The sequence below is a fragment of the Vulpes lagopus genome, chromosome 2, assembly GCF_018345385.1.
Source record: "Vulpes lagopus strain Blue_001 chromosome 2, ASM1834538v1, whole genome shotgun sequence".
In the NCBI taxonomy this organism is placed as follows: domain Eukaryota; kingdom Metazoa; phylum Chordata; class Mammalia; order Carnivora; family Canidae; genus Vulpes; species Vulpes lagopus.
Genome location: NC_054825.1, coordinates 10,648,944 through 10,937,301, shown reverse-complemented (window position 1 = coordinate 10,937,301; position 288,358 = coordinate 10,648,944). Strand labels below are relative to the sequence as shown.

The 288,358-nt window shown below is 44.3% G+C and overlaps 1 protein-coding gene across 2 annotated transcripts; it reads left to right on the top strand.

Moving 5' to 3' along the window:
* The first annotated feature begins 124,496 nt into the window (after positions 1–124,496).
* PLPP4 (phospholipid phosphatase 4) lies at positions 124,497–243,679 on the top strand. Of its 2 annotated transcripts, none has more exons than XM_041744799.1 (7): positions 124,497–124,681; positions 168,374–168,482; positions 177,626–177,716; positions 182,384–182,447; positions 184,021–184,145; positions 233,167–233,337; positions 243,124–243,679. In XM_041744799.1, exons 1-7 carry the CDS (start codon positions 124,626–124,628, stop codon positions 243,321–243,323), a joined length of 816 nt encoding a protein of 271 aa, XP_041600733.1. In that variant the 5' UTR covers positions 124,497–124,625; the 3' UTR covers positions 243,324–243,679. The 2 variants fall into 2 exon arrangements, with proteins under 2 accessions (XP_041600733.1, XP_041600735.1); XM_041744801.1 differs by lacking the exon at positions 124,497–124,681 and adding an exon at positions 125,454–125,522.
* The last annotated feature ends 44,679 nt before the right edge of the window (positions 243,680–288,358 follow it).

Genomic DNA, 288,358 nt, shown 5'->3' with positions numbered 1-288,358 from the left:
GAGTCTCCGAAACATTAGCAAATGGGGCAAATTGTAATTCTGATTAATAAGTGTTGTGGAAAAGTTGGGATTTGGAGCAGTCAAGAAATTCTTGAGATGTCTTTGGGTACAAAAAGGTGGTTTTATCAAAGCATGGGTGCAGGACCCATGGGCAGAAAGAGTTGCACTGGGTTGTGAGGGAATGGTCTATTATGTATTTTCAAGTGTATAATAGAGAGAGAGAGGTCAAGAGAGGGTTAGGGGTAGCATAAATCTCCAAGGTATTTTGAAAACAAGGCTTCCAGGACCCTCAGGGGGCTAGCTATTGTTAGGAAAAGGTCATTTATTACTGTTTAGTAAGAACTCAGTCATGAGACCCTTCAGATGTATCTCAGGGGCCATATGCTTGCAGGGTGACTGCCAATGTGTATCTTGGGGGGTCGAGACAAAGGAAGTTTTTGAAGGAATTTCTGTATGTTTGAAGAAGACTCACAGGATCCTGGGGGGTCGGACTGAGATTACCTTTTGCCTTTAGCAAAGTGTCAGCATTGAGGCAGCTGAGCTCCCAGAGGAAGGTCACTCTGCCTATTTCAAGGACTTATCAATGGGCTGTTAAGTAGGAAGGAGATTCAATTTTTTCTTTTGCCTTTGTTTCCCACATCGATAAGCACTCAGGAGATAAAATGAAACCTGGCGAGTTTTGGCAAAAGAAATTGGCTTCACTGGGTTGTGTATTGAATATAGGATTTTTTCAGAAGTCTTGAGAAACAGATGAAGCAAACCTGATTCCCCATGGTCAGAAAGCTGAGCTGAAAATAGTTGAATATCCAACAAACTGAAAGACACAGCAAAGTCAGGGCTGTGTCTGCAAGTGCAAGATGAACAATGACCGTGAAGCAGGCTCACATGAGAGAGGTGTGAATTAAACTCCTCTCTTCCTTCCCTGGTCGGGGTGTCTTGAGTCTGTAAGAAGGAGGGCATTAGCAGCCCTACTGATCCACTCTCATGATATGAAAGTCAAAAGAAGGTGAAAGAATCTTTTCAACAAATTGTGCTGGGAAAACAGAATTTCCTAACACAAAAGAATGAAGTTGGACCTTTTTCTTATACCACTTACAAGAATTAACTCAAAATGCATTAAAGACTTAAATGTAAGACATCAAACTTACACAAGAAAATGCCGGGAAAATCTTCACAACATTGGACCTGGCAATGATTTTTTTTTAAGATATAACATTAAAAGCATAAGCCACCAAAAGTAAATAGATGAATGGGACTATATCTAGCTTAAAATCTTTTGTGCATCAAAGGACACAATGCCTAGAGTGAAAAGACAATCTTTGAAGTTGGAGACAATATTTGCAAACCCCTTTCTGATAAGGGGTTAATATCCAGAATGCATCAAGCAGTCCGGCAAGTTGACAACAAAAAAAATCAAATAACCCAATTAAAATATGGGTTTAAAACTGAATAGACATTCCTCCAAAGATTATATACAAATGGCTAATAAGCATATGAAAAGATGTTCAACATCACTAATCATCAGAGAAATGCAAATCAAAACCACAATGGGATATCACTTCATACTCATTAGGATGGCGACTACGGAAAAACCCCTGCAGAAAATAACAGGGTTGGCAAGGATGTGGAGACATCAGAACTCTTGTGCACTGTTGGTGGGAATGTAAAATGGTGCAGACACTACGAAAGCAGTATGAAATTTCCTTAAAAAGTTAAAAATATGATCCAGCCATCTCACCTCTGGGTATCTATCCGAAAGAATTGAAAGCAAGGCTTCAAAGAGACGTTTGCACACCCCTGTTCATAGTAGCACTATTCACAACACTTGAGAGGTGGAAGCAACTTGGGGCACCCAGGTGGCTCAGTCAGTAGAGCAAGACTCTTGATCTTGGGGTCATGAGTTCAAGCCCTATGTTGGGTGTAGAGCCTACTCAAAAACAAAGGTGGAAGCAACCCAAATATCCAGAGATAGATGAATGGATAAATAAAATGTGGCATATACAGACAATGAAATATTGTTCAGCCTCAGAAAAGCACTGTCACATGCTACAGCATAGAAGAATCTTGGCATTCTGTTGTATGAAATAAAGCAATCACATAAAAACAAATACTGAATGCTTCTGTTTATATGAGGCATCTAAAGTTGTGAAATTTATAGAAACAGAAAGTAGGGGGGTGCCTGGGTGGTTCAGGAGGTTGAGCGTTCGACTTGATTTCAGCTCAGGTCATGATGTCAGGGTTGAGAGATCCAGCCCCTACAAGGAGCTCCACACCCAGCAGGGGGTCTGCTGGAGATTCTCTCTCCCCCCTCCCCTGACCACTTGCAGGAGTATGAAACAGAAGAGCAGCTGTCAGGGGCTGAGGAAATGGGATATGAAGATGATAAATTTTGCGGTGTTTACAACAGTTTTTTAAAAAGGGAGAGATGGTGTTCAGTGGAGTTTTTTTCTTTCCTGCAGTATCTCCTAAAGAGAAAACTTTATAAAAGTCTTCCTTCTGCTAAGCCTCAGGGAACCCTGATCAGAAATGCAGCAATTCATATGCAAAACAAGTTGCCCTGGAGCATTTCACCTTCCTTCTCCAGCTGTTGCTCATCTTGAAGGGCCTGTGTACTAGGTGCCATCTGCTAGCTCCCAGAACCCTTTTGTCATCTGTACCCTAATAAGACTTTCACTACCTCAGAATTAACCAGAAGTAGCTGTTGCTTCTTTGTACTGAGGCCACGGAAACAGCTGGACCCCAGTAGTTCCCAATGATCAAAGCATTTCAAGATGTTTTGATACATACAAGAGCCAGTGATCTCACCTCCCATCCAGTTGAGTAGATCCTGATGAACGTAGGTATAAGTCTTCTGTAATCTAAATTGGAAAAACAATCAAATGGTGAACCCAAATATAAGATGGAATAAGCCTTGTCTAACTGGCATTAGTACCAAGACATAATGTCTTGGAAGCCAACTAACTGGATATACTAACTGACCAGAAATTCCCCCTGCATTCTGTTTCATTTATTTAACAAATTTAAGCAGTAGTTACTGGGTATAGGTGCCACTCTGTTTTGCAAATACTAGTTCATTTAATCTTTTACAAGAGCCCTAGAGTTCACTACAAACATGAGCCCATTTTATGGATGAGGAAATTGAAGTACAGAGAGGTTAAGAAACTTGCTTGGGTTCACCCAGCTACTAAGTGGTGAATCTGAACTCAAACCCAGGCAGTCTTGTTCCAGAATCATGTCTCACAGGGGAAGAAAAACAGAAGATCTCAAGGAAAGCAAATATCAAGGAAACAGACATACTTTAAAAGTAAATTTCTTCTTTAGGATTCGTTTATTGTTTCCTTTCCCAGCTAAGGTATCCATAATAATGACTATTAAATTTCACTTTAGCTAATATTGCTTGAAGCCCTACTATGGACCAAGCATTGTGCTGTTTCTTCCATGCATTTGTTCACATTTTATGCTACAGCTGTTTACTTACTTATCTTTATCCTCCTTTCACAGATTACAACACTGAGGCTTAGAGAAAGAATAGAAAGCCCAGAACCACATGGATATGTATGAAGAGTCATGATTGGAACTACCTGCTTTTGGACCTCATGCTACTTACTCTATAAGAGATCAAAGAGAAATGGGCAGTCCTGTGCTTTTATATATATGAATGCATTCTTTAAAAATGGGGTAAGTGTTAGAGAGGGGTGACTAGAGTGCTGGCCCCATGAGAAGAACAGGCTCTGGCAAGCACTGGGCATGTATAGGGTCTGCAGTCTCCAGTGGAACACGGCACTAAGGTGAGTGCCACCACCTGTGCCAATCATCATCTGCCATCCTGGCTAAAATGGTTGTCAGTGGTGCCACCATTTATCCATTCATTTGACATTTTTGGAGCACTTGCCATGTTGCAAGGGATCAGACACAGGAGGTATCTGCTTTGTTAGTCTCTTTGGAGGATTAAATGGGATAATGCAAGTACAAGTGTTTGGCTCCTTGTAAATGTTCAGTAAATCTACTAAGTAAAAGTGCCAACCCTCATTCCAAATTATATATGTTCTAGATCCACTCAGTGTTAGACAACAATCCAACGGCAGATCTACAACAGCTGCTTCAGCAGGTGCTGTGACCATCTCCATATCACAGGTGAGCAGACTGAGGCACATAGAGGTTAAGTAACTTGCCCAGGGTTACACAGCTTAATGAAAGACATAACCCCCTAACTGACTGATCCAGGGGTGGAGATACCATTTTCATCAGGCCAGTCCAGTAGCTCATTTCCCTGCTAGCAGGGGAAGGGAAGGGAGATAGAGGTGAGATACCTTGAAGCTCTCAGAAGGATCTTGGACACCAGCCGGGCAGTGGCACATTCCGGGGTCCCCCCATCCCATTCTGCTTTTCCCAAACTCTGGCTATTCAGTTCTGCCTTTGATTCTGTAAGCATCCTACTATCCTTCCAGAAAGCTTTTCCCTTTTGTTTTTCAGTTAGTTATAATCAGATTTGTGTTTTGTTTTGTTTTTTGAACTCATGAACCTGAGGTAATGTGGGGCTTGAACTCATGACCCTGAGGTAACGATCTGAGCAGAGATCAAGAGTCAGATGCTTAACTGACTGAGCCAGCCAGGCGCCCCTGTAATTGGATTCTTTATTTGTACCCTCAATAAACATAATGTGCCTATGTTGAATTAGAAATTTGGAGGGTCAGCCTGGACATTTACTTTTGGAAAAGGCCATGGGAATGACTCTGCCCAAGGTTAAGAAACACTGCCCAAAATGACTGAGAAACTACTTCATGCATATTTAAAGATTTCTAACTACACTATGATCTCTCTGCACAAATGGACTCCAACTAATTATGTCCAATGGAAACAGATTGGTCTTGCTTATAAAGCTATGCATCAGGTATGGGTAAAATTTCATTTACACGACTCTGTTCTTTTTTGGGAAGAAATGCCCTTTGAATCAGTGGAATTTAGCTGGCTGTGTCCTGTCTACTGTAGTTCATAGTTCAATCACTACCCAGCAAAACAGGCCTTAGGGACATTTAGAGATAAGAATTATTGGCTGTGGTAGAGGCTGCTATTGTAAAGTCATTCTTTGAGGTTAAGAAACAAAAAACAAGAAGCACCTAGGTTCTAGGTGACTAATGCACTGCACAGGATATGGTTGGATAACTAGCCATGTAATTTCGTTGTGGTGCAGGTAGGTTTCTGCATCTAATAGAATATAGCATCACTGGGCCATATGAATAGAGTGGTAGGATTATTTACTCTTCAATGTCTGTTGCATTCCCCCACCCCCGCCCCCACCCCCTGGCAGTTAGATTTCCTGTTCTGGCCAATGGGTCATGAGTTAAGGTGACAAGTGTCACCTCTAGTCTGGAGTATTTAAAAGATTGCATGTAATTCTCCAGCTCTTGAATCCCCTTCCTTAGCATCCTGGTGATGTCACATAACGGGAAGGTCTGGATTGCCAAGTCATGACAGAAAGGACAGTCACCAGTCTGAAGTAGATTTGCAACAGCAAGTTGCAAACCTTTGATAAGTGTTAAGCCATTGAAACCTTCAATTCATTTTTTCCTTCCTTCCTTCCTTCCTCCCTCCCTCCCTTCCTCCCTTCCTTCCTCATCTTCATTTCCATCTTCATCCTTTTGTATTACTGCCTGGTGTTATCCTAATGTGAAAGATAACTCAATTTTCTCTGAATCAAGTTTTCTAAACCTTGGTGCTATTATTTTGGGCCAGATATTTCTTTATCACTGGGGCAGCTGTTCTGTGCACTATAGGATGTTCAGCAGCATCCCTGGTTTCTACGCTCTAGAAGCCAGTAGCATCTACCCTAACCCCTCTACTTGTTGTGACAACCAGACATTGCCATGTGTCCTTTGGAGGCCAAAATTGCCCCAAGTTAAGAACCACTGCCCTAGGTAATAAACTAGCTTTTTATTTATGGTATTAGTCCTGCCATCTTTTCTGTGCTGGATAAGATATTAATATCACTACATCTTACTGCCTGGCACAGTACAACCAACACAAGTGATCTTTGTTCAAGACTGAGAGCTTAGGCAAATTGCAAACGTATTGTTAGGTTCTTGGTCATAAGCAACAAAAACTATGATTAACTCAAAGAAGAGAAAACAGATCTGTTGGGAGCAGACTGGAAGTGTTGCAAAAGAAAAGAAGATTTAGGCAGTCAGACCACTCCAAGGATCTTGGGCATTGTGGTCTGTCCCTCAGTTCCAACAGCCTTGTGCCTTGAGTTCTCTGCTTGGTTCCAAGTTGTGGGAGACAGAAAGTCTGATTGGCTTTTTTTATTATTATTTTTTAAAATTTAAGTGACGACCCTCTCAACATAGGGAGGTTGTGGTGACATAGGAAGTAGCAGCAGTGTCTTGTGATTACCAGCCTCATGGAAACCAAATGTGAGGTGGGTGGAGGTTTTTCCTAAGTGAGAGGTAGACATCAGTATTAGAGAAGGGAAGGGAGGTTTGATGAGCAGAAAAAGATGTCTACAGAGAGCCTTTGTTTTTGTTTTTAAGATTTTATTTATTTGAGAGAAGACAAAGAAAGTAGGAGTGAAGGAAGGGGCAGAGGGACAAGCAGACTCCATGCTGAACAAGGAGCCCCAATGTAGGACTTGATCTCAGGACCCCCAAGGTCATGACATGAGCCAAAGTCAGACACTTAACTGACTGAACCACCCAGGTATTCCAGAAGCCTTAGTTTCTGTATCTCTAGGATGCAGATGATAAAAACAGCCCTTCTTGCTTCACAGCATTTTAAGGATCAAATGGGATGAATGTGAAAGCAGTAAATATCAAACAGAAAACTGGACATGTCAGAAATGAACATGATCCACAGATTTGTGTTAACAGGATGTTGCCATACAATGGTAAGTCAGGAGTCTGGGACATACTAGAACTTTCTCATTCTCAGTGCTTGGGGATAGCCAGAAGTTTTGGTTTCAGGTGAAGTTTTATGAGATTTAGGGCTTCTTAGGACATCTCTGAGAGTAATGAGGAATATGAGAAACTTGCATCTGTTCTTTCCCTTCTTTGGGCCCCAACATCAGACTGAGGAACTAGGCTATGGGGAGGGCACATTATGAAAGCAATTCTATTGTCCCTTCTGTTTAGAAAAAACAGTATCCCATCCTGTTCTGTGTCCTTCCTTTCTGTTGAACAAAGCGTTTACATGGTGTTAGAGCAAAATGAGAGATTTTTAGAAACATACAATTTAATCCCTTGAGGTAAAAAAAAAAAAAAAGGTAAAAATAAACACAAATGCCAAAAGGAGAAAGTTAATTTATACTCAACCCCAAATCCTGAAAGCTATTAGAATCAAATGAAGTCATGAGAAACAAGAGAAAGGGCTGGGGAGATTGTAGGACTGGAAGGCCATGGCCTCTGCAGGCTGATTGTGGGTCAGTGCAGAACAAAGAATGTTTACCTGAGATCTATTTGGCTCAGGATTTAGAGGGAGTTCTATTATTTATTGACAATGATAAAATTAAATAAATGAAAGTCTCTATTGTTGTCTCCAAGATAGGAGAGGTGGAATTAAAGTTAGCATCAGCTTTGGGGTGCCTGAGTGGCTCAGTTGGTTAAACATCTGCCTTTGGCTCGGGTCATGGTCTCAGAGTCTTGGGATTGAGCCCTATATGGGGCTCCCTGCTCAGTGGGGGAGTCTGCTTCTCCTTCTCCCTCTGCTCCTCCCTGGTGCTTGTGCTCTCTCTCTCTTTCAAATAATAAGTAAATAAAAATTTAAAAAGAAAGCTAACATCAGTTTTTCCCAAATCCTAAATGTATTTGCATTCATTTGGAATGACCACTTTGATTCAATTGTGCTCTGTCACTGATTCCTAATCCCATGAGCCTAATTTCATGTACAAAAACCTCAATCTGAGCTCCAGGGAGGATGTGGTTTGTAAAAATCCATTTAGCCACAGAGGCAGACAGGAGACCATGACAGTAAAACTATGTGCATGGAAGAATGACAAACATCACACTTTGGATATTTGATCAATTTGTCATGGAGCCAAAGAACAATTTTTAAAAGAAATCATGATTAAAATACATCAGAAGGGATCCCTGGGTGGCGCAGTGGTTTGGCGCCTGCCTTTGGCCCAGGGCGCGATCCTGGAGACCGGGGATCGAATCCCACGTCGGGCTCCCTGCATGGAGCCTGCTTCTCCCTCTGCCTGTGTCTCTGCCTCTCTGTCTCTCCCTGTGTGGCTATCATGAATAAATAAATAAAATCTTTAAAAAAAAAAAAAACATCAGAGATTGAGGCCCTCTAAGCATTAGGACTGAAGATGGTTCCTCAGCACTTTGATCCCTCAGGTGGGAAGTTTCCTGAGGAAGGAAGAGTAACATATCCGGTGAGAGATGAGAAAGCTAATATCCATTTTGCAGTCCATCATATCACTCATATCACTCATCACACCTGGGTTACCAGGCTAATTGGTTACCCATTGAGTGAATGCCTATTGAGGGCCAAATCAATAGGCATTCACTAGATGCTGAGGACACAAAAGTGAGACAGACTACTTGTTTTCAAGAAGTTTAAAGTCTAGTGGAGCTCAAGACTAACCTCAAAAACTGTACAATGAACACAATACTGTCATTGTGACAGGGACTATGGAAGGGCGGCACGTTTTGCTCTTGGAAATTATAATGGCTCATTGGCAGGTCAGGCAGGGGTGACCTCCTTGAGAAAGAGAGAATTTAATTGAAACCCGAAGGAAGTGTTGGAACCCACTAGGAGTAGAGATTTGGAGGTTGGGAGGGACAGAGAGGACTGTAAGGCTGGGAATTGAGAGATGCTTAAATGGAAAGAGGGTGTAGAGCCCATGTCTGACATTCAAGGAAAGGCAAGAAGAGAACATCTTAGAGGTGGAACAGCATGAACAAAGACAAGAAAGGAGAGGAGTAAGAGCTGTCTGTGGAATGGCCAGGGGTCCGATGTGGGATTGAGAGGCAGGAGAGTAGTACCTATGGGCACACACTGTGGACCCAGACTACCTGAGTGCCAACCTCTACTATAATGCTCCTAACCTTTGTGACCTCAAAGAGATTCCGTTACTGCCTGTGGCTCAGTTTCTCCATGTATGAAGTAGGAAGAAAACCGTTCACTTTATAGAATCATTATGAGCACTAAATCTTCACAGATAAGCACTTGTATAGGTTTTAGCTGTTATTATGGCAGTAGAGACAATATTATTATAAATAGTAGTTGAGTCTATATTGTGAAGGAGTCAAAAGCCAAGCTGCAGAGTTTGCAAATAGTAAGGATTTCCCAGATATTCTGTTATTTCTAATTCAAATCATTCAAAGTATATTCTCTCATCAGACTGGAATTAAATTTAAAATTATTGAGTCCTTTATGGCTGAGGATATTAGAAAATGTTCCATTTTCATTTGAGATCAATGTGTATTCTATGATTGTTGGATAGAGTGTTCTATAAATCTTGATCAGGTCAAGATGGTTGATAGTGCTGTTCAGCTAGTCTATTATCCATACTGATCCTCTGTCTACTTGTTCAATCAGTTGTTGAGAGTGGAATTGAAATCTCTAACTATAATTATGGACATGTCTATTTCTCTGCACATTTCTTTTAGTTTTTGCTTTATGTTTTTTAAATCCCTGCTAATAGCAGCATGAATATTTATAACTCTTATATTCTCTTGATGAATTGACTCCTTTATCATTGTTAAATGGCTTTTAAAAATCACTGGTATTATTTTTTTGCTCTAAAATTTAATGTTAAATATGCCACTCCAGCTTTATTTTTTCTCAGTGTTAGTATATATTTTTTTCATCCTTTCAATTTTTTAGTGTCTGAATATTTAACGCATGTTTCTTATACACAGCATATAGTTGGGTCTCTCTTTTTTTTGGATCCAATGGGATAATCTGTACCTTTTGGTTGGAGTATTTAGACCATTTACATGTAATGTAACTATTCATATGATTAAGTTTAAATAATTTTGCTGTCTTTTTTCTATTTGTTTTGACTGTTCAAACTATTATTTTCCTCTTTTCCTGTCTTCTTTCACATTAGTTATTTATTTTTTTTTTACTATTTCATCTTCTCTGTTGGCTTATTAACTATACTTTGTCTTCTTGGTGGTTACTTTAAGGGTTATGGTATGCATTGTAACTTATAGTCTATCCATACTAAAGTGGTATTATGTCATATAAGAACTTGACAGGGGGATCCCTGGGTGGCTCAGTGGTTTAGCACCTGCCTTTGGCCCAGGGTGCAATCCTGGAGTCCCGGGATTGAGTCCCATGTTGGGCTCCCAGCATGGAGCCTGCTTCTTCCTCTGCCTGTGTGTCTGCCTCTCTCTCTCTCTCTCTCTCTCTCTCTCTGTGTGTGTCTATCATGAATAAATAAATAAATCTTTAAAATAATCCAAAAAAAAAAGAACTTGACAGTTTATTTCCATGTCTTTTGTCCTGATAATTTTGCTATTTTGTCATACATTTTAGTTTTACATGTTATAAATATTATTGTTATTGTTTTAATAGTCAGTTATCTTCTAAAAAATTTAACAACAAGAAAAAAATCATTTGTTTACCCAGAAGTTACCATTTCTGGTGTTCTTTACTCATATTTCTTTTATTTTCTTTTTTTTTCACTCTTATATTTAGATCCATATTTCCAACTTTGTATTTTTTCTTCTGCCCAAAACACTTTCTGTAACATTTATTGCAGTGTGATTTTGCTGGTTATATACTCTTCCTACTTTTGTATGTCTTAGAAAGTATTTCACTTTTGTTTTTAAAAGATACTTTTTCCTGGTTTGCATTATTTTCTGTCAGTAGTTTGAGGATTGTTTCTACTGTCTACTTGCTTCCATTGTTTCCTACAAAAAAATCTCAAAAGGATTGTTGATCCTTTATATTTAACATGTCTTTTTTCCCTCTGAATGCTTTTAAGATTTTATCCTTATCATATCCTTATCATTGGCTTTGAGCAATCTGATTATGATGTAGTTTTCTTCATGGTGTGTGTGTGTGTATGTACGTACGTATGCACACATGTGCTTTGGGTTTATTGAGATTCTTAGATCTGTAGGCTCTAGTTTTCATCAAATTTGGAAATTTTTAGACCTTATTTTTTCAAATAGCTTTTTAGTCTCCTCTTCTTTTGTCTCTTTAGGAATCTCCAGGAACCACATATAGTGGGCCACTTGAACTTTTCCTGCAGTTCACTGATGCTCTGTTGATTGTTTTAATTCTCTGATTTTGGAGAGTTTCTACTGTGATATCTTTAAACTCACTAATATTTGTTTCTGCCATGTCTAATCAGCTATTAATCTCATCCAGTGTATTTTTCACCTTAGACATTGTAGCTATACAATTTTGCAAATTTTGTTGAGCTTTGTACTGTGACAAATTTAGGTTACTTAGAAGCAGTTTGGCCCTTTGGATCTTGCTATTGATGTTTTAGGTGGGACTAGAGCTATATGCAGCCTAGGTTTAATTATTTTTCATTAGTAAGGTAAACTCTTCTGTGTACTCTACTGAAGGTTTCATGAATCATGGAGTTTTACAGTCTGACTAGGAGAGACATATTCTCACTCCCATGTGAGTATTAGGCACTATTACCTCTAATCCTTCCAGATGATTTCCTGGCCTCAGGAAGTTTCTGTACACACATGTGCTGACCAGGATTCAGCTGATGAATGAAAAGAAGGAACATTGTACAAATCCAGAGTTCTTTCTGTGCATCTTTTTTGTCCCTGGCACTCTGTCTTGTGAACTATAGCTGTCTTGGTCTCTCCGGACTCTCAGCTCTGTCTCTTTAGTTCAGGGACTTTGCCAGGTTCTGTCTGTTATCCCCAGCCTGTGTTGTGGCCCAGAAACTCTCTACAGTATAGAGGAACAATTGTAGGGCTCACCCTATTTCCTATCCCTCACTGTTCTTCATTGGCTGATGTCCAGTGTTTTGGAAACCATTATTTCCTATATTCTATATTTTTTTTGTTAGTTTGGATGGGAGGGTAAATCCTCCTGCTACTCTATCTAGTCCAGAAGTGCAGTAAATTCCTTGCTGCAAAACTTCAATGTCATTCTATAGATGATGTGGAACCATCAAACTTAGAGAATGATGAGCAGTCCTAGGTATCCAGAACGTACTTCTAGTAATGTTTGGAGGAGGGACTGGAGAAGAGAGTCAGAGGTGGGGAGGCTTTGCAAAACTATAGGCAGTGAAGACCTAGAGAAGGTATGAATTTGAGAACCCCTGAAATCCTATATGGGAAATATCTATCCTAAAATAAAGTGCAGAGGTCCAAGCTTGCATAATAGAAACATTGCATAAAATATTTTATTAAGACTTTATAGCATTTTGTGTGCCCTGACAACACATATTGAAGGCTGGATTAAGGCAGAGATTGTGTTTTCCACAGTGCCTCCCAAATGCTAGGTACTTAACACCCTTAGAATTGGAGATTGAAGGGAATCATCAGAAGCAGCCCCAAAGGCTCCTGCCGATTTGGATGGCTGGAGTATCTGTGGACTTATGTAACCTCAAAGGGCTTCCAAGTGGCTTTTCTTGTTTGGACAACATTTTAGGCTATTTCCCATGAGAAATCATGATGTTTTATTCATGGGCACTTATAAACTTTGTGAATAGCAGAGACTATTTTCAGATTTTAGAAGGCAAATCTCCACATGTGCTCATCACAAAGGCTATGAGTTTTCAAATCACATTGGAATGATAATATTTTTCTTCCAAACCACAGTCTAAATCCAGCTGGGATCTTTACATTTGAACATTATGTTTCTTCAAGTGACTAGTGTGCTAAATGCTAAAATAATATATTTAAGATAATAAAATGGGCAATAAAAAAGTACAAGCCACAGTCAGATAAAATCAGTCTTGAGAAAATGTGCCTGCCCTTCCCACTTTGAGAAAGCTTGGGTTCACATGGATCGTCCTTAAACTTGAAGCAGGGAACGCTTGTCCAAGAAACAAGGATATGAGAACATTAGGAAATTAGTGATGGAGAAAAACCATTAGTAACATTACAGCATTCATTGCTTTGGGGGTAAATCAGTTCTAGTCCCAGAGATGCTCTCTCTCTGTTCAGAAATGAGGATGGTAAAGAATAATGGGTGCCAGCAGCCTGTGGCTGTGTGCTGGCTTCCTCTCCACTTCAGGAGCCTGGGGCCAAAGCCACACATGTTCACCTTGAATTCCCATAGCTTTCAAAATGATTCACAGACCATACCCCTAGATTCTTACTGATAACACCACAAGAGGACCTCCAGGAAATATAAACACCCTCATGCACAAACCCTTTACAAAGAGAACTTCGACCACCAACAAAAATAGTTCCCTTTCCAGAAGCTTAAATTTCAGGAAAGAGGACCTGCTATTTCTCAGACTTTTAAAGATATTGTAGCCACCAAATAACTTTTCATTATGAATAGGGAAATGGGGGAACAAGGCGGCAGGAGAAAGAAGGAAGAATAACAGAGAACCTAGATACATCAGTGAACATGGTAAAAAAAAAAAGTCCTAAAACTTCCTTTAGCGTGCTTACTGATAATATACCCTTGACGACCATAAGACAAGGAACATGCTGTTAGCTACTTTACAAGATTGCTGCAAATCTGTGTGCTTTTTGATGCTGGGGTGGTGCTTTTTGATGCTGGGGTGCTTTTTGATGCTGGGGTGGTGGAAATACCACGCCCCCCCCCACTTTTAATGGGAATGTCTTACTTCCTTTCCCATCCTTGTTGATGCTCTTGGAAGCATCATGTTTGAGGGCTGGCGTGATGGTGGCAGCTACAGTTCCCACTGAAGGTTACAAAGCTGGCAGGATCTATGAGTCCAGTTGCTGGCTGAATGCAGTTGAGGGAAAGGAGGATGCCACCAGGGAAATGTAGACAGTGGAATCAGAACCTGTTTTTATAATTTTGTTAAATACCCTAATGAAGCCTGTTTTGTAACAGATGTAACAGGATTTTAAGGATTAATGATTTTTTAAAATAGCTTTATAATTGCAGACACTTATTTTTGATACAAATATGCTTTCTATCACATGGATTAAAACTATCATTCAATTGCTTTCCTGTCCACGTGTCAAGATGACAAATGACCCATATCAGGAAAGTACCAGCTGGCAGGAGCTGTCAGCCCATAATTTCACCACTACATCAAGGGTGGTGGCAGTGGCTGCTATTGGTGGGTGTTGGTCCCTCCAGGAATTGATTTCTCTGTGGAAAATTATTCCCTAACATCCAGTGTACATGGATAGTTGGAACAAGAAGCAATCCTCTTACATAATTGGTAAAGTTTAATAGAAATTGGCTGCCCTTCTAGTGGTTGGCTGTTCTTTGTGAATTGTGTTAGCTGAGAAGAAGGCGGAAATCTACAATTTCTGAGAAGCTAGAATTTAAATCATCCACTAAATGCAGGATTGGCCAAACCCATTACTGTGCAAAGCAGTGAGATTCTTTACAGTTGGTTTCCATTTTGAGTATGTGCAAGGGTGCAGGGACCATGGGCTGTGTTTCTAATACTTGAGGAAGAGAGAACCTGTTTGGTGTCATTTGTCAGGTTGATCCAGGATGAAAGATGCAGATTCATTCTCTCTGGAGGCCCATCCAAGGCCATGAACTTTGCTCTGTTCCCCAGGAATCTTTCCTTTCTTGGTTGGCTGAGCAGTCATGGGAAGTCTCTCGGGGTACACCACAACTCATTATCTGTCATTGTCATGACTGAGAAAGGTGCGTCTTTTCCCCTCTTGTGAACACACACACACACCCATTGGAAGCACATGCTTACTCTATGGCAACCTGGGGAGGAGTCAGAGAATTTGGAAGATGTCATAGAAAGGAGTTAGTACTAGGATTGACTAACTTTTTCTGTAAAAGCCAGATAGTAAAGAAGTGATATGGCCGTGTGCCAATAAAACTTTATTTATAAAAACAGATGGCAGCTGGATTTGGCCCATAAGCCTTAGTTTTCTTACCCCAGCAAGTCCTATGACCTAAGTAAGGAAACTGAAAGTCAAAATGATCTACTTTGCCACATTGCTCGTAAGAGGTCCATATTTCAGACCCCTGAGGCCCAATCAATTCCATTCCTACTGTCTTATATAGCAATTTTTGTACTTAAATCCAAGCAGGTGAGTTATCTAGGCCTTCTTTCGATAGAGAGTTAAACACAGGTGTGGGGGATGAATTCTCTTAGGCTAAGCACTGCCATCTGGGCACTTATGGCTCTGTTCCCATGTATGTGCCATGTGTTGGAGGCTGGCCTGTGTCAGGTTACAGCACAGCCTTTAAGGGAGACCCAAGAACCAGAAGGTGTCTCTAATGTCATCCCTTCCTGGTGAGTGGGAACTAATGCTCTAATACACAACTTGTACCTACTTATGTAGGCCAACCTCAGAAACTGCACAGTTAATTCTGTAGATAATTCTGCAAATTCCTGCAGAGGGATAATTTTGCCTTCTAATGGAATTAGCAATATTCACATTTTTTCTGAACTTTCCTGCTCTCTTCTTACCTACTGTGCCTCTACACCACCCCCAGAACCTCTTCACACAGTTGTTTATTCCTTTTAGGTAGTCAGACGTGCTTATCTCTACACCTTTACTCTTTATTTAGCTTGGCTGTAGCATTAATTATTTTAATCTTGTCTCATGAATCACACTCCCCTGATTTTGAATCACTAGCCTCTCTTTGCCTTGAATATTCTCTGGTTCACTTTTATTCCAGAAGTGGAATTTGAACTGTAAATAGCTATAGTCCAAATCTTCCTTCCACATACTGGAATTTTGTCTTATAAAAGACTGAAAAATATTTTATTAATTTAAGGATTTGCAGATAAAAGGAATGCCAGGATTGTTTTGGCCCATTTGATGTCTTTTTTGGCATGAGCTGAAGGAGATCGAAATGTCATTAAACCTAATTCTGCTAATCTGTTTAGGGATCGTTTGGTCATAAGGAACAGACACATAGCCAAGCTAACTTTTAAGCAAAGGTCAAAATCAAAATGAAGTTTACTAGAAGAAAATGATACAGACCAGCTAGGTGTCCACAGGACCCAAATCAGGATTTGGTATGTCATGGCCAGGATCACCTTCTACATATCTCTGGGACTTTAGCTCTTGCCTCCTTATATCTCTGAAGTTTACAAAGAAACTGGAAGCAGCCTGGTCTAGAGCTCAGGTCTCTAACTTTGAGCCCCATCCTATTCTTCACCAGTATTTACCGACTGAGTTCTGCAGGAATGCCACAGAGCATCTCCAAATAACTCCAGAATCTCCAAACCAGTGAAGATGCAGACCACCTGGAGAATTCCTTCATCACTTCCCTTAGCTTTATATGTCTGGGTTCTATCTAAGAGAGGCATTTGACAAAGGGGTTCTGCTACCTATTTTGTGCTCCCATGGAATCAGTACTGGAAAAAATTGAGTTAAATAAAACAATCAAGAACTATAATTTATTGGGCAACTTTTTTGATAATTATACTTGATGGCAAACGAGCTAGTTGTCTTGTTAGCCTTTAGAATGCGTTTCCTTTTAGTTTCTTAGGGCAAGAGTCCATCAGTTTTCTGGCTCTTTAAATGTAGGACAAAGCATGACTAAAGCAGCACACTATAGTCCTCATATGAAATCCGATAGCTATCTGTTGATAAAGTTTTATTAAAAGACACCATGGCCATTCATTTACATACTGTCTATGTTTGCTTTTTGGGTGACAATGGCAAAGTGGAATAGTGACAAAGACTATCTGGCTCACAGAGTCATAAGATATTTACTGCCTGGCCCTTTACAGAAAATTCATTGGTCTCTGGACTAAAGACATAAAAACAAGAACAACTTTTTGCTTCAATATATCAGAGAGAGATGTCTCAGATGGCTCTGGAGCCAAAAGACAAATGGTGCAAGAGTCTCCAGGGAGGAAGCCATGGACCCAGCATCCCAACTTCATGGTGAAACCTGGCCATAGACTTGTTTCAAGAGGTCTGCCTAGGTGAGGTGCTAGATCAAAGTTTTTCAAGTACAGGCTGCAGTTCAAATGGTTTGACAAGCAATAAATAAGCTACAGGGGAGTGTGAATTATGACCAGATTCTGGGTGTAGGTTATTGTAACATCATAAACTGTGGATTGAATAGTATCATCCCAAGCCTTGCTGAAACTGAGATGTACGTTCTAAGGTAAAATCTAAGGTAAAAATCTAAGGTACAAAGAAAACATGATGGGTAATGAGAATACACTTTTAGGTGGCAAACTGGATGATTCAGACAAAAATTTTGATATTTTTATTTCAAGTATTAAGGAACAAACTTTGCTTGGAGCTGGCAGGGATAGACTGTGTTGGCTTCCATGACAAAGTATAGCCACTGCTGTTCTTCTACAAGTAGAACCTCTACTAGCACATCCAAAGGAAAATGTTGTCTGGATCCCCTCTTCCTTCTGGCACCTGGTTAGCACCCCCAGTCTCTTACCTAAGGGGAAGCTTCCTCCTTATCCAATTTACCTCTCTATGCCTTCATTTTAATCTGATAGACTTCCCACATTATTAAGTGTTTCCCAGATGTCTCTTTATCACATGGTTTACCTTTTTAACTGTGTTCTCATTTTAATTTTAATATTTGAATAAATTAGCTCGTTATGTCCGTAATATCAATGATAATGATATTAGTTATAACATGGCATTCGTCTCTCAAGCACCTTTTATGAGTCAAGCATTTAAAAAATACTTCATCTCATTTGACCCTAATGTTGGCCCTTGGGAAATGAATATAACTATAATTTTTATTTTACAAATGACAGAGGCTTAGGGAGATTAACATCGTATTCAAACATTCAACCTATATATATAATTACCATCTACATGTGCCTGGTATAGTGCTGGATGTACTGCAGTGAGCAAATATTCATAAAGCAGGAGGTTGTACTGGAGCAGAACAGAAAGATAATAAAGAAAAAAACCCCCACACAATTCCAAAGTAGGATGAGGGGTCAGTAGGAAAGGACAGACTTACTTATTTGAGAGAGAATGAGTCGGGGAGGGGCAGAGGGAGAGAGAGAATCTCAAGCAGACTCCCCACTGAGCATGGATCCTGATGTGGGGTTTAAGCTCATGACCCTGAGATCATGACCTGAGCTGAAATCAAGAGTCAGAGTCAGACACTTAACTGGCTGAGCCACCTAGGTGCCCCTCTGAGATCTCTATTCTTACACACCTGCCTGTCCTTCCTCCTTCAGTGGAACATTCTAGCCTAGAGTCAGATGGGATCTTGAGATCCCCTGGTTCTGCCTAATTAACTCACAAGGTGAGTTTCTCCATTATCTGTTTTAGTCTCTGTCTTCTTTGGATATAGAGACCCTTAAATCTTTCCCAGAAAACTTTTCTACTAATTGTTTCTTTCTCATTTTTGAATGAGCAAGTTCCTTCCTTCCATTTACATTATTTTATTTCTACCAGGGAGTGTAAGGTATTTAATTCAATTCAGCCACTATGAGAGATGCCTGGGGCTTCTCGGAGTGCTCTCCATAAATATTTATTGAATAAGTGAATGTATTAGGCTTCAAACAAATTTAAACCAGATGGGATCCCTGTCCTCAGGGAGTTGACCTCTGGCAGAGCAGACCGACCCATAAACAGCTCCTCATAGTCTAAGGCAGGGAGAAGCAGGCATTGATGTGGTCCATTTAGGGTGGCCCTGCAAAAATTGTACTCTGCACAGTTCGAAGAGATTGAGTTTGTCTTACGATTCCATTAAGAGCTCACTTTGATGGTCAGCATTGATTTGTCTTTTGTCCCTGAATTGTGTCAAATGATCTTTTGACTTGAAAGGAGGACATTTTTTTAAAACTCAGATAAGGCTCTGCAGGCCATTGTCCAGGATGGATTTAATAGCACTTTTCTCAGTGGCATAAATTTGTTCAGGTGACATTGCTGGCAGCAGTGAGCAGAGAGGTAGTGAAGGGGAAGGGGAATGTGTACATGTGAAACTCCCTCAGCTATGGGTGATCGATTTGGTTACACAGGGCTCCAAAGGTAGGGGTTTTCATTTGCATCATCAGCGCTCCAAGGAAGGGGATGGGGAGCTGCAGCTGGGTATGTAATTTATGGCCACGGAAAGTTCCTTCCATCATTAGGATATGTGTTCCCTTTGCTCTAGCTCTGCAGAACTCCATACCATTCTCAGAAAGCGTGCTCTTCTCTCTCACAATCTTGTACTAATTTCCCAGGGCTGCCAGAACAAAGGACTACACACTGGGTGGCTTGGAACAACAGACATTGAATCTCATACAGTCTGGAGCCAGAGTCTGAAATGAACGTGTCACTAGGCCCTGCTCCTCTGGAGGCTCTCGTGAAGAACCCATCCTTGCCTCTTCCAGCTTCCAGGGGTTGCTGGCAATCCTTGGCCTACCTGCCTTGTCTTGTGGCTGCACCCAACCAGTCTCCCTCCCTGCATTTCTCTGCGTCTTCACATATGTCTCCTGGTGAGGACACCGGCCATTGAATTTCGGGCCCCATCCTAATCTGCTGTGACCTTGTCTTGATTGTATCTGCAAAGGCTCTACTTGCGAAAACGATCGTGTTCATAGGTATTGTGGGTTAGCACTTGAACATCATTTTCTGGGAAACACAGGACAACCCACACAGCCCTTCCTCCTCTGAAATGTCTGGAATCTGAGCCATTTCTCATCATCTCCAATGTGACCAGCCCGGTCACCACCACTGTCTTCTCTCTCCCAGGTCAGGCATCCCTGCTTTGTCTCCGGTCTCCCACAGTCTGTCCTCTGCCCCTCAGCCAGTACAACCTGTCTAAAGTACAGATCACAGTTTTTTTTTCAGGGACTGAAAACCAAACTAGAACCACCACCACAAACAACCCTGTAGTGACCTCCTGCTGGTACTGGAGAACACCAAGTCCTTCCTTGGCCTCCCATTGCTCATTGCTGCTGGCCACTGTGGCCACCTTCTGCTCAAATGCCCTGAGCTGCCTCCTGTCTCCAGTCTTGGCACTTGCCATGGCCTCTGCCAGGGAATCTCCCCATGACTTCCGCAAGTCAGGCTCCACCTTCCAGATCTCATTTCACATGTCACCTTCAGAGAGATCTAGAAGACTTGTCCTGCCCCTGGTTCCCCACCGACTCTTCTCATCCTTCCATCACTTGGTTTTCCACACAGCAGTTATAACCGCTGCATCATTTTGTTGATTTAATTAGGTGTTGTCATCTCTGCTTTCCACCAAAATGTCAATCCCATCAGACAGGAGCCCAATCTCTCAGTGCCTTGATGTCCCCAGTGCCTGGACAGTGTCTAGCACAAGCAGATGGTGGAAATCATCCGTTGAGTGACTGAACAGAGGAATAAAGTGTGCCTTTGTTTTGCTCACAAAAGAGCTATTCAAATAGTTGGTGACATTTGGTTTTCTAATTTCCTAGACAGGAAGATCCAAAGAAAGCAATGAGGGGAGGAGAGCTGTGAGAGGGGAGTGGATGGACCCGGATGGTGAGGCAGGAATCCAGGAATAGTCAGAAAGCACCACCAGAGCTCACACGGATAGTGTGATGGGGGGACATTTCATGGTGGGGGTCGGGGGGTGGGGAGGAACTGACCTCCCAACAGCCCACAAAAATGTGCACAGTGAAGTTGCAGGCATAGTGGGGACCATGATGCACTTGTTCCTGTCCTCACCTTACTCTACAGTGACTCCCCAGTTATGGCCGGCCAGCCCCATGCCTTCCTGGTTTCCACTGGAGTTGCTCTGTGGGATTGCCGTCTCTGTGCTGGAGGGGTCCCTCTCCTCACCACCCAAATCACCAGTCCTTGGGGGCCCCTGTGTCCTGGGTCCCAAGTGGAGCTGGAGGGAAAGATCTACCAGCCATGGCAGACATGCCCATGGCTCCTTCTCTGTGCCAGGCACTTTATAAACTCAACACATTTCACCAAGTCAAAGACTCTTCCCCTTCATTCCTCACATTTTAACATCTTGGCATCTGCAATGTGGTAGAGCCAGTTAAATCCAGCCTTCTGTCCTGCTAATGGCCCTGTGAGGAGGGCACTATTACTGCCTCATTTAGGGAAGGTGCCCAGGGATCTAATGTAACTTCTGGTATGTGGCGGAGCTATGATGGAGTTAGAGCCCAGGCTCTTTCTTCATGGTCACACTTTCTGCCACACCGGGATACCAAGCCACACAGTTACCTGCCCTCCTTCCTACCCAGCATCTTTGTGAGGCAGATGCCTGTGAGTGAACATCTACACTCTCTTTCATCATTCATAGTCCAACAAAAGATCACCTTGAATATCAACTTGTGCAGTTACTTGGAATGGCTGCTGGGTCACCTGTTCCACAAGTAGTCTGGCTCTGAACCCCAATTTAGCCTCTCCTGGAGACCTTGCCTATCAGCTAAGCACTTTTAGATGCAAGAAAAAGATCCTCCTGACTGCAGTGACTTCGCAAGAGGATATTTATCTTCTCACCTGCCCAGAAATCCTGGGTCCTATCCAAGCCTAATTCAGTGGTTTAGTGATGCTTCCCAGCACTCAAGTATCTGCCATCCTCAGGTTGCTATTCTGGCCTCCCTCACTGCGGGCTGTGACTAAGTACAGAAGAGCATCTTTATTTCCTTCTCATCTCTTTTTGTTTGGACCCCAAACAGTAAAATCCTCAGTTACTCCCACCTTTTCCTAATGTGCCCCAGAATGTTCCATTGGCTAAGTTTGGGTCACATGTTTAGGGTGCAGCTGCAATGCAGGGAAGGCTAGTGCCTGACCATATCAGCCTGGACAGTGGGTATTCAATAGTGCTGAACTTGATTTCCCAAAAAGGTTTAATTGAGCTCATTCTCAAGATAAGCAGACAGGGAAATAGGGCTTATATTTTGGAAAGCATCCAATCCTTCAGGCTTAAAAAGAAAGTTTTCATCTTTGTCAGTTTTCTGGAAAAACCGTAGAATCCCTCAGTCTCTGACAATTTCATATCAGTTAGATATTACTGTAAGTGAACAAGTTGCTCTTCCAATCAGACAATCACACCAAAGAAATCCTAGTAAGTGATTGCAGATTTCTGAGCTCTGACAAATTTATACAGTCTGGCCGATTGTTAAAACAGACTTCACAGATTGCTTGTAAGGCCTCTCCATTTTCTCCATTCTTTCGCCTTTTCTAGCAGAGTAGCGGAAAATGGATAAAAACTGAAATTTAAGTAATGCCCAGACATTTTTGCTCTGGATGGAGTATTGATGGAGTGGAATACTTGAGACTCATGGTTTCAGAGAGTTTTGGGCTTATTCTTTAGTGGTTGAGTAAAATATGTCTATTTTTTCTTATTCTTAGATGCCTATTATCAAGTTGATGAACCATTGTGCTTTATTTAATTTTTAATTTTTTTAAAAAAACCATTGTGTTTTAGGGTGATAATGCACACAAGTTCAGAGTAGTTGTATTTTTAAAAGATGAATGATTAAAAGTACACCAACAATGCTTGCTATTTATATAATCTTGAATATTTTTTCTTGCTGTTGAGGAAACTGAGGCCCAGATGACTCATTTGAAGTCATAGGTGGTTGCTGGCAGAAGATTATGAACTTAACCAAAGCACATTGTCACGCCTCTGCCTGATGGGAACACGTAATGAGCATTGCAGCATGATAATGTTTTCTTAGCCTTTCTCTCATTTCCTTCTTGTGTTCTATCTGGAAATTCATCTGAGAAGCAGAAACACCAAGAACCAAATAATATTTAATTATGAATAAGAGTCACAGTGGCCTCCTTTTCAGTGAATTTGTTTTCTTCTAACTTTCTAAATGTACTGCCCAGAATAAATGAAGCTGGATGGGCCTGTACAATCACATTTAGTTACCTTTGTGACCTTATACTGGAAGACCTTATGAAGGGGTGTTTTTCCAAGTAGTGTGTATGGGGAATGGTACAGGATACAAGATTTCTGTCAAAAAGCCCTCAAATGATTTTTAAACAATTGACGTTCAAATATGAACTGTTTAGGATCATAAATATTTACAAGCCTGACATTTGATTATTTTTTATGAAAATTGAGAGAGTGCTTTAGCTGCCACTTAAACTTTTGGAGAGAAATTTGCCTTTGCTTTTCGAAGATAAATGTGTTTGTAGTAGCCTTTGTTATTGATTGTCTCATTGGTAACCTTCTTCCGGCTTAAGGAAGACGCTAACATCATTAACGCTTTAGAGAAATGTGCCAGTAGAAGCCCCCCAAGTCAGACCTTGCAGCACTTAGCACTCTATCTAGTTAGCAAAAATTTGTCTTGAGCCCCTTCTATGGGCCAGGCCCTATGTTATACTCTGGATATAGGGATGAGGGAGACACATTCCCAAACTCTCAGACTTCATGGGCCTCAGCATCCAACATAATGGTGACCATGTCCCATCCAATTCCTTATCAAAGTCAGTAAAGGAATGAAAGCCTTTTTTCCTTTGGTTGTAACTTCATTAGCTTACATAGCTTAGACAAGTGGGATGGGGCTCTCATTATCATCAGGTGCATTATTGAGTGCTTATTACTCACCAAGCACTATCTTACCTTATTTTACTTATCCACTCAAAAACTCTAGGAAGAAAGGACTGCCAGTTACATCCCCATTTTGAAGATCAAAATTAGAGGCACTGCATAGTTATATACCTGGGATGAGGTCACAGAGCTAGCAAGTAGAGGAACTAAATTGAAACTCAGGTGGTCTGACTTCTGAGTTATCAGAGGTATAGCCACTGGACTATACCACCTCCCATTTTATCTGCTGTGTTCTCTTTTCACTCATTGGCTGGCTGTTCTTCTCAATGTTTGGCCATGTTTTTACAAACCTGTGTTTTCTCCTTTGTGGTATGGTTGGATGCTCAATTGCTGAGGAGGCCTGGAGAAGGTTGAACAGGAGAAGTATATGAGCAACAGATCCCTTCAAGGTCCTTCTGGGAAAGCCTTAATCTGGAGACCTCTCCACTGAATGGGACATGATGATTTTAAAGGATTTAAAGGAGTATCATAATGGAGAATGAGAAGCCAGGGTGTGCTAAGCCAATGGCTGCTGGCTCGTTTCCCAGATCTGCATCTAGTGGCTTCCTGTAGTTTGAAATTGGCCATAGTAGGCGTACTTATGCCAGGAAATTGGTAAGCTTTACAGATTAGGCCCTCCCCACAACCAGGCCAGTAAACTTTTACTAGAGTACCCCTGGAAAAGACTGAAAGTCCCCCCAAGTCAGTTTAGATTTAATTTCTTCCCAACCATCAAGATATCCCTTCTCTGGAGGCAGGCTACCAGATTCCCAACCACAGCTACCCCCTGGGACTCCTTCATCAGCTTTGCTCTCCTCTGTCTTCTGAAATGTATTCTGACTCCACCCCAGTGCTTCAGCCCACTTTTGAATTCCCCTCTAGAGAGTAGTCACAGCTTCCTACCTTGTGCCTCTGGACCAAGTCTTGCTTTGTCTAGCAACTGTCATGCCCCTGCTTAAGCAAGGGGGTGGAAGGATGATCTTTCTAAAACACAGATTCCATATATTTCCAGTCACCAATTTTCAAAGAAGATCTTAGCTCTTGTTGAAGACTTTTCAGAATGTGTTCCTGCTTTTTCTGTCCAGCTTCTGTCCAGCTTCACCAGCTGATCCTCTACTCTACCTTACAGTTCAGCCTCACTGAACTCTGCTGATGGAAGGGGTCACTCCCATAGGATTTTGTGCAGACTGAGATAACTATACTCATCCCCTTATGTTGAAATCTGTGTATTTCTGCATCTTCCTCTGGTCTGTGTGGCCCTTGAATACCAAGGCGATGCCCTACTCAGTCACTGTTGTTACCTAGAGGCTTACTCATTACCATTCCTTCACCTTTTTTGGGGAACTGCTTACCTCACTGTTAGTCCTATACCTTTTCTGTGGCTCAATGTGGCAGCCTCTTTGAACCTCCAGCTAAGATCGTGGCTCAAGATGAACCAAGCAGTGTTGTGTATGATATCTTAGAACTAGAAGAGAGTAAAAGCAAGATAGAGAACAAGCTCCCTTTCTTGATATCTGGGATGTAAGATGTAACATTCCATGGACTGCTGGCAGCCATATTCTGAAGCATGCATCCAAAATAAAGGTACTTAGTCTTCAGTGGAAGACACAATCTGCTGATGTAGAGCAAAGTGTAGATGAGAGGCTGGGAAGGAGGGAATCCTGGCTGGGTTCTGTTCTTGAGGCTAGGCTGCCTTTAAATTGCTGTGATATCATGGCATCTTTACAAAAAAGAGGCCTGTTTGCTTAAGCTAATTTGACTTGGGGTTCTCTAACAACCTTGATGAGGTAGAAAGAATAATGCCCACTCCAAGATGGCCACATTCTAATCCCTGGAATCTGTGAATATCTTACGTTGCATAGCAAAGGGGAATTGTGGGAGCAGATGGAATCAAAGTTGCCAATCAACTGACTTTAAGATAGGGAGATTATCCTGTGTTATGTGCATGAACCCAGTGGAATCATAGGGGTCCTTCCGAGTGGAAGAGGGAGGCAGCAAAGGAGGTCAGAGTGATGTGATTATAAATAGGATTCTGGGTGTTGCTGACTTTGGAGATTGAGAAAGGGACCATGAGGTCACAGGTGGCCACTACAGAATGGAAAAGGCAAGGAAACCGGTTCTCCCCAAGAGCCTCCAGAAGGAACACAGCCCTGCATTCCTTGATTTTAGCTTCAGAAGACCCATGTTGGACTTCTCACCTACAGAACTATAAGACAGTAAATACATTTATGTTCTTTTAAGCCACTAAGTTTGTTACAGCAACACTAGAAAACTCATAGACTCTAGCATCCTCATAATTACTGAGAACATCTCTACCCTCAGTATCTCTAACTTTAAAATTCCTTTCTCTGAACTCCTGTCTCCATTTTTTTGCTCTGTAGTCTTAATAAGTTCCTTAACTATTACTATGTTTTTCAGCCTCTGTGCCTCCCCCCCCACACACACATTTCCTTCTGCTCCTTCTTGTGCAAATCTTCTAGCAGAGCTGCTGGCACATGGAGAAGTATCCAACAGAGTAGCAATAGTAATAGTGGTTTTTACTGTTATTACACCAAAGGGACTTACCTCTACAGAACCTAGAAAAATGCTTCTCATAAATAATTCTTTGGGAAAACTTTGTTAAATTGAATTGAAAGTGGGTTGACTAAAACAAATCAAAACAAAGCCCCATAAAAACATAAAATAATTCCTTATAATTTCTGGCAAATTTTAATCTAAAAAACTTAAAAATATTAAAACTAGTCAACGCCCCCCCTTTTAGTGTAAATTATAAAACAATTTCACTATAAATGCCTTACATCTTCTGTTAATTTCTTTTTGAGAATTCAAATGTTTGATCTTTATCCTTCTCTGGCTTTTTGTCTTTTTTTTTTTTTTTAAGATATTACTTATTTATTTGACAGAGAGAGAATGAGAGTGCGCACAAGCAGGGCGTATAGCAGAGGGAGAGGGAAAAACAGGTTCTCTGCTGAGCAGGGAGCCCAACGTGGGCCCAATCCCAGCATAACTGACTAAGCCACCAAGGTGCCCCTGGCTTTTTGTCTTTAAATACACGCGACATTGGTTATAGTCTTGTGATGTCTCAGTGACAAAGTGAAATCTATGTTTCTTTTTTTAAAAAATTTATTTATGATAGTCACACACAGAGGGGGGGTGCAGAGACACAGGCAGAGGGAGTAGCAGGCTCCATGCACCGGGAGCCCGATGTGGGATTCGATCCCGGGTCTCCAGGATCACGTCCTGGGCCAAAGGCAGGCGCCAAACCGCTGTGCCACCCAGGGATCCAGAAATCTATGTTTCTTAAAGGATAAATTTACATTATGTAAATTGTTTGAGAACTGCTTCTAGCTTATATTCAACTAAGGTGTATGTCTTGAAGACCTTCATATTGATCTTAATTTTATTTTCTTCAATATTTTAAATATTGATAAGACACCCCTTGGCTCAGGAGATTTACTAACTAGTTTTTCTTTCTCTAGGATTTTTTTTATTGCCCTCCTGAAGCTCGTCTCTAAGATCTTTGTTATTAGTGTGGGACCATCATATTAAGAGCTTGTGAGTAGGATGTCTGGGTGGATCAGCTGGTTAAATGTATGCCTTTAGCTCAGGTCATCATCCTGGGGACCCTGGCTTTGAACCCCATGTTGGGTTCCATGCTGAGCAGAGAGTCTGCTTCTTCCTCTCCCTCTGCCCTGCTTATGCTCTGTTTCTCTTCCTCTCTTAAATAAACAAATAAAATCCTAAAAAAAAAAGAGAAATCTTTAAAAAAAGAGATTGTGAGAACTCAGAATATAATTAAATGTAAATAGCAACTAAAGTTGTAATGCTAAATGAGCTTTATTTAAATTTAATTCCGAGCTCTGCATGAACATACTATAGATGGGATTAGGTTAATTTGCCTGGGTTTTAATTAACAGATCACTGAAATGAAAGGACACATGGTGGTGAAGTTTGTAGCCAGGCTTGGGGGCTGGGTCTGAGATCTCAGTTGGATATAATTTGTGATCTTACAAAAATTACTGGACCCTTCACTTTTATGTTATTGTTAGTTTAACTTTTTTTTTTATTGTAGGATGCTGCAAATATATAGAATAATATAGAAGACTCACCATCCAGCTTTAATTTTATTTACCATATTTGCTATGAAATTTTTTTGGTAAGAAATAAAACATTGCAGATCTCTGTAAACCCCATCTTTGCCCCCTCCCTTACCCCGTTCTTTCCTTCTTTCTAGTGAATAACTTCTGTCATGACTTTGGTGAGTGTCATTCTTATGCTTTAGATAATCTTACATGTTTTTAAACTTAGCATAAGTAGCATCCTACTGTGCATATAATTTTTCAACTCCCTCCTTTTGTATAATATTTTGAGGCTCATCCATGTCAATGTAGTTCTTATTTATTCATCTAAAACGCTTTGTCATTTTCTGTTATACAAATATATGACAGTTTATTTTTCTATTCTCCTTTCAATGGATTTTGAAATTGCTTCCAGTTTTTCACTTTGAGAAAAAAAATGCTGCAGCAAACATTTTTCTACGTGACCTTTGGGGGAGAGGTTTCCTAGACCAGAAACAGATATGTAGTTGTTGGGATTTAGCACACATACATCTTAAACTTTCTCTGGTCTTGTCATGTTGTTCTCCAAAATGATGGGCACAGCAGCTATGTGTGAAAGTCCTGTTTCCCCGCATTCTCACTGCTCCAATGGTCCCCAAGACCATTGTTGGTTCAGTGATTTCCTAGAAGGATTCACAGAACTCAGAAATAGCTTCAACTCATGGCTATGGTTCTATTACAGTGAAACAAGTACAAGGCAGGATCAATAAAGGAGGAAGGGCACATGGGACCAAATTTGGGGAGACCAGGTATGAGCTTCCAGAAGTCCTCTCCCAGGGGAGTTGTCTAAGACATGCTTATTCCTTTGACAACTGACTGCAGCAATACTTGTGAAGTGCTGTCTGTCCAGGGAAAGCTAACTTGAGCCCACAGGTCTGGAGATTTTAATGGAGGTTGGTCATACACATATGTTGCCTTTGTGACTAGTGGTAGTTACTGAAACTCTAGATCTGCAGAAGGAAAGTGGCTGTGCACTAAAAATCACAGTGTTTATACAAATTATCTAGACAGATGATAGAGCATAGTTAGGGTATATAAGATGCTCTATCGCTTAAAGCATAAAGAAGATTCCAGCAGCTCAGTTCTCAGGAGCCAGCCAAAGGCTGGTCATGTAAACAGGCCCTCCCAAGAATGTATAATATTTGAGCAGTCAGGCCTGCTGAGTTAATTTTTCTGCACACTTGCCAACTTGATACTTTCATTCTAAACTTTTAGCCAATTTGATGAGTGTGAAATAGAATCTCATTAATATTTTAATTTGCATTTTCTTGATTACAGGTGAGGCTGAGTTGAGTTGTCTGTTCTGTGAAATGTTCGTTTTTAGTGCCCACCCCCCTTTTCAATTAGGATTTTGGTCTTTTCCTTATTGACTTGCAATTCTTTCCACATTTTGAGTATTAATCCTATGATGGATATGTGTTGTGAGAATCTTTGACTCATCTGTAAATTGACTCTCCCTTATATTCCTAGTTTTCTGGAAGTTATTTTCTATGAACTCTGGAAGTTATTTTCTATGAAATGTTGAATACTACTGAATGTATTTGTTTCTTGTGGCTGCTGTGACACATTACCACAAACCTGATGACTTGAAGCAACAGAAATTCATTCTCCTCCTCTCTTCCTTCTGGTGCCCAGAAGTCTGAAATTAAAGTGTCAGCAGGTTGGGTTCCTTCTGGAGGCTCTAAAGGAGAATCCATTCCATGCCTCTCTCCTACCCATAGTAGCTGCCAGCATCCTTGACATTCCTGGGTTAGGAACTGCTTTTCTTTAATCACAGAATCTATTTTCCCATCACCTTCTCCTCTGCTCTATTTTCTCCTAGTGTGTGTGTGTGTGTGTGTGTGTGTGTGTGTGTGTGTGTGTGTTTTAATAAGGACACATCATTGAATTTAGGGCCTGGATAATCCAGGATGATCTCCTCATCTCAAAATTCTTGATTATGCAAAGACTTTTTCTAAATAAAGTAACATTCACAGGCTTGAGGATTAGGGCAAGGACATATCTTTTGGGAAACCACCATGCAGCCTACTATAATCGAAATGATCCTTTCATTTTGCTTCTTTAATCTGCTAATGTAGTAGGTTATATTTATAGATATTCTAACGTTGAACCATCTTTGCATTCATAGGACAAATCCTATTTGGCCCTAATGTTTTTATAGTCTCTCTCTCTTTCTCTGTGTGGGATAGGGTCAAATTCAATTTTCCTATATTTGATCTAGCATTTTTGCCTCTGTGTTCATAAAGAAGATTATAATATAATTTATTTTCTTGTCCAGTTTTGATTTCATAGTCTCATGAAATAATTCAGGGCACCTTCCCTTTTTTTTTTTCTAGTGTGTAGAATAGTTTGTGTAAGGCTAGGAAGCTTGCCTGTCAAAGCCACTTGACTTTACTGAGGCTCAATTTCCTCTTAGGTCAAATGAGGATAATGCTGGTACCAGCTTTGGGGATGGTTGAAAAGGTTTAATGAGATAAGGCTCGTGGTGAAGGGGCTGGCATCCAGGGAGTGCTCTGTAAGGTTGGCTGTTGGTACTGAAGGGGACACCTGTTCTGACTTGGCAGTTGTTGATGCCTCCTGAAACAGTCCTCTCTGGAGATTTCTCTGATCTTAGCCCAAATTCAAAATGGAAAGTGGCTGGTTGAGAGGAAAGAATATGGGACCTGAAGTCAGGAAGTCTGGTGTGGCTGGACAGTCCTGATAAAAACACTTACCCTGTACTTTTCTGCCTTTGGACAGTTTTCATTTTTCATTTTGAGCAGTTTTATCTTTACTGCTTCCAGGGGGGTCAGCATGAGTAAGTTACAGGGAGATTTTTCTTTTACAAAAATAGCTCTAAATCCACAAAATGCTCCCAAGTGACTTTTGTTCTCTGGTTCTTAGTGCATTCTCTTCCTGCCTGAGGAGCCAGCCTTGCAGGTCACTTTGTCCCCATCATCTCAATTCCTTCCACTCAAGGAAAAGACTTACCTTATCTCAAGGTGACAAAAAACTTTGTCCATTAGTGGACCAAGCAGATTTGTCCTTCAAAAGTGTTCAAGTTGGATTAAAAACAATATTTAATGAATAACAGCTGTTTATTGAGATATTATTCTGTTCAATGTACCCCACTGAGGTTACTAGATAAAGTCCACCAGCCCCCCTGAGTACTCATTTTATCAATGGGACACCAATACTTGAGAAATGAAATAAGTTGCCCAAGGTCACAGAAATGCATAATTTATTTAATTTTTACATTTATTCCCCAAATCTCACCAAGCCCACAGACTTGCCCAAAAGTAGCCAATGGAAATCCCAGAAAGTCTCACTCAGAGAAGAATCTGGGTGCTCCAGGCATCTCTGAGCAGCCAATGTAGTGAGCTGGGGTCTGACTGGGTGGTGGCTGGAACATCATGGGATCTGCTAGGTGAGTGTCCTACTTACTGATCGCTATTTACTCTGTGCTGTTTGCCATGCAGAGTGCTCCCGTTTGCATTAATTCACTTGATCTGAGCATCAGTGCTAAAGAAATAGAGACAATTGAGCTCATCCAGAAGGATCCAAAGCACTAGTGTAGGCTATTTGTCTCAAATAGTCACCGCTCTACTCAAAAAAATGGGAGGAGGGGTACTAAAAAACATGAGCTTGCTGCTAGTAAAGCATGAGTGCAGATTCTTTCTTTTTTCTCTTTTTTTTTCTTTTTTATGAGTGCAGATTCTAACCACACCTAGCTTCATTAGAAATCTGACGTGCAACATATGACAATGATGGCTCAGCCAGCTCGAAAGGTCAACAGACCCTTCACTGGTGGCCCCAAAGCTATGAGGACTGATTAATATGCTTCATTAGGTGGTGTAATCGGGTGTTATGGAAGTCACAGCTTCTGCCACAATGGGAATAAGAGGCACCCACTCAGATGTGTGGATCGACCCTGTTATTAATGAGGCTCATGGAAGTTTTAAGGCACTTTCAAAAATTGCAACCTACCTCCTATTTGGATGGTTCAAGGAGACATGAAAACAAATCAGACTGTCAGATTGGGTAGCTCCTTACAACTGGTGGAAAGAATTCAGAAGGAGTCATTATCCAGTTGCAGAAGCCTTTCCTGTTCCATTTCTTAACAATGGTAATGGGGGAAATAGATGCAAAAGGAATGGCTTAGTAATGATGTATGTCTTCTGAAGCCTTTTAATCACAGAGTGCCAGGATGTCTGAGAGCCTGGCAGTATTGCTTCTAGAAGGCAATTCTTCAAGGAGCCAGGATACTTTAATTGCCATTTGTTTAAAATAACACCTTCTACTTAACTAACCTAATTTCTGGGGCCATGTCTTTGGCCTTTCAGAGTGACGTGTACAGCATTTCTTTGGGATCATCACTATGATATATGCTTTCATCAGAGCTGGTTTCCTAAGTGTTTATTGAATGACTCTAGGATTCTGGAGGTTGTAGGCCACGTCGGATTTGGTTCTGTATTCCCACATGCATGGGGGAAGTGTGCTGAGTGTATATTAAAGTTCTAGAAGGGAAAATTCATCTAGATTGCTTCCTGTCTCTGAGACAGGGGCTATGTGGGATGCAAAGATGCAGAAGACATGGTCCTGCCCTTCAAAAAGTCCAGCGTTAGAATTAGGATGAAAGACAGGCTTTGTGTCACATGCCACTGCCATTCGGTTGGCTGGTTGGTTGTGGATGCCTGGAGTGCTATGTTGAGAAAATGTTGAAACCTAGTCTGGTGTCAGTGAGGAAAAAACACTACGCTCAAATATAACATCCATCATGAGCAATTAGGTGGCAGATGTCACAGTGCAACATATTTTCCACCCCCCAGTTCAGGGAGCATAAATAAACCTAGTGCAATGTAGCAGGTGTCGAGGAGCACAGGAACTATATGAATAATCCTTGGTGGTGGTTCCACTGAGGGTGGGAATACCTTCCCCCTCCAGGGCCGCTGGTTGTGGTGGTTCTGGCCCATTATGGGCAGACTGCTTGCACAGCTGGAGGCACGGTGCAAGCTTCCCTCACAGCTCAGGCACACAGAAAGGCAGCTGGTTTATGGAGATGCTCCCGCAAGCCAGGCAAAATGACTCTGTGGTCACCTTGCAACTGGTCATACACCTGCTTCCCAACGCTGACAACACTGCTTGGTCTTTATAACTTTATAGAATCTGTCGCATAGAAGAGCTTGCCTTTTAGAATCCAACGAAGGGGTTTTGTTTCTTACATCCTGAATGCAGCTTTGAGAAACCCTCTAGGTTTGTTGATGGGGCTGGATTCTTATGGGGACTGTATATACTGAAAAGCTTACCGCCCCATCCAGCGTATGGAATTCAGAACAAGACTGACATGAAACCATAAAATTATTTATGTTTCGAAATGACATGAAGCTTGCATACATGCTGGAATTTAAATGGTTTCTTGCTGAATCTTATTTTATTTTATGTTTATTTTTTAAAAAGTTTTTTTAAAAAATTTATTTATGATAGAGAGAGAGAGAGAGAGAGAGAGAGGCAGAGACACAGGCAGAGGGAGAAGCAGGCTCCATGCCGGGAGCCCGACGTGGGACTCGATCCCAGGACTCCAGAATCATGCCCTGGGCCAAAGGCAGGTGCTAAACTGCTGAGCCACCCAGGGATCCCCTCTTGCTGAATTTTAAAATCTCCTTTCTGTCTCTGTGCTTGGCTGGTGCCCTGGACATGTACTTGTTTTGCTCTTTGGATATTTAGTCCTGGCTGTGGACGTCCCTCTCAGACAGGTTTGGGGGCGGTGGGGCAAAGTGCAGCACCTCTGTCATTCTTGTGGTCTTGCCCATATTCACCCTCTGCTTTGGCTGTCCTCCCTCTGATCTCTGAAACCCTTATTGATGCTTGTTCCCAGTGGTTTTTTTTTTTTTTTTGGACTCCCCTACCCCAGACAGCAAAAGGACCACCAGCAGCACTGACAGGACAGGATCAGGGCCATGCTTGGCACCCAGAAGGAGCGTGATTCATCCTGACACCTCTGCTTCTCAGACAGCTGAGGCTGCCAGAGTGGGGAACCTCCGGGTGGTCTGGTGGCTTCTCAGACTGCCCCCACACTGCATTAAAGCTGTCTTGAGTCCTCAGAAGGCCCAAAGCAGCATGTCTGCTCGGCTGAAACTAGGCATTGGGGGAATTCCTTGGCTCTAAATAATTCCTATTGTAATACTTGGAAAAGACAGATTTCTCTCCTTATGTTTCAACAAATACAGAAAGTTAGTTCCATCTGCCACTGCATCCTTGAATAAAGAGGTCATTTGTAGCCAGCACTTCTCACGTCCACCTGTGCAAGCTCAGAACGTACATGATGTCTCGTGAGTATCCATGGAGAGAGGAGAACCTAGAGGGCTGGGTAGAGATGCCCTCCTGGCCTCTGACTTATTTTTTCCCCAAGTGATGTCAAACAGCTTTTCTCAGCCTTCCTGTTTGTTAATAAAATTCATGGCTGAGATACACTCAGGCTGACCATCAGACTCAACACACATTTCTTGCCCGTGGGTCCTGCCCTAGGCTGGATGTTGGGAATCCAGAGGCAGCTTCTGTCCTGGGCATCTCGCAGTGCAGTAAGGGGGGCGGGGGGATGCATAAACACTTCTGCCCCAGTGCAGCAAGGAGGGATGGATCCCGAGTCATCCTTTACTTCTTTCTCTTATATTTCATAATCCATCCAGTAGGAAGGTCTATTAATTTCTCAAATATCCTGAATCTGACCCCCTGTGCTCAGAATCCTCTAATGTATCCCTGTTTCACTCATCAAAACCCAACGTCCTGTGAATGGCCAACCAGGCTGCTGCGGCCCGTCTCCCGTGTTGTCTCTGAACATGTTGTCTTGCTCACCCTCTCTGCTCTGGCCAAATGCGCCTCCTGCCCTAAGCCTTGTCACCATCTGTTCCTCAGCTTAGAATGTTCCTCCCCAACATGGGTAGCTCCTTCTCCTCCCTCAACTTCCCCTCAGCTCAGATGTTATCTAATCGACAAGGTCTACCCTGTTCCCCTATTTTAAATTGGGAGCCTCTTTCACACTTCCATGCCCTGGACCCATCTTTCCCTGCTCTGTTTTCTCTATTGCACAAATCACTGGCTATATTTCCTTATGTGCTGTGTATTTTGTCCTTTGTTTCCAGCTGGAGTGTAATCTCCACATGGCAGGCACTTTTGTCTGTTGATTCATGGGTGTTTCTTAGGGCCTAGGGTGGTGCCTGGCACATGGTAGGATCAGTGAGTGTTTGCTAGAGGAGTTGATCGGAATGATCACATGAATGCAATGTTGTGTAGGAACAGGGAGTGACCATTAGAAGGGACAGGTAGGGATGTCGGAAGGGTTTCAGTCGTGAGGATATGGCTTCTGAGCTGGGCATTTTACAGGCAGATGGCAGGCAATGACAGGGAACAGCTGGGTTGTGTTCAGACAGTGGGAACAGCAGTCAGAAAGGCACAGGGGTGTGGAAGAGAAAATTTAAGAAAGCACAGCTGTGGGGATCCCTGGGTGGCTCGGCAGTTTAGCCACCTGCCTTTGGCCCAGGGCGTGATCCTGGAGTCCTGGGATCAAGTCCCACGTTGGGCTCCCGGCATGGAGCCTGCTTCTCCCTCCTCCTGTGTCTCTGCCTCTCTCTCTCTCTGAGTGTGTGTGTGTCTATCATGAATAAATAAATAAATTAATCTTAAAAAACATGCCTGTGATAGTGACAATTTTATGACCTCTAAGTAACCTGTCTCCAGACTCTTTATCTTAAATGACTTATCATATTCTTATGAAGTTTTTTGTAGGCTTAGCTTAATCTGAGCCAAACTATTATCAGAAGATTGAAATTTGAAACTTGAAAACGTGGGGGTATTCTCATCCATTCTAGACAGATTCCTAAGATATTCAAAGGCATAAATCTATACACATAAAGCTGTATAGCTGGAAATCCAGAGACTCAGATTTGTTGGTATTGATTTTTACAGGGAAAGGGAATGAAAATGTCAGTTAAGGCAGCCGGCTGGTTGGGGAGGGTCTCCCCAGCCTCAACCTGACACCCCTCAGAGGGGAAACTGGTTGAGTCTGATAGCGTCCAGGCTGAGTCTCCACATAATGGGATGAGGTGCTATACAAAATGTTGGCTTGGCCTTTCACTCCACAGGGATTCAAATATCATGGATGAAGTGATACCATTCAAATTCCTTTAGGATTCTTAAGAAAACTAAATAAATTGTCAAGAATTCAATGTATGATATTTAAAAAACAACAAAACTCTGCAAACTTGTCACATAGCACGAAAGACAAAGCATTTGATTTTGAGGTCTAAACTCGTGGTTAAAATCCTGGCTCTATCCCTCGGACTTTTGACCAAATGACTTTCTGAGTCCAGCTTGTCTCCATTACAAACAATAGGTCTGGTGTGTGAAAAGACTCAACACAGTCCTCAAAAATTATTAGTGAAATCACAACCTGGAAGTTATAATTCAGGCAGACATGCATGAACATTTTGTAAATAAAAAGGCAGCTAAATCTAGAAAATATTAGTCAAAATGATGGAGTGCAGAGATTACAGAAAGAGATGCCAATGGCTAGAGAACAGCATTTTATATTTTCTAATGTTATTGATGAAGTTGGTGTTCATTATTACAACATTGATTCACTTGGGATTGAAAAGGGATGCCATATGCCTTGCTGCAGGAGCGAAGTCATAATTCATTACTGCTAAAATGAAATCATTAGAATGACATATTGTCAACATAAGGAACATAGTCACAAAGCTCCAGAAAAATAAACAATTCGTGAACGAGCTCCCATTGGTGGGAATGCCTGACCAATTATGGTCCTGTGGCTCATTCTTTATCTCAAACTTGCCACCAAACACTGGAAGAAGAAAACTAGAAGGGGAAAGGTTACGTTTGGGGAGAAAAGACAGGAGCCCTGTGTCCTTAACTGCCCTATTTATAACCTCTGTGCTGGACAACTTGTCCTGATTTTTGGCTGACAAGTATCCAACCCCCTTTCCATGTCTCAGGAACCCCCTACTTTCTGTAGCTGGGAAGGAGGCAGGGTCCCCTGGGAGAGGATGACAGAGCCATGTCCTCCTCTTGAAGATCCCAACGACAGAGATCCATCTCTGGTTTCATCTGCTTCCCTGGAATATAGGATATTCTATGATTGACCAGGGTTTGGAAAATTTGGCGGTGGTGGTGGTGGGGGGGTACTTGCCATTGGCAAGACACCTGTATCCACATGGAAGTGTGAAGCAGCATGTTGAATTTAGAGAATGAAGCCTGCTGGCTTTGAGTATGGTTTGCAAGGGAATGAGTGATAGGATTTGGCCATAAACTGAGGTAGGTCATGCAGATGAGAGTGCTTCCCAAATTGTAAAGTACTAGGAACATGCTGGCTTGTTTTCATTTTCTACCTTCCTAGATTTTTTACAGACCAGATGAGACAGTACCTACCTAGAGTTAGTTGGCTTAATGATGATGTGATGTGCACTGCTGGCAAATGTGTGGAAGAATAAATGGAAATCTTCATTAACTTGTAGGAGGATGAGAAGTTGGAGAGGGCGGGAAATCAGTGCTGCTATTTTTGGAGGGCAGTTTGTCAACCTTTAGGGAAACGGAATATGCACATACTCAAAGACCCAGCAATTCCGCTTTGGGGGAAGTTTCTTCCCTACACCAAGACCCATATACAAAGATGTTTACCACAGCATTGCTTGTAATAGCAAAGGGTTGGAAATAAGCTAAATAGCCATCCATAGGAGGAATTAATAAATATGGCACATGTGTAAAATCTCCAGAGTATCATATAGCTGTTAAAAATAATCATCTATTTACTAATCAAGCCCAAGAAAAAGCCCAACAGAGAAAAAAGACTAAAGACTTCAACAATCACTTCACTCAATGATTGATAAATGTATTAAAAAAAGATAATCAAGTTCATTGGTTATCAAGGAAATTCAAATTAAAGCCATAGTTTAGGGATGCCTGGGTGGCTCAGTGGTTGAGCATCTGCCTTTAGCTCGGGTTGTGATCCGGGGGTCCTGGGATCGAGTCCCATGTCAGACTCCCTGCATGGAGCCTGCTTCTCCCCTTGCCTATGTCTCTGCCTCTCTCTGTGTGTCTCAAATGAATAAATAAATAAAATCTTAAAAAAAAAACATAGTTTACAGTTATAATACTGACAGAAGTTTAATTCTGACAGTATCAAGCCTTTGAGAGCTCGGAGTCATTGGCACACTTATCCTCTGCTGGTGGAAGCTCCAGTTGCTGCAGGCCCTTTGGACGTCAGCGTGGCATCAAGTGAGAGTTGGAGATGTGTGTACTCCTCACCCAGCAATTCTGCTTTGTGCTGGAGAGAAGCTCCTGCACATACGCTTAGGAACATTCATACAGCTTTGTTTGTAAAACACTGGAAACAATCCAAATGTCTGAGGCTGAAGAATGGATCGATAATGATGCACAGTTATGAAAATTAATACACAAGACTTATAAGCATCTGTAGGAGGGAATTGCGCACATAATATTGAATTTTTAGGGGCACCTGGGTGGCTCAGTAATTTGGGGTGTCTGCCTTTGGTTCAGGTCATGGTCCCGAAGTTCAGAAATCGAGCCCTGAGTTGGGCTTCCTGCTCAGTGAGGAGTCTGCTTCTCCCTCTGCTCCTCACCCCACTTGTGCTCTCTCCCTCTCAAATAAGTAAATAAATAAAATCTTGTAAAAAATATTGAATTTTTAAAAGTTATATAAAAATGTATGTAATTCCCTTTACGTAAAGTTGAAAACCATGAGAAACCAGACAATATATTATGAGGAGTAAATGATATGTATGGCAAAACCAATAAAGATAAGAAAGCAATAAAAATTTGGGGTACAGTTACTTATAGAGGGAAAGAGGCTGGTTGAATCTGATGGGTCCTCTGGGTGTCTGTGGTACGAGCAATCTAACAGCCCGTGGGGGACCACCAGATGTTCATGTTATTGTCAACCTCAATACTCCTTATATATACATAGAAGAAACATTGATAAATCTCAAACATAACATTCAGTGAAAAAAGTAAAAAGTCAAATGAGCTACCCAGCACAATCTTGTTTGTGGGGGGAAAAACCCCACACTAGTAAAATATTGTTAATAATTCCTTTAGCTGTAACTAAGTTCATTCAGGAAAGTTAAATGTGAGATAAGAATTTGTACATATAGTGGAATGGGACTAGGAGTTAGGTGAAGGGGACAAAAGTAAAATTTTGAAATATTAAGGATAAAAATGGGGATGTTTGTGGACTCTTGATGCTAATATGCCATAAACTGATTTGAGGTGGTCAGATGAAGCAGATCACTCCAATCCTATGCACCTGAAATCCCAAAGGAAAGAAAGACTGATTTGCAGACTGCAATGATTTAAATCAAACTTGAATTCTTAAAATATGTTGTGCTTGTTGGTAGGTTAAGCGCCACACTAGATAAAAAGTAGAAAGTATAGCTGTTAGCTATTTTGTCATGACTCCTTTAGTCACAGATCTGTCATAAACTAAGCTGCATACTTAATCTCTTTCTCTTCTCTTTTTAAGATATTAGGATTGAGTCAAACAGAGCTCTTTTCATGGTTTTGTGGTCAAGGAAACCACTAGCTTTAGGAGCCATGGTCTATGTTGGCTTTGTCTTCTCTTACCACAACCCACCATTTGTTCATCTAGACCCTTTCTCAGATAGGATTCTTCTGCTTCTCAGTTACCACCAGCCATTGTCCCATCACACCCAAACTACTGATGTGGCCTCTGCTGTTTGCTCTGATGACAGCTGCTCAGTTCCTAACTCTATCATTTTCAGCCTGGCAAAAAATTCGACACCAGTATCTTCTTTCTAAGGACATTAAAATCATTTCATCACTGTAAACGTGATAAGGCAGAAAAAAGCTGTTATAACAATTAGGAAAAAATAAAAATGTCCTATTTTCAGAAGATGTGTATTTAGAAAACCCTGGCAAATTAACGAGACCGCTATCTTAGAACAAATAAGACAATTCATTCAATGGGGACGGGTGGATACCAAATATATATGTAGGTATCCAAGTCTTCTGTAAATGCCAGCAGTAGGTTAGTAGGAAGCTTGATAGAGAAAGTGCCATTCTTTTTTTTTTTTTTTAAAGAATTTATTTATGAGAGAGAGAGAGAGAGAGGCAGGGACACAGGCAGAGGGAGAAGCAGGGTCCATGTGAGGAGCCCAATGTGGGACTTGATCCCAGGTCCCCAGGACCATACCCTGGGCCGAAGGCAGGTGCTCAACCACTGAGCCACCCAGGCATCCCCATTCTTTTATTTTTTTTTTAATTTTTGACTGCTTTAATAATAATAGCAGTAATAATGATTGTTTAATGTTTACTAAATACAACATAAATACATGCTAAGCACTTCACTTGATTCCCCAACTTAATCCTAACATCAACATCGTGTGGTTATTATTCCCATTTACAGATGAGCAAAACCAAAGCTCAATGACATTAAATCATTTGTCCAAGGCCACACAAGTAATCAGTAGCAAAGTCAGCCTATAGGGCCATATTGTCTTACTCAGAACCCTCTGTTCATTTTCTTTTTTTCCCCAAATAGTATTTTTTTTCTTTAACTTTTTATTTAAATTCAATTTAGTTAACATATAGTGTATTATTAGTTTCAGGGGTAGAATTTAGTGACTTATCAGTTGCATATAACACCTAGTGCTCATTCCATCAAGTGCCCTCCTTAATGCCCATCACCCAGTTACCTTATCCCCCCACATTCTTTTTATTTTTTATTTTCTTTTTATTATTTTATTTCATTTTTCCCCCACATTCTTAATAACCACCTTTGCTTAGGATGCTTATCTGAGTCCAGATTGTCACAAGGTCCCTCATAAAAATAATCCCTTCTACTTTGGGCCATTCAACCCCTAACCCTGGGTGGCTGGTCCCTTTCCAAAGGGCTCAGGGTGGAGGCAGGTGCTAGGGCAACCCCTCCGCTGTCCTTCACATGTTTTTTTTTTTTTTCCCTTCAGTGCCTAAGAGCTGCAGCCCTGCATCCAGCACAGAAACATTTCACATCCTCCCAGTGCAGTTTCAGTCCCTCAGAGTCACATTTCCATCCACTTTGTCAATGCAGAAGGCTGTATTTGCATTGCTAAAAAGGCCCCTTTGGCTGGCTTTCCTAGGGAAATGGAACAGTCCCCTCAAATGGACAATTGGAGTCTTCTTCCTCCTGCTATGCTGAAATGGCTTATTTAGAGCTCTCAATTGACAGATAAAAAATTTTTTTTTAGCCTAAGTGTTTCGAAAAGCAATAGTTCTGGGGAAAATTCTGTATGAACATAGAAACTCAATAGTCTTGGCGTTTGGGGGTGGGGTTGATTGGAAAGGAGCAAGAGACGATTTTCTGGGGTGATGGAAATGCTCCTGTTTTAAGGTAGTTTCACAGGTGTATACAACTGTCAATTACTAAACAGGACACTCTGTACATTTTATTGTATGTAAACCATACTTCAATTTAAAAATAGCTGCAGTTCTCAAAAACTAGGGTACATCAAAATTGGCCAGCAGGCCATGGATGGGGCGAGGAAACTGTTTCTTTAATGAGAACTTGCAGGTGGTTCTTTTGCCATTCTATGGGAAAAACGATCTTGGACTCTGAGTTTCAGTTGGGGCACCCTAGGTATGGCTCTTGGAATTGACAAGCTCCAGGGCAGTATATTCGCATCAGGTGGGCTGGCTTCATTTCCCCACTGTACCCTTGACCTTGCTGGGCATCCATCCGTACGGAAGCATCTCTGGGCCCGTTCTAGTGATGCAGGCCTAGAGAGTCATTGGCCACCTATACTCCAGGCAGAGGAGAAGCACAGCCTTAGCTAAGTCAGAGGAATTGAGTTACCTGCAAGAAAGATCATGTCAATTTGCTTTAAATTTCCAGAAAATGGTTATGTCTCAGCAGATGTCCTCACTATTCTTCTGAGTGGGTTTTGAAGTTTCCCCTGAATCACGTCTTCTTAACTTTTCCTTCACCCACAGTGATGCATGGCAGGAAACTTCTACATTTAAAGTCAGTGCTGTAGGGTGAGATGCAGTTTCTTTCCAGTAGATCTCTGTTAGGATGCAAATAGGAAAGTGCCAAGGAGCAAGACAAGGCTATGGGAATCGGATGCAGGAAGAGATGTCAGGTCATCTAAGTAGAAGATAATCAGCACAAGCAAGGAAGAAGTTTGCCACACAGTGCACCAGAATCAGTAACAGGCCCAAAGCATAGGAAGAAAAGAGCCCACTCCTGTTGGGGAAACACACATGTCTTGGTAAGAAGAAAAGTTTGTAAACTAAAACTCAAGTAGCCCCAGAAGCTCAAGGCATTATACTAGGGGTTTCTATTAGTTATGCATTGCTATATAAAGAATCATGCCAACATTTTTTTTGTCTTAAAAACACTCAAGCATTATTTCATTGTTCCTCCGTGTCAGGAATTATTGAGCAGCTTAGCTAGATAGTTCTGGCTCTGGGTATCTCATGAATCTTAAGGCTACAGTCACAGTGTCAGCCAGGGTTGCATTATCTGCAGATGTGACTGGGCTGGGCTGGAGGATTCACTTTCCAAGATGGTACAAGACTTATTGGTAGGAGGTCTTAGTTCTATGTAGACCCATCTCTAGGGTGCTTGGGTATTCACAACATGACAACTGGGCTTCCCTCAGAGCGAGTGACCCAGGAGAAGACAGCAAGGAGAAAGCCATGGTATCTTTTGTGACACAGTATTGGAAGTCACACATCATCATGTCTACCACATTCTATTTATTAGAGATGTGTCACTAAGTACAGCCCACATTCAAGGGGAGGGCAATCGAGCTTTACTTTTTGAAAGGAGGAGTATAAAAGAATTTATGAGTATATTTTACCGCTGGTACAGGATCTCACTCCCTCCTCCATCCCCCACAAAGAAAGGAGGAGAGGAATATAAGTGAGGAAGAAGTTACCTACAGTTTAGAGAAGTAAATATTTGAATTAACCCTACGTGTTACACTTACTCTGAATGAATCGATAAACTCTCCTCATTGTTAAAGACCTCTGGAGTTAGGTTTTCTGTCCCCACAGCTGGAAAACATGCTAATGATACAGAGTGCAACAAGTTAGGGATCATCCTGCAAGTGGACAGGTAGGGTAGAGGTCAGCAAGGTGAGACCCTTGTGCTCAGGAGAGGTGGCTCCATACCCAGCCCAAGGGAATGGATCAACAGTGGTCATTCCAACCCCCTTGTTAATTGATTGGCTTAGGCCAGTGGTTCTCAAACTGGAGCAACAGAAGCAGCCTTATCCTGAGACAGTAGGTCCAGGATGGGCTGAGAGATTGCATATCTCAGATGCTGCTGGTGGTGGTGGTCCAAGGACCACACTTTGAGAACCACTAGATCAGGCCTATAAGAGGGTAGAGGGGCCAGTCTTCTAGGGGGTTCCTGGAGGAACTTCCTACATTTTAAGGAGATTGAAGAAGAGGCAGGGTTTTATTTGTTTTTCTGCTTTTGGATGTTAATGTGTGAAAATGTGCTGCTGGGGCCATCCTGTGACTGACCATGGTAGGAGTGAGCCAACGAGCTGATGTGGGCAGAGCAGGAGGCTAGTGAGGATCTGGGCCTGTGAAGACATTATGGGGGACCAGCCCTGAAGCTCTCTACAACCACACTTGTGTTGCAAGATAATGAGTTTCCTTATGGATCAAGTCATTAGGGATTGTGTTTTCTGATTTCTCACCTGGGAAAAAAGATCCCAAGGAAAAAAGAATGCTAGAAAAAAGATCCCAGCATTTTAAAACTTTGTACTTTCAGGGGCTCCTGGGGGCATAATTAAGTGTCTAACTCTTGGTTTTGGCACAGGTCATGATCCTCAGGGTTGTGAGATCAAGCCCCATGTCATGCTCCTTGCTCAGCACAGAGTCTGCTTGAGATTCCCTCTCCCTCTCCCCCTCCCACTCAGGCTCTCTCTGAAATAAGTAAATAAATATATATATTTTAAACTTTGCACTTTCAAAGGTGAAAAGTGACATCTCAAAGTTAATTTGCATTTCCATGATTACTAGTGAGATTGAGGATTTTTTTAATACCCATTCCTCTTGAAGCAGATGGATTGTAGACAAGAGACTATAAGCATAATATCTCCATGATAATCGCCATTCATTACTTTTGCTTACTCAGGTGGGACTGAAAATATGTGGCTTAGGCTATTAACTCTGATGCAATCTGAGGTACACTGTGGCACTTGGCAATACCTGTGTTTGGGCAGAGGCTTCGAATTGGTCCTGAAAGAAGTGTTTCATCCCTGAGTTTTATTTTCTTCCTTTGGATCTTTTTAGCTTGAGAAATGTGCTTCTGTGGATACCATTTCTCTTCACCAAAGCAGGCAAGAGTATAAACCGTGCTGACAAAGGCTTCCTTTTCTGATTTAAAAATTCATTCTAAAAGCAAAGAGGAAATCCTCAGACATTTCGCTGCCTCATGAAGAAATGGCAGCAGATGACTAAGAGTCGACACATGCCTGGTTGAAGATCTTTACAGCATGCTACTAATACCCCATCTTGCCTCTAGTATCATGCATCAGAGCAATTGAGCTTTAGAAATGACATTTCTGACTAGGATGGGCAGGGGCCCAGACATTGTTGGACAGTTCCTGCCAGTTCCTGGAAATAAAACATTGTCAGGATTCTTGTTCACTGTCTCTTCCTGTTGCACCCTCTTATATGTGTGTGAAATTGGAGGCAGCTTGTTGACTAAAGACTAAGAAGTACTCTCTTCATTGAAGAAGCCAAAGTGTCAGGTTTGATGAAGCCACTGTGAGAGTGTAAATTATATTTTCTTTATTAATGTCTCTCAAACACACACTCTGCCTGGAACACATCCAGTGCATAAAACTATATATATAAACCAAAAAGTTCATGGATTTATCTTTGGGCATTGCCTTTTCTTGATCTGTTGTAGGGTGAAATTTCTGTTTTTGGAACAACTGGAGTGAAGCTCCCTGGCTTGTCAAATAATTGAGTTATTGAGCTTTCCATGATGATAGTGGAAAGTTGAGGCTTCAGCCTGGCGAAAGAATGGTATTAGGGTGGTTTGTTGCCCAAGGATGAAGGCTACTTGGTGGGCTGTTTCAGTAGGGCTCACAGGATGACATTTACTGCTTTTGCCACGATGGAGAAATTGGGCATCAGCTGTGTGAGTGAGAAATTTCTGATGTCAGAGACTTCTGGTGTGACTCTGTCTGTCCGGGGTGACTCACAGGGACCAAGTATACAAAGGCTGACTTACAGAAGCAGAAGTCTTTACTCATTTACACTGAGGAGTGTTAGCATCTACGTGTGTGTGTGTGTGTGTGTGTGTGTGTGTGTGTGTGTGGTATGCAGTTGGATTATGCGGCCAGAATGTTCTTTCTGTCCATGAAGTTCCAATAGAAAGGCAAATTATCATCTGAAAAGTTATTCTTCAAATACGAAAGTTAAAGAAGGACATGTCAGGCAGAGACAAAGGCACTCAACACAAAGCCATGAGAGAGCTTCTCCTGTTTGAAAAGCTATAGTGACCCAACTACTATTGGTGGGTGAAGGACCAGGGTGGAAGTGGCAAGGAACAAAGCTGAGGAGGGAGAGAGGGGCCAGATTCTGAATGATGGATCAAAAAGTTGGAGTTCCCAGCTCCCCTCCTCACAGAAAGAAATTCCTTTGTTTATATCTTTATATATCTTATTACTTTATTTACCCATTGTAATGAATGGGTAAAAGCAATACCCATTAATTGAAAAAAAAAATACAAGCAATTTAAAAATTGCCAACCATGCCTTCCAACCAAGGAAGACCAATCTTTTTTTTTTTTTAATTAATTAGTTAATTTATTTTACATTTTTAAATTTAAATTCAATTTGCCAACATATAGTATAGCTGCCACGCTCGTCCCGTCAAGTGTCCTCCTCAGTGCCTATCACCCGGTCACCCCATCCCGCCACCCACCTCCCCTTCCACAGCCTTTTGTTTGTTTGTTTGTTTTTTTAAAAAATAAATTTATTTTTTATTGGTGTTAAATTTATCAACATACTGAATAACACCCAGTGCTCATCCCGTCAAGTGCCCACCTCAGTGCCCGCCACCCAGTTACCCCCACCCCCCCGCCCACCTCCCCTTCCACCACCCCTAGTTCGTTTCACAGAGTTAAGAGTCTCTCATGTTCTGAAGGAAGACCAGTCTGATGCCTTGATACTTGTTCTTCTATGATGAGTGATAAATACTACTTTCTAATTAGCATTTGCACTTACCAACATATCTCAAACATATTTTATATCAGTTTATATATTTCTGCCACATTTTATAAAATGAAACAGTTATTGTCTATAGTCATTTAAATCATTACAGCTTTTTCCTATTGTGAATAATGCTGAGATGCCCCTTTTGCATATGTTTTTGGCACATGACTGCAGTTTCCATAGTATAAATTTCCACGAACAAGACTGGTGTGGAAAAGGCGTGAACAGAATTCAGACTTTTTGTCATGTCCAGATCTTTTTAATGTTTTCTCTGAAATATCCTCATGGTCCATTCTGAAAGCTGAGTCTAAAGTGGCCATCCAGGTATAACATTATTTTAAAGTCTTGGCTTTCCACTCAAAGTTTTATATAACTTTTGCATGTAACCCTATGTTGTGGACACAATTAAATTGCTTTCCTTCCCAAATCTTTGAGTAAAATTATAGCTTCTGAAAGACGTTTAGTGTTTGTTCTGCAGCTTCCTGTATTCTTGGCATAACTCTTTGCACCTAGTGGGGAGGTGTACCCCGATATTATAGAAGCTCAGTGGAGACACTGAGGAGCCCCAAAGGATGTCCACCAGGCAATGATTTGATTGGATGGTTGGACTCACAGGCCAAGAGAGGAATCAGAAGGCCCTGGGAAGGGAGGCTTGGGCAGAGGGTTCCCATAAGAGTGAAGGTGAGCCACCTGACGCTGAGCAGCAGTGGCCGCGTGGGAGTGCAGAAGACAGATGGAAAGAGGGAGGTACCATTGTGAGGCTTTACTTAACCAGTTGTGAAGAACAAAGGACAGTGAGGAATCTAGGATGAAGGTGTGTTTCCTGTCTTTAGTCTGACAAATGATCAAATGGGAATTATTTTCCCATCATGTTTCTTGTTTTGTGTTGACCCACAGGAAGCTCATAGGTCAGTTTGTGGTCGGTGACAGTATTTGTATTGTTTGTTGTGGTGGTTGACGCCGCTGGTTTTAATTTTTTGTTTCCAGAAGACATCTCTGATGTACAGCTGAAACTAGGCAGTACACAGTCTGTGCGTAAGTAATAAGTACCACCTCGCTCTTAATCTGGGCAAGTCCTTTCCACTCATGACTTGAACCCCAAGGGAGGGGAGTAACCGAGCACTTTGGATTAAAGCCAGGTTTAATGAGGGGTGGGGGTTGTTGTGATGGAGTGGATGGATCCCTAATATCAGATAAACTGGTTTGACATTTTTAAAAAAGATTTATTTATTTATTTATTTTAGAGAGAGAATGAGCATGAGTGGTGGGAGTGGGGGCAGAGGGAGAGAGAACCTCCAGCAGGCTCCTCATTGAGTGCGGAGCCCGATGCAAGGCTTGACCTCGCGACCCTCGAGATCATGACCTGAGCCGAAGTCAAGAGTTGGAAGCTTCATGGATTGTACCACCCAGGCACCGCTGGTTCAACTGTTTAAAGCATTTACATTTTTGAGACTTAGTTCAGCCATACAACTCTTTCTTCTTCCCTCACTGTTTACCATTACTGAAGAGCCAGTTTGACTAGTTTTTGACATTTCTTTAAAATGTATCAGCTAAGCTCTCTGGAAATCAGTCTTTAATCATAATCTTAGCTTATTTTAGGTAGGAACTATCAGTTAGTGTTCTGGAAACTTGCATATTTCCTTTGATTTGATTTGATTCTCGTGGGGGCCACCCTTTTATTTAGTTGTGTCTTTGTAATCTTCACCATTTAAATTTTCTCTTCCCTTTTGTCTGGAGATGGAAAGCAAGGCTTCAGCTTGACCCTGGGGCACTCAAAGCCTGGGACTCAGGGAAGCAGCTGCTTGTCCTGAGGCAGACATTGGATCTTCATTCTTTATTTCCCTTTATTAAAAAATGTTTTTCCCCTTAGTTAATGTTATCCTGGATTTTATTTTCAAAATTGCAAAAAGCAAATTGGATTTCCTTCAGTGACCATGTAAAAGATGCTTGTGCCTCCCTCCCTCCCTCCCTCCCCTCTTTCCTTCCCCAACTTTTAATGATGTTTGCTCTGTTTTCACTTTGATCTTTCATTTTTTTTTCTGAGGAGGAGATAGACCACCTGCTTTTTTAAGAACCCTACCTTTAACCCTAAAGAAATGTTGATCCAGTCACTCTGACTTCTGTGAGCTTCCCCTTCACCAGTTTTGTTTTTTGCTGGGCTCTTTTGGGCAAAATTGTTGGGATACCTGATATTTGCATTTAGTCATATCTGTTAATTCACCTGCTGAAAATCAGCAGCTGATTCATTGTAAACAGGATCTCTGTGCATTGTCTTCAAGTATTAAAGAGATTATTCTAGAAAATGTCAATCATTGCTCAGATGATCAATATACTGATATACTGATATCTACCAATGAAGAACTTTTTTTTTTTTTTTTTTTTTTAATGAAGAACTTTTTATGTCTTTCAAAGGTTTCCAGGAGTGTGGACAGCGCCTTAGCTACCAAAGCGAAATGTTTTAAATGTAGGCTTTAACCAGCCTAAGATAGTGTTAACATTTTGTGAAAAAAATATTTGGAAATCGTGTTATCTTTTGAGTCTCTCATAAAACAGTTCCCTGATATTTTGTTTCTGTTGATTCACTTATGCCTCTCTCCAGGATGAAGGGACTAACTTTATAATAAATGTAACACATTTTAAAATATAAGGGGAGTAGTTTGTTCTGGTTATATATTTATTACAAAGATCTCTGTGGGATTCTGTATTTAAATTCATCTTTCAGTTATTTAATTTCTTAAGACCACAGATAAATTGGTAAATCTAAATATTGCCTTGTTGCAAAGGCTTTCATTAGGTAGATTCCAGATTGAGTGGAAATGAACATAACTCCAAATTATTAAAAAAAAAAAAACAACAACAACAACAACAAATCCAACAAACCTCCAATTATCTGGAGTATTCCCTGACCAAGCAAAAAAAGCATTCCAAGTTCATTCTTGAGAGGTGAGGCATGCAAACTATTTGGTCTCATTCAAGGCCAATGAGAGGGGATCACAGATTTAGGTTGTGTCTGTGCCAGCGAATGTTGTATGTTGATGAAAATGATCTCTGGAGGTACCAATTCAAAGGGGAGAAAGAAACAGGCTTTGGAAAATCCAAGGAAGTCAGTTTGTTTCTGAGACACTGTTGGTGTGTGGGATGTTGGCTGGACCCAAAGAGCATGTTATCTTCACCAGGTGGGAGGATGAGGGGAATTAATCAATTAATTGGTAAATTAAGATGGAAAAGGCTATGATATTTCTTTGGTTTTATGAGAGTCCGGAGGTGAGAGTTATAAACAGGCATTCCCAATGGCAGGCATTTATGCCCTAATGTTGCAATGAATCTCTGGAAAGACTGAGCACAGGCAAGTGTTATTATTAAAGCTAATTAAATCACTCTGGATTATGGTTTGTCCAGGGTATTATCTAACAGAATGATAGCCATAAAGTCTGGAGAAAACAAACAGATGAGGATCAGTTAGTCAAAGAGTCTTCCTGATTATTCTTTCACTTTAAAAACAAGCCTTCCCTCAATACCAGAAATTATTATTAAGTCTCACTGTGCTTTGAATCTTACTAGTACTGCACACTTGCAGACTGACCTGTGTTTGTTGTGGGGAAGCAGGCATGGATTTTCTGATTTTCTTATCTAGTTTTTTTTTTCTTTTTTTGGAACCACATTTGCCAAAGTAATTAAGTAAGAGGTTAATGGCCATCAAATGTCCTGCTGCATTATAGTCACAGCTTCCATATGAAGTGGGATAGCTTTTCTCTTTCTGCATCTCAATATGGCAAAATCATTGGAGGGACAGGGTAGAGAGCAGATTGGTTTTCCAGGCTCTAAACAATAACTACATAATGGTTTGAAATGAAAATGCAAGTATATCATCATCTGAAGAAAAACAGGGAGATGTAATGAATCCAGGGCCATCATCCATAGAAAAAGTAATTTAAAATATTCACTTAAAATATATCTAGTTTGGGGAGGAAATGAGCAAAATAAGGCTCATTTTGGAGCACACACATTTGAAAGTTACATTGTATTAGATTATATATATATGTATATATATTTATAATATGTGTATAATTATATATATATATATATATATATAAAGAGAGAGAGAGAGAGAGAGAGGTATAATGTGTGTTGTAAAGTTAAAAGTAATGTTGGCAAAATGAATGAAATGGAGAATGTGATTAATCAAATTAATTTTTATTATCCATGTAGCTTGCCAAATAATTCACTTGGCTGGATTGTGGCAAAGGTTTGAAATGATTGTTGAGTTCTGCTAAGCCTGTGATGATGGTTAATTTTATGTGTCAACTTGGCTAAGTTATAGCACCCAATTATTGAATCAAGTGCTAGTCTAAGTTTTGCTATGAAGGAATTTTTGTAGACATTGCTAACATCTACAATTAGTTGACTTTAAATAAAGGATTACCCTTGATAGTGTGGGTGGGCCTCATCCAACCAGGTGAAGGTCTCAAGAGCAAAATCTGAGGTTCCCCAGAGAAGAAATTGTGCCTCAAAAGTTGAACAACATTCCTTCCCGAGTTTCTACCCTGCCGGCCCTATGAATTTCGGGTTTGGCAGACTCCATACCCACTTGAGCCAATTCCTTAAAATAAATTTCTCTGTATATTATATATATATAATATATATATATATATATATACACACACACACACAGACACAGACACATACATACACACATTATCTACCCATCTTTGTGTCTATCCTGGTTCTGTTTCTTTGAAAATCCTGGTTTATACAGTCTCAGGTAGCCTTCTATATACCAAATAATTTCAATCGTCCTTCTACATTTCCTGATTTGAATCTGGATTTTCAAAGACCTCACTGGATTTATATTGAAATAATTTCAAACTCATTTAAACCCAAACATTAAAATATGGATGGAATTCTGAAGAAGGATTTTATTAGGAGGGAACGTAGCTGAGATAACACAGTGTAATTCCATTTTGTGCTTTTTCTTCAAAGATCCAAATTTGGGATTTTTTTTTCCCCACTTATGGTTTACTTTCTGATATAGAAATGCAGGGCAGGCATTTTTTGGTAATGCCATTTCGGCAACTCTTAGACTTCCTCTGCACAATGTCTAAGAGAAATATGGTATGGTCAAAGGAAAATGGATAGGAATCCAGGAGTTCTGACTTCTGCTAAGGGTTTTGACTTCTTTGGTATGAGGCATTAAATGAAAACTGTTTCTCTACTCACAAAACTTCTGACAGCAAATGTGTAGGTTTTCTACACCAAGCAGTTCTCCAGATTCTATGGGGACACCAACTGGGTGTGCTGAAATTTAATCCAATTCTGACATTAACTGCCCAGAGTAGTGCAGTCCCCACAGGTTAACGGCTCAGTACCACAAGACTGCCCCTCTCTTCAGATGCCAATGGCAAACACTGGGTCCCCAGGTTACCCACACTTCTGCCTGGCCTGGCTACAGACTGGGTGTGCCTAGTTCAGGTTCCGTAATTTGCTACAACAGCTCACAGAACCCAGAAAAATACTTTATTTATGATTAGTAGTCAATTATAGAGAATATTACAAAGGATACAAATGCAAATGCAAAGCCAAATGAAGGGGTACAGAGGATGAGGTCCAGAAGGGTCCAAAGTGCAAGAGCATTTGTCCCCGTGGAGTTTGGGGTACAGCACCTTCTCAGCTCATGGATGCATAAAGCAACCCGGAAGCTCTCCGAACCCCTTCCAGTAGGGTTTCTGTGGAGATTCTATCATGAAGGCATTGATAAGATCAAGCACTGGTGATTCACTCAACCTCCAGCTCCTCCAACTCTGGTTAATTTCAGCAGAAAAGGAATTTCTGGGCAAGACTTCAGGAAGCAAAATGAGAAAACTGAGAACCTACACTCAAGAGATGGCCTGAAACAGGAGGAGTTGGATACCCAGAACCAGAGATCACCCACAATTACAGGCTGGTTCAGCCCCTGATGCCCACTGGCCCTGGGGTCCAAGATGCAAGCTGTTGTCCCTGGGCTGGACTCTACCCCCACATTTTCTGTTTCTCTCCCTCCTGCTCCTGAATCACAGGTCTAAGTTTAAGTCACCCTTCTGCTGCCTCAAGGACAGTGGGAGCAAGTGAGTAGGCTTTGGGGCTTGACGTCATGGCAAGAAGTTCTTGCATCACACCAATTCTCAAGGAAGAGCATTAAAAAAAAAAAATCAGTGAAGAAAAACCAACAAACTTTCCCCCACCAGGGATGTCTCACTGCATTTAATCTTCATAGCTGCTATTATTATACTCATTTTACAGATGAAGACATTGAGCTCGGAAAGGTTGTGTGGCTTGCCTATGGCCACACAGCTAAAAAGATTAAAAAAAAAAAAAAACAAAGGTGGATTCAAACCCCGATCTGTCTGAATTCAAACCCCAAGTACTGAATGACTTCAACAATTACAGCCTTAATTTTCATTCAATATATTCCAGGAGACCCTTCTATGATTAAAACTTTGCTGGAGTCCCTCATCTGGGAAACAATCTCAAGCCCCAAACAGCTCATCTTCTAAAAGCTTTCCAACTATATTTCAACTTGGCAACAGCACCTTCTCACCACATAGTTTAGAAAATCTCTTAACATTCAGCTGAGGATGTGTATGTATTTTTTGTTTCTGGATTAAAAGTGTTCTGCGTGTTGCTGAGTCACCTCTTCGGTGTTTACCCAATGCTCAGGGCTTGCCAGTGCAAGTTGAGATGAGATTAGAAATTGTAAATCAATGGCTAATCCTACCCACTCTGGAAAACTGAGTCATCGCAAAAAGGCTCTGCGCAACCCCTGAAGCCACCTTCCTCCTCTCTTGTCCCACTGTGCTTTTACTGCGTGTCTGCAAAATTCCAGTAGTCAGTGACTGTCTGGAGCAGGTCTGAAAATTTACCAGATGGAGACAGTTATGTTTAAAATTAATTCCCCTGAAATATAAGGTAGTGTTAATTAAAAAAAACCAACCAAACAAACAAGAAAAACCTGTTTTGCATTTGCCTGCGATGTGATTTTGCCTCCCCTGTGCTCAGCACTGGATGGAGGGCGAGGAGGGGAAGCCTGTGCAGGAGGCCTGCGGGGTGCGGGAGGCCCGACGCTTTGCCCTGCCCGCCTCGGAAAGAGGACACCCTCACGGCCACCTCTTTGCCTGATCCAATGTTCGCATTTCGGACCTGAAGGGCAGCTGCCCCGCGTGCATCTTGCCTTGGTTCCCACCACAAAGCATAGCAGTGAGCTCAGGGCAGAGCCGTTTCCCTGGTTGGGGTCCTGCCAGTGTCCCCACCACCAACCACCCCCCACAGCTCTGCTTCCCTAAGCTCTGCTTCCCTAAGCTGATTTCACTGGCCCGGGCATCGGAGCCCCTGGGTGTTTGTTTAAATGCAGATGCCCAGGCCGGCCGGCACAGCTGCATCAGAATCCTGCATGAGCGCCAAGTTCCCCATGTGATGGGGTGCCCAGGAGGGCCTCCCAATGATGGGTACTCAGGAGGCGGTAAAGCTCTCGGCCTCCGGCCAGCCAGTCAGCCTCTCTCAGGCTGAGCTGAAATGTATTGTTTCAGGGTAATTTTCCTAGTATATTAATGCTTGAGGATTCCCTTTAAACTTTTCCCCCCCTTTGCATCCAATTTCACAGAGCCAACGGAATGATCTGAGTTCATGTAATTACCTAGGAGTCAGCAGCCCGTTCTCTCCTTGGAGATGGATGTGGGTGAAGCTGTGAGTGGAAAACCCACTCTGCCCACTGCCAAGTGGTTCTCTGGCAGGTGTAAGAGTTCTGCTGGAAATCCAGAGCCTGTGGGGTGGGGAGCGCGAGCTGTTTCACTCCCTCTGTGCGCTGTCTGCAAGGTCTCTTCTCTGGGGAAGCTCCTTCCTCTCCCTGTTTGCAGCAGCCTGAGCCTGCTCACCTCCTAAAAGGCCCAGTCATTGTATTTCTTTAACGGGAGATTCAATTTATTTCAATGTAATATGTATATGTTATGTCCCTACTCTGTGTGAGCATCATGCAGGGCTTTGGGGAGAAGAGGATGGAATAGATATAAAGGTAAGAAAAAGAGGCCTCTGCTGCTGGGAGCTGCCCACCGATTGGGGGAGACATTGCTGCACAACTGGGTACAGTGCCAAGGAATAGAGTCAGTGCAGAGTGGAGGTGTAAGCAACAATTGCAGGGGGGTTCATTGACAGAGGGGGGAGGGCTGCTCTCAGGCAGTGCCATCACTGTGGGACAGGATGGAAGAAGTTGACCAAGAGTCAAGGGAATTGTCCAGGGGGGAGCAGCAGGGATGACGAACTTGGCAAACATTCTGTGCTTAAAGATGTCACTCTTTTTGTTTTGTTTTGTTTTGTTTTGTTTTTGGTCCCAGGTTTTAGCTTATCCATATGAAAATAGTGGGACAAATAGGCTTTGAAAAGCTCCATACCTGGAACCTGAGGTTGTTAGAGGAGTGCCATTTGGAGTGCAGCCAGCTGTGTTCACCAAAGCCCTGGCCCAGCTGGTCTCAGGCTTTTTCTGTCATTGTTATCAGCAGCCAGTATGCTGCCCACAAATTCCAAGTGCTGACAAATGGGGTAGGTTTAATCACACCCTGGTTTAACCCTCTCATTTGCCATAAATCAAACTAGTTCTAAAAATCACATGGCACTCAAGTACTCTGAGTGTGCTTGGCATCAGTGAGGTATGATGTACTCTGGGGTTGTAGAAGCAGCATGAACTCACCTCTGCCTCTGGAGCTTAGGGAGTGAGAGTGACATGCAGTCGCACCATGCATGGCCTTTCATTTACATTGATGCCCAAAACCTCTAGTTGCTAGGTACTGGTCAGATTTCCTCTTCCTTTTTGGGACTTGTGTGCTCTGCCTTTTATGATGAAGTTTCTTGGTCCATTTCTACCTTCTTCAATGGTATAATGTGTATTAACACACAGATGTGCAATTCCACAATCTATATAGGTGGCTCGTCTATATGGAAAGAAACCAAAACACACCAGACTGCATAGAAGTCCATTTCTGCAATCCTAGCAATCACAGTAACATGCTGGTCAGGGCTGCCTCCAAAACCTTGAGATGTGTTTAAACTATACAGGATATCCACTACATGCTCACCTTTGCCTGTACCAAGCATTTGCAAACATTACAATATGCTTGTGTCAGTGAAGAATATTTTGATTGCAAGTAACAGGGAACTAAGATTTATTCGAGTTAAAAAAATGAATGCATTAAGATGAACGCATTAACTAGGAATAGAAGTAAATCAGTAAAGGCAATATATGAAAAGCTCACAGCTAACATTATACTCAATTGTGAAAGACTAAAAGCTTTTCCTCTAAGATTGGGAGTGAGATAAGGATACTTGCTTTTGCTACCTCTGTTCAACATAAGTCAACTAGAAGTTCCAGCCAGAAATATTAGTCAAAAAAAGAAAAGCCATTGAAATTGAATAGGAAGAAGTAAAATTGTCTCTGTTTGCATGCAACAGAAGTTATGTGTAGAAAACCTTAAAGATGGCATGCACACACACCTGTGACAGCTAATAAATAATTCAACAAAGCTGCAAGATACAAAATCAACACATTTAAAAATCAGTTCCATTTTTGTATGCTACCAATGAATAACCCTAGAAGGACATGGAGAAAACAATTCCATTTAGAATACTATCAAGAAGACTAGAATATTTAGGAATTAACTTAACCAAGGAGATGAAAGATGTACAACTGAAAACTTGGCAAACACTGAAGGAAATTTGATGAAAGAAATTGAAGACACAGATGAGTGGGAAAACATCCCATGTTCATGGAATCGAAGACTTAATATTGCTCAGAGGTAAGTAGTACCCCAGGTGACCTACACATTCAGTGTAATCCCTATTGAAAGAAAAACAGTGGTGTTTTTTTTTTGTCTTTTTTTTTTCAGAAATTGAAAAAGCTATTCAGAAATTCATGTGGAATCTCAAGGGACCTTAAATAGTCGAAGAGGTACTGAAAAAGAACAAAGTTGGAGGTCTCACACATTCTGAGTTAAAAAAATCATTTTACAAGGCTGATTTCTTATGAAGTTTCAACAATCAAAATTGTGTTGCATTAGTACAAAGACATACATACCAACCAGTGCGATAGAAGACAGACCTGAGAAATGAACCCGTTGTGTATGGTCAAATGATTTTCAGAAAGCTATGAGACCATTCAGTGAGGGAAAGAGTCTTTTCAACAAATGATGTTGAGAAAACTGGATTCCACATGTGAAAGGATAAAATTGGGTCCTTATCTTACACTATATATAAAAAAATCACATGGATCAAAGACCTAAATGTAAGAGCTAAAACTCTAACACTTAACCCCAGATAAAGGGCTAGTATCTATGATGTATAAGCAACTCCTCAACAATAATAAAACTCAACAATAATAAACTCAACAATAATAAAACTCAACAATAATAAAACTCAACAATAATAAAAAAAATCAAACAACTCAATTAAAAAGTGGGTCAAGGACTTGATTGGACGTTTCTCCCAGGAAGACATACAAATGGCCAATAAGCACATGACAAGATGTTCAGTATAACTAATCATCAGGGAAATGAACATCAAAACCATAATGAAGTACCACTACATACCCACTAGGATAACTACTATTGAAAGGAGCAAACAGGTGTTGGGGAGATGTGGAGAAATTAGAACCATGTGCACTGTTGGCAGAAATATAAAGTGGTATGGCCACTATGGAAGGAAACAGTATGGCGATTCCCCAAAACGTTAAAAATAGAAATATCATATTATCCAGCAATTCTACTTCTGAGTATATACCTAAAAGAATTGGAAGCAGGGTGTAAACAAGGTATTTCTCCAACCCTGCTCATAGCAACATTATTCACAATAGCCAAAAGGTGAAGCAACACAAATGTCCATGGACAGATAAATAGAAAAACAAAAAGTGAGGTATATGCAAATAGTAGAACATGATTTAACCTCAAGAGGAAAGGAAGGGAATTCTGAGACATGCTGCAACATGGATGATGAACCTTGAGGACATCATGTTCAGTGAAATAGCCAGTTACAAAAAGACAAATACTTGATCATTCCACTTACATGAAGTACTTAGAGTAGTCGGGATCATAGACAGAAAGTAGAGTGGTGGCTGCCAGGGGCTGCATGGAGGAGGAGATGAGGAGTTGTGTTATGTGTAGTTTCAGTTCTGGAGATGCTGGTGGGAATGGTTGCACGACAATGTGAGTATACTTAATGCCAGTGAAATCTATCCTTAAAAATGGTCAAGATGGAATCCTTGGTGGCTCAGTGGTTTGGCGCTTGCCTTTGGCTGGGGGTGCGATCCTGGAGTCCCCGGATCGAGTCCCGCGTCGGGCTCCCAGCATGGAGCCTGCTTCTCCCTCCTCCTGTGTCTCTGCCTCTCTCTCTCTCTTTCTGTGTGTGTTTATCATGAATAAATAAATAAATACATCTTTAAAAAAATGGTCAAGATAGTAAATTTGATGTGCTTTTCACAACAATTAAAAACAAACACAAAGTTAATACGTTGGTTTATGTAATACAGAATTCAGAAATAGATCTGGGGTTTCAAACAATGGCCTTGGGACTTTGACTCCCTCAGCCCTACTTCATCTGATTCACTTATTCTCAGGGTGGTTCTTGCCATCCTGACAGCTAACCTGGCCAGTGGCATCTCTGAGCTTATATGTTCCTCCTGTCAACCAGTCTTAAGCATATAAAATATCATGGGAGGACTCTGATTGGTCCTGCTTGGGCCACATGACCATCCTTGTGACCAACCCTGGTGGGCAGACCTGAGTCACCCCATTCACTATGGAGCAGGTGAGGCCGTGTAACACACAAGGTCATCAAGTAACAGAAAAGAAAGGATGTTCTCCCAAAGAAGAAGTGTTGGATAGACACCCCGTGGCCTCTGTGATGTCTGTGTTCTATCTTCCAAAGTCATTTCCACCATTTGAGGCAGGGCATGGGCACTTTGCCTGAGTTATGGAGACTGGCTTTCTTTCCAGTCCACTCTCCTTCTTTTCAAGTGACTACAGCTCTCCAGAGGGTCTCCAGGTTCACAGCACACCCACCCCCAAGAGGAGAGGGGTTTCCACCCCAAGTCTCTGCACTGGCACTGAAATTGGGTGTGACTCTGAACAGGGCAGGATTGGCGCTCTCCTGATGGTCTGATTGATTGTTTAGCTTTAATCCTGTTAACCTAATGCTACCTCTCCGGACATTGAGTAATGCCCACCAGAGTCTTACATCTACCCACTTAATTTCCATTTGAGAGATTTATGTGTGAGTTGGATACATTATTACCTTTGTGTAGACAGCGGTGTTTGTGAATTAAGATTGATTACATGGGTAGCCACCTACACAAATTGCTAAAAAGTCGTTAATTTGTGGTTGGCATTAACATGTTTGATGGATGTCATCAGATACAAATCAGAAAGAACTCTCAGCTCATTTCAGGGAGGATGGAGGCCTATTGCTCCTAGCATTTCTGCATGATGGATTACCCAGTGAGGGGTTACCCCAAGTGTGGTCCCCTTTACCACCTGCTTTCCAGGAACCTGAAGAACTGGTTTAAAATACAGATTCCTGAGATTTACTCAGATAAAAGGAATCAGACTCGTTGGGGATGGAACCCAGGAATCTGTATTTTTATCAAGCTCCCCCAGCGAAGTTTGAGGGCCCTACTCTGGAATTTCCTTATACTGTTGTGTGGCTATTTCACAGGCAAATGTAAGAGGAAGCTTTTGTTTCACACTGAGAGACCAAGAAATTGTTTTGCTGAGTGCATAGCCAGGCAATTGCAAAATCATGGAATGAGGAAGAGCAGAGAGCTTTTTGGCATTTGCTTTTTCTCAATTGTCTTAGCTCAAAAAATCGTTTTGCCAAAATGGCACATTTTGGGGTGGCATGTTCTGGTCTTCTGTAAGGGCTCTTTATTATTCTCTCTCAGACCCATCTCTTGGATTTTCTCTCTCTGAACTCCTTGTGAGTAGAGACAATCTGGTGAGATCACCCCCTCATTCCCTGCTTCCTAAGAAACTGTGTTTGGATTGGGATTTTGGAGCAGGTGACATTAAAGTACATGCCCGAGCTCGTATGGTGCATGGATTTTAGACACTGGAGACATCTTAGCAATCATCCCTGGATGTGCCCCTGAACCCTTTGACTTTTTTGTTCATTTCCAATACTGTTGATCAATCTTTGCACTTTCCCCTACCAGGCTTGCATGCAGCTTCCCAATCCATTTTGATATAATACCAAGTTTTGATTGATTTACAGTGAAGCTTATTTATACCCAAGATCTAACCAAACTTCAGCTTTTGCTAATGGAGAAGTGTAGGATCAGGGAGGAAAAGTGCCTTGCTCAAGACCCAGAGCTAGATTTGGGAATACCATTACCCTGGCTATAAGCAGAGGCTTTTTTTCTTGGCTTAAAGAAGGGTCAGTTTTTAATATTTTTTAGAAATGTTGGAATTGGAGCATAAATTTTAACAGCTAAGATATAAATTTGTGTGGAATATAATATTTTTCCTATATGAGTGAAGATTTATTTCTTTTAAAAAATTTTTCTAATCTTTTAAAAAACTTTTAAAAAAGATTTATTTTATTCATTCAGGAGAGACACACAGAGAGAGGCAGAGACATAGGCAGAGGGAGAAGCAGGCTCCCCACAGGGAGCCTCATGTGGGACTCAATCCCAGGACCCTGGGATCATGACCTGAGCCAAAGGCAGATGCTCATGAGCCACCCAGGTCCCCATGAGTGAAGATTTCTTAAGTGTTATGGAAATTGTGAAGAACTGAATATGTAAGTAGCCATTGTTAAGTGTCAAGTCTGAGGACCGGCAACCTGCTAACTTCCAAGAATAATTGGCAGATTAGTAGATTCTGCGCCACCTATAACTTAGAGTTGTAGCCAGTGGTTCATGTACTTCATGAAAAAAGGGAGCACAAGATAGCTTAATTGGCAAATACTCAAGTACCTGGCATTTGCAAAGAATAGAAGATGTATCACATTGTTGACTCCTCATCTGTCACACCATATGCCAACATCCCCTAATGGGTACACTTGCTATTATTCCCACTGAATTTAGAGTTCTCACACTGGGGAGCTGTGTTGTTATAGCCATTAACCAAAAGGATGCAGTGTCATATCCAAAATGGCAGAGTGGCTGAGTCAACAGAGAAATCAGAGGTCTGTAGAAAGGCCTCTCGTTACTATTGCAGTCCAGTGGGCTCAGCTCTCCTATGGGATGCTGCATTGTCTACTGTCCATCATTATTAGACATTAGAAGGAGAACTTTAGAATAAATCAGTGGAGGAGAGTCCTGTTGGAGGTGACAGCAAGTTGTAGTTGAGAATCCTGCCACAAGCTTAACATCAGCGCTTCTGCTGACAGCAGTCCTTCCTCCTCATTAATCCCACCCCCCACCACTTCCTAGTTGTTATTTCTTTGCCAAGCCCTCAAGCTGGATTAATTTATAACTTTAATAATGTGGTAAAGAATCCAGAGTTATTTTGCCTGGAGAAGGTGTATAAAGTAGGCTACATCATTTTCTCTTGTGCTTCCTCCATAAGCAGCCCATCTGCTTCCTCATCGTTGCTGTTGGAATTTTAGCCTTTGCATTGGAAACTACTCAGATTAATTTGAACTTCAGGGATAATTAAGTGTATAAAATGCATGTTTGTTGCTTTTTAGGCGAAAGTAGTAAGAAGAAGAGAAAACTGGAAAATGTTCTAGAAAATTAAAGTAGATTTCTTTGATGTAGGGATGGGGTAGGGGGCACCTGGCCAGCTCAGTCAGCAGAGCATGCAACTCTTGATCATGGAGTCATGAGTTCAAGCCCCATGTTGTATGTAGACATTACTTTAAAGAAGTATTTTAAAACTCCCCAAATTCCATAGGGATATTAAATACAGCTTCCCAGGGCAACTTCTGAATAAGAAAAATAGAATAGATTACATCAATTTCAAAAAAAGAATCTGAATCTTCTTGCCAAAGAAAACATAATTTCTGTCTTTATTTATTCTTTGCTTTCCAATAAAATGTCATATATATGTCCATATATATGTTTCTCTCTGTGTCTCTCTCTCTATATATATGGCATTATATATATATTATATATACATATACATGTATATGTATATATATACACCCTACCAGGCTTGCATGCAGCTTCCCAATCCATACATGTATATGTTAATACACACACACACACACACACACACACACACACACTGAGAGACCAACTGGGAAAAATTTGTAGGCTAAGGCAGTTAGGATCTTATAGATAGTATGTTAAGATTTAAAATTCACATATGGCAGAGATATGTTAATAGATGTAAGTGGATTCTTTATTTGGGCTTGAATAAATTGGAAAGAATTTAGAATTAAAATTGGAAAACCATGCTTTTTCTTCTCTTTAGATCAAATTCAGACTTGCTATGAGTTGAGTGCCGAGTAGTCCCATAATGTATATATTAGTCTATGTCTTACAAGTTACTTTCCTATCTGTTACAGCCTTGGATACTTCTGTAATTCTAAGTCATGTAGTGATTATTTGTCTTCATGTTACAGACAAGGAAACAGTGCTCCAGAGAAGTTGATGACTATTCAGCATGGAGCAACCGATAGTGTGGCAAGGCTGGCCATTGTCTCCAGATCATCATCACGTTTATTAGTGTTGAGTATTGAGCATAGGTTCTAGGTTTGGCACCAGCTGGAGCACAGGTGCCAAAGGCAGTAGAAATAGTCCCTGCTACACAGAGCCAGCAACAATGGATGTTCAGAGTAAACAAACTATGTGAAACTGTTGGCTTGGGGAAGATTTATGGATTGATTCTATCTAAGGGGAGCAAAAGGTCTTACAATGCCTCTCAGAGTGAGAGTCCACCTGGTGGTTGATGATAAGCATGATTGATGGGGTGAGAAGTTTGAGGACAGAGGGCAGAGATGCGCATGCCCAGTGGGTGGGAAGACACGAATGGTCCACCATCGTAGCTCAACCCACAGTTTTGTGCTTTTGAATACTTTTATTCATTAAAAGACGAAATTATTATTAAATCTGTTTTTATTTTTTTAAGTTTTTATTTATTTGAGAGAGAGTGAAAGTGAGGGAGATCACAGAGGGAGAAAGAAGAACTGAGCAGAGAGCCCAATGTAGGACTCCATTCCAGGACCCTGGGATCATGACCTGAGCCAAAGGCAGATGCTCAACCGATGGATCCACCGAGGTGCCCCAGAGATCAGTTTTTATTTTGTTCCAAACTCTACGGTGGAACAGGAAATCTCTAAGAATTGGGATTTCTTATTGATTTCAGAAAGACTAATTCTCATGGAGCCTAGCTGTATAGTTAGACTCCTGGCTCTTACGGATGCTGTCAATGAAGAAAACTTGTCTCTTTGCAAAGTTTCAGTTCAGGTTATGCATGACTTTCTGTGACATAAAAGGTAAAAATCAATCCAGGAAGAATATTGGCAAGCTCAAATCTTTCCTTTTTATTAGTATATCACTTTGAATAATATGTATTTATAGATTGTTTTGTGACAGGACCACAAAAAAGTTATAAATGATATTCTTAAATTGTAATGAAATTGCCATCAAGTTTTTGGGTTCAATATTTCCTAAGCATCAGATGATAAAATTCGGAAGACCAGCATATGCAGTTTTTCTGGGCTCTGCTGGAATGATTAATAGTCTGGACTTGATTTGAATTGGGAAAGAGGAGCAAGGCAAGATCAATTTCGGGTGAACTTGGACTTCATTACCACTGGGCGATCACTAATGCAGCACTCTTCTCTGTACATACATGAAAACAAAGGCTGGGGGCAGAGAGTGAGGAAGGCATGATCTGGGCCAATGGGCTTTCCATGTGCAAACAGTGCTTGCAGTGAGGATGCCTCCTCCTCCTTCTCCTCCAGAGAGAGAGAGAGAGAGAGAGAGAGAGAGAGAGAGGGAACGAGCAAGAGCATTCATGTGAGCAGGGGGAGGGGTCAGGGGCAGAAGGAGAGAGAGAATCTTAAGCAGACTCTGTGTTCAGTGCCGAACCCCATGTGGGGTTCCATCTCACAACCCTTAGGTCATGACCTGAACTGAAATCAAGAGTCCAACGCTTAACCGACTGAGCCACCCAGGGACCCCAAAGTGAGGATGCTCTCTAATTGAACCAATACTACAACATAGATTCCTGGCCTTCTTAGCAGCTTCATTTGTTCATTTTTCTGGTTATACAAGTTTATATCCTCACTGCTAAAAAATTCAAATATTATGAAATGTCTGACTTGCAAAGTGAAGGTTCTCTGGAATCACCTCCCTTTTCCCTTATTTCTGAGGAAAACCACCATCAACACTTGGATATTCTTCTTGGAATTGTTTTTGGTTCATTCTACCACTTATTTATTTATCAATGGTGAAAAGATCACGTAACATATTTTGAACTTGGTTGACAATTTAATACATCTTTATATTAAAACAACCATCACCACCTCCGTGGGCCTGGGCCTGCCTTGCTGTCTCGCTGTATCTCAGGCCAGCAGCTGGCCTTGTCCTTGCTCTGTGGTCCTCCAGTAAGGGCTTGTTCAGGGGCTAAAACAGCATCGTTCCAGGGATAGTGTTTTCCTCAACTGAAGCCACTTACAAGCTCTGGGCACGAGACAAGAAGCTCACTCAGGGGCTAGCTTTTCATGCTGTGTGTGGCTTCTGAACTGGCAATTTGTCTTTTTTTTGGAGGGGGGGATCTTCTTGCTCAAGGAGACTGAATGGCAAAGTAGGTCAGAATATGCCTCCTGGAGTTGGGTAGCATCTGTGTTTCTTACCCTCACTAAGCCTCCATTTCCTTGTTTGTAAATGGATGTAATAATAGTACCTACCTTATAAAATTTTTTCTGTGGGGATTAAATGAAATCCTTTACACAGAGCGCTATCCCAGTGCCTGGGATATTGTAAGTGACTGTAAATGACATGTCCTCTTACTAGGTGTGCAGGGTCAGGAAGAGCCTGGCTGTCTTTTTTCCTTCTGTATCCCTAGTGCTCGGTCCATGGAGGAACCTGGATAAATATTTGTGAAGAAATGAATTCCCTCTGATGGCCTCCATTGGCCCCAGTGACTAGGCCAATCCTTGAGGCTGGCAAGAGAATCCAGAAAGGAGAGTTGGAAGGTCAGAGAAAAGTCATTAACCAGCCCTGGGTTGGAAGCACGACCCAGGTAGAAAGTTGGAGCCTGCCACCCAAACTGGGGAGCTGCCACACAGGCCCCTCTACTGAAGGGGCACTGGAGAGGCTGGGGATGAAGCCTGTGGAAGTCTTTTCTCTGTGTCTGAGGCAGGCCTGAACGCACAGGTGGTCAGCAGCTGACAATTAATAGGAAGAAGAGCTGGGTGTGTTTTGAGGGGGGAGAAAAGGAACAAGCTGGAATCCTACGCATGTTTTCACCTCGCCTAACTGTGATGACCTTCCAAAAGCAATGGCTGTTGCTTCACCCCTGCCTTGTAGATCTTTAGCAGATTTCTCCTCTAGTTACCCCCCCCCCCCAGGATCTATAAATGCGGTCCCAGCTCAGCCAAGTTGACTGAGTCAGTGGACCACCATCTGAAACCGATTCCTTGTGTCTGTCAGAATAACACACAGCACTTCAGTCATCTGGCTGCTAACGAATCCCATGGCTTTCTTCCAGCATGTTCCAACAGCCAGCTATGCCATGCTAGATCTCTTTACCCCATGAATGGAAGGCCCCACTGAACAGGACAGATATGCGTAGACATCCATTGCATGGGGCCACCACTGAGTATAATGATGCTGAAGCTTATTAGCTGTTATAGTAGGCAAGGCCTTCTGGGATTTCTCTAGCCTATAATTGGCTTTTACTGTTGTGGATTCTGTGAGTGTCAGAAATAATGAGATGACATTTGGATCTGACATGGCATCATTAGAGGACTGGTAATGCAGATTATGAACATGCATTCATATGAGGGAGAGGAATAAATCAAGTGGGAAAACACTTGAGGAGTCATGAGGGTTGTGGCCAAATATATGCTCCTTTGGTGTATATTAACGCCAGCAATTAATGATCCACAGCCCTGTCCTCCAGGGGCTTGTAGGCAGGCACCCAGCTAAAATAACATTGGCCATCAGGAAACCCATGGCAAGGGGCTTTGTGAGCAAGTCTGAAGATCATCTGTGCCATGCACAGGGTTGAATGGCATGCCGATTAGTCCAAAAGGAGTGGGAGGCCCTTGTGATGGGATGGCCCACCTTTCCAAAATGGAAATATCCTGAGCACAGTTTTATATGCCTCTGTGTGATTCCAGTGATATTATGGCTTTTGAAAAAAAATTGTTTAGCAATTTATAACAGTCATTAAATTGCTATGACTTATGGGTGAGTGGCATTACCTTCCCCTTCCCCCCACACCAAGAAACACTGCAAGCTATATATTTTACCCCACACTCAGGAACAAACCAATGCAAAGGTTTGTCTCTGGCTATAGAAATCCTTTCCTCATGCCTTAGGTGTTCATGAGAATTTGCATAGCTCTTCACATTATAAAATTCAGAAGCCTTAGTGCTATTGTTCATAGGCAGCAGGTGATCAGAAGGGAAGGGGAGGGGAGCAGCATTTGTGGGTGACCTGTTCTGGGCCAAACTTTCCTACAAACAATGGGAATGTCAACCCAGGTCTTGTAGTTTGAAATATCGTATCTTGTACCTCCAACCCTCTAGCCCAAGCCAGTGTGTTTGGTACCCCAATGATGGCCACATACCTCCTGCTTTTGGAGGGGGTGGAGTGTGTGTCAGTGCTGTCCCTGTCTGTCTCCGTCTGTCCCAGCATAGCTTTCTTTGTCTCTGCCAAGTTTGTCTGAAACTCTCTCCATGCCTTAATTTCTTTTATATTGAAGGGAAATAAACATGCAGAAAAGTGCCCATATCATAAATGCTCAGCCAAGAGACTTCTCATAAACTCTAACCAGCATCCCACAAACCCCTTTATGCCTGCTTCTAAATCACTGCCTCTCCCCAAGGGCAGCCATGCCCCTAATTCCTAACAGCATAGAGGCATTTGCCTGTTTGTCTAGTTTATATGAACAGAATTCTGTGGCTTCTTTCATGTGACGCTCTGTTTGTGAGCCTTACCCACGTTGCGTGTAGTTGGAAGCCCATTCTCATCGCTGGGCACCTCATTGTGTGCACGGACTGCGGTTTATTTATCCATTCTGCCATTGACGGGCATTGGGAAGTTTCCAGTTTGGGGCTGTTATGGCAAGTGCTCCTGGGAACATTCTAGAAGACGTCTTCTGTTAAGCGTATGCCCATATTTCTGTCATGCATAATTCAGAATAAGGAATGCTGGCTTCCTTTTATTTTTAATTGTAAATTTTACCTGCCCTTCAACCACCTCCGCCTTCAGTGAAGTGGAGAGGGAGACTGTGCTTTGGCCATAAACTCAGATGTACAAGAAATACTCCAGTTTTAAAAATTTAAACCTATGTTTTAGCTCCAAGTGCTCATCCCACCAGACTAGGAGAATCCCATCTCAGTTGTTGTGGGATTCCCATCATCCCCTGTGGTGGCATGACCAGAGCCAAGGGAAGGGGTCTCTGGCCACCCCTGCTGTGCTAGGGGCTGGAGTTGTGGGCAGCCTGGGACCCTCCAACCATATCCTTCAGAGTCCTCTGAGACCAGCTATCTCTTGGAGGTGGAGGAAGAGGGGAGGCCAGATCCCTTCTGTTCTCCTTTCCATCTCAGGGAAGTCTCTTCTTCAACGGGAAGACGTTCCCTGTACCTCCTTGCTTCTCAGAGCCCCACCATCTCTCTGCCAGCTCCATCCGCCCAACATGGTGGGGTCAGGATTTGGAAACCAAAAGCCGAGAAGTTTTTAAGCTGGTAGCTTTCTGCCTGGCATGTTCTTCCCCTGAAGCAATGAAACACAGAATCTGCTTCAATGGGGGAAAGGCAACAAATGGGGAGAAGAATAGAAATCATCTTAAAGTATCACAGTCTGCTTGACTAATATGTTGGAAGCATGGTGGCCATAGGTACATGTGACCTGTGGGGTGACAGTTGACATGATCTGCTGTCTGTGATCTAAGGGGCCATTGGGCACCACCTGGGCACGGTGGTTTCTCTCTTATAGGATTCTGGTGACCCCTGTTTGTGGAGAGGAGGGAGGCATGAGAGAATGAGGGTGGAGAGAGATGCATGGAGAGATTCTTGGGGAGAAGACACATCGTCAAAACATAGCAGTTACTGATGTGAGACATGTGCTAAAATGGCTGACGTCCTGACAGTCTGACAGAATGAGAGTGTTGTGTCCTAAGAGACGCCAGCAAGCTCATGTGACAGGGGAGCACTCACCCCCATATTCATGTCCTAGGGATCTTGGGACAAAGTACCACAAATTGGGTGGCTTAAAATAACAGGAATGTATTCCTTCACAGTTCTGGTGTCTAGAAGTCTAAAATCAAGGTGTTGGCAGGGCCATGCTTCCTCTGAAGACTTGAAGGAAGACTCTTTCCTTGCCTCTTCCTGGCTTCTGCTCATTTCCCACAGTCATTGGTGTTCCTTGGCTTGTAGATATATCATTCTAACCTTTGCCCCCATCCTCACATGGCCTCTTCCCTCTACATGTATCTATGTTTTCTCTTTTTATAAGAATACCAGTCATTGGAGATATATAGATATAGATATAGATAGATACAGATATAGATATAGATGTAATTTTTTTCCTCCCCAGTCCCTCAATAGATTCAATGGATTGAATAATGCACACCCCCATTGGGGAGGGCTATCTGCTCTACTCAGTCCACTAATTCAAACATTAATCTCTTCTGGAAACACTCTAATGGACACACCTGAAAATAATGTTTAATCAGATATCTGGGTATCCCATGGCATGATCAAATTGATGCAGAAGATTATAATTATACACATAGTTATATAATTAAATTAGTGTTTTTTTATTACATGAGAATCTTTATTTTGACAAATGCAGAATAAAAAAATTTGAACAGAAAAGCAGGTAAAAAATCAGTATGTTTACAAATTATCGTAAAAAGAATACAAAAGAGGGTTAAAATTCTTCATGAGGAAAACCCAAAGTGTGTCCAATTATACAAAGGCTTATGCTTGCAAGAAACAGGGATAGAGCTGAAGACCCAGTTTGTTTTTGCTGCTGAAAAATGTACAGTTATCTAACTGAGAAAACCCAACTGAGGTGGCTATTTATAAAAGTGTGGGTAGGTTAAGAGGAAGGATGGAGGGATGGTGCTGGGCCCTGGGGATGTTCCTACCTCCCCTTTGGTTGAGGAGCACTTGCTGGAAAGTGGTGGGAATAGTTGAAGTGGGAGGAAGAGTGCCTCGGAGCAGGAGCCTTTGGTAGAGAGACCAGCCCTAACTGCAGTGACCACAAGTGAGCCAGGGGACATAGACACCCCAGTGTCACCTTCCTCCCTCCTGCTTCTTGGCAGTGTTAGTTATAGGGAATCAAGTAGAAGTGCAGTGGGTCCATTGAGAAGCTCCAGCACACAGTGCAGAGTGGAAGAGGATAGAGGGTAGAGCAGGAGGGTCAATGGAAACCACCCAGACATGAAGCTGGGGTTCCTCTTGTGAGGTCAAGAGGGTTCGCCTTGCCAGTGTCACTGGCTGAGGGGGAACAAGCCCAGAGAGTGGGTGGAAGTCCATGCCATCGAAAAGACCCACCTATGATGAGTTACATTTATTACAGTTTCTATAGGGCAATTTCTAGTTTTCAATCAGGAGAGTTAGTTTTGTTCTTTCCATAAAGGAAAAAGCCATCTAGACCTTTTTGGGTAGAGACTTAAGAAAACACTGAAATCTTACAGCCATGACTGGTTGTGCCAAGAGCTAGAACAATCCTAGAATAGAGATTGACAAGACCCTCAAAAGATATCTGATGTGATTCTATTACATAAGGAACTAAACTTCAGATTGGTTCTAAAAATCTAAATATTTCAAATGGGTATTAATTTCTTTTAAATTATCTGGATAATTAACTCAAAATTTCTCCTCAAAGCATAATCTCCTTTTTTTTTTTTTGTATAAAACATCTCATTTATGAGAAGTAGAGTTAAATCAATAGATTGTTCAGGAATATGGCACATCATTTTTTTTCCTTTTCTCCTCTTGACAAATGAACTCAAAGGTGACATACATAGATATATATTTTTTGCTTGTAGGCATTTAAAATACATTTTTCTTGTGTAAATCAAATGAAACATTACATATTAATTTGTACAGTGAGATTTATTGAGGTTTCTGGAGCTGTTAGGAGTTTTCAAATATGTGCTTAAAAACTTCCTGGTCATTTCTGTGATTTATTGTGAGGTAATACATAAATACACATTTAGGTGTCCATTAAGAATAGATTTGAGTTCCATAATATGGAAATTACTCAGCTCTTCATACTTCATAATATATCACATTAGCTGGCAGTATGGAGCCATTATGATATTAACATAGATTTCAGCGTAATAGGAATATACTTACAGGAAGGTTAAAAGAACAAGATCCTCTTCTAATGGCTCTTGGAGCCACTTGGAACAAGGTGATGCTTTGTTGGCATATTTGTAAAAATTTGAATAATAAGATGTTAAGATTTTTAAAATATAGATTTCTGAGTACTATTTTAAAATACCATTTCTTGTGAAATATTTTTAAAAATGTAAGCATTCAGAATTGCCAGATGGGGCTGTTTTTCCTCTTCCACTTTGAAGATGACTAGAGGTCTGTGAAACATATTGAGGAAAGCTCTCAGAGAGCCTGTTAAGGAAGATCTCTTCTGCCTTTCTGGAGGTGGATGGATGCCGGCAGGATGTTGGCAATTGCATCTCCGGAAGCTGTGTGTGAACAATGGCACAGTGTGCAGTGCAAAGACCAATGGGCCATTTGGCTAGAAGATGAACAGCAGGGAGGAAAAATTTTGCCCTGAGGGTACCCTAAGGCTCTAATAGTCTGCTGGTTCACACTTCAGTTAGTCTTCACCGTGTCGGTCACATTAATACTATTCCCGCAGCTGAAGTCTTTTGTGGTGTGTCTCCGTTTCCAGTTTCTTCCTTGTGGTTGAAGCAATGGGTAATGCAAGTAGAAATTCAGGCAAACACTCTGGGATAATTGTAGATTCCTTGATCCCTGTGTCAGGTTCAAAACTATCTAAAGATTGGAGTTATTGGGACCCAAGCTCTCCTGGGTCTTGAGAAGGCGTTTAATAGTTTCATACGATATCTCATTGGTTAAAAACAATCCTTGGGGGCCCCCTGGGTGGCTCAGTTGGTTAAGTATCTGATTCTTGATTTTGGCTCAGGTCATGATCTCAGAGTCATGAGATCAAGTCCTGTATCTGGCTTCATGCCCTGCATGGAGATTGAGTCTTGAGAGTCTGCTTGAGATTCTCTCTCCCTCTCCCTCTAACCCTCCCCGTGCTTGCACTCTCTTTAAAATAAGTAAATCTTAAAAAAATACTGCATATTTATAATATTTTTTTCTTTTCCAGAGGGCTTGAGATGATAAAATATGTTGACTTCTTCCTGGCAGTTGGAAGCACCTACACTGGTTCTTGAGTTCAGATGTATGTTGGCATCTTTAAAGATGTTTGGATAAACAAATATCAGTACACAGCCATGCCCCCAAACCTATTGAATGAGAACTCTCTGGACCCAGGCTTAACTGACCTGAACTAAGCAGCTGAGGCTGAGCATCTCCCACCCCTACCCCTAGGTCTAGGGCTTCAAGTTACTTCTCGGGGATTCACCTTCTAACAAACTGCCCCCAGGAGGCCATTTCCCCAGATGTGTTTAGCTGAGGAGGTAGGTGTGGTGTGAAGAAAATAGGTTTGGGCTGGGGTTGGTCTCTGACATTGGTGGTGCTGACTTGACTTTCTGGACTGTCTGGGGCCCGTGGAGAGAAGGAGGCTCCAGAGAGAGAATGGAACAATGAGAGACTTGCATGTCATGGAACCATGACAATGTGTGGGGGTGAGGATGTCCGTTCCATCTATAAATGGGGTACAGCAGCACTTCAGAGCAGGAAAAGCAGTGTACTCTGGCTGGATGAGGCTGGTGGCATTGGGAAAATGGAGTGTCTGCTTCTTTGACTTGGGCATTAGTGTCAGCACTGTGCGCACTGGCCTGCAGAATGGAACAGTGGGCAAGAGCTATTGTGAGCCTACGTGAAGATTCCTTGGTGACTCTTCAAAGTAGGGGTGTCTGTGGGGAGGTAGCGGGTGGGTGCATCATGCACATGGGGAAAGGGCCAGGGATACCTGGGCTGATGCCCTTCCTGTGACCCTTCACTGTAGCCATTGGCTGGGATACTGGGGTCACATCTAACCTTGGCTCCCAAGTCATCTCATGAGTGGACATGGCCCACAGAGACTATGGGGTAAAGCAAAGAAACTATTAGCATTTACACCTATCTTTGGAGTCCAATAAGTCCATGTTTCCTGGAATGCATATAGATCCCAAATCTCAGTGTTCCACTTTACCTAAGACCTGACTCTCTTGTCTACCAGCAGCAATATGACCAGATCAAAGACCAGATATAAAGACCAGATCAAATATTACTTTCTTCAGGTTGTCTTCCTTAATCATCTCCAGCAGCTACAAATCTCCCTTCATCTTCTGGTTTGTGTGGCACATCATTTTGTGGTTCTCTTGTTGGAGTTTACTACCGCCTTCTTTGAGTAACTGCTAATTACATGCATATGTGGGCCATGCAGGGGACACTCATCATTTATATTCTCCCAGCAGATGGAAACTCCTTGGGTGCAGAGCCCAATTGTCATAGTCCATTCGGATTGCTACCCCAGAATGCCATAGACTGTGTAGCTGAACCAACAAACTTATTTCTCATAGTTTTAGAGGCTGGGAGGTTTGACGTGAAGGTGCCAACAGGTTTGATATCTAGTGAGGACACTGCAACAAACTGTCCTTTTGATTAAATCTCACGGTCAAGGAAGAGCACCATGGAGGATCTGGCCAACAGGAGGACACACAACCTCCTAGCTTCCTCCAGTTCCTGTTCTTTTTTCCATGTGTATTTTACTTTTTGTGTGTATGCACAGCATAGAGCCAGCCCATCTGCAAAAAGAAAAAGGTGAGATGATTGTGTCTGTCTGAAGATAAATCTCACCAATGGTATCGTGTAGCCTAAAGCCAGAATAGAAACAGTGCCTTGCCCCTGCCACAGCCCGCCCCCCATACTACAACTGGGACTTTCTTCACTCTGCTCCAGGATGTACTCCTTACCTCTCCCAGCTGTCCAACCTCTTGACCAGCCAACAAATCACCGAAGTTGTAAAAAGAGAGACCTGATGTTTAGTCCTCCAAAGTAGAATGAAGGGGAAACATAGAGAGTCTTACGTAAATAGAGGATTGAAAAAGAAGCTGTTCAGTGCTCATTTGTTTACTGAGCCTGATGGGGATCGTAGAGGTCAATGTTGGACAAGCCAGTGGTCCTAGGGGTACTTCATGGGCATCAATCTTTTCTTTCCAGTTGGGCTTGACAAGTTGGAAAGGGGGAAGTGTGTCACAAACCTAATGTGATCCTGAGCATCAAAGTGGGTTTTTTTTTGTCAAGTTGTGTCTAAAAGGGAAACGCCGCTTCGTATCAACTCACCATGCAGAGCAGTTGCTGTGGGAATAAATGATTTTAACATGAGTCAAAAGCATAAAGAATGTCTTGACTTCCAATCTTAGCACTTTGGTGGGATTTCTCCATCCTTGGGTGGTATTAATCCACTTCCGTGTGCTCAGGCAGGACAGTGCCACTGTCACTTGCAGCTCTCCATGTCATCAAGTCACAAATTTGTTTCAATAGTTCGAACATACCCGATCTCTTTATCTTTCATCCTCAGCTGTTTCTGAATTGAGTCAGTATTTCCCTTTATATAAATTTTTCTGAAGTTATTTTATAAAGTGGAGGACCTAGTATAATTTCTGAACGTCACATAATCAATACGTTCCTGCCATTGCTATGGCAAGATTGAGGAAGGTTTCAGTTTGTAGCGTGTTGGTCGGAAGTGCAGGTGGCCCGGGGACCCCTGAGCTTGTGGCCAGTGTGTGAAGGGCGAGCAGTCTTGTTGGGGCCTGAGCCCTTAAGCTGGAGTCTGATCCAGATGGCCGGCATCAGAACCACACTGCGGTGTTGCAGGAACCGGGTCATGCTAAGGGTGGACCCGGAGAGAGAAGGCTACAGGCTCCTCAGCTATACACCCGCCCTCGAGATACTCCAGTATGTGTCTGAGAATTCCTCCCTTTCCCTGAAATAGCCAGAGTGTGTTCATCGCTTACAAATCAAAGCAACTCTGGTAGTTTGGGCAGGGAAGGGGGCCATCAGAGGCCTGTGCTACCCACTTCCAGCTGAGATCTAAGTCCTACAGATCCCTGGCTCCCCAGAACTTGCTCCTGAGAGGAGGCCTGCATGATCTCATCCTGTCATGCATCCTCTGCCCCAAGGTTGGTTTAGAGGTGCAGCCTGACCCTGCATCCCCTCCTGGACAGGTGAGTCCCCACCTGGACTGCGGTGGATGCTGCAGAGGACTCAGGCTGGAAGGGTGTCAGGCTGCCTCTCCCAACTATGACCTTGAGAGGCTGTTTTGGGCAACCTTTTGCATTAGGTTCTTCTGTTGGCCAAAGGTAGAATTTTTCCTTTGACTACCATTTGGCCCATGTGTTCATGTCTTTGGTGTTTCAGTTTTATGCAATAATAGGCTAGGGATCTTATAGTCTCTTATTGCTGTAATTTCTAAATATTGAAGACTGAATTATGGGTTTCCAAGGGGATGCCAATGATCTATACCTCCAATATACACTAATAGATGATACAGTTAATATTTAGTTAGAATATTTTCTGGAATATTTTCCAGAAAATTTTAACTTAGTTTTAGGTGTTAAAAAGGTGCAGGCTTTTTTTTTCTTTTTCTTTTTCTTTTTCTTTGTGGCATTAATTTTCTTCACTGCTCTTTCTGGTTTCTTCTGTTATTGCTGGAATGTGATTAATTGGACTGTCAGTACTGGTTTAGTTTTCTTTTTGGTGAATTTAGAAAACCTTCCAGTGATTTCACTCACTTAAATTACATGTGAAAAAAATTTAAACGTCACAAGTTAAATGTTATCTGGATATACCCCAACGGCAGGAGTGTTTAGAGATGGGGACTTTTGTGAGCTTTTGGGATATTCCTGATGACTACCAAAGCTGGAACTGCAGCTCAATGCTTTTTTGTAATTCCCAAGTGGATGTTTTTGTCATCTCTTATCTCTCATAATTGGCAATAAACATCTTCAAATAAAAAAAGGAGATGGTAGTGCTTTGTTCTAAGAGGCGGGAAGTAGAGGGATAGTATTTTATTTCAGAGCCAGGCTTGGGCTGGAGAGGGGAGCCAGAGATGGAGCTGCTGGAAATCACTGGAGAGAACAGAACAGAGTGGAGTTCACCTTGTGGACTGGGGACCGGGGTGGTTGGGGGTGAGCCCTTTGGAGGGTTTAGAGAAGATGAAAAAAAAGACAAAGGAAGAAAGAAGGAGACTTAGGGTAGTTGGCAGAGCCACCAATCACTGCTCCGATGGCCTTCTCAGCCCTGGCCACGGTCCACTCTCTGGACCTCCCAGGGAATGAGAAGCACATAACGTTTACACCAGAAGCCCCTGTCCACTGATGTAAAGTCTATGCAACTGTGCAACTGTTGTGGTGTCGATCACCCCAGAGTTTCCTCTCGGAACCAGTGACTGGTAACCTTACATGACTATCTGCAGTTAGGTCCAGTGAATAATTTGATTTCTGCTGCTTCCTGCAAAGCGATTGGCCCAGGCTCAGCCTTGTGTTTTGTAAACCTCCATCACGGCCTCTGCCTGCCCACCACCCTTGTCCTGTGGCCACCTGCCTGGGCTGATGTTCAAACCTGATCCCTAGGGGTGCCAGAGAGACGGATCAATGCCAGGGAATTTCAGAGTATTGGAAACTTAGAAGCTTGTACAATCAAGATCTCAAATATAAATAAATAAATTATTTAATAATTAAATAATTATTTGAATTAATTTAATTCTCAACAAGAGGCAACAGACTGGTTTTGTTGGCATTGTTGTTATACGTTTTAAATTGCAAAATGGGTAGACATTGATGGCTAAAAATTCAAACTCAGCAGAAGACTATATAGTAAATAGGGGATGTTTCTATTCCAAAGCCTTCTCTTCTAGTCCTCCCTATGTAGAACACGGCTCACAGTTTGCTGTGTGTTTTCTTCCACGCTCTTAGCTATGCCCATGAACACACACACACACTTCCCAGACTTTTGTTCTTTTCATTTTGATAAAAAGTCTGATAATGCAAGACATTCACTTTGATGTCAGCAGTATACCAAGGATGCCTTACATGTTGGTATAGGCTTACAATTGACCTCTGACCTCTGTTCCATAGTCTTGCTCTGCCTTAACTCATTGGACCATCCTTATTGATCGATACATGGGTCACCTCTACTTATTTGATCATTCAATAAATATTTACTAGGTATTATTAAATGCTAGCTTCTGGGGTACCTGGGTGGCTCAGTCGGTAAAGATCTGCCTTTGGCTCAGGGCAAGATCTTAGGGTCCTGGGGATCGAGCCCCATGTGGAGCTTTCTGCTCAGTGGAGAGCCTGCTTCTCCCTCTCCCTCTGTGCTCACTCCTTCTGGGCTCTCTCTCAAAAAAATAAATAAAATCTAAAAAAAAAGCTAGCCTCTGTTCTAGACCAAGATTCCTTCCTTCATGGGATTTCCTGCAGTGGACACTCATGTGCCCTATCCTGATCATGGGACAGGCTTTGGGGGTACAGTGTGTCAGAGAGCATGAGGCTGTCACATATTGATGCATCCTGCCCAAATACCATGTTCCTACCTTTATTTTATTTTTTTAAAGATTTTATTTATTTATTCATGAAAGACACAGAGAAAGAGAAGCAGAGATACAGGCAGAGGGAGAAGCAGGCTCCATGCAGGGAGCCCGATGTGGGACTCGATCCCAGATCCCGAGATCATGCCCTGAGCTGAAGGCAGACGCTCAACCACTGAGCCACCCAGGCGTCCTTGTTCCTACCTTTAGATCATATCTTTAAAAATCCGATAATTCTTTATTTCTGTGCAGAAAGAATCAGTTCTTTTCCAGAGTCCTGTCTCCTGTGGACCCGGGTGAAAGTGATTATATTTTAATCAGAAATGCTGGGAGAATAATTGAAATCATAATGGGAGAGCCCTTCTGTCAGGGAAACACTGATGGAATTCCTCACTTGTATTTTGACTACTCTCCTTTCTCAGCAGATGTGATTTAAACTGTGCAAAGAACCATCATCCTGACGCTTCCTTGGGCTCTGAAGTGCCTGGGGACTGTCGGAGGTCTCCAGTGAAATCTGACCTCTTTCTAGAATTTCTGAGGAAGGAAGGAGTGTTTTAGAAATCTGGAAGTCTGTTTCAGCCTCCCAGCAGTGGAGATTTCCATCAACTGTGGTGGTGGGATAAGCCTGCCCTGAGAACAGGGAAAGCAGCTTCGGAGAAAGAATCCTGATAGGGTTTCTGATCTTTCCGAATAAACAGACTATAGAGCATTAATTTAAATCAGACCCGTGATGTTAATCCAATGTCTTTCTTTTGCTAAGTGATCTCCGACTTTATGTTTCAATGATTTCAGCATCTCAGGAGAGAGAGCAATTATTGCCATCAGCACCTGCCATGAGTGGAGAGAAACCAGGGTGGCTTTAAGAGAAGCAGGCATCAGTTTCTCCATAGACCTGGGTCTCAGTTCTCTAATCCCTTTTTCTTAGGTGTTCTCCAAAACCTCTACTTGGGGAGGGAGGAGAGGGATTCCAGCTACAGGCAGAAGAGGGGAATGTTCTACTGGAATGTTCTATGGGAGAAGGGATCAAAGGCACAGGAGTCCTGCAGCCAGCGTCTTGGGTTCAAATACCAGGGTGGGCATTTACTAATGACATGACAGCAGGCACGTTACCCTCCCCAGGTCTCTGTCTTCTCACCTGTAGAAGTGGGCAACTAAGACTGTGCTCCATAGGGCTGTTGTGAGATTTTCCAAATCTCAGCCACACCATGGGCATTCGGCTGTGGGTTTGGTTCACTGCGTTTAGCTGTAGGGCCGATTTGGCTGGAGGAGGGGAAAGCTGGGGCTGGAGGTATGTGATTTGTTCCATTAATGGTCCACGAGGGCACAGGCCATGGGTTGAGTCCTACAGACCCAAGTCTCAGACCCTGGACCATGATTTCCTCGATATGGACTCTGGCCGAGTTATGTAACCTCTTTGAGCCACTCATTCCTTGGTCAGTCGTGAGGAGATGGTGATGGCACCCACATCTGGAGGGTGTCCGTGAGGCCATGCAGGAGAATGCCTGGAGGGTCTGTACTGTGCCTGGCATCGGGAGAGAGCACCGCAGATGGTGGCCCCCGCCCCTCGGTGTCATTCCCATCGTCACTCCTGCCACCCCCTTCTTTTCCCTGCTGCCTGAATTCGTTGAGGCGGACGAGTAATTTTAGTCAGACAGCCACACGCCCATTTGGCAGAGTGAATAAGGAAAAACTTGGTCCTTTTCCATTGCGTAGACATCAGTTCTCTGTCTTCAGCCTGGAGAGGCAGCCAAACCGATGGGGCAATTTTCTCAAGAAGAAACACTACCTTTGCTGAAAGGGAAATGATTATTCTTGGCAGAGATCCCTTACTGTTCCAGTGGACAAATCAACTCAAGAAACTTCACTGAATGGTTTTTATCTAAGTTGCTTTGGGAGTGTTTTGAACTAGTGTCAATGGGGCTGCAGGTCCATGCAGTTTGCTCACTCACTGTCCTCGTTGCTGCAGCAGTGGCCTTACCGAGGTTATTTTATGAAAGGCTGGGTGACCGGTAACACTTTCCTTTGCACGTTCCCTAATGCAAGTGGTCTTCCCCTTGCCCTTTGGCGCAGGATGCTGGAATTTCAATTAAGTGGGTGCGTGGGCAAGTCAGAGGCATGTGTTCATTCCTTCATTCCTCATCCACCCAGCAAATGTTTCCCAAGCACCTGTTACATGCCAGGCACTGACCCAGGTCATGAGAACACAGGAATGAGGAAACAGAGTGCCTGCCCCAGGGAGCCTAGAGTGTAGCAAGTGAGGACCATGCATCAAATAATCACACAGTGAACCACTAAAATACAAGCAACAATAAGTGCTAAAGAGGAGAGGCACATAGTACGAGATATCTAACCTACTCAGATCTGCCATTTATGGTATGGGAGAGCTGACCTATTCAGAAGGGACAAGGAAGGCTTTGCTGGGGAAGTGGTACTTGAATGGAAATCTGAAGAATGAGGATGGGCTAACCTGGTTCAAGATGGAAGAACATTCCAAAAGGATGGAGCAGCAAGTTGAAAAGCCCTGAGCTGAATAGCATGCATGTTGCAGGCATTGAGAAAAGGCCCGTGTGGCAGTGAGTGAGGGATGAACAAGTCAAGGTGAGTCTGAAGAGGAGACATTCATACAGGTTGTGCAGAGGAATTCCAGGCGTTGCCAGGAATTTCTCTTTTTTATTCTAGAACCGAATGGGAAACCACAGTTAAAAGGTTGTATGAATGGGTGTTGGTGTGCGTCTGAGTGTGTGTGTTATATGTGACTTGATTTCCATTTTGGAGGTGCCTCTTGGAGGTGTGGAGTCAGGAATAGGAATGGGGGAGCAGTTAGGGAACCAGGGAGGGATGGTGGACAATTGGCCTGAAATGATTGTGGAAATGCCTGGGCCTCTGATGCATTCAGGAGAGAAACCGGACAGGATGTAGTTTTGGATTCAGAAATGGAGTGATGGAGAGGTTAGGGCTGACGTTGAAGGAGCCAACCTGCAGAACAGGGTGGACAGTGGAGCCGTCCATTGAGTTGGGAAACGCTAGGACAGAGCCAGGCAGGCAAAGGAGATGGGGTGGGGAGTGTGTGGAGAGCCCAGAGTCCTTTCTCACGGGACTCCCCGGGCCTTGCCCCTGGGCCCCCTGTAGCTCATCTCCCCACAGGAGGAAGCTCCTTCTAAATTCTGTGCCACTCTCACCTCTACCAACAAGCTTCCAGATTTCTCCTCATTTAGCATCACCACTTTTCCACATTTTCATACTCAATTCAACCTTTGAAAGAAATGCAATTTCATCTAGGCCAAGTCTAAGTTGAGTCAGTCTCCATTTGGTAATAAATGACAGCATCAAGAACCACCAGTCCTTGCAGGATGCTTTGCTAGGTGTATAACATTTCATCTGAGCTTGGGACTAAGTCAGATCTCCAGCAAGCGATGAGCCAGATTCTGGTTCAAATAGTCAAGGAATTAATTGATTGAACAGACCCTCCTTGCCAGGAATGTACTACTGTGCTCTGCTTGGCCCTTGGGATACAAAGACAGAATATGGATCTGTCCTGAGCATGGGGGGAGGGAAGAGGGGAGACCTATGTGAGCTACTGTGTCCTGGCTTGAAGAAATTATCTGGCAGGGAAGACACACGTATTGAGATCTGGCTATAGGCAGAATGAAGTGATGTAAGGAGTAGGTCCAGGATTACAGAGGAGGAGGGATTCACTTATAGGGAGGATTGTGGCAGGCTTCCTGGAGGAGGTGGCACTTGTTTGGGGGCTTGTGGGATGGTTGAGTAAGAGTTCAGGATGGAGGTGGATGAGGGAAAGACATCCTGGGGACAGAAATCAAAGTCAAAGTGCCAGCTATGTTTGGGCAAGGGCAGATGGTAGGGGCTTTTGGAATGCGGGGCATATGGATGGGGAAGCAGTGAGAAAGGAGGCAGAAACTAGCAAGGGCCAGACAGCAGAGGCCCTCCTATGCTGAGGAATTTGGATCTGATTCTGCAGGTGGCCACCATCCATCCAGCAAATCCTATCCATCCTATCAGCTGTGATAGGTTCCTGAGCAAATGGAGTGGGAGGACATTGCCTCTCATTTAGAAAAACGACCTAGGTGGCAAGGGGAACACTGGGCTGGAAAAGTGAGATGCTAGAGGCAAGTTTTCAGACTTAGGCTGCTATTATGGGCTGCATTGTGTTCCTCAGACACCCTAACACCCTGTACCTGTCACTGTGATCTTATTTGGAAATAGGGTCATTGCAGATAAAATCAAGGTAGGATGAGGCCACTGGAGTGAGTCCTAATCCAACATGACTGTGTCTGCATAAGAAGAGGGAAATTCATTTTTATTTATTAATTTAATTATTTGGGAAGATTTTATTTATTTTTTCATGAATGACAGAGAGAGAGAGAGAGAGAGAGCCACAAAGAGGCTCCCCTGGGGAGCCTGATGCAGGACTCGATCCCAGGACCCCAGGATCATGACCCGAGCCAAAGGCAGACAGACACTCAACCACTGAGCCACGCAGGTGCCCCAAGAAGAGGGAAATTTAGACACAGACTCACACAAGGAGGGCGCCGTGTGACAGCCACGGAGGCAGGGATTGTTGATATTCAGCTACAAACCCAGGAGCGCCAAGGAGCACTGGGGACAGAGAAGCTACTTTCGAGAAAGGCATGGGACAGATTCTCCCTTGAGCCTGCCAACGCCGGGATTCTGGACTTCTGGCCTCCAGAACCATGAGGGGGTCAGTTTCTGTGGCTGTAACCACCACCACCACCCCCGCCCCCGGGTGTGGTGGTGTGTGCTGTGGCAGCTCCTGAAAACCAGCTGGCCTGGACCTTGGCCTCGGCCTCAGCATCTCACAGAAGTGCGGTGCCCAATCGGAGGCTGAATTCAAAGCTCGACCTTTCTTGGGCAAAGGAGACCGTGAGGACCCACAGCAGCTCAGGCAAGTCCCCAGGAGTGGGCTTAGAAGGTTGTGGAGCCAGATCATCTCCTGCCTCAGCAGATTTCCAGAGGTGCCTGCAGAATGGAGGCTGGGAGAGAGGATGCTGGAGGCTGCCCTGTGCTCCCCGGAAACCCCAACTCACTCCTGGTGCACAAAGAGGCATTATAATGGCAGGGGCCAAAGGGGCAGAAGTTAGCACACACTCCCACTGCTTCTGAGACTCCAGAGCCTGAGCGTTGGTCCCTCTGACAACTGACTTGGAGCTGGGAGCCGGATTTTGCCATGAGCCTTGTGTGGGGAGGCTGCTGGTGGAGTGGGAAGCGAGCTCTTGTCCTGCCTCTGAGTTTAAGCGGATGCCTCCTGTCACCGACTCAGTGACAGGTTAAAAATGAAAGTGAGAACCTCACTCCATAATTAAAGAATGCAAATCAGAGCAACAAAGAGGCCATTGTTCGTGCATTGAATTGGAAAGAAATGAAATTAAGTGTTGGGGACAGGGGAGGGAGGGGCTGTGTGGCAGTCAATCTCAGGTTGTTGATGGGAGTAGAAATGTTTGCAGCCTCTCAGGAGGATCATCTTGTAATGTCTATCAAAATGTTTAATGCCTATATGGGGTCCTGTACAGTGCAGGTAAGTTCCTACACTGGTACGAATCTACCCTATGATCGTGTTTACAAAAATTTACTAATTTATATGTGTAAGGATGTTCACTGTAACACTGTTGGAAATGAAATAATAGAAAAATAAAATAAAATAACTGGAAACAACTTGTGATGGCTCATTTTAGGGGTCAACATGGCTTGACCAAGGGATGGCCAGGTAGCTGGTAAAACATTTGTTTCTGGGTATGTCTGTGAGGGTGTTTCCAGAAAAGAATAGTCTTTGAATTGGCAGACTGAGTAAAGATAGACCCCACCAACGTGGACGGGCAACATCCAACCTGATGAGAGATTGAATAGAATCACAAATAAAGATGGATTTGCTTTCCACTTAACCTGAGCCATCCATCTCCTACCCTCAGACGCTGGCATTCCTGCTTGTTGGGCCTTCAGACTCAGACCAGGTCTTACACCATTTACTCTCCTGGTTCTCAGGCATTGGATTTAGGTTGAAAACACACCACCAGCTTTCCCAGACCTCTGGCTTGCAGACAGCAGATGGGGGGACAGCCCAGTCTCCGGAACTGCATGAGCCAAATCCTCATAATAAATTTCTTTCTTTATATCTGTATATATCCTATTGCTTCTGTTTTCCTGGGGAACTCTAATACACAACCTAAATGTTCAGTAGGAAACTAGATAATTTTATTATGTACATCTACATGGTGAATTATTAAAATTAATTGGGAAGTCTCCCAATTAAGTTACCCAGAAGTACAGGGTAACTGTACTGCTGGATGGAGTATAACTTGGTGCAATCACTTCTTTATGTTTTAAACTAAAATAACTGTATTTGAATTGAGAACACAACTCTGTAGCCTGGAAACTGTTTATCAGCATCTACTAAGATTGAACAAATGCACCCCAATATAACCCCACAGGTCTACTCCTGTGTGTATTCCCCACAGATTTGCACCATAGAGACATTAAGAATATTCCCAACAGCTCTATTTAGAATGCCCCAAACTGAAAACAGTGCAAATATCCAAATATTATAGACTGGGTCAATAAATTGTGGAATAGTCATATTACTGGAATAGTACACAGCAATGAAAACAAATTGCTTCTCTATGCAACAACATAGGTAATTCTTGCAAACATAATTTTGAATTAGAGGAGTCGGAGACACAGAAGAGAATGTACACACTATATGATTCCAGGGGTCTGAAGCTCGAAATCCCTTAAAACTGAATGAGTGATAGCAGCCCAGGAAGGGATGACCTCTGTTGGGGTTAAGTAATGACTGGGGTGAGGCATGACGGAGTCTATTTCTTGGCATAGGTGGTGATTACTTGAACGTGTTTACTTTGAAAATTCATTAAGCTCTACACTGATGATTTTGGCACTTTATATAAATAATGCTTGAACTAAAATTTACTTAAATATAGATACAACTCAACAACAAAAGAGAACAAACAACCCCAAAAAGGGCCAAGGAGTTGACTAGACATTCCTCCAAAGACACTTGAGTGCCCAATACACACAGGAACAGATACACAATATCACTAATCATTAGGGAAGTGCCGATCAAAACTATAACCAGATACCACTTCATAGCCATTAAGATGGCAATGACTTAAAAAAAAAAAAAAGAGGGAAAGTTACAGGTATTGGTGAGGATGTAGGGAAATTGGAACCCTTGTACATGTCTGGTGGAAATAAAAAATCATACAGCTGCTATGGAAAATGGTCTGGTGGTTCCTTAAAAAGTTAAACATACAGTTACTATATGATCCAGCACTTCTACTTCTAACCATATAAGGAATTTAAGGCAGGGACTCAACAGTACTTGTATACTAAGAGCCAAGAGATGGAAGCAACCCAAGTGTCCGTCGAGAGATGAATGGATAAACAAATGTGGTATGTCCACACAATGGAATATTATTCAGCCATAAAAATGGCTACAACAGGGCTGAGCTTGGAAAACATTATGTTAAATGAGATAAGCCAGACACGAAAAGACCAATATAAAAAAAAAAAAAGACCAATATAGTATGAATCCCCATGTATGAAGTAACTGAAATAGACAAATTCATTGAGACAGGAACTAGAGTGGAGGTTACCATGGGCTGATGGGAGGGAAAATGAGGAGCTAGTATTTAATGAGTGTGGAGCTTCAGTCTGGAATGATGAAAAGTTCTGGAAATGGGTAGTGGTGACGTTGCATATGGTTATGCATTCGACACTTCGAATGTACTTAATGCCACTGAACTGTACACTTAAAAGGGTGAATTTTATGTATATTTTATCCCAATAAAGTGAAATATGATATAATTAAGAAATGGAGATCTATGTGATAGGAAATGATCATTAACACATATTAAGGGAAACGTCAAGAACGTCATATATAAAGAACATAACTCTGAATATTTTAAAAGTGTATGCAAATAGATGCAGTTACTTTAATATTTTAACAAAAGGATGTGCTAGAAAAGTCGATGGTGGTTATCTCTGCAGAGGGTTGGAAGCAGGGAGAGCGAGTGGTCCTTTTTTATTGAAAACCTTTTTCTGTATCATCTGAGACCTTCTTTCCCCTCCATGAATGTGCATTGTCTTTATTCAAATAACCATAATATAACAAGGGGGGAGGGAGTGAGGGGAGGTCCTCTTGTCCGGACCTTCTCCAGTTTGCAGGCCGGTCCTCTGGGGAGCAGTCTTGAGCTCAGGGTGGAAAAGAAGCCAGCAGAGCCACTTGCTTTGAGCACCCCTGCTCCTCCCGGGACGGCATGACACAGGGCAGGCTGACCACCGCAGTTACATCCTGGAACCCGCAAAGCCTGTTAGCCTGGGGCTCCAGTTTATGGGAGACCTGGTCCGGTTCATTTTTATAGGCCAAATTATAGAACTCTTCGTCTTTGTTTTATGTGGTTGTTTCGATAATAGAACCTGAAGTACTTCCCCAAGAGAGTAAGGCAGGGCGAACCAGTTATGTCTTTGAACAATAACCTGCTATATACTTAATGCCTGCAAATCACTGATGTTAGCAGAGTCATTTCCCGGAGGAAGCGTCATGCTCCTGGATGGGTTTTGAGCTTTCTAGAGACTCAATGGGGCTGTTTGCATTAGTATCATTGCAAAGTACAGTCATTATTCCATCTAATCTGTGACAAGTGTGACAATGGAGCAGGGCCCTTCTGTCTCCTACCTGCCTTCTTGGTGGAAAACAAATTCCTTGGGCCTGAGCTATTTATTGGTCCAACAAGTTGTTTATTAAAGTATATCACAAGTGAACAGGAAAGAAATCCCACATTTTCCTAGAACTCAAGGAACATGGTTGTCACTTGTGTAAAATAGCTGGAGAGTGGCTGTCCCCAGGAACTTTAGAGCATTTTCACACTGTCAAGTGGCACCGAGAGACATGAGACAGACGCCACTTCAAAACCACAGGGACAGGGTGTTAATGAAATACCTCATCACTGAGAAGTTTCTAGTTGCTTCAAAAGTTTAACTTCCCTTTGGAGGAACATCGCTAGTTTAAAAAATTAAAGTGTAATCAGATGGGACAAGAATCATGGTTTGCAGCAGTGGATTCCAAAGCTGGGCTTAGCAAGGCAAAGAAAAACATTTTATTGCTTAAACAGAAAGTCTTCATTGCACTCAATCAAGGGCATTTCACAGCGTAATTTTGCCTCTGTTTTGTGACAAAGAAATCTCGAGGGTATGATGTGGTAACTTCCCTGCACAATCTCACCATCAAGTTAGTTCCAGCAAGATCCCACTGTAGTCTCCAGCCAGGGTTCGGTGGATGCTTCCATTAGGTTGGTCAATAACAGAGCTGACACCTGCTGAAATCCTAGGCTGTGGCTAATGCTCAGAGGTGCAGGCTTTCCTGGGAGGAAGGATGTGCTCATTCGTTACATTTGAGAAGGCATAAACACCAAGTAATTACCACTTCTCCACTTCCACTCCACAAGGAGGGTGTCTAATCATCATTAATCCCTCTGGGGTGTGCACTGTGCCACCAGCCCTGTGATGAGCAGGTCTGGAATTAATCTGGACGTAACATGGCATCCTTGTCATTTAGCATTGGCTAATCTCTCTCTCTCTCTCTCTCTCTCTCTCTCTCTCAATCAGAAGCCCTGAGCATACTTTCTATGGTAACGTGGGGCACAGAGGGAAAGGACTAGGATCTATATTTAGGTGAAGCCTGGAAGATGACACAAACCAAATTTGTGTGATGCCCAGACTCTGGGGAAGTCCCAGGTGCAGGCTGAGGCTTCCGTCATCCCATCCTTACGAGTGGTGTCAGGCTGAGATGGAAAGAAGGTACCCGATGACTGAGGTAGATGGGGGAACAGACAGGTGCTCCTGCTAACCAAGCCTAGCCAGGCCTTCCCTGCCAGAGCCATGCCGTATGGAGTTGATCTCATCTGGGATGAGAATGACACAATGGGCCTATTAGCAAGTATAAATTAGACTAATGTGATAATGATTGCCTGCCAGTTCTTTTAGGAATTATACCAAGACAGATGTAGTGTATCCTTTTTTCTAGTAGAACAATCTAGAGACAAATCATGATTCATTTCCTTGTGCAGTTTTATCAACCCTGAGGTTCCCCTGACCCTATGCATCTGATAAGCTATAATTTGCATCATTTCCTTGTTTTTATTGCCTTGTTTTGGTTTAGACTGAGCGGTTTTGTTTGCTCACTGATTCAACATTTTCCCAAAGAAGAAAGATGGAAGAATGGACACTTCCAAGGTTTAGATCCACAGGCTTGTGGCGGGAGCAGGTTCTCATTCCCCATCAGGCAGTGTCCAGGGATCACCCTTCTTTATCCTACCCAAGTGCCTTTGCACCTGCAGGTTTCCTGAACAGCCCTATCCTCACTTTGCACATCTGGGGACCCTGTGCCTTCTGATGCCTCCCCTCTGAGCCCTCCTCTCCCAGTCATCTATTCATTCAATAAACATTTGAAATTATGTGATGGGCACTTGCTAGGGCACTGGAGTACCATGGTGGACATAGCAGACCTAGCACCTGTCCTCCTGGAACTTAGAGTTTAGTGAGGACATAAGATAAAAAAAATGTAAATAAGCAAACACAATTATTTAAACCGTGGTAGATTATATAAAGATAACCTGACACCAAGATTGGAGTGACAGAGGAATTCCCGCGTAACGAAGTGAGAGAAACGCTTTTTCAGGAGGTGACCTGTAATCTGACCCTCGGAGGATGAGCAGCCAGTCAACCCTAGAGCAGGAGAAGAGCATTTCAGAACCTGGGAAGGCCAAAGGATGGAAAAGGGCAAGTTTGAGGAACTGCAAGAAGCCAGCAGGGCTGGAGAGAACATGGATTAAGGGCCCTCAAAGCCTTTTGTGCATGTTCCCAATACAGGGCGCCTTGTGGTTCTCTAAGCTGGATGTCTAGGTGTCTGCCTCCTGTCTCTGCTCTAATCATCTGGCGTCTCCAGCAACTTGGTCCCTACTGGGCACGCGGTAGGTGCACAGCAGGTGTTTGTTGAATGTCAGTGACTCCGGTCTTGTCTCTGCTGGGTGCTTGTTATGTGCGTCTGTGTAAGCTGGTACATGTGAAGGATGCCGCAGGGTGTGCAGATCCTCCGGGTGATGGCATCGAGGGGCTGTGGACCACAGTTTCCAATTGCTGGGCTCTTCTCTGGTACTCTGTCTAGGCACAGAATTGCCCAGACAGTTTTTCACGGCTGATGGGTTGATATTTCTGCTTTCTGTCCTTGCTCTGGTTAATTCTGGTTGCTTGAGTAACTGCAGCAACTTTGGCTTCACGCCATAAAGGAATTCCGTAGACAGTGATGTAGACAGCCCAGACTTTGAGGCTGGAACAGACACGGGATATCATTTACCCAGTCTTCTCATTTTATGGGGACCAGAGGGGGAAGTGACTTATCCAAGGTCACACAACATGTCAATGACTACAAGGAGACTAGCACCTGAACCCCTTGACTCTCAGGCTTTGCTATGCCCACTGTCCATCTGGTCTCCAGTTATGCCTCACCTCTCTGGGTTCCTCCACCTGCGAAAGGCTAGGAGCTAGTGCCTGGGCTCCGGGACCTGGCTGCTCCGCTGCTGATGCCAGCTGCACGGCCTAAGCTTGGCTCCCACACTGAGCAGTGCTTCAGTTCCCCATCTTCAAAATGGGGTAACAGCTAAATTTATCTTTTGGTGCAATGATAATTAAGTAATTCATGTGAAGAATCTGCACTTAGTTAGAACTTCATAAATGTCAACCATGATTATCCTTTCTCTAAACTCGATTCTGGAGTCAGCACAGGCTCAGCACACTTTTCCAACAATCCTTTCCTTTATGCATTTGTTTTGTGTTGTTTTTTTTTCCCTTTCTATTAGCTACTGAACTGAATTTTATTTATCCATCTCTCCCCGGGCAAATGTCTCCACTGTTGGAAAATTTATAAATCCTAACCTATTGTTTCCTAATTAAATTTTAGAAAACGACACCACAGTGCTTATGATACACTCTTGCCCGACACTGACAGTGTCAGGAGGAAGCTTATTCTTAGATTAGAGAAGTTAATTAGTCATGTGCAAGCCATGCAAATAGCGTGGAGGAGGGAAATGGCTTGAATTATGGTCTTAAAGTTGAAATTATAAATGAGACAAGGGATTTACATGCATAAAATACATCCTGATAAAGAGAAACCAAGAAAGTGCAAATGGGAATGAAAGAGTTTGAAAAGGCTTCAGTTGTCTAAATGAAACACTCCGCTGCATGCCTTATATTTATCAGATGCCTAATGAGGATTTAAATGGAGGGGTGGGGGTGCCTGGGTGGCTCAGTCGGTTGGGCGTCTGAATCCGGGTTTCAGCTCCAGTCATGATCTCAGGCTCAGGTCATGATCTCAGCGTCGTGAGATCCAGCTCCTGTGGGGCTCCTCGCTCAACAAGGAGTCTGGTTGAGGTTCTGTCTTTCTGTCTGCCCCTGCCCTCCCCACTCTCTCTCAAATAAATAAATAAATCTTTTAAAAAATGTCTTAAAAATTAAATAAATGGAGGGATAGATGGGTGAGTAGCAGGTAGATAGGTGGACAGACAGGTGGACAGGTGGAGGGTGGGCAGCTGGATGCATGGGGTTGGCTGGATTTGTGGGTGAGTAGATGCATGGCCAGACGGATGGGGGATGGATAGATAGAGAGGTGGGTAGGTGGGCTGGTGGATTGAAACGACAGGTTCACCTGATTTTTTGCATTAACTCATCCGGAGCTCCATGAAGTATTGCAAATAATAAGTTTATCTGTAGGAAGTTACACGTTTTATTTCCTCAACTATCCATAAGACAAAAAAAAAAAAAAAAAACCAAGTACAAATCAGCCTCATGAGGAAAGGCAAGATTTTTTATTCTCTGTATAGAAAATAACACATAATTACTGTCACATGAATAGGAAAAATAAAAGGTGGGAAAGAAAGTAGCACAAAGTGGTATCAGGCAGCTAATTAATAACTAAATCATGTTACTTCTCTGGATCTTGTGGTGTTAAAGTGATGATTTATTTTCTCATTCTTAAGAAATATTCACTTTGGTTTTTAGTTTTACTTTTTGTCATATTGTAAGCTTTTCCTTCAAGGGAGCACCCAAAACTATTTCCACATCAGGCCCCACAAAACCCGTGTTCCCCGTAATGCCGAAGCCTAAATTTTAACTTTCTGGTCCCCGCTCTGCTCTTCACTCACACCTGCCAACTCACACCTTCACTCACACCTTCACTCACACCTGCCCCTGTTAAACCAGACCGTGGCTCTGCTGACGCCCAAGCCCCTGAGTGTGGCTGGAAGGAGACACGTAACTTGGATGATGGTCTCGTCTGTCATCTCAACAGGGGCGCTTGGCACTGCTCTACTCTGTGCTGTGTTTTCTCAGGTAACCCTCCTTCCCATAGTTCTCCACGACTATGCCATGACTGTGTCAGACCTGTACTTTCCTCAGAGCTCCAGCATCTTACCCTGTCCAGTTTCTAAGCTGGTGACTTCTATTCTTTCACTGAGAAAATAGAAAGGAGCCACCATCCTCCCTCAATCTACCAGTCTGAGTCCTCTGCGCTCCTTTCTCTCTCCTTGGTCACAGTGGCAGGTACAGGTTACTCTCTAAGGCAGCCACTTCCCCAGGGCCACCAGCCCCATTCCTTCCAGAAGACGCAAAGATCTGCGAGTAACAGGTGCTTGGGTGCCCCACCAGTTCTCCGTAGCCCACCCTGGAGGTCACCGGGGACAGTTCTCTTTCATGCCAACATTCTCCTGGTTCTCTGGCCAAGGGGGTTCTTTGGCCATGGGTGTGGGGGGATCTGGGAGACCAGAGGGGGGTGGGAGTGAGTGGAGCATGCTCACTTTCTACGGAGCAGTTCTGATTCTCAGCGGCGCCAGATGGATGCAGCCCCAGTGTTCACAGCACCTAATGCACCCACTCGCTGTTGACTGTCTTCCCTTCCCTGTCTCTTTCCTGCATCCTCACTGGATGCTTCTTGGGATCTGCCTCCCAAGTAAGCTACTTGCCCCTGAATCTTTGCTCAGGGTCTTCTTAGTCTTCAAACTGCATCTCTAACACTCTGGGTCCTTACCCTCTTCACCAGCACCGCCCCAGTCTAAGCCACCCTCACCTGTAATATTGTGGGAGCCTCTCTCTTTATTTCTCTGCTTCCATCATTGCCCCACGTGGTTAGTCTACACAGCACAGCCAGAGGATCTTGATCTTTCAAGTGCATAAATCAAATCATGGGACTTCCCCACTTAAAATCCTTGGATAGCTGCCCACCAAATGTTGAGTACAATCCAAGCAGCTCGCCACAGCCCCTCCACCTCTCTGGCTCCACCTCATTTCCTGTCCTCTCTCAGCCAAGCCTGGTTTCCACTGGTCTTTGCTCTTGAGCATGCCAAGCTCGCTCCTGCCTCAGACCCTCTGCTCAAGCATTACCTCCTCAGAAAGGTCATCTGTCTGTGATAGAAGGAACAAAAGTCCCCTAACGATGGAATATCAGGATCCCCAGACCCCTGTGAATATTTACCTCATGTGGCAAAAAGAGAGTTTTGTGATTAAATTAAGGATCTTGAGATGGAGGTATTATCCTGAATTGTTCGGATGGGCCCGTGTAACTACTATGGGATCCTTGTAAGAGAGAGGCAGGAGGATCAGAGTGAGAAAAGGCAACAGAACGAGGGGGTGAGAGAGGGAGCCAGAAGAGAAGACAGAGGAAGACACTATGCTGCAGAGGATGGGACCAGGAACCAAGGAAACGGATTCTTCCCTAGAGCCTCTGGAAGGAAGACAGTCCTGCCGACACTCTGATTTTAGGCCTTCTGCCTCCCACAAATGTAAGCAAATAAATTTGCGTTTATGGAAGCCACTAAGTTTGTGTTCGTGTCTTCTGATGTGATTTGAAATTTGGGTCTGAGAGTGCACAGCCAAGGAAGAATTCTGGAGACGTTCTTGGTGCAAAGAGGTGATTTTATTGTAGCATGGTGACAGGAGCCGTGGCCAGAAAGAGCTGCACTGGGATTGTGAGGAGGGACTGATTAGATACCTTTTAATTACTGCGAGTGAGGGATTGTGTTACGTCTCTAAGGAATTTGGAAGCAAGGCTTTCAGGACCTTGAGGGGCCGGCTGCTGTTAAAATAATATTACTCTTAATCTTTAATAAAACATCAACATGAAGGGCATAAAGGCCGCATGAGTTCCTTGAGCAACGCCTTGCTGCGCATGTTTTAGGCATCTGTCAGCGGGCTGCGAGCTGTAAGGAGATTTAATTTTACTACATTTCTCTTGCCTCTGTTCTCATCAGTTAGAGCAGCAACAGCGAATGAGCACACACCCCCTGAATCTTTACCTGGTGCTTTCCTCCCCAGCACTGAGCACAATGCGATCGGTCCCCTTTATGGTTTGTCTGTTTACTGGTTGACTCCCTGTGACCCCCACCAGGACATAAGCTCTGCAAGGGCTGGGAGTCTGTTGGTCGCTGCTCTAGTCCTGGCAGCACCCAGAGGTGGGGCTGCACCTTTGCAAAGTCTGCATGGTCCTACATCGGGCCCTGCCCATCCCGTGCCTGACGCTACTTGTTTTTTGTTTTTTTTTTTTTTTATTTTTTTATTTTTTATTTCTGATAGTCACAGAGAGAGAGAGAGGCAGAGGCATAGGCAGAGGGAGAAGCAGGCTCCATGCACCGGGAGCCGGATGTGGGATTTGATCCCGGGTCTCCAGGATCGCGCCCTGGGCCAAAGGCAGGTGCCAAACCGCTGTGCCACCCAGGGATCCCTGACGCTACTTGTTGAACGCATGATGAAGACTGTTTCCCGTCATGACCACTGAACTACGCTATTTTTAACCTACAGAGGCAGACTTTCCCTTGGCTGTGCATGCCATTTGAATAGTTCTCTCCAGCATTGATGTTTGCCCTGAGCCAGCCATACCTGCCACCTACTCTCCACATGGAACCAATGGCACTAGAGCAGGTCATTTGCTTGTCAGGACATATTTGGGTTACCCCCAATAATGGGAATGATTGTAAGCATACTTCCCAATAAGATAAATCCTCCTAGAGTGAGTGGGGAAAGCGTTTTCATGCTCAAGGCCCCATTATTGCATTCCCCAACTCAAGGAGGTGTTCACTGCTCCCTTCTGGAGCTCAACCCTCAAGGTGACAATGCCTTCTGCCTCTTTTGGCTCCCATGAATTTCTTTCTACTCTATCATTTGTTTTCTCATAGCTTCTTCTTTTTTTTTTTTTTTTTAAGATTTTATTTATGTATTCATGAGAGACACAGACAGAGGGAGAAGCAGGCTCCCGACGGGGAGACTGACGTGGAACTCTATCCTGGGACTCCAGGATCACGCCCTGAGCCAAAGGCAGATGCTCAACCACTGAGCCACCCAGGTGTCCCTTCCTCATAGCTTCTGTGCCCATGGAATTTTTACCAACTCATGGTTCCTACCAGCTTACGATTACCACACTCTGCTTTCCGGAGAGAAGTAAGTGCTTGACTTACGGACACCAGGTTGGTTCCTGTTGCCAACAACATAGGTAATGCAGATTTTTTAGGTTTTCAGTGAAAGCTACTCTTGATCAAGTTAACACATAAATTATTGAGGCTGTGAACTGAACACCAAACAGTTTACACTGGGAGTCAGAAATTTACCAAGTCATTTCCTCATTAAAAGAGAAATCACCGTGAACAGCCACCACAGGCTTGGTGATATTAGCATTTTAAAACAATTGAATGCATTCTTTCATCTTTTATGCTGTTATGGACTTTAATGGAGTAAACATAGCAGGAAAAAAAGTTAGTAAAATATGAAAGAGAGAAATTAGGCAGACTGCTAATCCTTTAGCAGAATTAAACACAGACGCCTCAAAGGTATTTCTGGGCTGCTTTACAGAAAATAGCTAAATAATTAATTCACTGTATGTATCCTCCTGTGGCAGCAAATGCCAAATCTCTTTAAAATGTTGTTACATTCGTTTTTGGGTTTCTCTGGAAAGTCACATGAGGAAGGGCTTTTTTAGGTGGCAATATCCAGATTCTCTGCAATGTTTTAGGGCTGTCATTTAGAGGAAGTAAAAATTGTCTTGGCTGACTGGGCAGCCAGCCCTGGCCCTGGGGAAATGCTAGTCAAGGAGCGGGGAGCAGATTGCCATCGCTCTGGTTTCTTGGGAGGAATGTCTTCCAATGACAGAATGGCCAGGTGTTGAATCTGAGAAGCTATAAGCTTAGCTCTGGACTTATGGGTCTGTAGGTCTGTAGATGAGGAAATGGGAGAGTCATCAAAAGCAATCCTGGGGAGAGGGTAGCTCCCCTTACCTGACCCAGATTATTTACCTAGGGAAATGCATCCCTTCATCGACATATGTCTCTGAGCACCTACTGTGTAGCTGGTGCTGTGCTGGGTACTGGGGCAATTTGGTGGTCCGCATGCCAGGCTTGGTCCCAGCCCTTGGAGGAGTGCATTCCAATGGACAGTAATCAAGCCCTAAAACACATTTTGAGAAGAGCTGGAGCAACAAAGTGTGTTGTGACAGACATCAGAAAAAAGGAGGCAAACATAATACCAGCAGCTGTGAAAGAGCTTTTATTCACTAAAAGAAGGAAACCTCTCAGTTTTTTAAGAATTCAAATTTGGATGAAAGTCATCCAAAATAGGCAACTCCATGAGGTTAAAAGAAAGGCCTGGATGAAGACATATTGAGCAAATATCAGCAAATGATGCTAACATCACAGGAAGATGAATTCAAAGCCGAGGATTAAAATAAGGCAGAAGTGGCACTTTGTTCTGAAGGGTATCATCCACAATAAGATCACAATTATCACTCATCTAGACCTTCAGGTTGTTAGCACACAGAATAATGGGTGCCCTAAAGATGGGCAGGTATAATTTCTGGAGGCTCCAAGAATGTGACCATGACAAAAGGAACCTTGTAGATGTGTTTAAGGACCTCAAGATAGGGAGGTTATCCTGGATTATCAAGAGGGGTCCAGTGTAATCACAAGAGTCCTCTAAGTGAAAGAGGAAGGCAGCAGGGTCAGAACATGGGATATGATGTGAGTGGTGGAGTTTCTGGATTTGAAGATGGAAGAGGACCACAAGCCAAGGAATGAGGGCAGCCTACGGAGCAAGGAAGGGAAAGAAGTAGATTCCCCCCTAGAACCTCCAGAAAAAATTGCAACCCTGCCAATTCCTTGATTTCACCCGGGCTAGTCTTCCAACCTCCAGAACTGTAAGAAAATACATGTTTGTTGTTTGACTACGTTTGTGGTCATTTTTTGCATCAGTATAGAAAACCAATACATGTACCAAATAACAAAGCATCAAATTGTGTAAAGAATAAAGAGTAGGGACTGCAGTGAGAAATATACAGAATCATAAAAGAGATTTTTAATTCATTCCTGTTAACACACAAAACTGGGTTTGAGATTGCTAGCTGCTCATCAGAATCTGTGATCTTCTCTTCTTCCCAAGTACACCACTGGACTACATTCTCCAGCTTCCTTTGCAGCTGGATATGGCCATGTGACAGTTCCAGCCAATGTGATATAGGACATATCTGGGCCAAGAATTTTAAGAAGCTCACTCTGTCTCTACCTCCCAATGACAATGATGGGGCCTTGGGAGATGGAGGAGTCTCAAGGTGGAAAGAGCTGGGTCCTTGAATCACTTTGTGACCAGTATATTTTATGAAGGTGAGAAATAAGCTTCAATATATGACAATGATATGGCAATATACATTGTCATATCCGCTGATGGAGACTACTCCTTATTGTCAAGTAGTTACTCCACATTTATAAAAATTGACCATATAACTGGTCATGGGGAAAATCTCAATAAATTCCATTTGGTCAAAAGTTTAAGACTACATTTTCTAAACACAGTAGAGCAAACATAACTGACAAAAAAAAAAAATATATAGGTCTTCGCTTTTCCTCCCAAGTCCAGTATCTTCACAAAAAAAGAGGAAAAGATTTCTTAAATTGCCCTTTATTTCTCTTTTCATCATTTTCTATAATATTTGAAATTTCTTATTTGATTCTGACATTATTTCTTAAGAACCTTAAGGCAATACCACTGCAGGGGTAGAAATCAGATCAGTGATTGCCAGAGACCCGAGATAGAGGAAGGTGACCCACAAAAAGCATGAGGGAACTTTTTGGGGTGATGAAACGTTCTGTATTTCCATCGTGGTCCCACTGCCTTACCAAATGCACTGAACCACAAGTCCCAAACAGCGTTCATTCTCCTGATTATAGATTACACCTTAATGAACCTAAATTTAAAAACTAAAGTCAATATCAATTGAGATAATAGAGTATATTTATGAGTAGTGGAACCCTGGATTATTTTTTTCTTTTCTGGTATCAAAAAAATGCACTAATGTTTTTGAGACTGCCTGTCTGCAGTGAGTGGTGCCCTGAATCATCTGGTTTTCATATCTGGCTGTGTTGTACTTGGAATTACCACGGCAAGTTGGAAAATCGCCTATCACATCGGCGTCTGTCAGAACGCTGCTGCACCAGTATCCAGGCTGTACCGCAAAATTCTAATATCAAGGAACATCTGGTTGTTCTCTCATTTGAAGAGGGAGGCAAATCACCTCTGCATTACCACATTCCAAGCACGAGGTTCAGCAGAAGGAATAGAAACCCTGCTGGGCACATCCTGAGACTGGCACCATCTCCAAGCTCTGCATGTACCTCCTCCCGACTGTAAGCCAGGCCAGCACGCAGGGGGCTGCCCTTGAAAAGCAACCATCCTGGTGCTCATTATCTAGAACTTTCTAAAAGTGGACCATTTTATTTTAGAAAGGAATGTCAACAAGAGTCAGATACAGTTTTAACCAATATTTAACAAAGATGACATCTCCCTTCCCCAACATATTTAAATATGATATGAGGATGCTAAGATACCACTCAGTGCTTTGGAGGGTCAGTAGGGAAACGCTGGCTGGTGTGTCGGAATGCCATGGAAATGGTGTGGGCTGGTGGTCGGGGCCTCCGTTGCTGGGCCCCGCCTGCCTCTCCTGTGCCATCTCCTCCCACAGCCACTCCATCATCACTAATGCTTGAGCAGTGCCAGTCTGCAGGTTTCAGATCTCCAGGGTGGTGCATTGACTCATGCTCTTCCCTTGGCATCCACATCTGTGCCTCGATACCCTTCCTCATCCGTCTGTCGCCTCCAGGAAGCTTTCCCGGAATCTTCTGGCTCAGCAAGGACCCCTCATTTTTGTGTTTATTTTCCTGTGCCTGTGACTACTTTATCACTCACCAAAAGGCACCAAGAGTATGTGTCCCTGTGTCGTCTCCTAACCTGATCTGGGAGCTCCAAGAAGGCAAGTTCTCTGTCTCACTGGCTTCGTCTTTGAGGCCTTCATGCAGGTTATAACTCTCCTTAGGACTTAACAGCTTCCTGAACTGAAACAGGAGAAGCTTCTCTCCGGGCTCCCGGTCTTTGCTCTCTTTCTCTCCCCTTGCTGACCATGTGGGCATGGCACAGAGTACTGGGTGCAGTCGCAGATGCTGCTGGGACAGGTGAGGAGGGCAGGGGTCAGGACCCCGAGGGAAGGATGAATCTGAGAAGCAATCGTGGCTTTGCTCCAGCACCCTGTTAATGAAGACATCATTTTACTGATGTCACTACCTACAAATTCAACCAACCAAAAATGACTTCGCCCCCTGATATGTTGAGCTAATCTATTTTAGAATCCTGGAAGGAAAATGAACAAATAAAAAGGACAATGTAGCATATACAACAGATTAAGGGAAATTCCAACATTAAGCTTGACTATAATCCTGTCACCAGCTATGACTGCGCCCCTATCTGGTCTATAGAAATGCTGAGCTTCTTTTCAGCTGTGAGACCAAGGGATTGAGGAGGACATTTTACCTTACTTCCTGGTGAGGGTTAAGACCTGTGGACAAGGGGTATCCTTGGGTGGCTCAGAGGTTTAGCACCTGCCTTTGGCCCAGGGCGTGATCCTGGAGTCCAGGGATCGAGTCCCACGTCGGCTCCTGGCATGGAGCCTGCTTCTCCCTCTGCCTGTGTCTCTGTCTCTCTCCCTCTCTATGTCTATCATGAATAAATAAATAAATAAATCTTAAAAAAAAAAAAAGACCTGTGGACAAGGAAAACGGAAGTACATTGGTTGGTTGAAAGCAGGCCCAAGGTCAAATGGTGGATACACAGGCAGGTATCCTGAACTTTGGATAAAGCTCAAATGCCGAATCAGTACTAAGCCGAGAGTCAGAATCCAAGAACCACTGACCCGAGTGAATGAGGAAGCAAATCAAGGCAGGCTGGAAACTCTAGGAAGATGGCCCAGATGGAGCTGTGTGGCTGGTGGGGTTTTCAGCAGGGTAGGTCATCAGAATCTTCTTTCTACTTCTCCTCCTCCCGAGATATCATGGATAAGAATTAGCTGAGTGTTCTTTCAAAACAACCCAAACAGTTCAAAACATGCATTTCTATTTGGGTGTGTACATGTGTGTATTGTGTGCAAACAGGCATAGCTTCTGTTTCTCTTTTTAAAAGATACATAAATAGAATCATTCTTGATGCAGTCAAGTGTTACTGGACATTTTTTCCCCCCACTGGGCACTATGTCTTGTGGATCTTTTTTTTTTAAAGATTTTATTTATTTATTCATGAGAGACAGAGAGAGAGAGAGAGAGAGAGGGAGAGAGAGAGAGGCAGAGACACAGGCAGAGGGAGAAAAAGGCTCCATACAGGGAGCCTGATGTGGGACTCGATCCCGAAACTCCAGGATCACGCCCTGAGCCGAAGGCAAACGCTTAACTGCTGAGCCACCAGGTGCCTCTGTCTTGTGGATCTTTATATGCCATTACAACTTGATTAAAATCATTAAAAAAATTATTCCAGAATATACCACATGATATGGTGGTACCAAAATGTATTTAATACATTTCCCTATTGATAAATAATTTGTTTTTTTATTATTCAGTTTGGGGCTATTTGCACAGCTACCTTTCTTATTACACATACTTCTCTATAGATGGACAAGTATATTGGTAGGAAAGACCGTTAAAAATCATTGCAGTGAAAAGATATATTTTAAATTCTGCAAGTTGTTTATAGGTAATTCTGCAAATTACCTTTGAAAAAACTTACTAATTTTTGTTCCTACCTTGGTATATGGCTTGTCTGTCCACAACATCACAAAGAGATGTTGTTCTGAACCTGAGGCTTGGTACTTGTGTTCAGCTTGCCTCTGTTTCCTGGGTCGCCAACACATTATCTGATGAATAAATGACCCTTTTCTCCTGCTAACTCCCATATTCCCTCCACACTGTCACTTAAATTAGTGTCACTTCTTCAGGCAGGTCTCTCTGATGCTCTAAACTAGGCTTGATCTCTCTATTACATGCTTGCATTGTAGCCTTTATTTCCTTGTCTTTATGTAGGTTTTGAACAATTATTTGTTTACTGTTTGTATTCCACCCTAGATTCACTCATTTATTGTTACGTTTTTATTCACTCATTCATTCAAAATGCTGACTGACAAAATGGAGGGCTGGTCTAGTGTAGGGATTTTTTTTTTTAAGATTTTATTCATTTATTCACGAGAGACACAGAGAGAGAGGCAGAGATATAGGCAGGGGGAGAAGCAGGCTCCCCTTGGGGAGCCCGATGTGGGATTGATCCCTGGGCCCCGGGATCACGACCTGAGATGAAGGCAGACACTCAACCGCTGAGACACCCAGGCATCCCTAGTGTAGGGATTAAGAGCACAGCCACTAGGATCAAACTTCTTGGGTTCAAAAGTCAACCTTGTCTCTTTTCACCCTGTAAGACCAAGTTATACAGCTTCTCTATGCCTCTATTAGTACCTGCTTTATAGGCTTATAGGGGTGATTAATTGGGAGAGTGCACATAAAACACTCCAAAGGGCAACTGGCATATAGTAAGTGCTAAATAAATTCTATTATGTCTTATAATAAGCCAGGCAGTGTGCCAGGTGCTTGGGATCCTGTAAGGAAGAAGGCAAAGAGCTGTCAAAAAATCAGAATAATTTCATATCACCTATAAGGGAAATAAATGCAGGGCAGGCTGGGAAGGGGTGATTTCTCTTAGAGTGGTTAAGGGAAGTGACTTATGAACTGAGGCTAGAAGTATGGGGGAGGCATGGACTCTACAAAGAGTCAGGGGAAGATGATTTTAGGCAGAGGAAACACTAAGTGCAAATATCCTGAGGGAGGAACATGGTGTATAAGAACAGAGCCTATATGATGGGATAACGGAGAGCAAAGGGAAGAGGTCAGGTCTGGAGCCTGTTCACCATAGTATCCCAGTGCCTAGTAGATGGCATACCAATGTGTAGGTCTTTAACAAATTCATAGAATAAATAAATGAGTGATGAATGAGTGAAGAATGGAAGAGATGGTATGAATGAGTTAGAGGCTTTGATCTACTCTCACGTACCGTCTTCCCATTTTTGTTCATTCTAGCCTCTAGAGAAGAAGCAAGTGAGTATGATCTTTGGTGTCCTTACTTTTGGAGACTGAGACAGGTGAGTAGACACTTTAGTTTGGATGGGACTTGAAAATCACACATGGCACCTGGTACAGTCATTCCTACCAAGAAACCAAGCTGTCTGGAAGAAGGAATTCCTGTGGGTCCTGTGTACAGAAAAGGTGACAGTGGGCATTTTCACCAGACAAGCCTGGAAGGGTTTCCAAAGAAAATTTCCATTTCCAAAAGTGAAGTCATTTGCCCTAAAGCAAACCTGAAGCTCAGAGTTCAGTCACCAGGCATTTCTCCCTTGTGCCAGCATGGCCTGGGGTTTCCCCTCAGTGACTGGTGTGCTGTGCTCACCTCTGCATAACTGTGTGTAGCCAAGTGTCCATAAACATACCCACTGTACAAATCTCACCCTGGTCTGATCCTCTGGTGCATGGGATTGCCTAAGGCAGCAGAGGAGGAATATTAAATATCCATGTAGAAGAGAAATAGGGTCCAAATGAACGGAAACATAAAGACCTGGATCTATGGGATGCCTGGGTGCTCAGTGGTGAGCATCTGCCTTTGGCTCAGGTCATGATCCCAGGGTCCTGGGATTGAGTCCTGCACTGGGCTCCCTATGGGGAGCCTGCTTCTCCCTCTGCCTATGTCTCTGCCTCTTTGTCTGTCTCTCTCATGAATAAATAAATAAAATCCTAAAAAAAAGTAAAGACCTGAGATGGGATTAAAGAAACATGATGAACACTGCTTTAGCACTTTTTCAAATTGTTGTTAAGTGTAGACTGTCTGATTTATTATTATGACCATCTTAAAATGAAAAAAAAAATAGCTTACTAGTGGCAAATGATCCTCAGCTGAAATCCCAAGCTTTTCCCACGAGTCAGTGTTGACATTTTAATCATAAATTACAGTGCACTGGAAAATCCAATCTTCAGAGCCACTTTATTTTTCTAAGCACTTTTATGGTACAATTAAACACATCTATGTCTATATTATATTTATTTATGAGAGAAGTTAATTTTATTTAAAAATATTCCTTTCTTCATTCAGATATTCAAAATATATTTTTCAAACCAACTGCTTCCCAGGGCAAAGGTTTTTGAGTTTAATAAATCCCAAATTAGTGCAGATGAAAGTGGTTTTCATTGTTCTCCTGTTCATATTTACCAGACTTAGAGCTTTTTTATCTTGTGACTGGCTTTATAAGAGAAGTACTCCATAGAAAGTACACTCCCCTAGGGGCTGAGTTGGCCTGTTTTTGTTTTGTTTTTTGTTTTTTGTTTTCATGAAAAGGGTGATCTTGTTAATGAAACTTTCCAAATTTAAAGGGTGAGGTTGTCATGGCAACTAGAGTAAATGGACAGCTCTAATACCTGGATGAGCAGCTGCCTGGAACATTCTCCCCACTGGGGGCTATCTCTGCACCCCCATCCCTGCAATCTTTGCCTTACTGGTGCTTTGTGACTTGTTTAGTAGAGTCAGTGCCCTGGAACCTATCTTGCATGGTGTCCTATTCACAGTAGGTCCTCAACAAACGTTGCTAATGACAGTAATGAGGGTGGGGAGCAGAAGGCTGAGATAGAAGGAACAATGAATTTCGAACTGGGAAGACTTGGGACCCCAGGCAAATCACATTTGCTTCTCTGAGCCTGCTTCATTATAAAAAACAAAAAATGGGAATAGTAACATCTCTCTTGCAGAGGTATTGAGAGAATTTAATAAGATGATGTCCCTGAAAGGATCTAGGGTAGTGGCTGGCAGGGAGGAGCTCTCTGGTAGAAAGTCTATAAGGCTAGAGCAGGTGAGGGAGAGAAGGATGGAGAACTAGCAGGGGCCAGATCATGCAGATTGCCAAAGGGGCCATACTAGCCATTTTGCACTTTCTCCTAAAAACAACAGGGAACCCCCAGAGGGTTCTAAGTTACAAGGACAGACATGGCTCTGCTGTTTTAGAAACACCTTCTGGCTATAGCCTGGAGCTGGGTGGACAGCTGGTGTGTTGAGGTGGGTGCCCCAGGAGGTGGAATTTGCAGGACTTGGTGTCTGTTAGAGAAGACCAAGATGGAAGAGCTGCTCCAATGCAGAGGAATCAGGCTGGCATCCCGTGTTTTTGCTTCTACAACAGGCTGGAGAGTGGCACCTCCAATCCCAAACATTGAATAATGGCAGAGGAATGAGACTGTTGGATAAAATGTAAAAATTAACCTTTGAACACAGAGTGTGAGGGGTCTGCAGGCTGACCTGAACAGGAGGGCCAGCAGCTTGCACCAGGCCAACAAGCCCCAAGGGAGAATGTGTTTCTCTAATGAGTCTGGAGTCAGCTGGCCTGTTCTTGTGTCTCAGCCACATGCCTTACCCATCATATCGCCTACAGTTCCACAGATACTAACTGAGCACCAAGCCCAGGGACCCATGGGTGAAAGAGACAGATCTAGACCCACTAGACTTTCCATTCCAGTGTGGGCGACATAGAGCCAACATGTGACCAGATGTAGACAGGATAATTTGCCCCCATTTGAGAAGTGGAAGTAAAGAGGGTAGAGTGTTTGACAGTAGCTGGTGTGGGTGGGTGGTGGTGTGACTTTATGTAAGGTGGTTAGAGAAGACATTTAAAATCTGATGGGAAGAATGAAATATGCTGGGCAAGTCACAGTGTCCCCTGAAGCCTCAGGTTCAGCATCTTGCAGATGGGAATGATGGTGCTTTCTTTTAGATCAAATGATACCCCCCATCAAGGCAACTTTAAGCCCCACAGAAGTGACATGCTGTTACCAGGTTAACAGTGGAGGAGTGGGAAGGTTTGGGCTCTGTTCTCATGTCCTTGGTGGCACTAGAAAGAGAGAAGGGTGTTTGCTTACTGCCCAGCATTTTCCTTAGAATCAGAGGTCCTGGGATGGTGAAGGAGTCAGGCCTCATGCTCAGACCCTGTACCCCAACCTCCTCCTCTGGGACTGGGGGTGGGGACAAGGGTGGAGGGGTGGCAAAGTCCTTGGCTGTCCTGTGCTTTGTGGCCACAAGAGGGCTTACAGCCCATAAACTTTTCCTCCAATAACTCTTGCATGTTTTTTTTTTCCACACAGTTTGACTGAATGGGGCCTGACCCAGTAATGTTTGAAATTGCTGTTTAATTATGCACAGTTGCCAGACAATCATAAGCATTTCTGTAATAGCTAAACATTAATTTTAGCATCTTAATTTTATAAATGTTTAAATGTGTTTTGCATTTGCAGAGTTCTTCAAATGCAGAGGATTAAATCAAATGATTGCATTTGCAATTTTCTCGAGGTTTTTCTTGTGAAATTAAATTTCCCTACTAAAAGTTTCCTTTTGTTGTACCCTTGATCATCTGTTGGGTTCACGTTCGTAGTGGTAATTGTTCTCTCCCGACCATGTGCATGGCTGTGCCTTCCTTTCAGCCACTGGATTTCTTAGGCACCGCCGACATGTGCATAGAGCACTGCTCAGTGATTCACCGTGTGATCCTCCAGTGTCAGGCTTGAAATATGCATGAACAGGAATCTGCAATAGTGGGAACTTTGGGAGCTTAGCAATGTGTATCACTGTAAAATTTATGGTGAGATTTCCAGGTCCTCACAAGTATTGGCAGGGATATTTGGATGCGGTGCCAGCCTTCACTCAGGTGGGAAAAAAATCCCATGTTCATGATGATGTCTCCTGTTGCTAGGAGGTCAGCAGATAATCGTGAACTTCCCTCTCTTGAGCACCCTGTCCTGCTGTACTTCTCCTGAGCATCAGTCACGCCAAGAAGGGGAGGCTCAAGGCAGTCACAAGGAGGAGAGGTTTCCAGCTACTGACTCCAGGAGCCTTCAATCATCATTATTAGTCACAATCTTGTGACTTGTAATATCCATCACTTAGATATCTGGATGGGGTTGGGACCTCACGTTCCCAAGAAACCTCCTGAGTAGAGGGGACCTTTCCATAAGGCTGGTGATACCCCAAAGAAAAAGATTTCAAGAATAGATGCCTTTTTTTTTTTTAAGTATCACTGACCTTAGTTTCAAAGGTACAACACAGTGATTCTACGACTCTCTATATGATGCAGTGCTCACCACCAGTGTGGCTCCCATCTGTTACTATGGGATGTGTCAATACATCGACTGTATTCCCTATCCTGTACCTTTTGTCTCCATGACTTATTTGTTCTATAACTGGAAGCCTGTACCTCTCATCCCCATTCGCCTATTTGGCCCATCCTCCCACATCCCTCCTCTCTGGCAACTACCGGTTTGTTCTCTGTATTTATAGGTCTCTTTCTGGTTTGGGTTGGTTTGTTGGCTTCTTTTCTCAGATTCCACATATAATGAAATCATGTGGTGTTAGTATTTCTCTCTGACTTCTTTCACCTGGCACGATACCCTCTAGGTCCATCCATGTTGTTGTAAATGGTGAGATCTCATTCTTTTTTATGGCTGACTCACGTTCCCTTGCATAGACAGCACCTCTTTATCCATTCATCTATCGATGGACACCTAGGTTGCTTCCATACCTTGGCTACTAAGAAATAATGCTGCAATAAACATAGGGGCGAATATATCTTTTTGAACTAGTGTTTTTGTTTTCTCTGGGTAAATACCCAGTAGTGGAATTCCTGAATTGTATAGTATTTCCAATATTTTGAGAAATATTCTCCATTCCGTTTTCCATGGTAGCTGTACCAATTCCCATTCCCATCGGCAGAGCACAAGGATTCCCTATTCTTTGCATCCTTGCCAACATACGTTCTTTCTTGTCTTTTTGATGACAGCCACGCTGACAGATATAAGGTGAAAGCTTGTTTGTTTGTTTTTTTAATATTAAATTTATTTTTTATTGGTGTTCAATTTGCCAACATACAGAATAACACCCAGTGCTCATCAAGTGCTCATCAAGTGCCCCCATCAGTGTCCGTCACCCATTCACCCCCACCCCCCGCCCTCTTCCCCTTCCACCACCCCTAGCTCCTTTGGTTTTGATTTGCATCTCCCTGATGATTCAGGAGCAGATGTCTTTAAAGCTAAAGTGTCTCACATAAGAAGCTTGCTGGCTCTCCTCTCCCTTGGACACCTGGCTACCTGTTTTTATTCTTTGGTCTCCAGACCCAGGACCTCTGTTGACCTGGTGCAGTGGCATACTTGCTCAAGTTGGCTTCAGCAGCTGTTGTGGATGTTGTGGACTTGGGAGGGGAAGGGGGAGCATTGTGTGAATCTTGGTGGTAGAAAAGAGATTCTAGAAGTTGAGAGAGGCTTGTCCTTGGCCTAGACTCAGCCAATCTGATGCCCTCACCTGAAGTTGTGACACATGGATGAAGGGACGCTTTGAGGTAACTCTCAGTGAAAGGTAGCTCAGTCAGGGACAGGGTACATTAAGGATCTAAGGACAGTGATAAGTCAGACTGCCCTTTGGCTGTGTCACTATATTTTCTGTTGTTTGGGTTTCATTTGTTATTATTTTTTTTTTTTTTGGTCTGGTTCTTTATCTTTCCTGTCAATGTTATAAAATCCATCCAAAGAATTGCTTATTGAGCTAGCTAACTTTGGTTTCTGTTCTTTGCAACCAGGACTCTTGATGTAGCTCTGGATAGAGTAGCTCATCTTCTTTACTTGTCACTTCTTTTTTCTTATCTGAGACCGAGAGCTCTTTCTCAGCACCTGCTGCAGACTACAGGTTCCAGCTTCTTTTTGTCTCATGCAAATCATTTCTGGACACGGAAACCACAACACTCACCCAGCACTTAATGAACCTTCCAGCCAATACCTGCTCCCTGGCTCTCCCTGGATAGCTGTTCATCTTCAGACCTCTGTGCTCCCTCTTTCTAGAAACACAGCATTTGGGAGAGTGGATTTTCATGTCAGAGTCTCAGGGTTCAACTGTGTCCTCTTTGGTCACTTCTGTGTGGTGTTGTGCCCAATGCTTAATCTTTTTGTGTCTCAAATTCCTCATCTGAAAGATGGGTGTAATACTGTGTAGCTCCTACAGTTGTAATAAGAATCAAATTCATGAAGACCTGCAAAGTACCTAGGACAGTACTTGGCACATGGGGAGTGATCGATAACAAAAACTAGTATTATTAATATTACCTTGTCAGTTTGCTGTGAGGATTAATGGAGGTGATGTGTGTAATGGGTTCAGCATAGTTCCTGCTGCGGTTAATTATGATTGTCCTTTATCTGATGTATCCTTCTCATCCTTCAGATGTGGTTCAAGTCCTCTCTATGCAAACTGTCCTGACTTTACCTGCCACTGGTTGACCTAGTCCAAAGGAGCAAATGGGAAAAAAAGACAGATGGTAGTTTGGGCCAGAAATTCAGATGCTGTAGAAAAATACCCTGCCCATCAACATGGCGTGGGAGCCCATCAATATGGGCTCCCTTCGGTCAATGACATTTGTCTTTAGGCAGCCCTGTGATTGCATGTTAATGGAAAGAAACCAATCAGCAGGTACTTGTTAAGCTCATAGAGTTGGTTTTTCTGGGGTTTGTATTTTTTCTCTGATTCTATCATGCTTATTTTCTTTCTTCTCCCACGTTCTCTCTTCTTTGGTTTTAGTAGTTTTGACGGGAAAATTCCAGTCTGCGTGGGAGGATATAAGGGAAAGGTGTGTGTCCAGGAACAGGAGGACATTTTAAAGGCCAGATCAAGGTGGCTCTGGAAGGGCAAAGGTGAGGATCCAGGATTTGAACCCAGGTAGCTCCTGGAAGTCTAACTGATGGCAAAGAACTAACTGATGGCAAAGAGCAGACACAGTTTTTACTGTGGTGTGTACTGTATCTGGCTACTCTTTTCTAGAACAGTTTTCTCCAACTTGGAGTGCTTGTTAAGACACAGAACCCTGGGCCCTAGTCCACAGCTTTAGATTCAGTAGATCTGGGGTGGGCCAGAAAATGTGCCTTTTTCATGTGTCCTCAGGTGACACTGTGTCTATTGGTCCAGAGACCACATGCTGAGAACCACTGTCCTAGAGCAATGCCAACCTGTGATTGTGTGTCGACTGGAAATATGTGACTATAAGGGCTGTGTCAGTTTGGACCAAACTTGTAAAGATTTTCCAATCATGTGACTAGGGCTAAGATGTCATTTTGCACAAAAAAGGTTAGGTCTTTTCAGTGAGTAAATAGTACACATGATTATCAAGAAGAAGCCTAAACTGTGAGAAAAAAATTAAAAAAAAAAAAAAAACCCTGCCCTTTACTACTCCTAGCCTGGGTGTGCTAAGCACAAAGCAACAAAAAAACAAAACAAAACAAAACAAAACAAAACATCTCCCTCCCAAACCCACCACAAAACAAGAAACAAGTTATTTTCTTAAAAGGAACCTTAATTGTGCCTTTTATGGAATTACATAACCTTGATCCACAAAGTAAGAAAGTTACTCATTTTACAAATCTCTCAGTTCTGGTGATGTCAGCAAGGAAGATTCAGCTTTGTACTATTTCCTTTGACACTTTTAAAAACTGCCCCTGAATCTCCTCTTGCAACAAAGAGAGAGTAAGGCTGAGGACGGGCAGAAGTGACCAGAATTTAATATACTGTTTTTACTGATGTCCTATATTTTGGCATTAAACCCATCTATACCCTATTGAAATAAGCTTTGCACAAATTATGAGGCTGGACAGCCTTGGCTTGAATCGGAGCTGCCATTTAGCCGCTGTGTGACTGTGGGCAAAGTTTTGACCCTCTCTGTGCTTTGAGTGCTTCAGTTTTAAATGAGGATAAAAATAGCCTCAGCTTCAATGTTGTTATAAGGGTGAAATCAGTTAATATTTCTAAAGCACTTAGGTGATTGTCTTGACCATAGAAGTGCTGTATAAGTACTTGTAATTACATAAATCAGTAAATAACTCGGAGAGGCATGAAAAGCATTGTCTTAAAGCAAGTCAAAGGCAGAGAGGGGGTACTAGAATCCTGAGGCTGCCCTGCCCCTCTCAGCCCATGTCAGACATTGCAAATCCATGGAGGCCGGTCCCTGATTCAACTTTCTTCTTGGCCACAGCCTTCAAGGTATCCATGAACAATGCTGGATAATTAGCACTCAGGATGGAGATCCTTTTGCCCAACCTAGTCCAGACACTCCAGTGGACACAGAATGGGGACTCTGGCTGAATGAGGTGTGAACTGGCAAGTAGCTTTGGTCAGCGCAACCCCCACAGAGGCGAGGTCAGAGAAGCTGGAAGAGGGCAGTTGGCTGTAGCATCCACTCCAGGACCTTTTCATCTCCCCCAACAGATACTCTAGTGCCAGGTTGGCCATTATTTTTTTGTCCTCATTAACTAAGGGTCCCGAGGGAGCAGTGATGTGCTGTCCCCCTCAAAGCGAACCAACAGGCATCTCAGAGCTCTACAAGTGGGGAGTTGGGGCATGTCTGTTCCTCATTAGACAATCCTTTGACATGTGACCCTATTGATCAATGTTAGTGATTCTGATGTAGGTACTTCATGGAGCACATTTTCGAAAATCTTGCTTCTGTCTCTTTCTAAAGGGAGATGATATTCTTTTGCTTTTATTGTTTTAGAATCTTCTGTGTAATTCTTTGCTGGCACAGAAGTCCCTTTTGAAAGGAAGAAAATGAAAAAAAAAGTGCTGCAGATAGATATGAGTGAGGGCATTAAGAAAAAAAGAATGAATTTATAATGTGTAGAGCACTTGAAAACGTCCTTTTCTCTGATTGACCTTTTCAATTTCTCATGTGTGCCTAAATTCTTTAACTAAAAAAAATCAGAGCTTTTATTATTCTATATTAAAAAGTTCAACCCGATTTCAGTTTCTATGCCAAATTTTTAAAATAGAAAGCCAAGTGTTGGAATATTATAACTGTTTTTGTTTTAATTTTTTCTCCTAATGTCTTACATCCAGTGGAAAGCCTGCTCCATTGGTGCTTTCAACTTAGGAAAAGTCAGTTGCCAAGGAAGAACACCTGTCAGCCACAGAAAAGAGGAGGTGAGCATGCAAATGAGAGTGCAGATGCATGCAAATGAGAATTAGAATGGTAAACAAGATGAGTTTGGGGGGATGCTGGGAGTCATTCCTGTACTTGGTTCTTGGGTTGATGTAAAGACATTAAATCATTAAATTGTTCCTATGGGGGTGGGGTGCACCTGGGTGGTTCAGTGGTTGAGTTTCTGCCTTCCGCTCAGATCGAGATCCCGGGGTCCTGGGATCCAGTCTCACATTGGGCTCCCCGCAGGGAGTCTGCTTCTCCCTCTGCCTGTGTCTCTGCCTCTTTCTGTCTCTCTCATGAATAAATAAATAAAATCTTTTAAAACAATTGTTCCCACAGGGGATTTTCTTTTTATTGTGGTAAATATAAATCACACAAAATTTACTACTTAGATTCTTTTTAAGTGCACAATTTTGTGGCATTAAGTACATTCACACTGTTTACAATCATCATAGCATCCACTCCAGAACCTTTCATCTCCTCAAACTGAAACTCTGTGCCCATTAAACACTAACTTCCCTTTTTCCCCTTTCCAGTCCCCACAACCACCACTCTACTCTCCGATGCCACCAATTTGACTAGCGTAGGGACCTCATCTGAATGGAGTCACACAATACTTTGCCCTTTTGTGTTGGCTTATTTAAGTTAGCCTTATATCCTCTGGGTTCATCCATGTCATGGTGTGTGTGTTTCCTTCTTTTTAAGGGGGAATAATATCCCCTGGTATGGATACACCCCATTTTGTCTATCCATTCATCCCTGGGTGGACACTTGGTTCCTTTCACCTTTTGGCTACTATGAGTACTGCTGCTCCAAGCATCGGGTACCAGTCCTCCGGCAGTGGATTTTATTTTTTTTATTTTTAATTTTCATACCTAGCTATAGTTTTAATGAGTGAAGCACAGGCTATCCTATGTCCTTATACACATATGTTTACAAACACGTATATTTTAATGAAAGAAGATTTTACTTGAAAGATGGATCATACACAGTGTCGTTTCACTGAGTTGAGCATACAGCAATTTCCATATGCTTCTGCACTTAAGTTTACAGACACTTGTATCTTAATGAAAGACGATGTTACTTGAAATAAGGATTATACACAATGTAGTTTCAATGAGTTAAGCACAGGGCTATTCCCATACAGCAGGGGATTTTATTTTATTCATTTATTTATTTTAAGATTTTATTTATTTATTCATGAGAGTTATATAGAGAGAGGCAGAGACACAGGTAGAGAAGCAGGCTCCCTGTAGGGAGCTCGATGCAGGACTCGATCCCAGGACCCTGGGATCATGACCTGAGCCAAAGGCAGAGCCTCAACCGCTGAGCCACCCAGGTGCCCCCAGCAGGGGATTTTAATAAAAAGAAGCAATGACCTCCTCCAACCTCCCTCTGCCGAGTCTGATCCGATATTCCAGAGCTGGCAAGGGACTGTCTGTTGCTCAAGAAACGCTCAGCAGGACACTTGGCTAAACTCTTCACGGGCCAAGCTCTTCATAATTTCTCTGGGGGCCAAGTTTTCTTCTGAAGTCCATCAGGTCAGAAGTTTTCACCTTTTCCCCCACAAGGAGGCACTTAACAAGTTCTGTCGGTGGTACTTTTTTTCAATTGAATGAGATCTAAAACTTCCATCACATGAAAAAAATAGTTCCATGACATGATTTCAAACTGCAGAAAATAATAATCACGGGGATGGAGACACTAATATTATTGTTGACGTCAACCTTTTGCGTTAAATGTCGCTCCTTGTGTGTGTGCGTGTTGCCTTTGCTTTGCTCAAAGTGTTTGGTCGCAGTCAGCTAAACCATGGTGGAGCGGAAGAGAATTCCTGGTGAATTGTATTTGACATGCAAGTGGGAGGCCGGTGCTGCTTGCTAACTGTCTGACAGATTTATGATGTTGTTAGATGGGAGACAGTCGCTAGGTTGCAGTGACCTGCATCACAGAGGCGGGGCTTGTCTCTGAGCAACTTGTAGGGATTTTCCCTCCCACATGCTAATGAATCTGTAGGAGCAAGACATCAGATGAGGATCCTCTACTTTATGCGTCCTGTTTCCAAGGCTGTGATGGGGGGGCATGGCAGTCAACCTATTCCATTTGAAGGGCAGGTTTTCAAAGTTGTAGAACTCTCCGGAACAGCGGTGGGTGGTCAGACCAGAGCACCTGCTTTAAAGGATGATTTTCCTTCTGGTTTTGGTGCCTTCAGGGTGCCTTGGCCTCATTCCTCCCTTTAAATTGGCCTACAGAAGCCTCCCCCCTCCCCAAGGCAGCACTTCCCAGGAGGCTGGGCTGTTTTTGAATTCAGGTTTTAAAAAGGGCTTTGAAGGGGCTCCTGGGTGGTTCAGTCGGTTAAGCATCTGCCTTCAGCTCAGGTCATGATCCCTGGGTCCTGGGATCGAGCCTCTCATCAGGCTCCCCGCTTAGCAGGGGGTCTGCTTCTCCCTCTCCTTCTGCCCTTGCCCCCTGCTGTGCTCTTTCTCTCTCAATAAATAAATAAAATAGAAAAAAATTTAAAAGGGCTTTGAAGATAAAAGGAGGTGCCTTCTCTTCATGCGCTTCCCTCTTGATTCAATCTGGTCCCACGGCCTCTCCCTAAAGCCACCCTCAGCCCCTGTAGTTGGGATGCTGGGGGCCTGGCTGCTGCCCTCTGCACTGTGTGTGGGTCGGCTAATCCAAGAGGTCAAACAGCCTTCCTCCCAAAACGATCCCCTCGGCCCTTCAGCCATTTCCCTTCCTGGGTCCTGAGCTCATCCAGCTGGTTTAGAGCTTCCAGAACCTCACTTCCTCGGCTCTGCTAGGGCCTGGATAATCCAGGTCATTGAAATCGACTCTTCCAGAGCGCAAACTTGAACAGTGCTCAGGATGCTTGTTGGAAGTTTTTCAGAAACCACATTGCATGTTTGTGTTGCTTTTAAAAGAGGAGCTTATAAAGTTTTATGTGATTACTCTAGCTGGGCCTGTGTCAGTCCTCGTCCTTCGCACCTGCCATCCCTGTGCGCTGACACGCAGCTGCAGCCTGTGTCTCATCTGCATGGGATAGAAAACAGAGCAGCCAGTTAGTTAACGCTGTGCACGAGAAGGAATAAGACTGACATTTGGTGGCTTGATAAGGACAGAAATTTTGAAATCTGATGGCTCTGGGTTCAAGTGCTGGGTCTATGGTTTATTGGACGGTCTCACGGGGCTGGTCATTCAATCTCTCCATGCCTCAGTGTTCCCAGCTGTAGAACAGGGATGAAGTTGGTGTGAGGACCACATGAGGTGTCGTGGGCACAGTGTCTGGCACCGTTATTAAAATCCATGTGGTGGGGGAGTAGGGTGCTATCCCAGCCCACCCCCACCCCTCCATACTCACCATCTTTTGTATAACGATCTCTTAGCTTCCAGCTGCAAACACCTGCAACTGTGTGCTGACATCTTTCTGGTCATCGTCACCTGCTTGGCTGGAGCTCTGAGAAGGCCAGAAGTGCCCAGATGGATCTCCTTGGTGCCCCAGGGGTGACACTGACCTAGAGACAAACAGTAGAACCCCAGATCCTGGGTGGGGTGGGGGTGGGGGTGACTTTGAGACATGCTTTCCTGGAGTCCCCCAGCAGGAATGCCCACAGTGTCACCTGCTGTCCTCTCTATTCCATCTCGTGGGCGTACTTTCCTGCAGGGCCTCCTGGGATCACTTCCTAAATAAGCTACAAGTACTAAGACCCTTGTCTCAGGGTAGGCTTCTAGAGGGACCCAAACTAAGCATTTTTATGACTAGAAGATGCTGCCTCAGTTTCCCCTTAACATCCCACTCATGCTGTGTGTTGTCCAGATTGCACAGAAAAGACACAACTCTGTTTTCATGCAGGTACATAGTTACAAATGCCAACAAGGGATTTTTAAAAAGGTTTTATTTATTTGTTAATGAGAGACACACACAGAGAGAGAGACAGAGACATAGCAGAGGGAGAAGCAGGCTCCCGATGGGGACCCTGATGTAGGGCTTGATCCCAGGACCCTGGGACCATGACCTGAGCCAAAGGCAGACGTTCAACCACTGAGCCACCCAGGTGCCTGTTAACTAGGGATTTTTAAGATCTCACTTAAGAGCCACTGGGTGGCTCAGTCAGTTGGGCACCCGACTCTTGATTTCGGCTCAGGCCTTGATCTCAGGATCGTGGGATGGAACCCTGTGTCAGACTCTGGGCTCAGCTCAGAGCCTGCTTCTCCCTTTCCTTCTGTTCCCCGTCCCCTGCCCTCTCTCTTTTAAATCAGTAAATCAATCTTGAAGATCTCACTGTGCAATCATGGTATACATTCCTGAGTTAAACTTCCAGAAGCACGAGAAATGGGTAGTACTTGTTTTCAGAGCTGAATCATTGACAAGATCCAATAACCACTTGTTGGGGAAGGTCATGGAGAGGATGTGAACTCAGGTTCACCTGCCAGCAGGACACGGAGAAGGCTCCTCACCCACTCTCCTGTGGTTGGAATGTGAGTCCTGGCTGCTGTCCTCACAGTGGGATCCACTTTCAAGAGCACGGCCTTGAGACAAACAGCACATGTGACTGAACCCAATTTGGGCCTTTATATGAATTTTTAAGATTTGGCAGGCAGGTCTGGAGATCTACTTATCTCCCAGCACCCGAGACAGCCCTGTATATAAGGTCCTTTGCTGCTGCTTCTTTTTTAAAGATTTTATTTATCCATTTGAGACAGAGGGATACAGGGAGAGAGAGAGACAGAGAGAGAGAGACAGAGTGAGAGAGAGAGAGATGACCAGGGGAAGAGGAAGTGGGAGGAGAAGAAGCAGACTCTGCAATGAGCCAGGAGCCTGACGCAGGGGATCCCAGGACCCCGAGATCTCGAGAGATCATGACCCAAGCCAAAGGAGAGACCCTTGACCACCTGAGCCACCCAGGTGCCCCAGTTCCTCTGCTTCTTAAAGGGGCCGCCTACCCACCTGGAGTGGCCTGCCTCTTCTTCCCCATTTGCCCTGCCCTCTAAGGAGGGGGGCCAGTTTCAGGTTTCCCCGGGGAAGCTCCCCAGGGTTGGTACCAGCACCACTTGCATTCCAGAAGCCATCGTCAAGCAAGAAGCAGTGGAACCTTTTGGAAAAAGAGCAACATAGCTCTGGCATCCAGGGTTCCCTGGACGGGCCTGCTGCCCAGTTTGCATGATGCGAATGTCGGTGCAGTCACCTGTCGCTGCCCAGCTGGCTGTTGCGAAGTGACAGGGGCGTGCACTGGGCAGACAGTGGTGTCCTTGTTTGTGTATTTAGTGCAAAGGAATGTGCAGAAGCCAGAATTTGTAAAACGACCAGCGCGGAGCACAGGACTCCTAATCACTGCCACGGTCATGGAGAGGTCACATGGAAGACGGGGTTGCGTGAAAATGAACTCCCGTGGCTACACCAGTTCACATGGTAAAAATCGCTGAAGAATCACATACAATCATGTTTCTGGTTTTTGTTTTGATTTTTTTAAAAGCCATTAGGTGTGTAGTATATCCAGCAGCTGTCTCCTCCAACTTCCCCCAATTTTTATCTGTTGCCAATAATTCTTTGATGCTGTGAGTGTTTGCAATAAAAATTGAAGTGTAGTGGTTGCTGGTGAAGGCCCACTCCCTGCGGGGTGTTTCTGTTAGTGGCCAGTGGCCGGGCCACTCACCTGGCCACCCCCTCCCCTGCTTTGGAGATGACTCAGTGATTGTACACATGCCTGGCTGCCCTACCTGGGGACACAGCTGGGACCTTGGCCCATTATAGACCTGCATCAGCTGGCCGGGACAAAACCAAAGGAAGTCTTCTGGGTGGCGGGCCTCTCCATGTCACTTTTCCCTGTGTGGATGAGAGATGTTGTCCGTGTTTAGATGTAATGACGAAGCACTTGAATGGGAGGGAGGGCTGTCACCTTACTACTTGGACAGAGGTCAGAAAGAGGGGAGAGGCGGCACCCAGTTTCATTAGCATCCTTTGCATGGAGAAGGGGAAAGCGTCCTGCGAATATCACTTATTACTCAAGTGTCAGAACATCTTGTGTCCTGGAAAGTTATAAAACAGACCTGTGAATTGAGTAAGGAGATGAGGCTCAGTAAAACGGAAGGGGCCAGCTTTGTGCTGGAGACACTGCTCTCTCCCCCTGTCCTGCCCTGACCATTCCTGGTCACAGACGTGACCCCTAGAGGCCAGGGAGGGACGGAATCACTCTGGACTAGAATTTTGTTCTACGGCTGGTGGTGGACAGAACAGCCACTTCCAACTATTTTCCCAGCATGTACCATCTATGTAGCACTTAGTTATTAGCTTCTTGCTTTGTGGGTGTTGATCTTGCTTGTCTAACTGAACCCTTGTGGCCTCTACCTTCTGTGTCCCCCCATATCCCTCACCGGTCCTTGGCACATGGCAGATATTTGGCAAACACTCTGTGATTGATATAAGATTTGGGACCCCTGGGTGGCTCAGCGGTTGAGTGTCTACCTTTGGCTCAGGGCGTGATCTTGGGGTCCCAGGATAGAGTCCCACATCGGGCTCCCTGCAGGGGGCCTGCTTCTCCCTCTGCCTGTGTCTCTACCTCTCTCTCTGAGTCTCTCATGAATAACTAAATAAAATCTTAAAAAAAAAAAAAAGATATAAAGATTCAATCAGGTCTTAGTGACAGAAAAAAAAAAAAAAATCCCAGTAAAGCCATCATAAACAGAACCAGGAAGGTGGTGGCTCACGTCACTGGGAAGTCCAAGTGTTAGCGTTTTTCAGCAGAGCTTGTCTCCAGGCCTCATACAATGGTCATGGTGCCTGATTCTTCCAAATCTTACCTCTGTTTTTCTCCCTGTTAGCTTCATTCTCAAGATCTGTGTGATGGCGAGATGCCAGCTTTCTGAGAGTCACATAAAAATTACAGACCCTCACAGAAAAAGAAACACATACGCCAAACTTTAAAACAATTCATGGGGGTTTATGTACCCACTAAAATCCCAGCATAACACATACATCATGACCAGGGAACTTCCTGGCTTTGGGAGTCACACCTGGAGAAGTTGGTAGAAAGTCAGGTAAGGCAAACTTTATTCTCAGGAAGGAGGTAGTTTAATGCTCTATGTCTGAAAAGGCTGAATGTATACAAGGGAGTGGCTCTGGAAATCCCAAAGCCTGTACTGTGATCATTGGCAGTGCTGTTTGGGGCCACCGTGTCAGGTGTGTGTATATATATATATCCATCCATTGACGTTCTAAACACATTGTCCCCCTGCAGTAGACTCTCCTTAATCTCTTTGTGGGAGAATAAAGAGTGGAAAGACTTTTTTAGAAGCTGGGTTCCAAAATGCAGTCTCTCTCTCTAAATATATATATATATATTTTTTCATATATATATGAATATCATCTATATATTGTATATTTCATATATATTATATATTTCATATATGTCATGTATATCATCTATATATATTTCATATATATGAACATCACCTATATATTTCATATATATTAGATATATATGAAGGTTATATTATATATGTGTGTGTATATATCAAATGTCATCTATACCATGACAGAAAATAATGTGTTGTCTCCCTTAAGCTCAAGTGGCAAATGAACTCTCAGGTGAGATAGATATAGCTGTGGATGTAGTTGTCGACTCAACTCTCCCCTAAAATCTTGTTTGGCTGAAGGAAGAGATGAGCAAGACAAAATCATGTAATACCATAGTTAGCAGATTCAGCCAGTGTTTGCAGCTTCATTCACTTATTTGCCCATATGACAAATACTAATATTTACGGAGCAGCTACTCTGGCGCCAGGTATTTTTCAAGGGGACCTAGCAGGGAATGTAAAAACCAGTCCCGTACTTGTGATGATTATCTTCCAGTGAGGTCTATGTGGTGGGCATCTTGTGTGATGGGCATTTGAACTTTGCCTTCCCGATATCTGTTCACTCAAAGTAACAGACTTTAGCTTAAAGCTTTACTCCTGTTTCACTCTCAATCCTCTTGGTTTGAGAGATGGGTCTATGATCCAGCGTTATCCCAATCAGCATAATTACACCCCAATCGTCAGCTACAATAGTCACATGACCCACACTGGTCTAATCAGAGCAAATGTCAGGATTTTTGCAGGAGCTATTGACACACACACACACACTTTTATATCTACTGAAATTGAAACTGAGAGGCCATAAGCTGAAACAAGAGTCCACTTGCCACACAAGGAAAGAAGAATCTGATGTTGGAGACAACAGAAAAGTAGCACTGAGTGATGGTGCCAAAGACGCTGAGGCTTCATTCATTAAGTTCTGGATCAAGCTGAGCCTGATCCCAGAGTTCCCCTCTGGATCCTGTCATCTCGGTCACCTTGAGTGGGGCTTTCTATCAATCACTCTTAGAGAAATCATCATTGATTCACCTGTTGGCCTTGAAGATTGGAAGTAGTTTCAGCCACAAGGATGTTCTGAGTATCTGGCATATGCGAGGTTCTCTGAGAGCAGATATGCCAACCTGCAGCAGGTGAAGGTGGACCTGGCTGCCCCTTCCTTCCTGTCATCAACCCCTGCTACTCAAGCTCCATACCCCGTCCCATGCACCCTTCCTCCCTTCCTCAGGCACTGGCCCTGGGTTCCATATCCACTCTCCTAGCAGGCAATCAGTCCCCACTGGAGAGTGGGGACCAGGGGCAGGTTGGGCCAGGAAGGGCACTGACCTCTTACTGAAGACTTGCCCTTTGCTTCTCTGTGCGTCACCGTCTTAGTGGTCTGGGTGAGCCATGCAACTGCCTGAGCATTGTGTGCTGGAACTAGCAGACCGATGTGGAGAAAAAGACACTTTGTTCACAGACAGCTTAATGTGTGAGTTCACCTGGGAGAATTTGCTCTTCTAAAGGGGATCTTTGAAGAGGAAAACCTTCATTGCAACATGAACGAAGCTGGAAATGACAGCCATCAGCAAAGGCTAATAAAGGTCAGAAACCCTGCCTACCTACCTCTCCGGTTATCCTGGGCAGGCAGGCCTCCTCCCCTAGCCCCTGCTGAAGGGGCCCCACAGCTGACTCCATTCCCAGGAGAGCAGTTGTGCTCTGTAGCACCTAGTTGATAAGAACATTTTGCTTTCCATTGGTGCATAGCTTTACAGCACTCACAAAGCAGAGGTGGTGTTGAGGAAAGAGGATGGACTGGGTGAGTAGGCTGGTTTTCCTTGACACAAGAAGACATAGGTGATGCTGCGTCGAGCTGGCCGTGCCTTTCTCTGAAGGTAGAAAGGCAGCCAGCACATGATGCCAGGAGGACGATTTCTGGCTATGGGTCTAAGAGCTTTGAAACAAATGAAGAGTTTCCCCAAAAGAATGGCCAGGAAGTCTTGAGCTCATTGGTCTGATCAGATCAGCGGTGAGGCAACAGCTTTTAGTAGCATCTGAGTGCCTCCTTGCAAGGAGCATTTGAACAGATTTCATATATTTCCTAGAAGCAACGTTTCAGTTTGGGTCTTTAAGAAACAACCAAAGCAGATTTTACTGAGTGCACCTGACCCCGTGGCAGGCAGCACACTTGGATGAATTGAGTCGGCACAGTTTGCTTGAGGGATCCTGCTGAGAATATCCACATCTGGTGACCTATTACTTTTCTTTTGTTCTTCCTCTTTAAAAAAAAACTGAGCCATAACATAAACACGATTAAATAAATACACGGATTTAAAGGACACAGTTGGGTGAATGCTGAAGAATGGATGCACCCATGTATCCAGCATCTCAGATAAGTATAGAATATTTCTAATTCCTCAAAAAGTTCCCTTATACCACTTTTTTTGTCTCCACCTAGAGGTAATCACCAGTTTGTTTCTGTTACCACAGCCCTGTTTTGCCTGTTCTAGAAGCTCATATAATGGAATCATATGGTATGCTCTCTTTTATGTCTGGTTTCTTTTGCTCAAAATTACACTTTTGAGATTTATTCACATATTTGCATGTATCAGTAGCTCCTTCGTTTTTATTATTGAATAATGAGTATTCCATTGCATGAACACAGCATGATTTATCCATTCTCTTGCTAATGAACATGTGCATTGTTCTCAGTGTTTGGTCATAATGAATCAATCTGCTGTGATCATTTGTACACATCCCCTGGGCTTGGGTAGCACAGAGCGGGACCCCGAAGAGATGGGTGGAGAAAATGAAAAGAATGGAGGGGAGCCCATGCAAATTGTCAGTTCTGGACAAAGCTGCCAAGGCAATTCAACGTGCAGAGATAGTGTTCTGTGCAAGCGATGTTGAAGCGACTGGATATCCTAAGGGGAGGAAAGAACCACAGCACCTACTTCATGGCAGGTGCAAAAATTAATTCAAGATAGAATACAGACCTAAATACGAAAGCTAATATTACGAAGCTTCTAGAAGACAACGTAGGAGAAAATCTTCACAGATGTGGAGTAGGCAGAGATTTCTTAGGACACCAAAGGAACAACCATAAAAGAAGAAATCGATAAATTGGGCTCCATTGAGATTACTAATATGTGCTTTTTCCGAAGGTACCGTCAAGAAAATGCAAAGTTAGGGCGCAGATGGAGAGAATATATTTGTAACAGGCATAACTAACATGGGACTAGTATTCAGAATATATTAAAAATTACTTCAGGGATCCCTGGGTGGCGCAGTGGTTTGGCGCCTGCCTTTGGCCCAGGGCGCGATCCTGGAGACCTGGGATCGAATCCCACGTCGGGCTCCCGGTGCATGGAGCCTGCTTCTCCCTCTGCCTATGTCTTTGCCTCTCTCTCTGTCTCTCTGTGACTATCATAAATAAATAAAAATTAAAAAAAAATTACTTCAAATCAATAACCAAAAGTGAAAACCCATTTTTAAAAATAGGCAAAAGACATGCATAGGTCCTTCAAAAAGCAGATGGCAGGATGGCCCAAGCATGCATGAGGAGATGCTCAACATCACCAGCCATCAAAGAAACACACATCAAAACCACAATGCGATTTCAACCAAGATATAGTCAGATGTCATCCAAAGGGCCCCGGACTGTGAATGAGGGGCTTGAGTTCTGGTCCTACCCCTGGCCCTGTCCCTGACTCCCAGGGTCTAAGCAAGGGAGGAGCAGAACTAGCTGGGCACTAAGTGCACAGGCTTCTTAGTCTTTAATTTGTTTTCTTGCACTAATAGTGCAGGATTCTAATTGTGCCACAGCATCTATGTCAGTGAGACTCCTGCTGGTGGCTCCCACACAAAGATTTAGCTTTGGATGAAGTAAAGGCAGTGATATTCTGGTTTTTCACATGATGATTTTGAAAATAATAGACAACGTTGTGCTAGGAAAGAAAGTTTCTAACTTCAAGCCTTCTAAGAAGTAAAGGAATACTTTTTATTTTTCCTGAAAGCATCATGAATTCATACATTTTTCTCCTTGGACAGAATAGCAACTAGTCTAAAGATATGAAGGGGTTAAATCATTTTCAGTGTGCTTTATATCTTTCCCGGAAGCAAGAAAGTTATCTTTTATTAGGTAGAATTTGACTTAATGCACTTCAGTGTTGAATCTATAGTGCTATATCCTCAAAGGTCTTATAAATATTATGACTTGAAAAGGTGAAAGAACTGAGAATATTTAGTTTGGAAAAGAGAAGCTTCTCTTTCTGTCTCTCTCTATTTCTCCTTCCCTCCCTCACCCCACCCATCTCCATGCCTCTGTCTTTTGAGTTGTAGAATAAAGGCTGTTGTGGGAACCTGGGTGGCTCAGTGGTTGAGCATCTGCCTTCGGCCCAGGGTGTGATCCCAGGGTCCTGGGATTGGGTCCCACATGAGGCTCACTGTGGGGAGCCTGCTTCTCCCTCTGCCCATGTCTCTGCTTCTCTCTCTCTGTGTCTCTCATGAATAAATAAAATAATTTTTTAAAAAGGCTGTTGTGATATAGAGGAAGAGGCATTAGACTTATTCTGTGTGATTCACAAAGCACAATTTGAAGCCACGGATATAAACTGTTTCTCCTCAAACAACAACAGATCTCTCCAGAAATGGAATGAGCAGTGAGTGAGTTCCACATCCCTGGAGGTGTTCAAGAAGACAGATATTTATTAACCATAACAGAAGACATTCATGGACCAGGTTGAACTTGAGGACTTCTCCTCGAATTCCTCTTGGATCCTTGGTGTTTTGGCCACACCAACAAGTTTGTACCAGGCAACCAGAGTGGAAAGACTGGATGTGTGGGTCTCTGAAGCTCAGGGTCACCATGCTGCCTGCCTGTTGCCATGTTGCACTTTTATTAGAACAGCTAGGTAGGTGTCATTGAGAGACAGTGTAACTTCTGAAAATGAGATTATAAGAAACTGTTGCGGGATCCCTGGGTGGCGCAGCAGTTTGGCGCCTGCCTTTGGCCCAGGGCGCGATCCTGGAGACCCGGGATCGAATCCCACATCAGGCTCCCGGTGCATGGAGCCTGCTTCTTCCTCTGCCTGTGTCTCTGCCTCTCTCTCTCTCTCTCTGTGACTATCATAAATAAATAAAAATTAAAAAAAAAAAAGAAACTGTTGCAAAGCTGTGCTCTCCAAAGATGGCTTTGGTTTTTGGAAATAGCTAAAAGTCTGGTCAACATGGGGTCATTGTATTGCGTGATACTGTTTGAGGATTAAAAAATATATATATATATCCAACAGCAGAAGCAAGCTTATGGAGGGATGAGGGGGACTTTCTTGGCATGCTCAGAAGCTCAATATAAGATATGGGAGGTTTTCCCAGAGTGGCACTTTGAAAACGTGGGCAGCCATAAAAGCATTAGGGGAAACTGTGGTCATTTGAGTGTTTACATTCTGATGTGATTTTTAAAAGATCAGTCTCATGCATTACAGCTATGGTGCTATGTCGAGGCAAGGGATGAACGTGTTTATGTTATTTCTGATGATTGAGACTCTAAAGACTGAGTGCTCAAGCGTCTGAGAAGCTCTGATCCATGATTCTTTCCCTGGAGAACACATTACATTCCATATGGGAGTCTTATGAAGACCCAGCAGGAGTCGCCAAGCTGGACCTGGGGGCTTCGGCTGGACTGCTTTATCTGACTTGCTTTCATTTCTTCGCTCCCTTGTCAATTCATTTATCTGCTGGGATGCATGCATGGCACTTCTGGAGAGCTCTATTATTTGGCACACATCCACAGCTGCACAGCTGCTGGAGCCCACCATCTCCAAACCCATGGAACTGGCTGCCTGCACTGTGGGATTTGAGATACCAAGAATGTCATCTTCAATCCCCTTTCAATGGGGAGAGAATCTGTCCGCCTTTCAAGGGTGACCTCCCTTATATTATAAAACCAGAGCCCACAAAATATCCTGATCCAGGCTTATATAATGAATAAGGCTAGAGCTTCCCCTCGAAGGCAGCTCTGGTAAATGAAAAAGGAGATCATTAGGGCAGCTGCCAGAGTTGCCGACAGGACTAAAGAGGAGAGGAAGACACTGGGCAGCAGAGGACAAGCCTTGGGTGACATCACGGCTTTGTGTGAAGACAGTGCTGCAAATCTGTACTGACAAAGGCAGAGGTGATGTTATCTCACCACGGAGCTCCCAGGATAACTCACTCACCGCTGAAAGATCTTGGGTTTAGCCAGGAGCTCATGGGGGCATGTGAGCTGTCTTCATTCCGCCTGGGTGTGGCATGGACGAGGGTGTGCTGGCCCTCGTTCGTTTGCTCCACATCAAACAACTTTCCTACTCCAAAGTTATCAGTCCCTGTTGTGGGTCTACCTTGTCTCCATTCTCAGCTCAGGGGTTTAGGATGGAGGTTCCACTCCCAGCTTAGGGATCAAGTCTGTGACCCAGCTTGAGATAATCGATCCATCACGAGTCCCTCGGCCACAGTGATTGGTTCATGTAGGGCAGTGATAATGGCCCTCAATGACACTTTTGCTGAGAGGGCTGGGATGGAGGTCAAAGTCGTTCCCACCAGATTGGACCCTGAGAGCATGCAAAGCTGGGATTCTTGCAGCCAACTTCCAACTACCAGAAACCTGAGACTGAAGCCAATACAGTGTAGATGGAGCAGAGAGGTGGGAAGAACCAATGGAAAAGATTCAGGCATCAGATGGGAGGTTGAACTGGGCAGCTCTTTAGATGTATGTGTTTCAAAAGCACTTTTTAATGACTACAGCAATGAGATCGCCTGCCATTTCAAACTCTAGGTGTCTCTAATACAAGCAAACATGACAAAATTAGTGTGGCACAAAGATTCTAATTCTGTGGTCTTGGTGACAGACTCTGGTGGGGAGGGATACTACAACTAGGTCTGCACCATGAGCCTACCTTTGGTTGCCCCTCTCCTCTTCCAGGGCGGGGGACTGACTATGCCCTCCAAACCCCTTCCAACTTCTGTGCCTACACTCTTGCCCTCATCCGGATCTCCTCCCTTTGTGTTTTCCTACTCTGCCCTATAAGGATCGACTGTCCTCTACAAGGCTAGGTTCCTGGCCATCTCAGACCAAAGGAATGACTCTTAGCTTTTGACTTCTGAGGGATCCTTTGCATTTATTAATACTGATTTGCATAGTCCCTCGGCATTTCTTCATGGCGCTCTTGCTCCCCATCTTCTTGAGGGAAGATACGGATTATGAATTGTAACACCTAGTACACAGTGTTGCATGGATGGGCCCTACTAGGTTGATGCTTATAGGAAAGTGATATTTTGATAATGTGGGCTCTTGTTAGTATCCCCTCCTGGAATACAGCCACCTGACGGTCTCAGATCTGGGTCTCAGATCAGAGGTTACTGGGTTGACTATGGGATCTCCTTCACCACTTTGCCAGCCTATCAGAATTTGGTTGTGTCCAGGATGCTGCAGGGCCCAAGACACAGAGGAGACAGAACCGTACCTCCTCCGTCCAGGTTCTTCCCATTCCACCCACACCTGACACCCCACATGCCAGATGGGGCATATGGTCCACTTATTCACCAAAGACTCACTAAGCACATTGTGCCAGGCATTGGATGTGCAGCAATGGGCAAATCAGATGCAGTTCCTGCCTGTGGTCTTGATAGGAAGTCCCTTCCACTAGGATGGTTCTTCCTCTCCCTCTCTGTCCCTAGAGCCTGAGCTGTCTGGGCTTAGGTATCTTGGGTGTGCCATGTGTCCCCTTGGAAGTAGGGTCTGTGTACTTTGCTGATGCCAAAGCCCACTTCCAACGGTCTTCTTCCTACCTACTCCCCCTTTTGTCCAAGCCTGAGATATGGCTCCTCATTCCCAGGGACAACCATCTAATCCATTTCTCCTGCTCACAAAGTCCTGGTTGGATCTCCCCTAAAACCAAGAGGTCTGGTCTCCCCAAGGACAAAGTAATGATTAATGTGAACGTTGCATCTTGAACGTCCATTTGGTTCAAATCAGTAAAGCTAAAGGAAGTACACGGAATCGTGACAGATGATGGGAAAACAAAGCTAAATTTCCTCTGGACTCTGAGCTTGAGGTCGTGACCCCCGGCCACCCGCCAGGGGGTGATGGTCTGGCCTTTGACAGTGACCCCTAAGGATGAGGCTCTTGGTCTAACCTGCAGCCCCAGCCGCCCCAGGTGCTCAGGACTGAATGCTGTGTCAGCGCTCAGCGGCCAGGACGGCCTGTCGTGGGCAGGGATTGTTCCAGTCTCTTGTTCCTCGTTTCACAGCGCAGCTGCCCAAAGATGCTGAGGGTGGGGGTCGCAGGCAGCCCATCCCAGGGGCTGCGTGGTCTTGGCCAAGAGCCAGGCTCACCTTCGCCCTCAGTCTGTGTGCCAGGGCGCCGGAGGCCAAAAGGAAGCCTGGGAGAGTGTTCTCAGGGGAACTTCCTAGAAAAATTTAAAAAAAAAAAAGGTGGTGGGGGGGGAGAATTTCAGGTCGGAAAGGGGTGGGGAGAGCCCAAAGCGGGAGGGAGCAAGCTCTTTCCAGCAGGAGCAGAGGGTGCCGGGCGGCCTGGGCTGGAGAGCCCCCCGCGCGCCTCTGCCACCTGCCCACGTGCGCGCGTGAGCCGCGAGCGGAGCCCGAGGCCGGAGCCGCAGAGCAGCCGCAGGCGGGGACCCAGGGCGCAGGGCCGGGCGCAGGGGCCGCCCACCCGCGGGGAGCCGGGGAGCCGGGGAGCCGGGGAGCGCGCCCGGGAGGCGGCGGCGGCGGCGGCGGCGGCGGGGCTTCCCCGGGCTTCCCCTCCCTCCCCTCCCTCCCCTCCCGGGGCCGCGGGCGCACGGCGCGGACCGCGGGCGGAGGCGGCGCTCGGCGCCAGGGCGCGGGGACTCCCCCGGGCGCCCCCAGCTCGGCGTCGGCGAGCCCCGGCGCCCCCCCGCCCGCTCCCGCCCGCCCCCGCCCCCGCCCCCGCCCCCGCCCGCGGCCTGGAGCGCGCCTCCCTCGCCGCCCCGGGTCTGGCGAGCCGGCGCCGGCCGAGCCGCGAGAGCCGCCGCTTGCCCCGCCGCCGCCCCGGGAGCTGCCCCGGCCGCACCATGCGGGAGCTGGCCATCGAGATCGGGGTCCGCGCCCTGCTCTTCGGGGTCTTCGTGTGAGTAGCGCTGCGCCGGGGCGGGGGCGCGGCCGCGGGGACCCACGCACCGAGCGTCTCCGAGCCCCAACTTTGTTTGCGCCACCGCGTCCCTTCGGGGCCTGGGTTCGAGGTCTCCCGGGACGTGCCCTCCGGGACCCTCCTGGTTCCCTCCCTGGGCCCGCGGAAGCCGCCCTGACCCTCGCCCTGACCCCCCCCCCCCCCACCCCCGCGCGGGGAGCGGGACCGCCCGGGGCCCCTCGCCTGCGCCTGTCGCCGGCTGCGCACAGCGGCCCGGGGAGTCGCGGCTGCTCCGGGAGGCGGGAAGTTTCTCCTCGGGTGCGACCTGCCGAGCCCGCCGCCGGCAGCCCTGCCTCCTCCCGGCCCTTCCCGCGGGGCCCGGCTCCGTCTCCATCCGCGTCCCTGGCTTGGGCGCCCGCGGTTCGGATGAGCCTTTCCCCCCGGAGCCGTTTGCGGTACTTCTCCGGCTGGAAAACTGTTGCGGGGGCGGCTCGGGAAGTGGGGGGCCTCGGCCCGAGGTGCGGGCTCCGTACGCCCCGAGCTGGGTGCGGAGCCCGTGGCCGCCGGGGGTGCGCGCGGGGCCCCCCGGGACAGCAGCGAAATGCCCCTGGTGCCTCCGAGCGCCTGCACCTGGAAGCAGCGATCCTGGGAAGAGGGGGGGTCTCCTGCACAGGCTCTTTCCGAGATGTCTGAACCCCAGGGCGCCCCGGGAACCCGCTGCCCAGGGGAGCTGTCGCGCCTCCGCCTTCCGGATGCACCAGCCGCTCAGACCCACGCCGCAGCCCCCGGAGTCTCTTGTCCCCCCGGGTACCCGCACCTGCGCTTGACCCTACGTTAGCTGGTCAGTTTCTCTTTTGCTCCTCGGCCCATGGCTGTTTTCTGACCCGTTTTAAATATTAAAGTTGCATGAACTTTCTGGACTTGCCGGGTGCTTTTGAAAAGCCCATGCAGCCCTTCCAAACAGGGGGCCCCTCTCTGGACTCTTGCCCCAATCCGGAGTCATTGATGGCAGGTGGGAGGCTGTGAGTTGACTTCTGTTCCTGCAGCCCAGGGTATACACATGGAAAGAAAGACCCTTTCTTGCATGTTTTTCTTCACTAGGGATTAAATTCATCCAGAGTGTTTATTCACATCATCATAAAGGGCGGTGAGTTCCCCCAGATGCAGGCAAGCCCCCTCTCCCAGCTTCTGACTAAACACTGCTGTTATTCAGTTCCGAAAAAGGAATGAGAACTTCAGTTGGGTTTTGATGCATTTGGGAAAACAAACACCACTTTTCCCTCCCCTTTCTCAGTGTTTCTACCTTTGGACTATACATTAAAACTAGTGATTGCCGTGTGATCAGATGGGGACAGTTTCCAATTGGCAGATAGGCCAAATCCCATTAAATTATTATGTGATGGAAATGATAAAATAGTGTTCAGTGCACAGGATTTAACATTTGTTTGGTGAATGTGTGTGTGAGTGATGCTGAAATAAAGTGAGGTAGGCTCGCAGGCTGCTTGGTTTGATTGCTGCTGGGAATTGTCAGATGAAAAAAGGGTCCGACGGTATGCAAGTATTTATATTGTTTTCAGATTTCCCTTCACATATCTCCCAAAACATTCTTGAGATGTTTACAAATATGTGATGGTCTGTGTAGTGGATTTGAAAATGTGATAATTATTGTTTTACATGCTTTTTGCTTCCTCAAAGAATGTTATGTAAAAATCAGACAGGCAGTTTGTATTCTTTGCTCTCAACTTCCCCTTTGTATTAAGTAATGGGGGGAATCAGCCCTCACCCAAAGGGAAACATTTGGGCGTTGATGGTGTTTCTGGATGGTTCCCTGATTTCATATCAATTGGAAATATTAACAGTGTGTCCAGTGTGTGGCTCTTTTACCAGCAAAGACCAGCTTTGGTATCACTGGGAGACTCCCGGGGTGGGAATCTTGGATGTTCAGATGCTGTTATCATTGGCAGATAACGACTTCCGGAAGGACAGGCTGGGCGCACACAGATACAGATGACCCTTTGTTTTTCTATATAAGCTTCTGGTGAGATGACTTGTGTGAGTTTTATTTTTCCTTTTGCCAGCGCTTGTCTGATGGCAAGATTCAGTGGTTTGTACTCACCTGCTCATAAAGATGGTGGTCTCGGTAGCGGGGCCTCACCTGAGTAGGTTGAGAAAGTCCCTCCGGGCAAACTGAATCCACTTTTGCTGCTGCTGTAAAATTCATCATCTGCTTCTGTTTGGTGTATGTACCCTATTTCTCAGGATAAGAGATAATTTTTTTCTGGGGGAAGATACCTTGCTTCTTTGCAAGCTTGTGCCTCTTGGGGAATATCACCTGTACGCAGGCTTATTCCCGGATTGCGTTTGCTCAGCGTGACAGTAGGATCCCACCACCTGATGCCCACATGCCCCTGTGGATTTGAAGGTAGCACTAATGAAATGCAGTTTGGGACCTTTAGGCTGTAGGGTTATATGCATTTCCTTTCTCTTAGGGAACCAGTTCTCTGTCTCTAGGCAGGGTTTAGTGGTAAGGTTTGGTGATTCAGGATCCCAAGAGAATGCTCTCCAGGAAACCCCCTGTAGGTCATCCAAGAAGTGAGCAGCGCCTTTTGGGCAGCCCTGCCTAAGAAGTTCAAACCAGTGGGAAGAAAATTAGTAACAGGTAATGCCAAGTCAGGGCTGGCACATAAAGCTGAATCTAAAAGGAAAAAAAAAATGGTTAGAGGACCCCAGTGTTTAGGAAAAATCAAAATATTATGTGGAGCTTTGAGGCTGCATTTAGTGCTTGGAAGCTGGCTTGGAGGACTCTTTGCTCTTACTTGAGGACTGTGGGCAGAGCAGACAGAAGGAGCTCCGGTGGGCTTCCTCCATCCTGTTGCCACCTAAGACTCCAGCAGACAACCTGTGAGCTTTTACGTACATGCGAAGCCAGCCCCAGACCTCAGCGAGCAAGCACAGTGTGGATACAAGGTGGTCAGCCAGCAGCCCCGCAGGCAGCGCTGTGAGACCGGTAGTATGTTAGCTCCTGATTTACTACGATCGCCAGTACGGTGAGTGCCAAATATTGAAGGTTTATTATGTTCCAGGCAGTAACGAAGACAGTCACACGGACCACTTACGCCTTATACACACCTGATGGAGGGGGTATATTGGGCGTTGTGCTCATGCATGAAGAGGCTGACACACAGACAGATTAAGAAGCCACCCAAATCACAGAGTTAAGAAGGGCAGCTCCGAATCTAAATCTAGATGCTCCTTCTGCGTCATCTGGACTCTCAATAACCTTGCTGTACTTCTTCAGAAGAAGTAACAGCTGGTGTGGGGCTCTCAGGGGTGTACTGTGCAAAAGGCATTCTGTGGGATTGCTCTTGTCTCACTTGAGGTGGACACTTCACTCTCCCCACTTTACAAATAAAGAAACCAAGAAAGGATAAATGGCTTGTCTGAAGACACTCAGGTAGCAGGAGGCATAGTCTGGATCTGAACAGGCAGTTGACTCCATGTCTCGAGGCTCCCAGCTGCTGAGATAGAATGTGTCCAGCACCAGGCCTCTGGAACTAGAGCGAAAGTGACCGCATCCTAGAAGCCATCCCCTTATGTGACCTGTAGTCTCTGGAGGAGCAAATGGAACGATGTGTGGAAAGAGCTGTCACTGGTTCTCACATCGGGCTCTTTGGGTGGTGATGGTGGTTCCCATTCCCTACGAGATGGAATTAGGGCATGTTATAGATTTTGAAGGGTCTTCTTTAGGTCTCTGGAGCCCAGAGGATGAGATGTGGAAAATTCCAGGTCAGAACCTAAGTGGTAGTATTAAAGAACTGTTGGCCTATACACTTCTGCCCCTATTGGCCCTTGCCTTAGGACATCAGTTTGTCCGGAAAACCCTTTATTTATAGCACTGCAGATAGGGCCCTGGAAATATGATGACAATCAGAAATGCTGATGGAGGGGGAAGGTGATCAGCCTATTTCACCTGTGAACGTGGGTTTCCTGGGGTCCTCAGGCCCTCCCTCCTCCTCTCTCTCCCCTCTGTGACTCCAGGTGGCCCCCTGTCTGGGATGCCTCCCTAGGAGCTGTGGTTCTGCTTGGGAGACCAGGTTGCTCAGGTAATGAATGGTGTTTCCCTCAACTCAGATCAATCCTGCATCCTTCTTGGAGCACTTCCTATGTAGGGGGCCTGTGTCGGGTGCTGGGGATGTTTGAAAAAGGAAGGTGAGGAGGCCTCCCGGGAGCTCACAGATTGGCCAAGTGAGCACACAGTGGACCACTATTTGTTATCTTCCCCAGTGTAATCACAGGCTTTGAAAGTTTTGCCTTCAAACATTTGTATCTTTCATCCCGTTGACAGATAGATGCTTCTTTGGCATCTTCTAGGCGCAAGCACTTGTCCTATTTACTTTCCTTCCCCTTCATTGCTACACTGTGGTTGGAATAATTCCAAACAGACACAGGGGAACTTGGCACATTAGCTGGTCCAGGTGATTTGCTTGAGGGCACTGGCTGTCAGGTAGGTTTTTGGAATGTTGACAGAAACTACCATATCTTTCATTATTACCTCTAAGAGTCCTGTCTAGGGCTGTAGGCCAGAGGCAGTTGTGGTAGTTGGAGCAAAGTGCTCAGTTTATTGAGAAGGAGGGATTAATTAGTCCTGGGAGGGATGAGGAGGAGGAGACAGGTGCCAGGGAAGGCTGCCCAGAGCTGGCATCTCACCTGAGTCTTGAGCATCGAGTGGCAGGTATGAAGGGCCCGGCCCAAGGACGTTCCTATGGACGAGTGTCTGGAGCAAAGGCTGGGAGGTTTAGAGGCAGATTTTGGGTGGGGATCAAGTCACCAGGTGTGGGTTTGGAGGCGGCAGGAGATGGGTCTGGGACAAAAATGTGGATGATCTCCATGCCCTACAAGGAAGCACAGACATTCCCTTCAAAGCAGTAACTGGGGGGCCTGGGGAGGTTTGCAACAGAAAAATATCATATCTAGACACTCGCCCAGTGGTAGAAAGTGATGGCTCGGTCCACAGGACCTGTTTGCTTTTGCGACAGGTGACAGTACCCAGCCCTGCAGGTGCCGCTGTGTCCCAGTGTGCTCTCCGGGGGCCTGTGTTTTATTCCACCTTGTGTTGCGGTCAGCTGGCTCCAAGTCTGGCTCCAGACTGCTTACTCTTGGGCTGTGCGGGCTGGGGCCGTCTCGTTATCTGTGTCGCTTTCTTTATATTCCCAGCCAGGCCTTGGCACGAATGTGGTCGGTGCCTCACGAGTGCTCACCAGATTGCACTCAATTTCTGGTGGTCCCTTGGAGCCATCTGCCTCAGTGCTGGACACGGCTTCCCCAAGGCCGGTTTGCTGCACGTTTGCATCAGGTTTGCCCGGGTCTTGGTTCACACTTAACTGAATCAACGTGTAGGATGGAGTCCTGGGAATCTGCATTTTCAAGAGGGGCTCCTTCTGTCCACCACATTTGGGACCGACTGACGTGCAGTCTAGACCATCTCATGGTAGGAGGGTCTCCTCTGGGTCTTTTCGCCTTCTGGCCGCACAGGAGACTACCCTTCCTAAAGCCCTGCCATTAGGTGGGGCTGTGAGGACCTTGAGGCAGTGTGAGTCCCCTTAGCGGCCTGTCATTGTCCTTCTCTGTCGGTGGCGAGCATGGAGCTATGTGTTAGGATGACAGAGCTGCAGCACGCAAGCAGCGGGACAGCTGCCCTGGAGAGTCGAGCCATTGGCAGCTGACTTTGTGGGACAGAAGGAAACTTTCTGTGTTAACGACAATCTGGGGGATTCGTTAGCTATTGGGAAACAAGCCTGTTCCATCTGATGATACACCTGGAATAGGTCTGCTTGCTCTCTAGAAGCAGAGTCATCCGGGGCAAAGTGGCATAACGAAAGCCCATGGACGTTGGGGCCAGGCAGGTCTATGTGTGGATTTTGGCTCTGCCACTGACTAGCAAGTTGCCTCAAATTCCTGAATCTCATATTTCTTCGTGTGGGAAATGGGAACAATACTCACCTTCACTGGACGTTAGGAGATAAGATGCTTTAAGTGCCCACAGTGCGCAGAACGAAAATTAGATGCCTTCTCCCCACCCCTCTGTTCCTTACAGTCTCAGAACAGCATTATAGCATCACGGTCACGTCCGTGGCCTTTGGCATCGGTTTCTGAGGCCTGAATCCTGCTTTTGACATTTCTCAGTTGGGTGAGCCTTTCAGGCAAGTATCCAGCTTAGATCCTCGGTTCCCCATCTGCTCGACAGGAATATTAGCAGGCCCCATGAGTGAGAGTATGAAGTGAGAGCGTATTCAGCTCATCACGGGTGCTCAGCAAATGGTAATGTTATGGCCACTGTCCTTTTATTAAGATAAATCCATAATATACACTCAAGAGAAGTGCTATGGGTAATGACACTCTGATTACAAATGATTCACTATAGGATTTCCATAAAATAATCAACTTGTTTAAACATATTGCCAAAGATTCCTTTCAGTGCCCATCTGTGAAGTGTGTAACTTGCCATGAGCTCATGCACTGAGTCGTACCCCCATAGAGCAGGGTGGGTGGCTCGCTGTCTAATGAAGGGGTGGTCTCAGCACTGTACTTTCTCATGGGTCACTTAAATTGCTGGCTACTTAAAACAGTGATTTTAGGACATTGAATCAGAAGTGGTATTAACATAATTGCCTTGGACCATGTGGAAGGAAAATGCTGCATTCCTATCATTTACTTCCAAGTCTATGCTCATCACCAGGGCTCGGTCAGAAGCCCGGTGCGGGGAGTTTCCCATCAGACACCCTCTCCATCCCCAGCGGGTGCTGGGCTGAGTGCGCTGAGCACCTCTTCCCTCCCTGGGGAGGCTTCTGCTTTGTCATCTGATAAATGAAGCTGCCTTCTGTTTGAAATATTATTTGCCACTGTACAGTGAGTCTGCTGAACCCAGAATTCTGAGAATTGATGATGTTTTGCCACAGGGAGATAAATGCTTGTAACACAGCCAAAAGGAGATGATGAGTTTCAAAACCTGTAGGTAAAGTTATCTCAATTAGTTATAAAGATTGTGCCTTTTATGAACCACACAAGGCTCATAAAAAGTTCCCTGCCTCTATGTTCCTATAATAGCGTTTTTAAATATGAAAATTATCTTAGTCATAGTGATTTCCTTCAAAAAGATAATCTTGGTGCTCTGTGAATGAATTAGAAGCCCTGGTTCACGGTGAGGAGGTGGACTCACATAGAACCATACCTACCAGTGTGTTCTCATCATTCGGCTAAAGGCACAGAGGTATAGAGGAGCTTGGGGATGTCCGGGATGGGCAAGCAGGAAGCAGAGAGAATCTGGGACTCTGAGCCCAGGGATGGCCGCATCACCGCCTTTCAGTATGTGACTGTGAAAAACTGTCCTGCAGAGGTGAGGGACTGGTTGTTATTCTGTATCCACTGAAGACAAAGGAACAAGAAACAGGATCAGAAGCTGCAGGAGCATCTAGGTTGGTTTTCAGAAAGGTAACAGTCTGCCAATCAATGCCAGGCATTTCTTTTCTCCTTTACCGGAGGGTTTTTAAAAAAACACATTTTTTATTAAAGTATTAGTTTGAACCATATGCAGTTGCTGATATTTGACTGTTTTGACCTACAAAAACAGGAATTGCATTTAGTTCAACCTAAAAATAATATACACAAGGAAAAAAATGCATTATTTGTAATTGCATGGCTTCCCAGAATACCCTCTACCCATCAAACCCCATCCCACTGCTCCCCCCCTCCCCCGGCCCCACCACCCTGACTTCTAACATCATTTTTGAAGTCCAGGTGAATGAAATCATACGGCGTGTACTCTTTTGTGTGACTGTTGGTGCTCAGCATATTTTGGAGATTTATCTGTACTGTACTTAGTTGTAGTTTGTTAATTCTTATTGCTGTAGAGCATTTCATGGCATGACTGTACCCCTTTCTTTACTGATTTTACTGATTATGGATATTTAGGTTATTGTTGGTTTGGGCTATTATGCATAATGCTGCAATTGTTTTTTTGGTGAACATATTTGTATTTTCTGTGGAAATTGGTTATTCATTTGGTGTGGAAATGCTAGGTTATTCATTTGAGGTTTTTTTTTTAAATTTTTATTTATTTATGATAGTCACAGAGAGAGAGAGAGAGAGAGAGAGAGAGAGAGAGAGGGAGGCAGAGACATAGGCAGAGGGAGAAGCAGGCTCCATGCACCGGGAGCCCAACGTGGGATTTGATCCTGGGTCTCCAGGATCCCGCCTTGGGGCAAAGGCAGGCGCTAAACTGCTGTGCCACCCAGGGATCTCTCATTTGAGGTTTTTAAGGAAGGATTTGGCCTTTCTTTGTCGAGCTGTGCTTCTGAAATGGAGATGTAGTTTGTATTCTTCTCTACTCTCCAACTGTTGAGCAACTATTCTGTGAGAGCCCCTGGTGGTCCTGGTGAATGACATGAGGAAACCAAGAGCTGGGTCCCTACTCAACAGGTGGGTGGGCAGCATGGCACCCTAGTCAGCGTAAGGATTTTGGAATTATTTCCTGACTGCTGATTGTAAAGATATGCCCTAGCTTTCTCATCTGCAAAGTGGGGACCAAACAATCACCTACCAGGAGGCTGTAAAGATGAAGTAATATAATGGCCACAGGGGCTTGCTACAAAACTGGCACATAGTAGGAATTAAAACCAATCTCTCTCCCTTGCTTCATCTTTTTTCCTTCCTGGGGGGAGGTGGAGATGGAGGTCAATGAAAAAAAACCCCTAATATCACAATGTAATAATAATAAGAAGAAGAATAAGAAGAAGAATACAGCTCTCAGTACCACAGGAAAGCTGACCTTTGAATTAGGATTTAGAAAGTTATGGGGAAATATTCTGAATAATCTTTCAGGAAGTCATGGAGAGGAAGAAATGGCTGATACATATATATGTGTAGATTATCTTTTAATTGACCTATAACTCCCCTTTGGTTATAGAGGGCAGAAAGGAGAGGAGCTTTAACACTTAGTATGAATCAGCTTTGTTTTAGGCACTTGTCACACCTTCGATGATTTACTTTTTGCAGCCTCCCAGAAGGTGATATTGTTGTCCTGATTTACAGTTAAGAGTTAATGCTCCTCCTATACAGAAAGCTCTTACCAATCAATAAGAGAACTCTTTAAAAGAAAAATGACAGCAGAACTAACAGAGAACTAACAAGTGTACAAATAACGAATACACCTTGAAAACTGTGATTTCCATAGAAATGCGAACTGTGCATCTGAAACCAACAGAATAACATTGCATATGCTTTTTATTGTTCCAGGACAAAAGAATGCGCAGCCGTTGAAGCTAGTAATGTAGACAACCATTTGTTGACTTGGGAAGATATCCATTACTGTTGTTAAGTGATAAAAAGTAGGTCACATACGTGTGCATAATGCTACTTTAATGTGGTAATGTAATAAAATCAATTTGTGTTTGTATCTGTAAGAAAAAAGAGCTATAAAGATATACAACAAAATCTTAATGGTGGTTATTTTGGGGTAATGGGATTATATAACATTTGCTTTTTTCTTCATACTGTTTATTGTCCACATTATTTTACAGTAAACATTTATTACTTTCATACATAATCACAAAAATCAATATCGTGAAAGGAACCATAAAGGAAAGGGGGGGAATTGAGTGGGGAAAAATTAGAGAAAAAGACAAACGATGAGAGACTTCTAACTCTGCGAAATGAATGGGTGGGGGTGGGAGGTTTGCAGAAGGGGAGGAGGTGGGTGGGGAGATGGGGTAACTGGATGACGGGCATTAAGGAGGGCATGTGATGGGATGAGCACTGGGTATTATACTATATGTTGGCAAATGGAATTCAAATTAAAAAATTTAAAAAATCAGTATAGAAGTTTCCTATTATGGGGGAGAAAGAAGCTAATGAAATAGCCTTAGGGCACTGGGTGATTCTTTTGTGATTGCTTTAGAAATATCTGAAGTGGGGGATCCCTGGGTGGCACAGGGGTTTAGCGCCTGCCTTTGGCCCAGGGCGCGATCCTGGAGACCCGGGATCGAATCCCACGTCGGGCTCCGGTGCGTGGAGCCTGCTTCTCCCTCTGCCTGTGTCTCTGTCTCTGTCTCTGTCTCTCTCTCTTTCTCTCTGTGTGTGTGACTATTATAAATAAATAAATAAAAAATAAAAAAATAATAGTTAAAAAGAAATATCTGAAGTGGGAAAGTTTTGAAAAATCAACCTTTTTATGTAGTTTTTAAAAGATTATTTATTTGAGAGAGAGAGTCCATGAGCATGAGCACAAGGCGAGTGTGGTGAGGGGAGGGCAGGGAGAGAGAATATTCAGCCAACTGTCTGCTGAACATGGAGCCAGAGATGGGACTTGATCCCACAACCCTGAGATCCTGACCTGAGCCAAAACCAAGAGTTGTACACTTAACTGAGTGAGCTACCCAGGCACTCCTCAACCTTTCTATATTTAATATCAACTGAAATATTGGAAGGAAAACCAGAAAGAGGAGATTAGCACTCAGATGTGCAAGATTGTAGTGAAGCAGATGTGATCTGAGGCTGCAGGTGGGATCGTAAACAGACATAACCCCAGGTATTGCAGTGCACAGCCTGGAATTATTCCTGCCTTTTGACTTAAGAACTGTTAGAAAAATATGTTGAGGCACTAATGTGCCTCATGTATGACGCATCCTCATGTATGAAGATATTCATTGCTGTTTTCCATACAAAGCAAATATATTTGTCAAAAAAAGAAAATAAATTAAAACTCACATGGTGAACACTTGAATAGTTTGACAAATTATGGACAGGCAAGAGTACTATATGTCTACTAAAAATCATTTGGAGAATCAGGAGGAAACATGGTAACATTTTATGGTGTAATAGTTGAGGGGAGAAAGTACTATAGGAAAATAGATCTCAGAATCAAAACTATGGGAAATATGTTTGATTTGGACACATATTAGAAAGGATTACACAAAAGTGTCTATATGTGGTGGGAATGGATGTTTCTCCTCACTTAAACATTTTCTTTAAGTTATAAAATCATTGTGAATTTTTTTTAAGATTTATTTACTTATTCATGACACACACACACACACACACACAGGCACAGGCAGAGGGAGAAGCAGGCTCCTCGCAGGGAGCCTGATGTGGGACTCGATCCAGGGACTCCAGGATCAGGCCCTGGGCTAAAGGTGGTGCTCAACCGCTGAGCCACCAAGGCTGCCCCAAATCATTGTAAGAATTAAAGCAATACAAAAAGTGTAAGCTTCCACTCCTGTTGCCAGCTCCATTCCCTTCACTTTTTATTTTATTTATTTTTTAAAATAATTTTTATATAGGCTTCCTGACCAATATGGGGCTCAAACTCAATGACCAAGAGTTGCATGCTTTGCTGACTGAGCCAGCCCAGCACCCCTCCTTTCACTTTTTAAAGTCAAATTTTTAAGCAGTGTGTACTCTTGTGTGAGTATTTTGCTTGGCACATTTCTGAGATTCATCCATGTTGTGCTTAACTGTAGTTCATATATATGCATGTGTATATAACATTTTATATATATTATATATTTACATGTAACAAACATGCAAGTAAATATAAAGTTTAATAAAAAACTGAGAACACATTTTATCTAGAGTTGAATTTTTTTTTACTTACTTTAGATCAGCTTGAATCTTTTGACCGGCCCTGTGGTGTTTCATCATGTTAACCTATTCATGGAATGTTCAGGTGTTTTCATTTTTTGCTACAACAATGTCACAATTATGCTTTGATCCTAGCACACCTATAAAAATATTGTTATGATAGACTTATGCAGGTGAATTTTTTTGGTCAAAGGCCATGTGTATTTTAAATTCTGACGGACGCTGCCAAATTGTCCATCCAAAGGGCTAGACATGCTTACATTCTGTATTTTTGACATCCTTGCCCAAGCTGGATGTTGGTAATGTTTTATATTTATACCACAGGACAGAGTATAACGTTTGCATCTTTTCACTTGTGTATTGGCAATTGGTGTTTCTTTCTTTTTTTTTTTAAATTAAGTTTAATTCCAGTATAGTTAGCAGTGTTCTATTAGTTTCAGGTGTACAGTATAGTGATTAAGCAATTCCATACATCACCCAGTGCTCACCACGACAAGTGCATCCTTTAATCCCCATCATTTATTTCACTCATCCCCCACTCCTCTTCCCTCTGGTGACCATCAGTTTGTTCTCTGTGGTTCAGAAATATATTTCTTGGTTTGTTTCTCTTTTTCCTTTGCTTATTTGTTTTGTTTCTTCACTTGCACATGTGAGTGAAATATGGAATTTGTCTTCCTCTGACTTATTTCACTTAGCATAGTACCCTCTATTTCTATCCATGTCATTGCAAATGGCAAGATTTCATTCTTTTTATGGCTGAATAATATTCCATGGTGTGTGTGTGTGTGTGTGTGTGTGTGTGTTTGTGTTTGTGTGTGTGGATGGATAAATAGATAGATAGCACATCTGCTTTATCCATTTACCTATGGATGGACACCTAGGCTGCTTCTATAATTTGGCTATTGTATATAATGTTGCTATAAACATAGGGGGTGCATGTATCCCTTTAAATGAATGTTTTTATATTTTTTTAGTAGATAGGCAGTAGTGCAATTATTGGATCTGTTTTTAACTTTTTTTGAGGAACCTCCATACTGTTTTCCACAATGGCCACACCAGTTTGCATTCTCACCAGCAGGTACGAAGTTCTCCACATCCTTGCCAGCACTTGTTTCTTGTGTTAATTTTAGCCATTCTGACAGGTGTGAGGTGATATCTCATTGTGGTTTTGATTTGCATTTCCCTGACAATGAGTGATATTGAGAATCTTTTCATGTGTCTGTTGGCCAATTTGTATTTCTTTAGTGAAATATCATTTCCCTTAATCCATGCTTTTACTGAATCTTTAAATTTATCTTACTGATGTGTAGGAGTGCTTTATACCTTAAAGATATGAATCTCTTTTCATAGGTTGCAAATATTTCTGTGTCTATGGTTGACTTTTATTTTATTTTACATTAATTAATTAACTAATTAATTTTATTAAATACACTCCACACTCAGCCCTATTCAGGGCTTGAACTCACAACCCTGAGACTGAGACTTGAGTCAAGATCAAGGGCCAGGTGCTTAACCGACTGAGCCACCCAGGTGCCTTTATGGTTGACTTTGAAATTTCTTTGCAATTTCTATTATTTAATTTTTTTTCAGAGAGTGCTTGCATGGGGGAAGGGACAGAGGGAGAGAGAGAGGGAGAGAGAGAGAATCCCAAGCAGGGTCCATGCCCATGAACCTGACATGGGGTTCAATCTCACAACCCTGAGATCATGACCTGAGCTGAAATCAAGACTCAGACAGGTGACTGATTGAATCATCCAGGTGCCCCTGCAATTTCTATTATTGTGCACATTTTAAATTTTTTGTAGTTAAATCTACCAGTTTTTCCCTTTATGGTTTCAGTTTCTGTCCTATTTAGAAAGTCTTTTTCATTGAAAATAGAAACATTCTTCTATATTGTCTAGCATTTTTTACTTTGTTGTTTAATTTTAATTCTTTAATATATTGGAAATTAATTTTTATGGAGTGGGGTAGAGGATTTAAATTTTTGCTTGTATATTGATTTTCAATTGTGAAATAAACATTGTTTTCTCAGTGATACCATTCTCAGATGCACATTTCCATCTGCCATGGATTTTCAAGTGAATTCTATTACAAGTTCAATTCTGAAGTATATGGCTCCTTATTTCTGGGAGCAAACATAGCATAGAGGTTAAGACTGTGAGCTCTAGAGCCAGGATGCCTGGGTTCAAAGCAGGCAGACTAATCTTAGCAGACTAATCTTCTATTTACTGTCTATAAACTTGGAAATGGCTTTATCTTTGTGCTTCAGTTCCCTGGTCTTAAATACAGGGATAATGATACAGTAATTTCATTGTACTGAGATCAGAAAAAGTGGCTTGTGTGATTTCTGTGTTTTATAATTTGTTGTGAATTCCTGTGTGGCCATATACATGGTCAATTTTTCACAAATTTATATAGCTTGAACATAATGAATAGTTTGTGTTTGGTGGGTACAAAGCTCTAAATATATTAAAGCAAATTAACTGTACTATTCAAATCCTCTGTAGTCTCACTTTAAAAAAAAATCATTCTTAATTTGGTCTTTTCCTTGTTAAAGTAATCTCTACATACAACATGGGGTTTGAACCCATGATCCTAATATCGAGTGACATGCTCTACCCCCTGAGCCAACCAGGTGCCCCTAATTTGCTGTTTTTAATGTGAAGATATGCTACCTCTCAACTAGGGTAACTAGAGCATTTACATTTTGGGGGGAAATAACTAATGTTTTGTCATATTGCTGCCAGCTTATTCTGTGCTTTCTTTTTGTGGTGCTTCATTTTTATTTTGCCCACTAATTTCTTGCTTTTTGCTGAATAGTTCAAGTTTTCTTTGCTGCCCTCATTTTTTTCCTTGAGTGATTTGGAGGTCAGAATTCCTATGTCTACATTTCAGGTTAGTGTCCTTAAATTTTATCTCTTTCTGATGAACCTTTTATCATTAACAAAATTTTCATCTTTGTGTTAATATTCCTTATCTTGGAGTATACTTTATCTAATACAATATATAGCTAAATTATATTTCTTGAGATTAATGTCTGCACAAAATGTATTTCCTATCCTTTTATTTCCAACCTATCTGCATTTTTATGTTTAATGTATGTCTCTTACAAGCAGCATTTGGTTGTGCCTTTTAATTTTATCCAATATGGTCCATCTCTGACATTTAATTGGAGTGGTTAAGCCACTTACATTTAATGCAATTATTGACATGGTTGAGTTTAAGTTAACCTTGTTATTTGTTTTTTATTTGTACTATCTTTTTTTGTTCTTTTTTCTCTTTTCTTTTAGCTTAATATTTGTTAACATTCCATTTAACCCCTTTATTGTATTTTTAGATACACCTCTTCAAAAATGTAAGCAGTTTCTCTAGAGATTAGAATATGCATTTTTTTACCTATTACAATTAAGTCAATATTACATCATTTCAAATTCAGTGTAAGAAGAAAATCTTATGACAGCATTCTTTCATTTCTTTCCTTATGTTTTTGATACATTGACATAGAATTCACTTCTGTGTGTAAGTCACATAAAACATTTATTTTTGTCTCAATTGCTATGCCTTTATAGAAATTACATTAAAAATACCCACATACTTACCATTTCCAGTGCTCTTTATTACTTCTTTCAGATTTGGTTTTCCATTTAGGATTATATCCCTTCAACCTGAAGAACTTCCTTCAGCTTTTCTTGTAGGGGATATTTGCTAGAAATAAATTCTCTTGGCTTTTGTTCTGTTGGAATTGCCTTTATTTTACTTTACTTTTGAAAGATATTTTTGTTAGATGTAGAATTCTAGATTGACAGTTTTCTTTCAGCAATTTAGAGATGGCTTTGGAATTTTCTTGTAGATTCCATTATTTCTGATGAGAAGTCGACTGTCATGGTCACTGTTGCTTTCCTGAATATCACATGTTTTTCCCATTGGCTGCTTTTAAGAGTTTCTTTTCACCTTTGGTTTTTAGCAAGTCAACTCTGATGTGTCCATATTGGTCTTATCGTATATCTCCTGCTTGGGTTCATGAAGTTTCTCAGAGCAATGGTTTGATGTCTTTCATCAGTTAAATATTTATAAGACATTATTTTTTTTTCAAATATTTCTTCTGCCCTTTTCACTCTCTCCTTTCCTTCTGGTTGTTCAATTACATAGATGTTAGACAGTTTCATATTATTCCACAAGTCTTGAATGCTGTGTTCTATTTTGTCGTTATTGTTATCTCTTCCCTGTGGCTTAGTTTAAGATAATTTCTATTGGCTTATCTTCAGATTCACCTATTAATTTTCTACTATGTCTATTCTGCTGCCACACCCAGGCAGTAAATGTTTTATTTCAGATGTTCATTTTTTTTCAGTTCCAGAATTTCCATTTGGTTCTTTTTTTAGAGTGTTAGTTTTTTGGTTGATGTTTTCTACTTATGCATCCATCCTCTTTCTTTTACCCTATAATCTTTTAATGTATTTATAATACAAAGTCCTTTTCTGCTAATTCCAATATCAGGATGATCTATGGTTCTGATTTTTTTCTGTTGAATGTGGGCCATATTTTAGTGCTTCCTTTGCATGTGTACTAGTTTTTTATTGCACATTGGACATTATGAATCATACATTTTACAGAAGCTAGAACATTATTGTCTGCTAAAGAATGTTGAATTTTGTTCTTGCAGGAAGTTAATTTATTGTTGGGTCACCTTCATCCTTACAAACTTGGTTCTAGGCTGTGTTTGTATAAGTTTGTCTTAATTTTGCCTTTGCTTCTAGGGTGCATCTTTTAGTTCTGGGATGTGCTTTTTATTACCGTGGTTTGAGTCTTCTGAGGTTTCAGTAGAAAGTCTAACTTGGAAAAACTTCAAGTCCAAACTGTCTCCTGGCAGTGGCTAGCTGCTGAAATTTCTGCTTCACTTTTAGACTATAGCTGTTGCTTTCCAGTGGGGTCCTTGGAGTCTTGTCCTGCACATTGCAATGTCTGAGGTAGCCAATAATTTGAAAGGAATTTGTACACAGAATTTTGGGTCTCTTCCTTGACTAAACTCCTTTTCAGGGAGGTTTCACCTTTGTTGCATTATTTAGTATTTTATTTCTATCTGCTTTCTAGTTTTTCATAGTTACCCCCCAACCTTCTACTTTCTAATTGGTACCCTTTAAGGCTTATCAGCCTGGCTATAGATTTCTTATGTTTTCTTTCTTTTCAATGGTGATTTTTTGAGAGGGAAGAGATACAAAATGAATGGGTTCAATCAGCCATCTTGAACCAGATGTCTCTAAAAAATTTTTGCAAATTTTTCTTAGACACAATGTTTATGTTTTTTAATATGTAGAACTATATTTTAAAAAATCCATTGACTCTCACTTTTACCCATGAATATTTTTGTGGTTTTCCGAATCATCATTCAGGTGGCTTCTTTTTTTGCCTATCTAAAATCCTATCTATTTTCCAAGACTTGGCTCAGATTTTGCTTTTCTGGGTTATTTCGCCTGAACATATCAGCCCTGAATGAATATATATAATGCTGATGATAGAGTTCTTTGGAAGACCCACATTTATCTTTTGATTTAATGATGGAAATACTTGGTTCCTTAATGTGTTGTTCTTTAATTTAGTTTTGTGGACCAATGAAAAGATTTTCAGTCATGTAATGAGAATGTATTAAACTGGACTTTATTTTTTTTATTTATTTTTTATTGGTGTTTAATTTGCCCACATATGGAATAACACCCAGTGCTCATCCCATCAAGTGCCCCTCTCAGTGTCTGTCACCCAGTCACCCCCACCCCCTGCCCACCTCCCTCTCTACCACCCCTTTAAACTGGACTTTAAAAATATGAACACTTAGTCGTGAAAAATAACACGAAACATAGATGCCTTGCTTTGATTTTTTTCCCCTAACACAAAAGGTCCTCTTACTGTTTGATGAAAGTAGCAAACTGGGGTGGTTTGGATATGGTTATGATGATGATGATGATGATGATGATGATGACAGCTAATGTTTATTGAGCACTTAGTGTATGCCAGGCAGTGTGGTGTGGCACTTTATTCCTTAAGCCTTCACACAGCCCTGTGAGATAGAAATTTATAATTCCTCATATTTTTAGGTGAGAAAACCAAGGCTTAGAGATGTTAAAGAACATGTCCAGTGTCACACTGTTAATAAGTGAGATGAAAGTGCTTTCTGTGAAAAATTTAAATTGAGTATTTTATGAGTTGGAATTATTCGTAGCAGATTTGGGTATGGATGGGAAGGGAAGGGATTGGTAGTGTAGCTTTCTGATAATGGAATGACCCTGACAACCCCAGTGAAATCATGGTCATGAAGGGGATTGATACATACTGAGCAAATGGAACATTGACATTTTACCAGAAGGCACACTGAGTGAATTATATTATGCCCAGTATCTGACCTGACCTGGCTCTAGGCATTGTCTCATCTATCTTTCCCTGTGTTGTCTCCCAGAGGGCCTTACTCAGATCTTCCTTATTGTTCAGGGGCAGAACTGAGCCTAGAACCTCAGTCTCTTGACTCCTGGCCCCACAGGCTCTGTGGCAGGTGACTTCCTTTGCTCCTCCTGAGGCATCAGTTTTGCACATTTGGGCTTGTCTGTTCCCCATCCTGTTGGGATCATTTGAATGCAGATGTTTTTCTAAACAGCCTCTGTAGGGCAGCTGGTGAGGAGAGCTGCTTTTTATCCAGACAAATTCTTGCTCAAAAGGAAGTCCTTTGGCCGATGTCTCCTCATTTTCTCTACCAAGTCCAGGTATCAGATGAATGAGTTCTAGAAATCCAATGTACGGCACAGTGGTTATAATTAACAATACTGTATTATGTATTTGAAAGTAGCTAAGAGAGTAAATCTTAAATCTTCTCATCACAAAAAAGAAATGATGGTTCAGTGCCATGATGGAGGTGTTAATTAATGCTATAGCAGTAATCATTTTGCAGAATATAAGTGTATCAAACCAACACATCGTGTACCTTAAGCATACACAGTGTCAATTAGATCTCAGTAAAGCTGGAAGAAAGGAAGTCCTGACAGTTCCCCTTCATGAATTTATTACACTTCTGTGGTACATATAGGGGAGATGTGTCCACGGGCCCAGAGCCCGTGGTGATGGGCTCATGCCTTCAAGTCTGTCCTTTCCCCGTGGTCTCTCTGACCTGAAATCTCCTATGACTTTATTTTAAGTATTAGAAAAAGGAGTGAACCTAAAGTTCAGGGGTGGCTGTTTCTGAAGTTTTTTTTTTTAAAAAAATAAAGTCCAGCTTTAAAAGCTGGAGGGCACCACTCATCACACTGAGAATACCTACACTCTGGATATAGTGTCTGCAGATGGTGACACATCACTTTCTTGGTCCTGTTCCTTTGTCTTGGGAGCAGAAGTGGATTACATAGGGGTGGAGACTCTAGTCCCCTTACTTAAGATGGTGTAGAAATCACCCCCCATTTCTTCACTTCTGCAGCCATAGATATGTTTTGATTGATTGTGTCCTAATTGATTGTGTCCCATACTGAGCCAGGCCCAGAAACATGAGATGAAGGGCACATGCCTGCCTCACTAGCCCAGGTCATGTCACCAGTGGATGGCAGGGTCTTTGAAGAGCAGGGTGCAGCAGGGCCCGTCTTTCTGGCATGGAGAATTGGCAGTGCAGGATGACTTGCCAGCAGTTACGAGGGTACAGTAGAGTGGCAGTGCTCAGAGATGTGACACAAAATGGAGTGAGGACGTCTGGGAGCAGCTTTGCCTCAGGCCAGCTGTGCCCTCCTCTGTGCACACTTTGCTGCTGGCTCTCTAGCCTTGGGGTCTACCCTTAGAAATGCTTTTCCAGGAGTAATAGCTTCTTTCTTTTTGGATGCTTACTCTGTACCAAGTGAGGTTCTTTTTTTTCATAAGCACATTTAATTCATTTTAAGAAAATGTAAAAAGTGAAAAATTCATGCCTAAAATCAGAGTGACCTCATTAATGAATATATTACAAAATATATTATTCGACATCAGAAAGTATATTTACTTTCGCAAAAAAAAAAAAATTCAACAGAGCTAACCTGAGAACAGCACAGTCTAATAATTTCACTGACTACATTTTTCATTGTCAAATTGGTTTTGCAAAATATAGTCTACCTATTATTGTTCCACATCACTGTTTTGGATGACCTGGAGAGTTCTCTATGTAAATTAGCAGAAGAGTCAAAATTTAGGATATTTAAAAGAAGTACAGTTTTATTACTTTGTGGAAATACAATACTAACAATCCTAAATTCTCATAGTGCATCCAGGTGAGGTTCTTATTATGCTTTGCCTGGAATTAGTTCATCTAGTCCTTACAACACCAGCATGAAATGAATGCTACTAACTCTCACTTTTTGGGTGGGGAACTGCAGGGCAGGGTCTGTGATCTGTCTGTGGTCATTTGCCAATAGGTGGCACAGGTGAAATGGGAGTTCAGGCTTTCCCGGTTCTGGTAGCTCTTTGTTTCCATTGCTCTCTTGCTGGGTCTGGGTAAGACGATAGCTTTGCCTGCAGCCACCTGCACACTGGCCTCTTGTGTGCTGCACCTGTCATGGATCTTGGTCATAACAAACCCATGGTCAGAAGCAGTTGAGCCTCATGCCAGGGATCTCAGGATCTGGATCCAGACTGCCTGGCATCAGATGCTGCCTCTACCTCTGGATTACTTGAACCTCTCCTTTCTCAGTTTACAAATCTGCAAAGTGGGGATAAAAATAGTACCTACTGGAAACTGTCAGGGAATAAATTCTGGCAGGGTGGTGCCTGGCAGGCAGGGAGCATGCTGTCAGTGTAAGCCATCATCGTCATAATGGCTGGTCTTCATCTAGAAATTTCCCTACCCTTCTTGTTCCATTTTCAGAGCAAAAAGTGGCACATTTCATCCCAATGGTTTTCTTGTTACCTTGACCTCATCTTGCCTGTGAGATCCACATGTTTATAAGGTAAACTTGTTTTAGTTTGCCATAATTGTTTCTTTCTTGAACCAGTAGAACTTCTCTCTGGATGTCAGCAGGCAATGTTGGAAAACAGTGCTGCATTAGAATAGCCAACACAAAAAGCATCAAGAGCCTTGGATGAAGCTTGATTAATTATCTGTGTACTTTATGCCTAAAATGTGAATCATGGTTTTCATTTTCCTCTCAAGAACGTGAACTGCCTGCTTTGAATTCATCCAGGAGAACAGTGTTTTAAGAAATTTCGCTGCTGCTTTGTCAGCACTTAGAATTACTGCCTGAGGGCTTTCTTTTTCCCTTTCAGAGACTCTAAAGGTAGGCGGACTACTTTTTGGATTAAGTTTAATTATTTCAAGTTTGGAAAAAAGAAGAGAACAGAACTTTGTGAAGGTTGTATTCCAGAAGGAAGCGTTCCCATTGTCAGTTTGTTTGTTTCTGAGGTGTTTTAAAAAACCACTCTGGCTGGGTTTTCCTGACGGCTGTGTTGGAAATCATGAGCCCCTACCTACAGTGGGAAATCAGAAAGCAAGTCTCATTCTGGAGTGAGCCAGGTTCACACCGAATGGAGTCAAGTCCTAAGTACAAATCACTATCAGACATAAATGAGTCCAGGTCTAATTTCTCTGTGTGGCTTTGGCTTATGGAAGCATTTACTGCCTCCACTGTGATCTTCTTGAGAGGAGGGCTTTCACTTTTGTGTTCACCACTGTCCCTCACATCCCTGGTATGTCTGGCACATAGTAGATACTTGGGAAATACTGAGCTTTTGCTGAAGTCGCCTCACTACAGCTGACACTGCGTCTATGGTAGGAAGGAACTCTTCCAGTTGGGCCTGCATACAGGAAGACAGAGGTCAAGGCTTGCCCTTTAGAAGTACAGAGAATCTCAGAGAAGTCATAGGACGCCATGGGTCACTCAAGTTGGACAACTTTTCCTTCCCAGGAAGAAATGCAATGAGGAAAAGTCCAGGTGCTGCATTGAGATGCCCTTTGGATTCGTGGCTCTGTCAGGTACCCGGGAAAGGTGATTCCTGACCATTTCCATTGGGCTCTGTCATTTAGAGGCTGTGCAGGCTAGCACTAAGCAGGGAAGTGGCAAAGGTGACAGTGTGTTAGTGTGGTCATGTGTGTGTTTGATTAAATATCTCAGTACACACCGTGGTCTCCTAGATCTCTGTTCCCTTCAGGGCCCATGTCCAGAGTGGACTGTCCATGACCTTCTTGTGGGGGGGGGATCTTCTGTGGGGTCAGGCTCATTTCCCCAGGCATAGACCCCACACTTAGTCGCTTCCCACCTCTTCCTAAGGCATGGGCTGTTTTGCATGGCTATGTGACCTCTGAGCCAAAGTTTACCTCTTCCAGAACCATAGCTTTTGAGAAAGCTATCTCTGCTAGAATTTTTTCTTTTTTTAATGTTTACTTATGTTTTAAGATTATAAAACAAATGTAGGCTCAGGGCAGGAAACTTCTAAATACAGAGAGAAACATGGGAAGAAAGTGAAATTATTTATGATCCTACTAGCCAAAGAAAACCACAGTTAACATTTTTGTTTGTTTTCTTTTTTTTCTCCTCTTCTGCCATAACACGTAATACTTCTCTGCACAAAAGTTATGCCTTATCTGAAATACAGTTTTGTAGCCTGCCTTTTCCATTTGGCATTACACCCTCAGTATCTCCCTGTGCCAATAAATATTCATCCCTAACTTGCTTTTGTAAAAGCTGTGAAGGTTGGCAGAATAGACTCTGTAAAATATGCCACTTTGGCATAAGGATTATTTTGAGTTGAAGACAGTTGAGATGAGGCAGAGGAAGGCTCTCTGCCTTCCCCCGCTTTGCCTAAATTTTCAAGAGCATTCCCCCGTCTCCTCTGTACCAGGGAGGACAGAAATTGGTCACTGGAGATAACTTTGGACCTTCTCAGTCTGGATATAGCACTGGAGGAATCCATATTACAAACTTCACCAATTCGCTTTTATGTATCATTAGTTTCCTCTCATATATTGACCCTCGCACAGTTTGCCACTCTTGGAAGTGCTAGAACTCTTTTCCTTTGTCCTTTGGTTTCTCCACAAATTTATTGTTCTTTACTGAGGATGCTGTACAAGCTGGAGTTCTAAGCCACTGCTTAGAGTTACTCATTTTTCCTTGGGTATCTCTCATATGTAAACATGTAGGATACATGTTAATAACTTCCTGTTTGTCTTTCTCTTGTTAACCTGTCTTTTGTCAGAGGAATCCCAGGGAAGATCTCAAAAGGGTACCTCCCCTGCAGCTGCAACACAGTCCACTAAATTAAGGCAAATAGTTTGATACAGTCAGCTTCCTGGTGTTGGACATTACTAGGCTGTCTCTGGGTTTGGGTTGTTGGAAACAACACTATGTTGAAGATTCTGGATCATGTGTTGCTGTGCACATCTCTGATTATTTTCTTCGACTTAATTCCTGGATGAAGAATTCCTGGGCCCAAGGGTTTTCCCCCACTAATTCTGCCAAAGGGCAGAGGGTTTGTGCCAGTTTATGTTCCTCCTTGCAGTGCCTGATCTGGCTGGTTCTTCTCAACCTCCCTGCCCAAATGTCCCTTGCTGGAGAAACCTTTACTGAACATTTTGTTCAATGTCCCACTCTCCATTCTGTTGCATTATCATATCCCCTGCTTTAGTTTTTGATTGTACTTATTTTAATCTGAAATAATGTGGTCCATTCTTTATTGGCATCCTTGTTTATTATAGGTCCCTACTCAGCATGTTAAGCTCCGTAAATGCAGGAATCTTGCCTGTTGGGGTCACTGCTCTATGGCAGGGCCTTTCCATCCTTCCTCCGTTTCCAGCCTGTGCATCTTGGTGTGCAGGACACGTTTGCTGAATGAAATCGTGTTTGCTAATAACTCAAATTATGCATTTTTGTAAAAAAAAAAAAAAAGTCGTTACCTTTATCCTAAAACAAAAGATGACAAACGTAACTTAATTTATTGCTGGTAACCAATGGCCCTCAAGTGGTCCTGTGATTTCTTTTGTTGAGCTAAGGTGTGGGGCACCTTTCTCGTGCACTAACTGGGGTTTTTAACTAATGTGGTTTGTTTCTTATAGTTTACTGTCTATAGACAGTATGTTTACTTAAAGCAAGGTGTGTTTCTATAATTTGTAGCTGCTATTCTGCAAGGGGCCTTGAAAGGAGATAGCTGTCTTATTAGAACTGTGTGTAAAATAAAAGTGAATAGATTTAGCCTGAGGGTCTAAATAGCTCTCCTGTGTTTAAATGCTTGAGTATGGGGCATGCTAGGGTTTTTAAAATTGCTCACTAGTTCTTATAGAGGGATGATGTTGGTAAGTTTTGGATGAGTGAGGTATTACAATTCTTGTTACTGAGTTTGTGTCTCCCTTGCGTACCGCTGGAGACTACATCATCTGGCTACTATAGTAGTTAGAGGTTGAACAAGTAGCTCATCCAAAGAGTGCTGGCACTGGCTCTGCATCTGGGGCACAGCTGGAGGATTCTGTCAAGGCCCATGCCTCAGGACTCTGAATCTGACCTCCTCTGTCCAAGGTTTTTTCAGCAACTTGGATAAAGACCTAGACAGCAGGCTTATCAAATTTGCGAATGACACAAAACTGGGATGGAAGTCTAATATGTAGGATAATAGAATCAAGATTCATAAAAATCTTGGCAGGAATGATGAGTCTGAAACTAACAAGGTAAACCCTAACAGGATTACATGTGAAGTCTTGCAGCTCACTTCGGCAGAGCCAGCAGCAGCTGCCAGTGACGGGAGAGGCCTGGCTCAAAGGCAGTTTGTGTACAAAGGACCAAGTAAGGACCTGTGGGCTTCCAAGATACTACTTTTAAAAATCAATTATGCCTTATATGTTTCTTTTTTTTTTTTTTTGCCTTATATGTTTCTTAAAATTAATTATTCCTTATGCTATCGGTAGCAGTAGGACCTCCAGAACTAGAGGATGGTAAATTGCCCCACAGCACTTCCTTCCTGGAGCATTTCTCCCAGCGTCCCTGTCCCACACTCTCTCTCAACCTGTACTAGTTTCCATGCCCCAACTGAACTCTTACTTTCTCTGGGAGGCTTCCCCCAAGCCTGCAAGATGGACAGCACCCCTTCTCTCCCATTACAGTGCTCACCAAACCATGGGACTGTTGTCTATCTGATTGTCCATCTTCTGCTTTGGACCAAGGACTCACACGGCCTGTGTCTGCCTTATTAGATGCTCCTCTCTGAGCAGTTACCCTGTGACTGACCCACAATAAATGCCAAGTGGATACCTTGATCAGCAGTATGACCACTCTCAGAGTACCGGGTAAGATTCTGGGCCCACACCATAGGATCTTGTACCCCTCTTGCTGCCAGCCAGAGACAGGTTTGCTGACCCTGAGCTGTCAGGAATAGGTGATGGAATTGTGGATGGTTAGCTGGGCCATGCCCAGGTATGGACCACCAAGAAAGGAGGGCATAGACTGTCCTGGGGGTTCCAAGGCAGCATAGGGGATGTCAGGAGGAAAGGATGATGCAGTTCCTTGAATGAAAGAGCTTTAAAACAAGTGGAGATTTTTTTTTTAAAGATTTTATTTATTTATTCATGAGAGACACAGAGAGAGGCAGAAACACAAGCAGAGGGAGAAGCAGGTGCCTCGTGGGAAGCCCAATGCAAAACTCGATCCCAGGACCCCGGGATCATGCCCTGAACTGAAGACAGACGCTCAACCACTGAACCACCCAGTCATTCCACAAGTGGAGCTCTTCAACCATATTCGACTGCTATCTTGGTGGGAGTCACCGATTAACTGGAAAGGGTGAATGCTGGATGGGGAGGAGTTGGAAGTTAGTGATCATAACAGCCAGGGCATCAACTGCAAAGCCTGCTGGGCTTTCCCTGGCTGCCAGGCACTTTGTGTACCAGTACCACCCCCCCACCCCCGCCTCCCAGTGGGGTTTAGTGTTCCTGCTATCTGTGTGGGACAGACGACACAGACTTCTTCCAAGCCAGCCAGTAAGCATCTGATAACTAAAGTCTGTTCCTACTCTAGGGGCCACCAAGGTTATACTCTGCTGTCTTGGTGTTTAGCAGCAGCTATTGTGGTGTCTGTAAGTATAGGAAGTCAGTGGCTGGGAACTTTGTGCCTGCGTTGTAGAGGCCCTGTCTGCCTCCTATGTCTGTTTTTGGGGAGGGAGCTGACCGATCAATCCCTCAGTGTACCTGGGACTCTGGTGGTGGGGTCCCTTCTTCTCCCTGGTTGGCAAGTGGCCCAGCTCATCTGCATTAACACGCATACACTGGTCCTCTGCAGGCCTCGAGGTGGTGTGGGGTGAGGGGAAGAGCTCACAGGCTGGAAGTCAGACGGCCCTGGGTTTGAGTCCCTGCTGCTGCTTAACTGGCTATAGGACCCACATCCAATCACTTAAGCTCTCTGCACCTCAGCTGTGAAATGTAGACTTAGTCTTCAGTTCTGTAGAGCACTTGACCCAGGGGCCCACTTGACAAAAGGCAGCTAATGTTCCCATCTGCTCTCAGGTTCTCAGCTGTGTTGCCTGTGGTCACGGTTGTTAGAAATCTGTTGTCTGGATGAGCTGAGCATTTCCACGAAAACCAACTGACTTCAAATGCCCACACCCATGGAGCTTGGGGAGCTTTTCTGCCTTATAGATGTCAGAGTGAGGGAAGGGACAGAATCAAATCGTCAAACTCTCCTGGCCTCACGCAGCCTGGGTTGGGGCTATATCCAGGCCTCTCTGCCCTTTGTCATCCTGGCTGTGCTTATACAACCTGGTTGTCTGGTGTGTGTGTGTGTGTGGGGGGAGAGAGACAGAGAGAGAGAGAGAGAGAGTGTGTGAGTGAATGACCCCTAACTCACTTCCCACAACTCTCTCTTGTAGCCAGAAATATGATTACAGACCATTTGTTGGAAGGGATATCAGTAAATATATCTTTTTTTTCCTGAAATTATGGAAAGGGAACATCATTCCTCAGCAAATTCTTTTGAACCTCTGTTAGACTTCAGGCAGAACTCTGGACCCTGGAGACATAGCAGCGATAAGACTGGTAAAGTCTTTGCCTCCATCAAGCTTGTATGTCAGTCTGGGTGGGAAAGTAAATAAGCGCACAAATAAAAATATAGTCTGTTGGATGGTGATGAACAATCCAAAAAGATGCAGCTGAAGAGAAGGAGGAGGACTTGGTTTACAATGGGATGTTGCTATGTCTTATGTGGAAATGGTCGAGAACACCTGTCTGACAAGGTGCTATGTGAGTGGAGACTTGAAGCACGTGAAGAGCGAGCCTTGCAGGTGTCTGAGAGGAACATTCCAGGTAGAAGGAATGGCAGGACAACATCCGGATATGGGAATGTGCTTGGCTAGTTCAGGGACCCTCGGGGAAGCCCGTGTGGCTGGAACCAAGTGAGAAAATCACAGGAACGGTAGCGATGTGGATTGGCCAGGCCGTGGATTCCAGGCTGTGGGGCCAGTGACCATCCTCACGTCGTCTGGTCCCCACTGCTTAGACACTGTGCTCCCCAAGCAAGGCTCAGACTGGGTGACTGGCACCCCCAGGATCACAGCTCCCAAGTTGCAGGTTATATTCCAGTGTAGAGCCACATGGCTCCGAAGTCCTCACTATTGGAGGACAGTGAGGCAGGTGCAGCTGTTCCCCATCACTGTCCGTGTCCCCATCCCTGTCCTGGCTGTCCTGGTTCCCTGCACCCCTGCTCCCTGCCCAGGGGACTCCAGCCTGCAGGGGGTCTGCTGGCACTGACTGGGAACAGAGCCTTGCTCCCCCCTTCCCTGCGGGGGTGGGGGGTGGTGCTTCCTGCCAGGACTCGGCCTCATCTTCATCCAGGTTCGAAATGGGATAAATCAGAAATTCTCATTTGAGCTCAGGACACGGAGTCGGCGCTGGCCTCCATCAGCAGAAGCAGGTGAAAGTGCCAGCAACTTTTTGAAGGTCCTGGGGTGGCTCTGAGCAAGGTGGGCTGCAGTAGTTTGCTCAAGTGCAAACAGTGGAGCTTAAAATAAGGCCGACCTGTGTGGGGCCTTGTGAGGACTGACGAGGTTAATGCACGTAAAATACTCGGGATGAGCTGACGCACCGAGTCCTCCATCAGTGTCCGCTGTGGTCATCACTGTCAGTCTGGGGTGGAGGGAGAAAGACAGACATGAGCTCTGTGCTCACACAGCTTCCAGCCTGGCAGGCTCCCCAGTGGTCGGCTGGTATCTGTATGGTAGTAAGTGTCGCACAGGAAAGTGTACAAGTGTGACGCCATGGTGACTGAACAGATGGCACCAGTGTTGACACTTTGGGGATTGTCTCCCCATCTCTCTTCTTTTCCTATGAATGTTTGCACATAATGTAAACAACAACAACAACAACAAAATAGGAGAGCCGAGGATTTTCCCTTCCCCCAGCAGTACGTCATCACAGCCGGTCACCGTAAGTGGCCAGCGTGTGGCAGAGTATCCCGCAGGGACATCCACCTCCTAGCCCCTGGCATCTGAGGATGTGTTACCTTATGTGGCAAAGGGATTTCAGGTTGCAGAAGTAACTAAGGTGCTCATCGGCTCACCTGGAGATAGGGAGGTTATCCTGGATAACCAGGTGTGATCAGTCTAATCACACGGGTCTTTGAAAGTGGAAGAGGAGGAGGTGGAAGCTGGGGCCAGAGAGATGTGGGGCAGAAGTTCCAGACCTGTTGTTGCTGCCTGTGAAGTTGGAAGGGGATCATGAGTCAAAGAATGAGGGAGACCTCTAGAAGCTGGGAAAGGTAAGAAGTGGATTCTCCCCTGGAGCTTCCAGAAAGACATGCAGCCCTGCTGGCACTTTGATCTGAGCCCAGCGAGACGTTGCATCAGGCTTTTTTTTTTTTTTTTAAATTTTATTTATTTACTTTAGAGAGAAAGAGTGCATGCGAGTGGTGGTGTTGGGGGGGGGGCGCGGTGAGGGAGAAAGAATCTAAAGTAGACTCTGCACTGATCCCAGAGCTGGACCCAGGACTCCCTCTCATAACCCTGAGATCATGACCTGAGCTGAAACAAAGAGTTAGAGGCTGAACCAACTGAGCCACCCAGGCTCCCCCTACATCAGACTTTTGGCCTCTAGAGCTAGTTGTTGTATAAAGCCACTAAGTTTGTGACAGTCTGTTACAACAGCAATAGGAAACTAATACAGCTGGATTTCAGGACATGGGCTGTGCCTTGTGTACTCTGGATCCTTGTGCCCGGCACCACTTTAAGCTCAGTGGACATTAAACTCTTTGCACCTGCTCGTGAGTTGTGCCTTTGAGTTCAGGGCTGGAGTGGTGTCTCTCTTCGTCTCTCTTTCCAAATCCAGACCCTTCTCGATGCTGCCCGATGGGAGTGGGCCCCAAGACTTAGGGACCTGCTGCTGGCCCAGGCTGATCTCAGCCCAGGACGCTGGGAGAGCTCTGCTGGCTCAGCTCACAACTCACGAGGCCTTCAGAGGGGACTCCCCATAAAATAGAAGGATTCGTGGGTGGAACACTAAACAAGCACATGTTTTTTAGTATCGGAAACTGCGCTCCCTGTCACATTTTAAAAAGGACCATTATTGATTCATTCGCAGGGAAGCAACAACAGGGAAGATCAAAACCAATCAAAGGGAAAGTCCACATAAAGAGAAAAGATGTGAAAGGAGAAGTGTCCCGTTGACCTCTGGGTGCCTCCTGCCTTTCTCTTCCTTGCAGAGCGGCTCCAGAGCAGGGGTATCCCACCCTGGATGCCCAGAGATTCGAGTTTGATTGGCCTGGGGCAGGGGCAGGGCACCAATATTTTAAAAAAGCTTCTCAAGTGAATGTGATGTGCGGCTGGCGGTTGAGAAGTGATGCCCCAGGACCTTCTTGCTCTGCTTTGTTCTCGCATTAGAAGCCCTTCAAGGGGCGCCTGGGTGGCTCAGTCAGTTAAGCATCTGCCTTCGGCTCAGGTCAGGATCTCAGAGTCCTGGGATCGAACCCCACATCAGGCTTCCTGCTTAGCAGGGAGTCTGCTTCTCCCTGGGACGCCTGGGTGGCTCAGCAGATGAGCATCTACCTTTGGCTCAGGTTGTGATCTCGGGGTCCAGGATCGAGTCCCACATCGGGCTCCCTGCAGGTCCAGGATTGAGTCCCACATCAGACTCCCGGCAGGGAGCCTGCTTTTCCCTCTGCCTATGTCTCTGCCTCTCTCTGTGTCTCTCTTGAATAAATAAATAATCTTAAAAAATAAATAAGCCCTTCAAACCCTAGAAGTCATTAAATGGTATTGCTTAGAGGCCACCCAAGCATTTCACAAATGGAGAAACTGAGGCTTACAGACACAGGTGCCACCCGAAAGGTCAGGAGGCATTCTGGTGCCCAGCTGAGGGCAGGGCCTCCATGTGCAAAATTCCCTATAGGCACTGCCAACAGCCTCCAATCAAGATGGTCCCAGCTTCCAAAAGCGAGTGGCTATCTTTCAATTTCTTTAAAGTTTTCTCACTGATTCCCAAATCCTCCTTTAAAAAGATCAGGGGATCCTTCAAAGTGAACATAGATCCCTCTGTCTCTACCTTCCTCTTGATGAGGCAGGACCACCTACTGAGTATGAGCACAGGCTCTGAAGGCACGAAGACGTGGCTCTGAGATCTGGCTGCCTGGATACTGTGTGTCCTCTGAGAGCCTCAGTTGGACCATCTGTAAAATGGAGGGAATATTAGTTTTGTGAGGTTGAAGAGATACGTAGTACATGTAGCAATGTGTGACTCAAGAATGCCAGGTATTATGATATTGTTTTAAATTACTATTGATATAGGCACGGGCATGGGAATTCAAGTGTCAGTGCCAGTAACAACCATCAGTGGATAAGCTTTTTGCTGTTGCTTTTTGTCTTGCTTTGGAAAGCACTCGCTTGCCGGTGGTCAGCCGTGTCTACTCGTTGGCCTGACAGGGAGTGAATCCTCACCTGCAGTGTGATAATTGTGAGTTTCCAAGTGAGTGTAGCATTCGAGGAGCACTAGCTTTGGAGCAGAGTCTCACTGGGCATTTGCACCTCCTTTACCCATCTTGAGATGAGACTGCAGGGGGCCATCTCCTGTAGGAGCCCAGGCTCTTTGGGAAGAGCAGAGCCTCTTGTTTGCTGTAGGATTCAGGGGATCTGCTGCTTTCCTCTGCATGTCTCTATTACATAAAAATTTTCCATGCAAGTAATTGCAGAATGGGGTAACAAGGAGGATAATAGGGGGAGATAATTGTGGATAAATCAGCATGATTACACTTTTCCCCAAACTCGATTACCCAAGTTTGCGGTGCTGTGCAAAATCCCGAAAGCCAATTAAGGCCTTCCAGTAATGACTGCAGATTCTGGGGAAGCCTCTCTGACGAGTCCAGCTGGCTGCCCAACAGGTTGACAATGGCAAGAACAACCCTTCTGCTTTTGATTTGCTGTGTTTTAGAGACAGCCAGGGAGTTCTATTGTTATGTTTTTAAACAAAGCAATTATGGATACTGGTGAAAAGTAGGTACCATCTCTGCTGCTGATTATGTATATGGTGATTTAGATACACCTTGGGTATTTTACAAGGGGATTTATTTTTCTGTGTATTGCATTTCTTTTTTTAAAAAAAAATTATTTAAATTCATTTACTGAACATGTAAGGTATTATTATTTTCAGAGGTAGAATTTAGTGATTCATCAATTGCATGAACCTAGTGCTCATTACATTGAATGCCCTCCTTAATGCCCATCACCCAGTCACCCCATCCCCCCATCATGCCATCCCCTCACCTACCTCCCCTCCCGCACCCCTCAGTCTGATTTGGTAATATTACCCAGTTGCACGGGTACTGATTCATTTGAAGATGCATGATACCACTTATAAAATAACCAGTTAAAGGACTTGGGGAATCATTTAAGGCAGATAAGCAACAGTTGGTTTCCTTAGCAGCATACTGTTAGCCTCCTTTCCTGGTATTACTTGATCTTTATACTCAGTTTTTTTCTTGCTTTATTGACATATAATTGACATAAAACAGTGTAGAAATTTAAGGTACATAGTATGTTGATCTGATACACTTGTATGTTGAGAAATGATTATCTCTATAGCATTAGCTAACACCTGCATCATCACATAATTAGTGTATCTTTTTTGTGGTAAGAACATTTAAGATCTATCTTAGTAAATTAGTAAATTTCAAGTGTGTAATACGGTATTATTAACTGTAATCACCGTGCTGTACATTAGCTCGCTCAAACTTACTCATCTGATAGCTGGAAGTTGCTACCCCTTGACGACCATCTCCCCATTTCTCCCACCCCCCACCTCCAGCCCTTGGTAACCACCATTCTAGTCTCCATTTCTATGAATGTGACTTGTTTAGATTCCACATGAGTGAAATCATACAGTATTTGTCTTTCTGTGTCTGACTTATTTCACTTAGCATAATGCCCTTAAGGTCCATCCATATTGTCATAAGTAACAGATGTCCTTCTTTCTTATGGCTGAGTAGTATTCCATTGTGTGTGTGTATACATATATATATCTCACATCTTCTTTATCCATCCATCCATTATTAGACACCTAGGGTTGTTCCCATATCTTGGCTATTGTAGAGAACACTGCAGTGAACATGGGAGTGCAGGATGTTAATTTGGAAAGACCAGAGTTGGGCTGGCATGGTCCTGTGAACATATTTGGTCCCCACTCCAGAAGATCCCAAGTCCTGGGACACCCTCCTGGGATCAACATTATTCTTGAAGGGGCTGGAGGGAAGGAGAGAAGCTTGAGCAAGAGAAACTGAGCATGGGGAAGAATCAAAGAACAGGAGGATGGTGCCCAGGAGCCCAGGGTCAACACTAGCCCCTTTTGAATGGGTCACAAAACCTACTCAGTAGGCAAGATATCGATACTTGTTGAATGTGTGGCTGCATGAATGAATGAATGAGGAGTAAAACCTAGCATTTATTGGCTTTGCTTACTCTGTGTCAATCATCTCATTGATGATAATCCTTTTGCAGATGAGAAACTGAGGCTCACAGAAGTAAAGGGATTTGGCCAAGGTCAAGCCCACGGACGTGTTTCAGAATCTGTGTTTTTCATTTAATTGCTCTGCTCTACTGCAGACAAATGGATGAATAGATAAATAGATTTCCATTTTACTGATAAAGAAGAAATGCCATCGAGGGAGAGATTTTCCTACAATGACAATCTAATCAGGTCTTTTGATTCTTGGTCCTGGCTGCTGCTAACTAGTGCCAACTGGGGTCCTCCTGATGCTCCCTGCACTCAGTGGAGTTGTCTGCAGCCCACTCGTGGTTTTGCTTCTACCTCAGGATGCTTTAGCCCACACTTCCAGAAACAGGGGCAGTGGAAGTAGCTCAGATTATGATCAGAAGACCTGAGCTTGAGCTTCAGTTTAGTTTAGTTGCTTGTCCTGCCTAATGCACTTGGGCAGGTCAAGGAGCCTCTCTGAGCCTCAGTTTCCCTCTCTGGGCAATGGGGACGGTAGTGCCTACTTTTTCATTGTAAGAAGTGACTGAGGGAGGATGAAACACGTGTCCAGCAGGTTCCTGGCTAGTAGGAAGCACTCAGAAAGTGATTGGCTGACTCATCCTTCCTCAATCTGCTTCCTCTCTCCCCTTCTTTCCTTCTGGATGTCTCTGAAGCCAGCATCCCATTTACTGTGTTACCAAGGAGCCATTCAGACAGTCTGTGACGTATCAAACCCCATTCTCAGCAGTGTGGGGGGCTGGGGTCATGCTGTTGCTTGGGACAGAGAGAGCAAGGTTTGGAAATCGGTCTTTCAGCAGGAGAGTGGTGCTGATAGTCGTGTTGGGGGTGGGGAATAGCTAAACGCACTACTGCTGTGGACCAATTAGTCCTAACAAACCACTTGGCAGAGGAGCACCCCACAAAGCCAGGCTCCTTGAGTAGAGGGAGGTGCACTTGTCCACTGGGAGTGCTGGCCTCATAGAGTGGGGGGTCCTAGAGACTAGGGGGTTCCTGGAGATTAAGTGCCCCCAGTCCGGAGCTAGCCAGCAGTCAGCCTACAGAGACGAGCACAGGTGTCATATTGCATAGTCGAGCTGGGGGACTCACAGACACGGTGGGGGTGGCTGGACCCTGGGTGGGACTTTGTGCTCCCAAGGAGCAGCTCCTTCTTAGCTCCTTCATCAGTGCATTGCCCTGAAGGGATGTAGGCCTGAGATTGCCAGACCATATTCTTCAACAGAAGCCGGAAATTCAGATTTTGTTATAAGAGCTCCGGTTTTTTAAACATTGGGCATGGATCATACATTTTTTTAAAAGATTTTATTTATTTATTCATGAGAGACACACAGAGAGAGGTAGAGACATAGGCAGAGGGAGAAGCAGGCTCCCTGCGGGGAGCCCGATGAGAGACTTGATCCCAGGACCCCGGGATCATGACCTGAGCCAAACGCAGACACTCAACCACTGAGCAACCCAGGTGTCCCCATGAATTATACATTTTTAAAAAAAACACTGAGAAGCCTAACCCAAATGTAGCCGCAAGTTTTGTCCAAGGGCAGCCAGCTGCCAGCCTCTCTTTGAAGATTCCACGAGGCAGAAGATTGGGTCTTTATTGAAACAGCTGCCGCGGATTTGTTTTGTCTTGATGCAACAGGTGTGTAGCGAACACTTACATTGTGCCAGGCTCTGATCAAAAGCTGATTAGAATCCTTAGTGTCCTCTTGGAACTGGTGTTGTGCTGTGACCCTTACTTTCAGCCCGAAGCCACTGAATCTTTGCAGCAGTGATGATGATCCAGCTATTGTTGGTCCTCCCGTCAGGAAGATTTCGAGTGAGCAGATTGATCTGAGCCATGGAGCCCAGTCATACCAACAGGCAGCGATTGCTTGGTCCTTGGCTTAGGAGCTGGCCATTGTTGGGGCCACAGAAACCAGCACAGATATGTGTAGGTCAAGCCCAGGTCCACAGGCCCATGGGTCAGTGTGACTCTGCATTAAGGATTTGAGGGTTTGCAGCACAGGTGGCCAGGAAAACAGTGATAATACAGACAGCAAAAGACTTTAGGGACAAACATGAAGGTTCTTTATCTGCTTAAAAATCACAGGCCTGGGGATCCCTGGGTGGCGCGGCGGTTTGGCGCCTGCCTTTGGCCCGGGGCGCGATCCTGGAGACCCGGGATCGAGTCCCACGTCGGGCTCCCGGTGCATGGAGCCTGCTTCTCCCTCTGCCTGTGTCTCTGCCTCTCCCTCTCTCTCTCTGTGTGACTATCATAAATAGAGAAGAAAAAAAAAAAAAATCACAGGCCTGGCCATTCCTCAGGGTGGAGGGGGATTGTGTGCCTTCCCCAGATCTCAACCTGCATGAGTAGGTTGTCATGCCAAGGGCACGTGTACCCCAGCATCTTGTCTCACACCCACATGTTCTCCACCCTGACTTGGCCCCAGGCCGTCAACCTCCCATCAGATCATGGCTGTCCTCATCCCTTAGCCTTCCAGTTTGTGGCTGTTCCAGCTCACGAATGTGCCTCCTCTCACCTACCAGCCCAACTGAAGAAAATTCTAGAACATGGAAAAACAGTTCATGGAGAAAATGGTCAGGGGCTTTGTTCAGGTCAGAGCTTTGCTGATACCTGCCAAGCACTTGGGTAAGAAAGGTTTCCTGCCACCCTGCACCGCTGCTGACACGAGGGGAATTCAGATGAGGTGGTAAGGGAGGAAGATCTCAAAGGCACTTCGAGGGCCCCTGTTTGGAACAAGTGCTCTCTGGCTGATGTGTTTTAATTAAAATTACAGCTCAGAAGCTCCTTGAAATTAAGTTCTGTCTTCACCGTGTTTTGTCCTGAGTGGCATTCTGTTCTGCCCCAGAACTCTGCTCAGTGTGTACTGGGATCCTTATGTGGCCTGGTGCGGGCGTGGGTATGGAGAGTGCTCCAGAGTGCTTTAAGCTCTAGCTCAATTCCTAAAGATTTACTTAATCCAGGAGTGAATGCTTCACTGGGCATTCTAGAGTCAAAGCTTAATTGGAGACTGAGGTCTCTGAGCAAAGAAATACATACTTTCCTCCCTCTTCTTTTACTAGTTTTTTCTTTTTCTTTGGAGTGGCTCTTGTTTGCTTATGGCTCAGACGCAGTGTGGGGGTCCCTGCAGCAACATTTTCTGCTAGGAGATGTGTCTGGCCCAAGGGGAGAGCTTTGCCAGGGGAGGGCGAGGTGGGCTGGGTTCTGAGCTCCACGAAGCCCTGCAGCCAGAGGGAGGCAGATTCCACATGTTTCCTGGAGTTGCAAGCTGAGCGACCTGGCTCTACCCATAGTCACCCATCACCCATGACTCACTGTCACTAGCCTGTCACCACCCTAGTTATTAAGCTCCTGCTTTCGAGGCATCCAGTCTGGGCAGCCTCTGAGCCAGGGAGAGGGCTCTGGGACACCTTAACCTGAGGTTTTCAGGTAGGTCTAGATGCCTAGGTTTTGGAAGGAAACTCCTTTTGTGAAGGACCTGACCTTTTCCCTCATCTCTCTTCTTGCTGACTTTTCATTATTCTTTCCATTGTTGCACTTGACTGAAATGATACTTTCCAAGAGCATCAGTTGCTTTGGCTGATAAAACACTTAATTTTGTAAGTATCTTTTGATTCAATGAGCAAAATCATATTTTATTATTTTATTTTTTTAGCAAAATCATTTAAAAAAAAGACACTTTTTGTGGTGGAAATTGTCAAATACCCCTCACCAGTTACCCCACTCTGATTTCACCTGTTCCACCTTCCCCTTTGTTGGTGGGATATTCCAAAACAAAGCCCAGACATGACATCATTTCGTATGCCAACACTTCAAAAACCTTAACCAATGAGAACTTAAAAAAAAAAACCAACAAAACAAAAAAACCCTGAACCAGCCCCCCAAGAGCACAATACCATTTGTAAACTCTGATCAAATTAACACCTGATGTCTTTGAATCAGGATCCAGAGAAGGTCCACATGTTCTTCTGTGGTTTGCACATTTTTAGGCATGGGTTTTTTTAAAAAAAAAAAAATCTGGAGTTTTTTCAATGATTAATAATGTTAATGCCAGCTGAGAGCGTCTCATGAACCCCAGCTGTGATCCCAAATTCTCACTACACTTCTGCCCATTTTATGGATGGGGAGGGGGCTTCAGCCGCTTGCCCCAGGTCATGAAGCCCCAGCTGGACCTGAGGTATTGGCTTTCGCAGGCTGCGTTTACGCAGACCAGGATTTTCTGTTTGAGTTCAGACAATTGAGATGTTTTCTGACTTCTGTTGACTTCCAGAGGGAAGGCATCCTCAGCAGGAATGTTCAGAAACTTGGATGAAATGTTTGGACCTCTGGGGTGGTGCACGCAGTTTTGAGCGTTGTGCTTCTGCAGAGTGTACTTCCACGTGTGCCCGTGCCCCGTTGCCAGCGGGTTTGGGTGTGTCCTGCCCGTTCTGTGCGGTGGGGTGAACATGCTGCTGTGGCAGGAGATGATCTGGGGCAGAGGGCATCTCCGCGGCCCTGAAGGCGGGTGGTGTGGTCCTCTCCGCTTCCGGAGGAGGCACCCAGGGCTCAGAGAGGAGGTGTAAGTTGCCCAGGGTCACACAGGTTGTAAGCGGCAAAGGTAGGACCCAGGCTTCTCAACTCCACAGCTCTGCCGACACTGTATTTTCACTGCTATGTTACCTTCTCCCCTATTTCCCTCCACGTTGGGGGTTCCTGCTCCTGGACCTCTCTATGCCAGCCTCTCATCCTGGACAATTTCAAATATACAGAAAAGCTGAAACCGTGAAATGACCCCCCCATCCACTCCACCTAGATGTAGCAATGACCATTTTACCCTATTTGCTTTATTTCTGTGTTTGTGTGGTTTATGTATGATTTTCTGAACTATTTGAGAAGACAGATGATTATCCTGAGCTCCCGAAATACATCTAAAAATAAGGCATTCATCTACCTATGTCCTTACCACACTAAAATAAAGGAAATTGGGAACATTTCCTTACGATCACCGGATACCTGGTTTGTTACAGTCCCTGTGTTGCCCTAGTCATCCTCAGGGTTTCTTTTTAACAGCTTTTTAAATTTTTTTGACCCAAGATCCATTCAAATGTGTGTTATGTTTGGTTGTTTTGTCTCTTCAGATTCTTGTAATCTGAAACGTTCTCTCTGGCTTTATTCCTGGACTTATCTAATTATTTGCTTGAGGGCATTTGACTTCTCTGCCCCTGTGTTTCCTATAAGCTGGAAGTTGGAGCCAAAGACTTGATTAGGTTCAGAATATACATGTTTGGGAAGGATGCTCCGTGGAGGTGCCGTGTATTTCCTGTAGCATGTGTCAGAGGCACACAGGTGTCTGTGGTCCCAGTACTGGGGCCCACAGGTAGGGGAGGCAGGATAGGGCCATGTTTCTAAAAGCTGAAGGAGAGCTGGTAGTCTTTGGGTACGTGGCTACATTTGATCCATGCTGCCTCCTCTTGGTCCTATTTCTTCCTTCCTGGAGCTGGGTAGATTGATGACATCTCCAGGCTTGGCCCACATATTTCCACCACGGTCCCATCCCATTGTGTTCAGGAGGGCTTAGCCAAGAGGTAAATGCTCTGATACCCCATCTTCACCCCTTTGGAGAGGAGGGATTCCTACCCTGGGGTTATAGGGGTGGCCATATATGACACCTAAGATGAGACAGAGAGATGGAGTGCAGTTTATTGGTCACAGAGGCTCACAGCAGGGGAGGAGGACATTGCCTGCCGTGCAGAGCTAGGAGCAGGGCAGAGTGAATCGACAGGGCCTGTGGGAGGTCGGCTGTGTAGTAAGAGGCTGGGGTGTCCTTGGTTCCTGTGGAAGGACGTGACTGGCCTGTTTCTGGGCTGGGAGGGGACTGAAACCCAATGCTCAAGGAAGGATAAACAGAAATCGCACCTGGTCCCTTGATAAGGAGGCTTGTTTGGTGGGGGGATGTTTCCTGTGGGAGTGGAGTGGGGCAGGGAGCTTGTGGTCAGGCTGTTTGAAGTCAGTGCAGTTTCAGGTGTCAGGGCAGGACACAATATTGGGCTGTAATTTTAGGCTTTCCCCCGCAGGGCAACAACATGGGCCTGTGCCCTCCCAGGGGGTGCTTCACACAGTACCCTGTTCAGTATCCGCACCAGCCCAGTACAACCAGGAAGGGGGTCTTGTTGGCATTCCTTGGCAGGGTAAGGAAACCAAGGCCCAGGAAGGGAAGTGCCTTGCCCGAGGTCACTGTGCCAGTAAGGGAGAGAGGAAATCCAGCCCTGGCTGCCCCTCCAGAATCTGTGCCCACAGAGTTGGAAGGGTGTGAGGACCAGAGCCAGGCTCTGCCTGTGTCTCGACCCCAGGTGGCAGTCACCCTCACTAAACCCGCCTTCTCATCCTTTGTGATGAGAAGCTGCACAGAAGAGAGAGCGTCCCCAGAATGGGGCAGGGGCTCTGCGAGCCATTCCTCACCTGGTCCAGGGCTGGCCACCTGGCTGCGGTTCTCCCCAAGCAGGTGAGTGGCAGGTGGCTTTGCTGCGGGGGGTACCTGCTTCTCTGAGGGGTCAGGGAGGAGGGGGTAGGCGGGAGCAACTCCTGGGGGCTTCACTGGTCTCATATCTTCGCTTTGCTGCTTCACAGCAAACATCAAACTGCTCTCTGCAAGAATCGATCTCAGGCTTCACCATGTTGCCTTTCCCAAGAGTAAGGCTGTGTTTCTAATTGTGGGAAATGATATCTCTTACTAAAATAATTGCAGATGCCATTACCCTGGTGGGCACTGTGTGTGCGTGCATTTGCATGATTTTTCCTTAAAGTCCCCGAGTACCTGCTGAGGAGCACGTGGGATGGTAGACATTCCCTGGCACCTGGAGTTGTGATGACTTAGGCAAGAGACATCTTTGCCTTGTAGTCTCAGTGTCCCCATCTCTAAAATGGGAATAATAGCAATTTCTATCTCCCAGTGCTCTTATGAAGAGTAAGTGAGCAATGTTCGAAAGCACTAAGTCAAGGGCATGGCACAAGATGGTTCCAAATGTCATAACTCATTATTTCTATGAAAATTGTTACTCTTGTCTTTGGGGGTGGCCAATGACCCATCTCAGGAAAAGGCTGTGCAGGGGCAGGTCCCTGACTTCTGGGTCACAGAGATCATTCATCATCCTGCTCTCTCTGTAGCCTCATCCTACCCCTTGCCCCAGGGCTAACGGTAAATCTGATGCACCTCCCCCCTGCCAGGAGTGGAGCAGCTGCCTGTCTACTGACTGCCTCCAGGGTCCATTTGTAAGTGTTTCCCCTCTTGTACAGGAGAGGCCCACTAGGGAGGACAAGTCAATAGTTCAATTAAGAAACAGGCTTTACTTTCTGCTCTTGCCTGGAAAACTTCTTTATCACGAGTCTTGTTTTTCCCTCCTTCACATTACAAGGTTCAGAAGTGACTGCCTGGGCCATTGTTCGCTCACAGAATGGCCGAGGGATGAGTGGCAGTTGTTGACATCTGTCTGACACTCTTCCCCCCCGCCTGCAACTCGCTGCCCACAGGTTGGGCATAAGGGGGTGGGGAGTCCTTCTCAGACCCACATCATGTCCTCGGCACTGTTCATGTCCATGCTGCAGGAAGAGCAGCCACGTTTGATTGAGGCCTTCAGTGCCCAGACACTGTGCCAGACCCCAACTTTTCTTACTGTTAATGTTAATATTATTATAGCCCAGGAAGGTATGGCCATCCTTGGGGGTGAGGCTAAGATACGGAGTCTCAGAGAGGTTAAGTGACTTTTCTTGAGCCACCCATCTGGCAAATGCCAAAGCAAGGATTTGCACCAAGTTTAATGGTGTGGTTAGGTTCATCTTTCAGTACAATCTTGTGTTATTTCTGGTTGGGAGAAAAGGAGGTAGAAAGCTGTGTCTAGTATGTGACTGAAGCATTAACCTGATCTTGAAAAAGGTATGTCATCAAGGTCCATGACTTAAAGATCATTGACAAATCTGTGGAGTTTTTAGAAGATGATGGAGAGATTCTGGGGCTTTGAGAACTTGACTTTGAGTTAGAGGAGGCATGGGGGACAGAGACATCCCTGCTCCTTGCTGGTGTGATGTCAAGATGTGAAGGGCCATTCTTCTGGGTTCCTAACTGTGGGCTGAAACTGTTGGTGTGTTCCATGTGTGAACAGTGATAGAAGCACATCCCATAACATTTCTAGGGAGTCAGAGTCCTCGTAAGCTGCTCTAGACTAGGGGCCATCTCATGGGTCCAGCTACTGGAACACTCCTAACCGGACATCTCCTAAAACAGAGTGGGCTGGCGACCTGGGTAGACAGCACTCTGATACTTGTGACTGAAGACCTCGACATCTCATTCCCCAGCCAGTTGGCATTTAGGGTTCCTTGCCTGTAATCTCTGCAAGAGTGGGGACTGTGTGTGTTTTACTCCCCAGGGCTTATAGGGCAATACCAGGCACATCGTAGGCACTCAATATGTGTTGAGTGAATAAATGGTAGGCAAGCGTGATCCACCATCTGTCCCCTACTGTACTCCTTCCTATGTAAGCAGGTATTGCAGGCTGCTTAATGTCAGGCTGAGCTGCGAAAACAGGACTGGCCACCAAGAGAAGGAAAGAGGAGAGAGAGAGAGAGAAAATAGGAACCCAGCCTAAGGATGATTTGCACATGAATTAAAGAGAGAATTGCCCAGCACAAAAACTGGAATAACATCTTTGAATTTTGATAGTGTAGGTTTTCCCAGTTCTTCAAACCCCATCATCGGAAAGCTGGGAGAAGACAATGGTCCTCCTTTGCCAAGAAGAAGTTGACATACAGTTAGATTAAGATAATTGTCAAACTCAAACAGCAAAGAAATTAAAAAAGTGTTATCTTGGATCCAAATCCAACAGCAAGTTACTTGCCTTTGGATTACAATTTTTCACAAAAGAAAAATTTATGTTTATTTGGTAGTAACTCCTTCCTTTTCCCATCAAAACATTTTGAACTGCTTCCATGTCCACTGTGGTGTTGGAGATGATTTTCCGGGCTTTGCAGGGTGAGGACAGGGGGGAGCCCCTGCCTCCACAGTCCTGGGGAGGACACATTCGCGCCCTCTCCCTTCTCCTTCCGTCTCCCCCACACCTTGCCGGGGAGCCTCTGGGGGACCTCACAGGCCAGGTGAGGCTCTAAGGCAGCAGCACCAAAGTCGAATTTCGTAGCAGTCTTCGGTTTTTACTGTATTTCTTTGGATGTTTACCGGTTATTTATGGAGGGAATGCTGATTTCATCATTAAGCAGGAACATGACAAGTTTCTTCTAGGCTTTTCGTTTACAAAGTCTCAAAGGAAAGTCTCTGTATGGGAGGAGGGGGAATAAGGCAACACTGGCCCACTTGGTTCTTAAAAGGTCAAAGCTGGGGAGCACTGGCTTTCCCGCCTGAGAGTTGTGTGTGTCCAGCTGTCAAGGCTCAACATGAATCCCCTGGGGGGCTTGTTAAAAATGAAGATCCTGTCTGATGCCATAGATCTGGGCTAGGCCTCCAAGTGGTTTGAGCCACAGGGCAGCGGCTGGAGGTGCCAACTGTCTGGTTCCTGTACGCACAAGACTCCCACGTGGCTCCTGGGCACATTCATGTGTGGGACGTGCTGACCTCACAGCCCTGGCGAGTCCTAGTGCGTAGTGAGCCCTGGTGAACAGGTCATCGGAGGCCATGCCCGACCCCCTTGCTGGAAGCTGGGTTCCCATTTCCTAGCTTCCAGAGCACCCACAGAGAGCTTGTGGAAGGCAGTTTCCAGGCCCAGGATGTCCTTTCTTGGCAACCACCCTGTACCGTCTCCAGACCTTTCCATTCCACCACATGCCCACCTCTGCCCCCGTTTGCTTTGGGAGACCCAAGTCCTCTGCGTGGCTGCCTCGCCGTCTGGATTCTCAGAGGCAGACACCGGTGGCTGGAGCGTGGCTGGAGAAAGCACGTCTATCTTTCTTGGCTCCGCTGCTCCCAGAGGATATAATTTACTTGATAGATGCGTTCTGGCAGCAGCTCCCCAGGGTGGGATGTGGAATTGTGCAAAAGGTCGGGTGCACGAGGCTTTAAAAAATAGCCACAAGGATAGTAACACCTGGGGGACAAGTGGAGCGAGGAGGGACATGCTCAGCGGCGGGGCCTGCTGCGTGGGGAAGGGATGGGGATCGAGGTTCTGGGGTCTGTGAGAGCGGGGCCTGGGCCCCTCGCAATGCTGACAGCCCGTGGGATGGGACCTTGCTACACCCCTGCTGAGAGGTGGAGTCCATTCCCCTCTTGAGTCTGGGCTGATGGGTGACACTGCCCTGTCGGACCCACATTCTGAACTGAGCTCCCTGAGAGGAGGCCTGGGCCGGAGGGTCATCTGACAAAGCCAAGCACGTCCTGGCAGGCTCTGGCCCCCTCGCCCCTGCCCACCCCGTTTTTCCTCTTGGTGGTGACTGCTCTGCATGCACCTGTTGTGGGCTCCTGGGGTGCGGGGGCTTGGGAGGGTGGCGAGAGGAGGACGTGGATGCTTCATGCTGCCTGCGTTCTTGGCAGCAGCCCCAGAATGCCCCTCATTCCCCTTTTCCTTCCCTCCCTTCCCTTCTCCCTGTGTTCCTCCTGCCAGACCTCCTATCTTCTCTGGGAGGCTTTTCTTGCTCACTCTGCCCCCACTGGTGGCGACGTATCAGCGCACCCCTGGGGGGGGGGGCGGAGGGAAGGCAGGGTGGGGGTGGGGGGTGGGAGTGGGGTTCCTGGCCCAGGTGGTGCAGGCTGCTCCCTCACCTTTGCTCCACGTGGAGCCCATTTCCTTCCCAGAGCTGCGCTGCTGGTCTGGCCTTGCCCCACCCCGAGCCCCCCACCTCCCTGCCACCCCCCCCTTCTCCTCGGCTCCTAGTTCACATCAGAGATCCGACTTCGAGGGTCTTTGTATGTCAGCTTTGCAGCTGTTCTTTTATGCTCCGAATGGGTCTTTGCTGGCACGTGCTGCCAGAAGGTTCTACAGAGTCTCAGTAATTCTTTCCATCCATTTTTCCCTCCTGAGGCAGCCTGTTATTCCTTCCCCTTCCCCAGAGGCTGGATTCTCCACCCAGGGCGTGTGGGAGTGGCCTTCTCAGGGAACTACAGGCTACAGTTGAGTGCTCAAGCCCTCACACGTCTGTCTTTGTTTTGTTTCAGTTTTACAGAGTTTTTGGATCCATTCCAGAGAGTCATCCAGCCAGAAGAGATCTGGCTCTATAAAAATCCTTTGGTGCAATCAGACAACATACCTACCCGCCTCATGTTTGTAAGTACCATTATTTCATGGCTGATTTGACCAGTCTCCCAAGTATGAACCGGATGGGTTTTCATTTCTGCTTTTCTAACCCCTGCTGAAGACAGTGAGGAGTCTGGAAGAAAGAGGAGGTGAGCAGCCCATCACATTAAACTCAATTCCAGGTCATGACGGGTGCTTGCTTGGTCATGGGAGAACTAGTAATTGCCTGCCACTTTGGAAAGAGAAGGGACTTGCTTACCTGAGTTCTTTCCAAATATTTACAGTAAAATAAGACTAGAAACAGATTTCCCTGTTCCATTCCCTTCTGGGATAAACCTCGATTTTTGCCAAACTCAGGCCCCATAGATAGCTCTGTTAACTGCTCTTTTTGGTTTCTAGGTGGTCATGTGACACCACTGATGACCCCCACCTTGTATGACTCAATCCCTGGATAGTCTTTTGTGTCTTTCTACTTCTAGAATAAATGGGCCAGGATCCAAATAGCTGGTAGATATAGCGGCATTACTTTCACCTCTTCACCCCGCCCCATGGCAGCTGTGGCCTTTTACATCTCACTTCCTATGTGCCAAGCCCTTTGCTGAGAGCTTGAGAAAGGATTATCTCATTTAATCGCACCCAGCATTCCAGTGAGAAAGCTGTCAGTCTTGTCCATATTTGCAGGTGCAGAACTGCATCCCAGAGAAAGAAGGAACCTGCCCAAATCCACACAGCCAGTGAGTGGCAGAGCCAGGATTCAGATCCAAGCAGGAAGCTCTGAGCCCAGTCTCAGCCATGAGGCTGCCCTGTAGGTCAGGAACCCAGTGTTCAGGATTCCTTGCTGATGCTAATTGCCTCCTGGGGAATTGCCATCAGGCCTTTCTGTAGCAGAGGGAACATTTGAGCTCCTCCTCATTACAGAACAGTAATGTGACTTTTGGTGGGCCAGCTTGAAGTTTATTCCTGTTGGCCAGCCGTTATGTCTTGTGCCCCTGGGACCTTCAGTGGTTGGTCCTGAGATTTCGTAGAGCACAAGCGAATATTTTTGTGTTTTGAAAGAAATCCCTCTGATTTTATGAAGGAGATCTTGTTAATTAGTGATGATTGGAAAGATCTTTGTGTCTGAAAACATCCCGAAATGCCCCGAACATCACATGAGCTTTGAAGTGTTACTTTAATTGCTCTTTAATAATTGCTTTTCCACTGGAAATGAAACTGGATTTTTGCAAATTTCAGGGGACTCGAAGAGTTCAGGCATTATCTAACACTTGAGTATGAAAATTAGACTTTTTCCATTTCTGCTCTTACTCAAATCTTCTATAAATCCTAGAAATAAAGGAACTGGTATGTGTCTCACTAGTTTACTCCATGGTTTTGAAAAGGGGAGGCTCCTACTTACCACTTACCCCCATTCCTCACAGATTTCACATTTTATGTGCTATAAAACACAATTTGGAGATGAGTGTTCATATGGGATATTGTGGGAAATTTGTGGCTGTGTCCTAGATTTATGAACAATGGAATGTTTTGAAGTCTAGATACAAATGCCACAAATATTCTGGCTGCAGACACGGATAGGAGGGGGCACATTTGCATGTTGGCAGGGATGGTTAGGAGGCAGTAAAGGAGTTATTCAGTTCTGTGATTCTCAGAGAATAGAAGTGTATTCAGCCTCAAATCCTGATTCCTACCCTTTAATCCCCTAACGAGATAAGTTCAACCTTCTGTTTTGTTAATAGTAGTGGATACGTTTCATTCATTTTCTCACAAGATTTAATACAATTCCATAATAACACAAGGAAAGCGGTAGGTACATTTATAATACATGTAACATAAAGAGGAAAACTGCTTTGTCACCTGGATTTTATTGAGTTTAATATAAAATATCATTTGTTCGCTCTGATTCTTTAAAACCTTCAAATGTTTATGGAAGACTCTAATAAAACATGCTTTTATATTGTTCTTTAAAACTATGTTGATTTCCTTAGAAAGCTCAAGTTTTGCTGTTTAATACATAAACAAAATCCTGGGGTCTGTTTTACTTTTGGTTGGAATGTTTTGATCCAAAGGCAAACTTTTTAATTTTCTAACCAAAGCATTGTTGAAAGGCAGCTGGTAAAAACCCAGATGTCTTTTGATTGGGAAATTAGGCCTCTGGAAGTGTGTGTGTATGCACATGTGTATTTTAGATGAGCCACTTGTTCAGATGTCACAAAAATAGTATCAGAATGGTACGGGATTAAGTTAAGCAGAGTGAATGGTGATAAGACCAGGGAGCCCCCTCCTTTGTTCTGTCTTTGGCACTGTCAGCTAAGATGACTATGTCTGCCAACCTGGAAGTTGAATGTGGTTGGATTGTTTGGTTCTAAGAGTTTGTTTCCCTTGATGATTCTGGGTTCCTGTTGAGCAGAGAGACTGAGAATTCTTTTCACATATACTGAATCTTGAATTAACATGTCCTAGATGTTCACAAACCATTACCTGCCTTTATGGAAGGCTGCTCCCTATTCAAAAGCTATGGTCATGATTTGTTTCTGAGTGTGGGATTTATCATAGCATTTTTGAAAATCTGCTTTTTTGGTGTAGGAAGACTTAGTTTGTGCTGGTTTTTGCTTCTTAGTATATTCTTTGGTTGCTGTCTTAGTAGTTGTGTCTTTGTACATTCAGGGAACACTTCCAGGAGCCTGCTGTGGGTAAGGAAATCCATAGGAGCTTCAGGTGATAGGAAGTCAAATCAGATGTGGGAGGTCTATCCTTAAGGGTCCTGTAGGTGACTGGGGGAGATGGTACTCTAAACAAAACAGAATCTAGAAAGCACTAGAGGCTTGATTACACTTTTAGTGAGCTTCATCACCACCACCATCATTGTCATCATCACCACCACCATCATTGTCATCATCACCACCATTATCATCATCACCATCACCACCATGATCATAATCATCACCACCACCACCATCATCATCATCAACACCATTACCACCATCACCACCTCCACTACCATCAGCAGCAGCAGCACCATTACCACCACTATCCTCATCATCACCATCATCATCATCATGGCAGTAACAACCACCACCAACATCTTTGAATACAGGAATTGTGCTTTCCAATTTACAGCAGCATCTCAGATAATCCCTCTCACATCTGTTGAGGTCAGCACTTTTGTGAATCCATTATTTCAATGACAAAATGAAACCCCAGTGGGATTTAGCAGCTTGTCCAAGGTTATATACCACCAGTTGCTGGACCCAGATCTGAATGCCAGCTCCCTTCAACGGTGATGTCTCCATGGGGGCTTGTGGTATATGGAGAGGTGGTGAGTAGCAGATCGCACGCAGAAGACCTGGTGTGTAAAGGCACAGACACCGGAGAGCAGGGGCCATGTGGGCCCAGTGAATAGGAGTGTGTTTAGGGTATCTGTGTGTGAGGGAGGCAGAAGAAGGAAGCAGACTGTGGAGAAGCTTCAGGTTAGCTGATTATTACTTAATTCAGCTGACAGTTACAAAGCACCTGCCTGAGCCCAACATGGTGCTGGGGGATGGAGGTACACAGCTGAACAAGACATGGTTTCCTGTCTCATGGGGGACACAGACATGAACAGGAATTGGATGGTCACAGGTGAACTCAGGTAATGAGCTGACGGAGTGGTTGGTGTTCCCCCAATTGCTTTCCTTGGCTTAAAAAACAAATCTACCCAAGACCTGTCCTTTGCCCTGGCCACAATGAGTCCAGAAAATTACTTCTGTAGAATATTCTTCATATGGTGTTGATTCGATAACAGGGTTTCCTATTTTAGGGTAGGATGTTTCTAAGGAAGACAAAGTCAATTTTGGGGGAAGGAGGGGAGGAAAAGAGACAAAGCTGCTCGTGATAGACAGTTTAATTTTTAGACTTTTTGGTAAAGTCTTCGACAGCTCTTTTCTCTATGATGGGCTGTAATTGTTTACTCGCAGGAGGGCTTTTTCAGCTGTCTGCGCTGCACGTCCTGAGTTGTCTCTATAAGCACTTTTCAGCACACCTTTCTGTCAAATGCCAGAAATTAAGGTACTTTGCACCCATTGTTTGTCTGATATGAATGAACCTCAGTGACAAGCTCTTCTCTAGCTAACATCCTAACATCAGGGCACTCTGGCTTTGGCCCCTTTGCTTATTCAGAGTTCTTGGTGTACTTCTGCCCCTCCCACTTCACACAGGCTAGTCTGGCTAGTCTGTTATTTTCCAGAAGCATCCTGACAGCACTGTGCCTTGCATCAGCACTCTGGGTGACCCACCTTCTGGGTGCAGCAGTGGCTGGGGACAGAAAGGCACTTCCTGTGTTGATTTCATTGGTCAGTGCATAAGGCAGGTCCTTGGTGGAGATGTCGGTCCTGTAGGGAATGGCAAGGAGCCTGGGCAAAGTAGACTCTTCTCTGTCCCTGACCTCGTCCCTGACTGCTCAGACCTCAGGGCATAGTGGGCTGGAACTTAGAGTGCTTTATTCCCAAACCTGTGGTTTCAGGATCCTGGTACTCCTTTTCTGGTTTGGGTCATTTGTTCCATTTTCCCTGGGAAATAACGACATTGTAGCCAACAATAGGCATTCACTGGATGCCAACTCTGCTGGCCTCTCTGGATGGGTCTGTGGTGCAGGCTCCAGAGTGGACAACCTGCGATCGACTTTCTAGCTATGTGACAGGAGAATCGCCTCATCTCTTAGTGCCCCAGTGTCCTTGTCTGTAAAAAGGGGTCTTTAATAACACTTCCCCCCCCTTCCCATGGTGCTGAGAGCATCAAATGAGGTGATAGATTTACAGCACTTCGCTTAGCGTTTGGGACATAAGAAACATTCAGTAACTGCTAGTGCATTTGCATCCTAGCAACAATATTTGTTTTGGATGGTATTATTACATCCCATCTTATGGGTGAGGAAACCGAGCCCCAAGGGGAAGAGGTGGAGTGCTTTGCTCATGGTCACAGAGCTGGTAAGTGTTAGAGCTGGAGCTTGCATCTGGCTTTCCTTAATCTGAGTCTGTTCCCTACATTTCCCTCTTCAGAGCTCTGGCTTCTCAGCCTGGAGCCTAGCATCATGCAAAACTAGCTGTGGACCAGATCCTGCCTAATGGTTTATATATATTATCTGGATATTTGGTTTCTGTGGACTACACTTAATCAGTAGCTTACAAAATGTTCTTTAATGCAAAAATGATCTCAGCTCAGTTTCCTTCAACTGGAAGATGAAACATTTGGGCTTAGGGGATCGCTGTGATTCAAGACTCCAGCCCAGCTAGGAGGGCAGCCCAGTTAGGGGGTGTCCTGGGCCCACCAGGTGCATGCCTTTGGGAATTCACATTACTGCTCTGAGTTCTCATTTTGTAATGCAAGGAGGATAATGTTTCCCCCAACAGAGTGGTTAGATTAGAGAACTGTGAGGAAAGTCCCTTATACGTAGTAGGTGCTTAACCCATGACAGCTGCCACTAACATTTCTGTGACTTATCCATGTTCCTGGACGTGAGCGCCCTTAACTTCCTCCTTCATCTCCAGAGAAAAAGCATTTACCATGTTTTATTAATGCTTCTTTCTTCTAAGGTCAGAACTGCTAAAACACCGTGGTTAAAAGCACAAAGCTTGATTTAAACAGTTCGGTTACAAATTTCCACTTTACCACTTACTAGCTGTGTGACTTTCAGCAGCTTGCTTCATCCCTCAGTGCCTTAGTTTCTCATCCATAAGGTAAGGACACGTTAGTGTGTTAATTTGCCTCACATACCTACAACAGACCATGGCCCTCAGTAAGTTTCCAGAACATGTTAGCTCTGGTTAGCTAACTTATGTGTATATATACTGAGCAGCCCTGTTCTCGTAACAGGAGGGAAATGCAAGTCTAAAGAGAGTTCAGTCTGTTCCCTGCATCCCACAGCAGTGATTGGCTGGAACGCACTGTTCTGGTCTCTCTCGGGTCCCATTTAATAAGCATTTATAACCATTCCCTGTCTTTCCACTGGGCTCATTCCCAGGATTTTCAAAGAATTTTTTAAGCCATGGCAAAATTAACCTGAGGGGAAAACAGTACCGGAGAAATTTTGCCTGCCCATTTTGTCCTCCGTCTCTACATCTGTTTGGAAAGTAGAAGTAATCACTCCCCACCTTCGTGTCTGTGTCCATTTTCGTTTCCATGGGCTCAGGCAGCAGAAGGGCAGCCTCTAAAGGCTTGTGTCAGAGTTGTGGGAAGGGCGTACATGGGGTTTAATTCCATTTGGTCTTCTGGGTGAAAGGGGGATTCGTTTCTCTTTTACTCAATTCAGAAGTGCTTTGGCCCAGAAGATAGTTGTTTTCCTAATGTGTTGGCCTCTGGGGCTAATCTCTTAACTCCATCTTCTAGTTGGAAAATATTTATGAAAAAGGGAGCACACGATCAATATATCTCTATCTATGCTGATTTGAAGCCTGTGCTGTCCAAAGATGTGCCAAATATGTTTTCAGGAAGAAGAAATGGGACCAGAGCCCAAATGTCATTAGGATGAGGGGAGGAGAGAAAGACGGCTACACAGTCTTTTGCAGACATTTCTATGGCCGCCTGGGTGGGTGCTGTGGTGCTTGGTCTGATGCATTCCCTCATGTGAGGCTCATGAGCTGGGGAGCCCTGGCCCTCAAGGGTGCCCAGAATTGGCTGTGATTGGCCCAGCATTGGAAGTGATTTGTCAGTGGTTCTAGAAAAGAGACCAATGTGCATCTACCTGGGAAAGTCTAGAATAGGTGAAATTAAGTGCAGTCTGGTTGGGCTGTCAGAGTGAGGATCTGTTAGAAGAGCTGGGTTGGGGAGCAGTGCTCAGGGAGATGCCCTTGGCCATCAAGCGGCGAGCCTGGAGCCACTTCCACCCCAGTGCCTTCTCTAACCCCTACTCACAGTCCTAGAGCTGTCAACCTCCCCTGCAGTGTCTCTCTCTCCTCTTTGTTGGTACGCTCCTGCTCAGGATCTCCTGTAGACAGCCTCTGAAGTAGGGAAAGTCTTGCCAATGCATATCTTTTCTGGGGTTTTATTCAGTCTAACCTTAGAGTATGTCATCTGGGATTGTCTTGTAATGTTTCCTTCAGTCCCACATTGTTCTCATATGTGACTGTCAATGGGGTCACTGCAGTGCAGTTCACTGTTCAGTGAGCCGCTTTCCCATGTTGGAGGGTGTGTGGCCTGGTCTGCATGTCTGAAGTGAGAGGATACAAGTTGCCAGGGACCTTTTTGACCTTAGCTATAACTTTGGACTTAAGTAAGCAAGGGCTTCAGTCATCACTCTTTCAACACTGAGTGTGTGAGTCAAAACCCTAACGCAGGCACCAGCATCAGTATCATTTGAGATGCTTGTTACAAAATGTACATGTCCTGTGAGTATATTTGAGGAACTCAGCATTGTAGTGAGCCCGGCTGCTTTTCAAGTGTGAGAGCCACCCAGGCTCTCATGGGAACTTTCACAGATTTGCTGGAACTATGAACTCACAGGTGAGTCTTGCCTTTTCCAGTCACCCTTGGGGAAATCCTCCGTTTCTCTGTATGACATTCTTCTGAATCTCCTCTCCTACAGCTGCCCTTAGACTTGTGCCACATTCTTCCAAATACCTTCCATGGTGATAGGACTTGCTAATTTGGTGTTTAAACAGCTAATTCATTCAGGGCCACAGCTGATAAGGAGGCTCGTCAACCTGGTTACTACCATTATGGTGGGAAAGATACTGGTCAGTAAGGAGAGGGGTTTTCTCATGTCTCATGAACTGCTTCTAAAAACAGTTCCCAAAAAGGAGACCCCAAGATGTGCTCAGCTCTTGCAGTCTGGTTGTAGCAAGTATGTGGAGTGTCTCCAGTCATTTTGAAAGACTCTGGTCATTTGGGTGATTTCTCTTTATATAAAAGAAAAGTGTCTTCCAGCTATGCCTTAGCCGGATTAGAAAGCTCCTTTCCAAAAAAAGTAGTATTGCATTAGAGTACAGGTGGAGATTTCCAAAAATGTGAACACTGTTTCCAAAAGTGTGAGCAATAGTTTCCACATCCCATCCTTCCCACCACTGTCTATTAGGCCAGCTGTGGATTTGTAAGATAGTTAGCCCCTTCCGATATTGTTAGCCTGAGATGTTATAAGGAAGTAACTGAAATACTTTTTTTCTTGGTTGTTGGAATGTTGAAAATAAGTTATTAATTGTAGAATACTAAATAAAGACTAGATATGGCAGGCAGGAAACCTGGTCTCTAAAGCTTGGCTACTTTACTTGCTACTCACCAGCTTTATGTCCTTGGGCACATCCTTTAGTCCCTAAGCCTGGCAAAGATAGTCACAGAGCCATCATGAGGATTTAAGAGATGCTGGTACCTGATGCTACCCAAAAGTAGTTCCTGCCTCATAGTGGGTTCTTTTTATTTTTTAAAAGATTTTATTTATTTATGAGAGACAAAAGAGAGAGAGAGAGAGGCAGAGACACAAGCAGAGGGAGAAGCAGGCTTCTCACAGGGAGCCTGATGCGGGACTCGATCCCAGGACCCTGGGATCATGCCCTGGGCTGAAGGCAGCACTTAACCACGGAGCCACCCAGGCGTCCCTCATAGTGGGTTCTATAATGAGTATTGCTTGCATCTGAATCCCACCAGCTTGATTCATTAAACATTTATTGCACATTTGTGTGCTTTGGGCCAGAGGAGAAGAGGCCATGGAGGAAAGGAAGAGAGGTGGCAAGCAAAAGGATTAAACTCTGCTTTGCAGAGGAAATGAAATTCAACAAAAGAACACCAAAGAAAATGAATCGATTGACTCTAAGCAAGTCCAACATGCTCCCCCCAAAAAAAAGAGAGCTGGGGATGGGAGGCCAAGATTTCTCTCACCCTTCTGCAGGGGAGGGTGTGAGGGGGCTGCTGGCAAAGATGAGTCATCCTGATTGTAGGTTATTCTTTTCTGTTTAAAAAGCCACCACTTTAAACGTGGCTCCCAGCAATTACAAATCAGTTATAACCCACAGTCAGACCTCCAATTTTTTTTAAATCTTTAGCATCTCTAAGTATAGATATAAATCCTCCTTCTTTGTTTGAGGTCAGGAGTTCAGTAAGATCATTCAACTAGTGAGTCTAAATGAAACAAACTTGAACTAATTATCAATCAGCCCTCTGATAGCAAACTGCTGTCCTCATAAGGGATTATTTGTTATTTTTTTTTCCAGGCAATTTCTTTCCTCACACCCCTGGCTGTTATTTGTGTGGTGAAAATTATCCGGCGAACAGACAAGACTGAAATTAAGGAAGCCTTCTTAGGTAGAGTATTCACAGTTCCTGCTCTAGGGGATGGGGCTGAACTTAATTAGATCAGTAGATTTTTAAAAATCTCTGTTGCACCCAACTGATTTTTCTCTTGGTCAAGCGAAGCTTGGGAGAAACAAAGAAAGGTAAACTTTTAACCCGAAGAAGAGGGGGTGCAGAGATGGCGAGCACCTCATCTTCCACGCAGCCTTGTTGCTGTCCATTGTGCTGAATGTGAACGGCCCTATGGCCCTACGTAACCTAACGTCGGAGCTCTGTGCTGCTCAGGCACAGCAAGCTGCAGGGTAGCTCTTAGCCATGAGGCAAAACGAATCTGAAAAGGTCACCATTGACTGTCCAAGCCCACATCTGTGGCTAATAAGCCCATATTGCGGGCAGTTCAGAAATCAGCCACAGACTTCTTGACCAATCACCTAGAGGCACCAAGGTCAAAAGCAGATGTACAATGTAATTGAAATTGGAAATAAACTCCATAACTCATTTTTTTTTTTGGCATGGTGGGGGGCATTTTGGCAGCTAAGCAATTGTTATTGTGTGAAGATTGCCACAATCTTTGCCACTGACTATAACACCATTGTTATAAATCCTCCCCAAGCTAAGCCATAGCTGCATGTGACACGAGTTTGACATTAAGATTAAATCCATTTTTAGATCTTCCTGTTAGTTAAATGACTGAGTATATGACAGCAGTAAGAGAAAGCAAAGCTAATTGACTTGTTTAGCAACCCAAATAAGCTACCCAATAGCCAGGTTTTCAGCTTTTAGATCATTAGGAAAACTGAATTATGTTGATTTTTTGACACCTCAATAAAAACTATCCAAACCCTCACACGAACTGTTTTTGGTATGTTGTATGGACTTACATTCATTCAGTTAAATGTACTATCTGGAAAAATGAGATCCCCTGCCCCCAAAGTATGTTTGTAAATTATTGGACTTTGAGGAAATGGAAATGTAGCAAAATATGGTCTTTTCTTTTCTTGGTACAGGAGTGAAGCTAAGGGCAAAATCTGGGGTATTCGAGCAATTAAGGGGCTTTGCACTCTTATATAAGCATTTTGGTTGGGCTCTAACCAAAGAGAACAGAGTCTGTCTCCAATTAGCTCATATAAATTAGGGGTTTAGTCAGAAATCTCACAGATATCCAAGAATAGGGGGGAAAAAGGAGAGAGGTGCACTGTGGGGACTGAAATAGGGAGCCAGGCCATTGGGAGTGGAGATACACTCCTCTCTGTAATGTGCCTTCCCTCTTCTCCTCACGTGTCCTGCTTAATCCTATAGTGTGGCCATCATTTCTGCTGCCCCATACCTTTGGTTTCTATGAGGTTTGGGCTTGCGGTGGTGGGTGCTCCTGCCCCACACCTGTAGGACCATCAGCACTAGTGCCCACCTCCAAGTTGCTCTGCATCTTGTGGATCAGACCCTCTGGCTCAACTCATTTTTCACACTTGGACACAAAAGTCATGAGTCTCTGGTCAGCCTGCTGGTGCCCTGCCTCAGGTCAGGTGTGTCCCCAGGCTGCTTATCTGTGGTTTGGGGATTTGTGATCACATGGTCTCAGTCCCCTCAGCTGAAGTGGCAGAGAGGTCAGTTTTTCCAAGGAGGAGGGCATAGATGCCTCCACATGTGGCTTAAGCAGCGGTGTTTGGATGAGTATCCCTGTGGTCCCTGAAATGTGCTGGCATCCCTCTCAGCTGACCTGGAAATATCTTTACCTCACTTTTTATTCTAGTTGCTCCCCTGGTATGGAGTCCCAAGATAATATGACTGTGGATAAGAGCTGTCTTTCATGGTTATGGTTATAACTTACTGCCGGCTTCCGGAGTTGTGTGTTGTTGTGGCAGTAAGTTACTTCTCTAGACCTTTTCATTTTCTGCTAAGTCTCCCTTAAAGTGACATTTGAAAATTGCACACCATACCCTGCCTTCTGTATGTTAACAGAGAAGGTGGAGTTATTGGATGTTCTGTTTGCCTAAATAGATGAGAGCCTGTCCTTATAGAAATGAAAAAGAGCCACCTGTTGTACACAGCTTTGTTTGTTTGTTTGTTTTTTAAGTCACTTCTTTTAGGAAGCCCTGGAAGTAGGAGGTTGGAGACTGATCTTTAAAAACCAAGGACAGAAAACCAGGTGTAGCATTTTCAATGTCATCTAGAGTTCAGGACTTTCTCAGTGAGAGTGGTTTAGTGCTGAGGTCCCTTTAGCAGACCTGAATCCCAAGACCTCTTATCTGCATGTCCACCATGGCCACCTTTGTGCATCTGCTGTGGAACAAGAGGGGTGAGGCTTGCCCCTATGCAGCATCCAGCTTTTAGGGATTTCGGCTGCAGAAGAGGCAATAATAGAGGCCCCAGTTATGGAAATGCTGCAGTGCTGAATTTACAACAACAACCAAAGTAACAACAAAAGGCCTCTAATCCTCTGGGATGCTTATAAGCAGTAGTGTTCTCAATACAGGCCACTTGTGGGCTAACTCACAGTACACATTACTTTGAATTTCTTTATTGGACAGTCTGGCTTGTCTTTTTGTCTATTCTCTCAAACCTGCAGTGCTGTGGGATGTTGTAAACACAGCTTTTATGAAACAGACCCACTGGGTTATTGTTAATCAACAAGCAATCCTGATTGGGGCCGTTCATTTTCTGCTCAGCCAGTCTTTCATGCATCTGATCTGGGCCCAGTCTACCCTCTGGTATCAGTGAGAGGCCCCCTATTGGTCCCCTAGGGGTTGTACTATTCAGATGAAAATAATCAGTTTAGTTTACTTCCAGAATACTGAGATGACTTTCACTCTAAAATATCGTCACTCCAGAGCCCCATTGTTTTCTGTCTCCTTCAGGCTTTTGGGTCAGAGAGGGACGTTGCCAGCTGTTGGTGGTTACATCCCATCGACACATTTTCTAGCTCAGCTACTTGAAACTTTTCAAAGAACTGCTCTTTGCTACAATAAGCCAAGTTGGTGCTGAGGTTGGGGACGTGTATGGTGTTCCAGATTGATGTAGTGGTCTGTGAAGTTCCCCAAGAGCATTGGGAGATCAGCTGGTGATGCTTGTTCCAGAGACCTCCTCTGTGCCAAGGCCATGCTAGGACCAGGATCAGAAGAAGCGTGGCCCAGCTGGGAAAACACAGCATGAGCCTGCAAAGCAGCTCTAATAGGAAGAGACCCCAGTCACACAGGGTGATCTCAGGGCCTGTTAATTGTCATGGCTCTAGGGAGAGTACAGCAGTGAAGACAGCCCAGGGCATTTTCTCTCCTCTCTGCAAAGGAGACCTCTCAGCAGTGCTCTGAGCTGGCAAGAGAGAAGGGAAGCCTGCATTTTGGAAGGACGGGTCTGTGCGTGCAGAATGTAATCGGAAGATCTTTCTGAATTCCTGCACGCCTGGCTCCTATTTATGCATCCCAGTTGCCTGCTTGGTATGTCATTGGTGGTGCTGTGCTGTGACTCCCACTCTGCTCTACACCCCAGTGCCCCATCTGTCCTTTGTTGCCACACTCCGACATGGCCCATTGTTGCCCATCTCACACTTAGGTGATTAGTTTCCCTTTGACAAAGGTATTCATTTGAACTGGTCCCTCCTGTTCTCTCTGCTTCCCATGACTTGTTAAAAGCAGAGAGGTTTCGTATCAGTCTCTGTGGCCAGTGCCCTTGACGACTGTGTTGACCATTGCACTGTACTTTCTGCTCGAGAACACATTTGTCTCCCTTGATGATGAGGAATTGCTCTAGGCAGCTCCTTCCTGGAAATGTCCCTCCACTGCTGTTTTCTTACATAAATTCAACTACTATTGAACAGTTAATATTTACCAAAGGGAAATGGTAGCTCATATGCTTTGTTATTCAACAAAGCGTTGGAACTGGGCATCAGTAGTTTTTTTATTGCTTATGCAAGACATTTGACCTTCTGTCACATTGACTTGCCTTTTGTGCAGTCTTGATAACCATAGAAGAGACCTGTGAGGTACCCTTTGGATGAGCTGTACTTCCTCCAGCAAAGTCCTTCCAAGCTTCTTAGAGAAAGTCCCCATGCTGTATATTTGTAAATAAAGGATTCCAGAGGTTACTGCTGCTTTAGGTGGCAGAAAACACCACTTGGGCAAACCTTCTGAAAATCCCATGAGGTGTTGGGACTGTTTGCCTCTCAGAAAGTGATTTGTCTGATAACAGAGGGACAGCTGTCGGCGGGTTATGGGTCAACATAGAGATAATCACCAAGTGGGAATGTCCTACTCTGAGGACGGATTCCAACAGCTGCTCTGATTAGAATTATGTCTGAGAAGGTTGCCAGAAACAAATAAAAAAGCTATGTTTCTTGCTACCAGTGAAAGAAACTCTACATGCTATAGTATTAAATCTGTTCATATCAGGCCAAAACATAATGGATGGGTTCCTTTCCAATGTAAAAAATTTTAGTCAAGGAAGGGAGATAAATTTCATGTCACAGGGTCTTGGGATTTTATGAATCACTCTCCAATGTCATTCCTTAATTATATTTTACTCTAGCCACTCAGACTTCCCTCTGTTCTTTTAAACTGTTGGCTCATATTTCTGTGGCCATAATTGAATAGTACGATGATGTAATGTGACGATGATGATGATGATAATGATGATGGTGATTTGAGAACCATCTGGTTATTTTTCTATCTGTTGGTTTTGTTTTGTAGCGGTGTCCTTGGCTCTTGCTCTGAATGGAGTCTGCACAAACACTATTAAGTTAATAGTGGGAAGGTAAGTTCTGGAAAAAAACAAATGGTGGCTTAGACTCTCAAGGTCCTCTGTGGATTAGCATTTGAGCTTTGGCTTATGGCACATTTCTGTTGCCCCCCCTGGAAAACGATTTCTGTTCTCCATTTATCTTGGCTTCTCCCCCGACTACTCCAAAAGTGAGCTAGTTTCCACAGAGATGAACAGTCAGAAGACCTGAAATTGAGGCCTAACTTTGGCTGTTGGCCTTGGACAGGTTAGCTCCCCTCTCAGAAGCTCAGCATTTACTGATCATCTACCTGGTGGAGGGTGCTGGCCGGGCACCACGGGGGTAGAAGGTGGATACAAATTGGGTAGTGCATGACCTGGGGCTGTGCTCTTCTCCCAACTTTCTGCATTAAGAGTTGCTGTGGGGCCCTAATAAAATGCTGGTTCAGTAAGTGAATAACCACACTTAGAGAAACACTAGCCGAGTAGGGGAGAGAGAGAATACACCAGAAGTTCTGATAGATTACTGGTACGGAATATTGACATAGATTTTGACAGATTATGATTGGGCCTAGATCCCAGAGTTAGGAAGACCAGGGAGTCACCGTGACCCAGGATGTGCAGAAAGGAGGCCCTGTGTTAACAGCACTACCAAAGCCTTGTCCATGGCTGGCCTTCAACAAATATTAGTTGAGTTAGTAGGAAGTGATTGGCCATCACCCATCTATATGAGACTCCTCCCCTGAGGGAGGCAGAAAACCATGGGGTGAAGTGTGTTGGTGCAGGAATCTAATTACTGGGGCTTAGGCTTGCCTTTGCCACTTACTGGTTGTGTGTGACCTTGGGCTGGAGTGCCATCTTTCTAGACCTTCATTTTTGCACCTGCAAGATGAAGGCAGTCCCAGGGTTGGCATAAGAATCACATAACATGATGCACGTGCAGTGCTTGGCACTGTGCATGGTACCGGTAAGGGCTCAGTAAGTGCTAGCTGTGCCTGGAGCAGGGGGCTTGACCTCAGGGTCAGCTTCTGCCCACTTCCTGTGAGGTCAGAGAGGCCAGCCTTGGTGGCCATGCCCTCTGCATCATAGAGCTAAGCTGTCAGGTCCTCCAGTGAGGTTAGGTGAGGCTAGGAGAGACCTGCTATTGGAGGAGGGGTGGTTTGCCATCCAAATTCAAGATCCAGGGAAGAACATGTAGAACATAACATGTCCAGGAGAAGCCTGGACTCTGGGGTTCTGGAAGCAGCCTCTGAATGGGAGCTGTCAGTGGAGGCAGGAACTACCATCTACTCTGCTGGCCCTGTGCTTAGCTGTTTCCTATCAGCATCTCATCTAGCCCTCATGGCCTCCCCTTTGGGCGGGTATTTATCTCCCCCTTTTACAGATGTGGAAACCGAGGCTGGGGGGGAAGCTACATGACCTTCCCCAGGTCAGAAAACCAGTAAGTGGCAAGTGCCCAAGACCACCACGTCTGGAGTGGTCACTGGGGGGCATCAGTGTTACTGGCAGGAGGAGGAGTTGGGGACAGCAGGGAATGGTGGGGGTCAGCTTGGGGTCCATTTGTGATGGCAGCATTTTATATTGAAAATGTCCATGGTGTCTTTTGTAGACCTCGCCCCGATTTCTTTTACCGCTGCTTTCCAGATGGAGTGATGAACTCAGAAATGCACTGCACGGGTGACCCCGATCTGGTGTCCGAGGGCCGCAAAAGCTTCCCCAGCATCCATTCCTCCTGTAAGTCCGGTGGCTGGGACTCTCTTTAATTCCCGGTCATGTTTCCTGACCATTTTCCTTGGGAGTTTCAGTGGAGAAGAAAGTGCTGGGACGTGAATGTTGAGCACAGTTCATTCTGCTTCCCTGTACACTTAGAAACAAGAATTTGACAGGAAGTAATAAACCTGCTCTAGACAAGGCTCTAGAGTTTACAAGACATCGTATATGTTGCTTCTGTGAGCTCAGCAGAGCATGACATGTGACACTTTACCCTTCGGATTCAGGATTCAGTACGATTCAGGAGCTTGACTGTGCAAGGGAATTTACCATGTTCCCTGGGACCATATGCTTTCAGCTCTGTGTTCTCTCTAGTTTATTTCTTTAGTGGAGGCATCGTGTGTGTACCAATATATGGCATATATATGTACACACACGCACGCACACAAGTGCCTCAATATATAGTCTGGTTATAGATATGCAGGCTGGGACCAGCCTTAAAGTCAAGACTAAGTAATATGAATCAGGTGCAAGGTGGTGTAGTGGAGAGGACACAAGTCTTTGTAGCGTGACAAACCCTAGCTCTGCCAGGTATTAGCTCTGCGACTTACCTGCTCTTGCCTCAATTCCTGCTGTGTAAAATGGGAATGATGGCACCTCCGTTATTAGGTGGAGTGAGGGTTAAAATAAATAATGATGATCACTGACATTTGTGGAGCGCTGCCATGACAACATGGGTAGGGGCATTATTTTATTTAATTCCCTCAATGTAGATGTGAAGTACTTAGTATGGTGCTTTAAATCAATAGTACTCATCCATATTATTGTCTGTAACCAGAGTTGAGGTTCCAGAGTATCCTGGATCATTCCGGCAATGTTTATTGAATGACCAAGGTGCCAAGCACCAAGCTAGGTGTTGGGGACACAAAGATAAATAAAACACAGCTTGTGTCCTGGGAAGCCTAGAGACAGTAGTACACTGTGTATTTAGGTTGGTGATACTGGGATCATTGGGAAACTGGCCACAGGCGACCACTTGGGAGGGGCTGCCCTTATGACCCAAAGTCATTGATTTCTCACAGGTCTGATGTTATTGGCCATTGGTGGGCCTGTTTCCTTGATCTTTTCTGTTTTTTTCTAAGTATGTAAGACATTTCCTGATAGCGGCTAAATCAAGGAGTAACTGGATGCCTTTTCCTGCAGTGTTAGTTGGATATTTGCTCAGAGTCCTTAGAGACTGGAGCCCTGTCAACAAGATATTGGGGTGCCAGTCGCTCTAAGTGAATTACCTTTAATCTGTACAATGGCCTCGCCAGGTTGGGTTATCCCCATTTTGCACATGAGGACAGTGAAGCTCAGACAAACTCAGTATCTCATCCAAGGACACTTAGTTGACCTTCATGCCAGCCTCTAACTCGATAGTGTCTCAGGCCTTGCAGTGATTAAATTCGGTGAAGTATCCCATGTGTATTTAAATAAGTAACTCCTATTCTTGTTTGGCTTGTTGGAGACTATAGCTCGTTGAATCATGTTCCCCCACAAGATATGTCCAAGTCCTAGCCTATGGAACCTGTGAACATGATCTTATTTGGAAAATCATCTTTGCAGATGTCATTAAATTAAGGATCTTGAGAGGAGATCATCCTGGATGTAAGGTGGCCCTAAATCCAATGACAGATGTCCCCAGTAGAGAAAGACCTAGGAATATGTGAGACGCGGAGACACAGGTGAGAAGGCCATGCAAAGATGAGGGTAAAGATCAGAGTGGTGTCACCACAGGCCAAGGAATACCTGGAGCTCCCAGATGCTGGAAGGGGCAAGGAAGGATCCTGCCCACACCTTGATTTCAGACTTCTGGGCTCCCGAATAGGGGGCTGTTGTTCTCAGCCTCCCCAGGCTGGTGGTCTTTGGTCACGGCCACCCTGGGAAAAGGATACAGAGGCTTAGACCAAACACATCCACTTGCTAGTGGAAAGGCTTTGACTTTAGAGTCTTGGGGGAGATTGAGAGGAGAAGATGCTTACTGACTATGCTTCGTCAGGATGTCCATCGAGGTTGATACGGCAAGGGGCCCCGCGGTGCATGAAGGTGGAGGACCTAGGGTTCCCCGAGGCCACTTGAGGCCAAACATCGGTCTGGAAGCACTTCTCCTCTGAGGTTGTTTGTGCTCTTGGAAGTCTCATTTTGGGTGAGCGTCTGTTTTAGGGGAGTCGTAGGTGCCAGCTGGAGGAACACCTGCTGCCCTGAGTTCTATCTCCTCGTGGTCCGGTGTTCCCTTGCCACCACTGTTTTGAGGTCCCCGGAAAGGTGTGCACCTGGGGTTGGCTCCCACATACTCTCCACCTCTGTCCTCCTAGGGTCCCTCAAGTGCTCCATTGTTTTCAGGAATGCTCTGTCCTCCCAAAGACTCGGTGCTGGACTTAAGGGGCTTCCAAAGCTAAAAGCAGAAAGAATGAAGCCCCTAACCTTGGCTTTCAGGTAGTTCACTGAAGTGTGTCCACACCACTTAGTATCCAGTGTTGCATTTGACCTGGGGAAGGACATAGCTGCCGTGTGAGTAACTGAGCCCAGAAGCCTGCTTGGCCCTAGAGAGTAGAGGCCAGGCCCCACAGAAGTATTCCTTTGAGAAGTGCACATTCCCTATCAGACGCATTTTCTGACAGGGCTGCCACCAGCTGCCCTGTCAAGTGCATGGCTGATGTCCCATCTGTGCTAGATGAGCTTTTTTGACAGGGGCTATTACTATCTTTTGCTTAAGACACTACTTAAAATGTTACAGATTTCTACTACTTGGCCTACCCAGCCCCTAGGCTTTGATGATAGTATTTTTATCTGTTCTCTTTCTTTGCTGTGACAGGTCAGTGATTGCCTTACAGGGAGCCGCCATATCCACTTAGAAAAACCATCAGTGCTGTGCTTTGGATTTCTTACTGTGGCTAACAGGAAGTGGTTGGCATGACTCCTGGCTCTCGGAGGAGGTACTGGACCTCAGAGGGATGATCTTAGTGGAACCCCAGTGTGGTACACACACTCCTCCTCCCTTCAGTGAAATCAGCTTTGTAGGCTGCACTGGAGTGAGTGGACACAGGTGTTCTGGACCACGAGATCTCCTAAGATGAATTCCTCACACTAGGCAATCACGGCTTTGCTTCTGCTCCGTTTATAATCAGTGACTGGAAGGTTGGTTTTCTTTGAACATAAGAACAAACATTGGTTTATTTTGGAAACGAAAGATCCTGTGCTTGGGAAGCAGTCAAACAGGACTTAACTGAAGTGCTCAGGCGGCATACGGTTGGCCAAGGGCATGTCCCACAGCAGCCATCTTATGGGACTTGCTTGGTAAGGGGGCCCAAGCCTCCCTTGTGGGAAAAACAGAGATTACATTTTCAAAGAGTGAGTAGTTTCCTCCAGAGTTACCAGAAACTTGAATTTATTTTTTTAAAAGATTTATCCATTTATTTTAGAGAGAGTGCACACACGTATACACACGTGTGCAAATAGAAGTGCAGACGGAGGAGAGAGAATCCACAAGCAGACGTCCCCGCTGAGTGGGGAGCCCAACCCAGGGCTCAATCCCATGACCCTGAGATCATGACCTGAGCTGAAACCAACAGCTGCTTAACTGCCTGCCACCTAGGCACCCCCAGAAACTTGATATCTAAAGCAAAGGAAGGCAATATAGCTTTAAAGCAGGGATATTCTGAAAAGGAATTGTCTTTCATTGTAGTCTCGGCTTTCGGTTGGGTACTTTTTCACATTCTAGAAAAAGAATAGCTTTCAGAGAGAAAAATAGGGAAAAAAATACCTAAATTATTAATGCCAAGTCAAGCTATTAAGGAACTTCTTCCTTGTGAAAATGATGAGAATGCATAACGTGATATTGTTGTTCAGGGATCACCAAACAACAGCCCGTGGGCTAAATCGATGCCTACTTGTTTTTGTAAATAAAGTTTTATTGGAACACTGAGATGCCCATTTGTTTATGTATTGCCTATGGAGGCTTTGCATTCTAATGGCAGAGTTGTGTAGTTCCAAGGGAGACATGACCCACAAAACTGAAAACATGTTCCTTATGCTCCAAGTAAATAGTATTGGTTTATGTATACAATGGAATATTACTCAGTAATTAGAAACGACAAATACCCACCATTTGCTTCAACGTGGATGGAACTGGAGGGTATTATGCTGAGTGAAATAAGTCAATCGGAGAAGGACAAACAGTGTATGTTCTCATTCATTTGGGGAATATAAAAAATAGTGAAAGGGAATATAAAGGAAGGGAAAAGAAATGTTGGGAAATATCAGGAAGGGAGACAGAACATAAAGACTCCTAACTCGGGGAAACGAACTAGGGGTGGTGGAAGGGGAGGAGGGCGGGTGTTGGAGGGGAATGGGTGACGGGCACTGAGGCGGACACTTGACGGGATGAGCACTGGGTGTTTTTCTGTATGTTGGTAAATTGAACACCAATAAAAATTAATTAAAAAAAAAAAAAGAAAAGCATTACCATGACGGTTGGGGTTGGGAAGGGATAAATAGGCAGAGCACAGAGGATTTTTAGGGCAGTGAAACTACTCTGTATGATACTAGAATGGTGGATATGTTATTATATATTTGTTGGAACCTATGAATGCGCAGCAGCGAGATGACCCCTAACACAACCTATGGACTTTGAGTGATGATGATGTGTCAGTGTAAGTCAATCAATTCCAACAGATAATGGAGGATGTTGATAATGAGGGAGGCTGTGCATGTGTGGGGGCAGGAGGCTTGTGGGAAGTCTCTGTACCTCTCTACCTTCCTTCCTTTCTAATTTTTTATTTTCAAAAACATTTTTATTTAAATTCAATTTAGTTAACAGGTAGTGTATTAGTAGTTTCAGGGGTAGAATTTAGTGATTCATCAGTTACGTATAACACCCAGTGCTCATTATATCAAGTGTCCTCCTAATGCCCATGCCCCCACCTACTTCCCCTCCAGCAACTCTAAGTTTGTTTCCTGTAGTTAAGAGTTTCTTATGGTTTGCCTCCTTCTCTGTTTTTTTTTTAATCTTATTTTTTCCTTCCCTTCCCCTATGTTTATCTGTTTTGTTTCTTAAATTCCACATATGAGTGAAATAATATGGTTTTGTTTTCCTCTGACTTATTTTGCTTAGCATAATACCCTCTGGTTCCATCCACATCATTGCAAATGGCAAGATTTCATTCTTTTTTTTTTTTTAAAAAGATTTTATTTATTTATTCATGAGAGACACACAGAGAGAGAGGCAGAGACATAGGCAGAGGGAGAAGCACGCTCCATGCAGGGAGCCTGATGTGGGACTTGATCCCGGGACTCCAGGATCACGCCCTGAGCCGAAGGCAGACGCTTAACCGCTGAGCCACCCAGGCATCCCTTTCATTCTTTTTGATGGCCTAGTAATAGACCATCGTGTGTGTATATGTGTGATATATAAATAAATAAGCAAATAATAAATTCTCACATCTGCTTTATCTATTCATCTGTCAATGGACAGGACATCTGAGCTCTTTCCATAGTTTGGCTATTATGGACATTGCTACTATAAACATTAGGGTGCATGTGCCCCCTTTGAATCACTATTTTTGTGTCCTTTGGATAAATACCTAGTATATAGTTGCTGGATTGTAGGGTAGTTCTATTTTTAACTTTTTGAGAAACCTCCATACTGTTTTCCAGAGTGTACCCGTTTGCCTTTCCACCAACAGTGTAAAAGGGTTCCCCTTTCTCTGCATCCTTGCCAACAGCTCGTTTCCTGAGTTGTTCGTTTTAGCTATTTCAGCCAGTGTGAGGTAGTATCTCATTATAGTCTTTGTATTTCTCTGATGCCCAGTAATGTTGAGCATTTTTTCATTTGTCTGTTAGCTATTTGTATTTCTTCTTTGAAGAAATGTCTGTTCATGTCTTCTGCCCATTTCTTGATTGGATTTTTATTTTGGGGGTGTTGAATTTGATGAATTCTTTATAGATTTCGGATATAGCCTTTTATCTGATAAGACATTTATAAATATCTTCTCCCATTCCGTAGGTTGCCTTTTAGTTTTGTTGACTATTTCCTTTGCTGTGCAAAAGATTTTTCTATCCTGATGAAGTCCCAATAGTTTATTTTTGCTTTTGTTTCCCTTGCCTTTGGAGACGTGTCTAGCAAGTTGCTGCAGCTGAGGTCAAAGAGGTTGCTGCCTGTGTTCTTCTCTAGCATTTTGATGGAGTACTGTCTCACATTTAGGTCTTTCATCCATTTTGAGTTTATTTTTGTGTGTGATCTAAGAAAGTGGTCCAGTTTCATTCTTCTGCATGTGGCTGTCCAATTTTCCCAATACCATTTGTTGAAGCGACTGTCTTTTTTTTTCATTGTATATTCTTTCCTGTTTTGTCAAAGATTAGTTGATCATGGAGTTGAGGGTCTATTTCTGGGTTCTCTATTCTTTTCCATTGGTCTATTTGTCTGTTTTTGTGCCAGTACCATACTGTCTTATGATTATAGTTTTGCGATACAGCTTGAAGTCCAAAATTATGATGCCTCCAGCTTTGGTTTCCTTTTTCAACATTCCTTTGGCTATTTGGTGTTTTTTCTGGTTCCATACAAATTTTAGGATTCATTATTCCAGCTCTGTGAAAAAAATGTTGATGGATTTATTTATTTATTTATTTATTTATTTATTTATTTATTTATTTTTCATGAGAGGCAGAGAGGCAGAGACACAGGCAGAGGGAGAAGCAGGCTCCATGCAGGGAACCTGATGTGGGACTCGATCCCGGGTTTCCAGGATCACGCCCTGGGCTGAAGGATCATGCCCTGGGCTAAACCACCGAGCCATCCGGGCTGGCCTGTTGATGATATTTTGATAGGGATTGCATTGAATGTGCTGATTGCTTTGGGTAGCAAAGACATTTTAACAATACTTGGACCTTCTTAATTTTGCTGTGAACCTAAAATGCTCTAAAACATTTAAGACTGAGGGAAAAAAGCATTACTAAAGCAAGACCAGTGCACACAAATGTTTCACTTTTAAACAACCCCATTATATTATTTTTATTTTTTTCAATATTTTATTTATTTATTAGAGAGCAAGAACAGGGGAGGGATAAGCAGATTCCCAACTGAGCGGGGAGCTCGACACAGGGCTGACCAGAGCCAAAAGCAGATGCTTAACTGATGGAGCCACCCAGATGACTCTTATATTTTAAAAAGGGGTCACTTATAGGATAATCAATGCTTGTGGGATACATTCTTTAAATGGCAGACATGATTTTAAGAGGTGTATCTGGCTAATGATGATTTCACAGATTTTTCTTGAGTACTTACTGTTTTGTAGGTACTGGCTTGATACTCGGGGTGAGTACAGGATGGTCAGACATGGCCATGGCCTCTTTAGAGCAAGGATGAATCCCAGGTGCATTACCACAGTGCTCTGGAATTGGGGACTAGGGATTCCAGGCAGGGAACAGGAAAAGCTCTGGGAGGAAAAGCTCTTTCTCCTATCATTTCCCAGGAGAGGACGTATGAGCTACACATTTTAAGATATTTATGCTTGAAGTGTCTTTTTTTTTTTTTTTTGCCTCTTTAGCTGGGTTCAGAATTGTAGGTAGAAACATCACTTCTGTGCAAGATACTAGAGAAGCCTTATAGCATTCCTTTCCTTGGTTTTATTTTTCCTTCTCTTTCTAGAACCTCTTAGAATCCTTTCTCCAGCTATGGCCATCTGAAGTTTCATGATGATATGCCTCACTGGGATTCTTATTTTAGGTGAAAGCATTAAAGCTAACCAGACAGAGCTCGTTCATTAAGCTACACTGAAGGATGAATGGGGAGGGAGCTGGGGTTTCACTGGATGACCCCGAGTGTAAGCATCTGGCCCTTACTTTTTGAGGCTACTCTGCTCCCCAGAGGAGGTGCCCCAGGCTGTTGCCAGGTGTACCGGAGCCTGGCATCCCAGAAGCCAGGCTGAGGGGCCAGGCTTCTTACAGGGCACCAGACAGACTTACCCTCGACCCTTACTTCTCAGTCTGGTTGTTCAGCTCTGTTCTCTACTTGCCTGCTGTTCCTAAATGCAGAGGCCCAAATAGTTCAGCCTTCCACCTTCTTCAAGAGTCAGGGAGGTAGGTGGTGGTTTCCTTCCTGGTTGGTAGGATGAGGTGGAGGGTTTAACCGCTCGTCATAAGGACTTTCCACCTGTTCCTCATTTCCCATCCCTGCCTTCCCCTTGCCTCTCATGGTACGTGGGCCCCCCTCCAGCTCAGAGCTTTGCAGGCCCTTGCTGGTGGATAAGTGACTTCTTATCAGCACCACCCTCTGCAGGTGTAGACTTGCCTTTCCTGGCTCTGGGAAGTGTCTGCTCTTCCGCCTGCTTTCTTTGGCATATGTTGCAGTGTGGACTTGTGCTTCTAGCCCCATTTAAGATAGGATGTGTGTTCCTGTTTGCATCAGTCACGGTTCTCTAGAGAAAATGGAACCAGCTCTGTGTGTGTGTGTGTATGCACGCACCCATGTGTGTTTGTGGTGTATGTGTGTAGAGGGGCAGAGAAGGACAGGAAGGAAGAGGGAGCAGTTATTTGAAGAAATGTGTTCTCATGGCTGTGGGGCTGACAAGTCTGCAATTTGTAGGGTCAGCCCACAGTCTGGAAGCTCAGGTAACAGATGATGTTGTTGTCTTGAGTTTGCAATGGGCAGAGCAAGCGGGCAGGCTGGAGAGTCAGGTAGGATTTCCACGTTGCAGTCTTGAGGTAGAATTTTATTTGGGAAACCTCAGTCTTTGCTCTTAAAGGCTTCTTCTGGTTGAGCAAGGCCCAGGCACGCTGGGGAGGGTGAGCTCCTTAAAGCCAACTGATTGTAAATGTTCACCACATTTAAAGACACTTTTGGGGGATCCCTGGGTGGCTCGGCGGTTTGGCGCCTGCCTTTGGCCCAGGGCATGATCCTGGAGTCCCGGGATCGGGTCCTGCATCAGGCTCCTTGCATGGAGCCTGCTTCTCCCTCTGCCTGTGTCTCTGCTTCTCTCTCTGACTCTCATGAATACATAAATAAAATCTTATAAAAAAAAAAAAACACTTTCGCAGCAACATCAAGACTGATGTTGACAGAACAGCTGGGCACCATGGCCTATCCACGATGACACATAAAATTAGCTGCCACCCTGTTGTTCTTTCCTTCTGCTATCATTTTAAAATCAACAGCACCATCGAAATGCTCTCATCCCTTAGTTACAGAGATGCCACATGCCAGAAGGTTCTCGGTCAGCCTCGGTGTTCACTCTGATACAGAGTCCTCGAATGTGGAGTGCACCCACTAAAGCGTCTCTGTAGGCTGCACGTCTGGGACTGTGCTTTCACTGAACATATCTAAATGCATTTTAACTGTGGATTGAGAAGTGATCAAAGGATAGCGTGTATGCTAACTGGCCAGGTGTGACTCCATCAAGCATGAATATTCAGTATCATAAACCAGCTGGTTCTTCTAGTGTTAGGCCAGCTTTTGCATAAAAAAAAAACAGGAAAAAGAAAACAGGAAATTGTAAGATTCATCTCTTCTGCATCATTGAGTTAAGTGGGATTGCTATCCAGGGGTTTTGCCGGATGGGTTTTGGTAAATGAGAAACTTGAAAAATGCCACCTTCTTCTTCATTTAAAACTGCTATAAAGTGGCATGGCTGCCCCTAGGTCATTGGTTGGGCCAGGACAAACAGGTGGGCCATTTGTCTGAGGTCAGCTCAGTTTGTGTGGGTTCTGTTAGAACTTAAAGGGAAGCTTCTAGTCTCCCCACCCTGTCGAGGGACAGCGTCAGATTCAGCAAGAACCCCTCATAGTTTTTTTGTTTTTTTTTTCCTTAAATTTGTATCATCCTACATTTCAGGCTTCAAAGACAATTTCAGAGGTTCTGGGAAGCAGCTTTGCTGCTTTTGCCACATCTTTTTCAAGCAAAGGAAGACTCCCCAGCACACCAGAAAGCCTTTCTCTGGGGATACCAAATGGAGAGAGGGCATGATTCCATCAAGTAAAATCCTAGGCCTCTTTGTAGGAGGGTATTTCTTAGTCTCTTTCATTATCACCCCTGCTCCCTCCTCCTTGTTTTAGACCTTTCCCTCCCTAATTTCTCCTTTCTGCTGTGAAATTTTAATTCCACCAAATATACTATATATCTGTGTATGCACCATGGCCCTTTGCAGGGCCTCAAGGAATGCTAACACCTGAACCAGTTTTCATCCCCTTGAGGGAGTGGTGTCCTGGTTGAGGATGCACTTTTGGGGTGGTAGTTCTCAACTGGACAGTTCTGCCCACCGGGGGATATTTAGCAATGTCTGTAGAAAGTCGTGGTTGTCACAAGTCGGTGGGTGGACTACTAGCATCAAGGACACAGAGGCCACCGTTGCTGCTAAATGTCCTGCAGCTCACAGGACAGCCCCACAATGGAGTTAGCTCGCCCCAAATGTCAGTGGTGTCCAGCCTGGGAAACCCTAGTCTAGGGTGATTAGGTAAATATGTGGAGGAAGTCAATCACTCACATGTTAAATTCATCCACTCTCCATGTTCCTGGCCCGACAGAGTAGGAGAGGTTGGAAATATGGGCACTGTTTAATTAATTCAAAATACTCTCCCTCAGAAATTCAACCCACTATTTGATTTCTGTGGGGGAAAAAAAAAGATCGAGGTAAGAGTAAAGGAGCCTAATGCCTTTTGCTTTCTTTTTTAACCTTTTATCATAAAAATTTTCAGACATAGAACTGAAAACAAATCTAAATACCCATGACTGGCTATAACATCCTGCCCTTCCTGCTTCCTGTTTTTTTTTTTTTTCTGCCCATCTCCTACCATGTGCAGTACTGATGATACTTTATACAAAATTATTTTAGTATTTTTTAAAAGATTTTACTTATTTATCCATGAGAGACACAGAGACAGAGACAGAGGCAGAAACATAGGCAGAGGGAGAAGCAGGATCCCTGTGGGGAGCCTGATGCGGGACCCGATCCCTGGACCCTGGGATCACAACCTGAGCCAAAGGCAGACACTCAACCACTGAGCCACCCAGGCATCCCGATAGATTGTATTTTTAAGGAATTTATACTTTTCTTCTAGGTTGTTTGATGTGTTAGGATAAAGTTGTTTGTAATATTCTGCTCTTGAAAAAAAAATACTCTGCTCTTGACATTTTTGGTGTCTGTAAGAGCAGTACTGACAACCCTCTTCCTTTTCTGTTATTGTAATTTTTATTTTCTCTACTTTTTTCTTGATTAATTGTACTTAGGGTTTATTAATTTTACTGATCTTTCCTAAAAACCCACTTTTGTGTTTATTTTCTCTAGTTTTGTCTCTTTTCTACATCATTGATTTTGGCTCTTGTTTGCATTATTTCCTTATTTTCGGTTTTTGTTTAATTTGCTCATAATTTTCTAGTTTCCTAAGTTGGAAATTTAAATCAGAGTTTTTTTTTAAGACCTCTTCCTTTCTAATGTAAGCATTTAGAGATACAGATTTCCCTTAAGCCCTGCCTTAGCAGTACCCCACAAAATTTGTCGTATTGTAGTTTTTATTGCTATCATGTTCAAAATAGTTTTCTAACTTATTGTTTCTTCTTTGATCTTTGATTCTGTCTTTGATCTTCTCATGTAGAAGTGAGTTTTTCACTTTTCTAGCTATCTTGTTTCAAATCTTTAACTTTGTTTTTTTATGAACAGAAAAAGTTATGTTCAGTATTTTGAAATTTATTGATATTTGTTTTATTCCTTACTGAATATTTTCTCTCAGTGGACTCTCCAAGCCCACCTGAAAATATATTTATACACTTGTTGGGTGTGGCGTTCTGTAAGTGTCCATTAAGTTACCATGGTGTCATTCAGAAATTTCTGATCCTTGCTTTTATTCTGTTTGTCTCAGTGTTCGGTTAATTACTAAGAGTAGGGTGTGATGGTCTTCAACTAGAACTGTAGACTCAGCTGTTTCTCCTTTTAGTTTTACTGGGTTTTGCTTCATATATTTTAGAGCTGTTTTATAGGCATATATATATATATATTTATGATTGTTGTATATTCTTGCTATTTTGATTTTTTTACCATTAGTAAATGTCCTCTGTTCCTCATCTAACCGCTTCTCATATCATGCAATGACTTCTTGTGAGTACTTGGGTCCATCAATTGTGAAAAAAAATTTATAATAGAGATCTTATTCTTAGCCATCAGTGATGGAATGAAGTTGAGTTAGGAATTGTTCAATAGGCACTTATTCGTGTGGGCTCCTTTTATCTTTATATCAAACCATTGACTCTTAACACAGTCTTCCAAATATGGGCCCAAAGATCATTTAAGATGGTAGATGTGTTCCAAAAATAGAAATCGAAATGATCACATATCCTCTGTAATGGACATCTTTTGGGATATGTGTGTATGGATGGAAAGAGACAAAGAGAAAGAGAAAGAAACAAAAAAGGAAGGAAATCAATCAACCAATCAGTCATGAGCCAACACTGTTCTGCAATCTCCTTCTCTGGAAATTGTCCCAGTCCTGTGTGGGTACCCATCCTCAGAGGGGGCCCTGCCATAGAAACAATACATTTTGTGTTCAGAACCACCAGCCTTTTACTTTTGTGTCTTCTCAGATTCATATCTAGCATACATATCCTTAACACCAGTGTGTTTTCTTTTCCCTTTTGGGTAGAACTCATAAAAGTACATAACTTATTCCCATGAGATTCTCCACAACAAACTTTTCATTCCAGACTTGCTTCCTATGTCTCCTGGTGGGTCTGGGGGCTGCCTCTCCTATCTCTGTTGGCATCTACTAGGGAAATGCAGTCATTTGGATGTTAGCTGGAGTCAACTTAATTAGGAAGTTAAGTCTGCTGAAGGAAAATGAAACAGATCATTTTTACAGCCAAGTCTGTGCAGTCACTGGATGATTCAAACCAGCAGTTTCTTGCTCCCATCAGTCTGGAGTCTGCTAATTAGTGCAAAATAGCACCTTCCTTCTATGACAGTAGTAGTGGATTCAGCTCTGGGGAATCTAGAAGCAGAAAAAGCATCTCAAGCTTTTGAAGAGTAGGACATTCTAGAATGGTGATGTCAGGACACTCCACAGCTTAAAACTTTTCAGTGGCTTCCTGTGGAAAGGATAATCCAGTCCCAGATGTTGCTCTGGCCCCTATGCCTCTTCAACCTCATGTCCTGCACCCCCACCATACCTTACTTCCTGCATTCCAGGCACTCTGTCCTTTTGATGACAAGCAAACAGTTATCATTTATTGAAGATGGAAAATGTGTCAGAGTCTACGTTAACAGCTTTAAAGGACTTATCCCAATGAATCCCCACAACATACCTGTGAGGTCAGTATTCTTATTAGTCCTCTTGTCCAAATGAGGAAACCGAGGCAGAGGAGGATAATGATTGGCCCCCACACCACACAGCCAGCATGTCACAGAGGTGACATTTATACCCAGAGTATCTGACTTCAGAGCCTGACTTATTTTTTAAAGATTTATTTATTTATTTGAGAGAGAGTGGGTGCACGTGTGAGAATGGAGGGAGGGACAAATGGAAAGAGAATCTCAAGCAGACTCCCCACTGAGCTGCGAGCCTTACACAGGGCTTGATCTCATGACTCTGAGATCGTGACCCGATCCAAAATCAAGAGTTGAATACTCAACCAACTGAGCCACTCAGGCACCCCCAGAGCCCAACTTTTGATAGCTCCCTCAACATGAGACATTCCTTCCTTTTTTGACATTTGTACTTGCCCTGCTCTCACTTCTCAAATGCTGTCAGAAGCCTGCCCACATTCCTCCAGCACTCATTGTATCATGCATACCAATCCAGTTTCCAGCTACTGGCCCCTACTTCTCTCTGACCACAGAAGACTGGGTGTGCAGAGAATGAAGGCATTCTCATCCTCTGGAGCAGCCCGCAGCTGCTGACTAACAACTGGTATATAAATATTCCAGCTCCCTTGCACCTTAGGTAGAATGGGTCTGAAGGGTGTATTTCACACTGTCTCCTAGAGCCCCAGCAGGGTTGGACTCTTGCCTCCCATAGTGGTAACATGATAACTGGCTTCCTTCTCATCTGTGTCTTCCTTCTCCACTGGTGTTTTCTTGAATCATCTTCCTAACAGACTATTTGCACTTGAGCCTACCTCAGTCTTATCCTGAAGGAACCCAAACTAAGACGTTACCTTGCCTAACTCCTATGAATTCCTTGAGTTTCAGCCTCTATGTGGCCTTAGGAAAGCAGCCATCCTGAACACCCCATTTTCTCCTGCCATTTTTTGTTGTTGTTGTTGTTGTTGTAGCACATAGTTGTCTCTGTAATCACCCTGGTGGTTTGCTTGTTTTCATCTGCCTCTGCTCCATGAGGGTGGGGACCTTGATAATCTTCAGCACTGATGTGTTCCCAGGGCCCAGCACAGTGAATGCTCCATATAGGTGCCCCAAATATTTATTGAACTAATTGATTTGTTGTTTTAACTATATTTATGCTATAAATGTGTGATCAGGACCCCAAATTCACCAGTGATGCTGAGTTCCCAGAATACCCTACACTTTCCTTTGTTAGAGATACCTGAGCTGTTAATGTGCTCAGCTGTCCTGCTCCCTAGCAGTGAAATCTAGCAGCAAACCTTTGACCGCTCAGTTTTCCCCTTTCTTCTTAGAACATGAAAGGGATATGGTTGGGATAAGGTCTTATAGCTTACTTTGACTTATGAAGCTCTTGACTCTGCCTCGGTGTCAGCAGCTTTATAAGAGGGTTTAAGATCCCTACCAGAGAATTTTTTGTGAGAGTTGAAAGGGATAAGTGGGGAAGCACCTTGCATGATGTGAAGCTCATAATCAGTGCTTTGTGAATGGTGGACCCCTTTCTGCCTCCGCTGCAGAGCTGGGAAATCTTGCTCATGACTGGAAAGACCAAGAGGACACTCTAAGTTAGAGCCCCTTATGTCTGGAAGCCTAAGCGGGACCTGGGGACTTGTGTGTGTGTTATGGAGGGAGACAAGCTAACTTCGTTACTCCAGAGCTTTGACACTCCCAAGTATTTTTTTTTTTTTAAACAAGGAGACATTCAGAGGTTAAAAGTTTTTTGGGAGCTTCTGTGCTTATTTCCACCAGTAAATGGATTTGGTTTCAGGCTACATTGTTCTCTTCCAGTTTTTTTAGTTATGAGGATCTCTGTAATATTTCTTCAAGAAAGAGGGAAGGAAGAAGGGGAATATTCTTTTTTTAAGATTTTATTTATTCATGAGAGAGACACAGAGAGAGGCAGAGATGTAGGCTCCCTGCTGGGAGCCCCATGTGGGACTCAATCCTAGGTCCAGGATCACACCCTGAGCTCAAGACAGATGCTCAGCCACTGAGCCACCCAGGTTTCCCCAAAGGGAATATTCTTGAGAACCTCCACTTGAGCCTCTCCACATCCCGTGGTGATTAGTAACCTTGTAAAACATATGGATATACTTGTCCTTTACTAATATGGCCTTTTGGTCAAATGTTACAATATTTGCCCTGGGTATTATTTACCACACCTTACAAATAAAACAAGCTTCCATTTATTTTCTTTCAAAAATATTTCCTTCTGGAAAAGAAAAGTGAGAGGCGTTTGCTGTAGAGCAGAGAAGCCTAACAAGCAGCTGCTCGTTTCTCCCCATTTCTTCCTGTGGCTTGGTGCTGTGACCCCAAGGGTTATCTCCTCCTGCTGTTGTACCTGCTGTTGTAGCTGCTGTGACAAGTGAGGTGTTGCCATATAATTCGCAATTGGGACTTTGTTACCACATCTCAGATAAAATTTCCAATACTCTCTAAAAGCTCTCAAAAGTGTTCACTCATTTCTTTATTGATTTTTTAAATTAATTTATTCGGGAGAGAGAGCATGGGCATGAGTGTGTGGGCGCACATGCAGAGGGAGAGTGAGGGGGAGAAGCAGACTCCCCGCTGAGCAGAGAGCCTGATGCGGGACTTGATCCCAGGACCCTGGGATCATGACCTGAGCCGAAGGCAGATGCTAACTGACTGAGCCACCCAGGTGCCCCATTCATTTCTTTAGTGAATCATTTATTCCACATGCTTTGATCAGATATCTACTACATGCCAGGCCTGTGTGTGGTGTGGGGAGAGATGGTGGTGGCTAAGACAGACGCAGTCCCTGTTGCAGCAGAGCTCCTGGGGACAGGGCCCACAGAGTATTTGTGCCAGTTAGGAGAAGTTGTGTTTTCCAGCAGGTGCAACACCAGGTGCAAGGCGTAGTGAGCAGAGAGCAGCCTGCCCTAGTCAGCCAGGCATTCTGGGGCCATGAGTATCCTGAACAGCCATTCTTGGTCACCCTGATGGGCAACAATGGACATTAAACAAATAGTCATTTAAATACAATCCTGACATATGCTAGTAGGAAAAATATATAACCTGGTAATTAAAGTGGTGTCTCTTACATAATCAGAGGCATCTGGGACAGTTAGTTCTTAAGGGAGGGTGGAACAAGATCAGAGAAGAGGGGGTGAGAACATTTCTTACCAGAAGTACCTACATCTACCCGTCCCTCATCATGGTGCCCGTGGAGAGGAGGACCAGGGCACGTAGATCATTTTATGATTGTTGGATTTCTACTCTAAATACAATAAGCATTCATTTGTTTCTTCTTTCTTCATACGTTCATAGCTACATATTGTTGGATGTCCAAGAATGCCATTTTAAGACCTAGCCTGGTGCTAAGAACAGCATGTTTGTTTTTGTAATCACTAGATTGCTCTACATAAATAAAAACTTTTGTGCCTAGCATTTCTATATTGACTGGTAGAGGCAGAAGAATTATTTTCAGACTCAAAAGACCTGAGTTTGGCCTGGCTTCAATCACCACCATGACACAGTCTCGGACAAGTCTCTTCATGACTGTGTGTCTCAGTTTACTTATCTGTAGACAAGAGTCCCAGTCCACACCTTTTGAGGTATGGGAGGCAATGAAATGAGGTCATTTATTGCCATTCCTCCTTGACCTCTGATTCCAGGGAAGATCAGAAACGTCTGGTCTCTGTCCCCTTTGGCAGATGGGAGAACAAGAAAGAAACAAAATCTCCTGTCCCCACGACAGGTATCTATTTGAATGTGTTTGTTCCTAAGGCAGCAAGACAGCAGGCTGTGAATGCATCCCCCAGATTTATGTCCCCATCAAAAGGTGCTTGATTATTACATTACGAGTGATTTCTATCATGGCATGTTTTTGCTGTGAGAGCTGTGTGATAAATTCAGTCAACGTATTCCTTTTGTGCTGGTTCTTATGTTTGCACCTACGGTATTAATTTGATCCTAAGTATAGATCTACATGCTTCAGAAACTCAGTGTCTTACAATTTTTCAAAGGAAAAGTAAAACATCCAAAACATAGTTCCCTGATCACAGACTGCATTTAAGAATTGCGGTGTGCCACTTTTGGATTTTTCTTGAAAACCAGTGTGTGCTTCAGAGAGCCTCTCTGGAGCTGGGCTTTTGGATGTGGCACAGCATGGGCCCGTGCCTGCCAGCCTCGGGCTTGGAGGTTCTGCTGGGGGTTCGTTTCCAAGAATAACGGTTAATGGTTGTACCCACACATAGAAAGGTCACAGAGGTGGGGATACCCAGAGTGAGGTCTGTCTGTGTGTCTGCTGGCACGAGCCCAGACACAAGCTGCCAGGGTCACAGCCTGACCTCAGACAGTGGATTTGAAAGTCATTACCCACTGTTTCCTCCATCATATTGCTCACTTGATGTGGCGAAAGCCCAAGAAGAGGAGAACAGTCAGTTCTTTAAGTGCATAACATAATTTATCAAGGTAGTTGCTGAAGATGCAAAGGAAGCCTCTGGGTACAGGTAGGCTGGTTGTCTCAAAACCTAAAGGCAGCATGAGAACCACTGGCTACTGAGCCTCCCTCTGTTTGTGAGGTGGGATTTGGAGCAGCACAGGCACAGTGGCGTGTGCCCATTGCAAAGGAGCTGGCTGCCCACTCCAGAAAAGAAGGTGCCACTGAAGGGCTTTGGCCAACGTGGGCAGCCTTGTGAACCTCAGCAAAAATTTGGATTTGCTTGGATTTTGTCCAAGTATGCTCCCTTCCTTTCATGCATCCGGCATGGGCACTCATTCCTCAGTTGCTCCTGAGAAGGTGACTGGTAAAAGCTTTCCATGCAGTAATGACCACTGCAAAACCCACTGTCCCGTGACCTCCGATGCCTCTTCCTCCTTGTTCCGGGCATTTGGCACCTGGCTGTTGGCAAGTGATGACCTCATTTTCCAAAGTCGTCAAAAATTCTCCCAGACATTTGCCCGTGCTCACCTGGATGGGGTTTTTCCTCTAGAGGCAGTCTGTACACATTATCTTAGGCAAGGCTGCTACAGGGATTGTGTCGCAGGGAGTCTATGAACGATGGACGAGGATGATGAGGATCGTGCGCCTCTCCACGGCTTCCAGCATTTCCAGGACGTGGGTGTGGCAGTGGGGCTGGGCCTTTCCAGGCAAGGGTGGGTGTGGGCAGTGGGGCTGGGCCCCCGTCATGGGCACAGGTGTGAGGAGGAACCAGTGGGAGCCACGAGCACCAAGGACTGCCTGCCGCAAGCTGAATGAGTGATGTCACAGACTCGCAGAGGCCTGGAGGCCCCAGGGACACCCAGGGGACTGGAATTCGTGTCTTCACCATCAGCTTTTAGATCCTTCCTGTTCAGGAGCACTGTTCTTGCCTGTAGATGGCGAGGCAGAGCGTAGGTGACCCTGGCACCCTCGCAGCTGCCTGCCACAGGGTGCCCTGCCTGTGTGGTCGGCCTGCGGTCCTTATCAGTTCCCATGGTGGGCAGGGCTGGAGTGAGCAAGGGCCCTGAGATCCAGAAGTGCATCCCTAGATGTTGTGTCTTTCTCTCCTGTGCTCTAGAAGTGGCATAAAGGCAGGCTAGATGAAGGCTTGGCTGTCCTCCAGGGTCTCATTTATAACTCCTTCCCAAGAACAAAAAGTCAGCCTGGATGCTGTCCCTCCCCGGGTCCCCAATGCACTGTACTGCCTTCCTTTTTTGTTCCCTCACCCATGGTGGCACCAGCACCCCTAAATGCTCCTTGTGGCATCACCTCCAGACCGTGGGGACCTGTATCGCTTGCAGTCACTCACCAGTTTCTGTAATCATTCCTTGAGGAATTCTAATTGGGGGATTTTCCCAAACGATGCTTGAACCAATTTGAGTTTCCCCTCTGTATTAGGGTTTTCCAGAGAAACAGAGCCAGTAGTGTGTATATACATGATTGGCTTACATGATTATGGGGTCTGAGGAGTCCCATGACCTGCCATGTACAAGCTGCACACCCAGGAGAGCTGGCAATGTGAAATCTGATCCGAGGTGGAGGGCCTCGGAACCAGGAATACTGATGATGTATGGCCTAGTCCAAGGGAACTGCTCAAGCTGTCAGGCTTGAGGTGAATCTTCTCTTCCTTTACCTTTTGTTCTATTCAGGCCCTCAGATTGGATGGTGCCCAGCCACACTGGGGAGGGCAGCCTGCCAATCCAAATGCTAATTCAGAAGCACCCTCACAGACATATAAATAATGTCTAGCCAAATAGCTAGGTATCCTGTGATTCGATCAAATTGGTTCATACAATTAACTACCATGCTTTCCTGCCCACTTTAGGGAAAACATGGTCCTCTCCTCTCCAGCACACAGCCTTCCAATCAAGCAGCCTCAAGCCCCCACAGTCACTACCCTAGCCTCTGGCTTACTGTCTTTCCCTCCAGGAAATGCCTTCCTGGCTCTTCCCTATAGTCCCCTCTGCCTGTCACAGAGTAGTGCTGAGAAAGCGAGTATACACTGTACCAACCCATCTTTCAAGGCTGGACTCGTTTTCCCACCTCTTCCTGCAAGTCCCCTGTGATGATAAAGTCTCTCATTCACTTCTCCATCTCACCTACCTTGTTTCTCTTGCAGAGTGATTTGTACATAGATAATGTGAAAGTGTTTTCAAGAAAACTGTTGCCCACTATAAGTTTGGATATAAAGAATACAAGAACACCATTGAATGATTGTTTTTAGCATAGAATGATTTATTCTGTGCATCGAATAACAGGTGAAACAAATAGCAGAAGTTCACAGGAATAGGTCTAATTTGTATATCCAGTTTCTTTAGTAGAGTTCAGGGATGCTAGACAGTATGTTTTTTCCTAAAATGAGTGTTCCTGAAATAATTGCCTTAAAAAAAATCTTTAGGAGTGATGAGCAAAGAGAATGGAAAAGAAAATCATTTTTTCTCTATTTTCTAAAACAAAATAAGAACAAGTCCTGAAATTAGTGTTTAGTTAATCCCTACTATTTTTTTAACTAAGAGAAGATAAATGCCTTTCAAAGAAATGTCTAGAAATGAGAAGGCAAAGCATTAACTCTCTGAGGACCTATTATTAAAACAACAGAAATGGCATTATTTTGACCAAACATGGCATGTCATAAGCTTGCAAGTGACGTTTCCCATCTTCATCAGTCATAACTTTTGAAGTGAAAATTGAAAATTATATTTTAAAAAATTTGGAGGAAAAACCTAGTAGGGGAATGATTGATTATCAAAAAGTCAAAAAAAAAAAAAACTGCAATCATTTAGACTTGGCCAAAGTGTTACTTTCGGTAATTTCCACCAACAATAGCATTTTGTTCAGTATGGTGTGACCCTTCCTGGCTATGTGAAAAGACTGAGGGTCATCTCTTATGTTCCTTTTTCTAGCTGCATTTATCCCAGTTCCATGGGTACAATACCTTTCCAAAGGCAGGTTACTTAAGTGCTGGTAATACGATTCTGAATCATTTACTCATGGAAACTTGATGGTTCAAGTGGGAAGTACACAGGTGTTGGAATCAGAAGGACAGGAGTGTGAATCCAAAATAGCTTTTGTGACTTTGGCAACTGCTAATTTCTCTCAGCTTTGGTGTTCTTATCTTTAAAATAGACATAATAATATCTCATATTATTGTGAGGATTGTTATATCATTGAACCTACAAAATGTACATTTTTTTTTCATGTGGTTTCGTCACATGCTGTTGGATTTCTTAGGGATAACGACTGCATGTGGACCAAGATGATCGATGTTAGATTTTGAGGGGAAAAAAAAGATTCTGGGGATTGATTTTCATGGCCACAATTATTTGGAATACCAAAACTTTGAGGTAAAGGACTTCCAATTCCACTGGATTTGCCCTTCTCATTATTTCTTAAGATTTATAGAATTAATAAACTCCTAGCAAGACTGATGAAGGGATAAAAGAAGACACAAATTACAATTTCAGGGAAGAAAGCAGCGCTCCTCTTAAATAGACAGAGTACATGACAAAGACAGGGCATTTGTGAACAGTCTCATGCCAACAATTCAACAATGCTATACAGAATGGTCAAATTCCTTGCAAACCACTGCTGACCAGAACTGATAAAGATGAAATAGAAGTACAATTTATAATTAAAAACCTTTGGAGAAAGAAATCTCTAGGCTCAGATGGTTTCACTGGTATCTTCAGTCAAACATTTAAGAAGTAATATCAATCTTACATAAAAGTTTCAAAAAGATAGAACACTTCTCAACTAATTCTGTGAGACTATACAAATAAGGTTACAGAATAATCCCGAAAACAACATTTGACAGAGGTATCATAGGGCAATAGTTCTCATGAATATAGACACAAAAGCCTTTAGTAAATTAGCAAGTCCAGAAATATATACAAAAGAATTGGAGTTTACCCTAGGAGTGCAAAATTGATTTATAAGTTAAAAATCAATTGTTACAATTCACCAAATTGACAAAATGCTGGAGAAAACCATATTATCATGTCAGTAGATGTAGAAAAAAAACATTCATGATAAAAGCTCTCATTGAACTAGAAATAAATGGAACTGTAGTTTGATAAAAGACATCTGTGAAAAACCTGCTAATTTTATACCTAATGGTGGAAAGACTGAATACTTTCCGCTTTGGATTGTAAATATCATAAAAGGTTGTCCATGATTGCTGTATCTGTTAAAAGTTGTTTGGGGGTTCTAGTCAGTGCAATTAAACAAGAAAGAAATAAGCAAGGAAGAAGTAGTTATTTTTACTTGCAGATGATGTGATTATTTAGAAAATCTTAGGAAATCTATAAAACACATTAGAATTAATAAGCAATTTGAAAAATTACAGGTACATGGCCAATATAAAAATCAATTTTATTTCTATGTAATAGCAAGAAACAGGAAGTATAGATTGTAAAAGTACCATTTACAATAGCATCAACTTATGAATATGTGAGAAAACTTAATAATTGAAAAACCTGTATGTTGATATTTCCTGAATTGAACCATAGATTCATAACAATACTATTCAAAATGCTTTTTGTAGAAATTGACAACAGTTTATAAAATTTATGGAAAAATTCAAAGGACCCTAAAATACTCAATTTTGAGAAAGTAGATAAAAATTTGAAGTACTGATAGAACTTGATTTTAAGACTTCTTATAACTCTGCAGTAACCAAGGTACTATGGCTTAAGGATAGACAGATTAATAGAGCAGAATAGAGCCAAGAAATAGATCCATACATATATGGTCAGTTTATTTTTGATAAAGCTGCCAAGGTAATTTAGTGGTGAAAGGAAAGATTAAAATCAGTGGTACTAGAAAATCTGAATAAAGTATGAAAAATAAATTAACCTTGACTTCTACCTCGTACAATATGTAAAAATTAACTCTAAGTGAAACATATACTAAAAGTTAAATCTATAAATCATCTAGCAGATAATGTAGATAATGTAGAAGAATATCTTTGTACTTTGGGATAGTAAAAAATTTCATAGAAGGAACACAAAAGCACCAATGATCAAAACAATGACAAATTGAACTTCACCAAAATGTAAAAGTTTTGCTCTTCAGAAGACATCATTATGAGAAGAAAAAGACAATTACAGACTGATAGAAACTACTTGGAATTTGAAAAAAAATCAAAGGAAGAAAATACTTACCATTCATATATCTTACAAAGGATTTGTATACTCCTGGGCTCTTCTGCTTTTGCTCATCTCCCGACCATTTATTTGCACAGCAACCAGTTGATTTGTGATTACGGTTTTCTTTAAAAGTCTTAGTATAACCACGTGCCACAAAACCGTATAATAATCTAGCCCCTGGGGCTCCTGGGTGGCTCAGTTGTTAAGCATCCTACTCTTGATTTCGGGTCAGGTCGTTATCTCAGGTTGTGAGATCAAACCCCATGTTGGGCTCTGTGCTGAGTATGGAGCCTGCTTGGGATTCTCTCTCTCTCCCTCTCCCTTTGCTCCTCCCTGCTGTGGGCTCTCTCTCTACCCATCTCTTAAAACCTAGCTCCTGTCTAACCCTCTAGCTTCATCTCAAACCATGATCCACTCCAGCCACACTGACCTGACAGTTCCTGGTTGTATCAGGCTCTCTGCCTTTCAGGGCTCCACTGCTGTCTCCTACTGTAGACACTCTCTCTCATGTTCTCTGCGTATCTAGCTCTGTCTCATCTTCCTGATTTATGCAAGCTCATGCCTCTCTGACCCCATCCATCATCCTCTCTTTCAAAAGCCTATTTGTTCCTTTCCTAACACCCCCATGTTTTTTTTTAATAATTATTTTTATCTCTAGATTCCATTAAGACCAGGAATCAAGTCTGTCTCATTGTTCGCCAAAGCTGAGCATAACACCTGGTTAAGCATGGAGCAGGAACTAAATAACTGTTGAATAGCTTCATGATAAAACTCTCAACCCTATAACCTCAGGTGGTGATGGTGATCGTTATTTCCAGTAAGTGTATGTGTGTGTGTGCATGTATGTTGTGTGGAATCCACATATTTTTCAAAATCCTGCAGGCCAGATTCTTATTCATTGACAAAAACATATGTTGTCATAGGGAATAAAGTCATTTTTCTTTAGATTCAGATATTTAGTTACGTGCAGTTAGATGGCCTTTCATTGAATCACAGCATCTCTAATGGATGAAACACAAGCTAAAATCAGGAAACTACATCATCATCCCTCCCGTGGGTAGAAATTTGGAATCTGATTGGATTGCAGAGTTTTGACTTTTGGCATCCTTGTTCTATCATCACTGGCCATCAAAGAGTGTCTTGGGAAGACTTAGGAGCTTTATCATTTCCTGTATTTACATGCACGTAGCTTTATGCTCATTCCCAGGAAAGCAGTCTGGCTTGTGGACCAGATGAACCATTTGATTGAATTGACAAGTAGCTATTGCTGCCGCTGCTGCTGCTTTTTTTTTTTTTTTCCACTGAACTGACTGAATCCATGACCTACTTTGGCACTGTAGAACGCAAATGAGCTTTCACCTCTGGGCCTCATTTCCCCAAAGCTGTAGGCTTGTGTTGGTGATTGGAAAAGTACCTCAGCTATGCTGATTTCTCCTCTTCCAAGGAGCTGAGTGATAAGGATGGCAGCTGATGCAATCGATGCAGGAAAAAGCCTTTGAAAGCTGCAATAAAAGAAACTGGGACCCTGGCCTCCGAAGTCTCTTTTTCTGGTGATTGGTACAGTAATAGACTGAGCCTGCTGCATTTGAGAGGGTTGTGGACATCAGGGTACTCAATGTCCAAATTATCATTATCTGATTCTTTGAAGCTAAGAGATTTCATGGGGAAGCTACAGTCAACATGCTGTGAAAGGAAATATATAGAAATGAATCACCTACCTCTAAAATTAATCTGCTCTCAAACATCTATTCCTGCTCCTGGTGGGAACCTGCCACCCGTGCTCGGTTCTCAGTGGCTATTGGATGTTTTAATTTGACAGGGCGGTGCCAACACATTGTGAGTTGGTGGTCAAGGAAAAGTGCACATCCTGAGAAAGATTGAGGATTTCATGAAGTCACTGAAAGTGATGTTGCAGAAATGCTGGACCCAAGGACCTGTTTAATAATTGAAAAGAAGTAAATCCAGCAGGATGAGACAGATTTGAATATCAAAGGCATATAAAATCTAAACTTGATTTACTCCTTGTGCTAGAAACTGGCTTAGTTGCAATTGTAACCCATGTTGTGTTAAATATAAGATAAAATAAAGTTTTCATAAGTTGCAGTTCATTTTTTTTTAGTTGGAACCTCAATAAAGGCTCTTTTGTGCTATTTCATAGGAAAGGTTGCTTTCTGTTGTGAGTAGATCCACTTTAAGTAACTTACTGCTGTCAGTGAAATTGCTAGTCCCTGAGAATAAGTTTCATACTCCCTGATGCCCATGGAGGTCTGGAACACAGGGTAGAGGGACAGACCTGGCAGGACCAGTGCTGTGGCTTGGGCCGCTCTCTAGATTTGGCTCTTCCCCTCCATGTCCCCACCTGTTCCCCCTGGATCCACGGTGGCTGGCTCTGCCCACCTACCCTGGGCAGCATATGACTCCTTGCCGGCCCCCACACCAGTCTCTAGGAAGGTTTGAGAATGCTAATGAACTCCCATGAGGCTGTTCTTTAAACTAAGTGCCAAATTTGGGAAATAGGAGTGGAAGGCAATGGTGAATAGTACCAGAAAGAGAGAAGTAAACCCAGAACACCAAAGGAAGCAGAACCCAAACAGCAAAGCCCTTATTTTATTTTTTTTAAGCGAAGCCCTTATTTTTGCTTCTAGGGGGGAAAAAAAAGGAAAACCTAGCTTTTTTTGTTTGTTTTAATCAGTTACCAGAATAGCACCTCACCCCCACCCCCACCCGCAGCCTCTTGCTCAATCTGTTAAAATTCTTGGTGAGGTTTTGGCAAATATGCCTTATTAAAATTTAGACTCGCTGAAAGTGTCATTGTGCAAGGCAGAGAGCATGGCACTTGGGAGGTCTGAGTAGCTTCATGCATGTTTGAGTGAATGAATGAATGTACATGCTTTGAGTCTCACGTCCATCACTTCCAGTGGTGACCTTGAGGAGAGTGACATCCATTCACCCAGCTGACATTTATTGATTGCTTCCTGAGTTCCAGGCACTAAATTTTGTGTTGAGGCTACAAAGGTGAATAAGACGGCATCTATCATCAAGGAACTCAATCCGGTAAAGAAGTCAAGACAGTGTAGGCGGGGTTCATCCAGGACACTAACCGGCTCTGTGTACTCTGAGACCAAACTGTAGGCGTGGGTATCACCCTGATATTGTGTCTGCAGACCAGTGGCTTGTGTGACTAACTCCTCTCTTCCCTGCTGTAGGAAAATGGTGAGCACTCTCAGGAGATCATGCTCCATTCTGTGAATCTTGTCAGGACCAATGGTGGCAGATGTTTGGGTCTTTAATTTCCAGAATTCCAATTTCCTCTTTAAGTCTTTTTTAAAAAAAATAAGATATTTCTGCCTGGGTGGTGCAGTGGGTTAAGTGTCTAATTCTTGGTTTCAGCTCAGGTCGTGATCTCAGGGACCTGGGATGGAGCCCCACATTGGGCTCTGCCCTCAGTGTGGAGTCTGCTTGAGATTCTCTCTCTCCCTCTGTCCCTCCCCTTGTTCATGCACATTCACTCCCTCCCTCCCTTCCTCTCTCTCTCAAATAAATAAATCTTTTAAAAAAATTAAGATATTTCTTTGTCATCAGGCTTCTGACACCTTTCCTGTTTTCTGTTTTTGCACAGATTCCTGGAAGTAATTTTGATCTCATAGGGAAGGACTCTCAGTGTCCTATAGTGAATAATTGTTCTCTTTCTCATCTTGGAAATCACAGTGGGAAAAGAACGGTTAAATTAATTCTGGCCCAAGCATCTGTTTGTGGGCACAGGTTGTCTTCAAATTTCATGGGTAGGACGTGAGATGGTGTGGACACGGGTATAAAATATAAGCTTGCCATTTGCAATAGAAGGGACACAAGGGGAGTTCAGTTTCCTGTGAACAATAGTGAACTAAGTAAGCATAGAAGCTTTCTCCTGACTGAATACAGCTGACATTCATGGAGCATTTACTATATTCTGGGCATCCACCAAATTGTTCTGAATGTATTTTCTTGTTCAACTCTCAGGAAAACCCTGTGAAGTAGATATTATTCTAAACCCCATTTTGCAGGTACGACACAGAGGGTTAAGTATCTTGTCCAAGGTCCCATAGGCAATAAATAGCAAAGCTAGTATTCAAACCCAGGCCCTTAGATGTTACTTTGCATCAGTATCTACCTACCTTATATTTAGTGTGAGATATTAGTTGAAGAGATCTACAGTTGATCATGTAAGCACAATGTAGTTGTTTTCTTCCTCAAAAAAGTTTTTAACAAATGTATTTAATGTTCACCTTTCTGGGGCATGCGTCATTGCTAATAATTTCCAAATAATATAAACAATCCAACTCCTGATTTAGCATATTCTAAGCCTGTACAGATCATGCAAAAACATAACAAATGTCACAGAGTTGCAGTTGTGTGTTTTGCAGTGTATAGGAGAAAAAGCAATGAGGTCTATCTTTTCACCCTTAAGAAATAGTTACGCTAGGAAAAAAGTAGCAATGAAGCTTGAAAAAGGTCCTAGTGTAAATCTGTAACAGGCAACCTGGCCAGTTTCATTTATTCTGTATTTATTCTCATTACAAGCCTTGAGTGCTCCCTGGGCTCTCTCTTGCTAAATCAATGTTTTTAGAATTCTCGGTGGCTTGAATTTTATAATCTGAGAAATCAATCAAGTGCCTCGAGAGAATGCCATGTCTTATTCTACTTACAGCCTCCAAATGCCTCTTGTAATTAAGTATTAGTTGGAGTTCGTTGCACTTGAATAATGAGGTGATGTTTGGGTAGGCTTCCTTTGTTGCTTTTTCTTCAGGAGCATTGCTTCTGTTTTCTGGTTAAACAAATCACTGCCGTCATAAAAATGCAATTTAAAGGCTCCATAATTATGATATTTAGCATTTCCTAAAACCCACGTCTAGTACTTTGGGTTCACTAGTATGTGGCTCAGTCTGGTACCTGTAGCCCTGGCATGCACAGTGCCTGCCCTGTGATTATGGAGCTTTTACAGGTAGGCTTCACAACAAAAGGAGACCAGGGCTGGGAGACTTGAACTTGGTGTTCCCTTTTTTAAGGGACTTGCTTAAAGACCAAATGAATGGCTGAAGAGTCCCCAGATACAGGGTGAATGGTTTGGTGGCTGGCTATATCTAACCTGCACTTGTTCTTGGACTGTATTATTTTCTTAGTACCCTGCTGTTGTTTTATAGGGATAATTAGTTAACAGTGAGATATATGTACAAAGTCACATATAAAATATATCTGTATGGTTTATATAATATTTACTTATAGTAATAATAGTTATAACAGTAATAGTAATAAGTTAAATAATAGTATTAATAAATATTAAATCATAACAGAAAACAGATCCTCGTGTACCCGCTACCTGGATTAAGACAAACAGGATTTAAACATGCTCTTAGAAAAAAATAATAATAAAAAAATAAACATGCTCTTAGAAATCCAATATGACCCTTCATGGTGGCTTACTGTTCTCTCTCTCACTGTTGCTATTATCTTGAATTTTTAAAAATAAGTTATTTGCTTTTCTAGGTAGTCTTACACACACACACACATACACATTCCTAAACAAAATACTGCTTAGTTTTGCCTATCTTTGAACTTTACATATATAAAGTCATATAGAATATACTTGTATGATTTGTTCCTTTTGCTTACCATTGTTTTTGAGATCCTTCTATTTATAATGCATATGGTAGAAGTTCATTCACTTTCATTGCTGTATAATATTCTAGGGCACAATTATCCCAGTTTTTGGAAAAAAAAACATTCTGTTAGTGGACACTTGGGTTATCTGCAACTTGTACCAATTATGAACTGTGTTGCTATGAACTCATGGTGTACTTATTGCAAAAATAATTCTCAGATGTGTTCCTGGCAGGAGGATTTCTGGGCATTTGCTCATCTTCAACTTTCAGAAACAATGCCAAACCGTTCTTACAATCTCACTGGCAGATGATGAGGGTTCCTCCTGCCCCAGCCTTTTTAACACTTGGTGCCATCAGAGTTTAGGTTTTGCTGGTCTGGGGGGGGGGGGTGATGGCAGCCCTGGAGTATGATAGGTATCTTTTGGAGCTGGACCATTATCCTCTAAGTTTAATGGAATTTAGGTTTCCACTTTATAGGATATTACTATTCCTGTATTTACCATTTTTTCAATTAGGTAACCTGTTTTTATTTCACTGACTTACAGGTTTTTTGAAAAAAGAATTATGGATATTAGTTCTTTGTTGGCTCTTTGTGCGGCAAACATCATCTTTTTCTGTGTCTTTTTCATTACCTTTATATTTGGTAGGTTTTGCCTCCCACATTTGTGTATTCACTCTTTTATTTATTCATTCATTTTAATAATTGTTTTATTATTACAGAAGTAGCATATGTGTACTATTAGAAAGTTACTACTGCCCAGAAGTCACTAGTATTAACACCTTAGTGCATATTCTTCTGGGTTGGACAATGTGTGTGTGTGTGTGGTCAAAATGAAAATTCAGCCAATAATGTCTACCTTTCCTTTTGAGTGAATTTTCATCTCATGATATATGCAAGCCATCTTCAGGTTTTCTCAAGATTCTTTACAGTGGTGGTCAAGCCAGTATCTAATGTAGGATTTTTTTTATATATTTGGATAAACAAGATCCTCAATAAAAAATGCAGTTTTATCAGTCCTTTCTTTATGGTTAGTACTCTTGGTATCTTTATAAAAATATGTCTTCCAACCTCAAGAGTGTGTTATCTTCTAATTGCTCTTCAGTTTTGTTGTCTCTTTTAGTTCTATAATCCATCCAAGGTTGATTTCTGGGTATGGTGTATGCTATACAGAAGAGGTCCGATTTTATTTTTTCCATATGGGTACCCATCTTTCCCAGGACTAGTTATTGACTTACACCGATCTATAACACACTCTCTGCCATATTTCCTGTTCACACAAGGATGGGTCTTTTCCTTTCTGATCCATGGATCTATTTGCTTCTTCCTACAGCAATGCTACAGTGTTCTAATCACTTTAAAATAATAGAAACTTGAGATTTACTAGATAAAATCCTTATGTTAGGCTAGATTGGGCTGTCTTTGGGTGTAAATGTCAGTGGCTTAAAATTTTTCTTGGGGCACCTAGGTGGCTCAGTTGGCTAAGCATCTGACTCTTGATTTCAGCTCCAGTCATGATCTCAGGGTCATGAGATTGAGCCCCATGTGGGGTTCTGTGCTGGCTGTGGAGTTTGCTTAAGATTCTCTCTCTATCCCTCTCCCTCTGCCACCTCCACTTGCACTCACTCACCCTCTCAAAAAAAAAAAATTCTGTGACTTGCTTATGTGACATGTATAATTGTAGACACTCAGGGGCCCAGATACAGGCTCTGTTGTCATCTAAACATGTGTTTCATGAGAGAGAAAAGAGCATGGAGAATTGTACATCATGTCTAAATTCTTAGAAGTGACTCATATCAGCCCTGCTTGTATTCATTGGCCGAACTAGTCACGTGACCACATCTAATTTCAAAGGTGTTGGGGAATATAATTCTTTTATCACTAGAACTAGAGGGTTGCCTACCACATCTCCAATCTGGTTCTTCTTCAGTATTGTTTTGGCAATTCTCAGCCCTTTGTTCTTCTCTATGCATTTTAGAATCAGCTGGTCAAGTTCCATGAAAATCCTAATTGAGATTTTGGTGACATTTTATTGAGTCTATGGTGCAATTTGGGGAGATGTGATATCCTCCTATCCAAGTGATGGTATAGTTCTCTATTTAGGTCTTAATGTCTGTTAGTAGCTTTATACTCCTCTATTTAAAGAATTTCCACATAGTTAGCACATCTATTTTAGATACTTTATATTCCTATTACTACTGTAAATCTTATTTTTTAAATTATGTTTTCTATGTGATTTCTGGTATCCAGGAATATAATTGACTTTGGTATATTTATTTTTTAATGCAGAAATTTTGCTAAACTCCCCTAGTAATTCTAATTACTTATATGTAAATTATCTGGGGTTTCTACAAAGAAAATCTATTTACCTACAAATAATAACAGTTTTATTTTTTCATTTCCAGTTCTTAAGCCTTTTTTTTAAAAAAAGATTTTATTTATTTATTCATGAGAGAGAGAGAGAGAGAGAGACAGAGAGAGAGAGCGAGACAGGCAGAGGGAGAAGCAGGCTCCATGCAGGGAGCCTGACGTGGGACTTGATCCCAGGTCTCCAGGATCAGGCCCTGGACTGAAGGTGCCACTAAACCACTGAGCCACCTGAGCTGCCCTCAATTCTTAAGCCTTTTAATTTCATTCTCTTATATTCACTAGCTAGGACCTCCCTATAGTGTTCTAGAAGTGGGGATAGCAAGCATCCTTGTCCTGTTGCTGATATAAAGGGGATGTTTTAAACATCTTACCATTAAATGTGACTTTTTGGTAGACTCTTTTTTTTTTTTTAATCAGGTTCCTTTTATTTCTAATTTGTAAGAACAAGTTTTGAATTTCATCCATCTATAAGTTGGTGTTTTTTTCCTTTTACTGTGTTATTGTGGTGATTTATAGTCATTAATTATTAAAATATAAAACAAGTGTTAATTTCTGCAATTAACCCAAAGAGTCTGTGTAAGATGATTTATTTCCTTTTGGGATATCTGGCAAGTAGGCCCTTAAAATATTTGGTCCTAGAATTTAAAATACTGATTCAATTTAAAGTTACAAAGCTCTTGTGTTTTGTTTTTTCTTAAGATATTTTTGGTAATTTGTAAGGATTTTTAGAGCTTAGTTCTTCCCGTAAACTTCCAAATGTATTGATACAAGGAATTTCATGATATCCCTTTGTTCTCAAATTAGTATCTACATTACTCATTTTTGTATTACTTATATATATGCCTTTTCCCACCCTCTATCCTGAATTTTTTCTTGTTTATCTTGCCAGAGCTTAATCTGTACTCTTTTCAATATGCCCTCTTTTACTATGAACCTCTAAGCTATGTTTTTGCTTTATTTTTCATTATCCCTGTTGCTATCTTTAGTATTTCCCACTTTCAACTTTCAATTTATTCTGCTCTCTCTCTCTCTTTTTTAACTTATTGAGTTAGTCTAAGTGTGTTGCTCAATAATTCTGTTCTTTCTTTATTTTCTAACTTGAGCAATTTAGGCTGTAAGTTTTCCCATAAATGTTGCTTGAGCTATATTCTGTAAGTTTTGATACATGGTTTTCCTTAAATTTGCTTTTGAAAATTTTCCAATTTTCATATTTTTTCTGTGACTCGTAAGTCAATTAAAAGAGCTTTTAAAAAATCCTAAATATATGATTTTTTCTTATTGTAATTTTAAAATGATTTATAGTTTAACTACGTTGTAATCAGATTATGTGATCTGAAAATTACCAATCCTTTGACCTTGAGGTTAGCTTTGTGGCTCAACATGTGGTCTATTTCCATAAGCATTTCATATGGCTTAAAAAAGAATGTAAATTTTAAAATTGCAGGACCTATGTACATATGTCCACTAGACCAAGCTTGTTGTGCTGTCCAAATCTTACGCGTCTAATTTTTCTGTTGATGCTTAATTCATCAATTATGAAAATGTGCTTTAAAATCTTCTGCCTTTGTAGTAGACATGATAGTTCTGTGCTCTTGTAATTTTGTTCATTTTTGATTCATATATTTTGAAATGGTGTGTAAACCTAGTTTAGAATTGTCATACCTCCTGTTCTGTCTACCTTCTACCTTTATAATTAAGTCATGACCATCTTTATTTCTAGTGCTGTCATTACAATAATGAATATCTGACTTTACTATTGAAACCAGCTTTTCTTGCTTAATATTTGCATCTTTTATCTTTTTCTGTGCTATGACTGTGCTCTGTGTTTTGTGTATGAATTTTCTTGAACTTTTAGCTGGGGAGCTAATTTTAATTACAGTTCTTGTCATTACTCAACTTTATTTATGTTGGGGTTTATTTATATCATTCATTACGTAGTGTTTTCTCCTTCCTTCCTGTACAATCCTGTTATAATTTCATATTTTTCCTCCTTTCTTTTAGAAGTTCTATCAATCCTGTAGTTTAACACACATAGTTAACAAAGTCTCAAGTTATTTAATATCTTTGTTTTTCCCTTCTGAACATTTAACATGAAGACACTGAATGCTTTCCCTCTGATAAATGCATTCTCATTTATCTGGTAGATCTCTGGTGTTTTCAATCTAGGATTCTTTCTCTGTCTCCCTCGACAGAAGCACCAGCCAATGTGTGTGTGACCCATATATAACCCATGTGCGTGTGACTTGTGTGTGTCCTGATACCTCTGCTTACCATCTCTTTGCCACCTCAGGCCGTCCACCTCCTACCTCAAATAGAGCCTTTAAATTTCCTTCCTTGATACTCTTTTTTTTGGCGAATGCCCTGTTTTTATTTTTCTAAATTTCCTTTGTTTGACGTCATTCTTAGAAGACAGCTTTACTAACTATGGAGTCCTAATTTGACAGTGACTATCTCTAAACATGGAAGATACTATTTCACATTTATTGCTCCAATGCTTTTGGCTTTTTTGAAGTCAGTTGTTAAGTCTTACTGCTGCTCCTTTGTTAATACTGTGTTTTTTCCTTTCTGGTGCTCTTAGCATCTTGCTTTTCTTGTGTGTCATGAAGTTTTATTATTACATGTCTTGGCATGGGTTTCCTTTCACATATCTTGCGTGAGATTCACTGGGCTCCCTAAGTCTCAGGTTTGTGTCTCAACATTCTGAGATGCTCCAGGCATTATCTGTTTGAACACTGTCGCTCAAGGTTCTTTATTATCTCCTCTACTCTGGAACTCCAGTAAGACTCTCCCACCATCTTAGCCACATCACACAACCTCTCCTGTGTATTTTGCACCTCTGCTTCTAACTGCATTCTGGAAGAATTTTGAATCTGTCTTCCAATTTATTCATTCTCTATTCAGTATTGTCTCACATGCTTATTTAATCTATTGAGTTTTTAAGTTCAATTACTACTTTTTTAAAAATAAATAGAATTCTGTTTGGCCCTTTAAAAAAATCTGCTTCATTATTTTTTATAATGCATGTTCTTTGTCCTTATTTTCATGCTTCCCTGTAATTTCCTTAAATGCATTGCAAATAATTATTTTATATTCTGTGCCTTATATTATCTGAAGTTATGAGTCAGATTTTCCTATTTATGCCCTGAAATCTTTTGTGTTTTGAGCTTTCTTACTCTGTTTTTTTTTTTTTTGAAGATTTTATTTTTTAAAATTTATTTGAGAGAGAGAGAGAGAGCAGAGTGGGGAGGGGAGAGAGAGAATCTCAAGCCGACTCTCCACTGAGCAGGGAGCCCCATGCTGGGCTCACTCTCATGGCCATGAGATCAGGACCTGTGCAAAATAATTAAGAGTTGGATGCTTAACTGTCCAGGCAACCCCATTAACTCTGGGCTTTTAATTTTTTCCTAGAACTTTGTTTTGGAGGAATATTTTGATGTCTGGGTTGAAGGTGAATTTTTCCAGAGAGCACTACTTGCTTCATGGCCATCCAGTATTAATTCTCCACATAAGGTTTTGTGGAGACCAGATGAGAAGCAGGAATTGGACAGCAAAAACCTGTGAGAGGCGTGTGGTAGTTGTGAGGTCTCTCCATACAGCACAAAGACGAGATAGGCAAGGCTCTTATTGTCTCCTCCTTATTTACTCTGAAGATTTTGGGACCTATGGTGTATTCAGGGGTCTCCTGTTAGATTCTCCACCTCAGATAAACCTGAGACCGTGTCTTCGCCCCTGGGCCTCATGGTGACATCAAAGCAGGGGCTCAAGTTCTGTGGGTTTCTCTGAATACACTCAGGGCACAGTCTGGCTTTGCTGTTTCCTTATATCTGAGACCTGTGCTTTCCTTTCATTTTGAGGAATCTTGCTTTCATTAATTCTTCTCTTTGTGTCAATTCAGTGATAAGTTGAAAAGATTGTTTGCTTGCTTTTATGTTTCACTCGATATTTAGTTCTTTTGGTCAGGATATTCTGTCTCCCACACCCCTGGAAATGAAATCCTGGGTTGGACAAGTGTCTGCTGTGTTAGAAAAGGAGGCTGAAGTCGGGCTGAGCAGCAGATGGATCTGGGTCTAAGGTCGGCTGCAGTTTTGCTCATCGGTTTCTAACACCATCTGTCATTTGTTCGTTGAATTTCTGTTTACAAAGTACTTTCACAAAAAAATTGTGTTTCTGAGAGTCAGGTGAGGCGGATGTTGTCCCAATTCAGCCAATAGATAAGAGCACTGGCGGGGGACATACTCTGACCTGGAACCCAAATCTTGTAACACCTGAAGAGTTCTATTTTTGTTCTGTTTTGTGCTATCTTGGATTAAAGGATTTGAAAGAGCCCAGCAGGTGCATTTCAGTTTGTTGTGTGGGGCAAGTTGCTACTTGGATGTTGTCTTAAGGAAGATCCTGAGCCTAAGGCTGGCTGCTTGATAGAGTCCCTTGATCAAAGTGATGTCTGCCAAGGTCACAGGAGATGAAAAATTGGCATTTTTGCTTTCTCAAATTTGAATGCTCTCTTAACTTAAAAAAAATCCATTGTGGGGTGCCTAGGTGGCATAGTTGGTTGTGTCTGACTCTTGATTTTGGCTCAGGTCATGATCTCAAGGTCATGAGGTTGGGCCTAACATTGGGTTCTGCCCTGAGCATAGAGCCTGCTTAAGATTCTCTCTCTCCCTGTGCCTCTGCCCTTCCCTGCTGGCTCACACTCTCTTTCTCTCTAAAAAATACAAAAACAAAACAAAAAAAACCCCACAATTCTTTTATGAACATAAAACAAATCCTTTCTGAATTTGGATGGTGTAAGTAATGGGGAAACAGCCCTTGTTTGCATCAAATAAATGTGACTCTTGCCTTCTCTATGGTTGGTTTCCTTAGGAGTGTTAAGTGAGAGATGAGCACGGATGGTCTTTGGTGATAGAGGTTTGTTGTCAGAGAAACCAGGACATGAGGAAAGTTTGGGAAGCCACCTCCTTAGATATCTGGTCACTTCTTCAGTCCCAAGTCTGGAGGGGCTGCAGTAATCAGAACAACAGCCTCACAGGCTCAGGATGTCATGTGAGGTCTGTGTGCCTTCTCTTCACCACTCTTGCAGGGCTGAGAAGATTTGATCGGCCATGGTCAGCACCCATCATGGCCACCCTATTGGTCAGCAGTTGAGCCAAACACCTCCGGGACAGCAGATCTTAATGCACAGCTCATTAATGCCCATTCTGTGTACAAAAACCTGGTCTTTCCTCCTGTGTTCCCCACTCTTCTGGATCTTACTGTGCTTATTGTCCCACAAGACTGTCCCTACCCAACCTCAGATGACAATTACAAATCCAGGTTGTCACTTGTGCTTCTAGCTGATTGGCTACAAATCTGACATTCCCATGACCCCCCTCCTCAGCTTTGATTAATCTGCTAGAGCATCTCACAGAACTCAAGGAAACACTTACTTTTACCAGTTTATTAAAGGATATGATAAAGGATACAGATGAACAGCCAGATGAAGAGATAAGGCAAGGTCTTCTGAGATAAGAGATAAGGCACGGGACTGTCTCCTTGGAGTTGGGGCCATCCTCTTGGTACGTTCTCCACTGTAGAAGTTCTCTGAACCCTGTAGTTTGGTAATTTTTGTGGAGGCTTTATCATATAAGCATAATCCATCATGGACTCTCTTTCCAGCCCCTCTCTCTTCTCTGGAGAATGGCAGGTGGGGCAGAAATTCCCAAGCTTCTGGTCATGGCTTGGCCTTTCTGGTGACCAGCCCCTATTCAGGGGCCCATCCGGAGTCACCACATTAGAACAACAGATACATCTAGTGCCTATATCACTTAGGAATTTACAAGTGCTTTCGGAGCTTTGTGCCAGGAACCAGGGGTCAGAGACCAATTTATATGTTGTCTATCATCTCACATGTTGTTCTCCCGGGTGGGCTGAGATCCCCGATCAGGACTAAGGCTGGGGGCAGGTTAGAAGGGCAGTTTTTCCCTAACAAATCATATTCTAGGTAGTATAACAACTCATAAAAGTTCACTTCCTTGGCAGATAGCTGGGCAGTATCCTTCATTAAGACTTCAAGGTTTCTCCTGAAGTTCATGCACCCCATGTAGAGGCTGATCGGATGAACATGCTGCGTGTGTTAGTGGCTACTGCCTTTTTGGTTGTTTCTCCAACATGGACATTACTACTGAAATTTCACCATCTAATTTATGTTCTGCTAAGGCCTTGGGAGATACAAATAAAATTATTTTTCATTAACATGTTATCTTTTCCTGAATCTGGCCCACGCTTTTATCAGCTTCCTGAATGGTGTGACGGGAAAAGGCCATTTCTCCATTTTGAGGGCATTTTTATATTTATATTGCAGATCATTGTGGCATATGATCACAAAGGAAAAAAGCAAAAGCTATCTTGGTGACTTAGACCTTCTATAGATCAGAATGCTCTGGTATGCAAAACCACTTCCCATCATGGTGACTGTTCATAGCTCTCTCCAGGGTGAGGAGCAACATTTATGATTCCTAACAAGACTTTGCCATCAAGCAGCATCAGATGTGTGGGGTGAGCCAGAGTGGCTTCTGTCTTTTAACGATCCTTGATCCTCCTCTGCATCTGCAAGGATCCAAGATCCACGATCCAAGGTCGTGCCTCCAGGAACCGACAAAAGGACCTCTTCTTCCCCCAAAGTCAGTTTCTTCGTGGCCACTGGAACTCCCCTGCACTTTTTTGTGCATTGTGCCTGAGTTGGTTGTTGGTTGTTGGTTCCTTTTTTTTTTTTTTTTTCCAGAACAGAATCCTATTTGAAGATGCAGGACTGGGGTTACACAAGGAGCTTACAGTCTGCCTCTTCTGTTTGCGTTTCCTGCCTCTGATATTTGCTTTCAGACTAATTATGAGCTTTTTGGTTCCTTTTCCTTTTCCCCATTGCTCATCCTCAAATAAAGGCTGTACTCTCATTTCTGTCATGAGATGGAAATCTCGTCTGGCTTAGGAAGCTTAAGTATCACCCTGCCTAGAAACAGAGGATGAAGGACATGACCTTTCATAGCCATACTGTTTTCTGGTCCCCAGGGACCTTGGGCTATTCCCAGAGTACTTAATAGAGTCCAGTTATGTTTGTGAAATGAATAAATAGACTCTACCATTTATATATTCATTTGGTTGCTGTGTATTGGTTACTTTTCTTGCCAGGCAGTGTGCTGAGATCCTAGGGCTTCAGTGGTGATCCTGAAAGGCACATGCCTACTGGGGTATAAAAACAAATAGGCAGTTAGTTGCATAACTGCAATTGTGCTAAGAAAATCTGTGATTTCTTGCTCTATTTAGAAATAATTCACCAATAGGGCACCTGGGTGGGTCTATTGGTTAAGCATCCAGCTTTCGATTTTGGCTCAGGTCATGACCTAAGGGTTGTGGAATCAAGCCCTGTGTCGGGCTCTGTACTAGACCTGGAGCCTGCTCAAGATTCTCTCTCTCTCTGTCTGTCTCTCTCTCTCTGCCCTACCCCCCCCCCTTAAAAAAGGAAAAAATTCGCCATTTTTTAAAAAAGATTTTATCTATTCATTAATGAGAGAGAGAGAGAGAGAGAGAGAGAGAGGGCTGCATTAACCTTTGGTCACTAATTTGGCATATCTGAGCCTCCATTTGTCATACATAAAATGTACCTAATACCTATGTCATTGTGTTGTTCTGGGGGATGAAGTAAGGCCAGGTAATGAGATCTTCTAGTACAGTGCCTGGCAGCTGGAGGTACTCCACACCTGATGGTCTTGCTGTCATTCCTACATTCCTACAACCTGCTTAAGTCAGTCTAGTCTTCTCTTTTCTTCTTTTCTGCTTTATTGAAGTGCCACTGCACCTGTCTGTCCTTCAGACCCTTGTAATCTTTAGTTCCTTCCCTTTCTTTAGCTTCACCTCATCTGAGAACTCTGAGAGCATCTCTCATTGTTCCCTGGAATCTAGCCCAGATATCTGGGAGATGGGAGCAGGTTGTCAGTCCCTAGGGAACAGAGGGACTTCTGTTTGGAAGTCTCTGGGAGGATTCTGGGGTCATCCTTGTAGGAAGAAGTTTTGTGTGTGTGTGTGTGTGTGTGTGTGTGAGAGAGAGAGAGAGAGAGAGAGAGAGAGAGAGAGAGAGAGAGAGAGAGAGAGAGAGATTGGCTGACTGTGTATATGTCTGGAGGGTGGGATGTGGTAAGGGAAGAATTGAATGAACACTCCAGCTCATCTCCCTCCCATATGTTATTCTGAGCCCATGCCTGACTACCCCTACTCCATCATCGGGTGCATCCCTGCCTCCTCCTTCTTTTGTGAAATCTTCCCTGCTTGTCAGATCTACAGCTATTTATTCACTATACACATTTATTGAGCACCTAGTGAGTGCAGGCATGGGGAACACAGCCTCTGCCCCCGTAAAGCTGAGAATCCGGGAGAAAAGAAGTTGATACTGGGCAATCACATAAATAAGAAGAGTGGTGTTAAGTATTATGAAGGACAGGTATAAGGTATAGTAAGAGCCCGTTATACCTGCTGGGGGTGGCTAGGGTAGGCCTTGAGGTAACAATCAAACAGACCTAAAGAATGAGTAGGAGTTAGTTAGGCAGAGGAGGGGTGCTTATCACTGTGCCCCCATAGAGCACTCAGGAGTATACATCATCTGGTTCAGCTTCCGTATTATCCTACCATTCCTTCCTTTCATTAATTTGTTCATTCATTTGTATTTATTGAGCACCTGTGACTTGAGCGGGCACTATTCTTGGTGTGGGACTTACAATGGCAGAGGATGCAGACACCATCTTGGTCATGCAGCCATCCTGGTGCCATGAAATTCTCATCCTTGTTATCTTGGTACATGCGTCTGCTTCATTTCCTCGTCCACACTTTGATTCCCTTTGGGGAGGCAGTGTCATTTTGAGAAAGAGCGTGAGTAGGAAGGCAGAGGGAGGGGAAAAGAGGTTAGACCATCCCCGAGAGCCTAATACGGGCCAGGCGCTTTGTCCAGCATATCATGGACACTTTGTGATTGGTTCTCCCAGTTGTGCTGTTGGACAGCTGCTGGCTTGTCTGGTTTACAGATGGCGAGCTGAGTTTTTGAAGTTAAGCACCTTGCCCTAGGTCACATGGATGGGAGGTGGTGGGGTCAGGACGCATACCTAGGTCCACCCAGCTGTGCTACAGAGCACTTCTCACCTTTACTTAGATCCTCACTCTATCTCTGACTAGCTGTAGGTTCTCAATTCATGGCACATCTCTGGAGTTGTATCCAGCAGGTCTGCTTGGCCACCTGGCCTCCTACAGTGGGTCAAGATGGTTCTCTCTATCCCTCTGGAACAGTCAGGTGGTACTGGCTTCAACAATCCCTGGCTCAGCCAGCGTTCCCCACGCTGCTTACCTAATCTCCTTTGGTCTAACAGATGGCTTTCAGTTTCTTGCCAGCACACCCAATTCTTGTTAAATCTTAAGGTTAATGGTACTGGAGTAAGTCATTCTTTCTGAGGCCGATAGCCACTGTGATCATGCCTGGAATCATAGACAGTTCTACGGCAGGATTGAGTGCCTTTAACCCCTGGATTCCAGATAACTAAGGTGGTTTTACAGCCTCTTCCTTCTGTCTGTCCTCCAGGCTCCAATTTTATTTCCTCCATGGAGCTTTTCTTGTTTTCCCCAGTTTTTCTCTCCCAAACAAAACTCCTCCGGGGCAAGAGCTGGGTCTTACGCATCTTCCTATCACTGTGGTCCAGCAAAGTCTCTGGTTCTTGGAGGCCATTAATAAATAGGTGTTGAGAGAGTGAGAGAAGGAATGTATGATGATAATACGCCTTTGGGCTAAGTCTTCATTCAGCACATATTTATTGGAGTCAATCGGTGTGTAGAACTGTACAGATTCAAGGGTGAAGAAGTTAGCTTAAGTCCTGCCCTCATGGAAGTTATAGTCTAGTGGGATCTATGTCTACCTGCGTGAGTAGGAAGGCAGAGGGAGGGAAGAAGAGACTCGATTATACAAGCAAAGAAAAGGAATTATGTACAGCTGCTTATCAAGATAAATCAGGACCTAAATCCTTTCCCCTAAATTATCTAGTTGAATTAATTGATACTTTTTGGGGTGGTTGATTGTCATTTGGGGTTTGGGGTTGTTGATTGTCATTAAAAGAGATTTTAGAAGAATCATTGATTGATGTAAGATTCAAAAGATTTCAAGGATTTTGAGAATTCTCTTTTTTTTCAGCAAAGATAGACTTTTTGCCTCCTACCTCTGGGCAAAACAATCTCATTGCTCCTGAACTGGGGAGAAGGCAGGCTGTTTTAAAAATCACTGTGGGTACTGAGTCTGTTCTGTAGTTTTCATCAAAATTGGCCTTTAAAATTGTAACTCAGATTGGATAGTTAAATCAGATGTTAATGATCTTCCGTTGATAGTTTTGTGCAGAATAAATAGCTGTCATTTCTTAAATTCTGTTGAGTGGTTTTAGGCTAGAGGTGCACTGTGGATCCACATTCTCACTAGGATTTGTAGTGATCTACATTCTTTTTTTTTTTTAAGGAAAATCTCTTAACCAATATCTTAGAATATTAATGAATCTATCCTGTCATATAAAAGGAAACAGAGCAAGCATCTTGCTGGGCTGAACTGTGAACTGAGAAACTATGACATTGAAACTATGAAGGAGAAATGAGTCACATTAAGGCATTTGGAGTCACAAGGCCATTAAAGTAGGTTCTGACACAATGAAGCTTATTTCTGGGGAATCCTAGGAGAAAAGCTATATGTGATGGGTCACTTAGCACAGGCACAGCCTCCGGGCTCTCTGACCCTCTCATCTGAGAGCTTCAGACATCCTGCAAAGTGGGGTCAGAAAGATATATCCACTGACTCATCTCACTGAGTCTTCAAGTTTGTTCATTTTACTGACTAAGATCACTTTATATCCACTGAGAGCCTTGGGGGCCACAGAATTATTACAACCCGAGTGCCTAGCTCTGGAATTCTCTCTAAGCGAGCATGCAGTTATGTAACTAAAGAACTGCAGATTGCATGAGTAGACTTTGTGAAGGCTTTTCTTGCAGAATGAAGCTTTATAGAACCAAGGCCATGGATTAGGCAAGCACTACGCTAAGCATTTTACAATTCCTCGTTGACTAATTTGCAAGATAACTTTGTAAGGCAAGTGCTACTATCCCCATTGTGTAAATAAGGAAACTGAGACCCCAAGAAGCAAGCCTATAAGGGAATTAAGCGGCAGAACTGAGACCACACGGGTTTGCCTCAAAAGCCAACACTCCCCAACAATGCAAAATACGGATTCTCTTCAACTTATGGTGGGGTTACATCCTGATGAACCCATAGTAGGTTAAAAATATCATAAGTTGAAATTGCATGTAATACACCTAACCTACTGCACCTCATGGCTTCGCCTACCCACCCCCCCTTGAATGTGTTCAGAACACCTACATTAGCCTACAGCTGGGCAAAATCATCTAACACAAAGCTTATTTTAAAATCAAGTATCGAACATCTCCTGTGACTTATTGAACACTGTCCTGTAAGAGAAGAACAGAATGGCTGTAAGCGGTGCCCATTGTTTGCCCTGGAGATCCTGGGACTGACCAGGGGCTGTGGCTGGCACTGCTGAGCATCACAAGAGAGGATCATATCGCATGTCACATACACGGGGAAAGGACAAAATTCAGAAATCAAAGTACACTTTCTACCGAATGCATGTTGCTTTCACACCATTATAAAGTAAAAAAAAAAAAAAAAAAAAGTAAGCCACACCCTTGTAAGTCAGGGACAGTCAGTAGTCCCTGCTGTTGAAAGGATTACTTAGTTTGCAAATCCCCTGCATCACGTAATTTGCTGTTGCTGTTGGTTTAAGCAAAATCACCCCAAACTCAAGTGCTTCTTTGCTCTAGCGTGGAGAGCAGGGACAAATTGACCTGTGTAATTTTCAGCTCAGGCGAGGAGGCTGATTTAACAGTAGACCCTCTGCCCTGAGCTGTCAAATCGGCAGTCCTCGGGTCCAGCCCTGTTGGCCCACAGGTGAGGTTTGTTTGGTCCGCACTGTATTAACTTTTGATTAGTTGTCAATATTTTAAAATGAAGACATTTACCACAAACATTGGGATTTCCCTCCTTTGCCAGAAGATCCGAACTTCTAGGAACACAGAGCCCACGTTTCTTTTTTTTTTTTTTTTATTTATGATAGTCACAGAGAGAGAGAGAGAGAGAGAGGCAGAGACATAGGCAGAGGGAGAAGCAGGCTCCATGCACCGGGAGCCTGATGTGGGATTCGATCCCGGGTCTCCAGGATCACGCCCTGGGCCAAAGGCAAGCGCCAAACCACTGCGCCACCCAGGGATCCCAGAGCCCACGTTTCTAACACAGCACACAGCAGCCGCATCTTTAAATGGCAGGTGCATCTTCAATGGCACGGCTGCATCTCTAAACAGGCAGAGGCTCCCCAGTCCTCACCACTCCCAGTTTGGCCCATCAGTGAAGCCCGGGTGTTAGTTGTCATTTACCAGCACAAAGTAGCCTTTTTTTTTTTTTTCCAGAAAGTGAAATACTTCCCATCTGAGGTCTAGCAACAGTAGGGTAATAGAAGATAGACCAGGAGGGTTTTCGCTGCAAGAAGCTGCCTCGAATACCCAATTATTTTATTCCTGCCCCTATCTGCCTGGCCCCCAAGGGCATGACATGGTGACCCCTGTGGTTCAGCCTCTCGTTTTACAGAGCACACTGAGGCCCAGAGAGGGAAGGTGGCTTGCCCCAGGTCATGTGTTCAGTTAATGACAGAGCCACGGTGAGAACCCGCATCTCCGACTGCCAGCAGCATTGTCCTGCTTGTAAGGAGCGCACAGGTACTGACCAGACAGGGTTGTTCCCACGTCCTGTTTTTGGATGGTCTTGCAGGGATGATGCACTGACACTCCCCTCGAAACACCCTTCAGTATTAAGATTAATTCAGCCATCTGGTATTGCTTGTCTCCCTCTTGGAGAAGAAAATATTCGCTCTGTGAGCATCATACAATGGAAAATTTGTACAGATTACTTCATCAGGGCACAATTTCATTTTTGGTGCCAGGAATGATCGGTTTGTCTGGGGGAAATTTATTAAACTAGCGAAAGTGAAAAACACAACATGCAAAGCAGGATCTGTCCCCCTGATTCTTATCCCGTTTATTTTGCAAGCTTTGTGTGCGCCAGTTTTATTTATTGCAATCATTGGGGTCCAGAGGTCTTCCATTTGGTTTAAAAATCAACTGGGTGTGTATGTGGGGGCTGGGGGGGAGGCTAACCACATTGTTTCACCTGAGCTAGCTCAATAAATAGAACTTTCTTTGCAAAAAGAGAGCTGTAAATCTGTGGCATTTCGTCTGGGTAGCCTGGGAGAAGAAGCAGTGATTCCCTTGCTGAGTCACCAGGCAGGCAGAGAGCGCTGTGCAGGGGATATGCCTCGTGTCCCATCCCGGGCCAGCAACTTGCATTGTGATGCTTTGCTTTTCTCCTCTCATTGGTGACAATGCCAGAAGTGAGCACTGCGAGTGCCAGAAACAGGGTGGGGAAATCATTCTCCTTCATCTGCTTCTGAGTTTAGAGGCTCCAAGAACATCTTTGCTTTTCACAGCCAGATCAACACATAAATATTTACAATCAGCTGTTTCTAGCTCTGAAAACCTGCTACAGGCTCTGAAAGCAAGGGGCATATGCTCTTCCCCATAGATCGCTGTGAGAGCTTGTGTGTGTGTGTGTGTGTGTGTGTGTGTGTGTGTGTGTGTTTCAAACTTTGGAGAGCAAATAAACAAGTTCTGAGCCCCAGGGAGAGGTAGGTAGAGTCTCAGCATTCTCTTGCCTACTGGCTTGGGAGTGTTCTGAGCACGTGTCTGTTGTTCGTAATGTTAGCAAAATAGGAACACATTTCCCCTACTTTATGATCTCCATCTTCTGGAAGGTCCAGTGCCTCGACTGCTCTGCTCTCAGTTCCATTTCTTAATTATGCTGGAAGTCGGGGCTGAGTTTAAGGGGAAAGGCAAGCAGAATGAACAGGATCTCACCTGTTCTGTATGAGCCGAAAAGGTTTCACAGCCCCGTAGTGTCCTAAGTGCACGTTTCTTAAAGAAGAGAATCAGGTGTTGCTCAGCTAACCTTGGAAAGCATTTCTTTTAAAAAACTTCCCTGTTTTCTTTTTCTCCCAGTTAAATAGAACCTGAGCCTCGGCGAGCCCCTGGATCTGAGAGCCGGAGGGGCTCCCAGGAGGTCGCATCCTGGTCCCAGGCCCCCAGCCTCACAGGAGGAGGTGGCAGGACCAAGTGTGGGACCATAGGAATTCAGTGCTGTTTGGCAGAGCCTGGTTCTTATTCAGAGAGTCTTTGGAAAAGCAGGAATGCAAAATGCCCGTGGAGTCACACCAGGGCTCAGATGTGCCTCCCAGGCCACGAGGCAGAGCCTCAGAAGCCCTTTGCCAAAGGACGTTCTGCTGGTTCAACAGCTGTACAAATGTCACTGAGAAAGTGACAAGCATAAGGTTTAGCATGGAGCCTAGAAAAGTAAATGCGCAGTGTGCTTTAAAAATTGCCCAAAGACCCAATAGAACGTGAGGAAGAAGCGCAGCTGCCTTCGGATGCCCACAGGATCTAGGCTGTTGACCCCACCCTTTAAAAACGCCTTAAATTCCCTGCTCCCTTTTCAAAGGAGCAGATGCTCCCACACTTTGGAGGGCTGCAGCATGGGTCCCAGAGCAGGAGGGAGAGTACTTTTTATCTGCTCTCCAAAATATAAGTGCCAGCCTGCTGCTGCCAAAACCGGCCAAATGCAAGTTCCCGGGGGGCACGAGGAGGTGATCTGGTGCAGTGTGGGGTCTGGCCGTGAGCTGCCCACCCCAGGTCTCAATCATGGGGGGTTTTCAGCAGCCTCTTCGCTTACCCATCTTGTGCCTCCAGGCTCGGGTGGCATTGTCCTAAAGTCTCCAAACCAATTTAGGGGGACACATGCAAATTCCTGCTCATTGTCCACCCTGTACTCATTGACTTCTTTTTCTCTGTTTCTTTTCCCAAGAGATGTCAACTTGGCAACACTTAGGGCTGCCTCTCTGATTGAAATCATGGAGACTTTCATCCATAACCCTACACAGCCCCAGGACAGTTCTTGTATGCTCCCACATTCAGTATAATTAGCCAGATAGACTTGCTAAGCTGTCTGGTTTGAACGAATTCCATTACTCCTCCGTAAGAATTCAGGAGGCGGCCGGTACCCACCAGAGCCAACTGTCCAGCCTCCCCCTCCCATGCTGCTATCTCAGAGGAGGATGTAAATGAATAGGAGAAGCAGAGCAACATGGGTAAGGACGGGAAATTAAGAACCCATTGTGCTTGCTAGGATGGTGGCCAAATGGGGCCACTTTGGAATGCCCATAAATCACGTAAAAACCTTCCATCATAGCAAAAATGCAGAACAGGCCTGGACAATGAGGCTGCTTACATATTCTTATTTTAAACAGAATATTCAATACATATTGGCACTGCTTTGCTGTTTACTTAAGTGCTGATCATTATTCAAAAAATGTTTAAGTGCTTCATTTTTATTCCTGAGATAAACCTGTTTTATTTATTTTTTTAAGATTTTATGTATTTATTCATGAGAGACAGAGAGAGAGAGAGAGAGAGAGAGAGAGAAAGAGAGGCAGAGACATAGGCAGAGGGAGAAGCAGGCTCCATGCAGGGAGCCTGATGTGGGACTCGATCCTGGAACCCCAGGATCACACCCTGAGCCAAAGGCAGACATTCAACTGGGAGCCACCCAGGCATCCCTGAGATAAACCTGTTTTAATATTCTGTTCAAAAAGGAAAAAAAAAATCCCCTCTTACCTTGTTTAATTTGGTTGTTGAAAACATTCTCCTTTGGCATAAACTTATGTTTGTACCTCAGGGATCCCTTTTAAGAAGACACATTATTGGGGTGCCTGGTTGGGTTAGTTGGTTAAGCATCTGACTCTTGATTTAGGCTCAGGTCATGATCTTAGGGGCATGGGATCCAACCCTGCATTGGGCTTCAAGCTGGGCATGGAGCCTGCTTAAGATTCTCTCTCTCCCCCCTCTGCCCCTACCTCCCAATTGAGCTCTCTCTCTCTCTTAAAAAAAAAAAAAAAAGACACATTATCAGCAATAATTTGGGAAAGCTGCAGGTTATTCATTTTTATGTGCTATAGACATGATTATCTTGAACCTACAATTTAAGGTACGGCTCTTTTCACTTAATGTGGTACCATGAGTATCATCCGAAGCGCTGTATGAGCACAGTGATTTTCGCCAGTGCGTCATAGTCCACTGAATGGAAAAAGCAGTTTGCTTATCTGTGCCTCTGCATTCATCACCTTCTATTGTTGTATAATTATAAATAATTCGACCAGAATATCTTCTAGAGCCCTCCATATTTTTGTATTATTGTATTTTGGGGCAGGCCCTCTCACACTGGAGAGTGCCCACAGGTCTCACGTGGACCTTGCAAAAGGCAGAGTCTAACTCAGCAGGTCCAGGCAAGCCTGATGTTCTGCATCTGTGACTCAGGGGATGCTGAGGCCGCTGCTTGGGCTTGGACAGTCTCTCAAAGTCCCTGGCATCCAGAGTGTTTGCGAGAACTGTTTTACCAAGTCCTGGTGTGCAGTCCAAGGAGTCTGCCCCTCAGGAGTATGTTCTCACCAAGAGGAAAGCTTTGATTAGGCCGGTGTCCAGAAAAGGCAGGGGCTGCGGCTCAATGCAAGTGTCCAAAGGTCAGTCCCCATTGGCGTTAGAATCACTCAGGTAGTGTGCGCGTGCATGCTCACACGTTCACACGCTCACATGGATGTATGCGCACACTCACATGCTCGCACATACCCTCATATATACACACTTGCACACATAACATGCTCACACATACTACTCACATATACTCACATACATGCTTATAATCACATACACTCACACACATACACATTCATACACATATATACTCATTTGCACACACACTTATACATATGCACACTCACACTCATACATGTACACCTACACTCACACGTATACCCACATTCACATATGCACACACACTTGTACATACATACACATACTCATATACATTTATGCACACACTCCCACTCCCACATACATACACTCTCGTACACTCACACTCACACGCATACTCCAGACCTGTAGACCAGCATCAGTAGAATGTCTGGCAGTGGCTGCCAGGATTTCATAGAGCTTCCTAGGTTTTTCAGGTTTTCACCTTCCTACTCCATGCATAGCCAGGGTTGCAGGGCCTTTCTAAGCCCACGAAAGATTTAAAGCCTTCTTTAAATCTCACTGAGTTCCCCCTGTGTTTTAAACCTTACTGGGTGAAAACTTTAGGGATTACATATGCTACACCCAACTTCCACGCTTTTGACAATGGACCTAGAATAGTCAGGACTTGTCTTTGCAATTCTAAAAATCAATATCCATAGTTTTTTAGGAGAAAACAAGGCCGTTATCACTGTCAATCTCTCCATCAAACTCATTCCTCCATAGCTGTGCTGGACCCCTCTTACTGAACACCAGCAAGCCCCGAATCCCTTCCTTTCCCTCACTCTTCAAATCTAAGCAGTCACCGCAGTCTTGTGTTCTCTACACACTTTTTCATATAGAACTCAACAGATTATAATAAAATCCTCTCTTCACATGGCTGTGTCTTTCAACCAGACCTTGAGCCCCTTGACACAGGGACAGCACCTGATGCACTTTGTTATTCTCCAACCTAGAGCAGTGCCTGTCTAGCACACAGAAGATACCCTTTAAATCACTGTTGAATGAATGCATGCATGACTGACTGACTGAATGAATGAATGAATGAATGAAAGAAAGAAAGAAAGAAAGAAAGAAAGAGAAATTAGAATAGATTTTGATCACACACAAGCCTGGAAGGTCATTCTCATTGTTAAAAGTTTCACACCGGCATGGTTCTAGCAAGAGCACAGATTGCCTAGATGGAGCCTGGTGCCAACATGCGTTGGCCCTGGGGTGTGCAAGATGGCTGACAGGATGCCCAGGACGTGCTGTGTCCCTGCCACTTACCACCTGCTAGAGTAACACCTGCTGTTTCTCTTTGGCAGTTGCCTTTTCTGGCCTTGGCTTCACGACGTTCTACTTGGCTGGCAAGCTGCACTGCTTCACCGAGAGCGGGCGGGGGAAGAGCTGGCGGCTGTGTGCTGCCATCTTGCCCCTCTACTGCGCCATGATGATTGCCCTGTCCCGTATGTGTGACTACAAGCATCACTGGCAAGGTGAGTCCCTGCCCAGGGCCTGCCCAGTCCTCATGGGAGTCTGACACTCTCCTGCAGGGATGGGTCCAGAAAGGTTCCTATTCAGGGAGAACCGAGTGCCTACTGTCAGGCCAGGGTTGGCTGAAATAACAGCAGATACTTCTTTTTAAAAGAAAACATGCCTGTTCTTGTGAGCTCTGACCTTCATGCTGCCCTTCCTGGGTGTAGAATTGGAGCCCCTCCTCCTCCTCTGGGCTCAAGTCCCAGCAGGATGGCAGACCCTTGGCCTCGGATGCAACTGTGATTTCCCTGCTAGATCACTTGCCTCAGTCTTCAGACTTGGTGCCAAGTGGTTTTTGGCTCCTTTCGCGTCTCACATCCATCGCACAAGGACATACTTCTCGCCACAGATGCACTTCCAGAGGATGTGTCCGGCCCAGGCATCAATGCCAGCAATGTTCTGAGCAGCTGCTCCAAGGCTGTGGTGAGGCTGACCTATATGTATGAATCCTGGAGTATCTGAGCAAAGTGAAAATAACACAAAACAAATGAGGGACTGGAATAAGACTATACCATGCCATACCCTCCTGCAGATAAGCTGCAGCTCACGGCCTGCCTGAACGTCAAGCGGCACCTGCCACAGCAAACAGGGAGCAGAGGCAGAGGTGATGTCCATAGGACATGGGGCCTCCCAGGAGCACCGGGTATAAGGGCCGTATTCCCCACAGGGCAATCCTCAGATCCCCTTGATCAGGACACCCTGAGACAGGAAACCAACTCTGGGGTGGGGGTGGGGGGTGGTTCTGGAGTGGTGGCCAGGAGTCTGCATTAACCTGCAAGTCGGTTATTTCCAATGAAGTCTGAGAAGCTTCGGGCAAGAGCTCCAGTGTGTCAGCGTCAGTCACAGACTGAATTATAATGTGCCCAGATCCAGCTCCCCATCCGAATGGCTTCCCCCGATCTCCCTATGGCTTGCCCCTCCTCTTCCTTGCCTGCTTTCTTGCTGCCACCAGGCAATTCCCATTCTCCCCCTTTTCTGTCTCTGCAGCCAGGTGCCTGCACACTTCTCACCTCTTCCCAGGTGTTTAATCCAGGGGCGGTGAGGCAGCAGATAAGGCCAGAGGTGAGGGGTGCTCCTAGCTGGGGACATCTTCTTCCCATCTTTTCCGGGGCCTTCTGCTCCTCCCGCTACTTCCCCAGCTTCTCCTGCTCCTTCCCTGACCTCAGCTCCACCTGCCACCCTCGTGGAGCTCATGCTGTGGGCTTCACAAGCTTCTAGCAGCAGCTTGGAGCGAAGAATAAAGGGTGCGGGGGAAAGAGAGACTGATGCGTGGTCTGGACAGGTGGATGCACCTAGTGCTGATCAAGATCTAGGGGCCCTGCTGATGGGGGCGGTCACTAGAAGCCATAATGCTGAGCCCTGTGCCCTCCCTTGGGGTCTACTTTTATCAATGAGTCAGATGGAGTTCTGGATAACACGAAGCTCCATCACGGGAGGGAAGCAGGGGAGAGTTGCTGAGCCAGCAGCACAAGGGCATACCCACTGCACCCGGGAATATTTTCCAACAGAATCATTGTTGCCTGGATGACGAGGGCATTTCCCCGTGGAGAATATTATGGGCTGGCTGGTGTTTTACGGACTGCTTTTCATGGACCCCTTGTGAACTGCAGCGTCTTTTTCTGAACCTGAGAACAATAACCTCCAAATATTTCACATGCTATTTTGTAGACTGAATGAAATAATGGATCTGGATGTACTTTGCACATGAAAACATATTGCACAAATGCAAATTGGTATTGTTGTTGCATCGTGCATTGTTTCTGAAGAAGGATGGGTTGTGTTTCCCAAACCTGATTTAGGGGCAGATATGTTTTTGGAACATGGTCTGTTTTTAAGCTGTGAATCCCCGGTTTGCGCTTCTATTCAGTCACGTTGGATTTGTCAAATGACGAAGGGTTTCATATTTGAATTGACTGTTGCTTCATCTCAGAAGGTAGTAAGAGCCTTTGCGTAGTGATCTTGTCCTGAAACCCTAAGACATGAGATTGGCCTCTTTTAAATTGCTTTGGTCCTGGCTGGTTTTTTACTCCTTACCTTGCTGTGGCTGGTACGTCGTGAAAGGATGAAGAATCACAGTCCGAGGCTTTCTGGAAGTGGTGGACTCATCATGCAGCTGGTGTGTTGAAAGCCTGCTGGCGACGGGGCTTCAGACCCATCTTATCCAGCTGGCACAGAAAGGAACCGGAGGATTAGAGGGAGAATATTAATGGGAAGGCAAAGCAAGAGAATTTATGTTCAGCGATGTTTCGGGCCATATGTGAGCTGTGGTAGACTTCCACAGGCAAAACTGAACGTGCATGGATTGGTACAGGTCATTGATGTGGCCCAGGTACCAGTTCACCTGTACCATCATCTGTTCAATTTATGCCTCCAGAATCAGCCAGGAGAGGGGTGTGCCTTGGATTCCTTAATGGGCTCTGAAATGAGTCTGGCTCATTGTACTTGAATTCCCTTTTATGAGGCCATCTGTCACTGTCTCCACCAGCCATCTCAACGGGGGGCGACTGCCTCCCAGGGGACATTTGGCAATGTCTGCAGATATCTCTTTGGTTTGTACAACTGGGGGTGATGGTTGCTACTGGCACCTAGCGGGTAGAGGTCAGGGATGCTGGTAAACATCTTACAATGTACAGGATAGCGCCTCGCCCACAACAAAGACCTATCCAGCCCCAGATAGCTACTGCTGAGGTAGAAGAACCCTGATCTAAGGTGTAGATGGTGCTAACCTCAGCGCCATCTCCCTGCACCCCCCCCCCTTATTACATGTTAAGAAGCAGGAGTGGGAAATTTTATTAATTGAACACTCACTCATTAAGGGAGTAGTCAGGGAGTCCTCCAAGGTTTCCAGCTTGGAGAAGGGATAGACAGTGTGGCGGGTGTTTGAGGCAGGATGCCTGATGGAGATAGATAAGTTGGTTTTCTTTGCAGACTGAGCTACCCAGTGACCGTGGGCAGGCACCGTCCATCATGATGAGAATCCATGTGGAGTCCCGGAGGCATCAGCAAAACGCAAATCCCTCTCATTATAGACTTTAGTTAACAACATTAATATTATGAGATTTTTATGACTCCGTTTCAATTTTGACTTGCACAACTGTGTCTAATAGAGAAGTACATCCAATCCCTCAATTATATATTCTTATCCAGTAAATAGCCCATAATCCCAAATGCCTCACTCTTTCCATTGTCATGGTGGTTTTCTGTTATCAACACCCTCCTTGACTTTCTTGCCTTCCCAGCCCCACTCCAAATATACAAGCCCGTTGTTTTATTAAGTGAAGAAAATGGAGGGCACAGGCCATGCGAAACACTTAGCAGGACTTCTGCCAAAATAAAACCAGCTGGATGGGTACTGAGTCTGTACGTGGCTGAGAGTCTCCATGTCTCTGTGACGTGACCGCTTTCAGGTCAACTGGAAGCAACGAAGTTTCGTGGGTGATGCTAACTGCCAAGGCCTGCACCCCATAAAGAGGTTTACCTTTGTGATCAGCCATGTGACATATGGCCAGCCATGTGTTTTCAAGAGTTAAAACTTGTGGCATTCCCCTGCTAGGAAGAACATGTGGAGAAACATGTGGAGAAGGAGCAGAGCTTCTTCCTGAACTTGCTTCTATCTCCACTCATAGGCTTGTGCGTTTATGATTTCTAGTCAGTGAAGAATCACAGGAGTGGCAGGAATGTACTATTTGCTGTCTGAGTGGACACAATAGCAAGCCCCCCCTGCCTCTCAAATTCCTGTATCTGGATCCAGGCTTTCCTCATGTGACTCCACCTTTGGGGCTAATCCTTCAACCGACACTGGTTTCTGTCATCATAATGTCATTTTAAGCAGCCCTGGGTGCTTGTGTGGTGTTTCACTCTAAGAAAGAGCGTCTCCCTCTGAATGTAAGACAGAAAAATGGGTCTCAAGGGAGGAAACGGTCCTTCATTCCCACCCAGCCTGAGGTTAGAAGGCACCCATGGCAGTCACAGACGCCGAGCTTGACTGGGCTGAGTTGTTCAAGGTGGCTTGCGCTGCCTTCGCCATGTTTCCCTCACTGGGCTGTGAAGGGTTTGTGACTTGAAATGAATTTTCATGTAGTTACTGGACTTCAGGAGATTTTCAGCCCTGCAGATGAGGTGATTGGGGGTCGGGGGACATTTTGCTGGGTGGTTCATGTGCCACATTAAAAAGCCAGGAAGAGGCTGCTGCCCCTGCCTCCCACACACACACACACACAGTTGAGGAACACACTGGTAACCAGGTGTTTCCTTGGGCTTTCAGAAGAAGTTTCTAGATTCTCTGAACAAAGTGACTTCAAAAGGAGCCGTTGGAACTGTGTTACTGCTCCTACCAGAACCCCACCAGCCTTGTGTAGAACAGAAACATGGATATTCTTGGTCTGGAGTGAACTGATCTCAACTCCTTTCCCTCCTCTGTCAGTGCCCTCCATAGCAGGGTCTATATTCATTCAGCATCAGAGGCTGAACGATGCTCGGGGTCTGGGAGCCTCTCAGCCTTGACGTCTTAGGAGTCTGCCCACCTCTACCTTCCTTCCCAAGGTGTCCCCGCAGGAGGGGCTGGAGCCACCTGCAGCCCCCGGCCGCCCCCCTCCCTCCCATCAGAGCCACTGGACAGCGCTTTGGGCCAGGCCAAAGGGAGCGTGGGTCAGGCCCTCTGCCCTCCCTGCCCCCAGGTTAGCTGGCCTTCCCCTGTTGCCCACTTCCCAGGGAAGATGGATGTTGGCTGCTCACAGGGCTCACTGACCACCTTGCTTCACTCTACTCTGTTCCTTCCCTCATGTTCTCGCGTTTCTCTTGTGGGCTCTTTGTTCAAAATACTTCCAGAATCTGACACCCTCTGCAGGTGGGCCTTATTCCCTCACCCTCCAGCCTTGGTTCAGGTGTTACCCTCTGGATGAGGACGTCTCGTGATGACCAGACTTGAAACCACAGCCCTTCTTCTGCACTCCTTGTTTCTCTCCTCTTGCTCATTTATCACTGTCTGAGGGACCGAGTAGTTTATTGTGTATTGATTATTGTCTGTCCTTACCCACTGGAACAGAGGTCTGCAGACTGCTTCTGTAAAGGGTCAGATAGTGAATAAACATCCTTGGCTTCGCGTGGTCCATACGGTCTCTATTGCAACTCCCGGATTTGGCTGTAGTCGTGTGGAAGCAGCTATGGGCAATACGGAACCCTGCCCTAGAGTCTGATCTCCATGTGGGCAGGGATTTTTGTCTCTTGTTGTCATGGCACATGGTAGGTACGTGTGTTAGTTTCCTTGGGCTGCTGTGACAAAAGTTCCACAAACCCAGTGGCTTAGAACAATAGTAATTGTCTCCCGGTTCTGGAGGCCAGAAGTCCAAAATCAAGTGCATGGGGCCGCACTTCCTCTGACACCTGTAGGGGAAAGATCCTCAAGTGCCTCTTCCAGCTCCTAGTAACCCCAAATGGTCCTTCGCTCATGGCGGCATAATTCCAATCTCTACTACACAAGTTTTTCCTTGTGTTTCTTCACATAATCTTCCCTCTGTGGCTGTCTTCCTCTGTGGCCAAAGTCACGCTTTTATAAGAACACCAGTCATATTAGATGACAGCCCACCCTCATGATCTCATTTGAATTTGATGACCTCTCTAGACTCTACATCCAAATGGGGTCACATTCTGAAGTACTGGGGTTAGGACTTCAACTTATCTTTTTTGTGGGGCAGGGGACACAATTCAACTCATAACAGTGCCCAAGCAATGTGTTGAACGAATGAATGAATTTAATTAATCATGTTCCTTTGATACTAACATCATCTTTTCCTTCACACTGGTTTTATTAAAATTTGGGGGAGGGGGCTTATTAAAATTAGCCTTTCCTCTGCAAGTTCTTTCCCTTTAAAAATGAACAGAAAGGGGATCCCTGGGTGGCTCAGCGGTTTAGCACCTGCCTTTGGCCCAGGGCGCCATCCTGGAGTCCCGGGATCGAGTCCCACGTCAGGCTCCCGGCATGGAGCCTGCTTCTCCCTCCTCCTGTGTCTCTGCCTCTCTCTCTCTCTCTCTCTCTCTCTCTCATAAATAAATAAATAAATCTTTTAAAAAAATAAAAATGAACAGAAAAATTAGACTTTAAACTTTCCATTTGCTCACTATGTCTCTTGTGCCCGTGTCCCAGGCATAGTCTCCTTTGGATACATAGTGGTGAGGAAGACGGGCATGGCGGCTGCCCTTCCAGCTTCCAGTATACCAAATAGATCGTGCATCCTCTGTGCCGTGAAAGTTCTTTTATAGAAACTCAAAGTCACAAAACCAGAAAGCTTCACTAGTAGTAGAATGAAAGGAACAGAAACCGTCCTGGGGAGGGGGTGGTTGTTGAGTTTGTCAGAGATGATTTTTACCCTAGTATCCTGGGTCATAGAGCCCAAGGCATACAAGTTCCCAAGTCAAGCTGTCTCAGTGATATTGGATGTTGCCATGGTGACAGAGAGAGATGTGTTCCCCTGGGGGACTTGTCAGCACATCTTCAGAAGCCTTTCTGACTGTCTGTGCCAGAACAGGTGAGCATGGCCAGTATGTACTGGCACTCCTGAATGCTAGACCGGGAGAAAGCCTCTCCTGTCCTTTGACCTCATGAGAAGAGAGTGGGGACCATGCCCATTTTATAAATAAGATTCAAATCTAGATTGCCTGATTCAAAGTCTGTCCCTCTTTCTACCACTATGGGAACCCATCTAGTAGTATTTCTCTCGCCCTGCTTTCTAGAGTTTTGTAACTTAGAATTCGTCCCTTTAAAAGCATATAATCCAGTGGTTTTTAGTATAGTCAGAGTTGTGCAACCATCACCACTCTCTAATTCCAGGAACTTTTCTTCACCTCCCCAAAAACCCCCGATCCCAGTCCCGGGCAACTGCTAATCTTCTTTCTTTCTCCACGGATTTCCTTATTCTGGGCATTGCACATACATGGGATCACACAATGTGTGGCACTTGGTGGCTGGCGATGCCGATTCTTTAGTGTGTCTTGTCACTGCTGTTCACATTTCAGGTCATCAAACATTTACCGAGTAATAACTGTGGGGCTCTGGGAAACGAAGATGAGGAAGGCCATCAAGGGGAAGTCAGCACTGAGTGGTGGGTTTGGGTTAAGATGTGTGCACAGACAGTCTCCCAGAAAGCCAGTGGGGACCCTGGTCCGTGCTGAGGGTTCCACAGAGCTTGAGAGTACATGGAAGACCTTATGGTCAATTAATGTCCTGCAGAATTATAAGGACACCACCCCTCTGGTAAAAGATGGTCCTTCCTCCCATTTTCCCAAATTTGCCAAGCCCCTTCCTTTTTTGCTCCACCTGGAAGATTGCGGGCATACCCTGTCTCCCCTTACTTGCCCTGGTTCACACCTGCTTATCCTGCACGGCTGGCCTGTGGGGTATGTCCTCCGTGAAAGTCGCCTGGACCGACCAGCCCAGCCCAGGCTACTCTGCAGGGCGGTCTCACAGTCCCATACTTCTTCGTGGTGTGTATCACAGCTGCAGCTCAGTGATAAAACTGTCACTATTTCATGTCCCTCTGGCCCCTTAGGACTGTGAGCGTGTCTCTCTTGTTCAGCCTCATGCCCCAGGGCCACACATCACGCCTGACACCTACACCCATGTGGAGCACATACAGGTGTGCAGTGGGATGGCATTGATGCTGAGTCGGGACACTGGTATTTTGTGCTGCGGGGACACTGAGATCCATGCATTCCCCTTCTGAACCCTTGATCCCAAGCCCCCATAGTTAGGGTAAAGTCAATCCCAAGTGGTTTTTCTCTTAATAAAACCCTGCTTGTCCGCTGCCTGCTTTTCTGTCAGCACTTGTTGTACAGGATGTGAGTATGATTTCATCAAAATAACAATAGCCCACTTGAGGCCCTTGATGACAGTCTCCCTCATAAAGTAAGGCATTTTTTGATTCTTGTTCTCCACCTTTGTAATAAACACAGCCCCACATGACTTTGCTGAGAAGGCGGCTTTTGGTGCCCTTGATATTTCTGATGACTCTGGCGGACCTGCGATACCACTTTCCCCTCTCTCCATTAAATGGGAAAACAGCATGGGCAGGGCGCACCACTCCCTCACACACTGCTCCATCAGTGAGCCCGGAGAACATTTGCTCAGAACGATTCGATGTCCTGTGGTCAGTGGTGCACCTAATGAGATGCCGTACCCCAGAAAATTGAATGCCAAATGACATTATTTGTAGGTTTTGCTCTTTGCCCTGTTCAGTAGTCAATGGCTCAAATGCAGATGTCATGGATCATTTCAGACTCTAATAAAAATAATGCCCCAGGGAGCTGTGCCCTGGGGTTAGAGAGAGAACAGAACAACAGTGCAATTCTATGACCTTGAACCCTTGAGTCCTGGCACATTTTTATAGGCCGCTGGCCATAGGCAATGTAAGGGGTTTCTCTTTTTGAGGAACTGGATTTAATCCTGTTAATTATGCCTTATTTTATCTTTCCCTCCCTTCCCCTATGATCCTCTGGTTTGTTTCTTGACTTCCAGCTATGAGTGAAATCCTATGAAATCATAGAAGGAGACAAACCATGGGAGACTCTTAACTCTAGGAAACAAACTGAGGGTCACTAGAGGGGAGGGAGATGGGGGATGGGGTAACCGGGTGATGGGCATGAGGGAGGGCACTTGATGGAATGAGCGCTGGGTGTCATATACAACTGATGAATCACAAAACCCCTCCTCTGAAAGTAATAATAAAATCCGTGTTAATTAATTGAATTTAAATAAAAGAAAAAAATTATACCTTGTGACCCCGCTCTGGAATTCAGGTTGCTGTTTGCCTCTAAGAGGAGGCCTACAAGATAGCAAATGTGGAAGAGGAAGCCTGGAATGGAGAATGACAGTTCACATGGCAGCAACCTTCAAAAGAGTCCAAAATTTCTTTTGTTAGGGGAGGTTTTCCATTCTGTTAGGATCTTTTGGGCAAGAATAATCCATAGACGGTTTAAAGTACCAACGTACGCACACACAAAATGAGGGCTGTTGGGGTGGGCTGCTTTCATGGGGTCTCTACTGGGAACCAGCTGAATGTCTTCTTGGGCAAGACCCCTCCCACCCAGTGGAGGGTCTGTTCTGCCTCCAGATGCCCTCTCCTGCCTCCTCTGCCCGCCCCCATCTTGGCCCCTCAACTTGATGAGATGTTGGAAGGATCAGGATTCTCACAGCACGGATCTGTTGAGTTGCCAATCCTGGTGTATCATAAAATGTTTTCTTTACTTTGTGCCTCAGAAGTTTATTTCTTCCCTGGGAAATCATTCAACCGCGAGGCAGAGACCGCGTGTTTGATGGGTTTCTGTAGCTCATCAGCAATACTGCAGGAGTCCAGGGGGAACTTGCTAAAGAGTAAGAGATCACAGCCCCCCTCCCATCCAGGGGATCTAGATCCTATGGAGATAGTTGGACTCCTTCCAGATTCTAGAATTGATTTTCATATCCAAGAATGCAAATCTGAGTTCATGCAATGCTCGGGGGCATATTAAGGACACACAAGAGGGAGTCAAATAAACATTTTCAGGGCATCTTTAAGTCCTAGAAACGAAAAGGTCTGCAAAGGCCACCAGGATCTGTTCCTCCAGCGTGATTTCTCTTTCCTTTAGTCTCTCAGGAGATCGGGCAAGCAACCCACTCACCGCAGCAGGTGAGGAGAGTACTTTCTAGAAAACATAACTGGCCGCATTTGAGTGAATCATAACACATTTCTCCCTTTTGTGCTCTTTCTGCCTAGATTCTTTTGTTGGTGGAGTCATTGGCCTCATTTTTGCATACATTTGCTACAGACAGCACTACCCCCCTCTGGCCAACACAGCTTGTCACAAACCCTACGTCAGCCTCCGGGTCCCGACGTCGCTGAAGAAGGATGAGCGGCCCACAGCTGACAGCGCACCCAGCATGCCTCTGGAAGGCATCACCGAAGGCCCCGTATGACGAGGGTCTCAGGACGATGGACGCTGAGCCCAGGGCCTGCTCTTCCACCCCCCTGGCATCATAACACAGTAGAAGAGGCTTTCTGTCGTGTGTGTCTCATCAGTTGTTCCTCAGAGTTACCCTTCTGCTTCATTTTGCTGATGGTGTTCCTGCTACTTTAAGTGTGTCTTTTCAACTTTCTCGAATTTGCAAAGGAAGGACACAGAAACTGTCTCGGAGAGACATACGGAAGGAGGCCGCAAGGACGGGGCGGGTGTAACTTGGTCCATTCCTTTATCTGAAATGTTTGCTGTCACAGCCACCGTCCTGTGTTGTCATGGTTGTAAAACATAATAAAACCTCCCACCTGGAAGACACGGTGTTGGCTGTGCGGGGCAGCAAGAGTCATTCAGAGGTGCGGTGTGTTTCACGGCCAAGGCCGGGGTGGGGAGCTGGGTCCCAAGCCAGCTCTGGCCATAGACCATTCTGGGTGCTGAGCTTTGGAGGCCTTCTGCAGGGTCAGCCCTCCATGGCGTATGCCCCTGAAATGGAGCTGAAGTTTGAGGCTACTGCCTTAGTATTTCCAGGATTTGGGGATCACTGAATTTAGAAGGGAGTGAGATGGATGACTTAGGCTTTCACCAAATCCAGTGGAAACAGAGATGCCCGAGGGCCAGGAATGGAGAGCAGTCCTTGCAGTTGTCTAAGGGTTGGGGGTGGTGGTGGGGGAGCACCGTATCTCTCCAGGGAATGGCTGGGGGACCTCTGGCAGGAAGAAGCAGCTCCCCTGGAGGGGTTTTCCCCTCTGGGACCTGAGTTTTGCAGGACTCTGCTAGAAGTCTTCTTCAAATAGTGGCGCTTTCCCATTCCTGTCTGGCAGGTGGCATTTCAGCATGGCAGGGCTCCTGTACAAAGCACAGGGACGGAATCCGGAATGCTCTGTTTTAGCTCAGCCCGTCGAGAACCCTTGCTGGTCGGAGGGCAGAGCACACTGCTCCTTGGCCAGTTTGTTCTTTTCAAGGCAGTGAGCGTCCCACCATGCGGTTCTCTAGGTCCCTGGGCCTGCAGCGAAGGGCTGCGTCTTTGGTGACTTAAGACTGTCACCTTGCAGCTGTTGCTGTAACAGACTGCCTCTGGAGTCAAATGGCTGTACAGATTGTCACCTGAGCAGCTCCGGGCTGGGCGTGCCAGTTAGAACCTCCAGGATATTTTTGATCAGCTGTCTACACTGTGAGCTCAGCCCTGCAGGGCACACACCACCTTGGGGAGGCCTTTGACGAACAAGCCCCTGTACTGCCCTGTCCAGCTGCAGTCCTTCCAAACCGGGGTCAGCGTAGACCCAGCCATGGGGGGTGGGGGAAGAGAAGGCTTGTGGTGCCTTTCATCCAGAGTCAGACTCCTGATTTCTAAAAATTCCAGCAGTTACGCTGCTAAGCAACTTCGAAAACAGATGTGATGTATTTACAAAGGTAAATTGCAGCCACTTATTAGACACAATTTAAAGACCTTACGTTCTTATAAAATCGGAAAGTTTAATATTCTGATTCAATTAAAAGTTTGTAATTTTCAAAAATAGACATAAAAATGCAGACATAAAAATGCTGCTGTTTAAAAAACAAACACCCGATGAAGTGCATGCACTTTTTAAGAAAATATTTATTCATGAGAGACACACAGAGAAAGGCAGAGACACAGGCAGAGGGATAAGCAGGCTCCATGCAGGGAGCCCGATGCAGGACTCGATCCCGGGGCTCCAGGATCACACCCTGGGCTGAAGGCAGGCGATCAACCGCTGGGCCATCCGGGGAGCCCCATGAAGTTCATGTACTTCTTTGATTCTGTACTTACCAGAGCTCTGCTGGGCAAGCAGGGTGAAAGCGAGAGTTACACTTCATTACTGAGGACTTAAGTGCATGAAATGTAAATTTTGCATAAATACGTTTACAGATAAATGGGAGGATTTGGAAAAGTAACACAGAACGGAGCGTTCAATAATACTGATAATTGAATGGGAAGCCCTACCGCGCGCCACGTAAAAGCTTTCGTTAGATTATAAAGTTACAAAGGCCGTGGTAACAGGAAGCTAGGGCAGGATCCCCAGGAGCCGTAATCACCTGTGTCAGGTCACAGAAGGCAGGTGCTTTTGTAGATCTATGTATTTTAATTTCGTGCTCTAGTAACGTGAGGGCAAAGTAACACTATAATGTGCTAACGAAGTGGCCGTGGATGGTGGCACTGCTTTCTGCCCCCAACTCTTCTGGATGGGAGGGGTTAGTTACTAAGGCGGGCTCGCTGGTAAGGCAGGGGGCACGGTGGCCAAGCCGCCCCAGGATTCCAGGGGAAATTCTTTTGTGATGGAAGAAAGAGGGAGAACTGGTATTTCCCAAAGGGACTTTCACAGAACTGGTCCGGTTTCGTGAAAATACAATACGATGTGATGCACATGCGATCTAGATGGTGTAGTATGGCACATGCTTGATATGGCGTGATACAGGGTAATGTCATATGGCCAAGTCTACAGCATGATACGGGACAGTGGGATATAATATGGTACAGTCCTGGACAATACCCTGAGGTATAAAATAGTACAATACAGGTGGTTAATATGTTCTGAACCCCCCTTTAGAGATCCAAGATGTCCATAGCATCTTAAAGTCCTGCACTGAAGAAACCGACCATTTTCACTCTCAGCGACACCTTTTGGTCCCCACTCTGGCTGCAATATGGTCATGACTGTCTGCGAGTGGATTTCTGCAGATAATCAGCAATAATAGTGCTCCCAGGGACACCGCGAGTGAGGCCTTCTTACCATGAGCGGGGTGTGGTGGGGGACCCCCTGGGGAGGGGTGGCCCTGCAATTCTGGTACAGCGTCTTAGCTTGATCTACCCTAGAAAGTTCCCCAGAGGGCAACAGACCACAGATGTGGATGCCCTTGGGCGCCTTGCACACTGTGATGCTGGACACCTGCGTTTGCCCACATCCTCGTGCCTGGTCAACAGATGCTCGCTCCTCGGGGTGCTTCAGGGGGAGTAGGAAGCACTCGGAGTGGGGCCAGGCAGCCCTTGAGCAAAGGGCTTCATTCCCGTGAGCCTCGCCATCTGCATCTGCAAAGTGGGTACGAGGGCAACCTTATAGGAACTACAGCAACCTTATAGGACCTTGTAGGGTGGCTTGGGAATCAGGAAGGTAAGTTGCCCGGGGCCAAGACAGCTGTAGCCACTGCAGAAATCCTGGGGTGGAACTGGAGGGTATGATGCTGAGTGAAATCGGAGAAGGACAATCATCATATGGCCTCACTCACATGGGGAATATGAGAAACAGTGAAAGGGATTATAAGGCAAGGACGGGAACTGATTGGGAAAAATCAGAGAGGGAGACAAACCACGAGGGACTCCTGGCTCTGGGAAACGAACAAAGGGTTGCGGAAGGGGAGGTAGGTGGGGGAGATGGGGTGACTGGGTGATGGGCTCTGAGGGGGGGCACGTGATGGGATGAGCACTGGGTGTTATACTAGATGTTGGCAAATCGAACTTCAATAAAAACAAATGTAAAAAAAGAAAGAAATCCTGGGGTGTCTGAGCAAGAGCTCTGGGGTTCTGGAACTCCCTGAAGACTCTAGTCCATTCTAATGCAAATCGAGTTGCCCTGAAACACTCTGGTAGTAAAGCCCTGACCTGTGTTCCTCTGCTGATCCCCCCCGCCACCACCACCACCACCAGGAGGCAGAGCCCAGATCCTCACTCCAAGAAGTTTGAACCAATATTCCAGTACCTTTCACTGTTGGTTTTTACAGAATGCGTATCTTAGAGAGGTGCTCCCCCTAAGGCCTGTATTGCTGCGGTGGGAGAGGAGGGCCCGCCCGCAGCACCGGCAGCATGGGGTGGTGGGTGGTGGGGAGGGAGAACCTGTGGGCCCCCCACCCCGGGAGGGGAGAGGAGTCAGCAAGGGGTGGGGAGGACCTCCTTCTACCCAAGGGAGAGGAAGCAGCAGGAAGCAGCAGGACCCCCGGGGCTGGTGGAATTAGAAAAGGCCACAGAAAGGCTCAAAGGCTCTGGAGGTTCTTAAGGATGGCCGAATGTTCTGGTTCACGTGGAAAAAACTCTAGCAAAATAGGGCCCCTACCTGTGTGCCAGGTGCAAAGGATTACCTTGAGCGAGCGAGGGCGATGTGTCTGCAGAGAGGAGGAGTTCCGTGAAGTGGGCAGCCCAGCCTCATTTTAAGAGGAGAGTTGGACCCCCGTTACTGTTACTGGCATTTGTATACCCCCCACCCCCTGCTACCGCCAGCACCCCCCTCCCCCCGGGAGATTGTCGAAAGATGTGCTCTCCTCATACGCCTCACCTGGGCCTGCCACTGCCTGAAGCCGAGTTTCCAGAACATTCTGATCTTCGGCTGGTCACCCCGGCCTGCAATGTTTCCCTACATCTGGACCCTGAACCCCAGGAGGACCCTGAACTCATGGCTCACTGCTGATGCCTCAGCGGGGAAATTCAAACCCAAGCGGGGGCTGCTTCTGAAGCTGATCGATGGACGGGCGCCAGCAGAGCGCTGCGTTAAGTTCCTCACACGTGAAAGGTAAGAGTCGGCTCTGGGCCGTGCTTGGGTTCCAGTGTGGCCCGCACACCTCCGTAACAGGTCACAAACCCCTTGGAAGACACAGTGTCCTCATGTGCCAGATTGGGTTTGGGGGAGGATTAAATGAGGAAAGCGTGTTCAGAAAGTGCTTACTAAGCGCAGGGCCTGGTACGTAGTAGGTGCTCAATAAGTGTTGGTTGCTATTGTCCAGTGTGGTCTGGCCCTGTGGTGCGACGCATGGGATGTTCCACACGAGTGGATTTTCCTGAAAGATAGCATCCGATGTCTTTCTCTCATGGTGACCATTTTTGTTTAAAATCTTAGATGAATTAATTCTACACCCCGAGCTCTCCTCACCCAGAGGCTGCTCCCTAGAATGTTACCTTTGCTTGAAGAACCCAGTGCCATGATTTTGAAGAGCACTTGAATGCTGCATAGTGGGTAACCCTGGGGTCTTTCATGCAATTTTCTACAACTTCATCGATGAACAAAGTGGGGATCAGAGAAGGCAAACCAACTGCCCGAGGTCACACAGCTTCCAGAAGGAAGACATTGGCCCCCAGGCCTGTGTGACAGCAGAGCCTGCCCGTCTTATGGCTCTGCCGAGGCACGAACCGTGTTGCATCCCTGGTGTGGGTTTTTCATCTCCCACCTCAAGGTCAGAAGGAAGGACCAGGCTCCTGGGGACCAGACCCCTCAGATTACAGGAGGAACAGAGAAAGCAGAGGTGACCTGGAGGCCCCAGGAGGCCCCGAGGGCTGGGCTAGCAAGTGCTTTCCTTCTCCGGGAGCCTCCAGGCTGCCAAATGGGCTTCCAGAGGGGCCGGCCGTGGGCAGATGCCCAGAGAGAGGTGGGGAAACAGGTTCTCAGGGGAAGGAGGGGGTCTCACTACCCAAAGAGCTGAGCCAGGATTCCTCAGCACAGAAGTAGGGGGCCTTGTCCAGCTAAAAAAATCTGTACTCAGGAAAGGCCATCCAGCTGCTGACATCTGGGCACCACTGTGTCTGGGGTGTCCTGCTTTCCTCCTCCTCGAGATGGTCCTTTGTGTGATTACTGCTCCTCAGACAAGCCTGACCTGCTTTCCTTGTAGCCTTCAATGCGGGACAGCCGTCTGGGCCCAGGGGGAAGCCGACTCCGGGTGGGGTGGGGTGGGGTGGTCCTGGAGGGCTCCGTGTGGGTGACCGGGGGCCACGTGATGAGGGGGTGCAGCCGGAGTGGCTGCTGGCAAACCCTCTGAGCAGGAGTAAGGAGTAGCAGCAACACGAGCTCCCAGCGTCTCTGTCAGCTACTCTCCTGCAGGCGCTTGTCCGAGCAGAGGGGGGTGACGTGGTCCAGCCGAATGTCTAGCTTCCAAAGCACCGCTGAGCCCCACCTCACTTCTGCTGTCTCTTCCTCTCCCGCCTTCTTCCAGTGCTGGCTGGTCTGGGACGTCGCTGTCACGGTCACGGAGCTTCAGGGGGAGCAGGGAGGGGGACACGGATGCTCAGCTGCTGGGTGTGGGGCCACTGCCGCTCTATTTCTTCAACAGCTTTATTAGGGGTCCCTCCACTGTGTACCGTGTGCCCCCAGGGCGACGGCCTCTGCCCCCTCTGTGTCCCCAGCCCTGGAACGTGCCCTGCACGGAGCGGAGGCCTAGGTGGTGGTGGCTGAATGAATGGGCAGCGCCAAACAGAACCGAGCTGCCTCCCTCCGCTGCCTCTCCTTCTACGTGTTTTGCAGTCCACTGGAACCTCCTCAATAGACTTTTGTTCCAGAAGCAGAAGAACATGCTCCTAGGACGGAGATACACAAGGGGGAGAGGAAGCTGCGGGATCACTAGGGGATGGAGATTTGGGGAGAAGGTGGGGGCTGGGAGGACAAACAGCCAAGCTGGGGATCCAAGCTGGGATCGGGGCGGGGGTGGGGGGCAGGAGAGAGCTTTCCAGGCTGCTTTCCCAGGGCCTCCCAGCCCAGCGGGCACCACCTCTCCCCTTGAGCACAGCTGGGCACGGCGGGCCTCCCCGCTTGGTGGCCCGGGGCTCCAGACCCTCCTGGAGGGAACAGGAATCCCTGGGTGACCATCCCAGTCGTCCATCCAGGGAAGAGGCCGAAATCCTTTCTTGGATGCCCTGAGGAGCCAGCCCCTCACTCTCTGGGCTCTGTTCCCCCATTTCCAGCCTCTGCTTCCTCCCAGCCTTGCATCTGGATTTCCTGGGGCCTAACTCACAGGCTCGGGCTGGGGTGCTGCCCTGTAGCCTCGCACTCAGGGCTCCTGGCTGATGTCCCTCGGGGGAGAAACCCATCTCCTGAAGAAGCAGTGACCCCCACAGGTAGCCTGTGTGCTCTCGGCAGGTGGCCTAGCACCTGGCCTGGGGAAATGACTCAGTGTATCCAGACCAGAGAGGCACTGGGGGTGCAAAGCTTGCCCAGCTCTGGGTGAATGCAGAACCGGAGTCTGATCTCCGGTTCACCTGTAGATGGTGGTGTAGGGTGTAGAGGGACAGGGGCCGCTGTTCCCCTTCTCCAGGCCCTCAGGCTACCTGTACATGGGGTGCAGGTGGGTGGGGCCGGCTTCTCTGTTCATCTGATGACCGATGGTGAGGTGTTACCCCAGAGCTCCTGAATTACACCCTGCAGGGGACACTCACCCACGAGGGATCCTCAGGCGCCTCCAGCCGAAGCCCCTGCTTCTGTGTCCTTCCCCCGATGGGGAGAGTGGAGAGGAGACTAGTGTATGGGGCTGTTCTTGGGGTGTCCTCCACCCCAGGAGGGAGGGGTCTCAGAAACGATGATGTTTGATTTGGGGTTGATAATTCGCAGTCAGTGCTGTGTACTCGTGCTGTGGGACCCCTCTCAGCTCATCTGCCTAAGCCGGACTCCCAGACATCGCCCCTACTGGCTTCTTTCCTCCCATTCCCTTCGTCAGATCCCTTAGCCACTCCTCCTGGACCTACCTTCAAAATACACCCCACATCCACTCCTCCCGCCTGTGCGGCCGTCCCCTGAGTGCAAGCTGCGCTCTCCTAAACTGTGATGCCCCACTGTCACGTTCCCTTCTGTCCCCAATCCATGTTCCACTCAGGAGTCACGTGCACACACTGTGTGTGCGTGCCCGGTGTGTGCACCTGCCATGTATGTGTGCACGTGCATCTGCATGTCCACCTGCATGTGTGTGCACGATATTCCTTTATATTAAGGTATTATTTACATAGAATAAACTTCACCCATATTAAGTGTGCAGCTTGTTGAATTTTGATCATCATAGACACTTGTGTGACTGACACAATCAAGATTTAAAACAGCTGGGGAGGGATCCCTGGGTGGCGCAGCGGTTTAGCGCCTGTCTTCGGCCGAGAGCATGATCCCGGGTCCCAGGATCGAGTCCCACATCGGGCTCCCTGCATGGAGCCTGCTTCTCCCTCTGCCTGTGTCTCTGCCTCTCTCTCTGTGTCTCTCATGAATAATTAAATGAAATCTTAAAAAAAAAAAAATTTAGAACAGCTTCCTCATCCCAAGTTTCTTCTTGTCCCCTCTGCTCCCATGCCCTCCTGCTGTCTCTCGTGCCAGGTGACCACAGATCTGTGTTCCATTAAACTTTTATCTTTTAGAGAATGTCAGGTAAATCCCATCACACAGGATGTCGCCTTTTGTTTCTGACTCCAGTTTTGAGCCTCACCCACCTCGTTGTCTGTCTCCGGCCCGTTGCCTGAGATGGTGCTTCCTCTCTGCTCAGTGACCAGCAGGGCAGTTTCTTGCCTCTGCCCCATGTACCCTTGGCCCCACAGCTCCTTCTGGCCCGGTTCTCTCTTCAGGGCTCCACTCAGACGCCCCCTCCTTAGAGCTCCCTCGCCGAGCTGTCCCCCCACTCTACCACACACACACTTATTTTTCTCCCATATTTTCTCACTTGGTTCCTTCACGTCACAACTATATTCTTCATATATTCTTATAAGTTGAACTGTGCCTCTCAAAAATGCATTTTTTGAAGTTCTAACCCCAGTACCTTAGAATGTGACCTTGTTTGGAGACAGAGTCTTTACAGAGGTAACTGAGTTAAAATGAGTCATTAGGGTGGGCCCTAATCCAGTAGGACTGGTGTCCTTCCTTATAAGAAGGACAAGTTTGGAGACAGACCTACAGAGGAGGGAGGCCAGGTGGAGAGGGCCCATCTACAGGCCAAGGAGAGAGGCCTAGTACACATCCTTCCCTCCCAGCCCTTGGAAGGAACCAACTCTGCTGACACCTTGACCTCAGACTTCGAGCTTCAGAACTGTGTGTGAGACAATGCACAGCTGTTGTTGGGGCACCCACATTCTAGTCTGGGTTACCGCAGCCCTAGCCAACTAATATTGTGTCCCCCTTTTCTGCCTCACCAGAGTGTGGCTCTCCTGGGAGCAGGGATCGCCTCTGTCTCCTCAGTTCTGTCTCTGTGGCCTGGCATAGACTGAAACACAAGGGATACTTGATATATGGCTGAATTAATGAGTAGGCACCTCTTCTTCTTGTTTTCTTACCATAATCTCTATAAGGTTGGTTCATCAGAGTTTGGTTACCTACTCAAGGTGACACAACTAAAAGCAAGAGAATTCCTGATTCGTGGTCCCATGTCATTTCAATGACTCCATAGTTCCCTAAGGGCCTTCCTGAATAATAAAATAAAATAAAATAAAATAAAATAAAATAAAATAAAATAAAATAAAATAAAATAAAATAAAATAAATAAAATAAAATAAATATAAAATAAAATATAAAATAAAATAAAATAAATAAAATAAAATAAAATAAAATAAAATAAAATAATGAAATAGCCTCTTCTTACAGGCCCTGGAATGCTTAGTCTCTGAATGTGCTTCAGAAGGTTCAAAGCCATCTCTTTTGGGCTGTGCCCACACCAACAACATATCAAACCAAATACTGACACCCAGAAGGAGACTATTTACCTTAAACAAAGCAAACCAGCCCACATGACAAAAAGCCTTATTTTCTTAATTTTAAGTCCTGACCATCACGCTAATTTTTAAAGCCAACACCCCAATCCATCCTCATCTAATTTATTAGAATTTGATTTACAGAGACCTTTCAAGAGGCTGTCTTTTTCCCCACTCGGAGCTGCAGGCCTGTTGATTAAAATATATCTGCACACCAAGAGGCATTGGCTAGACAGGTCAGGCAAGAGAGGCCAAGCCCGGCTTTGGTCCGGCGCCTGAAGAGCTGCGAGCAGGCGAGTCCTACGCAGAGTGGCCGAGTGTCTGGACAGTGAGGGTAAGCAGAGGATAGCAAATATGTTACTTCCTTAAGTGGCTGAGCCTTGAAGCAGGTTTGCAGTGAGACAGTCCATTAAATGAAATCATTTTTTTTCTAAGCTGCGTCAGTGGCAAAGCTATTGCTTTAATGCAAAATTAGTTAACTTTGGGGAATGACAGAGAGCTAATTTGCAGTTCAGCACTGGTGTGTTTTAACTCTTGCTGTTTTCTTTCTAGTGCTTCCTTCTCTCTCAGTTCTTCAGAAGTGGCTTTTCTGGGACTCTGTGTATCGCTGTGTGTCTGTGACTTCTACACTCTCTCATCTCTCTCCCCCTTTCTGCCAGCGTCCCTCTGCCTCTTGATGTGTCTCTCTCTTTATCTGGCGGCCTGTGTGGATGGGTGCTGAGCCTGGCAGGCTGCGGAGAACTCCACCAGCCTCCCCCACTCTGAAGGCTGTGCTCTTGTGTGGAACGAAAGAGCACTGCAGAGAGTACAAATCCCTTTCAGTGTGCAAATGCTCTCATTACCCTAGGACGGGAGAGAGGAACCCCTCAAACTTTGTCGTTTCAGTAAGAATGACCTTTGAAATCTGTAGAGTGACCTTCACATTTGTATCTTTTTTCCCAATAGCTAGAAGATGGGTAAATAGTGCTGAATGCTCATTGGTTGGTCCATGGAGGGGTAGGGTGATTTATTGAGATATTAGTTTAGGTTCTGTCTTTGCTGCTGAAGAGCTAGAAAGATTGAGTCTTTACAATCCAATTTTCTGGGTTCCTCTGTCCCACAGGCCCTGAGAACCTGCTTTTCTTGATGGCCTGAGGTCATTGTGGGGATGGTGCTACATAGTCTAGGGGTTAGAGAGGCAGGAAGGGCCTTCTGGGAGGGGCAGAAGGAGCACAAGTTTGTGTGCCAAGCTCTGACTTAGGCATTGAGGACACATCCAGTGCACAAAACATTCCTCTGCTCATGGAGCTCATACTGGGTAGGTGACTACAAACCGTGATGGGCTCAGTGAGGGGAGGAGGACCTTCTGGGTAATGTGGGAGGGAAATGGAGGCTTAGTGGATGGTCGTCCTAGAGAGGAGGGACCCCTATGCCTTGGAGCCCTCAACCTCAACAAAGATTGATGCATACAAGAGTGGCAAGAAAGCAGCAGAATTTCTGCATCTGAGTAATCATGTGGGTTTGAGCTGTGAGTGGATCAGCAGATACTGGAGCAACTATGAGACCCCCTCAAATGTTCTCCATGGGAGACCCCAGAGCCTCTCCAGAATGCTGGATGGGTGTAGGTCCCCAGTGCACTGAGCCATGCCAGTAGGATTAGGATGGGCACTCAGAGTCAAAATTAATTAAATATTTAAAGAAAATAAAGTAAGTTGGCACGTCTTCGTCTTGCCCATTTAAATTTGTAATTTCCAAATCTCACCCAGCCTATGATGGAAGAGGTATGCTCAGTGGCACTGTACAGGTTCCTTACTCCCTGCATATTTGCTAGCTCAGTCCTCGTTTGCTTGGAAAGTATAGCTGAGTGGGTGGGTAAGAGTGACAGCTCTACAACTGATTGTGATCTTTGCCCAAACACAGACTGATACTCACAGATTTCTTTCCCAGCCCTACCATGTGGCCTTGGGCAAGTTACTAGATTCTCTTCCCCTCAGTCAGTCCATCTGTAAAATGGTGGTGATGACAGTATTCACCAGACAGGGTTACTCTGAGAAGCAAGTAAACAATGCATGTAAAGCATGTTGAAAAGGTGCTTAGCACCTGACAAGTACCTGAGAAATACTGGCTCTTCTTTTTTCTATTTCTTACTGATTAATCTTAGGGAAAGGAACTATTGGTGACCATCAACTGTGAAGCTTTGTTTTGTTTTGTTTTGTTTTAAGATTTTATTTATTTATTCATGAGAGACGCAGAGAGAGAGCGAGAGGCAGAGACACAGGCAGAGGGAGAAGCAGGCTCCATGCAGGGAGCCTGACATGGGACTCGATCCCAGGACTCCAGGATCATGCCCTGGGCCAAAGGCAGGTGCTAAACCACTGAGCCACCCAGGAATCCCCAACTGTGAAGCTTTGAACCAGATGATTTCCAACGTTCTGTCCTTCTCCGAATCCAGTGGACGTAGTGTGTAGTCTCTTCTCCACCTTTAATTCACAGTGGGTAAAAGCCATGATTACAAACTGAACTAACAATGCAGTGGCTTAACTCTTAAAGAGAACGATCTGGGGTTCACAGACAACCAACCAACAATCCGATCATGTCAGGAGAAGATAGGGCAGGATTGGGTTGTGTGCACTGCTCCACACAATTCATAAACACATCTTTCATCCTTTGGAACACTGAGCTCTCTAGTAAGTAATGACAATTGCCCCCAAGAATGAGTGACAAAGAAATGAAAAAGAAGAAGAAGAGAAAAGGGAAGACATTGAAACAAAGAAAATGGCTCATAAACTCACGGGCAACTGCATAAACTCTAGCTCTCTGTTGGCATGGGCTACCTTACAGTTTGGTTCCTTGGGAGGGATGAGGAGCAATGGCTTCAGATAGGCTTAGAGTGTAAGACTGAGCAGGGCAGGGGTGGAAGCTGTCCTTAATATGCAAACAATTTTGACTGACGGGTATCTGCAGAGTGGACCTTCAGTCTCTTCAATCGCTCTGAGATGGAGTCCTCGAGCACTAGAGGATCCAAGACGGTGACATGAACTGGATGAGCCTTGTCTTCTTACTGTAAAATGCCGTTGATACTGGCCCTGTTTAACTCTCAGGGTGATTATCAGGCTTGTAAGGCGGGGGCGGGGGGGGGTGGAAATCTTTCCCTTCTACCCTTCCAGGTTCTCAGCTGAAGTCTGTTAATAGAACACAGACTAAGAAGGGAAAAACCAGTTTATTAATATGTGTATTGTGCACGTAGCAGGTGGGAGTACCCAGGGATGAGCTCAAAGAAATGGCTTAGAATCCGAGCACACATAGCACCTTCAACAGAACATAAATTTACAGAGAAATGACAGGATGAAGGAAAGCAATTTTAGGCTTCCAAGGGCAGCAAACTGTGGCAAGTTCAATACATTGAAAACTAAGGTTAGATAAAGCTTTGCTAGTAAAGTTCTTTTTTTCTTTTTGAGAGAGAGAGAGAGAGAGAATCTTAAGCAGGCTCAATGCCCAATTGGGGGTCTTGATCCCACAACCCCAAAGTCATGACCCGAGCCAAAATCAAGAGTCAGACACATAACTGACTGAGTCACTCAGGCGCCCCTAGTCAAGTTTTTAATGTAGATTCCTCTCGCTGGTGCAATTGCCACATTGATAAGGGTCTAGAGTTGTCTCTCTTCCCGACAGAGATAGGGGGAAGGATACTGTAAATTTATATCCTGCTTTTAGGCAAATAGGGAAGGGTAGAGATTTTTTTTTTTTAACTGCTTTGCCTTAACTGCCTTGCTAAAAAGAAAACCACAGGCCCAAGGTTTTGTCACTTGGCCCCCAGGACAGCAAACCAAGACTTCTTGCAGTTTTAACCTCTCCATCAGTAGAATTTTAAGCCAATGAATCTGGAATTTTCTGGTCAGCACCAATGAGGTAATCTGTCACAGAAACTCCATCTCTCAAAGGAAGGTGAGGTAATGCACTTAATGACCCCTTGCTCTTATCCCTAAGGTAAGGTGACTTTGCCTGAAACAATCCTTTCTACTCTTTTGCTATTAACTCCTTGTCCCACCCTCCTTCCTATAAAAACCTTCCATTTTGTACAACTCCTCAGAACCCTGCCCTACTTGCTACATGGCATGCTGCCTGAATCATGGCTCAATTAATAAAACCAATTAGATCTTCACATTTACTCAGTTAAATTTCGTTTCTTAATAGTCTTCAGCCCCAAATAGTTTTTACGCCCATGTGTCACATTTGGGGGTGACATTTTGATTTCCTTCGGGCTCGCGTGAGACAGTGAGTGAAAGCATAGGAATGTGATCAGAGAAGATTGCATGCTCTCTCTCTCACTCATGCCCTGATATCTGTAGTCAGGCATTTGTGGAATGAATGGCTAGATTAGGAGTGGAGCGGGTTGTCAGGAAGAAGAGTACAGAGGTTAACGTGACACCTTTGGCAGTGCCAGCCAGGGCTGTGCCCAGTAGCCAAGACTGATCTCTTCTACTTGCCTCTGATCTGCTGCCTGGGAGTCACAAGACCTCTTTGCTGTATAAACATCACTAAATTCTTCCATCAGTTGAAACAGCCATATGGTGAGGACTTGCCTCCAGGGAACTTCTGCCCAGAGTGGGAACTACGATGAGTCAGTAGGACTGACTAACAGACTCTAGAGAGAAGACATTGCCTCTTGGCCTCTTAAATGAATTCTCCAGCCAGAAGCCTCCTGTCTGCTCTCTGTGACTTTCAGAACAATCTCTCCCAGTTGTGTAATATTAAGAGTAATAGAACATTTGGGAGACGCATCAACATAATCAACAAACCTAGAAATAATAATCCCTGGCACTTCTAATAGAACAGAAAATAACAGAAAAGCATCTAAAACCTACAAGTTCACATTGGAAACTTACTTCATAAATAATAAGCCATTAACAGTGATTTCACTATTAAACAGTCAAGTAAAGAAAACATGGAAACTTAAGCTGCCAAGAATAAAGTCAACCACTGTATATTTTTATTTTTTTAAGATTTTATTTATTTGAGAGAGAGAAAGAGAGAGAGGGAGAGAGAGAGAGAGAATGCACAAGCAAGGGGAGCAGTAGAGTGAAAGGGAGAAGCAGCCTCTCCCCTGAGGAGGGAGCCCAATGTCGGGCTTGATCCCAGGACCCTGGGACCATGACCTGAGCTGAAGGCAGGCGCTTAATGGACTGAGCTACCCAGGTGTCCCAATCACTATATGTTTTAAACATGATCAGTCCTCAAAACATCTGACTACTGATGAGGACAAATTCATTTCTGTCTTGGGCAATCTCATGCTTTTATCCTCCTACAAGACCAGATTGGGAACTACGAGATCGACAATGGCAATGATCAAAACGATGGCTGGAAGGAGCAGAACATTAACAGGGTACAGAATCCCCAAAATGTGTGGGTTCGTTTGGGATGACGACAAAAGAAGCCACCACGTAGTATTATATAAGCAGTGCCTTGCCAGCCATAAACTCTGCTCCAGCCCCTTCAATCAATTTTGTTAGCTCGGTGTGGTTATCTACTTTTGTTTTCTGTCCTGCACACTTTCCTTCGGATAGTATTTAACTTTTGGAGGGGAACTATCCATTCTTCCCAGTAAAAGTAGGTCGGGCCCCCATCTCAGTGGCAGAGGTGAAGCATGTGATCTTGTCTGGCCAATCAGAATATCACATCCCTCTGACCCAAGTGACTGGTTGAGAGGATGGACCAATCAGAGCTGCTGAGCCTCAATTCCAGGACTTTTGGAGGGAACCCTGGAAAAGGAAGCTGCCTATTGCTGGGGTCGCTGAGAGAATGAGATGGGAAGCTTGAATGGCTGCAGCCATGTTACCAGCAGAAAAGGGGGGTATGTGCCTGCAGGTGGAGCCCACACAGAGGAAATCAGAGCCAAAAGATGGGAGGGACCGAAATGGCTGATGTCACCTGGGCCCCCCAAACCAGCTATGCAGAAGACCAGCCCTGCCCCTGGCTTTCAGTAACTTGAACCAGTGAATTCCTTTTTCCTCTGTAGCCAGGTTGAGTTTCATTTTGCATTTCATTCATCTAAACAAAGGGGACACTACTTTCAGCAGGTGCCAATGACTAAGTCCAAGCCCTACAAGACCAGCAGTGCTCCTGGTGTCCCTTCTCTGGAGTGGGGTCCACAGTGGGGTCTGTCTGAGTCTTGAGTTTTTTGGGGGTTTTTTTGTTTTTGTTTTTTTGAGTTTCATTTGCTTCCCTTGGCTTGCTCTCCTCCAGCCCTGGAGCTGGCTGTGGCACCCCACGGTCCAGCTGATGCTTGGAACCTGTGCAGTGGAACGCTGTGTTATTCAACTTTCTCCATCACTAGCACACTGTTTTTCTGTCTTGGGTTATGCAGCCAGAATGCAAAGCCCCACAGCATGCTGGGTTGAATTCCACCGCCTGCATTCATCAGCCTGAGTGTGTACATGCAGCTGGGCTGCAACTGCCATTTCTGTCTGATGGCTCAGAGCCACAATTTCGCCGCGTTACTGATACCCATTATGTCATTTTGGAAAATGTAGGGACCTGGCTGTTCAGTGTCTCCAAATATGTGGATGTAAATAGATAAATACATATTTAAATCTGCTCTTACTTTGATGTGATCTGAGGAGAAAATGCAGTCTTTGTGGTTTATTTCCCATAGAAACAAGAAGAAAGTCAGAGAACACACAGTCAATGTCACAAGTAATAGTGAAACACAAACACCATTTGTAAATTACTTTTACAATTACTACGATAGTGTTTATGTTTCACAAGCGTTGTGACAATTGCCACATTTTGTGAATGACATAACCCTCTGCAGGCAGGCGGGGAGCTTCTAGAATCTCAGTTGATGTTTATGAAAGGAGAAGCACCTCGATGTAGTGGGCAACGGAGTCCCTGAGCTTGATGTGCGTGCAGAGGCAGTGTCTTCACATTGCATGATCGTGTGGAGGCTTAGGACACTTACTGGAGAGCCTCATGTTCATGAAATACTTTTTTATTCTATCAGTTGCTACTGTAGACCCAAAAGTTTGTTGTCTGAATCGAGCCAAATAAGTGTATTGACTCTCAGGCCCATTTGTGCTCAGATGATGTGTAGCGTACTAAGTTGAGGTCTGAGTCTGATAGATATTGACATTCTGGAAAAAATAAGATGTCAAAGAAAAATTTTCACCATGATTCGGTGAGCAAATAGGATCTAAAATTCTGTTTCTATGGAATAAGAGAGCTACCCTCGTTCGAGCAGATTTGGGTCTAGTACTTCTACAGGGACTGTGGGGAAGGGGGAGGTATGTCATTGCATTTCTTTCTTTCTTTCTTTCTTCTTTCTTTCTTTCTTTCTTCTTTTTTTAAGATTTTATTTATTCATTCATTCATTCATTCATTCATTCACGAGAGACACACACACACACACAGAGAGGCAGAGGCACAGGCAGAAGGAGAAGCAGGCTCCATGCAGGAAGTCTGATATGGGACTCGACCCTAGGACTCGAGGATCATACCCTGAGCTGAAGGTAGATGCTTTAACTGCTGAGCCACCCAGGCGTCCCTGCATTTCTGAATGAACACTGTTTCAATTACATATGTTTTTTGACAACAAGAAACAAAGGAAGGAAGAAAGGGAAAAAGAGGAGAGGAAGGAAGGGAGAATGAAGGAAAAACCAAAATGCGGAAGAAGAAGGAAAAAGAAGAGTAGAGTCACAATTCTATTGTATCATTGCCTGGAAGGGAAGACACTTGGCAGTTGATGGGGCTTGGGGAGTGGTTGAAGGGATGTGAGCAGCGTATGACACAGAAGCCATCATCTAGAAATCAGAATAGACTTGTTATCTTGAATGGCAGAAGGAAGAATTAGAACCGGTAAAGTAGGCAAGGGATTTCAGTTCTGAGAACTTTCTTCATAGAGAAATGGGCTTCCAAGTGAGGTAGTGAGCTCTGTATCTGAAGATGTGCACAGCAGAGACCAGACACATAGAGGGTGTGTTGACGAGGAAATTCATACTTTAGGGAAAACGTTAGACTGGCTAACTGCTGAGAGCTGTGTTTTCACATTTGACTCTTGGAAATCTTAATGGTGATCTTAATGGGACACCCAGAAGAAGCTCAGACCATTCAGGAACAATAACTCCTGGGCTCATGGAGAGCTCAGAGGAGGAAAACTATGGCAGCAACAACAAAACACACACCAAGTCACACTTTGCAATAATGAGGAGGTGATTACTTCCCTTCAAAAACTCCACGGGGAACAATAGTAGGTAAAAGTTAAATCACAGGCATTTTCCCTTGTTATCTGGCAAGTAACTTGAGTTGCCTTCCCAATTAGCCCTGTGCTGTCAGCTCTGGAGAGCTCTCAGAACCCAGTGAGATGGTTATAAAAGTCGCTCAGCCCCAAACTGTGCGTGGCCATTGTTGGCCAGAACACTGCCACCCACATAATGACATGAGTAAGAGGCACAGAAGAAGCCACTTATGCTCCGGGACATATGACATAATAGCATTTGGAGCTATAGCATGGCCCTGCAATTCATCCATTTTCTATGAAGCTAAGCAAAATCTAAGTTCCTAGACCACTACTTACAAGTCCAGATGGAAAAAATTTCCTTCTCCCACCTGTTCTTGGCTCACTGTATTCTATGGACCTAATGGTTGCCACTTTCTGCAGGCTATGCTGAGTGGCTATTTGTAAATCATCATTATTAAATGTTGGGTCGCTTTTTAATGTGCCCATTAAAGGAAAGAGACCTGGCATAGTTCCCCAGGAATGATAGAGAAACCAAGATACCATCCTGACAGAGAGTCATTTCTACAATTCCCAATTTTCTTCTTCTGGAGGCAGCCAATATTTATGCAATGAATTCTCATTCACTGGCTTTGAAGTCACTGTAGGGGTTGGGATGGAGATGATATTACAAAGGCCAGAGAAACTGAAAAGGAAATGGGCACATCACCTCCCTGGAAGGAATTTATCTAGTGTTTATTATTCTCCTGTGCCGTGGTTAAGCAGCTTTTCTTTATCTCATTCAAGCAAGCCCAGCCTTTGGCTCTTCCTCGGCAGAGGCTGTCAGCTGGCCTCTGAAAAGTTTTTGTAAATGTTTAGTTAATTAGATGTCAAGCACATCAGATGGTAGATAAACAGGAGCAGTTTCATATTCAAAGAGTCTGACAGGGATAAAAGCAATTGCTAATTATGAGAGGAAAAATTTGGATAAAAGACAAAAGTGCCCTCAAAGATTTAGTTTCTTGCTCTCCGGTTCTACGGGCTAATTCACATCCTCAGCAGCATTTAGTGTTGTCAGTCTTTTTAAAACTTTAGCCATTCTAGTGAGTTGTATTTGTATATGGTGGTGGTGTTAATTTGTATTTCAGTATCATGGCTAATGACACTGAACACTTTCTTGAGTACTTATTGGGCATTCCTGTATGTGTGTTTATGTGTGCGTGCATGTATTTGTATGTGTGAAATGTGTTTGTGTTGTCAATATTTTGCCCATTTTTAATTATGTTTTTTGTCTTAGGTTGTAGGGGTTCTTTATATATTTTGGTTATGTGTCCTTTTTCAAATCAACATGTTGCAATTTCTCTCTCCCAGTCTGTGGTTTGCCTTTTCATTTTCCTAAGTGCCTATCATAGAATAAATGTTTTTAATTTTAGTAAAGCGAATTTATCATTTATTGTCTTTTATAATAGGTACCTGTTGTATTCTAAGAAACCTTTGCCTTCTGTAAGGTGGCAGACTATTTCTCCCATGTTTTCTCCTAAAAGTTTTGGGTTTAATTTTTATATTTAAATCTGTGACCCACTTTGAATTACTTTTGTTTAAAACGAAGCTATTATTTATTATGGGCTTTATAACATAAGTAGGAGAAAAATAAGATATAATAATAGCACATATAACAAAGAGGGGTTAGAGGGATGGAAGTAAATAGCTCCTAGGTTATATCTGAAGTTTTATAATGCTATGTGGGTGAGTAGCCCATGGTTAATTAAAAATAAATATTTTAAATCCTTGAGCAACCACATAAAAAAGCTGATAAGCTAATAGAAGAGATTTTAAAAATGAATGCTAAAAATACTCAAATAGAAAAGTAGGCAGGAAAACCGGAAATAAGGACCAAAGACCATACTGGACATGTAGAAGACAAAACAAGCGGATTTAAACCCAACAATACCTATCCTTACACTAAATGTAAATGTTATAAATACCCCAATTAAAAAGTAAAGATTGTCAGAGTGCATTTAAAAGGTAAGAGTTATATGCTGTCTACAAGAAATTCTCTTTACATATAAAGGCAGATGGGTTAAAAGTAAAGAATAAACAATGGTTAAAAGAAACCTGGAGTGCTCATATTAGACTAATGATGAAAGTGTTGATTTTCCTGAAAGATATTTTAATCTTAATATGTATACAAAATTTCAAGAATGCATTAAGCAAAAACTCATAGAACTGAATAAAAAAATAGACTGATCAATAGTTGTAGATGGAGATTTTAGCAACCCTGTCTCCGTAAGTAACAGAACTAGTAGACAAAACCAAAAAAATTTTTTTCAGGATAAAGAAGGTTTAAATGACATTATCAATCAACTATCTCAATCACTGATGCAATCTTAGCACTATCTGTTGCAGAGAGAGAGGGCAGGAATATATCACCTCACCCTTTGCTTGGTACCATCTACATTAGTTATGTTTGGCTTGCAGGGCCCAAGCAAGGTCATGGAAATGAGTGAAGTGGTAGTTAAGGTAGGGCCATGGCAAAGAGACTATGAGTTTCTAAAACATAAGCAACTCCTTGCCTCAAACTTGCTGTGAACACACCGGAATATGGATCCAGAACTGCCAGACCTTCTGATTTGTCAAGAGATGCCAGTAATCCAGCTTTTACGTAAAATATATTGATTCTTAAATATTAAATATTAAATAAATATACTGATTCCAGTCATTGTACACAGAGTTGCCTAATCAGCCTTCCTGAACACTACTCATAGCACCCCTTGCTCAGGAGTGATAGGTGCCCCGGTCTCCTTCCCTTTCTCTCCTATTGCTCCCCTGTACACACCCTGCATGCCTGTCCCCTCTTCCTGTACCACTTTCATTGATGATGCACCCATTAACCTTGCTCAACCTATCCTTTCTCCCAGAACAAACTCTATCCTCTCTGCTGTCAAAACCACATCCCTAGACTAGCTCAGTCTTAATGAGACCCCATGGACTAATTTAAAATACCCCCAAAGAGTATTTTAAACTGTCCAACATGACTCCCAGTCAATGCTCTTTCCCTTATTCTAGTCTATTGCTGAAAAATCTGTGACCTGTCATCTCTTCCAGCCCAGGAGATGGGCAGGTACCCATTCTGTTACCTGGAGGCATTCTGATTAGGAAATTTATCCTTTCCTGGGCTTCTCTTTTACATTGCCTCCCTAAACCCTGTTCATTAAATCACCCAGCATGTAGGACATGTACCATCCCCTTTATAATTACAGCCTCTCTCCCTATTTCTAGAATAATCATCTCTCCATTTCCCATTCTCCTCCCAACACCCCCCCATTCAGCTTCCAAAATAGCAATCCTCATTTTATTTTAAAACTAGTCCTCCCCTCAAGTCTTTCTCAGCCTAATCCTCTCTTCTTCCCTCTCCTCTTTTCAAATGCAGCCAATGGACTCTTTTTAGTACTTCTTCCAAATACTCTATCCATACTTTTTTTCGGAAGAGGAGCCATTGTCTCTTTCTGGAATACCTACTTCAAAGTTACTCGTGTCCTTTCCCATCTTTCCCTTAACTAGTCATAAGTTTAAGTGTTCAACTGACTTCTAATAATAGGTCATGATAATAACCTAAAATTTATCCAGTACTTATAGTACATCTCATTTCATTTTTATAACATTGTGAAATAAATAGTATTTATTATCCTAGTTGCACAGAAGGGAACATTAATAAATCATTTGTCTAAATTTGTGGAAGTAGAAAATGGCAGAGCCATGACTCAAATCCAAATCCAGGTTATTCTGACCCCCAAACTAGCATCAGATGCCATTCCCCAACCATGTTAAAATGTGTAGTAGTTTCCTGTTGTTGGCAAATCTAGTCTCATATGCAGGGTGGCTTAAAACAACAGAAAGTTTTTCTTTCACATTCTGGAGACCAGAAGTCGGAAATCAAGGTGTTAGCAAGGTTGGGTCTGGGGAAGAATTCATTCCACACCTTCTCCTGGCTTTTGGTGGCTGCTGCAATCTGTGGCCCTCCTTGGTTTGTAGACTTAACGCTTTAATCTCTGCTTCTGTCTTCACATCATCTTCTCCTCTGTGTGTTTTCTCTTTCTTTCTTCTCTTATGGGGATACTTGTCATTGGATTTAGGATTCACCCTTATCCAAGATGGTCTCATCTTGAGAAGTCATCTTGAGAAGTCATCTTGAGAAGACATTTTTCCCAAATAAAACCACATCATAGGTTCCATACCCTTGGGTGAGACACCACTGAACCCACGTAAAAGAGAAATCTTCATAGGGCATGTGGTGGCTGTTTCCAGTCCAGGCTGCAGAGACTTCTGCCCAATGCAGATTCAGTGTGTCACTTTACCTTATCGATATCCAAGATTCCTTTTAATTCCAGAATTTTATGAGGATAACAGGGGTCATTGAAGATGAAATTCACATTGTACAATAATCTACACACACACACACACACACACACACACACGCGCGTGTGTTCAGTAGATAATGTAGTCAGTTTTAAACACCAAGAAGATTTCATTAATGTATCTGGTTGCAGTCTCTACCAATGAAAACCCTAGTTTGAAGAGCTGGGGGTTCCACCTCCCCTTTGGCCTGGATCACTTCCTTCCTTCATTCTCCTGGTCCCAGATCCTACCTGTTGTGCTCAGTCGCACCCCTTCCCCCCCCAGCTGGTCCCTTCCCGGCACCAAATCTTACACCCTCACTACAGAGTTCCCAGAGTTCCAGCCTCAGAGTCTCTCACCTCACAGAGCTTACCCTGTGGGCTGTTTTTCCCTGTTGTTGTCACTGGAGTGCCTACGACTGCAGTGTCACTGCAGTCCCAAACCCCTGCCGTGGAAGTCACAGCCAGAGGTGCACTCTAGGCTTCATGCTGCTGACATAATGCCTTCTGCCACATGCCACGGCAGCCAGGGGAGGGTTATGGCCCACTGGGGGCAGCACAGGAGATGAATCCCTCTCCAGCTGTGTGCTACTGCCGGATTGATTTTTACCCTTTAATTATAGCCGTAGTTAGTGCCTTATGGATTGTTATAGAGTCAGACCCCGCAGAAACGTCTGTGAAGTTTGGCAGCAGAACAGGGGAGTCAGCAGCTCGGGTTATGTTATGAGGCTCTTCCCGAAAATGTGCCGCAGCTGGTGCTCTGTGGAAGTGAAAACTGCAAGGGAATCGTGTTGTGGGTTATTGCTAGATCCCAACACCTCCCAAAGAGGGTGGATGTCTAGGGCTCGAAGTGCCCTAAGGGCCCTTTGGAAAGCTATCGATGCCTCTATGAGTTTGCAGGAGACAGGCAGAGACAAACTGCACTCCCCAGAAGGAGGGGGAGATTTGGGACTGATATCCACTGGTAAGACCCCACTAGGCCTATGAACCTGACATATATCCTGTACCCTTGGGGACAGTCCCCAGGACCCAGCACCTCCATGTAATTCAGCCACTAGCGAATTAATGCCTGACCCAGCAGGAGGCCTCCAGGCACCTGCTGTGATTAGTTGGTGCATTGTATTTGTTTCCTCAATATTTAAATGTTGCCCAGGAGGAACAGGAAAGATGCATCAGGGAAACTGAGTTCCCTAGGCAGGAGGGTAGGAGGGAAAGGGCCATGGGGTTGCAGCGGGAAGCCCGGGGAGGAGCAATGTGTCAGTGGCGCTTTCTGAACTTGTGTTTCTGAGCTTTGTTACAGCTTCTGTTAAACCTATCGTGGGCTTGGTCAGGATTCTTGGTGGTGGATGTGAGGGGCTGAGCCTTGAACGAGGCAGAGCTGACCCGCAAAGGCAAGAAGAACAGCACGTACTTGGGACAGATACCCAGGTGCTGAGACTCCAGGAGGTCCATGGGCTCAGAGACCCAGAGCCCCACTCGTCTGGGGAGGGGATGCATTCCAGCTGGTGAGTCCAGTGGCCAGAGAGGTGCATCTGGGCCCACCAGGGCTGACAGTGGCAAAACACAACTTGCCTTGCTACCCTGGGTGTGTGGATCATCCAGAGGAGGAAAAGGGTCATGTTTAGCCATGCTTTCTTGTAGAGAGAAAAAAACCTCTCTGAAGGTCAGGAAGATTGAAACAGCAGCTTCTTGGAATATTCTCTGATCTCCTGGACTTCCACTAGGAAGACTTCCTTCCACTAGGGCTTCCTGTCTCTGCCCCAGAGGTCTCTGCCCAGAGACCAGAATTGGGCTTTGCTGTGCTTGTGCCCTGTACCAACATGGACCAGGCATCAGCCCAAAGGCCACAGAGATGAATGAGACACTGGTTTTCTTTCGAACTGAGCCTAGCAGCCAACGTCAGCATCTTCTCCAGGGACATTTCCCGCGGGGTCAAGTACGTGCCATTCCTCCTGCCCAGTCCCTACCTTTCATATGTAGGATCCCACTTTTTTGTCTTATGCCTACCTACAACTTAGATTGTGCTTCCTTCCTCCGCCCGTGGAAGAGCCCTTCTCTAAATATGTGCTATATATTTCCATTTGATGGTCAAGCTCCCTGAAGAGCATTAACTTCTCCCTTCTCAAGTATTCTAAATTAGAAGCTGATGGATTTTCTCTCAGTGATCCTTCCAGAATATTCCATGGGCCTCAGTTCTCCAATCTGTATGACTGAAGGAGTTGGACTAGATGAATTTAGCATCTGACATTGTCATCTTTTATGATACTGTCCGCTTATTATTTTTTAAATTTTGCTAATAGAAGCTAGCCCACAAGGCACCTTCACGGGAGTTCTAAAGGCATTTCTCTTCAGGACAGAGCCTCATTCCAGGGCTTTTGGCTTGGCAAGCAGAGCAAGAACTGGATTTCAGCTCTTCCCTACACCTCTGGCTGGGTGCTCTCATGTAGGGAATGACCTGTCCAACCTTACATGGTCATGTTTTCCAAATACCAGCAGGATATGCAGTGGCAAAGAACAAGTAGACAAGAGTCATAATCTTTGTTCAGAACATTGGTTCTCAGTCAGGAGCAATTTGGTCCTCCTCTCCCAGGGGACACTTGGCAGTATCTGGAGACATTTTTGATGTCGCAATGGAAAGGTGGGGTGAGAGAGTGGTGGGGGTGCTACTGGCATCCAGTGGACAGGACAGGAATTATCTGGCCTGGGATATCCATCGTGCTGAGGTTGAGAAACCCTGGTTAAGAGATGAGCCATAATAATAATTAGACATTGTATAAACTAAATACTCAGGAAGTGGCAGCAAAAGTTCAAATCAGAAGTAACTTTAATAGGTATTTCTGAACAATGTGTTTGAACTGCTGTCTCTTTCTGTACGTCTTTGAACTTTATGCCTGTCTACCGCAGTGCTTTTACCTTTGGTAAGAAGGTTACCATTTCATTTGGGAAACCAAAGAAAAGACGGAAACTTAAGGCCTCCAAGGATATTTTGTTCAGTTCTTTCCTTTGTATATCTTTCTAAACTTCTTAGAAACCTCTCGCTAAATTGCAGGTTAAAAATCACAAAAGCTTTTTAAAGTTAATACTTAGATTTTTCTGCTGTGAACTCAACTATAAGTTAACCTAAAATCGAGTCTACAATTTGCATATTCATTCTGTGCAAAAACACGAGGGGAAAAGGTTTTTTAAAAAAATCTTCAATAATTCTTTAGCTTGCGTAGTAATTGAAGGGTTATCCACCCTGAAAAGATACTGAAGAATAGCAGTAGTTGGTGTTTTATTATTGCAATTACACGTCCACATAAATGAAAATGTTGAAAGTTCTACTTTCAGTTGTCAAATGGAAACCAAGTTCACTCTTCACTCGTTTTGTTCCAACTGGTCTTGACTTGAAAGCGATTCATGAATCATATTGTACTTAGGATGTAGACAGATACACCTCACAACGAGAAAAAGCCAGAGAGTATAAGCAACCTGCCAGCACGACCCTTGTTTTATTCAGTGCTGTATATCTAGTGCTCAGCACCTGGTTTCACATATGGTAGGTGTTCAGTGTCCCACTGGAAGAATGACTAAATGGATCAATTAAGGAATCTATCATTTTTAAGATTTTATTTATTCATGAGAGACATACAGAGAGAGAGGCAAAGACATAGGCAGAGGGAGAAGCAGGCTCCCTGTGGGAAGCCTGATGCTGGACTCGATCCTGGGATACTGGGATCATGACCTGAGCTAAAGGCAGACACTCAACCACTGAGCCACCCAGGCATCCCTGAAATCTATCATTATTTTTTAATAATTATCATTATTTTTTAACAGTCCTTAGAGGATATTTGGGTTTTCCCAAGATTCTGTGACTATGTTACTATGAACTACTCCCTACACACATTTTGCCAAGGGCTAGAGTATTTCGGACCATTGCTGTCTAGGCTTATTAAATGGATTAATGAGGAAAAGTGGATGAGAAGGGAGGAGCATTATTTGTGGAGCCCCAGATGGTGTTAAAAAGCCCAGGCAAGGCTACTGAGACAGAGGACAATCACTCCTTCCACTTGTCCTTTGTGTTTGAGGGTAGTCCATTCCAGGAAGCCCCTGTGCAACACCCGCCACCCTTCACGCCGTTAACACCCATGGCTAATTCTCGGGTTGTACACACCACCCCTAACTGAAATTATTGGGTTATGGGTCTCTCTTTTCCATCTAAACAGTTGACCTCCATGAAGACCAGGTTTGTGACTCACAGCAAGCCCGTGTGGGCTTCAGTGCCTAGAAGAGGTGTATTGTTTCATTCCAACAAAAACTGATGAACACACTTAACATACGCCAGTGACTATGCTAAGAGTTGGAAGCCACACAAATGGAACAATCTTTCCCTAAGTGAGCACAGTCTAAATGAGGAGACCTCTTGCAGTCGTTACAAGTTAGCAGGCAGAAACCGGGTCTTAGGTCAAATACCCATCAAGTGATTGACAACAGAGGCTTGTTCTATGAAATCATGAAACTTGTATTTCAACACACACAAGAACTGGATTGAGAAGAGAAATTTTAATGACCCGAGTGACAAATAGAGTGCTCTTTATACCGTTGTGCAGACCTGGTCCAGGTTCCAGTCTGCGTAAAATAACAACTTACTGCACTAGGTAAAACTTAAAGTAACGAGCTTGAGTTATTAGAGACTGTGGCACTGAAAACCAATTTATGCTTCTGTTTTACAGTTTTCTGGAAGCAGCATTGGCTAAAACAAACAGAATCAATCCCCCACCCAGATGCATCCATTTGCCTTCCCTCCTTCCCTCCCAGACTACACTTGAGAGGAGCCGCAGTGCCTGAGGGCATGAGAAAGGTGAGGACAAAGAGACCCAATAGAAATAATGTGCTTGCACATTGGGAAATAAAATCTTCAGTGACTTCACACCCCCACACCCCCAGGAATCTATCCACTCCTTCTCGATAGTTAGGCTACCTCGAGAACGAAGACATTTTTCTTAAAAGCTAAAACAAATCTGGCATAGTCATAAAGGACAAAAGAAATTCAGAGAAGGGGGAATATGCAGGTTTTTGAAGTCAGAGAAGGAGGTAAGGTTGACAGAGGAAGAAGTGAGCTACAGAGCAGAGCTGATGGCCATTGGGGGACGGGGAGACTCAGAGGCTCCTGCCTTGGCCTGTGTTTCCTGGGAAGGCTGCCTGGAGGAAGAGACATTTGATGTGTAGAGCTTTCCTCTTCCGAGGGAACTGAGTTCTTAATTTATAAAGTGTGGCATCAAAACATTGCCTGGGCAGAGCTCAGGGCCTTTCCACGGAATCTTCCGCCAGATAGACTCGCTTTCAATCAATAATTATGCTGGCCATGAAAATGCACCTCTCAGATCACCAACTGTAGGGAGCTTCATGGGCCTTGGTCCCAGCTGAAGATCTTCACCTGTAGGCCTTACGCTTCCCACACAGCACTCTTGGCCACTGGCTGAGGTTGGTGGGAGGCGTAAGGGAGGCCGTTCCTAGGACACATGGAGGTCCCTGGCAGGAGGCTTGGGCTCCCCATGGGCCTTGGCAAACCTTTCCTCCAACAGCCCTGTGGTCTAAGACTCCCCCTCCCCCCACTACTCCCTCGGGCCTTTTTCTTCCACACCCCCCACCCACATAGTGACCTGACGGCTCTCCCAGCCTCCTCTGGGTCCATGCCTATTTCCTCTCTAGGCATTTCCCCCACAAAATATCCTACACAGCTAATCCCCTTGTGGTATCTGCTTCTCAGGGGATCTGAATTAACATGGTAATATATATTCTGAAAGCAGGGAGTTTTTTTGTATGTTTGCTTTTTGATTTTTTTTTTTTTTTTTTTTGGTATTTGGTTGTTCCTAAGTCTCTTTATATGGGATATAGTAAGCTGAGGTAGGAAGAACTTAATTAGGAATGTGGACTTAGGGGCACCTGGGTGGCTTAATCAGTTAAGCATCTGCCTTTAGCTCAGGGCATGATCCCAGGGTCCTGGGATCTCCTGCATCAGGCTCCCTGCTCAATGGGGAGACTGTTTCTCCCTCTCCCTGCAGCAGCTCCTACTAGTGCTCTCTCTCTGTCAAATAAACAAATTAAATCTTTTTTTTTTTTTTTTTTTTTTTTTAAAGAAGGAACATGGGCTTGTGGGTCTGAAGGCTTGAGCTCACTGCCCCTCCCTGGCTCCTTCCATCTCTGTGGTCTTGAACAAGGTATTTGGCCTTGCTCTCTAGCTAAAACTGTTTCTTTATCAGCAAAATGGGGATGATAAGTCACCTACTTCATAGAGTTGCCTTAAGATTAAGAGGATATACGTGAATACAAGATTTTAAGTGCATATAACTGTAGTTGCTCTTCACTGAGGGCTATGTGCCTTATATTACTCACTTCATCCTCACAATTTCCATATGAAGCATCCAGCTCTGCTGATAAGAAAACCAAGGAGCAGAGGGGCTGAGAGGCAGAGCCAGAATCTGAAGCAAAGCTCCAGAGCCCGAGGTCCTTAGCTGTACCCTATGTTCTTCCCCACATAGCACGTGCTTGGGAAATGCTTGCTGTGCTTTCATTACATCCATGGGATTTTCTCACTTTCTGTTCCTGTGACTTTGACAAGGGTCTTCAGCTAAAAACAAACTTGTGACTTTGTAAAGGTGAAATGAGGCAGGGTATGTAAAATGCCCAGCACCATGCCTGGCGTTTAGTATATGCTCACAGAATTGTAGCTAACCTGATTATCACTATTATTCCTTTCTCTTTGCAGTATCACAGTGAAGGAGTGATGGGTTGTGTGTTCCCAGCTTCAGATGGGGTGTCTGCTAGGGGGGAGCTGAGATGCACTGGGAAGGGCCGAGTTATAAATGTTCCTTCCACTACTACAGCAGATTAGTCAGTTCTGATATTTTCTGTATGCCTTTTGCAAGTCTGCCCCCCTTTATGGGAACTTTGCCCTGTTCTCATGCCTTCCCATCTGACTCCATCTGCTGCCTGCCCAGAGCCATCAATAATATATGTCCCCACAGGCAGCTGGAAGACGTTAAGGACACATGGTGATGGATCAGAGTGCTGGTCACTCTCTGCATGTGGACTGTGTGGAAGGCTGGGTCTGCAGGCCACTAGGGGGGTCAGCTTCCCGCTGGGGAGGGGAATGGGGGAAAAGTCCACAGACACCAGTTGTGCACATAGCTGCCTCATCTTTGTGGGCTTGTTATAGCACAGATGTGGGCATATTCTTGTTCTTTCTTCCTCAAATAGCAGAGGGGAAATGGAAAATGCATTTTGCAAAATTCCTTTTTTGCTCTTCTCACCATCTGTGTCATACTTTATTAACAAGGTCAAAGCAAAATCATACAGGTGTTCATGGGCATCATAGGCAAGCTTGTTAACAGGCCCAGTTTGTTCTTAGCATCGTCACCCTCTCCTCATTGCCCCTCCTCTGGCTCTCTAGATCCTCATCCCACAGATGTGCCTCACCTCCCTACTTTGCTTACAGGCATATGGGATGTATGGCTCAGAGCTCTCTCAGAGTTCTCTGATTAATACTTAATCTCTTCAAGTCACTTGAAATTTAATTGTACAAACATATGAACATGTATCATGCTATGATAGGACACGTGCTACAATAGGCACGCGGAAGGACATAAGGAAATATAACATGCACACTGTGCCTTAGGGACTGATACTCCAGACTACTACTGCTCACACTTAAGTGGGCAGCAGAAACCCCTGGAAGACTAGTGTAAATACAGATTGCTGGACTCCACTTCCAGAGCTTTTGATTCAGTAGATGTGGCATGGGTCTGTTCATTTGCTTTCCTAACATTCCCCAGATGGCACAGCTGCTGCTAGTCCCGAGACCACATTTTGAGAACACAGGCTAGTAGGAGACACATATACCTGCAGGTCTGGAGGACTGGCAAGGTGGAGGCTGTGTTGCTATTTTGGGACAGGCCAATTTCTGAGTGGGTCACCCTGGGGGAGATTATATCTTTGCAGACTCACAGGGGGCTTCTGGAGATGTGATGGTCAAGAAATAGTTTTCGTGAGTTACATTCAGACACTGAGACAAACCAGGAAAGAGGAGTCTGGGGGTGGGGGTAGCAATGTTGGCATTCCCAAAATGCCTTGTTGACTGTCTCCATGACCTTGGCCAGTACTTACTCTACCCCGTAGCAGCCCTCCACTAGTGATGGGCTTTCTTATTCCTGAGGTGGGACATCTCTTAGGCATGTTCTGTGTAGTCTCCTGGGGTCCCAGCAGGACAGAGGCCCAATTGCCCACAGTGGTAACCTGATCATTAATACCTGTATAGCCACCCTTCCTTCCCTTGTCTTAGTTGTCCATTCCCTAGTGGCACCTCCTGAGGTCATCTCCCAAATAAATTACTTTCACTCACTAACTTATCTCTGGATTTGCTTCCAGGGAAACTCAAATGAAGACACCTGCTAAACAATCAATCAAGTGTCACGTTAGAAGAAAGGCATTTCTAGATTTGCAAAGTCTCTAGGAACCTTTTTAAGGAAGTTATTGGAGAATGTGCTCTATCAAGATGGGGCCACACATCAATAAAAGAGGAAGGCCTTTGATACAGAAAGCAGTGCTTAATGCAGGAGGGAGGTGAAGGGAGCCCTGAGGGTGCTGATGTATAGAGCTGGGTGATAGCTGGGTGCTGGACACACAGGGCCACCAGGTCAGCCTGGAACAGGGCTGAAGGCTCTGGGAGAGAGCTTCTTTAGGCAAATAAACTTGAAAATGTACTGAGTGCATTTGGACTTCTTGGGAAGAATGTTTAGACAATTGTCAATTTGGTTGTAAATTAGCGATAAGAACAGAGCACGCTATACAGATTTTTTTAAAAAGAAAAGGATAACTCAACTCCAGGAAAAACACAAAGTTATGAGTTAGCTATGTTATAAGATCATAATGTTTAATGATCCAATCAAAACTACAATAAAACTGTGTTAGGAGCTTGGGGAATGTAAGGAGCATACCTGGGAAGTGGAACTGTAAAGTCTTATCTTCCCTAGAGCAAAGTCAATCAAAAATGCCTGAAGCTGAAAAATCAAAAAGACAGCAATTCAAGCATGGTACTTAAAGACATGGAGGTAAAAATGAAAATACTCAGCTGAAGGGGGTAGATGTGGCTGCCTTCAGATGAGTGAGAAATGGTGGAGAAAGAGAGGGATCTAAGGCTTTCCACAACACATATTGAAAACAGACCCTTTACATTGTATGACTGTGTTTGCCTTGAGGAAAACAAACAAAAAATTTAATACAATACAGTACAAAACCTCAGTTGAAGAGTCAGTCAGCTTTTCAAAAAGGAAATTCTGACTCCAGCATTGAAGAGCTGCTCTCTCATGGGAGGAACATCGAAAGCTGTAAATCTCATATGGGGCTTTCTGGTTGGTCTCTCCAGTTAGACTCCAAGCTCCTTGGTCCAAGAGATGGTGCCCACACAGCCTGCTGCTACACTGATGTTCACTGAACACACTCATAAATGAAGAATGTTCAACTAGAATAGTGCACAAGTAAGCAGTGATGCAGAAGGACAATGGTTCCAGTCTGCTAGAGAGTTTTCCAGAAGGCTTTACAGAGGAAGTGGTGTTTATCAAGTGTCTGAAGAGGGACGAGGTGAATGGGCAAGATGGACAGGGGTGACACAGGCAGGTGAAACAGCTGTGCAGAAGCCCAGGGGATGTGAGAAGACATAGATGTGTGTGTGTGTGTGTGTGTGTGTGTGTGTGTGAGAGAGAGAGAGAGAGAGAGAGAGAGAGAGAGAGAGAGAGAGACAGAGAGACAGAGAGACAGAGAGAGGAGTGGTCCAGTCAGGTTGTATTGGTAGGCAGAGGTCAGCAAAGCCTTGTAGGCTACTTCATGGCTCTTAGAGGCCACTAGCCTTCTTATGACTAAAGATCAGAGATTCCCCACACTGATTTCTCATCAGAATCAACACAGGAACATTTTGGGGGCACCTGGGTGGCTCAGTGGTAGAGCATCTGCCTTCTACTCAGGGAAGAGGCAGGGGCAAGATGTGGGACTTCAGTCCCAGAATCCCGGGATGAAGTCCCACATCAGGTTCCCTGCAGGGAGCCTGCTTCTCTCTCTGCCTATGTCTCTGTCTCTCTCTCTGTGTCTGTCATGAATAAATAAATAAAATCTTTAAAAAAAAAATAAAACACAGGAACATTTTTGACAAATATTTTCCCGGGCCTTACTCCAAAAGATTATTAGCCATAGTCTGGGATAGGACTCAGAAAACTATATTTGTCAGAAGACAGATGCACAGGATGAGCCAGGCTGGGGGACAGGCTTGGGACAGAGAGAGTGTCTGAGTTCAGGCTGCTATAACAAATACACTAGAGATTGAGTGGCTTTATTATTTTTTTTAAACAAATATTTATTTCTCACAGTTCTGGAGGCTGGGAAGTCCAAGTTCGGGATATCAAGGTGCTGGCAGACCTGGTGCCTGATGATAGTCTGCTTTCTGGTTTGTAGATGGCTGTCTGCTCGTGTCCCCATGTGGTGGAGAGTGGAGAGAGGAAGCATGTTCTCTCATCCCTCTTCTTGTAAGGATGCTAATCCCATTGGGGAGGGCTCCACCCTCATGACCTAACCCCCTCCAAAACCTCATCTCCTAAAACAATAACCTTGAAGATTAGGCTTCTGCATACGAATTTGGGTGGGGGTGGGGGTGGGGAGGACACACAAGTTCAGCCAAGAGGAAGGAGGAAGTGGGGGAGAACCAAATCTGGGCTTTAGAACCAAGAACCACATTGGAAACCATTCCTAAAAGCCAAACTGATGTAGTTTAACCTACTTGAATCAAAACAAAATGAATAACCCCTTTGTGTTGATTTAAGACATGAATGCTACAAAAGAGCTAGGTTGTGAGCCCTTCGTTATTACTAAATCTACCATGTTATTGCTGAAATGAGGTGATTTAAATACGGAAAATTAAGATCGATTTTCAGATAACCTACTTTCATTACTGGAATATAATGGGCTCTCTAATTTTCTTCTTCTAGAAATTAGTAACAGTGAAATACATCCTAAGGTAAGCTTGCATATTTCATATCTAATATGAGATGTTGATGCTATTCAAAGTTTCCAATTTTATTGGGGGAAGACGCATTAAAAACACCCTAAGGAAATGCTATTCCCTAGATATGCAGTTTGATTCCTATCCTGATGTTCATTTATTTCAGTCTTATCTTCCTTTAAAATCAACCAATATCCACTGAGTTCCTATTCTGTGCAAGGCCCAGATTTGGGAAGCAAGGAACTTAACTGCTGTAGGGAATATAAGAAAACGTGAGCCATGAGATCTGTTCAAATTTACAAGCTGGCTGTGGAGATAAGACACATGACAAAATTACTGATGATCCAAGGCACTATACGCTAAGGTCAAGTGAAAGGTGCAGAGGACACGACTATAGGAACTCAGATGAGGGGAGACCTGTGGTCAGGGAGGGGAAGGCTTCTTGGAGAAGGTATGATCTGGGCTGACCTCGAAGTCTGGGTGAGATTTCACTGAACAGAGTTGAGCAGAGAGACCCAAGGCAAGGAGTAGAGAGAACATGAGTCCAGATGGAAAATGTAAGACACATTCAGGAGACGATGTTAGACTGAAGGAAGGTGCTTACTTGAGGATCACTGGAGACGAGACTGGACAGGATATTTAAGGGGTGATCATGAAGGCCCCTGAATGCCAAGGTTCAAAGCAGTAGGCAGTAGGGAGCAGCTGATGAGCTTTGATTAGGTTAGAGAAGCAGCAGATGGACATGGCACTTGGGAATGCAACCTGGAGGAAGAGTTTCCAGTGGATTAGGAAAGTGATGAGCCAGGTAGGAGGCTAAGGGGATGGGATTCTGAGTTAGACCATGGGATCTGGATGGACCAGTAAAGGAAGGTGACTGGCTACCCTGCAGTGAACAAGGAAGTCAGCTCAGTGACAAGAAGAAGGAATAGGTCCACAGAAAGAGGGGAAGAGGCAGCCCCGCATTGAGGTTTTGTACTCGAGTGGTCAGGCAAATGGTGGCATGCCTGCCAGAAATAGGAAGGTCCAGCAGGGATGCTGCTGTGGAGAGAAAGAAAAGGATTTTCATTGCAATCATGTTGAGTGTGAGCAGGCAACAGAGCGAAATGCAGACCAGCAGCTGAGATGTGGAGCTTGGTATAGGAGAGAGAAAGGTGGAGAAGTTCTTTTTTTTTTTTAAGATTTTACTTTTTTATTCATAAGAGACACAGAGAGAGAGAGAGAGAGAGAGAGGCACAGACACAAGCAGAGGGAGAAGCAGGCTCCATGCAGGGAGCCCGACATGGGACTTGATCCCGGGTCTCCAGGATCACACCCTGGGCTGAAGGCGGTGCTAAACCACTGAGCCACCTGGGCTGCCCAGGGGAGAAGGTTCTTTCATGCAACAATCTGGTCTGTACCTGTCCTGGGCCATGCACCTCTGCAGTGCTGGGGACACAAGGGGGGTTGGGAGTAGGGGGAGAGCAGAGCAGACCCCTTCCTTGAGGGACTTGCATTTCGCTGTGGGGAGCTCACCTTATACCAGCAGTTTTACAAAGATCTGAGGGAGGAAAGCTCAAAGACAGAGAAAACAAGCAGAGAGTGTTCCATTTTTTAGGGGCATAAATAGATAAGAAAGAAAGAAAGAAAGAAAGAAAGAAAGAAAGAAAGAAAGAAAGAAAGAAAGAAAGAAAGAAGAGCATTGTGGAAACCAAAACTCTTCTTGAACTTAAACACAGAGAAGAGGAGTCAGAGAAAGGTGAAACTCGGTATCATCTGCCCAGGACCATTGAGGGGCCCTGCCTGGTTGTGCTTGTGTTTTTAGGCAGAGGCCACACAATCTCTTCCAACTTGAGACCGTGGATTAACTGAGGAAGCCGTGCAACCAATGTCCCTATGTGAGCTGCCTACGAGGGACCAGAAGATACCACCGCATGGCAGGCACTCAGTATTCACCTCAGGCACTTAAAGGGAACCAACGAAGCAGTTGGAAAATGAATCAATTAATGGTGTTCATCACATCAATTCCTTACTGGGTCCAACGATTCCTTCAGAGCAGCCCGGGATGCTCCATAATGAAAGCCAGGCTCATGTTCCCATCAGCTAAATGAGGCCTCTCATCACATGGTTCTCGGAGGGTGAGCCAGTGATGTTGATGCTGATGTGACTGATACATATGTATCGACCAATTAATCATAATGGCAGAGAGCTGAGATCTGGGCCGGATTTTGCATGAACCCCGAACAGTGCTAGAAATCGATGGTGGGTTAAAGCTCTCCCCTCAGCACAGGTGGCCCAGGCAGGTGCAGTAGAAGAGGAGGGATTGTCTGTGACTCCCAGAGTCCCCTCTGCCTCTCCGAAGCCTGTGTGACGGGATCCCTCCATGACCCTCTCGGATGACACTGGGTCCACAGTGAAGCGATGATCTCTTCACTTGCCAAGCTTCTGTCCTGGTCTTGGAGTTCTTGAGGTCGGGGACTGTGATTTATCAAGCCCTGCATCTTCACTGCTTACTCCAGTCTCTGGCACAGGCACAGGGGCTCTCCAAAGGTCTGGAGCAGGTGCGAGCCCCCTTGGGTGCCCCTCATGGGGAAGGGGTATGTGTGCAGGCAGCCACAGTCACCACAAAGCAATCCAACCCGCCAGAGGAATTCTGGAGAGTAAGGAACCAGTTCTTTTCAGATTCAGAAGCTATATTCCAGCCCACCTGGAGGAACTCGTGAGCTAGAAGGTACACACATGTGCAGGATATCAGATGCTGCGCAGCTCTGGGTTAGCTCAGCTTCTAAAGTCCTGCTGGGACAAGGGTAGTGAATGGATTTAACTGTCCGTAGAGACCTCTGGGTAAACCAGGACCGAGCTCCATGCACAGGCCAATGACACCAGGGTTGGTACAGGAGACTCAAGGACTCAAGGACCGTCCATAACTTTCCTCTTATCCATTCCTCAAACTCCCTGCCACCCTCCACAACACTAGAATAATCTTGCCTAAGCTGGAGGCTTCTTTCCCCTCCGGCCCCAGGCCAGGCTCCTGACTTGCAGATAAATGAGGCTACAGACCCTGAAGAGAAGCTAATAGCCTGGAGGCCACGTGGATGGAAGGAAGCAGATCATTCTTGGCACTAGCTGGAGAACACTAAGAGGGTGACAGGGGAGAGGGCCGGGGGACTAGGGGAAGGTCTGCCTAGGACTTCATAGTAGGGAGTCCAGGGGTTCCTCAGGAGATCCAAGGGATTGAGGCAAAGCAGAAAAGTTCATGTTAGAAATTTAGCAGGAAAGAAAAGCAGAATCAAAGGCCCCCTCTCCCAGAATATCTTCTACACGCTGCGTCTTGGGCTCAGCAAAGAATCGTCCTAACCTCCTGTGCCTTCTGCATTCATTTTGAGGCATCCCAAATGCCCTCATTAAATAACACGCTATCTCGATGTATTCATTATCGTGCATAAGAAGGCAGCGATGTGGATGGCATGGATTACAGAAGGTTGTTATAAAGATAGATTTAGAGACACCCGGGTGGCTCAGCGGTTAAGCATCTACCTTTGGCCCAGGGTGTGATCCTGGAGTCCCGGGATCGAGTCCCGCGTCAGGCTCCCTGCATGGGGCCTGCTTCTCCCTCTGCCTGTGTCTCTGCCTGTGTGTGTGTGTGTGTGTGTGTGTGTGTCTCTCATGAATAAATAAATAAAATCTTTTAAAAAAATGTTTATAAAGGTGGGTATTTAAAAGCAAAACAAAGGCTTCCTGTGTAACATAACCACAGGTCGGATTCTTTGCTTACAAGTAAAAGAAACCAATGAAAACAAGTAACAGAAAGGCAGGAATGGGGTAGGGGGTCCATATTCATTGGGAGGAAGAGGGAGACAGCTCCCAGAAGAACAAAGCCCTCGGCCCAGCTCCGGGGGTCTGGGAGCAGGAAGTCAGGAGCTGCCTTGGGGGTCCTGTCCTCAGAAGGACTCAGCCCCAGCTGGCTTCCTGTTTGTGTCATTTTGCCTCAAAGCTGGGGCAGAGGGCCAGTGGCTTGGCTCAAATGAGGTGTCCCTCCTTTGGTCACTGAGGTCATCCAGAGAAGAGGCTGCCGTGGTGGGCACACATCAGGGCCGTCTTGGGGAGCTGGGGGACAGAGGGAGGGGGACAGAAGGAGGCTGCCATCCTGAAGGGCCGGGATGGGCCTGCTAACCACCCAGAGGAGCTGTGCGAGGGTCACGGGAAGGCAGTGCGTCTGCCGTGTCAGTTAAGGCTTCTGGCACGAAAGAGATGCTCCAAAGTGGTAGCTTTTCAGCATAAGATAAAAATTGCCACACACTTCAGTTAGACTGAACTCCTCATTCCGTGGGATTAGTACTTTACTTTCCTAACTTGTTTGAATTGTTAGAATTTAATTCTCCCAAAACACACCCAGGATCACAAATAAAGCACTTTAAGATCCTTTGACGTCAACATGTTTAAGCTGATGAAAAGACAAATTGTCCTCTACGGTCCTGGTCCTCGCATGATTCACACAGAGGAAGAGCTGAGTCTGGCCACCCGCCTCCCACCTCGGCTTCCAGGTGTGACCTGCCACTCTCTTCCTAGTCACTCCAGCCACCTCGTCCCCTCCCTGGCCTTTAGCTTCTCCATCTGTGAGAAGGGCTTTGAGCCCATGAGGAGTTTGAACCGGACGGCCCCAAGTAATGACTAACATCTCTATGCTACAATTCAGGATGAAAAGCTCTTTGACATTTGCTTCTTCAAGTGTAACACTCAATCATCGCACAAACTTTATATAAACCTCTGCAGCCACCATTTATCAGTGAGAACAGCCCGTGTCTTGCTGTTCCAATGGTCCGTGGGCAGATGGGTTAAGGCCATTCTTCTCCATAAACCTGCAGACATGACAACCTCATCTCAATCTCCCAGAAAAGTAGCCCAGGCAGGAGGAAGCCAAGCACGACACAGCCCTGGAGAAATCAGTCTGAACCCATTAGCTTCCCATGCATACCCTCGTCAGGAAATGAGGCACTATTGTAATATCTGAGAAGCAAGACTCTGGCTTCCCCCCTCATCATAAGCAATAATAGTCTAATTCACAACCAGATCTGTTGCATTTTTCGGGGTGGAGGGTGTGTAGTATCTAATTTCCTGTTCTCTATCAAAATTAAGTTTACCCTTGTAGTTTTGCACATTCCTAAGTTGGTTTAACGGTATTGGTGGTGAATGGCAGTGTGACTTTGTCCCTGGAGGCTATCAAGATAATAATTAAAAAAAATTTTCAAAAAGAAAAAGATAATAATTCACTTAGCTCATGGATGCCTTGGTGGGCACATAGTTCCTGCTAAGTGATCCTGGATGCCCAATTCTCTGTTCAGTGTTGCACGTGAATACATTGTGATTTTTCCCTACCATTAGTGTTTGTGGATATTTCCTGTCCCCCTACTTAAGACCAGAAGTTTGGGGGCTGTAAGCCATCTTAGAGATAATCTGCTCCTGTATTAACTGGATTCCTGAAAGGTTAATTGAATTATGCAAGGTCACAGGGCTTAAAATTCAGGTTTTCTGATAGTCATCCAGGGCCCTTTACACTTCATGGGTCTGCCCAGATGGAAGATTGCAAGAAGGTTCTTTCATTACGTCCAGTGTCATTTCATGAACAAATAGTGACAAAGAGCCAGAGAGGGAAAAAAGGAACAGTGGGGGGAAGGGGTAGGAGGGAGCATAGCATTATAGAATCCTACACAGGTTGTAAATTATAGTACGGTCTGTGAAATACTGTGTCATGAAGCTGGCTTTGTAAAACCCTCATCCAAAACAGCAGTGGGCGATGAAGATGATTTCAGCCACAGCTTTCTTAAATTCCTGCAATGCATTTTCCATCTGCTTCCGTGAATCCCAGCACTGCCTTTCTGGGCACCTGTGTTTAAAGCTAGTCAGCGAGGCAGTAGGCTGAGAGTTGCTTCATGCACACCGTGACCCTGACCGTCCCAATAGAGATGTGTTCTTTCTCTCCTGGGCTGGTGTGGTCTCCGCAGCCACTCTGTTCTGGCCCTTTAAGGAAGGGAGGGAGAGGATGCAGGGCTGGCCTGAATCCACCAGTCCCACCTGAGGGCCCCAGCTCAGCCCGGACTCCTTTTGACATAGGGAGCAAGGGTAGAAAACACGGCCAAGTCCTTCTGTGCTCAGGAATCAGGGGCCTTTGCACCTTGCAAGGGGCCTGATGGGGCTCCAGTACCTTCCTTGCAGGAGGAATTTCACCATCCAGGTAGATCAGGTGTCCATTCTGCCCCAAGCCACCAGACTTCTGGGGGACAGTTTAGAGATCCTGGGCACCTGGAATGGAACTTGTCACCACTGGTTACCAGGCATTTTCTTACAGCACAAAAATCAATACGATCGACGTGAAACTTTAAAGGTTTTGAGTCTGTAAAGAACACACACTGATACCCAGACCAGATGGGTTCATTTTCACCTAGAGACATCATCTGTCTGTAGCCAACACCCATGCCCCTCAGATGGTGCCTTAAATGGCTCCACCAATAGAAAAAAATGAAATGTCACCCACCTCTCTCATGACCCAGAGAAGGCCCTTCAGGGCTGCTCTCCTTGGGTCACCTGACAGGTGGGTTCCAGGACAAATCTGTAGTAAAACAATTTGGAGTCTGTCCACCTGCCTTCTGCCAATGGTTGACCTTCCTCCCAGTGACTCCCCTTAAAAATAGATGTGATTACAGCAAAGGGTGCCTGGCCTTTGATGAGATGATGAGATGAGATGAGATGAGATGAGATGAGATGAGATGAGATGAGATGAGATGAGAGCATGGCCATGCAGTCCACAATTTACTTTGGTCATCCTGGATTTTAAACTGGCCACAGAAGTTTGGAGGAAGGGGAATGAGGGGAAATGACAGTGCTCCCTGGGTATGGGATTCCTTAACCAGTGAGGGTATTGGAGATCTGAAGAACTCCGATTGTCCTGCTGCCTTAGGGGCAGCTGAGAATTTCTCCCTGGGAACAGATCCTGATAGCCAACCTTCCAGAGCTGCTCATAGTGACTGGCCATCTGGTCATCAGAATGTGTCCCCTCTTTTATAGGGTCTTTCCTCCCCTTCTCCTGCGAAGGAGCCCAGGCTTACAGAAGAAACCAATTACTTGGGCTTTTTATAAAATGTAAACTTTTACAACCGATACAACTGCTTAAATACTTAAATCATCTGAGAAACACTTGTAATCAAACTCTTTATACTTGAATATTCAATTCCTACCAGCACACAGTTTGAAACCTCACTTTAAATAAAACAATTTGTTTACAACGATCAAGGCTGCTAATGGGGAGGCAGGCAACATTTCCAGGGGAGGTTTCCATTACTGCCCACTAGGGAGAGGTTTTCTTCTTCCCACCCCTGCTGACCATGGCCCTGGGCATTACATGGCTCACTCCAGTGGCTGAGTGGCCTGATGGAGAAGTCGCTGGAATCTGGAGTCCTGTAGACTTGAGGCGAACCTACTCACTCTCTATGGAACCTGGGGCAAGTCACTGACTCTCTCTGGATCTTAGTTTGCTTTTCAGTCAAGTAGGAACTTGGTAGCCTTGCCTGGGAGGAAATGAGATGAAGGATATTCTCAGGCATAGAGTCCAAGCTTGCTGATCAATCAGCACCTCTTATTGACATTTAATAGCAGGGGTCAGCAAACTTTTCCTGTCAAGGGCTGGACAGTAAACATTTTAGGCTTTGCAGACTGCATCATCCCTGGCAAGCCACTCAGCTCAGGCTTGTAGTGAAAGCAGCCATGTTTCCCCCATTTTACGGTTGAGGTGACCAGGTGGGTAAGCAATTTGTCTAAGGCCCTGTAACAGCAAAGACAGGACTTAAATGTAGACAGAAGTAGATTTACTATGAAGCTAATGAAGCTTATGCTTCAGGGTCCCCCTCTTGCCTACACTGCTTCTGAAGCCCTGGAATGTGTGCATGCGTTCATAAATTTTTTATAAAATCTGCAAAAGTAAAATACGCTGTTTGCAATCAGTTAAGAACGCTGTCTCTTTCCACTCCAACTTCCCATGCACCTTATTGGTTTGATGTTGGAACAGCTCTGGGCATGGTTGGGATCTGGCTATGAGGATGATGAATTAGGTAATGTTTGGTTTGGTATAGTTAGTGGGATTGTGTGTGTGTGTGTGTGTGTGTGTGTGTGTAGGGTTTGCTGTCATCTCTGCCTAGAGTTAAATTATTGTTTGCCTTCTGGATGTAAGAATCCTTCTAGGAATGCTCTTATTGATTGTGTTAATTCACCTGCAAGCATGACCTGGTATTTCACACCAGAATTATGTAAGAAGTGGAGAAACAAAGTTTGAAGGAAAATTCTTCCAAATGGAACATCTCAAATAAAAAACAAACAAACAAACAAGCCATGATAGAGTTTGTTCAAATTTAACAACAGTCCTTAAAATTGCGTGATATTACCACTAAGTCGTAAAGCTACAAGAAATATTTCTGTTATCAGCAAATAAAAAACAAATGTTAACAAACTGGGCTAGACCAAAAGTCTAGTTTTCTTTCTATTTACTGTATAGAAATGTTATGAAATTGGGGCATCTGGTGGCTCAGTGGTTGAGCATCTGCCTTGGGCTCAGGTCATGATCCCGGGGTCCTGGGATCAAGTTTCGCATTGGGTTCCCTGCAGGAAGCCTGCTTCTCCCTCTGCCTATGTCTCTGCCTCTCTTATGTCTCTCATGAATAAATAAATACAATCTTTAGAATAAAATAAAAAAGAAATGTTATGAAATCATCGTCACATGAAGAGGATATTAGAGAGTAAGTAGCCAAAAAAAAAAAAAAGCACTGTACGTTAAATAAGGACAAGAAGTTCATTAATAAAACTCTCATGCTATTTTTCTGGATATCGATACGGTGCTATTTGTCAAGTTTAAAATATGCTGTAATTCCTTTTCCCGTTCCAAACAAACTTTGTGATCGTATTTTTGGTCCTATTTTTCTTAAACACTGTGTGAGTTTCAGGCCCCACAAAACTTGTATGTGCCTGGAATCTAGGGAATCTGAGCACAAAGTACATGCTCTTGATACCAGGGCTTTCCTACACCACGATGGGCCGCAGTCACTCACACGCACCCACAAAAAACATACTTGCTCACGTTCACCTATAATTTTCCAGTTGATTTTAAATTTACAGACAGGCCTCTTCACCGTCCTGAATTTACAGACCTCTGGCTAAGTCAAATGCATGCTCTGTTTCTGCTTTTTCAAATCACACATCCTTTTATTGGCTTTTTACAAAAACTTCATTTACGATCTCCAGGATGTAGGGGGCGCTGGAAGGACTTTGCTCTTCATGGGGAAGATTGCACTGCAGGATTAGAATGGCTCTGCAACCTCAAGGCTCCTGGGCAGGGTCCCCAGCAGCACGAAGGACTCTGGGAATTTCCAACCTTCTCCATTTGCCTACATTGCAAGCCTGCCCCAGACTGAAGTTTACGGTCCATCCTTAATTCATTTGGGAAGGAAGAAGTGAGGGAGGAAGGTATTGCAGGTGGGCTCAGGTAGCTTTCTCATCATTTGTTCTTGTTTTCTTAGGTGATGGTGAAGTTAAAGTATTTACAATTACTGATATAATTCCTGTATGTTTGGTCTTAATTCTGTGATCTCTTGTTCTGTACTTTTGGGGATATTTTTGGATGGAGGGTTCTATGAGGTTCTACTTCTGGCTATTACCATGGTTTTATGTTTTTGAGCATCTTCACTGTGGTTTGCCTTTATTTTTTTTAGTATGAATGAAAGTTGTCCTTCTTGGTTTTAGTCTTTTAAAGAATATTTAAACTACAATTTCTGTAATTATAAAAGTCAAGAGAAGAACAGTACCTTCTGATCTGATCTAATATAAAATGAAAAATTAAGTATCCTTTTACTTACTCCATCCAAGTTTTAGTTATGTAACTTAGAGATGAGACCTGTTACTTAAAAAAAATATTTGTATTCAATTTCTTCACTTCATTCTTTGAGAAAGGTTGTCTTGGTAGTTACTTGAGCTACTTGTCTTTGCCTCTATTTAGGGTCCTTGAGGTTAAGCACTTTTGGAATCAAGGTGCCATGCTTTCCCTAGAAATATATTCCTCAGCCCCAAGAACTCAGTAACATAATGTTTGGATAGTTGTTTTCCTCGTTCATCTTATAGCTGTACGTTTTTGATCTCCTTCAGGGTGATAGGTATTTTTAAGGAAATTTTTAAAGGGAATTCCTGCTTTTTAAGGGAATTATTTAGGGGTGCCTGGGTGCTTTAGTCAGTTAGTTGTCTGACTCCTGATCTCAGCTTGGGTCTTGATCTCAGGGTCATATTGAAGCCCCACATTGGGCTCCACACTAGACATGGAGACTATTAAAAAATAAAAAATAAAGGAACTTTAAAAAATCTAAATCACAATAAATGTGGCACTTAAAACAATATGACTCAACTTATACAATGTTATTGGTATATGTCTGTGTTCATTCAAAATTCATATCTTGAAACCTTGATCCCAGTCTGATGGTATCTGGAGGTGGGCCCTTGGGAGTTAATTAGGTCATGATGGTGGACCCCTCATGAAATGGGATCAGTGCCCTTATAAAAAGAGGCCAGAGAGCTAGCAAGCTCTCTTTCCACCATGCAGGGATAAATGAGAAGTCAGCCGGCAACCAGGAAGAGGGCCCTCACCAGAACCTGACCATCCTGGAATTATAATCTCAGACTTTTCACCTCTAGAAATTTGAGAAATAAATCTCTACTGTTGATAAGCCATGCAGTCTATGGTATTTTGTTACAGCAATCTGAAATTACCAAGATATGTGATGTGCCTAGAGTAGTTACAGAAAGTAGAATGGTGGCTACCAGGGGTGTGGGAAAGGGGGACATAAGGTGTTATTATTTAATGGGACTGAGTCAGTTTTGCAAGATGAAGAATCCTGTAGATAGATGGTGGTGGTGCTGGCACAAACAAGGTGAATGTATTTAATCTTACCAACTACACACTTAAAAATGCTTAAGATGGGGATCCCTGGGTGGCGCAGCGGTTTGGCGCCTGCCTTTAGCCCAGGGCGCGATCCTGGAGACCCGGGATCGAATCCCACGTCGGGCTCCCGGTGCATGGAGCCTGCTTCTCCCTCTGCCTGTGTCTCTGCCTCTCTCTCTCTCTCTCTCTCTGTGTGTGTGACTATCATAAATAAATAAAAATTAAAAAAAATGCTTAAGATGGTAAATTTTCTGTGTATGTGTTTTATTCCAATTAAAATTTTTGACATCAGGGATGCCTGGGCGGCTCAGTGGTTGAGTGGTTGCCTTCAGCTCAGGGTGTGATCCAGGGACACTGGGATTGAGTTCTGCTTCGGGCTCCCCACAGGGAGTCTGCTTCTCCCTCTCCCCATGTATCTGTCTCTCTTTGCGTGTCTCTCATGAATAAATAAAATATTTTTTAAAAAAGAATTTATGATGTCAAATACTCAGTAGTAATACTTATTAAATTTGTGTTAGATTTATTTTTTTTTTTCACTGAGGCCATCAGTGACTTTAACCAAAGATTTGGATCTAGTAGATCTAGGATAGGTATCTGTGTATTTTAAGAGACTTAGGTAAGTCTGAAGCCTCCTGGTCGAGAATTTCTACTCCATTATTCAGTAGCAAATAGTACCTTTTGCTTATTTTGTGTCTTTCTCAATGGTGAGCTCTTTGAGAGCACATAAATATTCTGGTTGTCTATACATTCCCTACAGCATCTAGTTAAGCCCTTGAAAATAGGTGTTCAATAAATAGCTATTAAATTAAGGAAAAAGTAAAATATAAATATTCCCCACATAGTGGCATTATCTAATGACTAATCAAAGGCCACCATCCTCTAAGCTCTAGGAACCAAAAGTAGGTAACCTTTGACTCTCTGTAAGACACTAGTCAACCACACTCTATGGCCAGATTTCCCTGGCTTCTCAGGGTGAAATATGTCTGGGTTGTTGGGGACTTATGGGTTCATATTGACACA

Bases quoted from the DNA above. Each gene is read 5' to 3' on its own strand.
- PLPP4 (XM_041744799.1), top strand. From the start codon at position 124,626: ATGCGGGAGCTGGCCATCGAGATCGGGGTCCGCGCCCTGCTCTTCGGG. The intron at 168,483-177,625 runs GTAAGTACCATT...TTTTTTTTCCAG, and splicing joins TACCTACCCGCCTCATGTTT to GCAATTTCTTTCCTCACACC. The intron at 233,338-243,123 runs GTGAGTCCCTGC...CTTTCTGCCTAG, and splicing joins CTACAAGCATCACTGGCAAG to ATTCTTTTGTTGGTGGAGTC.